Source organism: Micrasema longulum, unplaced genomic scaffold, assembly GCF_059751315.1.
Source record: "Micrasema longulum isolate JH-2025_06_02 unplaced genomic scaffold, ASM5975131v1 h1tg000504l, whole genome shotgun sequence".
NCBI classification, from domain to species: Eukaryota; Metazoa; Arthropoda; class Insecta; order Trichoptera; family Brachycentridae; genus Micrasema; species Micrasema longulum.
Window position 1 is genome coordinate 87,872 of NW_028277701.1, and position 243,793 is coordinate 331,664.

The window sequence follows — 243,793 nt, forward strand, 5'->3', positions numbered from 1 at the left end:
TCTCTAAACTGTTGTAGCCAAGCATACGCAGGAGAAACTCAGTCGGGTAGAGCCAAGGATAATACCTGCACTCTCTCATGTAGAGATATCTCAAAAACTTCTTTTAGATTTCCTCTATCATACGAGAGTACTTTAGTTCATGTGGCTCCCAAATCATCGAGCCACTCTCGAGTCTACTTCGCACCAAGGAGTTGTAAAGAGTTCTCAGTACGCGGGTATTTTCGAAAACCCTGGCAGTACGCAGAACAAATCCTTACATCTTCAATGCATCACCACTGATTGTCTCTATGTGTTCATGAAATGTCAGAGTGCTCACAAATCTAACGCTCAGATCCTCAACATTCCTTTAATTTATTTTTTTTATATTACAATATCTCCTTTATTTTTTTATTTCCTGATAACGATCCAAATAACTGGAGCTCAAAAAACGGAGTTCTAATGTAGTATTATAATTTCGTTTTATAAGATATATAAAAAAATATCAATCTCACGCATTAGGTGTCAATCCTGAGAATTAGAAATATTCTAGTGTATGTAACAATGTGTAGTAAATATAAGTGAACTTATTGAACAGTGATACTGAATGAATGACCTTATCGATCAATGTTCAATTGTAAAGAACACCTTTATAGATAAATATTTTGTGTGAAAACGAAAAAAACTGTATGTGCAACTGAACTAAACTGAAAAGAGGGATACTCTAAATATAACAAGTGAAAAAATGTGACAATCCTTCAAATTCTTCTCTCGAAACATCTCTGGAAATTTTGACAAATCTTTATGAAATATTCAGAGGAAATCCAATTTTATAGACTCCAAAATTCTTGTGAGGGTTGCTTGATGGCATAATGGGGGCCATTCACACCCTTTCATTCCGAAAGTATGCCGTGCGCGCGGTGTTGGGGGAACCTTATATTCGCTCTGTATTGGCACTCGCTTTAGGAAAATTGAATATACTCGTGTCTGACGTCACGGCCTAAAAAAGTAACATTTGAAAACTGACAGATCATAAAAAGTAAACGAATAATTTCGAAAAATTCGTACAGTTTTCGTATTGTATTTTTAACAAACTGCCTATAGAACGCCTGCATAACAATCATTCTCTACTGATGCGAATTGTGGTATATCACCAGGGCCTAGAACAGCAAAATACCGAGTTTCGAGGATAGGTGTCTCAGAAGAATTTTGGCTGTTCGGTGGTTCGACTTTGTAAAGAAATAAGTAATAAGAGGACGGACGCAAAAAACTCCGGTGACTGCTGTCATCAGGCGGAGGTGATACGGTTTGCTGAGCTGTACATTGCGGATGCCTCTTGAGAGCCTTGACCAGGCTTTCGAGGCATCAGGTTCTCGGCGCCCTGGACGTCCGCTGCTGATTGTTCGTCGGCAGTTCATGTCAGAACTACGGGATGTGAATCTGACTTGGGAGGACGCACAGGAGCTGGCAGCCGACAAGGACGCCTGGAGGATGTTCGTTCTATATTTTTAAGAATTTCTAAAAATATAAATGCAATTGTAAAATAATTCATCTATTAATAACACATCATGTACATAAAGAAACATAGGGAAAAATAACATTCTATCAAGATATATGAGGTTGGTTTGTTCATTTATTATTTTAAAATTAGGGTTGTTTAGATATTTATTAATTTCTAATTGTTCGAGTTTATTAAGTTTACGCCCTTTCCTTTAATACGCAATGGAATTGGTTTATTTAAGATATGAATTTTATGATATTTATAATTAAGTAATTGGCAAATTGAGAATCTTGTTGTTTTATTTTTAAAGGATCTTATCTGTTCTGAATGAAAGAGCGCCCAGTAAATATTGTATAAAAATACATTCATGTTTAAATCATGTATTAAAATTAAAAAAGAAACCAACCTATTATAATATTATTAATATAAATTCCACAACAATTATCTAAAGATATAAAACTATGAAGCTTCATTCATTATCTCACAAAACATACATGTATGTCAATAAATACCTTCTGTGTTATAAATTTTACCGAAATTCAAATATAAATACCTAAATTCCCCATTACCTATTTAACACTTAGCCAACGCGAAGTTAAAGAGAAGAAGTATAGAAATTGAAAAAATAATATTTTCAGGCGTTGCCTAGTATGGAGGTGAAATAATTCAATTAGATGAATCTCACCCGCATAAATAAAGGTTTCAGCTCTTTAACTTCACAAACATCAACAGATGAAAGAATTGAAGGAATATAGATGTTCCAATATAGGCAGAATGGTGAATGTTACACAGTGTGTAAAGTGGCCACTTAAACCAGCCATTGACAGGTCATAAGCCCTGTAGATGCTTAGACTTCTATATTACCTTCTCTTAAATGTTCTTCATCTCTGTTGTAATATGTTAATATAAACAGCTCCCCAGGGAGTTGAATCCAGTCCTTGTCTACAAAAATTTAGACAAACTCAAAATGTTGTTGACGACATATTTAATAAAGAAGTAAAAGTTACATTCATAATTATTGTATAAATTCAGTTACATAAAATTTAATCATTATTTTGTATTTTATTTCACTCTAACGCCTTTCATATAAGTCACCAAAGGATAAATCCCACATGGCGCCGCTTATTCAAAGGTTTTTAGATCCCAAACATTCGATTTTTTTATTTTTTTTAAAACACGTACTATCCTGGATTCAAACTAAAGATATTAACTCTTCTTTCTACTATATTTCTTTTTTGCCCTTCAATAATAAGGATTTTTTTATTTTTTTTATTTACTTTTTTAATTACTATAAAATAAAAAAGTACATTTAAATCATTTAGAGAAAATTTTCTTTTTTCTTTCTTGTATTACACAAAAATATTATACTTGCCTTTATAAAATAATATAGGAGCAAAAATTCATAAACATTTATTGTATACCCACGAACAGGCCATGGATATTTTCATAATTTAATCAGTGCATGTTTGTCCTAATCCGTGCATGTGCTAATTAAAATGCATGTCGTGTTGGTTTTATATTTTTCTTCAACAACCATGGTAATTGTGTATAGTGGGTGTTGCATGTCGATTTAATTGGTGTTCTGACGAAGAGACGGGTACGTCTCGAAACCGGTAGACATAGAAAAGTCGGTAAGTGGTTATATACAAATATTTAACAGCATTTAGTTCTCCAACTCCTTTGCAATATGTTGGCGGCCTCTGTGGTGTAGTGGTCAAGACGCTTGACTCACTCACGGAAGGTTCCGGGTTCGATTCCCGGTGAGAACAAAAAAAAAGTGTGATTCTCAAGCCTGGGTGTTCTGTGATGTAATTCACCAATGTAATTGGGCCTCCTGGCCTGTTGTGGTACAATTTTTTTTTATTTTTAATTAACTAATATGAAAAGAACAATATTAAAGTAAAGTGCCTCTTTTGTTTCATTCCCCCTTTTTACAGTCGCCCGAATAATGTGGTAAAACAAGTTACCCCGCCAGACTATTATTGCCCCGAATTCTGGGGTTGTAATTATTATTTTGGAATCCTTGAATATGATCTCGTGAAAGCGACACGCAGTGACGTCATGACGCGCTGGCTATTACAAGCGGTAATATAATAACACCAATCCTATTTCCACTATACTGAAAACTAGGCTCACCATCCTTCCTGGGGTGCTATTGTGAATTTTCTCTACTCCCTAGAGCACGGGTTTCCAACCAGAGTTTTGAACCCCCCAAAAATAAACTGCATGTTAAAAATTACGTCATTTACCCAATTTCCGGCAAAGAAGCACTACGTGTCCTTTTGCCACTCTCAACTACCTATCTTTGTGAAGCAGGTACCTGGCTATGATTGAATTCCAAAACTAAAAATAATTCATTTTCAAATATAGAATTTTTTGACAAATGTCAAATTCGGCTCTTCTCACCAACAGGGGTGCATTTTATTCATGAATGTGATTTTCAAAAATGTATTAAATGTCATTTAATATTCTTTTAATATTACCAAAAATCCAGTGTAAAAAAATGGGAAGAAATTATAAGGAATGTAAGGAAAAAATCTAATTGGGATCCATAAAAAGCGAATTTTGTTTGTAAACATTCAAAAACAAACTTTTTTAAACACAAAAAAACAACATTCTTCCATTTTTTTGTATATGCATTCTCATCGAATGCAACCCTGGTAGGTAGATGAAAAAAAGATTTATGCTTCTAACCTTTTTTACAGATTCGATTGAAAGTTATAATATCTACGAACACGCGCAGCGCAAAGATCTACATTTCGCTGAAAACGGTTAAGCCTTCAGTGACATCACAAATAAAGATCTTGAAAATGATCTCCGCTGAATTTACTAATCGGTTAATAAAGTGCTGCCTAAGTGCTCGCACTAATTATAATTATAATATTTTGTAAGTCAATTAGTCATCTTAATTTGCTGCAACAGAGAGAGAAAACACTTTTGAGGGGGAATTATGGGAGTCAGGGTTTATAACCTGTCATTGACTGGTATAAAATAAAAAGTATAAAAACTCATGGAAACAGCTCCCTTGGGAGTGTCTACAAAAGTTTGGACGAACTGAAAGTATTGTTGATGTAAATTATGAGCAAGATATTGTACTCCCACAAGTTATAAAAAAAATGATTTGGGACAGTACATACAAAGAAATATTTTTTGTGACAATACATAATAAATTACGTAAGTGGTTAGTAGACAGAACGTTCCATATTGATATATTATTTATGTAAAACATTTTTTTTTATCTCTCATTGAAATTATTTTTGTTATTTTCTTAGGTTAACATTTTCTTTTTTTAATTTTTTTTTTCATAAATTTCATAAAGAGTACATGTTTTTGGAAAATTCTAAACATATCTACTTTTACACATCTAGTAAATGTTATCACTGTAACTCTCCAAAAAAAGAGACTAACTCTTGGGCTTGGAGAGTGACTTACACTGTTTTAGTTGTTTATATATAAGAGTTTATATCATTACTCCAAATTATAATTTTTATATTTACACAAATAATATTAGATAAAACAATATATTATTACATTAAAATTAAGTGTAGTATTTGATCATGAAATGGCTGACAATCAGCAGGCAAAAACTTTTTCAACTCTTGAAGGTGTCGATATTTTGTTTTTCTTATTTTCAATGGCCCCTCGAACATAGAAGGGGAAAATGTTGGTAAAGAGAGGTTTTTTGAGTGATGAGGTAAATTTGTAAAGTCGTCATTAAAACTAGTTTCTAATTGAATGATTCCATTAGGCTGGTATAACAAAACTCTTATGTCTGTTACTTAAGGTCAATACCGCGACTGGGATTTATAGACTGATAAATCATATTGTCTTTTTAAGAAAAATAAATAATAATTGGTTCTAAATATAACTGATTGGTCGACTTTCTGCAGTGATAGGATGGTATTTTTGGGAACTGATCTAAAAAAATTCTTACCTTTTCGACTATTTTGGTGGACTTAACACATTTTTTTTCATCTTTAGATGTTGTTGGTTCTACATTTTGGCGATCTTCATCGATATTTCTTGCCATCAAATATCGGATTTTTAAAGATTGCCTTTCTTGTTGCTTTATCAAATTTTTGGCAGACAAGACAGGCGCCGTGACGCAGTTGGTTAGACGGCTAACTGTGAAACTGGCGTCGCGGGTTCTATTCCCGCCAGTTGCACGAAAACCAACACAGATTTTTCTCTCAATTCGTCTGGGTGTTGTGGTGTGTTTTTCATTACCTCCTTTCACATCCCCTCTATCCCACCTGCTGACAAGCCTCAAAATAGAGGCTTAGCGGGTTATTCCTTTAAAAAAAAATGTCTAGCCCTTATTTTAAAAAGCAATACTTTTTTGTTTCTTTGAGTATTATTTTTTTCATGGATAATAATGCATTTCTCTCTTAGAACAGGCTGAACCAGATTTAAATTTGTTTCAACAGAGAAGGAGATCATTTTTGAGAAGTGAATATGGATGTCTGGGCATTCACAGGGCTTACGACCTGTCATTAGCTGATTTACGTGCCCATTTTTTACACTGTGTAACACATTTACCATTCTGTTTATGTTTAAACATCTACGTTTCCTTATCTCTTCCGTTGACTTTTATGAAGTGAATGAACCTTTTTAAAATTTATTACGATACAATTTTATACAAATTTAAAACGCTCTTTCTCATTTTTTCATTATACGTTTGTTGTTATGAATTACTTATTAGTATAACTTCCTTTTGAATATCTTTTATTTTTAAAAATATGAATGTATGTATGTTTGTCCTTTATAGATTCAATAACTACTGAACCAATTTACATGCGATTTTTCGCAAAATAATTTAATTGGTGTGAATTAGGTTTGTAAATAATAATATCTTTAATACGTCCATCAGAAACAAAGTTAGGAGCAAATATGTGTTTTTCATCTAACTTCCAGGATTACATTCGGCTAAAATGCATGTATCGAAAAATTCGGGAGATGTTGTTTTTTTGTATATTAAAAAAGCTTGTCCTAATTTACAAAAAAACGTTTGTTCAACCAGCTAATAGCAGGCAAGCCAACGTTCGGGCAGGACAAAGGATGTCGGGTCCGCTAGTTAATTACGAAAATGGGAAAACTAACAAAAAAGATTTTTTAAATAATAGGTTGATGCAAAAAAATATATTTACTGTCTTAAAACGGGGAAGCTATCCCTAGTTAGCAGTTTAGATGTATCACCAGCAAAAAAAGAGGTAAAAGCTTTATCAAAAGGCTGAGCCATGTTAGATGGAGACTATCTTAACCAGGGAACGCTCCGTATTCATTGTATATTTACTCGTATTATATAGATTCCTTGGTTTTAAATATGTATACTTATTTATGCAATAAATAAAAACACATAAAATATAAGGTGTTTTGCCAAAAACGTCTTGGGAATATTATGTAAACTAAAAAAGACACACAATTACGCAATTTCTACGTAGGTTCATACAGAGAGGATTGAATCTCCATGATACATCTTCGGCTTTCATAGTATTAAATTCGTCCCGAAATAATTTGAAAAACCTCGACGTGTTAGATCCTGAAAATTCGTATTTCTTTCGTAAAGTTTTACAAGAGAGGAAACAGTTTTAGGGTGGTTTAACCCCAGTGGTGAATTCTTTTACGAATTTATTGCAAAGGACGAAAAAAGATGTGTTTTTATATCCTCAAAAGATCCTGATAAAAATAATGTATCACAAATTCTAACCTAATGGCCAAATAAACCGTGGTATGATTAGAAATTCTATGCGCGTTTTTTTCACCGTAATAATTTCTAATACGTTTGACATGTACGTTTCATTTAACACCATTTTCTTTTTATCTGGTTTGTCCAAACGGTATAGCCATTTTATTTGTCTTATTGTTATTTTGAGGATACTGACTAACATTTTGAAACTAACGGACCTTTTTTAAAGTTCCAAGACACAAACTAGTTGACTGCCGGGCCGAAGCCAGTTATTTTATGTATTTACCCAGTCTGGTCTTATATTTTTCAAAAATATAACCGTGCGTTCATCGTATATTATTTTTGCGAACTGGCAAATCATTTTATTTATTTTTAGAAAACATTCAGTCATACATAATAAATATTAAAAACATAGATTTTTAAACATTAAAAGACCAATTAACTTTTCGTAAATGAAGTAAAAATGTAAACATTGAATGTGACTGGTTGGATTTTTGATAAGACTAATTAAGAACGGATTTATTGTTATATTGGTTTTCTTGTATTGCTAACTTGATTGAGCGCCGAATACGCGCCTATGTTCTATGTATGTCCCTAACCGACAGTATTTGCGCATATGGTTTAAGGTTTAACACTCGAGGTGCGATGTTTCGAAAAAAAATATATTTCGAAATGTACACATTTTAGACAAAATAGGGAAATATCACTTTTTTAAAACACTTTTTAAGTAATGAGTGTCTATGAAATACTGCCTAGTAAAAAAAAATTTTTGCTACTTATTAGAAACATAAAAAATATTTTTTAATTTTTTGATTTTTAATTACCGCAAAAACGGTCATTGCATTGGCCACGCCCCTAATACGTCACAATTAATATCGATTTTGAACTTTGTTCCTAACCGTTTTTAATTTTTCTAGAACATCGTCACGAATATTGACGTCACAATTATCAATGCCAAACATGTCGCGTTTTTCTAGTTACGTCTTTTTTTTAAATTTCTTTTTTTAAAGTTATGTATGAAAACATTGCTCCACAGTATCCATATTGATTTTGAAAATAGAAATAATTATTCTTAATCCATTTCGTGTATTTTTATCGGTATTCGTATGTTATGTGATATTTCCCTATTGTAGAAAAATTCTATAAAGTAAATACACGAACATGTTTAACTAAAAGGTTCCTACTAAGATACTTCAATGTTTCATACAGATGTACACATTTTTGTACATAATAATTTATTTCATTTTATAGACAGTAAGTTAAAGAAAACTCTGTAAAATTCCTATTTTGATCGGGGCCCAGGAACCGTAAGTATAGTCGGAAAAATCGTCAACCACTACTCTACGAGAAGGGCATGTCTACATACATTTGATTTTATTTAAAAATGTACCAATTTACATGAAACATCCGTTTGTTTCAGAGGAATTTATATTGAAAACAAACAATATTACATAGTGGAATTTAACCTTAGAATATTATGGGCGTCCAGTATTGTCACAAACCCAGAATTCAAATGAGCGGTATGAATATTGAAGCAATCAATAGTTATGCGAATCAATTTTGCTTGAATTACCGACATCTGTTGGTCCACAAAGACTTGATTGGGTCGGCAGACAACGCCGACGGTACTCGGCCCAAAGTGAAATTCAGCATTCCTACAAAGTGAAATGTAAGACGCCATTTGGCAACAATGGTCCCTACATTACCGACCGACGCGCGCCATTTTGGCCGACTGCCCGCCATCAATTCTGAATTTTGAGTTAATGACAGCACTTCGAATATGGAACGCTATTACGATTGAGATGGATGAGGCTCATTTGTTTTCTATAAACTAGGTATTTGTCAATAATTTACAAGGTTTTGAGTAACGACGAATAATTGAAACATTTACTAACCTGTAATATGCATTGATACATATGTATATATGTCGCCGTCAAATAGTTAAATTAGCCACTCAACTAGGCTAGGCCGTACGTTGAATGAATTAAGATAGTTAGAATTAAGAGAAGCCGGCCTGTTGACAGTAGTCAACCTAGTTTAGAAGTCCTGACTTCTTGGGCTCCTGAGCCCAAGTTTACACGCTCTTTTGTGTTCGTCAATCATTTTCTTTGCTGTGCGCCCTGTTTGTCCTTTGTAAAAGATACAACATTCAAGGTCAAACACGTCGCGTTTTTCTACGAACGTATTTTTATCGAATTTCTTTTTGAAATTTTTACATGAAAACAATACCATGTTAAATTTGAAAAAAAAAATATTATTCTAAATCCATTTAACATATTTTTAACGGTATTTGTAGAACGTGATATTTCCCTATTGCCTCCAAATCACTGGAAAAAAATAGCATAAACTATTTGGGCTTAATAATTGCTAAAAATATAAAGTAGAAGAAGCAAATAAATAATATTTAAAATAGAATGAAAAAACATATATGCATTTATTACATTAAGTAATATATTAAATATCAAAAATTAAAATCAATTTTCTTTGCATTAGTCCAATCCATATTACAGTACGGAATAATCGATTGGGGTGGTGCTTTTAAAACAAATATTTTACCGGTCGAAAAAAAAATATAATTTATTTTCAAAGTTATATAAAAGAAACCTTCTTCTTTTCCCGCTGTCCAATTATTTACGAAATGTAGGCTTTTATATATAAAATCATTATTTAAAAAGTTTACATCTAATCCATAAAGACAACGTAAATAGTAGTGTTTCTACATAACAAAATGTAAGTACGTGACCTAGAGCAACTGGCAACATCTTAATTTCAAAATTAAAAACAACTTCAGGAAAACATAATTTTTTGATTGAAATGAACAAAGGAAATAAAAAATGCAGTCGGAAATACAACATATTTACATATTACAACAGAGATGAAGAACATTTAAGAGAAGGTAAATAGAAGTCCAGGCATCTACAGGGCTTATGACCTGTCAATGGTTGGTTTGAGTGGCCACTTTACACACTGTGTAACATTCACCATTCTGCCTATATTTGAACATCTATATTCCTTCAATTCTTTCATCTGTTGATGTTTGTGAAGTTAAAGAGCTGAAACCTTTATTTATGCAGGTGAGATTCAACTAATTGAATTATTTCACCTACATACTAGGCAACGCCTGAAAATATTATTTTTTCAATTTTTATACTTCTTCATGGACCAGGTAGTTTATATAAATAAAAGTTTCAGCTCTTTAACTTCACAAACATCAACAGATGAAAGAATTGAAGGAATATAGATGTTCAAATATAGGCAGAATGGTGAATGTTACACAGTGTGTAAAGTGGCCACTTAAACCAGCCATTGACAGGTCATAAGCCCTGTAGATGCCTGGACTTCTATATTACCTTCTCTTAAATGTTCTTCATCTCTGTTGTAATATGTTAATATAAACAGCTCCCCAGGGAGTTGAATCCAGTCCTTGTCTACAAAAATTTAGACAAACTCAAAATATTGTTGACAACATATTTAATAAAGAAGTAAAAGTTACATTCATAATTATTTATTGCGCAGAACTGATTGAAAACACCGTAATTTTTATTGTTTTTATAATGTTATAATCAAAATATTTACTCTAAATTTGTTGCAGCAGAGGGAAAATATTTTTGAGAAGGGAGTATAGAAGTCTAGGCATTTACAGGGTTTATGACCTATCGTTGGATGGTTAAAGTAGCCACTACACACACTGTGTAACATTATCCATTCTGCCCATGTTTTAACATCTACATTTCCTCAACTCTTCCATCCGTTGACTTTTGTGAAGTAAAAGAGCTGAAACCTTTATAATGTGGGTCAGATTCGTCCGGCTGAACCAATTCACCTACTAAGCATCGCCTGAAAACAATTTTCCAATTTTTATACTTATCTTTTACCAGTTAGTTGATTCAATAATGTTTTAAGTATGTCCAAATGTTTGCAAACTAGCTGAATTTCCTTCCTAGGGAGTTATTCAGATCTAAATTTGTTGCAACAGAGTAAATCCCTAGGGAGAAAATTCGGCCAGTCTGCAAACATTTCGACATACTCATAACATTTTTGAAAATATTTACTAGTTAAAAATAAAATAAACGCATTTTTGTAAGACGTCACTCGCCATTATGTACACAAGAATTATTTTTTCTGTTACGCAATGGGAAACGTTAATGTAAATAGGAGTATCATAAATTTTAATTTTAACTTTTACTTTTGATTTTAATTTTAACTTTTGATCCCTGTTGTAATTTGTTAATTACTATGGCGACTGCTTTTCTTGACAATTGGCTTGCCAACCGCCGGCTAAATGCAATAAATAATAAATAAATCAATAAAAATAGCACTTTTGGAATATTTTCCATATTTACACCTGTAAAATTCGAATATGTCGTTTCGCAGCAGGAATATACGTCTCGAAGCGTAAATATTTTGACATTAATATTAGGTGTTCACGGATGTTCTATTGTGATCGCGAATACGATAAACAATCATGGTGAGAAATTGTTATCACGTCGTTTATTAGCACGTCGATAGTTATTTGTAATTGAGCTACAGGGAGATTTTTTAGTACGGTCGTTTAAGAATTCTTTAAATCCGTAAAATAGCTACATAGCTTCAATATTTCTTATTATATGTTCTTTGTCGTCCTAAGTGAGCGTATGTCATCTCATCTTCAGGATCAGGCTCCAGGTCTGTTCGTGGTTTTACAGCTCTAGTAAAGTCAGCATTAGCTGAAGATGAAGACGTATTGAAGATGTAGACACTAACTCCGTACAAAGACTCATTATTCATAATTTGTTTTCCGGGTCAGGGTAGAACAAACTCACATTTTATTTTTCACCATATCAGGGCAGTACTTAAGACTTTTATTATTAAATTATCGCCCATAATATATTTTATTTTATTAATATTAACGCCCGAGACACATAACTGAAAAAAAAAACAGAACATATGTAACGTAAAATTCAATAATACAGAAAAAAAAAAAAAGATATCATTGTTTTTAATAATACAGTATATAAAATTGTCCTAAAAAATTATGTATGAGGTATTAAAATAAAAAAAACTAGATAAACAAATGGAATTGAAATAAATGCGATTTTAAGAGGCCACTCTTTTAATTCAATTGTGAATATATTTTTGAAAGAGTTAGCAATTGTTGCATCGTGGTCTTATAAAGCATTTTGTCGGCTAAACTTGCAAAACTTGAAGCTCCAAAATATACTTTTGTTTGGGGCGAGTATAAACTGATTTTTACTTCAGTAGCGAAGTTTTTTTCAATACGTTTTTTAACAATAATCCAACGCTATACGAATTTATAAGTTTTACGCATATATATTGGGTGTTAACATAAGGAGCTCAGCCACCATACGTGAAATATAGTTCCTCTCCAAACGTGGCTTTATATCTGAAAATAAGTTGTTCACGGTTAGAAAACATTGAGTTGATGTTTATAAGTCGTTAATGTGTAGTCATGTTATAGACAAACAGCGGAAAAAATAAGACTATTTATTTGAAAAGCATTGTTTTACATTTTCAAAATATGTGATAAATAGTGGACAATAAAAACTTTTAAATAATAGTGTTCCTGTAACCTTAAAATCATAAAATGTTACATGAATACATTTATATATTAATGTTTTATTATTGTTCAATTTTAAAGGAAAAATTATTATGTATGCCGACGACATTGGACTATTCTATAAAAATCAAACAGACGCATTACCAAACAATGACATAAACGAAGACCTGACTATGTTGACTAAATAGACAAACACAAACTTACTTACTCTAAATGAAAAACAATGCAATATTACCTATTTTGAATCTAGAATAAAATTTCATAAAATAGACGCTCACATAAATGATGAACGACTAACTAAATTGAACATGTTAAATACTTAAGACTAACAATAGAAAGACAATTGACATGGAAAATTCATATCAGCAATTTAATTAGCAAAGTGGCGACATTATCGAGTCTTTTTTTTTAAATCAAAATTTTGTTCCAAAAACGGAAAGAATTATAACGTATGAAGCTTATGTAAATACTTAAATATGTTATATGCAACTACTGTGGGGAACATGATATCAAAATGACATAAACAGACTACAAAGACAGCAAAATAAAATAATAACGTTAGTATATGACATTTCCTATTTAACAGCAACTAGAGAACTTTTTAAACAAAGTAAGCAATTAAATATAACTGAACTCTTTCAACTAGAATCATTAAAATTCATCCATAAATTAGCCACTGATGGAATAAGGAAGTTCGGGGTCTTTTTTTATTTGTTAAAAGACTAAGGATTTTTTTAAAAGGCAAAACCCGCTAAGCCTCTTATCGGGATGCTTGTCAGCAGGTGTGAAATAGGAAATCGAAAGAAGTTATGAAAAATACACCTCAAAACACAGACCCATTGAGAAAAAATCTTTCCTGGATTTTTTATTGCAACTGGCGGGAGTCGAACCCGCGGCGCTAGTTTCACAGTTAGCTGTCTTACCAACTGTGCCACGGACCTGTCAGTATATTAAAAAAAATCTTACAGGGGATATTGATTTATTTAAATGACTTACAATATCGTCATCTTTATATTCTTACTGGTTATTTATTCATTTATTTATTTATATATACGCCCAATAGGCATTTTTTAGGACATATGTATACATAGAAAATTATTATAAAAGAAAGATACAATGGTATATAGTAGACTTGGTGGAAGTGGAAGTGGGAGAGAGGAGTTTATAATTGAATTCGATACAGTGATCGTTTGAAAGAAGACAACTTTGTATCAAAAAAATCAAGACTGGTATGTTTGTTGGCAGACCTAAGAATTCTGGGCATAGGGTAATGAATAATTGGTTCTATGGTTATCGGTGTGAAAGAGTAAGTTTTGTCTGAGGTTTCCAGTTGGGATATTTAATTTTATTGAGCTCAGTAGTTCAAGCGCAACAAAGAGTGAGTCGAGAATTTTAAATGGGACTAAAAGGTCGAATTTATTTAGTTATTTGTAGGAATATGTATTTGAATGTATTAAATGCGATATTTTATTTCTTAATTTACATATTTTATCTATGTACCCAACTTGTAAAAAAAGGTGGTGTTTATGTGAATTAGATAAATGAATGCAATATGAGTTGCGACAGAAGGGAATATTCATTCATTTATTTATTTTAAAAGAACAACAGCCATTACAACAAAAAAAATATATTTACAAATAAAGCAAAATTATAGGCCAATTATAGTTTTCTATACATTACTAAATACAATTTCAAAAAAGAAGAAAAAAAGCGTTCATTGAAATAGCCACTCCGCATCATTCCACACGTAAAAATAAATAAAATATTACAATAATAATGAAATAATAATAAAAATAAAAGAAAAAGTTTTTTGTTTACTCGGACTTAAAAATCCTTTCGCTGGCAGATCCATACGGAGTAATACGGAGCCATCAGTCATCCCTTCTTTCTTCTTTCAAACAAGAGAAAATAATTACAATATTAAAGTGTACAAAAAAATAAAACATTAGATAGGTACAGTTAGATTAAATTATAATTATTATTTTTAATTAGGGTTCTACCGTTTTCTTTAAATTAGTTTAAAGTGAGAAAATATATATCTATTTCAGCAAAAAACGTGTTATAATTATTTAAAACTCTGGACAAAGATGCATTCTTATTATTATTCGTGCGTGAAATACCAACATGAAATAATTGTTAAATATCGTGTCTATTTCTTATAGGTCAGTGATGTGCTCCCCAATGCTGGTCTGGGGCCCAAGATGCAGCGATATTACTTAGCCTTTGTGTCATTAGTGCATCGTCTTGTGCAGTTCTGCCATCTACCATAAATTACTAGAATCGTACGCCACGAGTGTAGACTTGACGCCAACTTAATACAAAGCTTTTCTCTGTCGGATGCAACTGATTGGCTACAAAAGCTCCGCCCTTAATAAAATAGCGCTTGTAACATTAGAAAGAAAAATGACACTTAGCTTTCCTTACATACAGTATCTTATCTTTTTTATGATATACATATTTTTATTTTTTTCTTTAAGAAAGTAAACATAAGCAGCTAATATAAAATGAAGAAAAAAAAACCTTCTGATAAGCCGGTTTCGTGGTTTAGTGGGTTTCATTATTTCAGACATTTTTAAGTTAAATTAATAAACAAGCAAGCATATATTATCACAAGAAATAAAAATATGTATCTATGAAATGCGTATTTGCCGATACTACAATGCAATTTGATATAATAGTAAAATATAAAAAACAAGTATAAGGTAATAAAAATAAACAAGTAAGTTTTTTTTTTTTAATTTATGGAATTGAATTGTCAATAATAGTTTGACGAGCAGCTACAAATAAACTTGATATTGTGGACTTATATAAGATGGTAAAGAATTGGACAGAACGTCTGCAGCCGTTCCATAAGTGTTACCTAACCTATGCAGTCTCGGTATCAATGAATTGTTTTGTTGGTTGGAAGAAGTACTGGAGCAATGAAATAATAAAGTACTCCTAGTGTTGACAGCAGTAATATGACAATACCACTATGAGACAGTTGAAACTATGAGATACAATATTAATTTGTTTTAATGCTGGTTCATGAGGAGATCTGACATGCATAATTTTAGTATTTTTTTGATTTATTATCAGACCCATATCATGCGACCGAAATTGTAGTCTTAAATAAATCAACTTTTTAAGCCCCTACTACTACTACTACCGTCACGGTAGGCAGAGAGAATTGACCGCCACACACGTATATCCTGGCATATATTTCTAGCTTCTTCCATATTCATACATCTTGTCATACATGCCCTTCGGTTCTACCTGCTTTTGACATGACCAGATTTGCGATTTTGGTTTATCTGATCATGCCACATCTTCCTTGGTCGTCCTCGTCCCACGTTACCGTTCATTATCGTCATAAATCCCTTTTTACCATTCTTTCATCCATTCGTTCTTCATGCCCAAACCATCTCAGAGACCCTTTCCTAATATTATCAATTATACCTGACTCAGATTTACACTCTAAGCTGATTTCATCATTCGGAACCCAGTCAAACATACCACTTTTTTTATTTTTTTATTATCGAGCGAATTCGAAGCTAGACAAGCTTCCTTATCAAGGCATAATTTAGTAAAGTATACCTTGGTAAAAAAGCTTGTGTAAAAGGTAATTACAGACATCATTACACAAAAAGTTCGAAATATCATGATATTTATATAAATATCGAAAGATCAGAAATATAAGGGTATTAGAAGCAAACTACTGAGATATTTGCGAAAAACTTAGAAAAAAGAATTGTAAGATATAGAGACGGTTTTGAAGTACGCTAATATTAAGGTAGGTAGGTTTTTATGTATACTTTATTTTGGCATCAATAACTAATTTTCCGTTTTTAATAGAGATTTTTAAGTTTGCTTCTTACACTCGCATGTGTCAACTTTGATATTAATTTTGTATAAATATAACTAAATGGAAATACATCTTAAATTTACAGTTTACTTAGGTAATTAATATTATATATATATATATATATATATATATATATTTAAAATAATAATTATTATAGATTACTTATATAGCGCCATTTTCGTAATATAATACCTCAAGGGCGCTTTACAAAGTGATTATATAAATATATAAATTTAATTTTAACTTTTTAATTTAAGAAAAATAATGTACTTTGTCACCACATGCTAAGAATTCATTCAAATGATTTAGAGAACAAGTGGGTTTTAAGTTTCTCCGAAACATCACTTCACTCTCACAGATTCGGACCTCTGCTGGGAGAGCATTCCATGCCGTACGGCCTGCGACCGCAAATGCGCGTTCGCCAAATTTAATGCGCTGTTTGCGTAGAGGTAAAACAACTTTTCCTTTCGACGTTGATGTAGCTGGTCTAAGCGTAAGACGTCTGTCAGCTAGTTCATCTGGAATGCAGAGTTCCCTTAGATATTCTGAAGCAGAGTTGAGCAGTGACTTATACATAAGCCAACAGAGTTTGTATTCCACCCTCTGTGGTAAACGTAGCCAGTATAATTCCCGAAGTAGTGGAGTGACTGAACTTAGATATTCCAAAAATAAGTATCGCCAAACCATTCAATACAGACTGTAAGCGAGTCATTTTATTAATTGGTAGACCTGCGTAAATACCATTACAAGAATCGACTCTAGTCACTACAAACGTATTTATTAATTGACGGGCGGCATCAACTGGCAAATTTTTGCATATGCATTTAATCTGTCTCAGCTGGTAAAAGCATGAACTTATCGTTCTAATAATTTGAGCGTCAAGAGAAAGGTCAGAATTAAGGATGACTCTCAGTAGTTTTACGGTGGGTAAAGCGGTACTCCTTACATCGGGTAGTACCGTATCCTGAATCTATAAATATACCGAATATACATACAAACCTAACAAGGAAAATTACAAAAAAATAAGCCGAAACTTATATCTTATCAAGTTGACTATTGAAATATCATCAAACGACGGGGGATCTTTATTAGCATCTGTGACATATGTTTCCCAAATCCAATTCAAATCAGTATGTTTGACTTTAGGGTGCTGGTATCGGCCATTTTAAAGAGTGTCAATTTATGCTCCTGATGGTTATCTCCTGCAGGGTCAGCACGGACTGTTTTATCTCCCGGCTTCCAGAACCAACCTGAATCTGGTTCTGGACATCTTTCACGTCAGTGAAACTATATGAAGGATCCGCTGCAATAATGCTGAATGTCTTGGCAATCTAGTTCTGAGATATTTGCGTTCAAAGGTTTCAACTAGATAATGCAAAGCTGCAGTTAAAGGGTTTTAAAAAATGTGTATATGAACTTTAAGTATACATATCAGAGTATGGTTTTTTTAATACTTTTAATCAAAATATTTTCAAATAATTATGAGAAATCGGGATAATAAGCTTTCTTAATAAACAAAAATTAAAAATTAAAAATAAGCGTTTAAGTCTCAATTTTTTTTTACTATAATGATGAATGTCGACACTTTTACACAGTCAAAAACGATGCTTGTCCAAATTCATACTTAATGAATGCTTTTCTTCTACAACATTTGCAGCATGCGGAAGCTGGTCGTAATAGTTTTTTTTGTCTCAGGCCTACAGAACTTTTTTTAGGAACTGTAGGTCGTTGTACTTTGCAGGTGATATAGGCAGCTGGCTCGTATATGCTGCATCAGGTAACTTGAATTCTCCATCTTCCATAGTTGCCTTCTTGGATTAAATAGAAGCTGGTGTGTTTACTATGCTTGATTCCCATGGAGTGTGGTAAAAGTTCTCGTGAAATATGAGTCACGGATGTGTACAGGTCTTGTAGGGAATGGGCACGTCTTATTTAAATTTATTTCAACAGAAAGGAAAAACATTTTTGAGAAGGGAATATGGAAGTCTAGGCATTTACAGGGCTTATGACCTGTCATTATTTATTTATTTATTGTGGATAACTTATATAGCGCCATTTTCGTAATAAAATACCTCAAGGGCGCTTTACATGGTGATTCTACTGTTAAGTTAATTTAATTGAAGCTTTAAATTTGTAATTTGATTAAAATAATTTATTTTGTTGTCACGTGCTACGGATTTATTCAAATGATTTAGAGAACAAGTGGGTTTTAAGTTTTTTCCGAAACATCACTTCACTTTCACAGCCTCGCACCTCTGCTGGGAGAGCATTCCATGCCATAGGGCCTGCGACCGCAAATGCGCGCTCACCAAATTTAGTGCGCTGTTTGCGTAGAGGTATAATAACTTTTCCTCTCGCCGTAGACGTAGCTGATCTAAGCGTGAGACGCCTGTCAGCTAGTTCATCTGGAATGCATAGTTCCCTTAGATATTCCGGAGCCGAGTTGTGCAGTGACTTATACATAAGCCAACAGAGTTTGTATTCGACCCTCTGTGGAAAACGTAGCCAGTGTAGTTCCCGAAGTAGTGGAGTGATATGACTGAACTTAGAGATTCCGAAAATAAGTCTCGCTGCGGCATTCAATACAGATTGTAGGCGAGTCATTTTGTTCATTGGTAGACCTGCATAGATACCATTACAATAATCGACTCTAGACACTACAAACGCATTTATTAATTGACGGGCGGCATCAACCGGCAAATTTTTGCGTATGCATTTAATTTGTCTCAGCTGGTAGAAGCATGAACTTATCGTTCTACTAATTTGAGCGTCAAGAGATAGGTCAGAATTGAGTAAAACTCCCAGTAGTTTAACGGTGGGTAGAACGGCACTCCCTACATTGGGTAGAGCCGTATCCTGGATCAAATTCTGTCGTCTGGCTGAAGCCACCCACAGTTGTTCAGTTTTTGATGGGTTTAATGTTAGTCTGTTTTCAGCCATCCAGTTTCCTATTTTCTTGATGCATCCATCAATTAAATTGACAAGCACACTTCTCTCGCCTGGTTTGCAATAAAAATAAATCTGCGTATCATCTGCATAGCAGTGCGACCACAATCCACATTCTTTGATAATGTTCTCTATATCTTTAGTGTAAAGGAGATAGAGAAGTGGTCCGAGTACTGACCCTTGAGGCACTCCTGTAGACACCCGAAAGTTGGTTGAGCTTTTACCCTGGAACACGACTGCATATTCTCTTTTATTAAGATATGAACTGAACCACATATGTGCCTGATCACGGATACCATAAGTTTTCTCCAGACGTTCAAGCAAAATATTATGGTCTACAGTATCAAATGCAGCACTCATGTCCAGAAGAGCCATCAACACCAGATTACCAGAGTCCACCGACGTTATAATGTCAGACAGTACTCTTATCACTCCCGTCTCCGTGGAATGAAAACGTCGGTATGCCGATTGCCTTACCGAAAATAAAGAATTCCGCTCGATATAGTTAACGAGCCTGTGAGAAACTATTTTTTCTAGTATTTTTGATACGATGGGAAGATTTGAAATAGGGCGAAAACTGGAAAGATCTTCTACATCTAGTTGGGAATTTTTTAAAAGTGGAGTTACATTTGCTTTTTTTATGGCTCTCGGAACAATGCTGCGCTCCATGGATGTATTAAATAAATCTGTTAAAAATGGAGCTAATACGTTAATGCATTTTTTCAAAAGCCATGTTGGCATTGGCTGGTTTAAGTGGCCACTTTACACACTGTGTAACATTCATCATTCTGCCCATGTTTGAACATCCACATTTCCTCAACTCTTCCATCTGTTGACTTTTGTGAAGCAGAAGAGCTGAAACCTTTATCACGTGGGTGAAATTCATCCGGCTGAACCAAATCACCTACCAGGCAACGCCTGAAAACAATTTCCCAATTTTTATACTTCTTCTTTTACCAGGTAGTTAATTCAACAATGTTTGAGTATGTCCAAATGCTTGCAGACTGGCTGGATTTCCTCCCTAGGGAGGTGTTCATATTAAAATTTATTTCAACAGAGAGGGAAAACATTTTTGAGAAGGGAATATGGAAGTCTAGGCATTTACAGGGTACGTCTTCTTGTAAAACGGTTTCAAGAATGAGGTCCAGCCTTTAAAGAAATCTTGTGAGCATTTGATGACATCGAAAGATTTTGATTTCTTTCGAACTTTACGTACATGCTCAGCCCATTCCTATGGGAATTCAACCCTTGTCTTTTTAACAAAAAAACACCAATTCACATAAACATAATAAATAAATAAACGCACCCAACTCAACTGCTAGTCAAAATTAAATTGACAACATTAGGAAACGAATGATAGGATAATGCAATAAAAAATGGCGGCCGGCGTTGTCTGTGGACATTGTCATTATTACTTTAACGCGAGTGGCATCAATTTTTCTAGTCGCGTAGCTGTCTTTTTAAAATCAATTTATCTTGAGATTGTCTGCGTTATTGCATAGTTTGGAAATGTGAAAAAGTACTATGTAGATCGAGGAATCGAATGGCATAGTTAGTTTGAACTGGGCACATTTTGGACATTCAGCGTTATTCCAGTGGACCCTTCATATATAAGTGGGAACTATTATTGATATTATAAAGTATTATGCCTTCAAAATATCAAGTCCTTGCTTAGTGGCTCTTGGCCTGATGTATTGTTCTAATATAACGCCTTAAATATTTTGTTTTAATATAGAAATATGAATGTAAAAAAAACGTATTTTACATAACATTTGTAGAATTTGTAGAACACAAAACGTAAATGAAAACAATTTATTTTTTTTAATATCTAATAGAATTTATTTTTTCAAGATGACGTCTATAAAAAATAATTAAAACAATCTAAAGTTTATTTGGTTAAGCTGTCCGTTTTATTTAAAACTTTTCTTCATTGTAGGGGTAATTTTAATTTCGTAAAACGAATTTTAAATAACAAAAACATGTCATTTTACACGGGCGTATATTTTTTACAGCACACCTACGTCATATTTCATGTTTTTTTTTTCATAAATTAAAATACTTTTCGTAAACAAATAATTTATTCACATTCCAAACGAGAATATTGGAGCACACAATATAAAAACAAATCCTCGAAAAATGTATGTCCTCGCGGAGACATATTGTGTTTTAAATTTTCAAATTTATTCCTTTCCAAATTTGAATTTTTAAAACATAATGGAAAAGTATGGTTGACCAACTTTGTTTTACTCGCCAGTCGTTGTACAATTTCGTACGTTGTATGTATGGGTAGATACTGCGATATTTCAAAACCCCTCAATGTAGGTATGCCAAAAAACGTAAAAAAACACCTCAAATGATTTATGTATACACAATGCTTGCCGAGGTGTCAAGCTTTTGTTAACAAAATAAAATAACGAGAACAACAACCACTAGGCCGTTTCACCGTAAGGGTAGGCAGAGAGGACTTACTTACTTACTTAACGTGTCCGGTTGGATCATATCCTCCCACTCCAATATGCGGCGACGGAAATCGCCTTGTCATTTGCCACAATTAGGTCCCCAGGAGTGTAGCCTTCTCCCATGAGCGGGCATGTCAGTAGGTGGCTGTCGTCCTGGATTAAATATCACCAGGGGTGCTATTCTGAACCTCTCTCGTGGTCGTAGAAAACACTTCTATCTCGTGTATTTTGTATTTAAATACATGAGATAAAAGATTTTCTGTGGCAGCGAGAGCATTTGAAATGTCAACTTAAAGATAGGTAAGTTAATAAATTAATTGATAGGTCTTGACTTGGATGCTAAATTTGAATAGGCTGATGCTAGGAATAGAGCGAATTTGTGAACAATGATTTTCTTTTGAGCTTAATAGGTTTGAATTATTTGTCCGGTCGAGGGGTGGTAACGGTTCTTGTTCTCTCAATCGGACTTGTTTCTTTTAACAAGCTAATGAACTAACATACCCTACCGCCATTAGAATTTAGAAAAGTTTATTGAGGGTGACAGACAAACTGACTGTATATACTTAGGTTGCTCTAAAGGCGATAGGGGCATAAAAAGCAGTAAATGTCAACTTTAAAAAAAACGCGAATCTTTTTTAAACAAAGATTTTTTGAAGAAAAAATATTACCGTTCATTATAGCGAAAAAAAATGGTTTTTGCAGTGTGCGGATCTGAAAAGAGGCCACAAGACCTTTAAAGCAAATCCGAGTGGTTTCAATCACCTTAGAGAGATATCCCCACCGTTAGAGATTTTTTTTACATAGTGTAAGACCCCCCCGTAGTTTGTCGAGGGCAATCTATAGTGATTAGGGTAGGTGTTCACCTCCTTGGTTACCCTCATGTAGACCCATCCACGGTCTAGCTCCAAGTTCCTGTTGCCACAGAGGGGGCTTTGATAAAACTGTCTAGATTCCGACGCGAGGTCGTCGATTGGTGGTGGTGTAGGGTATGTCTAGGATCGTGGTTCTGCGGCTGACCTTTTTCTAATGTGTGGTGGAGCAATTCCGATGATTGTGCATATTTTATCAGTTGGTTTTAGCTTGAGGCATCTTGCTACTATTCGAGCCATTTTACTGATTGCTAAGACCACCTGTTTGGAGTGGGCAGATTTTGGCCACTCCGGACATGCATACTCCACAGCTAATATGCACAAGCCTTGCCCCGAAGTTTCAAATATTGATGGCGTTGCATCCTATGGAAGAACGCCATATCACTGTATCTTTGCATAATAAATTAGTAAACATAATTATAAACTATTTGCGTTTTTTTTTTAAGACTTACTGACAACATTTTTCTGTTGTGGAGGGCACCAACAGCCGTGAGGTTGGCAGAGCCGAACCCTACTTTGGCCCGCAACGCGTAATCCGATACAACATCAGCTCGGACAAGTTATTTATTTATTAGATACACACAGGTTACATCCTTACAATTTGGACAGAAGGAATTTACAATAGCGAACACCCGACGAGGAGCTGGTGGACGGGCGACACGAAATTCCAAAATGAAATTTGAATGTTCTTCCGATGCACGACGTTAAAAACTTGTTCGAGCTGACGTTGCAGCGGATTACGCGTTGCGGGCTAAAACGGTGTTCGGCTCTACCAACCTTACGGCTGTTGGTGCTCTCCACAAGGTATAGACAGATATCTCAAAAAAGACTATGGCAGAATTAGAAAAATAAATGTGGTATGTCTTAGAAGACGGTTGGAACAGTAATGGTAACTTTCTTATGGTTATTTTTTTCTAATGAACAAAACAAAGTTTTAATTTTAATTAACAACAACAACAACAAACCATCACGCCGTTTCCTCGCAAGGGTAAGCAGAGAGGATAGAATGCCACAACACTCTATATTTGCATACAGATCTCGCTTCCTCTACATTCATATATTTTCTTATGCACGCGCGCCTATTATTCTGACTTTTGATATGTCCATCTTTAAGTATTTGTTGGATTTGGCCATGCCATGTCTTCCTCGGCCTTCCTCTATTTCTGCATCCATCAACATTCACAGCCGTTCTTTCACTGTCCATTCGTTCTACGTGTCCAAACCAGCGCAGAGCTCCTTTCTTGATTTTGTCGATAATGCTTGTCTCAGCCTTACATAATGTATGGATCTCAACATTTGTGCATCTATCGTACATAGTTTTACCACACATTCGCCTGAGAGATCGCATTTCGACGTTTTTGTTGTTTTTTTTATTTTAATTATAAAGATGAAGTTACTGTTAGTTTTTGACATATTAATGCATAGACGCGCCCTATAAAGTAAAATATTTTTAAAAGTAGTGACACATAAACGTACCCATAGTTACTAAGTTTGTTTATTTATATCAAAGCTGCATTCAACGATCATGCAAATGCTATTAAAACTGTAGGATACTCATTTTTGGTATACAAATTTATTTATTTATTTATTTATTCATTCATTTAAAATTACACTCGTTTAAATATTAATGAGCTTATTAAGGCTTTTTAGGTTGTGCCCGTATGAAGCCATTATAATTAACAATAAAAAATACGTAGTCAAATTAATTAGATTTAATTATAATGACATGTGATACAATATAATAACAATTCAGAAAAATAGGGTATAGGTAATAAATAATTAAATTCCAAAAAAAAATGTAAAAAAGATAATCAGATATGAACATTTAAATATAAATTTAACAAGTTTAGATCCATATAAACAAATATACAGAATAATAGTAACATTGAAATCAGTAAAATAATTTAGTATTAAACAAATAGAAAAAATATATATATACAAAAACATAATTGAAATTATAATTATGATATGGTTTCTACAAACTCACTCTATACTATAGTAAGAAATAGAAGTAATAAATAATATGCCAAACAAGAGTAGGTACTAAATTAAATAATACAAAAATACACAATGAAAAAACATAAAAATATCTAATAAAAATGTCAATTTTCGCTCATTGCTAATCTCGAACTTAAAAAAAATTGACAACCTCGTGTCTAATAAGTTTGTATATTTTTTTGTACAATCAACATTTATTTTTGGTAAATTCCAATCAATTTTTTTCCATGAATTCTTTATATTTTCAATCCATTTATTTCTTTTCACTAAATTTTGAGGAACGCAAAAATATACTTAAATAACATTTGTTATATTTTAAAAACGTATTCTTATCAGTGCATCCCTGTAAGTACGAAAAGCTTCGCAATTGTGCCGTTAGGTGTAGTTTGACGTTCACAAAAAAATATATATATTTGAATGTCAATTGGTTTAAGCTTTGTTAATCACTCATGAACAAATATTTACAAATGAAAAGTTTCACAATCCTTTTGACAATGTTTATCAGGAAGGTTTTTCCACGCTCTCATGACACAAGCAGTCATTTTAGTTTCGATTCTAAACGTTACGCCTGGCTTGTGGTCGAAGAACGAATAAAAACGCGTTGGGCATGGCCGAGCGTTTAGGCATGAGTTAAGTCGTAATTTTTGGAGGCTCGGGGCATGTATATGTTTGTTAATATGTCAATGCTGTAATGAAATACCTTTAAATTTAATAAAAGGATAATAAAAAGCATTTTATTTCTACGGAATGTTTGAAATTCAAAATTGCAAAATGAGTTACCTAAAGAAACAAATAAAATGAAGTCGAAAAATGATTCAAACTTTAAAAAAATATCGGCAGAACTGACAGAGAATAAACAAGAGAGAACCTTTGACGTCACATGCGATGTAATTTCAGAAATACAAAACTTTAAAAAGTCATATCGCTGATCATAGAATTAAGAATATTCCAGAAGGAGCGTAGAATCATATTTGAATACATCGGACTGTGTCCAATAATTCCCCCACTATGCCCTACTTTTGCCGCGTGCATTCGTGAGGTCGTAGCGTAATGTTGTTTGATGGGGAAAAGATCATAACACAAATGTAAGATTTAAAAAAATCAATCTGTTAATTTTTCTTCAATTTTATTGTGCACGCGGAAATATTAATTGACACAACAGGGTAGATAAGTAAAGGGTCATTTAATAAGAGTAATTAAATAAATGAACTTTAAACTTAAAATATAAAACAAATTTTATTTTTCATAAAACGGATATTTTTATATCATGTTAAATAATATTTGATGTTTTGAAGATAACGTCGGTCAAATGTCCAGAACAGTGCTGTTTCATCCGAGATCCAATGTTCATTAATTCTTCTAAATGAGCAAAGTAGGGTAAAAAAATTACTACCCTAGCAACACTAACGAAATTTCCATTTTGTTTCTTCGACAATCTGACAGATGGAAAAATAATTCGATTTATAAGTAATACATTTGTTATATACACATTCATTTGCTAATTACACATGAAATGTGATTGCATCCTGTTTCTTTAAGATCCTAGAAGTATTTCTACACTTACTTACGTAAACCTACTCATTTTTGAGTAGTTGAGTCGCCTTCTGTTTGATGTGCGTATGCGGTTTCTAAACTATTATTTATTCTATGTCGCTAATAAGATATATAAAAAATAATAAAAAAATATTTTTGGCTTAGGTTAATAGCCTATCAACATTTTATTTTCAAAATTATGTTAGTTTTATTGAGATATGAGTCCGCCATTTTTTTTTCACTTTGACAGTTCATATAAAATAAGTCTCCCGCGTTTACAGTATTGCCAGGATGAAAAAATAACGCGCAAGTACCTACGTACCTTGATTGAGATTAATGTTAAATACCGTTTCACTAACTTGACAGCCAGGGGTAAGTGGAAAAGTTTCATAGAGGGATATTCTACCGCAAATGTTTTTTCTACGCTCATTTTTGTGAAAAGGGAAAAGACATTGATGCATTATGCGAATTCCGAGTGAAATGTTTTAATGATATTGTTGTCTTGTTAGTTTGGACGTGTCTCCTTTCCCGAAAATAAATTTTCGCATTTATCCCCGCCAAAATCAGCCATTCAAAAGAATACGAATGATTATTTGGCCCAAAATGGCTGCAATGATTTATAACAAGGTAGGAAAAGAACTTTCGAGTACTTTTTGAAGATATACACATCTTTTTTTTAACGTTTACAATTTACTTAAAATCAAAACTCAATTCCTAATACGCGTTGATCGATTAAATCTAACAAGATTTTATAAGGAATTTTGCAAGTAGGGTTGGCCGTAAAATTGTTTGCTTAATTTATTTTTTCTTTTTGTGATATTGAATACATTTATTGCAGTTTTTAATATTTATTTTGTGTTGAATGTTGGTCTTAGAGTTTGTTTATGTGTTTGTATGCATGTATCAGTGGCAAACAGTGACATATTTTTTTTTCTTCATAATTTGTACCTGCATGTACATACATACATATAAGTAATAAAGTATATGCACGGCTCGTTTCCTTCTAAAAATAAACAATGCCAAAAATTGACCCAGGCGGACGAAAGAACTGGAGTCATATGTCAACAGAATACAATCAAAGGAAAATGGTCCTTAGGAAATAATCTTCAAAATGCTACTCTCCATCAGAGAAGCTTCAAACAATATCTGTATTCTTAGATTACTGTCCTACAGTTTTATTTTTAGCCAATGACGGAAATTGTTATTAATTAGAAGTACTTCAAAATAGAGCCATGAGAATAGTGCTAAAGAAAGACAGATATAATAAAATTGAAATAATGCGAGACAAACTCAATAGGGTATTAGTAAAAAAAGAGACTTGTTTTTTTTTATTAACAATCAAATGCCCAAGTATTTCAACAAAAAGACAGTGTTAAAAAAATAATCTTAAGCATAGGTATTACTAATAGTAAGGATAAAATAAGACTAGTTAAAAAAATCTTAATCCCAAAATCGCGTTATGTATAAAGCTTAAAAAATGTAGGAGAGATGTCTGAATGTATTAAAAATTAAAAAACTTTGAAAAAATTTAACTCCTCAGTAGCAAATTAAAAAATATCATTTTTTTATATTTACAAATTGTATATTTTTCAAATATTTTTTTACAATTTTTTTTTTAAGCTTGCATAGTTTCAAAAAAATATTTTACTTCAGAAATGACATTGGGGCTCAGGGGGTGCGAAATAAAGGCACAGAGTACAAAAGGCGTATATTACTATTTTATATTTTAAAATTTTACATGTATATATTTATATTTGTAAATAGTAAGTAAGTATATATTTATAAGTATATATGTAAGTATATATTTATAAACTTTATGGTTGTGAAGTTTTTTTAAATTATAAAATAATTAAGAAAACACTCGTTATAAAACACAAACGTCGGAACAAGAGTGCGCTACCAACATAAAACTTATATTGTTTTGTAAAAAATATATCTTTGGCTAGATACATGCAAAAAATGGGTTAGATTGGTCAAGAAAATAACGAGATATGATTATTTTTCTTCGTGTACCTGAGGAATGACGCTGGTACTGAAGGGTTAAAAATAAATGTTTACTGTAAGATGATGTAAATAGATATGTCATTAAAGTAAGTGTAAATATACTTATAATACTCTTCAATTTTGTGATTTTAGTGAAGTTAAAGAGCTGAAACCTTTATTGTTGTGAAGATATTCATTTGACTGAATTATTTCACATACGCCTGAAAAAAAATCCAATTTTTTAAACTTCTTCTTGGACAAGTTGGTTTTATTACAATATTTGGGTTAGTCTAAATGTTCCCGGTTGTAATTTGTTAATCTTAACGACTCCCGAGGGGGTGAAATCCAGTCTTTTGTATACAAACATTTGGGCAAACTCTAATATTGTAATTTAGAAGTACTTTAAAATAGAGCCATGATAATTGTGCTAAAGAAAGGTAGATATAATATGATAGACAAAATGCGAGAAGAACTCAATAGGATATTAATAAAAAATAGACTGATACGTTTGTTTTTATATTTAAATTTCTAAACAATCGAATGCCCAAATATTTCATTAATAAGATGGTGTTAAATATTTTTTTATAAGTATACTATTAAAAAAGAATAGAATAAGGCTGCTAGTAGAAAAAAAAGTAACCCAAAATTGCATTATGTATAAAGGTTTAAAAATGCCTAAATGTATGAAGAATGAAAATAGTGTGAATGAATTTCAAAAGAAATGATAAGTTTACTGGATGATGTAAATAGATATGTTATTAAAATATCTGAATAACTCTCTGGGGAGAAAATCCAGCCTGTCTGCAAATATTTGGACATACTCAAAACATCGTTGAATCAACTAACTGGTAAAAGAAGAAGTATAGAAATCGGAACATTGTTTTCAGGCGTTGCCTAGTAGATGAATTGATTCAACCGGATGAATCTCGCCCACATGATAAAGGTTTCAGCTCTTTCACTTCACAAAAGTCTTTAGATGGAAGGATTGAGGAAATGTGGATGTTTAAACATAGGCAGAATGGTGAATGTTACACAGTGTGTAAAGTGGCCACTTAAACAGCCAACGACGGGTTAAAAGCCCTGTAAATTCCTAGACTTCCATATTCTATTCTCAAAAATGTTTTCCCTCTGTTGAAACAAATTTAGAATACAAGCTTACTTAAGTTTTTTATTATTTTTATTCATTGTAAATTTTTTTCAGCCATTTAAACAGCGCCGGCGGTTGTGGTCCAGGGACCTTATGCTGGACTCATTCGTCTTTAGAATCGTATGCGACTTCCGTAATTCGACGAGTGACAGCATTCTTGAACCACCCATACGAATAAAGTCGATTGAAAACCAATCGACTTTATCTCGAGTGCTCCAATGCACTAGACATTGACAATCGAATGCGACATTATAACTTCAGCTGTCAAACTTCCTTCTTGTAAAAAGCTCGGCATTTATGTTTGAATGACGAGTATGTATTTTTGTTGTATTTTACTTAAAATCAACAACACTGATCAATATTATAATGATGACATATCAACAAATGTGCAACAAATACAATTGTACTTATTTTAATTCAAATGAAGTTTCAGTAGAAACATGATTTTAAAATGATTTTATCGCTCGTCGTATTTGAGATATACTCGTATATTATACAATGTTTTTAAAATCCATTAAATGCATATGAAATATTTGTAATAACATGTAGATGTGCGTTATGTCAAAGGCAAATTGGCTATGTATAGCGTGTGAGCTCGCCAATATATGACAGTAAAAATTTTATTGTCTTTGAATTTCCTAGAGTTTTAACCATCGAAAAAAAAGAAGATTGCAAATAAAATCAACAGACAATGGAAATTTGATGTGTATTATTTTAATAGATTGTTTATAACAGAAAAATACATAGAGAAATATGCATTTTTATTTTTTGTAATAAAAACAGTCTAGTAAATTCGAATAAATAAAAATACGCTTTATATTAACAATATTAATTAAAATGCAAAAATAATATTGAATACTTGAAAAATAAATATTACTGAGTGTTACAAACATAATTTAAAAAAACGGATAGCGATTAAAAGTAAAAACTATCTTTAGTTTAATTCTTATAGCGATAAATACATAAACATTATAAAACAGGAGTTATACAAAAATAATATTGTAACTAGGCGGCTACCTACACGGTTAAATTTCGAAACACCACGCAATTTCTTATCTCGGCTACGCTATGTAAAATGAAAAAAAATATTTAAATTAATAATTTCATCACGTCATGAAGTCGCCCCTGGGTAGCGCCTGCTAACGTCAATCAACAAAAACATCCTCGTTTTAATAACAATATTTCGGCTACGCCATAAATCTCTTTTTTTAAATAATTTCTCACGTCACAAAGTCGCCCCTGGGTAGCGCCTGCTAACGTCAATCAACAAAAACATCCTCGTTTTTATAACAGTATTTCGGCTACGCCATGAATTTCTTATAAAAAATGTCAAAACGTCACAAAGCCACTCTCTGAGTGTCGCTACTGACATCATTTACAAAAACATAATTATTTGTGCTTTTTTCAGGTACGCAACATTTTTTTAAATACACCTACCTAACCGATAAAATACTATTAGTAATTAAACCAAGGTGTGCTTTAAAGTTCCGTATGGCCAAATAATATTATTTATTATCAGAATATTATTGACATGTAGTTCAAGCATTGCTGCATTCACGTTGCTTTACTTCTGAGAGCTCAACTGCTATGTTTTTCTATGGTTATGTTAATGTCATCTGTCATGTATTGGCGAGCTCACAGGCTATACTTACGCCAGGCAAATAATAATTATAAATGTTGCAGTGCCTCAGTAAAACATTTTCTTGTATTTTTTCAAAATATGCCATGCACAAAATATTCAACGGAAGAAGTCTGACAAGAAACAATAAAAGTTTACGTGTGGCAGGTGAGCCATGGGCCATAAATAAATACGGATTTGTTAGTGTTGCCACATTCTTATTCGTCTTTGTTATTAAATTGTCGGGGGGTTTTCAAGAATAGCATAATGACAAAGAAATCGAGATTCCCAATCGACTATTGAAGAGTGGGTGACAAAATGACACATCTTTTCAACATAAGGCTTCCTGTACTCCGTAAATAAATAAGTCAAATCATTCGATAATATTGTTCAGTATTTTAAATAACAATAATAAGTCAAATAATATTCTACTGTCTTCTAATCTCAATAATTTCATAATCTATCTTAGTAAAAAATATCATGAGATGATTATTGAATTTATTTATTCGTTTTGGAACGGTTGGTTTGATCCATTACATTTATAGTTGAAAGTCTTTATGAGTGTATAAACATGATACATAAATAATAAATAGTAACGGAATCCGCCGGTCAGTTATTTTCACCTATTATGGTACAATTGGTATAAGAGTGTGAATGTATTCTAGTCCGAACTGTGTAGAACCACTTTTAGCCTCCAGATCAAAGGTCACCCTATCTGGAAGAGAACCAATGTGAACACGTAACCCAGACGAAACCTCTGCATAAGTATCGCCATGCTTTAAGGAAACTGGGAACAGTTAAACAATTAACGAATTTAAATTTATTGCAACAGAGAGGGAAAATATCTGATGTACAAAATATTTTAATCTTTACAACTCCCTAAGGCGTTGAATCCAGCATTCACAAAAATTTGGACAAGTTTAAATATTGCTTAGTTGAAAAATATTTTCCGGCTTTGCTAGTATGAAGATGAAAAAATAAAGTCAGATGAATCTCTCTCGCATCAATAAAATTTTAACTTTTTAATTTCACAAAAATCAACAGATTAAAGAATTAAAGAAATGCGGTTGTTCAAAGATAGGCAGAATGGTGAATCTTAAATAGTTTCTAAAATGGCCATTTAAACCACAGGTCATAAGCCCTAAATGTTTATGCTTCCATATTCTCTTCTCTAAAACGTTCTCCATCTCTGTTAGGTTACGCCATCATCTTACAGCATCTACGGACGCATCTGACGTTATTACATGATGATAAAGGAAGGAAGGAAACATATGAAAAATCGGAAAAATAACTGAATTTAGTAAAGGCATGGCTAGATACTTATAACTTAACTCTTAACAAATCTAAAACTAACTTCATTCCATTTCAAATCAGTTCTAGAAACTATTCACAAAATGCTTATCTGAACATCAAACTACATAATAATACTTGTCTTCAAAGTGCTCATTGTAATTGCCCAATACTGGATAGGACAGACAATGTCAAATACTTAGGAGTTAATAATAACTCCTAAGTATTTGACATTTATATCAATATTTATATCAATAATGATATAAATTTAAAGTGGAAACAGCAGATTGAAAATGTTACTAATAAACTTAAGAGATTAACGTATATATTTAAAACAATTCGAAATATAATTAATGTACCGAAACTTTTAAAGATTTATTTTGAATTGTGCCAATCAATTTTGGAGTACGGTATAATCGGTTGGGGTGGTGCGAGTGACACAGTTTTAAATAGTGTATTTGTTGCACAAAAATCCATCATTAAAATAATACTCAGAGTCCCGATACAGACATCTACTGAAGAAATATTCCATAAATCACAACGTATGACACCAAAACAATTATACGCTAAAACAATACTCACTTATAGATTCAAAAATTACTCTTACTCAAATGAAAGACATAACCCCCACAATACATCACATACAAATAATATAATCACTAGATCCTCAACACATAGACAACTTAAACAAATACAAACTAATACCACTTTCGGACAAAGGGATTTTGAGTATTATTCAATTAAAATCTATAACCTACTTCCACTATCTATTAAAGCAATTAGTAATGAGAAAATGTTTAAATAGGCTATAAAAAAATAGATAGTGGAGCTAGGTAGAAGTAAAATTGATTGTCTCATTCGCCCATACCAATACTGAATTGACAGCTCCACAACTGTATAGCTTATGTTAGGTTTTTGTTATTTTCATTGTGTGTTTTGTAATATAAATAATATAGATGTACATAAATACCTTGTTTTTAAAACTGTCTGAATATTTGTTAATTATATATGTTTTTAAGTTAGTCTTCTTTGTTTATTCTCAAATGTAATTTAAAAAAATTAAATTGTTAAGTGTCTTCGGCACGGGAAACCCCAGTGAGGTCACATTATTTTTATTATTAATTATAGTTTGTAAGCGAAAAATATGAATAAATAATACGATACATAAATATATTTTCAAATAAGCTTAGTTTAATAGTCTGTTGACAAATAATTAAAAAATTGAAAACTACGGAGCTTCTTCATTCTCTAAAAGGGATGATGGTCACCAGAATCCAAAACGTAATATACGTAGAGTATCGACCTTTATAAAGCTATCACATTTGTACCGGGTGAAAAGCCTCGTGTTCAGAGGTCTCCCACCCCGTCTTGTCTTTCATCCTTCCCTATTCTGAGAACCTATCGCTGACGTATAATAAAAAGGCACAATATCATATTCACCATTCTTTTATTATTTGCACATCCACAAACTTTATGATTTCTTATTTTATCAAATTGCAACAGGGATGAAGAATACCTTAGAAAATGAAATATAGAAGTCTAGGCATTTGCAGGGCTTATGACCTGTCATTGCCTGGTTTAAGTGGCCACTTTACACACCGTGTAACATTCACCATTTTCCCTATGTTTGAACATCCATATATCTTGAATTCTCCCGTTTGTCGATTTTCGTGCAGTTAAAGAGCTCAAACCTTTATTGTTGTGAAGAGATTATCTGACTGAATTATTCCACATACTAGGCAACGCCTAGCGCGAGCCCTGGGCAATGTGGCCACTGGCATTAACATCAGTGTCATAGCAGATAGGGAGAGGATGAATGGCGAGTGTCCGGCGCCATAAAACGGGACCCCTCCAGCTAAGGATAGGTAACCCCGACAGAAAATTCCACCGAAGAAGGTAACGGAAACCACTTCGGTCAATAATTCCCAGGATATCACTATGAAGAGAAACCAAACAATAGCCCCGAGTCCCGGGCGGTCCTTAAATGGACCAGGGGTGCGAAGAATCTCCCGGCTCGACATAGAACTGTGGAGGAGCTGTTTCGCACTGCTCAGGATAGGGAAGCTTTCTCCCAAGTGATCGTCAACGTCGGGGGACCCGACATGACACGTGAAGAAGAAGAAGGCAACGCCTGAAAACCATTTTCCATTTTTTTCTTCTATTCTTTTTCCACATCCACTCCTAAGTGGAGCGTGTAGATATCACCAAACGCCTCGGGGGGAGGGGGGGGGGTACTCTGAATCTTCTAGCGGGGATAGAGAGTGTTTGATTTGTGGATTTTTATTTTTATTTTTTCGACTACATTTTACTTCATATATGGCCACACTAATGAGTAAATGTCAAATTAAGTTGAACACATGAAACCAAACATGGTGATTTACATCATCATCATTCCCTTCCCGCACCTAATGGTGCATGGGCACTGGGCATGGGCACAGGGACTATAAAATATTACATTGTGAAAACACCCTTTTAAATCAATATTTCATATCAATCATGTCGAGAATCGAACCCGAGAAGTCTTGCATGGCAAGCAAACACGCTGACCACTCCACCACGAGGCCGACATTATAACTAATTATCTTACCTTAATGCAACAAAAATGTTAAAGATACACTGCGTTTGATGTACCAATGCAGTACCCTATGCACCATTCGGTGCAAAAAGGTAATGATGATGATGATGATGATTATATTTTTTAATTTCTAATTCTAGCGAAAACGATTTATTGCATTGGCCACGCCCCTTATTGGTTAGTTACGTCACGATTCATGTAAGTTTTGAACTTTATTTGTGATCGTTTAAATTTAAATAGAACATCGTTACGAATCTCGACGTCACAATTTTCAAGGCCAAACATGTCGCGTTTTTGTTGGGACGTATTTTTTTATAATTTATTTTTTAAAGTTATGTATGAAAACGTTTACCTATCCATAATTCCATATTGATTTTGAAAATGAGATAAATTTTTCTAAATCTGTTTCATATATTTTTATCAGTATTCGTAGTATGTGATATTTCCCTATTCAACCATTTCACATATTATGGTCGAAACAGTAGTTTTATACATACACTCGTAAATTTGAAGTAAGGGCAGTAGTTTTCTGTAAATGTGGGCAAAATGTCATCTTTGTGGAAATGCGAGAACGTTTGGTGGAACTCTCTTTCATTAAGATTAATTCTTGTTACGCACATAATATTCCCAGGAATGCACTGGCTCTGAACGAAAATAAGCAAAAACATCTAGCGGTTACAGTAACTTAAGTTAGTTGGGGATTTTACCTTAAATAGTTGATTATTTAAATTTAAATTTTAAAAAAAAACAACTTTGTTTTTAACCACTTATTTTTTTATTCTTTAAAAATATTTTCTATCCGCCTGTTTCAACGCTACACAAACTTCCTATCCAATAAATAAATAAAATTCAAAATATTCTTTCCAATATATTTATTTATTTATTTGACACTTTATATACATATAAGGGCGGGCATATTGCCTTAAGGCAATTTCTTTCTACCTACCCAAACCGTTCAGTTTGAGAAAATTATAAATACGTCCATCATATTAAATCTTACAATTTTAAACAAAGATTAACAAAATAAAAATATAAATATATTTTTTAAATAACATTATACTATGAAGATTGGAGGGGGGATGGGAAGAAAATTAGAACGATAAACGAACAATTAAAATATTTAGATAGTGACATTTCAATCTTGACTTAAATTTAAATAAAGAAGGGGCGTCAGAAACATTAGTGGGTAGATTATTCCACAATCGAGCGGCTACTACTGTGAAAGAGGAGGCAAGAAAATTAGAGCGATGACAGGGCATAAAAAGGGTTCTCTCGTTACTAGAACGAAGAGATAGTCCGTGTTGTGAAAGAGGTTGGATGAGCTCTCTCAGAGAAACAGGCGAAGTGGGGTTATTTAAAATATTGTGAAATGGTAATAGAATGAGAATGTTTCTTCTATGCCTGATACTAAGCCAGTGTAGTTGCGTGCAATGTGCATACAAAATGATACGTCAATCCTTACACCACTCTCATACACACGTTTGTCTAATAATAATGTAAAAAATAAATAAAACTGAGCGAGAATTTTGCGTACCCATTATAAAACGAAATAATACAGACTAAAATAGATACAAAGTCATTGGGACAATAGGCATCTTTCTGTCCTCGGAAACTACACATGGGCCGGGCCATCTTCCAGGAATTTAGCAAACAACCTGTGTTTGCCACATGTTCGACACTGCGATCGTGACTACCCAAAATCTACTAAAGCTACCCTTTGGACATTTTTATCTGTTTTGTTGTCCATAGTGCTGAAACGGTGCTTTATCTGTTTAGTTTTTTGTTATTGTTTACTTTTTAGTATCAACACTTTACAAATTAAGTATTACGCTCAATGATATTTTTGAAAATTTATTGATAGTTTTAAGTTGCAAGAATTTCACTTGTCCATGCACTTTGTAGCTGCAAGACGATTAGTAATCTAGCTTCAAAAGGTAAATGTTAACAACTATAATTTATTAATTATTAATTTATTTTTTTTCGTTTTATAAATTATCCAAATATTTATGTATTTAAGATATATCTACTTTACTAATAAACGTTATCAAATTTTATTTTTAATAGTGCTATTACTAGTATATTTCATATCAACATATAGAGGTAATAAGTCTTTTTGTCATGAGTGAGGGGGTTACGATCTTTATTCCTATTAGACCTGAGGGGACTATATGATGTATTGTTTAACTGATTATCTTATTTTTTTGTTATTATTCATCGCTTTTTTTTATTTCTAAGATTTCTGAGTTATGTAATAGTAATGTTTTATTTCAACGTGTAGACTTTTAACCCAGTGTTTAAATACAATTTTAATATTTTCTATCAGATGGTTTGCAAATTCTGAAAAAATATTATTATTTAGGTTTCTTGTACGTTCTTAGTTAGGTTATTAATTGTACATACACTAAACTTAAAAAATACATGTTAAATAAATACTGGGTAAACTATAAAAAATAAATTAAAGGACAATGTCTACCAAAAAATGCAGTATTCAAATAGATCCAATTCGTTGTATAAACACAGGTAGAAATATTGACGTATAATTAAATATAAATAGACATTTTACAATTACGCAATGTGGTAGCATTTCTATTTGTAAATAATTGCCTCCCTTACATTAATTATGTAACAGACTTTCCTCGTGATCAGACGTGACGCTGCTCAGAAAAAAGTCATCGTGCGTGATGAGAAAATACTTTAATTTCTTTGCATATATCATTTTATTTGAAAACATAATTTAAATTTTTGAATAATTCATATAAGTTAGTAAATTAAATATTTTTAATTACATTTTTCTCAATTTGACAGCCAGTGTCGTAGCTATGGTAACGAGATACACAGAAATAATGTGTACCTAAAACATAAGTCAATATCTTTCTTATACACTGAGGCACAATTAAAAATCAATCTCCTATGACATGTTCTATCAAAATTTTAATTAAAAAATAATAGCATACGCCGATGATACGGTTATTGAGGGAGTAAACTGGAACTTAGAAAGTTTATAAGCTAATGACGTTATAAATAAATTGAAATTATTGTTTGACAAAAACATTTCATCTTTAAATACAGATATCACGCATTAAAAATATACAAAAGAAATTCGTAAAATACATGTGTTTCCGGTTGAAACTTGAGTTTAAATCCGATCAATATATTCAAATATGTAAATAAAAAACATCACCTCTGCAAAAACGTCGTGATATAGCTGATAAAATGTATGAATTAAAAATTGCCTCCGGTTCAATTGATTGTCCTGAACTACTACTATGCAAACTGTCTATTATTGTTCCTTCCAAAGTACTAAGGAATAACCTTATTCTTCATATTCCTCATGTTTCGTCTAATTATAGACAAAATTCATATTTATGGCGAACTTTTAATATGTTTTATGCAAAGACAATATCATTAAACATAGATCTATTTGCGAATAATCCTAATGATTTGCGGCGTTTGCTTTCGAAATAATTCGTTGCATTTCTTCTTTTCTTTTGGATTTACATTAGATTACTGTTTATTTTATGTTAGAGAATCTTTTTTAACTCACTGTGATTTATTTGGTCGATTGGCATACTGTGGTTAATGTGAAGACACTCTTATGTTCTTTGGCACGAATATAGATATTTCTTTATGTTCTTCCAACGTAAACTGAAGGACAAGAATTGCATTTTCATTGGTAAACACCTGAATTATTTAATTTACTGTTTTTATCCCTATTATTTAGAAATTATTTACCAATAGTGTTATTTATATAAAAAAGAAACGCTTTTGCGTGTTAGTTAAATTGGTGTCCTGACTAAGAGACGGGTACGTCTCGAAATCGATAGACGTAGAAAAGTCGGTAAGTGGTTATATACAAATATTAAATAACATTTAGTAAAATGTTTGACCACAAATTGGATGCTTTAAATATTAATAAAAAATATACGAACGTTTTATAACGTGAGTTGTTATCGGTTTTTACGAATTGTTAAGGACAGTGCAATATTTGCTAAATCTGACATGCATCTAGTAAGGCAATAAAGCGTCTATTTAATATACGTTATTGAGTAGAACTGTTTTAAATCAGGGTGTAAATTATTCTCTTTTTAAGAAATTAAGATCTACGGATTACCTACCAACGCTAAAAGCCTTCTTACGTCACATTATTAAATGTATATTAAAATCCCATAAATTATCTTTTTTAATTTCGCTTTCAGAAAAATACACGTTTCGCGTACCAATAATAATGATATTAATTAAACGGAACGGTTTCAGAAGTTAGAATTTAAGCGTCGCATCCGCTTCATGAAGATAAATTATGATGGGTTGACAGCTTGCCAGACGTTTCAAGTCCTATTAAATATAATATGTTATATATGCTTCTAATCTAATCATTACGCCTTGCGGTTCACATTGTATATTTGTAACATAATGTTCTCGGCAGAAAGCTTATCCCTTATCCGCTAATTACAATATTTATTTGACAGCCTCAAATCATCCGCCATCTTGTAAATGCGTTTTGTCGCGCGCCGTCTGCGGGAAATGATGGTACTAAAACATTTAAGAAAAGTTTAGAGAATTTCGTGGCACTGTTTTTTCCGTATAAATAAAGTTTACAGAAGGCAGTGTATTGAATTGAGTTCACAAAATTCAAGTATTATAATTTGACTGATGTATTTTATGTTCCAGTTAATAATTTATTAAATATGTTCTAATTTATTTATTTATTTTTTTGACAATTGTAGTCTGCATTACTTTACTGGCTGTTTAACCTATCATGTAATGCACACTGTAAACACAAGTTAAAAATTAATTCATAGAAAGCAGATTGCTGCTAAACTGCCGGTATGTACAGAAAAATAGATCCATATTATCCGCAGAAGCCGTATTCAGCAATCGAATCGCCCTATTAATGGGTGAATTCTGACTTGCATTTATACGACTTCTAGTTGTGTAAAAAAACAGTGCATCTCGCTATTCAAATTGATATTTTTCAGTATTTTTGGATTATATATACGGGATGTTCTTTAAACCCTGTCACATCAGAAACCACGATGATCAGTATGAGCAACAAGACATATTGGCACATTAAAATAAAATTTGAAAACGATTTTTTTTTTTAAATATAAATAAAATTGTAACAATAATCATTCATGTGTTTACTAGTAAAATATTTATTTCATGATCATTTAATATTTACAGCAATTTATATTAAGATAAGCTTGAATCAATTTTGAAAGCGTCAATTTATTACGAATTTTATTTTTTTTATATCGAAAAGAGGCTTTTAATTAATGAATTTTACAATCGAAAAATTTCAAAAGTTTAGTCTGATTCATTTACAGTTTGATGTAATTCGGTTTGATGGTCATGTTGAGAAATGGACGAGGTGTGAAGAATACATCGTCCTTGAAAGAGGAAAATTCAGCTAGTGGACTGTATTGTTGGTGAAGGAAGATTGCGCAACTCCACTAACCTACTGATGATGAGGCGTGACGTGTGCTGGAACCCTGTTGAAGCTGGCGATCGCGAGACGCTGGCACAGCTTGTATGCAAGATGACTTCTACGATGGTAGCCGAAACGTCGGAACAAATCCAACACCCACGGTATCACCCAAAAAAGAATTTTATTGAATATATTTGGTTTAATCATTTTTAAAAACATACATTCATTTTTACCCAAGATTTAGAAACAAAAAACATCATCATTCCTCTCCGCACCTAATGGTGCATAGGGCATTGTATTGGTGCACCGATGGCAGCGTATCTTGATAATTTTTGATACATGAGGGTAAGATTATAAGTCTTTCGCTTCAGGTGTCAGTCCAGGAACTATGAAATATTATACTGTGAAAACACCCTTTTAAATAAATATTTCATATCAACCATGTCCGGAATCGAACCTGAGTCCTCTTGGGTGGTAGGCAAACGCGCTGACCACTACACCACGAAACCAACAAAAATTAAACCTAAAAATTATATAGCATATTCGGTAGAGGTTTAAACCAATTTAAAAATCAAATTAAATAATAAAATATTTGAAAAGAGAATTATATACATAACAAGAAAATTATAAAGTTACCGTTTCATTTAATAATTATACCAAAGGTTTAATTACCATTCACCATTTTTGAATAATTTCAAAAGCATAGAATTAAGAATAGTCCAGAAACCGCATACGCACATCAAACAGAAGGCGGTTCAACTACTCATAAATGAGTAGGTTTACGTTTTGACCAATGGGTTTCTTTGTTGACGTCACTCAGTACGCAACTCCTAATTTGAATTCTACTATGCCGTGTTGTGTCCTTTTAAAGTGAAGAAATACTGCTAGGATCTTAAAGAAACAGGATGCAATCACTTTTCATGTAGAAAGAAATACTGCTAGGATCTTAAAGAAACAGGATGCGATCACAGTTCATGTTCACACTTCAAGCTAATGAATGTGTATGTAACAAATGCATTACTTAAAAATTAAAGTATTTTTCCATCTGTCAGATTGTCAAAAAAACTAAATGGAAATTTCGTTAGTGTTGCCAGGGTAGTATTTTTTTACCCTGCTTTGCTCATCTAATGAGAGAATTAATAAAAATTTAATCTCGAATTAAACAACTTTGTGGTGGATGTTTGACCGACAGTATCTTCAAAACATCAAATATTATTTGACATGATATAAAAATATCAGTTTCATGTCAAATAAAATTTGTTTTATATTTTAAGTTCAAAGTTCATTAATCCAATTACTCTTATTAAATGACCCTTTACTTATCTACTCTGTTGTGTCAATCAATGTTTCCGCGTGCACAATAAAATTTTAGAGAAATGAACAGACTGCTTTTTTTTACCCTACATTTGTGTTATGGTTATATTCTTCGCAATCTGGCAATACTCGGTGACTTCAAGTATGCGCGCGGCGAAAGTGTGTCTAAGTGGGTGAATTATTGGACACAGTCCGATGTATTCAAATATGATCCTACGCTCCTTCAGGACTATTCTCAATTTTATGTTCAAAAGGTTTGTTCTATAGGAAACTACACTAAATCTATCCGATACGTGGGAATAACTGTTGCCTAGTTCATGGAGTCTGTTTAATACTGTTTTTTTTTTTTTTAATTGACAAAATAAAGTATAAAATTATAAATGGTTTGTACATACATAATTGATAATAAAGTTTCTATCTCTCTAATAGAGTGAAAACTCGTGTTTAGAGAGGGAGTTTGGTTTTACATTACAAGTATACATTGCCTTTATTTTGGAGTGACGACAATCAAATAAATAAACACAAATGTATGTTTTCATTTTTATAATATAGATATTACGTGTGTGTAGCGGATGGAAGATGTGAGAGGCTATGCAGATTGCCTAGCGCGAGACTGATATAAGCAATCAATCAAGATTTAAACACACTGCAGATTCATTAATCACCAGACTATTTCCGTGATAAGGGTGTTGTACTAACATGCAAACTATTTTCTTGATTATTTTTTTCATTATTTACCTGAAATGCCACAGGAACTTCGGTTTTTTGAAATAGGGCACAGATAAACATATTATTGTGTATGCGCTAATAATAACAATGTACATACACATGTACAAACTTCAGAGGAACATTCCTCATGGTAAGCTTTAAAAAAATCCTAAAACTATTTTCCAAAAAGTCATTACTAAAAAATTAAAATTAAAAATTTGATCTCAAAATGTAGTAATTCCTTAATTTCTCGGACAAACAGTCCCTCTACAAACCCCTACCCCTCTCCTACCCAGCCGCTTAAGACTGAAAAAATAAAATTACAAAAAAGTGTGCGACAAGGTGACACAATTTCACCAAATCTGTTTACGTTAGCCCTAGAAGATATATTTAAAGCCCTCAACTGGGATAACAAGGGGTTGAAGATAAATGGCACATATCTGAGTCACCTTAGATTTGTTGATGACATTCTAGTTATAAGTGAAAGCATTGATTAATTAGGTCTAATGATTAACGAATTGCATGAAGCTTCTAGTAAAATCGGTATGAATATGAACATTACAAAAACAAAAATTATAAGTCCGAAAAACAAGATCATCACTGTAAACAATAAAAACCTCGAAATGGTAGATGAATATATATATCTGGGACATAAGACAAAACTGGGCACAGAAAACCAAACAGCGGAACTTCCAAGACGAATAGGAATGAGTTGGGCAGATTTTGGAAAACTTAGGCATATACTTGAAAATAAAGAGATTCCGATTTGTCTAAAAAGGAAAATTTTCGAACCATGTATGCTGCCAGTGACTACATACGCATTACAGACCATGGCCCTCACACAAAAAATGTAGAAAAGCTCAAATGCACACAGCGATCCGTGGAAAGATCCATGCTTGGTTCAAGCCTAAGAGATAAAATAAGAAATGAAGAAATTAGGAACAGAACCAGAATAACGGATATTATGGATCGCGTAGCAGGACTGAAGTGGTAATGGGCAGGACATGTTGCGAGACAAGACCCCACAAGATGGACCCCTAAAATTTTAAGATGGAGACCTTAGGAAAATAAGCGAGGCGTCGGAAAACCTCAAAAAAGATGGTCTGACGACACAGCTGCTGTAGGGGGGAAAAATTGGCTGCAAGTAGCAACCGCCCGAGAAAACTGGAAGAATATGGAAGAGACCTTTATCCAGCAGTGGAGGACAGAAGGTTGAAGAAGAAGAATGCGCAGCTGACAGAGAATCCCCCAGGACTCTATAATAGCTGTCTCCCCTCAATGTAAAAACACCCTTTTAAATCAATATTTCATATCAATCATGTCGGGAATCGAACCGAGAATATATTAATAGTCTTTTATTATTTCCTTAACTCTCTTAGACCTATGAATATAAAAAGTATCTGAAGTATTTTATCATTTTTTTATATTTTATTCAACGTTCATTTGTAGATATTTCTTGAGAAAATCCCATTGTTAATGATTTAGATAAAAGTATCAATAAAACTTCTTGGTTTAGTATCACTTTTATTTATTTTTTACCAACAAGCGCTTTCGCCTAAGAAGGCACCAATTCTGAAGATGCCGACATCGAGACATCAAGAATCGACAATATTCACTTTTTCAATTTAAAAAATCTTTTCTTTGGAATGAAGTACGGTTTCTGCATTTTAATATAATAAATATATCCCCCTATGAATCTTTTGAAGAAAAAAAAAATTGATATTAAAAAAAATATTGCATTGCGTATACAAAATAAACCGTATTAATTATGTAAATAAAAAAATCACAGAATTGCACATTATATCAAAAACAATACAATCACTCCATTTAGATCAGTTCCTCGCCCACACCTAGTGGTACATAGAGCACTAAATTCGTACTCCAATTACTTCATCTGTTACATGAACTCTTTCGCTTCAGGCCAGTCCAGGAACTATGGAATATTGAAGTGTAAAACGGTCTTTAAAATCAATATTTTTCATCAACCTCGTCAGGAGTCGAATCCGAAAATCTGAATGAACCATTTTGTATATTATGGTCTAGTAATTATTTAATCGTGTTTTCAAAAATCTGTTTTATATCATTCTTTTGAATATTCAGAATTATTATTTTAATTTATTTCTGAATTATTTTTTTTTAAATCCTTATTAACAAACGAAAAAGCATTTGAACGGATTTTAAATAATTTTTATGAATGTTTTTGACCTCTAGCTGACAGCCACTCCATCACATAAATATTTCAATTCCTACCATTTTTGTGCGTGGTATTTTTGTGGCCGAAATTTTAATTTTTAATTTATTTTATTTCATTACTGGCTGACCTGCTAAAAAAATATTTAGTCGAAACTTTTAAATAATTATCTACTCTACTACCACCGCGCTATTTTTTTTTTTAAGAAAGAAATATTACGATTTACCAAAATATTTCATTTTGTGGGCCATTTTCAACGAGTTGCAAATAACTCACCTTTAGAATAGGGAACCTTAGGGAATGAAGTTGGGGTAAAGTGGAATTCGAACCACGGACCTTTGATCGGTGAGTCTGAAACACTAACCACTGGATCACAACCCCATTCAGATTTCATGTAGGGGTAGGCATAGAGGATGTAACGTCACACGCGTCTATCCTGTATACAGTCCCAGCCTAACATTTTTACTTCTTACCACACATGCCCTTTGATTGTGTCTGCTTTTGATATGACCAGGCTTAAATTTTTATTTTTATCATACCATGTCTTTCTTCGTCATCATCGTCCTATTTTACCATTCATTTTTGTCATATATACCTGTTTTACCATAATTTTGAGCATTGTTTTACACCACAACAGGCCAGGGGCCCAATTAAAGTGGTAAATTACAACACAAAAATATTCAGGCTTCCTAAAAAACCTTGTAAATATGAACAAGGATAATTCATTTATGAGTTTTTTTCGTAGATTATTTTGATAATCTAGAATACTCTAAGAAGACTTGTTTTATTTTTCAAAACTGTTGTTTTTATGTTTTATTTTACAAGCGGAATGAATATGTCTCAATACAGCGTACATCAGAAAAAATGGCTTACGGTCTGACATCGCATTAGATTTATAGATAAACGCTACCGAAGGGTCAGCTTGACCCTCATTTGTAAGCCCTTTTACACATTTGTCATTCCGCGGGCTTGATAGGGCCAGGAAGGGCCAATTTATAGAAAAATTGCGTAATTAAACCTGGCAGAGATAATGCTCGAGTTACGTGTATTATTTAGGTACCAACTACTCGTATATTGCAAGAAAGAGCCTTAAATAAGCCAAAAATGTTTCGGGATACATTTACTCAATTTAAAAGAGAAAATTATTACTAAATATTGCAATTTTAAGAAACATAACCAATTTTAATTTCTAACAAATGTTTTCAAAAAGTTTATAGTTTATTCAGAAACAAAATATTACAATTCATTACAAATTAAATCAAGTAAATATAAAACAATTTTAATTTTAACTTTGACCGGTTTCAAATCTACACAAGCTTCTTTATCAAGGTATAATTAACCATAGGTGGGTATAAGTTACGTAATATACCTTGATAAAGAATTAACCATAGGTAGGTATAAGTTACGTAATATACCTTGATAAAGAAGCTTGTAAAGCTTTGAAACCGGTCGATAGCAATTAAAAATGTTTTTAAGAATAAAGTTAATTTATTTTTATTTTTTATAATGAATAACCACAAATTAAGTGCTTCGAATATAAATTATAACAAAAAAAAAACAAATTTCATCGTTCCCGATAACGTAAGAGAGAAAAAATATTATTCTGAACCTATCATAATGGGGAGTGACATTTTACAATGATATCTTTTCTATTTTTGCTCAATAAATATTCTTAAAATTATTTTTAAAAAAAACAAAACACTTAGTGTTTTCAATGAGTCCAATTAGATTCAAAATTGAATTTAATCGGGTTGTGGTCCCGTGGCTAGTGTCTCAGACTCACGGCTCAAAGGTCCGTGGTTCGAATCCCACTCTATCCCAACTTGATTCCCATTTTCTAATAGTGAGTTATTTAAAAGTCGTTGAAAATAGCCCTCAAAATTAAATATTTGGGTAAATTATAAGAACGCAAATATTTATTTTGATTAAAAAAAAATTAAAATAGACATCTTTTCGAACGTGGTCTTGACCACGTGACTCCAAGACCACAAATTATTTGGCTGTCCAATAAGAGACTGATAAAGGCTGTATTCTTTCTTGAAAACATAACCTTACCTTATTTACATGTCATCACTCCTATTCATCCTTGACCCTGAAATTATCTACCAAATAAGAAGATTCTTGTCAAAAAATGAGATAATTATTTTGTTTTTTTTTGGCTTCTTTCAGTAGTTCAGTGTTTTCTTTTTTATTTTATTTTTTATTTGTCAATAGAATATCAAAATAATACAATTTAAAATTAAAAATTGTTAATCGTATAGTCGCGATGATTCTTTATAGTTTTTTTAATTTTGAAATTACTCCGCCCGTGACGCCTCACGAGTTGTCATCGGTGAGTTGCGCTGACATTTAAAATTTGTGGAAGGAATGCTAGTCCGAAAAATAAGGGATTTACTGCGATTTTGAGATAGTAAAAAAAAAATATTTATCATAAAAGAAAATGAGTTTTTGAAAAAACTTTATTAGGATTTTTTCACCAACTCACCATGAGGAATGCTCCTCTGAAGTTTCGCGGTCTGGCCCTGAAACACCGTGTATAACCACTTACCGACTTTTTTATGTGTACCGTTTTCGAGACGTACCCATCTCTTCGACAGGACACTTATTACACCAACATGCAAATACTAAAATACACCATCACCGTAGTACACATAGTATTTACGAAAAAATACATAAATTACGTGCAGAGTTATAGGAGATGCAAACACCATGTCCAAACATACACTTAGTGCATATTTGGACATGGTGGTGTTCGCATCCCCTTTAACTCTGCATGTAATTTAAGTATTGTTTCGTAAATATTTTGTATACTACGGTGATGGTAAAGGTGATTTAGCGTTTCGAAACCGGTAGACGTAAACAATTCGGTAAGTAGTTATTTACTAACGTTAAGTAATATTTCTATTGCATTTCTGATTTCATAATCTAAAATTATATTAGGTACTTAAATACCTTAATGATGTTTCTAAACCACATGTTATCTTATAATTCATCATCATTAGCGAATATTAACATGGTAATTTTCATAATTTCTCGAGAAATCGGAGAACCTTTAAAACCTTTGTTGAAAACCATTTCATGCGATGGAAGATTATGATTCTACAAAAACCCTTTAAACAGTAATTGCTACTAATCTGAAGATTCTAACGCGCCCTTTCATTTCCATGCTCTTTTAAACTTTTTACGAAAATATTATTACACACATAAATTTAATGTTAAGTGAAAAGTTCTCTAGATTTTAACTGAATTTTTAATGGAATTTGGATTAACCTAATTAGCTGAACCGTGGATAAATTCATTAGTTAAATAGGAGTTAGTAATTGGTGATAGAGACTAATTATGTATGAAGGATAGTAAGTTACGAAACGGCTCGTTCAGCCTAGGGCCCATTTTAGGGGATCAATTTCGAGTTTAAAAAATGTAACATACCCAATACAACGCTCGTTAATATGGAAATATTACATACTACGAAAACCGATCAAAATATATAAAGTAGATTTAGAAAACTTCATTGTATGTTTTAAATCAATATGGATATTGAGAAACGTTTCATTCATAACATTAAAAAAGAAATTATTTAAAATATGTGTACCTACAAAAACGCGACAGGTTTGGCCTTGATAATAGGGAAATATCACATTTTTTCAATCATTTTAAAAGTAATATACATAGGTTTACGAAATACTGTCCAGTAAAAAAAAATATTCCTTACTTATTAGTACCTAGCATAAAAAAAATTAAATTTGTAATTTTGAATTCCCGCAAAAACGGCCATTCCATTGGCCACGCCCCTAATACGTCACGATTCATGTTTATTTGTTTCTGAACATTCTGATTTGTTTAGGACATTGTCACGAATCTTGACGTCACAACCATCAAGGCCAAACATATCGTGTTTTTCTAGTCTTTCTTAAATTTATATATGAAAACTTTTCTCCACAACATCTACAGTCAAACTTGGTTAAAACGATCACGGAAATAGCGAGATCTCGGATATAATGAGGAAACATTAGTTTGCGGTTTTCTCCATGGATTTATTCACTTTTATAACGAGCTTCTTCTCGGACATACCGAACAAAAATATTGTCAACAGTTGAGCGAAAACTCTTTAGTTGTTTAAAACCATCATTTTCGAAATAATCATAGGTTATTTTTTTATTTACTTAGGAGTAATAAAACCCAAATGGGGGACTTACTTATTACGGATGCCGCTGGGCGTTGGGATCGGTTTACGTTTATGATACTATGTAAGTGTCTAAGTACCTAATTGCTGTTTTTGCCGACAGCATTGACAAAGTATTACACATATGGTTGAAATTGTGTGTAAAAAATCCAAGCTTTGTGAACTTGGTAAGCACGGGCTCGGCACCTCATTACAATTTACAATTTCGCGTAGTTTATGAATGACATCTTTGTTTCGGGGGTTTTTACAATGCATTTTTTTTTTAAGTTCTATGGTCAATGCATAATTAAAATTACAAGTGGGTAATGTCAGATAAGTTAAAACTTAACCCTCGATTTGTAAAAATTACTACCAACAAGCAGAAGTGTTTAAATTTGCAAAAAAGTGGCAATTATTTGTAAAAAAGAACGTGGCCCGAAACATGTTGAAGTGTGTAAAAAGTTTTTTTCTATTTTTATCACATTGTCAACACTGTGAAAAAATACGAATGTTTTTTTATCTGAATTTGAAATTTAGAAACTAATATGTTTGTAAGCATTTATTATAATTATCAATAGTGACAATATACAATGGCGATTGGTTTTAAAAAACCTTTTTCTGGTATAACGAGTAATGCTTATAACGAGCAAATACAGTCGGTCCTGTCTTCCTCGTAATAACCCAGTTCGACTGTATATTGATTTCGAAAATACAATTAATTATTCATATATTCAGGTATTCGTAGTATGTGATATTTCCCTATTGTGATGTCAAGATTCGAGACGATTTTCCATTTAAATTTAAACGGTCACAAACAAAGTTCAAAATTCACATGAATCGTGACGTAGGGGCGTGGCCGATGCAATCGTTTTCATGGGAATTCAAAATTATTATCTTAAAAATAACGATCATGCTACTAATAAGTAGCAAAAAAACGTTTTTTTACTCAATAGTATTTCATAGACCCTTATTTATTTAAAATTGTGAAAAAAGTCATATTTCCCTGTAAGACAATCTAGGTGATTAGATAAGTTTCGTTGATTCAAAGTTGTCGTCGAAATGATTATTAGTCAACACACAACCACAACAAATTATGGACATGTAGGTAACAATTGAAATTTCATCATTGTAATGTCGATTCAAAGCTCAGTCGTGCTTAAGTTTACTACGTTTCATATTATAGTCCTTAAAATGTAACATGGTTAGAATGACAGTTGTCAGAAAAGTGACATAACTTTGTAGTAACGTCAAAGGAGTTATTTATATTGACACACGAAAAATCATTTGTATCTGGCGTGTTCATTTTTTTTATTACAATGCTTGAAACATAAATCAAATTAATATATAAAATCAGCTTTAAAACTAAAAAACAAAAAAAAACTACTTATTAACGACGTTCTTACAAGGTTTCATTTTCACAAACAAACAAATTCACAAACAGACAAATTGATCAATGTAAATTGTTCATGAAAAAAGTATAAATGTCTCATTTTTTGGTAAACAATTATGTTAAACACACTATAATAGGCTTGTTTTTTCGTTTTTTATATCAATTTTCGGAAACATAGTTTCATGATTGCATGAAATAACCGATAAAATCGATTTGATCAGTGATCAGTAATTTCCCATCACTAATGAAATGAGTTTGACCGCTGTCATTCTAATCAAGCTATATTTTAAGGACTATAGATGTATTTATTTACCTTCATCCGAAAAGCATTTGATAATATAAAAAATGTGCATAAATTTATTTATTATATACCTATACCGCCTAAACCAATTACAACAGTTACTTGAAGAAACATATGTTCAAGAAACTGAGCAAAAAGAACATAAAACTATGTAGCAAAGACAAACAAGTGCAATAAAATAATAGTATACACTGTATATCTAATGTACACGAGAAATATATAAGACTTCGATCTAAACCATGCAATTTATCTTCATCCCGCACTGTTTTAGTGGCGAAGATATCTACGAAAAGCCGAAAGATCTATCAAAGTATTCTAAGTTGTGTGACGAATTGACTAATCTGCATATTCTGGACATTGGTGCATAAACACAAAAGTTGTTCTTAGAAGATTTTATAAATACCAGGTTTTAACTTCTGGCGACATGGTTGGGGACATAAAAATAAATTGATTGCACACAAAGATAGGACATAATAAGTATTAAGTATTTTGAAAATGCATGGAAGGTCCATCTCAGTTCTTTGTTCCTGTAATAAAGACAGATTAATTTCAAAATAATAATAATAATGATCCCTTTGCAATCCAAGCAACCATGTAACTTTTTTTAGAAATGGTGTTGGATTGACTCGATATGGTCAATATGAGTCCTATAGAATGGATACCAAATTGGAGAAGCATATTATTCTAGATGGGGTCGTACTAGTGAGTAATAAAGGGTTTTTATGGTACCTATTAGTATTTTTGAAGTCCGTCGTCATTCTATTGATGAAACTGAGAAGTTTGAGAGATTTGTTTACAATATTATCAATGTGTTCACGATAGAAGAGTTTACTATCTAAATTAATGCCAATATCCTTTATTGACGAAACCATTGGAAGGTAAACACTTTTTAGTTTGTTGTTGAATTGCATAGGTTTTTTTTGTCGCGCGAAAGATATTATTTTACATTTATCAATTGACAATTCATTAAAACAATTAATATCCTGTTGTAAAAGAAGACCGAGCTGGTGTAGTCTGAGATTAGAGAATTTACAAACATAAAATCGATATCGATCATACTACCTATCCATTTTTTTAAATATATTAGGCATTGTAATCTAGGAATAAAATAATTTACTGCAGGTACATTATAAAAGTTACTAAATCATTTTACTCGTGAATTTAATCTTTTCCTCGAAAAAATCCTAATAAATTTGTTTTTAAAAACTTAACGGGATAGGGAGTAACTAAGCCAAAACCAGTCAATCAGAAATATATATGGGCATAAAAAAATAAAACGAAAACCCTTCGCGGCACGGTTAGCTCAATCAACACCTAGCCCAATAGTGAAAGAAAAAAAACATGTTTTTTTTTACATATTGAAACTATTGTTGGAGCCTACCACAGATATACTAAATTCAGTGGAGCCTACCTAAGTGACCGAATGAAATCAATATATGGCAACACGATTTTTTGACAGGTGTCTAAAATCATTCCAACCATTCCTACTTCCCACCACCCCACTTTGCCACACTTCCAGGACAATATTTATAACAGTGCGTGGTTTTTAAGGTTATGTTACTAAATAATCCGTGGGTTATGTAAATAAATAGAAATTGTTAGTTTACGTTATCCTCGTAACAATAATATTTAAACGCATATTGATTTCAAACTTTTATTTATCGGATTCTTCTATTGAACACCAAATGTAAGTTGTTTTTATTTCATTATTTGAATTATTTGTATTCAGAATATTAAAATTGCATGGCTGCCGCAGCCTCTATAAACAATGTACAACATGCTAATATTTAATGAATTTCGCGCTGTATTCCCAGCTAGATTCAGAAATAATAAATAAGTACTCGGTATTTATGCAATTAATTATTAAATAGGATTACAGACATAAATAGGAAGTATATTATTTTGGAATTTCGCGTCTCTTAGTTAGCTATATCTTGGAATAATTTGATCTAATTGGTGAAAAGCGACTGTTTTTTGACAATAAGCCAAGCGTTAAAGCCGCGTTTTTTGTAAAAACCGTATTTATGGAGTAATACCTCTAAAATGTATGTTTTTGACTATCTAAAAACAATAACTTTTTTGTATTCAAATTCATACTAGAATAATTCGGCCTTTGATTCCTCATTTGCTGGTTTATGGCTCTACACACTGCATAACATTCAGCATTTTAGCTATGTTTGAACATACATAATATGTTTTTTATACCTATATATTTTTATTAGTTTAAAACATTTATACAATAAATTCTTAATATATATTATTATATAATAAATCCTTAACTCTTCCATCTGTCGACTTTTGGGAAGTGAATGAGCTGAAACCTTTATTGATGTAGGTAAGATTCTTCTTGCTGAATTTCAGTAATCATTTAAACAAGCCAGTGACCGGTCATAAGCCCTGTAAATGACAAGATTTCCTTATTTTCTCGAAAATGTTCTCCTACTCTGTTGTAAAACATAAATAACTACATTTCTTTTTTTCTTATAAAAAAATATTTTCTCTGTAATTCAAATCTAATTTACAGAATTTTTTAAATTTCTCCTTTTTTAGATAATGGGAAAAGTCAAGAAATTCCGCACAAAAAGTTCTGCAAACAGTACAGTCGTACCTAAACCTATTCCGGAAATCGCTCCTTCAATAATATCACAAATCTTACCCAAGGACTGCGACATTGCGAGTGTAAGATCCTTCAAATCTATCAAAAACAAGTTTGGAATCAAGAAACAAATAAAAAAGACAGACAAAGTTAAACTTAAAAAAGAAATACTTAAACAGAAGATAGATTTAATAAAGGAAACAGAAATTGTTAGTAAAAAAAAGAAAGGGAAAAAGAAACTAAATGAATTTTCTAAACCTGATATTAATCCGTTCTACAGTGCAAATGAAAATAAGAAATTTGAGCCTGACGAAGAGGAGGAATACGTTAAATTAGCAAAGAAAGTTAAAGGTATTCAGAAAAAGGAACAACGGAAGAAACAGAAACAAAAAGATATTAATACTTTGAAAATGCTTATGTCTAAGAAAATTAAGAAATAAGTGACTTTTAATCATTTGGTAGCGTGATGACTAAATTCACTTTCAAAAACAGAAGTTTTTACATAAAACATGCTAAATTTGATGCTCTTTCATATGTTCTTCTGGTGCCACTCCAGGGTGGAAGTTGGCTATCATCATGGCAATTTTTTTTGTCTTCAGTGGAACCACTCTATAAGCCAGGAGATACGTCGTTCTTTTTCGTGCACTGCGTTTTCCTTCAACTTTTACTTGTAATATGGTACGGGCTATTTTGCACTTTTCTCCCGCATAAATGTCCAGTGGTCTAGCTTTTATTTTCTCAATTGTATTTATTATTTCTCTTTCTTTTTTCATGTGTCTTAATACTTCTTCGTTGAAAACTCTGTCTACCTGTGATATTTTAAGCATTCTTACATAGGACTATATTAAAAATAAATATGAAAAAAAGGATATATCGTCGGTCGACGTTCATTACTGCCAATGTACAATTTTGGCAAAAATTATATTTTTATTTTTAACTCTTATTGAATGTTACCTAATCATACTATACGCCTAGGACCTATAGTAGGCGAGCTTTCTGAAGAAGAACAGTAACACCGATCGGAGTAAATAATGTGTTAGACTTGATTTTAAAATCAGTTTTTACTATCTCCTGGAAAAAGTTGGTTTAGTAGATTGGCGGTAACGCACCCCCACCGACTATATGTCTCTCTAGAGCTTCTTTCAATATGACCATGTTAAAGGTTCATGTTATGTTCTTTTCACACATTAAGCTATATGACAAAAGGAATTATTTGCTTGTCCTGCTTACTTGACTTGTTCAGTTTAGAAAATGACAGGTATACCTTTTTGCCATCTCACTACCAAATGAAATACCTGAACGAAATTACAAAAACTGTAAAATCTATCGAAATAAAACCACTGAATATATTTATATCGTCTTCGTTTTCCTATTCACACCAAGTGGAACATAAGTCAGTGCACTGCATTAATACTTCAATTACACCCTATCTGGATCAATTTTATTACATGCAAGCAAGGTGATCAGTCTTATGCTTCGGGTGTCAGTCAAGGGACTATGAAGTATCGCAGTGTAACTTTAAACCAATATTTCACATCCCTCTTTTTACCTTATTAGCCATCGAATTGAACACACTTATAAAGGGTTCTGATTCTATTTCAAACAGTATTCTTCAGCTGCCCAGACACGAGATTTACGGTAGAACTCTGTCCAAACTCTAGTCATCCGATAGCCAAATATCCGGATCGTTATCAGGAAATATAAAATAAATTTACTTTGCTGTGGTGCTATTCTGAATCGCTCTCGCAGCCGTAGAAAACACTTTTATCTCGTGTATTTACATACAAAATACGGGAAATAAAAGTGTTTTCTACAGCCGCGGGAGCATTTGGAATATCAACACATGTTTAAGTTTTTAATGTGATTCCAATTTGCTGTATTATTTTAAAAGCAATAGAAAAGTTATCTTTCATTTAGTAAATTTTGGCTTCCCAAACCCACGATACTCCATTCACAAAACCAACCGGCACCGGCTGAACTACAATGCTAGAAGGGCCAAATGTGTTCGAAGCTTAGTACATCAATCACAAGTAAATTTAAGAAAAAAAATATTTGAAATTAAAACACCGGTCCTTACAACATATGAATTTAATTATAGGAAACATTATACATTTTTATTTATGCATAGGTAAATTTACTACCTGATTCAAGAATCTATTTCAAATACTACTTGAACTATTCCTAGATGAAAATATTAATTTAATGATTGATGTCAAATGCATAACTTCATGGCCCGGAAAGGTCTTCGAAATAGCCTCAGAGTAATAATTGGCGCATTATTACTCTGAGAAAATAACATAAAATTGTACAGCGATGACAGTTTCTCGATTTCTTCTTTGCCAAATTACACGAAATCCATTTTGTGTTTTTATATTTAACTCAATGATTCATTAATATGCAATCAATTTAAATATAAAACATGGCACTAACCGTGCTGTATTTGAATCAAGATTGTCATTGATAAATAAAATATGTAATAATGTGGATTTCAATCGAAGATTGATTTACATGTGAAATAATTTAAATAACTTACACAATTTGTAGCCCCTTTTATTTCTGCTAAGCGATTCTGTCCATCTTGGCAGCTAGTTTGCTCGGAATGAAACTCTTAGAAATTAGACATTACTAGAAGTATCCAACATCATAAATAAAGCTAATGGAATGGTGGCATATATTTTAATGTCAAACTCCGGTCTTCTTACCAACAGAGGGGTTTACTTATGTAGGAATATGTTTTTTTTTTAATGTATTGAATTTAATATTATTTTGGTATTACCAAAAATCCAGTAAAAATAAATAAATGGGTAAAAATTATAAGGAATTTAAGGAAAGAATCTGAGATCCACAAAAAACAAATGCTGTTTGTATACATTCAAAACAAACTTTTTTATGCACAAAAAAAACAACATATTTCCATTTTTTGGCAAATGTATTCTCCTCGAATGCAACCCTGGTAGATCGATGACTAAAACATTTATGCTCCATACTTCTTTTCTACATATTAGATTGAGGATTTTAATATCTACGAACACGCACAGCGTAAAGATCTATATTTCTTCGAAAACCACACGTAAATCGGCTAAGCCGTTTAGGAGTTCAGTGACAACACGTACAGAGGAATTATAGATATATAAAGATGTTATATTATTTTTTCTTATATTATGAAACTGATATTTTAATGATTTTTTTATTAATAGGAAAAGATAATTTTATAATATCAACTCAACTCTGCTTTCACCATAAAATGATATGTACTAGAAGTGCAGTGTTTATCCGTTTTTTTGGGAATGAAGTTGCGGTTGTGTCCTCAGTGCGTCTAGGATAAAGAATTAAACAGATCTAAATATCCCGCTTACTCTTCAAGTATTAAGAAAAGGGAGATTATCGAGAGTTACCGCACCACAGAACGTAAAATGAATTCAAAATTTGTATAACTTTCATCAGAAAGATTTATCTAGTTGTTTAAATCTACGATATTTTTATTCTAAATTGTAACCATAGCTTTTTTTCAAATATTTCAATTGTTTACATTTTTCATCTGTTTGATATTTTACTCATCTTTTTCTTTATCTTAATTTCTCATGTTTTTTATAAGCCTCTTGGGCATACATATTTTAAAAAAACAAGTAACCATAATCAAACATGCTGCATTAAATATAATTTTGTACTTTGGGATCCTATAAATGGATATCGATTTCGCTGTCATTTTTAATGTTTGATTAATTATTTTAGAAGCCGAATTCTATTGAATAAAATAACAAGTGTGCCAAGATAGTTTTATTCAAACACCTTTTATAAAAGAAACATACTTATTCCATACAAATAAAATAAAAATTGGAAGTCTTAGACGTCCATGTCACTAACTAATACAGGCTGAAAATACATAGCAATGACACTTATTGAAGCTTCTTAAAGTAAACCATGGGAACAAATTGAGATTTTAAAATATGAGTGACACAACATATTGTAGAGAAAATAATTACACATATTTTGAAACAATTTATTGTAAAATAATAATATTTAAATAGCCACAGTTGCACCCTTTTCACTTTTTGAAAACCTAAGGCAATTGATTTAATACAAACCGTTATTTGATCTTATTATTCAGTTGTTTTTATTTTCCACCTTGCAGATAGATAGATCACCTTGCATGCAAAAATTCATACACTGCAAGGTATTATTTTTAACACATAAAATATATATGCAAAGAATTAAATTTATGTGCGACTCATTTCTCAAACAAATACAACCAAAGTGGTGTTCAGATGCCTTATTAAGGAAGAATAATGTTTCATTTAAATTATTTATTGACAATTCTTGATGGAATTCCATTGTAATGATGTAATAACTTATATTTACATATAAGTTATTAATTTAAAAATACTTGGTACACTTCCACTTATTTATTTTGACCAATTAACGCCAGTCTGAAGATGCCCATTAGAGGTGAAAGCGCTAATTGGTCAAAATAAAAAAGTATACCAAGTATTTTTAAATTAATAACTTATGTGTAAATATAAGTTATTACATCAGAAGAATAATGTCTTTAAATATCAATAAATTAGGATGCAGAAAGTTAAAAAATATCCCAATAGAAATATTATCAAAAGTTATAAACACGATGTGAAAAGATGGTTTAAAAAGTTATCATAAAGTGTCAAACAGATCTGCTGCAAAATAAATAACAGTTGAAATTACAATGATTTTTAGTGATGCCATAGTAAAAAAAGTAAATAATATAAAAACTATAGGGAAAAATCATTATATCTTATAAAAACTTTAATTATTTTTATTCTCGTGTTTTTTTGTTCTGTATTAGTAATTTTTAGTTGTTTTTACCAACTACTTTGAAAAATAAACCACTTTCTCACACGTGTTGTGACCATAAACAACGCAGCAATAAAAAGTCATAGAATGCAAGAGTCAGTGTTAGTATGCAATTTACAATGCAAAGTTTATGAAACAGGGTACTACTGTGACAGTTTGACAAAAAAAAAAAGCACAAATCGCCATTTGATAACATAATTAAAGAAAAATTTGAATCCAAAATTAAATGTGATTTACTGATCTTGTTTTAGTATTTTTGTCTTAAGAAATAAAATATGGAGAAAACTTTATTATTATTACCGAACATTTCGATAAAAAATGTCATATTTACGATAAATTCTAAAAATTCTATATTGGTTATCAGTATCCAAATTTATATGAAACATTTTACACCAATGAAGTTCAGAGCCTATATACCGAACGTAACTCAGATCGGATAATCGGATTACATATTAAAGAAAATCATTTTAATGCAAATCTAATGAATTTTTGCATAAGATAAATTAGGTAGTTGTTACAAAATTAAATTTTATAACAGGTCATACTGTGCTTTGTGAAACATTAAATGTGAAAAGTTAAAAATGTGTTTTTTGATAAGGTTTCTATGTTGTATAATGGGGGCATTACAATGTTGAAAGAAACACTCTAAAATCTTATTCCTTAGTCAAGCAAATGTATTGAGAGTTGAAATAATTTGATCTTAATGCATGTTGAGCCATATTGGAGACAAAATTATAGTATCACACCAAAGACAATTAAAACTAGTACTGAAAAAAATCATTGAAATGGTCTTGTGACTCAATACAAAATAAAATGTACGAGAGTTGGTTGATACGCTCCACCCCTGACCTGCTTCGACTTGACCAGTCGAGCTGGTGTGTACGCATTATGTAGCCTAATATCTCCAAGTGTAACGTACCGAGCGACAAGTTAAAACTTGCAACAGTTTAGTTAGAAATGTCGCTGCAAGGTGCTAAAATGTTAGACAATGCTCCAGCACACAAGACGTTAGTGTCAATGGCTGCTATCCACCTGACTACTGGTTATTCCCAAAACTCGAGGAACGGGTTGTGTCAGACTCAAGGCTCAAAGGTCCGAGGTTCGAATCCCACTCTACCCCCAACGTGATTCCCATTTTCTAATAGCGAGTTATTTACAACCTCTGAAAGAAAGAATGCAAATATTTATTTTACAAAAAAAAAACATTTGTGTGGAAAGAAATTTTTAGATGACAATGAGGTCAAGTGATGAGTAGATGAGTGGTTGGACAAATATTCTACCAGGAAGCTAAATGTAGGAGCATGGATGGAAGAAGTCCAGAGGGAACACATTGATAAATAAGGTACAAATACTTTTTCTCAAGCAGCTCGAAATGGGTAGAGCATATCGATGAACCCTCATATCGTCGGATTTCTGGCACAAGTTGGTAACTACATCCGACTAGTTGCGAGATATTGGACTTTTAAAAAAGCTCACCCCAAATCAACAATTCAAATAAAACTGCAAGCTGAATATTTTTTTAATTTTTTATTTGTATTTATAAAACACTAAGTATTTTTGTTTACTTTTTAAAGATTGTTTGATGCAATTTATTAAGACATCTCATTTTTAGAAAATTTGTAGTTACCAACTAGTGCCAGAAACTAAACTATATATACCATGTTTTTTTTATATCAAATGTGAGTGAAATTTATTTATTTTTGTTCAAAAATTTAAATCGCGGAATATAAACTAAGGTTCGGGATTTTTTATTTGGCTCGTGAAATATTTATTACCGACTTGGTAATTTAAAAAACTATATATCATCCTCTTGGTGGTAAAAAGAACTCCGCTACAATATCATGTTTTTAAGAAAGATGGCTTCAAAGTTGACTAGTTAGCAAAAAATACATCTGTCTGTCGTAGTACCGACATTTATACAGCTAGGTTAATAATGAAAAATTTAGGAAATATTCATATTATATTACAAATCTCAATGACAAGAGACATTTGTTTTTTTGGGTCTATCACCACCGAGACAATGATATCCTCTATATTTTTCAATTTTCTACTGTGAGGTATTTATTACTTGACTTTCGCTAGTAACAATCTTCTTTGCAGTCATTCTGTGTAAAATATAAAACTAATTCAAATTGTTTTAAAACAACTTTTGATATAATAGTCACCGACGTATAATAGACACATTACTTTTATACTATCTACCTCTAAGATATAGCAAATATTGCGTTGCAATCATTAATTAGAAAAAACAGAGATAGCGAATCAGAGATACACGTGCAAACATTCACGTGAGAAACAGACACTCCTAATTATTTGAATTGTGAAAAACACACTTAATTTCTGGTTGCTTAACACATTTGCGGTTATGCTGGCTACACCGTCAAAATTGTGTCTCTAACTTAGGGAATGACGGCTATAGTATATGTGAAACTGAAGTAATTATATGGTAGGAGATATTGTGTCCCTATAAAAAACGTCAGCAACAAAAGGGTCACAGTATGTTGGTTAAATAAGATTTACTTCAAACCATTAACAATACCATGCGAATGGATTCCATAAGTAAAAAGTGTCAGCGAAGGATTATATTTCAGTTACAGTATAATTTTAAAAAATTCTCATCACATACGGCGGTAATATTCTTTATAGCGTCACGTCGAATCGGGATGAGTCTTTTAAAAAATGAAGGCGGGGAAGGCAATTATCCACGAATCGAAATGCCCGGGCAATGTGTCTATTTAATTATACGTCATTGAGGACAGTACATCAAAATATTATTTGCAGTGATTTCACACTTTACAGAGAAAGTACGATCTAACCTTAACCGAATCGCACTGCGTGAGCAGACATCAAACCCTTCCAGTCACTAATTGAAAAATAAACAGAAACGAAGACATATATTGTTTTTTAATTTTCAACTATGCATTTTTAAAACTTCACGGGGCATAGATGCACTGCTACAAAAATTATGTAGGCAAGATGGTCAGTCTTCGAATGCCAGTTCACGGAATTTCAAATCTGCGGCTTGAATCTAAAATAGCCAATGCCAGTGTAAATTATTTCTTTTGTCAACATTTTGACAAGGATCATAATATGTATTTTATATTTTGTATGTATTTTCGTTACATTTTTAGATATTTGATTTAAATTGTTGATGAGAACGACGTAAATATACATGACAAATAAATTTTATATTACTTTCCTGTAAAATGCTGATTTATGACATTGGACTATTTAGATCCATAGAAATACTGTAGTAAAATATAACAAATTTAATATATTTGTGAACGGAACCAGGGACCTCATGCAGGGTAGCAAAACACACTAACCACTACACCGTCAGGCAGACAAAAGATTTGACGTGTGTTTTAAAAAGCAACAATTTTATTTTGATTGTGTCCAAATATTTTAGTAATGCGTGAGAGTCAAGTTTGGAATTGGAAATTCTTCAATCGGTTGACATTCAGACATACTCCGAAATATTGTCAACGTATCGAGTAAGGTTATATTGCGGGATCGGTGGTAATATTTGTCCTGATCTAGATCCTGTTCTTGCTGGCCCCCCTGCCCCTCCCTCGCCCCCTTCCGCGGCCGCCCCTATTGTTTTGCTGGACAGCCTTGACGGCCACTACTGGTGCGGCAACCGGGGCAGGAGCCGGTTCAGGCTCCGGCTCCACAACTTGAGGCTGAAAAGAAAAACAATTATCGATACAGTAACACATTTTTACATGCCTAGATTCTACGTTTTTGCACTTTTCATGCTAAAATACATTCTTATACAAATATTCCACCTAAATAATGTTTAATAAATTTTTCGTCGCCCTGGCTTTATTAGATTTACTGACAATTCTTGATGTCATTCCACTGTAATTATATAATTACTAGTATTTCAAAATAAATTATGAATATTTTGCACTTAAATATTATTGTATGCATCTATACTTGAGATAATATTTTGTTATGTATAAATTATTGTGACACCATATGATATTATTACCAGTCGGAAAATGCACAGTAGAGGGTGAAAGTGCTAATTGGTCAAATAAACAAGTAAAAATGTACCAGGCATTTTAAATTTACAACTTACATAAGCTGTTATATAATTATCTCGGTTTTAATTTAAACATGTTTAAAGCTCGTTCCATGTGTCAAAAAAGGCCAAAATAATAAGGTCGACATCAAAACAGTAGCATGCACAACATGTGCAGTGTGTGAAGAATTATAAGCAGAAATTGAAAAAAATATGATTTTTTTTCCAGACAGATATAGTGACCACAGATTTTTAAAGAAAAAAAAAGACACCATATTATACAGTCGAACTTGGTTATAACGCTCGCGGAAAAAGCGATATTTTGGATGTAATGAGGAAACATTAGTTGAAATTTTAGTTTATGGTTTTCTCCATACATTTATTAACTTTTAAAACAAGCTACTTCTCTGCTTAACCAACACTGCTCGCGTCAACTGCCACCTGTCGATAGACGGCTGCGAAATTTTGAGCAATCTGTGTCATTCAGTTTGTGTTTTACAGCCATTGAAAGCACACTTGCTCACCAAGCATTATTTTTTGCAGAAAGAAAAAACCATCACTCAAACCAAGGATAAGTTTGATAAATACTACGGGGACACTGCACCATCAATTTAGAGGTTAAGAAGTTGTTTACTGAATTTCATTGTGTTCGCACAAACATGAGTGACCCCAAACGTTTTTGTCACCACCACATTGAGGTCACTACAACCTCAACAATTAAATAAATAAAATAAAAAACATGATATGGTGTTGGTTGATCGGGGATTTTAAGTGGAAAGGTTGCAGAAGCCATAGACATCACATGGCTTGGAAGGGATAAAAAAATTGGAGAAACGTTGGTCAAAGTGGCTCAAAGTAGATTATGTTAATGTTTTTTTGCGGAAAAAACTATCTTTCATTCAAAAAGTCACAAACATTATTTATAGGAGAAGAAAAATGTCAAATATTAATTTTCGTAAAGAAATTAAAAAATTACTAAAACGAATTCCTTTCCAAAACCAGTTAGTGAGCTTTTTTGTCATCCTGAAAAGATTGATTATTCAGATTTTGTACTCATAAAATTTTTGCTTGAATTTAGTATTTTATGTTCGAAATCTGTTATCTACTGAAAAATTATCAACATTGTTTCATCAGAAATCTTCATCTCTGTTGAAATATCTTTCTTCTAAAGAATATAGGGTGATTGGTTCTGTACGGTGAATGGTGAATATGTGCAAATGGAAAGTTGTAATAGATACAAAAATTATGGAAAAAAGGAAAACATGCAAGACCAAAATCTAATTCAGAGATAGGAGGGAGATTTATGTGACTTGTTTTAGTTTTTATGGAGATTAAAAAAATATATATTGATATTAATTATGGTATTTTATTCTAGAATCCGATAGACTAAGAAAATCTATTTTTTATTTAAGCAAATATTTGCCTTATAGTAATTTATCCAAATATTTCAAATCTGAGGCCATTTTATTTCAGTCATAAATAACCTGCTAGAACCTGGTAGAAAACGGAAGCCAAATTGTTGTAAAACGGAGTTAGAACCATGGAAATCCTGACCTGGAGTCTGCAACACTACCAATCTCAAAATTACAACAGAGAATGAAGGCATTTGGAATGGTTATTACCTGACATCAGCCGGTTTACGACCATTGGTCAATGTTAGATCACCCCAACCAGCAAATGACAAGTCATAAGCTCTGTAAATGTCTAGACTTCTTTATTCGCTATCAATTTTTTATTTATCTGTGTTGCAATGTAAATTATTCTAATTTTAAAAATATATATAATTAGAAGAGTTAGTTGCCCTTAGCATATTTCTTTTAAGTATGCTCATGTCCCAGTATGCTTAAAACACAAGTCTATGAATTGTGCATATTGCCAGTGATGACATGCGGACTAGAAACCAGGTCTGTGGCACATAAAAGAAGCCAGAAACTGAAATGCAGATAACGGCCCGTGGAAAAACAGATGCTCGGTGTATGTCTAAGGAACAAAATAAATACGAAATGAAGAAATTAGGCATCGAACAGAGTTGTAAAAATTTAAAATGGCAGTGGGCGGGACACTCGGAGAGACAAATTTATGACAGCTGAATAGCCAGAATAATAAAGCGGACACCATGGTCAAACAAAGGTGCTGGAAGGCCACGAAATAGTCGGGCCTATGACAGCCTCGTAGCAGGTAGAGTATGTTTGGGAGAGGTTTATATCCAGCAGTAGAAAGACCGACAAGAAGTTTATTTGTAAAAACAAAGCATATAATATTTTTTACAAATTTGTGAAGTACTCATTTTCATCATTTTTCAAATATAAATATGTATACAGCGCCCTCGAGGTAATGGCGCTGTAAAAATTATCGATAATTATAACAATAAATAGTATTGAAGGTAGGGCAATACAGCGCATAAAATAAATTGATTCACAACAAGATTTGTGATATCAGTAAAAAATAAAGCGTAAAATGAGAGCGAAATAAATCCTGGTTTACTGGGTGAATGAACATAAGTAATGATTTGAACGTGCCTCTTGTCGGGTAAAGCTGCTCTCACTATCCCGTCTCCTTGTCAATATATATCCCCCTCTAGTACTCTTCCATCTAGCAATGCATAAGTTGCATCTTAGCCACAATCTGAAAACCGTAGAAACTAAATTCTACAAACAAGCTTGTCTACCGTACTGCGCCTTACCCCAATACAAATAGATAACGAAACTAATATGATATTCTACGGGTGAATCACAGGTTATAACAGTCTTACAAAGATTGAGCAAATACAGTTTCTTAGTACAAACCGGACTCCTGTTTTACATGGTGGGGACGTTCCACATAATACCGTGTAAAAAAAAAAGTATACGGAGGGGCACCCAAAAGAAACCAAACTTATGTTGTGATGGGTGGAGTTTTTTTAGTACCGGATTCTACCAGTAGAATCATGTAGAGCATGGGTGGCCAAAGTGTTAACCACTATGGCCGACCTGCTTTAGAAATATTTGGCGGCAGTCTACTGACACTGAAAGAAGTCATTTAAAGCCAAAAATAACTTTAAATAAACCTAGATAGAAAAGCAATTAATGATGACTTCACACAAACATAAAAATAGTGTGTAAATAAAACAAGATGTTCTTTTATTTCAGTTTCAATATTCATTATTCGTTTTTTTAATGTGAGGAATATTATGCTAATGACAGGTCATAAGCCCTCTAAAGCATCAGAGAGCACACTTGAAACATGTCATTGCATATTTTTAGCAAGTTTATTTTAATTTGTTTTTTTAAGATGTTTTGTTTCGATTCATTGTGGAAAATATAGATTCTTGGAAGAAAATTGGATCCAAAAAAGTTTTCCAATACATCGCACATCTCCACAAACATGGATATTTTTTTCACTAAGTCAATTTCGATAAAAAAAATATTAAAAGAGACACGAAAAGAAAGCGTTTCGCTGACGTTACTGAGATGAAGAAAAAACAATGGAGATGCTGTCAAAGCCTCATGAAAGACAAATTAAAAAATGTTCCTAACATAAAAGATGGGACAAGTACATTTACTACAATGGGGAATACTTTGAAGGCAATTCAAACTTTTTTATAAATATTTTTAAAAATATTACTTCAGTTTCTTTTGGGTACCTCCTCGTACGGTTTATAAAATGTTCAGTTTCCTCAACGATTACATAGTATCAATCATGATATGATCAATACTATTATAGTCAAATTATACAAATAACTCTCAGGTAAATCCTGAAAATAGAAATTAAATGAGATAAGGTGTCTCTTCTATAATGGTTGGCACGTTCACACACTGAGGTCCTATTCCTGGCAAGATTGACAAGCTATATAGTTTAAAAGGTTTTACGCTGTTCCTAGACTGGTTATTGAAGCGTAAGACCGATCACCTATACCAAAATTAAGTACATTGTACAGCGTCGCTTGTCAAAAATCTTCCATCGAATTTATTCATAAAACGGACATAATTGGTGTAAATATTTATATTTTTAACAAAACTACAGCTAACACTTTTTTCTCTCAAAAACTCACTCTCTTGGAAGTTAAAGGAGCGAGAATCAGCACAACAGCACAATATACTAAGGAAACAGACACAGATGATAGAATGAAAATGGACAAAGAGCAGAATTGTGACGGTTTTGGTTCTGCAGGTGAGCGCCATAGCAAGGCCATTTAAATTAATGAAACATTAATACGATAAAAATATGCATGTGATGACAGCGAGATATGTGAGAAAGTGAAAGCAGGATCATCCCGAGTTAAACCTAATCTAATACGAAAACCAGGATTTATTCTACAGATAAATGGAGGTGAAAACAATGTAAAACGAGAAACACACAGTAAATGAATAATTTATGGCACATAAATCCACTAATACATAAAATCATATTGTTTAGACAAGCTGCAATATATTAATTTGCTATGGCTTTCAAATCAAATGCTTGGATGAAATAATTTAACTGACAATATTTTGAGAATGATTTCATACATGCCGAAAGTATTTTAAAAAAATTTGGCAATCCATTATCATAAGGATGATTTGTGCCATATTGGTATACTAGATAATTTATAAACTGTTTTCCGAATTGAAAATTTATTTATTTATATCAAGTTCAAAAAATATCAAATAACCTTTGAAGACAATGCTGAAAGAGCATGAGATGAATTTAAATGGAGATAAATGGGATATGCTACCTGAATGGGGAATCCAAATAACACACGATTGATGGATTCCTCACCCAGGCCACACTTGCACTGAGGACTATTTGACTATTTTAATTTTAAATAAGTGTTTATTTACGATGCAATGACCAATTCTTAATCGAATTACGTTACTTAGAAAATTTATGTGTGATGCCAGGGAGAGAAGGACGAATAGAATTTTGGATATTTTTATTTCAAATTCCTTTGTTCAATTTTAAGGCTTGCCAAACATTATTATTTGATTAACCAGTTGGAAAAATTACGACTTTTAATTTGGTTTGTTTGATCAAGAATTTGAATATTAAAATAAGGGAGGATTCCGAAATTTAAAGCCTCTTTTGCCATTTCATCCGCAATTTCATCACCTAAGTGGATCATCTAAGATGATCATGTTTTATATCACATAAAATTAGATTATTAGCAAGTCCTGATGAGTTTCCAGAGATTAATTGAATGGTACTCAGCGAAACCGAGAATATAAAGACCTTTCGGTGAATTGTATTTTTTTTTAAATAATTAGAGCTTCATTTACTGTGTAAGTTTTAACCGTAAACACTAAAGGGGGACTAGGAAGGTATAATTAATATGTATGGCCAATTTATAAAAAAAACAATTATTTAACCAAGAGCAAAAATTTTGAGATGATTGGGCCATTTAGAATTGATGATTTCATTCTGACTACACATTAGCCTCGCCACTTATTTTGCAGCAATTAAAGATCAAATTTTAACAACCCCCAAATGTCACAGCCAACAATTTGTCAAAGTTTAGTTAAGCCCGTAGTGTTTAAACTGGAATTATTATAGCTTTGAAATGAATTATTTTCATTAAAATGTCAACTAGACATAATTTTATTTATTGAATCCTCAATCACTTCGTTACAATTCCTGATGAATTTTTATTGAATAAAACCAAAAAACACTGTTTTCAGTATTATTAATATTTATTCTATTTATAGAACAAAATAAAGTTTTGTAACAACTGTCGATGAGAGGAGTGCGCTCCAGAAACTATAGTTGTATTGTTTAAATGGAAAAAATATTAGTAGCACTGAAAACAAAGTATCTTATTTCATAATAATTTGCTGGATTACAACTTAATTTTTTTATGTAAATACTATCGCTCCTCTTAAAAAACTTAAAAAGGGTATTTTATTGTACGAATCATTCAATCAGTTGATTTTTCTTTAATGTCACAAAAACAAGAAATATCAATGTTCAAAAAAAGGCAGTGTGCTAAGTGGCTACTTAAACCAGACAATGACCAGTCATAAACACTCTGCCTGCAAAATCTATAAGTGTGAAAGCACTACAATTAACAATATGAATCATAAAAGTATAAACTCTACATGCCTGGATTTCTGAATTCCTTTCATAAAAAAGTTCTCTATTTGGTTTGAAGTATTTTTCAACTTTAAAATGATACAATCAAATACAACAAGTGCGTATGGATATGTCAGTCGGAATATGTATGAATGTAGAGAAAGAAAGATCTGTGATTTTTGGTTTGATAAACTTAATTCAGTTCTAAGATTTTGACATACTCAAAATATTGTTCACTACACATGATTATTTAATTGTGAAATAAAATGTACGAATTGTACACACATAGAATTGTTCAACACGCTCTCCCAAGTATTATATAGCAAAACTCACCTCTTCCTGCATAGATTCCACAGGAGTAGTGTCCAGTGTGTCGTCAGCCATTTCTTGAGCAGAAGAGTCCTCGGCGAGACATTCCTCATCGAGAATACTGTCCAACATATCTTCTACGTTCATTTCCTCACCGTTCACATTGGACTCATCTAATAAAAAGACATTAAAACGTAAAAAACGACATTAAGACAGTAAAACCCCTAAATTACTTTTTCAAGGGACTGACAAAAAAATGCAAATGGCGGGAAGTAAAAAGAAAATAATTCAGTTTTTGTTAAAAAATTTATGCAGCAATGTTTGAACCATTTTTTATTGGAAAATTTTTGAATATCATATTCATAAATAATAACTGTCGGTAAAACACAATAAACCATCTTTAAAATTACAACTGAAACATGAAAATGGCGGCAATAAATGTTCATAAAACACATGAAAATGGCGGCAATAAATGTTCATAAAACACATGAAAATGGTGGCAATAAATGTTCGTAAAACACAATAAACTGTTTGCAAAATTATAGTTTCAAAACACGACAAAAGCAACATTAATTTTGATTATCGATTTAATTTACCAACAAGTTGGTATAATGATTAGAGACTCTTGAGTCGTCATAAACACGAAAATGGCGGCAATAAATGTTTAAAATTACAAATGTCTATAAAAAAGTTGGTGTAATTATAGAAACTAACTTCAGTTTTCAGTGTGGATTGCAAATTTCTGCAGCGTTAATTGCGAGAAAAAAATGTAAAACTGGGTTTTTAATGAACTAAAAAATTCAAAATTCAATGTGACTACAAAAGTTACACGTAAATTACGGTAAAACTCAAATTGCGGGGACATAATTTCGGCATTTCACTGTAGTAGTAGAGCTATTAATCTTACACCAAGCGCAAGAGGTTTCCTGTTTTTTAATGTGGTATTCATTTCGTTTTCTTCATGTGTACTTTTGCCTTGTGTATTTCTTTTGTAAAAGAAATAAAATTTAAAAAAAAAAAACAACATATGCACCCAGTGGTACTTGGGAACTGTCTATCTAGATCATTTTTGTTGCACGTAGGGTAAGGTGATAAGTCTTACACTTCAGGTCTAAGAATAATGAAACATTGCTGTGCAAAACCAGCTTTAAAATCAATATTTCACGTCTACACTACGGAGTGGACTTATCTCAGATTGTATTTCTTATATACCCAAAGCGTCATGCGTTCGGGATGTTTCAGAATACACACAAAGTGTCTTCGTAACAAGCAGACATGTCGGACGGAGATACCCGACACGTTATCCACCACAAACCAAATTCAAAGAACATTTATGGCGTAATCAATATACAACAATGAAAACGAGGACGTTAGCAGGCGCTACACAGGGGCGATTTGGTGGTGTTACAAAATTTAACAGCGCTAATTAAAAACCCGAATGAGAGACGTATTTCTGAATGAAACTGAAGCATTTCAAATGGATAACCTGTCAGGTTTTTACGAATATGCGTCCAGGATTCTAGTTCTATTCACACACAGAACTGCCATTATATTCTCCCGTCCAGACACAGGAATTTAAAAAAGGTTTTAAACACCTAAAATCTTTTTTTTGAATTGTGTACAATGTTTTTCATAGAGTATTATAAATAAATAGCAATATCCCCTTACCTTCGGCTCCATCACCATTTTGGTATTCCTCAGTACTGGTGTCGACCTTGCGCCTTTTCCAGTTACCGTCGTTACCCTCGTCTCCCTCTTCTTCCTCTCCCTTTGGAAGCTCACGCTTGACAGTATCCTAAAAGTTACCATTATTTTAAACAGTTGACTCGACCTAGACATGAAACAGGTGTATGGGAATAATGGAAGGAAATTTACGAGACAGTATTTAGTCCCGCGAGTACTGTCGAGGACTCCGTATCAGGTCCGAGGTTTGAACCCCGCACTACCACAGCTTGTTTTCCATTTTCAAATACGATTTTTTATGCATAATAGAAAATGACTCAAATGAAAAACGTAATCATTTTATTAAAAAAGTTAGTGCAGTATTAATTAATATTAAAAATATGTAAGAATATAGAATTAATACGGACAGCAAACATTCAATAGCCATAACGATAAATGTATCAAAAGAAATGTGTGCCTTCATATCTCGGGTTGATTACTAAAACTTAAAGTCAGCATTTGTGAGTTAGCCACTTTTTACACAATTTGTATCCTTCTCCATAAATGCTACATGTACATGTACGTGAGGTGTTTGTATTTAAAAGTTACCTTAGTTTTAAAGTTTCCCTTGGAATGCAGCACTCCCATGAAGGACTTGAAGTGCTTGTACGTGCGACTGTGCACCTCGGCCGTCTCCTCCGAGTCAAACAGCTTCCTGCAGATGGTGCACTGCTTGCACGTGAAGTCCGTGATGAAGCTCGCGCCCAGCGCTCTCTCCGGCTGGTACCGCGGCAGATTCTCCCGCGTCATGCCGCTAAGGTCGTCGCCCTCCTGGTAGTCCACGATCACAGACGGCTGAGGCTGCTGCTGTTGCTCGTCCACACCCTCCCCGGGCTCCTCCTTCACGGCTGCCTGCTCCCCGTCCCCGTCGCCTTCCCCTTCGGCCTTCGCGGTCGCCTCCTCCCCCTCAGCCTTCACCGCTTCCGTGGGCTGGCTATCTTTACCCTTCTTCTGGCGGTTGCGCGCTGGGCGCACGAGGGCCAGTTCCTCGTTCAGCGTGGACATCTGCATCACTGTAATGTTCCACGGTAAAGTTATAAGAAATTAATAGTGGGAATATGTCAAACGTGAAGTTCATTAGTCATTAATGAGATTTTTTAAGGAATATAAAATATTGGTCAAAATTAGAGCTTTTAATTGTATGTAGAAGTGTGAAAAATGAATAAAAATCAAAGCCATGATTTTTTAACATTCAGCTTGTAATAATTTTTTAACTTCTGGTGCACTTGGCCAGAACACCTCGTATCGACAGCCTTACCTTCGGGCTTGAGGTCGGGGTCCTGGTCCTGGTGGCGGTCCTGCAGCACGCGCAGGTGCTGCGGCGTGAGGCGGTGCTCCTCGAACTCGATGCGCGTGGGCATCTCCTGGCGGCACGTGTTGCAGGCCGGATGCAAGTAGCGCTTGAGCTTCTGGTGCCCGGGCGAGCGTCGGTGCGCGCTCTCAGCCGCCACGTACAGGTCGCACATGGCACAGAAAACCTTGTAATGGTAATCATATTAGCCTAATTTATGTGAATTTGTAAAAAAAAAAATTTGAAACATGCAGAATGCAAATTTCATTTGCATTTCCTTAATTATTGTGTTTCATAACCTCGATTCACTAACACACAGGCGATATATCTACAACCAGAGCCTGGTTTATAAATTTGTAAACAATAATTTGACTCCCCAGAACTAATTAGTCTACTTGCTTATAGTGTCACCTCCAGTCAAACTAGACTGTCTATTATTTTCTATATTCCTGACATTAAAACTAATGATTGAAATCATTGTACCATCCCTCGTATTTGTGAAACATTTAACAAGAATTTTAATTGTCTAGATATATTTAGCAATCCATATAGTAGGTACAAAAAATAATTAACAAAATTGATTTGGAATAACAGAGAACAGGTGTTTAGTCTTTTTTTCTGTTCTTTATTTCTTGTCACCGAATCAAATGCAATTTTACAATCCTACTTTCTTCATTCATTCTCTACCGCTACTTGTCACTTTCCATTTTTTCTCCCCTCATTATCTCCTTCCCGCCATTTTGTCCCCAATATTGTTTAAACCGTTGCTTTGATTGAGTAAAAAGTAAATTCATATAATTGGATGGCCCTACGTGTATTCTCTTTTTCTTATGTCTCTAAGTATAAGCATTATAACCTGTACATCTGTCTGTATTCTAAATAAAAGTAAGTTTAAAATTCTGTAATACCTTACGCTGCTGCTGGAAGCCGCGCCGATCCTTGCGCAGTTCAGAGATGCGCTGCTCCTGTCGCATGGCGTCCGCTGTCATCTTGTAACTCTCGCGGATCTTCTCCATCATCGAGTGGTGAGCGCGGCCCTTGATGTGGTTCTCAAAAGAGCGCCCGTCCCACATCTTCTTCTCGCAGATGTGGCACACCAGGAACACCTGGTGGATGCCGTCGTAGGCCGTCTTGGGGTCCTTCTTGGTGCCGTCCGCCTCCGTCTCCTCACCCTCCCCTTCCTTGGTCTCGCCTGCGGCGGCGGCAGGAGCGCTGATCATTTGCATTCAATTAAAACATCATCTAATTTTTAATGAGAATGAAACAGGCAACTATCCCTGAAGAGTTCACGCTATGTTCCAACTCCATGGTACTTTAATTATGGGTTATTGTCTTATTTTAGAACATTATATTCCGATAAATTAATTTGTAATTTTGAAAACTTAGTACACAGAATAAATTGATGATATTAATAAGAAGAAGTTTAAAAAAAATTAAAAACAAGGGTTACAGTAGAATTAATTCATTATTAATTAGAATAAAACAGGTAACTAACCACGAAACAATCAATTTTATTTCTTTAAAATAAAGAACCACTCGACCGACGACTGAAACCATCGCATAACTCAAAAGTGGTTTATACAAATTTACAAATAGAACCTCAATGTTTTTTAACTTCACGGGACTCTCACTGTATGAAAATAGGACAAGAAGTAATGATCTAAACTAAACTTGAGAACTGCTATGCGGAATAAATTGATGATATTTAAAATCCAGATGATTTATTCAAATTCGCAATTTTAGCAATTATATCACAATATAAAACATGAACTAATTAGCATAAAAACATCTAGCTTTCTATATTCTTATGCCTCTAATTGCATGTTAAATAAATCTATTCAAATTCAACAGAAATAATTTCGATGTGGCGAGATTTTATTTATTACTACAGTAAAACCCCTTTTTCACGTTTTTCAAGGGAGCAACAAAAAAGTGTAAAACTGAGGAAAACTTTAAAGTGAGGAAATGAAAAATGTATGGAAAAAGTTAAATTTCATTAAAATATAATATATACAAGACTATACTAAATATACTGCAGAAAAATTGTAAGAATTGTCATGATTGGGGAAAATTCATATTTAGCAATGATATAATTAAAAATATTTTGTATTTATTCAAACAATACTGCAATGTGTTCTTTTTTATTGAATTAAAAAAAATACACGCATAAATAATTTTATCTAGGTACTTAGATAAAATTTTTACCTTAAAAACAAGAAAATAAAATTTTGAATTTGCTTAGAATGCATACAACGATTTTTTCCCTAAATATTGGGAAATTTTATTTATATGGTATCATTTTTATTAGCATGGCACCACAAAATTTCAACTGACATTTACATCGCGGACTGTTTCACACTTTTATGATAACTGTTTAAACTATCTCCTTTTCACATTATGTGTGTATAACATCAAATAATATTTATATTGTCAGTTTTTTAAACTTTCTGCATCATAATTTATTGATGTGAAGACTTTATTCTTCCTAAACATGCGTCAACTGCATGTCACTATTTCGTAAAATGTCAAAATTAGACACTTAAACCAAATGGTCAATTACACTGCACCTACTTTGAATTTAGTTTGAGACAATAATTTACACATTTTTTTATTTACCTCGATTTTATTCTCTATTCACGCGGCGGCGCGCGGCTCGTCTTTTGACAGATCGAATGAGTTATGAAAAAAATTTCGACGTAAAACCGGGGTTATGAAAAACGTAAAAAACGTTAATTGGGGGGAAAATTTAATGAGAATGTGTGGAAAAAAAATGGGACCTAAATATTTCGGTGTAAAAAGCGGGAAAACGTAGAATCGAGGAACGTAAAAACGAGGTTTTACTGTATTTGAAATTGTAAAGAAAACACACAAAGTTGGGACCTTTAGATGTTATCCAACAATAGTTGATGGAATTGGAACAGAAAATATATGTTGATGAGTAAGAAAAGAAAAACTCACTTCAGGAAAGCATCAAATTCAATACTTGACCCAGTAGAATGGCATTGAGATAAAATAATTATTAGTGAATTTCGGTACTGGTGAAAGTATTTTGCTTAACCAAATATAATTATTACTACCTACCTCAGAGTTCAGTGAGAATAGATAGTAACTTATTTGTTTGCAAAGATTACATATTTATAAGTATATTGTTGAAAAATGATTTTGCAAATAAGCGAGGAGTTTTTAACACCGCATATCTTCACAAACGCGTGCTTCAAATATGCTTCTCTCGAATAATAAGGATAAATGAAATGTGGAAAATGTTTTGAATTCCATATTTTTTTCTAGAAATTGAAAGAACATCTTTATAGAGACACAAGGCACCGTTTGGTTGGTGCTATAGATTTCATTTTGTGTATCAAATTATTCTGCTGAGAATATTTTTCAATTTCACTCTGACCCAGTTAGTCTCAACACTCGGGAGATATGTTTTAGGTGATTACAGAATATTAAACATATTTGTTATGATATTCGATAACTATTGTACAAAGTAAAATCAATAAATTTTGGAATCATCGTTAATTTCTTCATCTGTTATGTTTCTTCAAATAATATGACCCAGAAGAGAATTTCTAGGCAGAAAATCATAGATAAAATGATTGAGTGTCATTTGTTGCCATATTAAAATTTTATGAAAAATTTAATGAGAATAAACTCGAAACTTTACTGGTTAAAAGATCTTTCATCGACATCAAACATTACATTTTTTGCGTAACACTTACTTTGGAGTAAGATAAAAATAGATTAAAGGTCGTAAAATGCTTTACCAGGACTCAAAAAACATTTCTAGTTCAGTTGATTTACAGATCTTCTTTCATTCTTCGAGAATCAAAATATGTGAAAATCGGTGCTTATCTTTCAAATAAAGAAAGTAAAGAATGAAATAAGTGTCGTAACGTGTATTTAACACAAAATATTCCTCGTTCAGTTGGCTCGCAGAACTTATTTCTTGGAAAGCTCGAATATCACAATGCATTGGTTCATTTCATCGGGAGAAAGATAATAAGGGATCTGACTCTCCGCCCAAATGATTGTTCGAATACAGACATTCATCGGAATGAATAAGTAGTTGTACTGAGCAAATAACATGTAATGAAATTTCACCAACTTCAAACCGAATTAATTCATTTGAATGAAAATTGTAGAATCGCTCCAACTTCACAATGAATGAATATATTCAAATGAAAATAGACCAATGTGAGAATTGATCTAACTTCATGCCAAATGAATTGATTCACTTCAGAGAATATTGTTTAATTTGAACGATTCGTTCCGTTGATTTGGTCTCTTTAAATTTACAGATAATTTTTCATCCAGCTGAGAATGATAATGAGAAATGATTGTAGGAGACAAACATTCCCGAGCTGTGCCAACAGAACAGAGTGGGAAGTCTTACCTCTGGGAGTTGGATTTCTCTTCCTTTTTGTGCGGCTTGGCGGGTGCCTTGGGCTTGGAGTGCTCCTGGAATTTGTTGCCGCGAGGGGTGCCAGAAGTGACGTGGCGCGACTGCATCGGACGTCGACTCGGTGCACCCAAGTTGCGTCCTCCCATCTGGAGGAAACAGTACATGAGGGGTTGCTAGCCGCCCTCGGCCCAGCCAGACTGGGGAAGGAAGCGCCGCGCAAGGCCAGCCGAGTGTAGTGGCGAGCGAACTACACGAAGGAAATGTGCGTGGGCACTCGCTCGGGGAATACAGTGGGATTATAAAGGCTAATGTTTGTCGTTTAATCAAATGAAGAACATAATCTGCGTCAACGTAGGTAAATCTTCCTAGCTGCAAAGGGATAAATTAGGGCACCTACCTTCAATTTCCAATTCACATACATTTAGTTATAAGTCAGCCAATTCACTCTTAAAAATTCAAATAACTGATAAATTATAGTATCTGTATTTGGAAGGTCTTTAGGATTAAATAAACCAGTTGAAATAAAATACATACAGGAAATAATTATACACAACTTATAAGACTGAAATGACTTATTCAATATTTTTTTACATTATATTAATAATATTAGTTACTTCAAACATTAGTTTGAAGAACTAACTTTGTGGAACATCATTAATCAATAAATAAAAATAAAACCATTTCAATTAAAGGTTCAGTTTGTAGTTAACCCTGGAGAAGGCAATGTGTATCCGAAACTGGTTCATAAATTAAAAAATAAAATAGTGCATAAAAAACAATGTTATTTTATTTTTATCTATAAATAAAACTATAGTTATTGCGAATAAGACAATCTATCCTCACAAGGGAGATTTATACACCTAATTATTTCCTGTAAATATTTTTAAGGGTACTAAAAATCAAAAGTAACAAATACAAACGTTTTTGTTTGGAAATGTACCGAATGGTTACAGTTAACTTTAAAAAATCAGAGCTGATTATAATTTGACACCTGGGCCAAAAAACATAATAACAATTTAGCGTAAATGATGCGGAATGAAATATATTTTATCAAGTGAAGATTACTTGTATAAATAGATATTAGTAAAATATCAAATTACATACATCACATAACCAACAGAAATGGGTTAAAAATTATGTTTTTAAAAGGTGGCCATTTTTATGTTTGGTTTAATAAAGCTTTAATAAACAAAGGAAACCCTTTCACCTGAAACTAAATTGTTATTGACATTATTAATACTTTAAATAATTCAGTATGCTAAAATAATAATTCTGGAAATATCCGTAAACTGCAAAAAAAAAAGGGGGGTGGGGGCATAAAATATCTTCCACGTCACTGCGTTGAGGAGAATAAAGCGGGTAGTTGGCGAGCACATTAATAGGGACACTATATTGTTAGTCCATATGCCCGTCATAAGAACAAGTGTTTTGATTTCTGCTCTAAAATTTAAAATAGAATTTTTAGAACTAATTTACATGCAATGAGTAAAATATAAACAGGAATTAATAATGTCTTTATGAGATGAAGATTATAAAGCATGAGAAAAATTGCAAGCCGTTTGAAAATTTTTAGGAACATGGTATTTCATGCCATAGAAAACTTAAAAAGTAACAAAACCTGCAAAACTATTGAGTATTTTTAATTATTTATTTGGTAATTTTTTGCATTTACTAAAATTCATTTAAAAACAATGTGCGTCAGTTTAGAAGGAAAAAGGGCACCGTACTAAATATAGTAAATATTAATGAAGAAATTGAAATAGGCTTTATTTTAGTTTTTTATGGGAAATTATTATAGTTTCCCTATTTAAATGTCAAAACCTGTGTCCAGGCGGATGAAGAATACAGTTTTGTGCGTGAAATAGAACCAAAATCTCGGATGAATGTATTTTTTTAAGTCAATGGCTACTCTCAGATGAAAATTCTGTAAAAGGAAAACGAGTAGAGAAAAGTCCACCTCGAACTGTAGTGGTTGGCATGTTCGCCTACCATGCTCGAGGTCCTGAGTTTGATTCCTGGAAGAGTAAACGTTAAATACTCGTTTACAAGGTGGTTTTACACTGCATTATTTCACCGTCCCTGGGTTGGCACCTGAAGTGTAAGACTGATCACCTTACCTTCCTGTAACACGTGAGATACACCGACTGCGCTTTTTCAATGCAGTGCAAAACTAGGAAGGCAGCAATGCCGCACTGTACTAATCAATCGATTATGATAAATTGCCCGGCAAAATGAACCTTGCAGATTTTTCCAGAATTATTTAAGCACAATGTCAGTTAGGAGTGGAACTCACCCGGTTGGGTCCGCGCCTGTCCGGCTGGAAGGAGCCCCCGCCCTGGCCGTAACCCCCGAAGTCCCTCCTCACGTTGATGTCCAGCAGCGAGGGCACGCCGCCGCGCGACTGCAGCAGGTTGCTGATCAGGTTGCTGGCCAGCGCGATGGTGGTCTCCGTGGAGGCGGGCGCGGGCGCGGCGCCCTGCCAGGGGCTGACGCCCGGGAAGGGGGGCCCGCGGGGCGGCGGAGGGCCGCCGTAGCTGTCGCGGGCGAAGCCGCCTCGGTTGTAGTCGCCGAAGTCATTGCGGCGGTTCTGGTAGCCTAATTGGCGGTTGCGGTTGGCCATGGTCAAGGCTAAAAGGGTAAACGGTTAAGTTGTAGACGAGCAGTGCGGAGACCGCCTTCACCGTGCGTATTCTACAGTATTTTATCTGAAGAATACGGGTCCATGGATTATAGTACAAATTTTATTTTATATGTAAAAGCAACAGTTCTACATATTTATAGTTAACATTAAGAAATTTTGCAGGACGCAGAACAAGTAATAGGTTTCCATAAATTAAACAAAGTGAAGAAATGTAACATACAGTCAAACTTGGTTATTACGAGGAACGTGAGACCGACTGAATTTGCTTGTCACAAGCATTACTCGTTATACCAGACATGATTTTTAAATCCAATCGCCATTACATACTGTCACAAAGTAAACAAATAAAACTATTAAGCTCACCCCCTTCCTCCATCCCCTCTACTTTTTTCAACTATTTCTCAAACATAGAATATTTTCATAATTTAATCAGTGCATGTTTGTCCTAATCAGAGCATGTGCTTATTAAAATGCATGTCGTGTTGGTTTAATATTTTTGTGCAACTATGGTGAAGGTGTATAGTGGGTTTTGCGTGTTGGTTTGCATGTTGGTTTAATTGGTGTCCTGACGAAGAGACGGGTATGTCTCGAAACCGGTAGACATAGAAATATCGGTAAGAAGTTTTATACAAATATTTAATAAAATTTAGTTAAATAAATATGTACTTATAAATTCATACAAATAATCAAAAAAGTAAAACTGTTGAGGGAAATTATAATAATTGCTAACAATTACAAACATACCAGTTTCTAAATTTACTCTTGTTAATACACAAAATTGAAGGGTTAGTTTTAATCACCCACTCGTAATGTTTACTACACATTGATCATTGAAAAGAACTAAAAAACATTGTTAAAACCCCCGAAACAAAGGTGTCATTCATAAACTTCAAAATAAGTTGTAAATTATGTGGTTCCGAGCGGGTACTTACTGAGTTACTTACTTAGCTTGGATTTTGTATGCGTTTATGTTTTACTTATTTAATGTAGTCGGCGAAAACACCAGTTAAGTACTTGGACACTTGCATAATATTATTAACATAATCCGATCATGACACCCAGCGGCATCGGTCCTAAGTTAGCAGACATTTCAATTTTATTACTTAGGTTCTTATTTTGAAAATTATGTTTTTAAATGATTGAAGAATTTTTCCTCAAACTGTTGACAATTTTTTTTTAAAGTACACCGCAAGACAAAAAAAATTACGAGTTTACCTGCTACCGCGCCCCTTGACTTTACTGAACCCTTTTTCTAAGAAATCCTTTATCGATACCTCTTTCTTTTGTTTAATAAATTAAGGACACTATGTGTCACCTTTCTACAATATTTACATTTTAAAATGTCTCAGCAGTCTTGTTTTACCCGCGTTTGAGTGAACATAACACAACAATCATGGAAAGTGCAAAGCAAATGTCGATTGCGATAAAATCCAAAATAATCACATTGTCGCAAGAAAACATATCTAATTGTGAAATATCTCATCGAGTTGGGTATTCAGAAGGTGCAGTGAGGTTTTTATTTAAAAAAATCCAAGAAACTGGATCCATAGAACGGAAAAAAGGAAGCGGACGGGGGCGCGTGACATCTGCCCGAGATGATCGCTTAATAAAAAAAATTGTTATGCGCGATCGATTTTTAACGGCACCTGAAATACACGCAGAGGTGCAGTCTACCAGCACATCAACATTTTCAGTAAAAACAGTGTCCAGGCGGCTGTTGGAGCATGGTTTCCAAGCACGGAGTCCCGCAAAGAAACCATTACTCACGGACAAAATGAAGAAGGCTAGACTGGATTGGGCGAAAGAGCACCAGAATTGGACCTTGGAGGATTGGCAAAATGTTGTTTTCTCTGATGAATCAAAATTCAACCTTTTTGGTCCAGACGGCAGAAAGATAGTTCGACGAAAACGTGGGGAAAGATATCATCCGTCGTGCGTCACTCGAACCGTTAAACATTCACCCTACGTGATGATTTGGGGGTGCATGACAGCATACGGTTTAGGACCTCTAAATTTTGTACAGGGTACGATGAATGCCATTCAGTACAAAAAAGTGTTAAAAAAACATATTATTCCAACAATCGAGGACATTACGCAGTATACCGCGGACCCAATTTTTCAGGACGATTCTGCGCCGTGCCATAGAGCCCGCACTGTGAGTACAAATATATATATTTTTAAATGCATTTTGTGACCACATGATAAATAATTTATTGTTTTTTTATAGATCAATGAATTCAAGGAGAAAATTGGCTTAAAATCGTTGACGTGGCCCGGGAATAGCCCTGATTTGAACCCGATAGAAAATTTATGGGCGATTATGAAAAAAAAAGTCGGGAAAAAAAAATCAAAAAACATTGAGGAATTAAAAAAAAACTTAATTCAAGTTTGGGAAGAAGAAATAACATCAGAAATTTTAGATTCGCTTTACGCTTCTCTAAATAGTAGAATTTTACATGTTATAAAAAATAAAGGTGAATTCACTAAGTACTAAATATTTTTAAATGTTATAAATATGTTTAAATGTAAAATACTTTAATTTAAAATAAAGCGATAAGAACCTACTTCTTAAATATGAATTAAAAAATAACATGTCTTTTATTATTCCATCACAAACACTCGACCATAAATGAACCGTTATGGGTCTCTAAGGTTCGGGTAATCTGATACCTGATATATAATGGCAATTTCTAAGTACAATTCATGAGTAAGATTTTTTATTTTAACCTTGAAATAACGAGTAGTCATCACATATGTCAAACAATATAAAAAAAACTAATTAAATATCAAGAATAATTCATTATATGTCAATTTTAGTTTTTTTTGAGAACTCGTAAATTTATTTGTCTTGCGGTGTATGTCCGAGAGGTAGCTCGTTATAAAAGTGAATAAATGTATGGAGAAAACCATAAACTAAAATGTCAACAACGTTTCCTCGTTACATCCAAGATCTCGCTATTTCCGTGATCATTATAACCAAGTTCGACTGCATATACATTATGGGCCTTACTCATAAACTTGGTATAAAGTTACGCCTAGGCATAGTAGTAGAATACGGACGGGATAGAATAAGAATGGTATTCCCATCCTTATTCTACCACTATGCCTAGGCGCAACTTTATACCAGGTTTATGAGTAAAGCCTTATACACGTGTCCCGTATGGAGTGGATAATCATGCAGGTGTTTGGTCAAGGCCGACCAGAAAAAAAAACAATACCCAAATATTGTGACTTACGTAGTTATTTAAAAACTTATGTAAATTGATACCCTTGTTCACGTGTTTGAACACCATGCTCACAAATTAAGGAAAAACATTGTTTTTATTTTTGTAATGTATTAAAGAACAGGGCTCATGGACATGAATTGAAATGTGTTGATAACTGTGGCCACTTATTTTTTTGAATCCTTAAAAATAATATTTATTTTGTTATTTTTTTACGGCCAAGTTTGAGCATCTGTGGTGTAAAAAAAATAATGGGGACCTAGGTGGTTGGCTTGTTAGACTGCTTTAAAAACATGTCTATTGTTATGGCTCAAGTCACATACTATTTGGGTGTTATTATTACATACAGGATTATCCAGTCATTACCGGACGTCCTGTATATGTTTAATGATTACATAAAAATACAAGAATCAAGATAATAAACTTAATTTCATCATAAATATAACTAATGCACTTCTAACTTTATATTTTCGACCCAAATTGAACATAGTTATTCAGAAAGCAGCCAGTCCACAATTTTGAAAAAATTAGATATTGATATTATTGGGTGCAGTAAGGTCAATTATATGTCCTGCTATAAACAGCCAGATCACTTTCATACAAAAATTGTTTTTATCACCTTCTGAAAATGGTGTCCATCACAAAAATGGTATTTTTCAATTTGCAAAAAACACCCACAGCACTAGCAAATCTTAACGAATTCAAAAATCATTAAAACTGGTCAAATACATAATCAAATTCTTGTTTCTAATGTTTAAAAAAAACTAATATATTCCTTGTATATCATTTGTTTAAGTCAAAAACATTCTAACTGTTGTGGAGATTTGTTTATTCACTCTTTTCGCAAAGGTGCTATTATCTCAGTATCACTTTTCTATGGATGGCTGCTTTCTGCATAACTACATACAATTATGAATGAAAACCTCCTAAATCCATCATTATCAATGAAAACCTCGCAAATCCATAAATTGCGGTTTTATTATGTTTTTTATTCAAATTTGTAAAAATTAATCGTAAATATAATTAACCTTTTAAAAGGAATAAAACATATATTTTACAATTTCTTGATTCGCTACTGAAGAAAAAAACAGTTTTAACTCTCTCCTGAAAAAAGTCAGTTTGGTATTTACGAGTTTTACAAGTCGACGATATGGTATTCTATTATCTGCCTACTCTAAAGGTAAACATCGTTTTGCTTGTTATCCTTATATTCACTTTTTTATAAAATATCAAGGTACCTCGGAAACTTTTTTTTCGAATGGTTTTTTTTAAATTGTATCCATCGTCATCATTTTATCCTAATCAGTTTAATGGCAAAACATAAGATTGGCAAAAATCAAGTAAAAATACGCGCATTTATTTAAGCCGTAAAAAAGTGCAACGAACCCGCGTCGGTAATGTCAATGAATTTTTCACCTTGGCGCGTGCAGTCTCGACGTTCATATTTTTAATTTGAATGTTTCATAAACTCACGTATTTTATATAAATTACACATGTTTAGAAGGCTTTCAAAAATACGCTTGACAACTTGAAAGAGATACGCAAACTAAAAACTACAGAATTGTAAACGCTGATAACGAGAATCAAGCGTCCTCCGCCATTACAAAAAAATGTGACTCATTAACCATACCATCGGAAGAGGATTAAAGAATATATATCATCCGACTTGTACATTCACAGCTTATGAACCAATTTTAACTCCGTTACTGCAGTAAAAGGTATCTCACTTGAATGGTAAAAACGTTCATTACACTCAATCGCATCTTTAAATCTGAAGTCGGAGACTACAACTGCGTCGACACGGCGCATTTAAATAATGCAAAATGGTATTATTTAAGGGTCAAAAAGGTGAAGAATTTTACATAGATGGATAATACTTACATGGTGTAAATTAGTGTCACTCGAGAAGATGAAATACACAGCAAAAATATTAAAACTTAGATTAGCTAAAACGGCGAACCGGCATCCGGCCTGAAAATAAAATGGCTATAAACCATAGATGAATTGTAAATTGTATAGACAATTCCGTTACGGATGCGGCGATACATCGATGTTTTACAGATATCGATTCATTGCGCATCGATAAAAAACATCGATGTTAGTTTAGAAAAATAACTTGGTACATCGATATGTCGATTTTTTTAAATGAAGAAAAACTTTTTTTGGGATCACTTAAAACACTTTTATAGATACAGATATTTTATATGTTTTCTATTCTACATATGCAATATAGTTGTAAGGTATATATATGTATGTTGTTGGTGACAACAACATAACTACAGTCGTCTGCATGCCCACATATCCTGGCACCGTCATTCTAGATTTGTCGTTCCTGGAAACCAGTCTCATCTCAGGACCCAGCGTATTTTATATTTATCAACTTTATCTCGCCTTAACTAGTCCAACGTACTTCTATAAGCAATCTAAACTTACTTTTTCGAAAGTGAGCAAGCATGGAAAATATTACTGTAGCATTTTAGTTTACTTTTTATTTATTTAATACAAATAAGAAACTCGCAGTTTTAAAAAAAATGTTTTTTTTTTAATGCACGGAACTCGAACCTCGAATTAAAGATTAAATAATTTAATATTTTTTCTAAAAATGTAGTCGCAGTTTGAAATAAAAGTTTTCTAAAATGATTGTTCATCAAAAAACTTTTTGTTCAATAGAATTTGTAAATCGATGTTTTTTGCGTATTTTTTTTTATCAAGTATTTTTTTAATTTACTGGGAAATCTGAATTCTGGTAAGTCACAACCCCCTCTACACCTGTAGAGGTGGTTTTGGGTAAGTGCACATATGTTTTATAATAAAACTATAGGTGGGTACTTTTTCAATTGGCGATTTGCATTTCTAGATCCCTTTAAAAATGGCCAATACTTGAAAATGTACTAGCCTGGTATTTGAATTTGGTACTTGCTCATATATTTTACAAATGGGTAAAGCCAAAAAAATGTTTCTCAGCAATGGAACAAATAGGCCGCCAAGAATCAATGAAAACAATGAAATATTTTTTGTCACAAATCAATATTTTAAAACTAACATAGTGATTTTCCATTTATAGTATATTGATTATGTGTAAATAATTGAGTGATCTTACACAAAATAAACACATTTAAGTTAATTACAGAATTTTAATGAAAAATAAAGTTATGTGAGAAATAGAACCAGAACACTAGACGAGTGTTCAGTGGCTAATCTTAGAAAAAATCCTGAAAAGGAGAATAGAGATTTACTCCGTGGTCCAGTGTTGAGATTTTATCGGTAAGGTAATGTAATGTCCCCTCCCTGGTCCTGTATTTAATTGCCGACAAGAGTGAACATTAAACACGCATTGATTTTCATTGTAATATTTCATAATCCCTAAACTGACTAGATTCAAAGCTTAAGACAGATAATCTTGCCTGCATTTATCAAGTGATCAAGATACGCTGCAATTTGTAGATAGGAAAGTGATGATTACTCTCTTTCTGGCTTCATCCTCTAAAATGGACTGGTTTGTAACAAAGCTCTGAATCACCTCTGCCACTCTGGTCTGTCCTGTCCGGCCCTCTTTAGGTTTTCATATGACCTGCAGCTCATACCTTAGCATAAATCCTCAGGTATTCTCGCCGTTGGCCCCCTGTACTTTGTCCCCTCAGACATCCTCTCTATTACCTCTTCCATCTAGCACGCCTTTAGGAGATGGTCTTAAGCAGGTGGCTCCCTCCATCGATTCTACTAAGAACCTCGTCACCGTGATGCGGCCTCTTCATGAAATTTCCAGAATTCTTCTATAAGACCATATCTTGAAAGCCTCTAGTCTCTTTCAGATATGATTACTAAACTAGCCTTAAAGTAAGGTGATTAAGTAACAAAAAGACAGACAGGTAGAAGAGGTTTATTTATGATAAAAATATAAAATCATTAGGCTATACGTCTACAACATAGTTAGGGTGAACAACAAGAAGTGGGTCATCTTCTGCTTCATCCGGTTGTGACTTTGCAGATTTTAGGCCGGTTGTAGAGAGAGGAATTATCACTTGATCCTGCAAAAAATAAATAAAAATGCATCATTAATTATTCGACATTAAAACGGCTAACTGACTGATTTGCCCATACAGTAAATTTTGCAGGGTCAATGTAGTGGTCGGTGTAGTGGTCAGCGCATTAGCTTACCATGCAAGAGGTCTCGGGTTCGATTCCTGACATGGTTGACTTGAAATATTTATATAAAAAGGTGTTTTTACACTAGAATATTTCATAGTACCTGGACTGGCACCTGAAGCATAAGACTGATCATGCGATTGGTGTACCAATGCAGTGCCCTATGCACCATTAGTTATCAGGGCTATTTAAAAGTAATACCAAAATCAGATTATAGTGTAAAGATAGATGACAATTTGTAAAAATAAGTCCAGTTTTGTGTAACATAAATCTGTTGATTTTATGAACATTGCACACAAGGGTTTTTGATGTAAATGCCAAAATTAATGACCGACATGCATGGATGTCAGCTCATACCACACAACTTAAAATTCTGAAAAAAAATAGCATATATTTTACAATTTCAGCTTTTTACCGGCGATATTATTCAAAGTATTGAATACGAGTGTTTATATTTAAAATTTGTCATTATTGCAAACATTTTAGCAGGATTCTGTCAAAAAAGGAGAAAATAATTAAAGACGCTGTTATTTTTATGCGGTGGTTTCCCAACCTTTTAGATGCTACTACCCATAAAGCGGGTTAGATATTAGCCATCAAAATAGTTTAGATTAAAAAACAAATCTGTACCTTAAAGTGCCTGTACCTTTTTAAAAATATAATGGACTCATAAAGGTAATAAACCAAAATCAGTGATCTAACATCCCATTTCCAAGACAAACAAAAACGATTTTTTCCGAGTACCTTAGCCTTGTACATGACACGTAAGGCTACTAAATACAGGGGTCCAAATATTTTTTTATTTTTTTTAAATACAGTAGTGTATCTGGGACTACTGATGTTTTTTGCATCAAAACAAAGTGGACTTTGGATATTTATTTCAACTTAAAAAAGCTTTTTTATAACGTAAGTGGACTTAATAGCTTATTGCAAGAATTTCTGCATTTTTAAGGCCAAAATGGCCCAAAGTGGACTCCCGTGTTTTATTCTCTAAGGAACAGAAATTATCTTTTGCATTTTTTTTCTTAAAACTACAGAAAACATTTTTATTTGTTTTTTTTTTAATAAAATAAATATTTTCTTATGATTTACCCAAATATTTTTTTAATTAGTCAGGATATTAAAAACTAGTCAGGATATTAAATAATACTGTTTTTAAAAATAAGAGTTTTTTCTTTATAAAAAAAGATATATTTGCGTTTTTATGATAAACCTAAATATTTCTTTTTTTTAAGGGCCATTTTCAACAAGTTGAAAATAAGTCATTATTAGAAAATGGGAACCAAGTTGTGGCAGAGCGGGGTGCGAACTTCGGATCTCTGATCGGTGAGTCCGTGACACTAACCACGGAACCACAACCCAAAATTACAGAAATAATTATTTGCGTGATTATTCGTCTGTTAGAATTTAATTCAGTCGGGAGCTACCATTTTTGTTTTATTTGACGAGTTGGCACAATTAGATTACTATTTTCTGTATTCAAATGCATTATATTATTTTTATTCAAATCTTTAGTTGGTTAATTTTAATAGATTCGGAGAAACAGTAGCTATACTTACATGGTACATTAGCCGATCAAGCACTTTTTCGACAAGGGCCTTTTTCTCTACTAACTCATCTTCATTTTCTATCTGTTCAGCGATTTGCTCCAAGTACCAATTGATTACACTACTTCTTCTGATTCCGGAACTATCTGTATCATCTTCTGGAAGAAAAAAACATAATATTTATGCCAATAGAAATGGATTAATTTATGATGGCAGGATGATCAATCAAAAGTTGATTCGTCAAACAAATTTTTTTTTTATTAAATTTTTCATTTCTTTGCTGGCTTAGGTTTTCATTTGTTTGTAAAATAATCTTTGATTGTGAAGATTTTTATGTCAATTTTTTTTTAACTGAACCAATCTTGCACTTTCAGTTCCGTTTGTATTCCATCGCAGTTTCGCACATGCGTGGTGCTTACCCCGACCTACTTAGAAGTTGACACCATTATGAGTTAGCTGACTGTTGTGTGCGTTTCGTGGTGCTTATTTGAAATGCTGAAAAATCCTGCCGCTTGTGAGATAAGGCCTGCAATTTATCTCCATTGTAGGAATTATGCTTGTGGATAGCATGAGAGCTCCTACCCAGTTGGAGATCGACAGAAGAGATTTCATATTGACATTTATCATGATAGAGCAAATGATTATTAAAAAAATTACTGTGTTTCTTAATCAAATGTCTGATCTTTTTTTTTGTTTATGTAAATTAATTTTAGTTTGTTTTATTACTTCTTATATGTTCTTTTTTTCTCTTTTATTTTATTTAAAAACAACTAGTTTCTTATCTTTAACTCAATTTTATTTCTTTAACTCAATTTTTATTCTTATCTTTAACTTAATTTTTATTATTACTCAAATTGATTTTATTATTACTCAAATTGATTTAATTAAGCTTCACACGTGTTTTATATAATTGATGAAAGATGGTGGAGTTCTATAATTGAGGATATGTATAAAGAATGTTACCAATGCTTAAATACAAATTGTATGTATTTTATGTATCCTTGTTTTTGTTGAACTTCAAAAAGAAATTTAAAAAAAAAAAAATACTGATTAGAGCCTTTTACTGATAAATTAAAAATATCATTTATATGGATAAGGAACAATATAGGTCCATGTATATATTTGTATAATTATTACCACTAGATTCCATTGCCAGTTCCGCATTCCTCATATAGATGATCAGCATGTTACTCAGAGATTTGTACTCCTCAAATGATAAGGTAAGCTTCTTCTTTGGAACAGAATCTCCATTCACATGATGTTCCCCGTGTCCGTTTGTTGTTCCATTTGTTTCTGAAAATATTTATCAGTAAAATTGTCTTACGGTCTGCTTACAGTTATGGACATGACACTCTTACACGACATTATAAAGAATAAAAGTATTGACCTGGTCTCACTATGCACCTTAATTGAGTCTTCAAAAGAAGAACACGTGGTATACAACTTTTTGATGTGCAAAACTCTCAGTAGACTGGCTTTTAAATAAAATGGTGTAAAAAATGATAATATGGTGTAAAAATGAAAAATGAAAAAATAGAATCTAATCTGATCTGACCTGATCGGATCTTCTCTACCTCCTAGAGTGTGATTGATTTGAAGATTTTCATTTTTTTCTTTGCTTTATATATTGGCCACATTGACGATTAAACGTCAAATCGTGTATAAAACTGCTTCAAAAACAAAAAAAAAGCAAATACGGTTTGGTCAATTCAATCTGATAAGGTGTTTTGGGTAATGCTTAAGGTTGCAATAATGGTCTAAATGAACATTTTCATATTTAGTTGCACGTATTCGTATATGCTTGGCGTTTAATTACCAGTGTGGCCATTATATGAAGCCAATAAATAATAAAAATCTTCAAATTAATCACTCTCTAGGAGGTAGAGAAAGTCTGGATCTAGCAGCTGTTAAAAATCCTAGCTCAAGAAACACACACCAACATGCATATTCTTACACCCACAAGCACAAATCTACAAGCAGACATTCACACAGACACATACATTACACAGACACATACATCACACAAACATCAAGCACACCTTTATTTAATTCCCATTTGTTTTCACTGTGGATATTTAAATCCATTAGCCTTATTGTAGTGGAATCATATGAGCCTTATTTTTATTGTATAATACTTATTGTTTTATTATTACTCGTCTACGTTATTTGATCCAGAAATAAAAAAATATATATATTTATAATTTACCGGAGTGGCCGTTAGTCGCAGGGAGCTCTGGATCGACATCCATAGAAGGCTGGAACTGGGGTTCATCCTCGTCTAAATGTATGTCGGGCTGTTCCACTCGGATGATGGATTTGTTCAACAATCTACAACAAGCACATCAGATCAAAAACATTTCTCTTTAGTTCATCAAAAATATGAGAGACTGAATAAACATCTAATTTTAAAATCAAAGACTAAATTTTTTTAAATTGCAGCCTTTCTTCTAAAAGTAGACTGCAATTTTCAACATAATAGCTGAGGGTCTAACGTCCTTAGATTGATGATAGACACGCGCGCTGAATGATTTTATCAGAAATCTAGTTAAGTCGACAGAAGAAGCAACTAAGCATTTTCTGTTAACACAATACATTTTACTGTGCAAGACCGACATTATAACACACAGGGCGTTAACTCAATAATTAAATAGGATGATAAATCCAATGCAATGTTCTGGAGTACATTAACTTCATCCCCGCCATAAAGACGTGAAGAACATGACCTATATATATCAGTCAGTCTAGCACTATCTTATTATGACAAATTTTATATTTACCGATACGCTTCCTGGACATAGGCGGGCGTGACATGCGAACTGCAGTGCATCTTGGCCATAGCTTCCGACAGCCGAACCATGGACTCCAGCTGCCGCACAGTGATGCGCCAAGTGGACTTGCTACTGCCGCCAGAACTGTCCCTCTGCCTCAGCTGCCCGTACAGCTCCACCAGCAGCTTGCCGGCATCCTGACGAAACAGAGATAGGACAAGGTTACTGTACTGCTGTCATACAGAGGACGGGCGTAACTGCCATGGTTGACAGGCTTAAATCTTCACTTTTGATAAAGAGCTAATTTCATTAGAATTTACTTGAATTATGGCAGTTCTGTGTGTGAAATAGGACCCGAATCCTGGACGGGCATTTTCAACTTGATGACTACTCTCAAACAAAAATCCTGAAAAAGTAAATCGAGTAAAGATATATCCGCCTCGTAAGTGTAGACATTGGCACATTTGTCTACCATTAATTAGTCCTGTTTGATTCGTGTCAGTGTCGATGTAAAATATTTGTTTTAATGGTGGTTTAACACTGCAATATTTCAATGTCTCTGGACAGGTACCTGAAGCGTAAGACTGATCACCTTATCTTACAGATGCGATTGGAGTACACATGCAGTGCCCTATACATCACTGGGTGTAGATAGGGAAATGGTAATGATTTTAAGTTATTTTATCCATAATTTATATTAATTATTTTGAATGCCAATTATTTTACTTTTTCAATAATACGTGAGTCCATTATTAAAAACACAGTTTTTTTTTTGGCAAGTAGGGACATGAATAAAAATAGTTTTGTGTGCATTTATTGTAAATAACCATATTAAAAAAATAAAAAATACCTCTGTTATGATGGGCTTGAAAGAGCGGGCGAATGCAATGTATCTCAAGAGATCTTCTCTGGTGTAGAAACAGTCGTAAGTGTCTTCCTTATTACAATGCAGATCCACTATTTTGCGTGCTATTGCGTAGTCGATTGTCTGAAAATATTACAAAACGCAAGATTACAAAGACAGTTCGCAAAGTAATAGTAAAAAAAATCACAATAAATCACACCACGGGCGGCCTCCGTGGTGTAGTGGTCAAGACGCTTGACTCACAGACGGAAGGTTCCGGGTTCGATTCACGGTGAGAACACAGAAATTAAATGTGATTTTTCTCAAGCCTGGGTGTTCTGTGATGTAATTCACCACTGTAATTAGGCCTCCTGGCCTGTTGTGGTGCAAACAATAAAATAAAATAAAGGAAGCTTAAATTATATAATTATATATAGTTGAAAAACCTGCTCTTGATGAATTTTGAATTATTGATGTTTGTCATAAATGTTGTTTATTGATTTTTATTTCAATGAAGATATATCGCACCCCCTTGTTGAGGGTGCCATATATGCAAAAAAAAATAACCATTTAAGTTAAGTCTGACATTTAACTGAAAAATGTCATAACTAAAAATTTTCTTTTCAACATTTAAAGCAATGTCGATTTTTCATGTGTATTTAGATTTGTCTTTTAAAGAGCTATAGCATTTTTTTTATAGAAAATCTCAAATGTCGTAAAGAAAATAGTTTAAAATGACACTGAGAATGGCGGCATTCAAATAAGTGTAAGTGTGTCTTACAGCCATCAAGCGGATAAATCGTAAAGTTTATTCTGTATATCTATTTAAATAAAATAAAAAATTTTGAGGTTATGATTCTATTCTATCGGATGTATGATATATTAAAAATTCTAACAAATAAATAAAAACAAAGGTTGCTTACCTCTGAACTCTCATCTATAAGTATGAAGAACAGATCAAATCTGGACATAATAGGTGCACTGAGGTTGACATTCTGCTGCAGTGACTTCGCACGGTCATATCTTCCCCCGATGGGGTTGGCTGCTGCCAGGATAGAGGTACGCGCGTTTAATGTTGCTCTCACTCCCGCCTGAAAGACACAAAAGATTTTAGTAGCAGGATTTTACGTTATTTACTAAAAAGATGATCAGCTGGTTGAAAGTCGTCATTAAATGAATTATTTGTTGAAAATATTGCAATGAGGAAGTTCGGTGGTAATAATTAAAACATTTAATTGTATTACAATATTTGAGTTTGTCCAAATGTTCACAGACACAAGACTGGATTTCACCCCCTCGGGGGTCATTAAGATTAACAAATTACAACAGGGATGGAGAATACCTTAAATAAGGGAATATGGAAGTCGAGGCATTTACAGGGCTTGTGACCTGTCATTGGCTGGTTTAAGTGGCCACTTTACACACTGTGTAACATTCACCATTTTGCCTATGTTTGAACATCCATATTTCTTCAATTCTTCCATCTGTTGATTTCAGTGAAGTTAAAGAGCTGAAACCTTTATTGTTGTGAAGAGATTCATCTGACTGAATTATTTCTCATACTAGGCAACGCCTGAAAACAATTTTTCAATTTTTAAACTTCTTCTCGGACCAGTTGGTTTCATTACAATATTTGAGTTTGTCCAAATGTTCATAGACACCGTGGCACAGTGGCCACTTAAACCAGCCAATGACAGGTCATAAGCCCTGTAAATGTCTTGACTTCCATATTTACTTATTTAAGGTATTCTCCATCCCTGTTGTAATTTAATTGTATGGCAAAGTCTCTTAAAAAATCAACTGGTTTGCTACATTGCATCAATGTTATTAGCAAAATCAATCATCAATTGATTATGCTAATTACTAGAGATGATAATCATTGGAGATGTGGTCTCACGCAAGAATAGTTCGCATACCGTGGACAGATTTGATCAGCAATGTAGAGGTCCCGAGGATAGGTAATTACAACAGACAATAGGGAAATATCAGGTTTTTTTTTTAATACGTCACGCTTCATGTTCATTTGTTCCGACCATAAAAAATTGTTTAGAACATTATCACGAATCTTGATGTTAAAACTGTCAAGGCCAAACATGTTGTGCTTTTTTAGCGACATATTTTTTTGTTATTTTTTAAGATTATGTATGAAAGCATTTCTCTACAATATCCATTTTGATTTTGAAAATACAATTAATTATTCTAAATCCATTTAATATATTTTTATCGGTATTCGTAGTATGTGATATTTCCCTATTGTTAAAATGTATAAAGGTCCGTGAGATCTTCTATCTGGGTCACATCCTGTGTGGAGACAAGTACAAAATTGAGAGACAACGTAGACCTGGCTGAAGGCAAACGTCTTGGCTGCGCAACATAAGAGACTGGACCGGAATGAAATGTGTGGGAAAATTGTTCCAGGCAGCGCAAGACAGAGGCGTCGGGGACACCTGATACGGTACAAGAAGAATAATGATGAATCTTCCCATTTCTAAAAGAGAAAACCGTGATTTTTACAGAGTACAATAGCTTGGTACATTTATTTATTTACATAAATAAGTTTATTGTACATTATTCGAGACATAATTCCCAACGCTATAGGACTAAAAGTCCTGTGTTGAGATGGGATGAGCAATTATATGACAGACACATGAGTATATCACCACACATATAGGATCAGAAACATAAAAAATATTTTTCAAGAAAAAAAAGACATATATTTGGCACATCAATATAGTAAACAGTAAACTCAAGCATTTGGAAAATCCAGTCCTTAACTCCTTTCTTGAAAATATTTTTTGTCCTTGAGAGCTTAATACGCTCTTCCAAAATATTGAACACTCTCGGTGTGATAAATGAGGGATTCCTCTGAGCAAAAGTCGTACGGGTTTTGGGTATGATATAATTCATGCTCTGGGAAAACCTTGTACGGGCATTTTGCTGAGACCTCTCCTTATTGTTCGACCAGAACTGTGTAAGTGCTTCTATTAGGTACAGTTGTCTCATATCCAGCCCCTTCATATATTGTAACAACTTACTGATCTAATGAGTATGTTGGAGGGCGCCAGAATATTATTCTCAATAATAATTTCTGTGAAATTATGAGAGGCTTTAAAATGGATGCCGCACAATCCCAACAACAGTGAAATGTAAGGCTATCAACTGCAAGCGTCCCAAGAAAATAATTTTTAAAATACATTGCAGGTTAATGTGTCCACATGTTTGCAATAGCCAATAAATTATAACGTTGTTATGTTGTTGTGGCAACCATGGGCGAACATGATCACTTTGGAAATCAATATCTTTCACATCAATGAAACTATGTTTAAGAGGCAAATACTCTTGCTATTGGAGAGTATTGTGCATTCATAATATCGAGCCATCGCTCAAGGGTTCCTGGCCTGGCACATTGTCCTAATTTAGTGCCTTAAATATTTAGTTTTATACGTAATGTTATTTTGGTGCAATCAAAATTAATTTTTAAAAATATATTACCTTGGCCAAGGAAATAGTCTGTTGTTCCATAGCTTCGTGAATGGCTACTTGGTCCTGAGGGTCCATCTTGTCGAACTCGTCGATACAGCAAACTCCATTATCGGCCAACATGAGGGCTCCTGCCTCGATCACAAAATCAAATGACTCTTCGTCCTGTAAAATCACGTTAGTTACATAAACACCCGCGCATTACGGTGCTGTGTAGTCACTACACATTAAAAAAATAAGATATTTAAAAAGGGAAAAATGGAATATTTATAGGGAATGGCTGTAATTAAACATAATTTAATTCAAAGATGATAATATTTCAAATTTAACTGCTGGAAACATGAAAAAACCATTGGGTATCGCTAACGACTCGGGCAAAACGTGCACCCGCGCCAACTTCCCGAGAGCTACTAATACTATGTAGCTATATAATACTGGGCTATGTGACTGACTGAGAGTATACTTTTAATGATATTTGTAATTTATTTCCGATAAAATGCTTTTTTTGTGCCTAATAAGTACTTATTATTTAATAACAAATTATTTCAGTCGATACGTAAATGCGTAATGGAGGAATACTGAAAATCTAAACCCAATATTTACTATATTTATAAAGATATTATAGTTATTAGAGGCAATGTGTACTAGCTACACATCACCGGGGAGGGAGGGTTAATTAGATTATTCTAATAATGACAGGCATACGACGGATATGATGACATTTTATCGCCAACAATGCCAGTTTTAGTGACATTGGCATATTAAATTGTAAATATAACAGTTATATTATTTTAATCCAAAGCAGTATGTGTGAAACTTACTAAAATGACAAAGAAAGATCTCAAAGAAGTAAAAAATAATACCTTGACAACAGCAGCTGTTAAACCAGCAGCAGAAGAAGCCTTTCCACTCGTATACACTGCGCGGGGAGTAATCTCACTAACTTGCTTCAAGAACTGAGATTTGGCTGTACTAGGATCTCCTACAATACAACAGTTCAAATCCCCACGAAGAGTCGTACCTGAAACAATCAATCATCTATAGCTGACTGGAAAAAACGACCATTTACTGAGGAAAAAACCTTATGATGAAAGCTTAAAAGAACTTAAATCTGCAACCAATGTTTACTATGAACATGCAAGTTTAATAGTGAAATTTTTTTGTGAAAGGTCATTGTATTTTTTATAGAAATAAGAGACGAGTGATACGATCGGTCTCATCGCTTATGCAACATCTTTGAGACTGGTATCTTTATTATATCCTGTAACACTTTGTAAAAAGGTTATTTTGTCAAAAATAATTCAATTACAGGTGCCGTAGCGCAGTTGGTTAGACAGCCAACTGCGAAACTGGCGTAGCGGGTTCGATTCAAGAAAGATTTTTTCTCAATTGGTCTGGGTGTTGAGGTGTATTTTTCATTATCTCCTTCCATATCCCCTCTCTTCCACCTGCAGACAAGCCTCGAAATAGAGGCTTAGCGGGTTATTCCTTTTAAAAATAAAAAAAAATGCATAATTTTTAATTATAGATTCTTACTGTTTTTGTATGAACATACGAGTATTAAATATAATTAAGATACCAGTCTTGAAGATGTCACAAATGCAATTAAACCGATCACAGATTACCCTGAATTTGTGGATTTAAGAGGTTATGCGATGCCAGACAATTTTGATGAATAGGACTAATTTTGCCTGACTAAAATTGACAAAATCAATGGTTGGAAGTTAAATTTTTCGCACTCAAAAACTATTTTAACAAAGAGTATAAGAATGAAATTTTCTGTGTCGGTACCTTTTCCGTTTTTAATTTTTTTTATTTTTTTTGTATACCGTATGTCCAAAGACCGCAATAAAACTGGGTACTTTTTTGGATGGTCCTAGGTTTAATAAGAAACTATTTATCAAAAAATACAGGAATATGTTTAAATGATGAAAAGTGAAACTGCCTTAGTTTTACTCGTCTTTTATTTCTATAATAAATTTACTATGAACCGCCACCACAAGAGATCATTCATTAAAGTCATATACTATCTCTTTCACGTCCAACCCTAGGAAAAACCTTTTGATGTACAGAGATCAGTGGAAAAGCCTTCCGGAGACTGGCGACTGGCACCTTACCTTCCATAGTAGTCTTAGCAACTCCCCCAAACAACATGAGCAGTATTCCTCTCTTGACTTCGTTGTTCCCGTGTATACTGGGGAACAGGCTGGTGATGAGATTCTGGTACAGATTTCTGTCTCGAGACATCTCGTATACCTGGATAACAAACAAATAAATCAATGCAACATGCTTTACCCGAAGAAGAAATTTTGCATTTAAAAGATTTAACCATCTCTCCCTCTTCTATTCCCACCTAGTTCAATTTCTGTCCCTCTTCCTCCCTCTCTTCCTTGATGTTATTGAAACAGGCTTTTAACCTGTTACAAATTCGCCGGCAATTCAAACAATTCAAATCCTTTTCATTCCGGCGGCAATGGGATCGGACCAATCCAACCATAAGGTCACGCCTCGGACCAATAGGCTCACTTCTCTCTTGTCATTGGCTAAGAAGAGTTGCTGTGCGCACTGCAGTTCTGCAACTATCATCAGCGCAATCCACGGTACGCAACGGCTTCGACGCATCTCTCGCCCTTTTTCCAGTGTTTGGCCCACGCCGTTGCATAATTTCTTAACTAAACTGGCTTATAATTTACCGCGCCCAACCGAAAGTGAACAGTGTGTGATTGAAGTTTATTCCATTGGGAAAATATATCGTTCCATATTATTCCATTGGGAAAATTCTTATTGATACAAAACTAATTGATTACCTAACTAATTTCTTCCTTATACCATGCGGGCGAAGTCGTGGATAAAAGCTAGTTTATAAATAAATAAGTAAGACTTCTATATTCCTTAGACTTTCATATTCCCTTCTCCAAAATTTTCCCATCCCTGTTGTAATTTGTTAATAAGTAAGTATTTTTTACCTTATCCCATTCTTGGTCCGTCATCTGCTTTTTCATATCTTCAGAGGTCAGGTCATCTGCGGGAAGGTCAGATGTCCCGAACCGACCTGAGGTGGACTGCACGCTACAGGCCAAAAAGGCTGTCCTGTGATCAATAACCATCATTTAAGTTCATACATACTTTGTAATTTTAGTCAATTATATAGAAATTTTATGTACTATTTTGTAGAATCATTAATTCTGTTATTTGGTAAATAAAAATTCGGTACTATTTTTTGAAAATACTACATTAAAACGATCAATAATCAGCAGAACGTCCTCACCGATCAGAACTTGTGATGTCACAAGTGAAGCAATTTCAAAAATACAAAAATTTTAAAAATCATAGCGCTAATAATACGATACACTAAAATATTTTTAAAACATTTTTGGATTTGTTTGATAGTCTAGTAATAAATTTTTAAAAAACCACAGAACTTCCTCATTGATGATACGAGTGGATGAAGGCGTTGTCACATTTACCACTCTTTCACATAAAGTCAACTACACCATGCAAGGGTCAGAAATCAAACTTCGACAGTTGATGAAGTTGTTACGTTATTACAATTTATTAATGGACTCGTTCATTCCATTTAGTTACTAACTCTGCCTCAGTGGATTAAAAGTGATGATGTTTATTCCTACTTGTAATGCAGTTCCCGCACGCCGAGAGCCTTCAGGCCGCGCACGCCCTCCGCCTGCCCCTCCCCTCCCGCCTTGCGCGATGTGATCTCCGCCTTAGTGCCGGGCAGGGCCAGGGAACCCACGTTGGGTACCACGATCAGGGTCCCTGTGAAGTCGTATCGATCACCAGCCTGTTAACGAATAACATTATTTTTATAAATTCAAACAAGTTTATTCATTTAAGTTTGTAAGTGAAAATTCTTGATGGAAGTTCATTGTAATTTATTATATAAATAAAACACGAGTGATACTTTAATCCACAAATTTGGAATATCCAGTGACCGGTTTCATCGCTTTCGCGACATCTTCGAGACTGGTATCTTTATTAAAAAGTTAAATGTATTTATACAGAACAGAGGTAAGGATACATAATTCAAAGTTATATGTAAGTAAATTAAATAAAGTTATTTTTATCTTAAGGATCATTATTGACAAATTTTCTATGGGTTAACTAATGAATGGATATAATTTTATTTTAATGAGTTTAAGTATTTTATTTTATTGTTGGTGTCCCATCCTTCGTGAGTGTGGTTTTGTAATTTTTGGTGGTAATGTGGTTTTGTAATAATTTTGTAAAGTTTATTCATTGTGATATTTTATATATTAAAATATATCAATTTATATATTTATTTAATTCAACTTTTCGTACAAAATAAATCGTCGGCTTACTGCCAGAAGTCATTAAGTGACATCGTCAAAACCGAGTTGAAAGTCAAAATCTACCTATTTTATCATGCTCTATCCAGTAAAGAAGACAGTATGTTGAATAACACCTTGCTTGAATAATACAGAGCTATGAGAATCAAACCGCATCCAGCAGAAACCGGCGATGGTTTACACAGACGGGGTAGTGGCATATTGTAGGGATAGTGAAGTGGGTTACCTGGATAGTTTCCACCGTCTCGGCACGGAGTATGACTTCCACAGAGCGTGGGATGCAGCCACGAGGGAGTTCCGCCTGCGTCTCCTGGATCCGCGCCTTCTGGAAGTCCACGAACACGCTGCGATCCGTGTCCAGCAGAAACCGGCGACGGTTCGAACAGACAGGGTTGCGGCATATTGTGGGAATGGTATACTAGAAATGTGTTCAATTGTTTAGAAAAATATCACAGCCTAACATTCACACTAGTGTGTCTTACATTTGGGCATAAGGTGATAACAAGCAGGTTTCAATATGTGGTTTAAAATAAGATTTGGGCTACACAATAAGAGGGCATTCACATACTCGAAAACTGTTTTAAAGACCGTGGGTTTTCCTGTTGGTTTCAATAAATAATATAAATAAACACTATACTCTTTTTTTTTGTCAATAAACAAGTTACTCTCTAAAAATTTCAATTTCATAAACTTCAACACAAAGTTAAAAACAAAGTTGTCTTATATTTATTTTATTATAATGAATAACCACAAAGTAGCGGTCACGCATCTCAACGCTGATAATACGTTATGTAAAAAAAAATTATTTTTTTTGGCTCAGTTTAATTTAATTTTAACAAATATTTTTTTTTAAAAGACACTGAACTTCCTCATTGACTCCTAACCGATGAACAATATAATTTTTTGATCGATAAGAGTATTGATTTTAAATGTTTTGCTGACCTCAACACAAATTCAAGCATTTGCATACCCTCTTTGATACGACTACTAAAAGAAAGCGTTTCATCAAATACGATACCGAGGTCTTCAATTTCTTTTACAGAAGCGAGAGTAACACTGTCGAGTGAATAAAGAAAATTTTGAGTCATTTTGAACGATAGAATCTAATTATTTGACACTTACTAACATTTAAGATAAGTCAATTATAATTATAATAAATCAATAATAATAATAAATTAAAGCATTTTCACCGTTCATCGAATGATGTATAAACCTTCACCATTTTGTTTTACTTTTGGTTTTTATATTAAATTTGGAAAAAAATGGACGCAAATTATGTTAACACTCGATACAATGAACGTCCACCAATAAATTTAACTAATTTGAATGTTTTTTTCAATACTATACCTTGAACTGCTGTTCAACATCCTTCACTACAGTTTGGCAATCCATGCAGACGAAGGTTCCGGATACCAGCTCGGGATGCACAGGATGAGTCCTCACCACCTGTCCCGATATCCGGATCAGGGTGCCCACCTTGGCGGTGGTCAGCTCCCTGACCTTGTGCCTGGTGGGCACATCCGTGAAGGACACGTAGAACTCCTTCTTCTGCGAGTCCTTGGACTGCTCCGTGATGCCCAGCACGAAGTTGGCCACCGCCGTGCAGAGGAACGGGAAGATCCGGAAGTATTCCTCGATGATGGTCGTAGACAGGTGCTGATTGTAGCGTTCCACGTCGTCGAAGCTGACCTCCAGGGTGCTGAGCTCGGCCTTGGCGAGTTCTTGAGCGGGATTGTGATACTTGACGACATTGTCTTCTTTAAATCTGAAAAAGAAAAATATTAGGAAAAAAAACAGAAGCAATTTGGATATCATCGCTTAGCTTACAACATTTAAGTCATTTTTTTGCTTTGTTGCTAGACAACCAACTGTGAAACTGGCGTCGCAGGTTCGATTCCCGCCAGTTGCAAAAAAAATTCAAGAAAGATTATTTTCTCAATTGGTCTGGGTGTTCTTTTTCTTCTTCGTTTTTTATGGCCTTTTCACCTCTCAGCTCGGGTGTTCTGGCCAGGGTCAAGTTTTTTGTTTTGTCATTCATTTACATATTTACACATGTGTTAATAATATATATCACCGTTGCACATCAAATATGGGCCATGTGACTCGGGGCACATTCTGAGAAAATCATCAAAATGCGACTTTTTGGCATAAAGTATTTAGTATTTTAAATAAATATATTACTTTATTGAAAAACATTGTATTTTTCCTACTCCGTCCGTACACAGAAAAGTTATTTTTGGTTTAGTTTTTTTTTTTAAATCGTTTTAATCGATTTTCTCAGAATGTGCTCCAAGTCCCATGGCTCATATTTGATATTCAATGACGATATATAAGTTAGTATTTTCAAAACTTAACTTATAATAACTTAACATATTTTTAATTTATTTAGAATTTTAAATACATGTTTCTTAGGTGGGGACAGGAGAGTTAGAATATGAATAGGGAATGGGATATTAATATCAGAGAGGTCGGATAGGAAATCAGGATAACAATCATTTATGGTGCATCCATAAAAAACATGATAGCTGACATTCGCAAATAGCAGAGTCCCGGACATGGATTCTGAATAAGTGAGAACCATTGCAGCAGTGCCCAATGCGCGGAGGATGTATCAAACTTATTCAGAATTACTTTGGAAAACAGAGGCTTTTCTGTTAAATTTGGCTGGTCTGGGTGTTGTGGTGTATTCTCATCCCTCTATCCCATTTGTAGACAAGCCTCTAAAATAAAGGCTTGGCAGCTAATCCTTTTTTAAAAACATGTAAGTACAGTATCCAGCATTATACAGGGGTTCTTTAAACCCTGTCACATCAGAAACCACGATGATCAGTATGGACAAGAAGACATATTGGCATATTTAAAAATATATTTAGAACAAAAAAAAATTTTTTAAATAAAATATTTAAAAAAAACAAATGGTTGTTTACTTCTGCAGGGGATAAGTGAGGGGAGCGCGAGCGTGCGGTAGTCAGCGTATCAGACTCCCCCCTTGTTTCTCCCCTGCAAAAATAAGCAACCATTAGCTTTTTTTGATATTTTATTTTTTTAAATTTTATTAATTCCAAAAAAGTATTTTAATGTGCCAATATGTCTTCTTGCTCATACTGATCATCGTGGTTTCGGATGTGATAGGGTTTAATGAACACCTGTTTATCGTACGTTGGCATTTAGAAAGAGACCGTCGGCTATATTCGGCTTAGTAGAGCTTTGTCTTTGTCATACACATGTCATGTGTAATGTCCGTCAGTGGTTGTTAAGCGTTCTTAAGTAAGGTCGGGACAATTTTAAATGTATAAATTTATAAAGTTTGTATTTGAAGCACTAACTTTGTGGTTATTCATTATAGTAAAATAAATAAAACAACTTTGTTTTTAAACACTAATTTTTTTTTTTCCACCGATCGGTTTCAAAGCAAACAAGTTTCTTCATCAAGGTTTACGTAACTAATTACGTAGTTTATGTAATAAGTTACGTAAACCTTGACGAAGAAGTTTTTTTTATGTATTTTACGTAAGAATTACGTAACTAATTACGTAGGTTATGTAATTAGTTACGTAAACCTTGACGAAGAAGTTTTTTTAATGTATTTTACGTAAGAATTACGTAACTAATTACGTAGGTTATGTAATTAGTTACGTAAACCTTGACGAAGAAGCTTGTTTGCTTTGAGACCAGTCAGTGGAAAAAAAAAAATAGTGGTTAAAAACAAAGTTGTTTTATTTATTTTATTATGTATTAATTTATGGTTAAATAGTTTGTTTGCGGCATCTATAGTATATTTGGAAATAAGGAAACCTTTACAGGCTTAGTAACGCGAAATTGTTTACAATGTTCATAAATATTTTGTTACTAAAACCAACACATATTTTTTGGTGAGGTTTTTGTATTTATTAGTTATTTTTCTTTCCCTTGCTTCCAACTCCACCTGTCCTCAGCAGCCATTTTCTAATTTTCAACTTGTAGAAGCTGTGATGTATTTTTTTTTATCCGTGGCACGCATCAACTTTTCGGACTCCCAATGACCAATGTCATGAAAGAGCGAGGTCAACATCTTCCGCAACTTGACAACACTCCCGTCTTTCCACGATTCTGGCAAAAGGTTATAGACCTTTTTGCCTACGTAATAGTGTTGTCTCGATGCCAGAACAATGAATAAAATTATGTTTGGTACCAGAAATTTCGATAATTAAACAACCATAAGCATTTTTATAACTGACGACTCATGCTCTGCTCCGGAATATCTAAGGGAACTATGCATTCCAGACAACTAGTTGACAGGCGTCTCACGCTTAAATCAGCTATGTCTACGGCGAGAGGAAAAGTTACTATACCTCTACGCAAACAGTGCACTAAATTTAGTGAACGCGCATTTGCGGTCGCAGGCCCAATGGCATGGAATGCTCTCCCAGCAGAGGTGCGAGGCTGTGAAAGTGAAGTGATATTTCGGAAAAAACTTAAAACCCACTTGTTCTCTAAATCATTTGAATAAATCCATAGCATCTGACAGCAAAATAAATTGTTTGAATTAAATTACAATTTAAAAGCTTCAATTAAATTTATTTAACAATATTTTGAGTTTGTACAAATTTTTGTAGACTAGGACTGGATTCAACTCCCTGGGGAGCTGTTTATATTAACATATAACAACAGTTTTTTTTTTTTTTTTTTAATATTTATTTTTCAAAAATATTTACAAAATAGTCTTAAATTAAAGTCTTGCTGAGTTGCATACATACAACTCGTCAGCAGGTTCTTATAAATTAAATAGATTATTTACACTTAACCTACATTAACAATAATTTTACTTGAAAAACAATTACAGATTACATTATGAAAAACTATCACTAATACAAAAAACTTTTTTCTAATAACCATAATTTGAGCAAACGTCGCACTCCTGTATTTAACTTAGTATTTTTAATATTGCAGTGTCCTTTTGCCATATTTATTGCAGTATCTAGGAACAGCTAGTCCTTCCATACTAGTACCTGGTGTTGTAATCATGTACCAACGAGTTTATACTCGGAGTGCGACGCATGCTGACAAATTAATTTGTACTAAAGTAGAGCCCTAACAGATAATTTATTTACAGATTTATACATTAATGATATTGAAATATTGTGTCTCTGGTGGTGTACATCTTTATGTAGTAGCAATTTGATCATAGAATTTTGCAAGGTTTGAATAAAATTAATATTAGTACAACAGTATATTAACATATCTTCATCTCTGTTGTAATATGTTAATATAAACAGCTCCCCAGGGAGTTGAATCCAGTCCTTGTCTACAAAAATTTGGACAAACTCAAAATGTTGTTGATAAATTACCTGGTCCATGAAGAAGTATAGAAATTGAAAAAATAACATTTTCAGGCATTGCCTAGTATGTAGGTGAAATAAGTCAATTAGATGAATCTCACCCGCATAAATAAAGGTTTCAGCTCTTTAACTTCAAAAACATCAACAGATGAAAGAATTGAAGGAATATAGATGTTCAAATATAGGCAGAATGGTGAATGTTACACAGTGTGTAAAGTGGCCACTTAAACCGGCCATTGACAGGTCATAAGCCCTGTAGATGCCTAGACTTCTATATTGCCTTCGCTTAAATGTTCTTCATCTCTGTTGTAATACGTAAATTTATTTATCTATAGAATCACTATGTGAAGCGCCCTTGAAGTATTATAATACGAAAATGGCACTATATAAGTTATTCATAATAATGAGTCATGACCTAGACCGGTATTAGGCACATGGCTTATGGTAGTAGGCAAATTGTGCTCATGTTTTTATTATTTACTAAAAGTTTCTTAATATAACAATAGTAAGAAATACACATCCTGAAGGGGTATTTAAAAAAAATCATTATAAGCATGAAAACTTTAACAGCCCTGCTGACTAGTACCCTTATCGTGCGACAGAGACGACGCTTTACAATATCAAGTTGGCCGAAATGGCCGACAGTCTCTTTCTAAATGCCGACGTAAGGTATATAATGCCGGGTACTGTACCATATATTTATTTATAAATTGGTTTGATTATTGATTTTCCAGTTAAGATTTAGATATTAACACTTAATATCAACATTTTGATATCAACATTTCAAGAACATTCTCAACCACTTGTTTTTTTGAGGTTCAACTATTTTTTATTTCGCATAGCCTTCAAATGTTTTAAAGTTTTTAAACGTCAATAAATAATTGAATATAATGTAAAGCGACTATTATAAATAAAGATAACCATGTGTTCTAGCAGTTTAACGTGGTTTCGATCAAATTCACGAGCTATTTAATCAAAAAAGTAACAATGTCAATTGTATTTTGAGCACATTGTAATGCGATGCATTTTATTCGTTTTTACTTACTCTTCTAAGAAATCCTGGAAAAGTTTTTGACACCGAACACCAACTTCATCTTTAACACGTAATTGTCCAATATGAGCGTCAGCTACATCCATTTTTTATTATAATAACTTTATAAATATCAATAAAAACGAAAACAACAAACTCAACAAAACTGACAACGAACAAGTTTGGCGCGAAATGTGGAATTACTTTATGGCTGTCAAAAAAAAAACAGTGGGGGGCAACACCAATCTATATTGTGGGGTTGGTAGAATAAAAGTACTTACCGATAAAGGCATTTTAAATTGTTTTTACTTCTGTTCATAGTGATTTTTTTTTTTTATGACTTTGAGTAATAATATAATTATTTATTACTGCAAGACAAGAGTCCTAAAAAACACTTCGTTATTTAAGTATTTTTTTTTTAAGGTTATGTTTATTCAATGTATACATAATCTTAATTTGTTGTGAATTTCAGTAAACGTAGGGACAATTTCATATTAATGTAATAACCATTTAGTTTATTTCTTACTAAAAAACCGAAAATAATATTCCTTCCCTTTATTTACTTGACAAGCCGCTTATTTAGTAGCTGAATCATCATTTACATATAATATAAAGGGAATGATTTTATTTTTAGTCACAAATAAAAATTCTGACACTAATTATCAAAATTTAATAATTATTATGATTTGAAGTTCTTGACTAGCTTCCACAAAGAATCACAACCACTTACACAATTATACACTGCTAATACAGCATATACTTAATTTTTTTAATGCAAGAAATAAAAAAATAATTGAAGTGCATTTTTAAAAACCTACCATCTCCGACTTCCATCCTCTGTTTGCCCTGACTGGGCTTGTATAAAGAACTATTACTTTTGTTTAATAATATAAGTTTGTAAAAATATAAAAGTAATTATTTCCAATGGCAATTGTTTTATTTATTATTATGTTTATAACGTCCCTGTCTAGTATCTCGGACTCACGGACCAGAGGTCCGTGGTTCGAATCCTACTCTACTCCAACTTAATTCCGATTTTTTAATAGCGAGTTATTTACAACTCATTGAAAATGGCCCTCAAAATGAAATATTTCTTTTACTAAAAAAAAAATATATTTAAATAAACAATTACCAGGTATGAAGTATTTTGCCAAAAGCAAGGAAACTTCAATTCACATATTTTTAGACTTGTTCTATTGAAACAATATGTATAAATTAAATGACATAGTCTTTGCTGTTACATTGTTGATCTTCAACATTAAAAAAAATAAAAGAACATTTTACTGCCGTAAGTAATATTCTCAACATTATTGATGTGATGGGAAAAGTAAAAATAAATTCATTTCCAAAAATAATGATCGAGTGCAGTCCGGCTCTCTCATTCTACAGGAAGAAGTCCCTTTAGGTATCTACTTTTAAAGTGGTTCAAACCAGCAAATATTTTGCATCTTAATTCCAACAGACAACATGTTTCTTGGATAAAAAAATAATAATTGGAAGACACTGCATATATTATAAATGTAACTAGCAGGAAACCATTTAATCAGCACTCCGGGCCTCGTTTTATCGGCCTTACGGCCATGGCCGGGTTGAGAGGTGTGGAGGCCTAGGGGCAACAAAAGAGAGGAGGCCCTAATTATTTTTCAAATAGTTTAAGTAATATTTTCCTTTCAAGTGTTTCAATAGTTTATTGCGAGACAAATCAAATATTTTTGCGTCACCAGCACGAACGCTCGAAAGCGACGAGATCATGGATCGACTAACGGCCGCAAACACAGTAAAACAATACGCTGCCGCGAGTAAAGTTAAAATTGTATAAATATACTAAAATCATAAAATCAAAATTACTATGTTTTCAAATCGTATACTAGGTACTCTTTCGTTGAGATTAGAACAATTTATGTGGTAGACCCTCTCTTGTGGAGATCCCGGTCAGTTGCCCTCCCTTAAATCCGGCCATGTTTACGGCGCTCACTTAATCAGCACTTCGGTCCTCCATTGATTAGAATCTCGGACACCTAGAAATATCGCTTCATTGGGCTTTACATTTTTCTTTGTTCATAGCAATCGAAATGTAATAAAGAAGAATCCGTCACTCAAAATAATTCTACCAGAATCACACAACATATTCAGATAGGATTATCAAATATCGACAAAAAAAGTTAGGTTAGTAAGCGATCGAAATGTAAAAAAATAATGAACATCATGACATACGTTATGCTGTACTGATTAATGAGAATGAACTTGAACATAACAAGATCGTTGTATTTTCCGCCCCCTTAACGCGCGGTGTACGGTGTTCTTCTCGTCTTAATTACAATACGTATCTCTTAAATCAATAATAATATAATTTATTTTCATAAAAATATTAATTAAAAAATTAAGTAATCATTTTGGGGTATTTTTTGTGGATATTAAAAATAAAAGAAATTTTGTTGATAAGAGAGATTCTTTTGTATATTTACTACACATTGTAACACTGAAATTGTATTTTTTTTACTTCATAATAAAATATTGAGATTTGTATAATACTATTTACAAAAAGTTTAAATTCAAAATACACATACCGATAGCATTTTTATAAGATAACACATAGGATTAAAAATATGTTTTACTTCATTGTTTTGAGTTTTAAATATACTACACCATGTAGATAATTATTGTCAACTCAAATTATTTTTTTAAAATCAAGTCAATAGAGTCAAGTAATCAAGTCAATAGAAGATAGTTAATGGATTTATATGCCGCATTTTTATTTAAGAAAGAAGAAAAATTACCATAAATAATATCTACTACTGTTTTTTTTAATACCACTTATACAGAAAACTTAGGGAAAAAAACAAACAAAAACTGTTATAAAATTAAACTGATTAAGATTTTAAATAAACTATTTGAAAATTTAATCAGTAAAAAATGAGTTTCCTCTTGAAATTATTGATATTTCAAGTGGTAGAATCAAGCTGAAGTTTAAAGAGATTTTTTTGATATGGCACAAAAATTGAAAGATGAAAAATTGAGAACATGGAAGTTTTGTACTGGCTATCAATACTATCATAATTTAAACTGAAGGAAACATTGAATTTAGAATAATACAAAAAATATTCAAATGTGCATATTAAATATGAATGAATACATTATAAATTTATTATATTCACTAAAGTATCTTACTAACTATAGCGTACTAGACATACTTTATTTAATACATTTATGTTATGAAGAAGAAAAACTGTATAAAATGAACACAAAACTTTTTGAGCCCAAATTTTCAATAATAATTTACAATCTAAAAGAAAAATGTAAAAAATGGAAGAATTAGTTTTTAAAATTTTAAGTTTTTATAATTTTGAGCGTATTTACTTTTTTTACATTTCATCAGTCGAATTTTTTAGTGGAAATAATGAAAATCAGAAGGTAAATTGAATTTAAAAAAAACCAATAGAGAATTTTTATGGAATATTTCTCTATGTAGGAAAGGAAAAAGGAGACGAGTTAAAATCAAAGGTTTAAAAAGCAAATATCTGAATAAACTATTTTTCGCTGAATAATTGAAAATCTGTAGATTATCCTTCAAGTTTTGTTTTAATTACATACTTTTATTTTCATTATGAAATGGGCTTTTTCATGACTCATCTCTTCCTTCCAATTTCACAGACATAGATTTAACCCTTAAAAAAAATAGTTTTTGCCAGAGAAATTCTCTAGGTATTTTTAAAATTTGCTTTCTTCACACACTTAATCAAATATTAAGGTAGCACTGTTATTTCAGTGCAATGCTCTATGTATTTTTGACAGAGAAAAGAGGTGTGTTACATATTATTATGTCAATCATACATTTAGACTTATTTTAAGATGGGTTTGCAGTGCCCTAATATGAAGGCTCACCTTACTTTAGGCTAAATAAATACAAGTAGAGTGTCAAAAGAGTATAAAACTGATTTTAATGCTGGCAACACCAAATTATAAAACGCATGTTTTGTGATTGGTTACTACGAGGTCACAACATTCCATTTTTTTTATTCTGTTTTTAAATTGATACAGCAGGAGAAAAGGGGGACACCAAAGCCATAAATCATTTTTTAAACTCTTTTTGACAACATAATTAATTTACAGCAAAATATTTGTATACAGAATGAGCAACAGTTTGAAAAATGGCAGTGACATCTATATTTATAGCTCAATTGATAATAATTATGGGTAAGGAAAATCAATTGTTGGATATTTGGTAGAAATGTACTAATATAGGTACATACACATACATACTTATTTACAGCAAAAGATAAAACTAAGCTATATTATGATGAATTGTCAAATTTTCAAATTTAATTATCACAAACACTTTAAGTGTGATTCAACAATATTTTTTACAACTATTTTGTAAAAACCGTATTCAAAGATACTGTATAAACCATGTTGTGTTTTTTTCTATTACTCAAATGTTTAAAAAAAATCCAAATATGGCTACTGATACGCTTTCCTCTGATGACATATATTTTTTGAGGGTATTCCATATTTGTAAAAAAAAATGCTGCCATCACTAATTTAAAGGAAATACCATACTTTTAGAAGCATCTTAGAGGTCAACATTATTATTAAATGGTTAAGGTGATTTATTTGTAGGAATTCAAAACAAATTGAAAATGCAATAGTTTTTTAGCAAACTAATCATATAGGCAATGATTTTTACATAATAACTTTACTACTAAATATGTTTTAAAAAAAGAGTTTAAGAAATAATATACAGCTAAATTATGATTTATTATGAGTTTGTTTTGCAACATGGAATTCTAATAACATAAACAAATGTTATGAAGAAAAACGTAACTCGAGGAATAAAAAAAATTAAAAAAAACAACAAAAAAATTTTAGTAAGCTAGAATTACTGTAATTCTAAATGAAATAGAATTATATTTTTAAAATGAAGGAATTCACTATTGAATACAGCTTTTGGGTATATTTCTTCGTTATGAATACTTGAAAGTTCAGTAATTAGTGGTAACATTTCATATTATAATTTTTATGAGACTTTTTGTGAAAAATTGGTTAAAAGCGACTTTTTGAGATGTAGAAAATACTTCAATCATTACTATGACTTGTTAAAATCAAAAGTTTCTATATTTGATCTCATTCATAAAAAAATATTAAAAGAATAATTCAAAAAACTGCTTTCTGTTTTCTCATAGGTATTTAATTATATCTATCAGTTGAGAAATATTATATACCTACGAGTTTATAAAAAAAAAACTCATATTTGAAAAGTGTTGTAATTTCTTTATGTTTTATAGTTTCTTTGTACTGTGGTGGAATTTTCCCAAATAAACTATATAACACATCTTAAAAAAATGGAGTGTAAATGAAAATTATATGAAAAATGTTTTGTAACGTAGCTTCATTGGTTGGATACACAGTTATAGCTTTGTTAAGTGAAGCCTGTAGAACGGAAATTCCTTTGTCTATTTAGGACCTCACTATTCAAATGTAAAAAAAATAGTTAAAATAACCAATCAATTTTTTTTCAAATCATTGCACATTATGTTCCAAAAAAATATTATAATATGACAGTATTTTTGTATTGATATAATGTGCAAACAGGTGGGCCTACAAAATAAATAAAATCCGTAGAGAAATATTTTTTTTAAATCGTTCAAATACCACAGATTGTGCTTTAATATAATATATTCTTTATCATTTTTATAATCGTTTCAGGTTTTGACTTGGTCCCATAATTCCAATTTTAAATCAGAATTAAATGTTACAGCTGATTTTGTAGTCTGAAATAAACATGTTTTGCAATACTATCGATAGCAGAGAATTATAAATGAAGCAAATACAAATATAATAGGTAGGTGAAAAATTAAAAATACTGTATCTATGAGCCATGCAATAAACCATGAGAAAGTTCAGTGTTACCAGAAATTTGATTTAAAAAAAAAAAGCTTAATTATATGTAAAACTTATCTAAGATGAAAAAAGTTTTAAATTAAATAAAATTTTAAATGCTTGTTTTATGCCGTCATCATTTCTATATTTTCTGCCTCTATTTGTTCCCCAATCGTAAATGCCCACAATCATCTAGTACGCAAAATAATATTTTTTGACAGCAGCATCTCCAATTTTACATAAAATGAGTATAATTTATTTTTTTTACGTCCTAAGTACAATATTTAGTCCCAAACATATTAATAAAGGGGCATGTTGTGGTTTTTCCGTATCTCCATATTTTAATCTAATGTAATCACTTAAAGGTGGCAAAAACCAATTACCAAAGTAAAAAGTGGTTAATAAGTAATAAAACGCAGCAAAAGTTCATAAAATAAATATATTTCAAGGTGGCAGGAAGCATTTTGGACTCAGTCCGATGTATTCAAATATGATTCTACGCTCCTTCTGGATTATTCTTAACTCTATGCATAGTGCCTTCAACACAAAAAAAATAATTGGCTTAGTAGAATAGTAGTGAGTGTTTATTTGAATTATTTAATACCAAAAACACGTACGACTTTTGCTCAGAGATTTTTTTCTTTTGTGGCCCCAAGAGTGTACTTTGTCCTGGATGAACATATTAAGTTCTCCAGAACGAAACCCATTTTCTGGAGAAGTATAAAAGTTTGGATTTGTCTAAGGAAAGATACCATTGCAGGAGACTGCTGCGAGATATTGCATAGATTTATATACTATTAAGCGTGTTGTCCAGATGTTTATTGAAATATATGTTTTTGTAATAATTTTTAATTCTTATTTTTGCTATTGTTCAATAATGTGCATGCTTCTACTTTCCATTATGTTGTATTCCAACTCAACACAGGGCTCTTGGCCTCATAGAGTAAGGGATACATTATTATTTTTTTTGTACTATATGTATATGTATTTCTATGAATAAATAAAAAAAAAACTTATTTTTTAAATTACACTGAACTTCCTCATTTAGTTATTTTTCATGTTGCAGTATGAGAAATACAGCACACTTTAATTATCCTTACAACTAGTAAATTTATTTAACATTAATTTAGACATAACATTTTTCACGCAATACTTCCTTAAATGCATTTTACTTACAAAGCCTAAAAATATCTATTCCTTACATCTAGTCATACAGAGAAGTGGTTGGCAAAGAGTGTTACCACATAGATCTAACAGTCACAATCCGAAACGCGAACTTTGTTCGTTTTTCACTGATTAAAACACAAATTTGACACTGAGAATCCGAATAGAATAAAATTTAGAGCTCCTAGAGCCAACAGTCCAAAGTTTCCGAAGCTTGTCGTCAAAGCTCCCGACAAAGAAGAATCACTAAAGCAAAAATAAAGACACACTATAGAATATACAATGAGTACTTTTTTACACAATTTATAGAAATAAAACAGCGCAAGGATGCCAGTGAGAAAAAAGTGTAACAATTTTTTAAAAATTGGTACCTAACCGATTAATAAATCAGGGCCTGTATTACAATGGGAAGTTAACGTTTTCATTTTAATCAAGTTTTCTGTATGAAAAAAAAAAAGTTTTTTTTTCTGAACGTGTTCAATTACAGGTTACTGATGAAGATATCGTGGGTATACAAGGAAAACTGGCTAACTGCAAAAAGGCAGTTTTGCGTAAATTAAATTTTAAAGTTTGGTTGTTCATTAAAAATCAAGTTTTGTTTTTTTTATTTTTAAACACTTATTTTTATACATTACAGAATTTAAATAAAATAAAAAGCAACAGAATTTTGAGAAAAAAAATAATTAAGTAAGATAAAAAATAAAACCTTTTTTTCCTTGTGAAGAAATTTGTGCTGGTTGAGTTAGCCAGCGACATTGTCTAACTGAATTTGAGTCGTATCAAATTCAACACTGTCTTCAGCTTCAGATAAAGCATCTATCACATTAGGGGAAGTGGAAAGACTCTTTTACCTATGATGGAATTCTTCGGGAATGACTCCTGTTTTGCATAACTTTAACAAGTCTTTTTTAACACGGTTTTTCTCTCTAGTAAGGTTTCATTGCGGCAAATATTTTTACTTCAGTGAAAACTATCTAAACTCACATAGTAGTTGTTTTTACTTATAATAAAAACTTTGGATGTGATATTGTTTTAGTTACAAAAACCAGACAAAGACACTCAACCGTTTTTCCTTGTATATTCATCATTAAAAACATAAACTTCAATTGAAAAATAATCACTTAAAATCATCAAAGTGATTTTCTTTGTTAAGATTTGAGAAAAAATGCTATATATATACATTTTTACTCGGTCTACAATTATCTGAAACTCAGTTAATGGTGGTAATATCATTTAACCGATGATACCTGTAGATAGAGGGTAAAAATTTAAAGTTAATAATATTCATAAATCAAATATGCCAAAAACGTGGTTAACCGGTTTTCCTTGTATACCCAAGATATTTTTAATTTTCATACAAATATACACATTTTCGTACATAAATATTCATTTTATTTTATACCGTTTCAATATGTACCGACGAAGATAGCTTTTGTAATCGCCCCCCCAGGGTGCAAAAATATTCTAAAGATTTGAACATGCTCATATTTTAAGAAGAAAAATTTATCACCTTGCGGTGTCCTAAAAATACAAGCCCTATTATTAATTTTTCAAAATCCGAAATCTATCTCTGATTACAATAAACATGCATGTGTATGTCATCTATTCAGCACCGGATTTAACATTGTCCAGCGCCCCGTCACTTACTGCAAAGGGACGGATACATACACGTTTGTAAATTAATACAAGCGTATTATTCTCCCCTCCCTTGTGAACAAGTCTCTGGCTCTTTGTGCTAACTGAACCTGCGGAAGGTCGGGCTCTGCGTGTATCGACACTTATTAACACACTGACATTCTTACATTATTTTTACATTAGCAATCACCGCATACAGATTCCATTGATTTAGTATTAGCGTAGTAATAAATAATATGCTTATACTTAGTTGCCTGCCAAGTAGTCGGCTTATCATAAACCCACAGAATAACGGTATAATTAAACAAAATAAATCATGGCGGAATGAATGATGCCATTAAACTTATATTGTTTTTGGTCCTTCCAAATCACAGCGGCCATTTTAAAAATGCAAATCTTGACTGATATGAGTTATATAAATTTAAATAAAAACCTGGATTATTTTAGATAAAAATTGGGCTGTTTGTTAACAACTATAAAAAGTAAACTATTTTTTATTTTTCCTGAACCTACTTATTTAATGACCATAATTTAAACCATAAACTTTGCATACTACGTACATATATTAGTGTGCAAACTCAGATTTGATAGGAATTTTATTTTATTGTTTTATTTATTTATTATCATTACATACACAAAATGATAATTTATAAAGTTGCTTTGACTACCTAACTAGGTTTATTTACCATAATCTAAGACAGTCAAAAAAATATAATAAAACTGTAATCAATATATAGAAACAGTTATAAAGATAGTGGACAAAGTAAAAACATGGTAAAAAGTGCAGTAAAAACATAGTAAAAATGTAGTATAAAAATGAAGCAAAAACAAAGAAATAAATGTAGTGAAAACATAGTAAAAAATGTAGTAAAAACATTAAAAATATAATATTATGTATATAAAAATATTTTAAAACTCAGTAAAATGCAAATGAAAACAGAATACATAGTAAGAAACATATTTAAAGTCATAGTAAAAAATAAATGTATGTGTATAGCAAAAAGCATATTTAAAAAATATAGCAAAATACCGAGTAGAAAGAGAAAAAAAAAACCTAGTAAAAAATAAAGTAAAAGATGTAATAAAAAAAAAGAGTAAACAAAACATTTTTCGTTATTAGTTAGTCAATAAATAAATAACCCAGAAAAACATAATCAGTATTCTGTAGGCTTAGTTAAATAGTACTGTTCACGTGACCGAGCGAAAGGAAACATAACTTGTAAAAATTATGTAGAGCCGAAACCCTGGAAGAACATTTTTGACTCCTGTAAAAATCCTGAAAAAAGAAACAAAGTGCAGAGACTGTATCGTGGAGTAATATTTAGTGGGGCTGCGATTGAAGTACTGTACTACTCGGTACAAATGTAAGAAAAATGACTACAATAATTTTGACACAATATTCAATCAAGCTTCTTTGATTCAGTTTTTTTTTTCTTTTTTGACCAAGGGGCGCATTCGTCTAAGCAGGCAACTCAAGGGTAGTTACATTTTTCACGTAAATACATTTTTTCCATACAAGTTTAGGGAGATGAGTAGATCAGGTAAGTAAGATAAGTACAAACAATTATTTTATTGATAAAAGTAATATCTTCCAGTTTTAAGGGCCGTTAACACGTGGACAATACAATAGATAAGACAATATTGTCATGACCTATCTCAGAGAACAGCCTCGACTGCGTCGGACAGAACACTGGGACAGAACGAAAATTCGGCTACAGTTAGCACATGAGCGCTGCGAAAATGAATACACGACGTTGGTTATTATGAGCACTAGATGTATTGAACTTGTTAAAGAATGAACTAAATAATAACAATGAATTTTTTCTACCTCCATTTCTGACAAAAAAAATGTCGGGAGCGCAATGTTCAAGTCGAGCAGATCGCTATTGTCACGAGGTCCTGTCCGTGCGTGTTCACACCAGGACGATGCGGGCGCGCGCGGTGGAAAGGGTGATCATTGTTCCGCGGAGATAGTCTGCCCGTCTATCTCGGTGGCGATGTCTCGGGACAATTTTTTGTCCTAAAAATTGCTGTTTATAGATGGACAATGGTCGAGTCCTAGGACAATAAATTATTGTAAACGGATTTTTAATTAGGGACAGACATGTTATAAAATATTGCTTCTCAAACTGCTTGTCTGTATCCAGGCGGATGAATAATACATTTTAGGGTGGGAAATGGAACCAGAACCCCGGAGAAGTGTTTTTAACCCGATAACCATGCTTGAGGTCCCGGGTTCGATTCCTGGCAGGGTCGATGTGAAATATTTGTTTTAAAGGTGGTTTAACACTATAGTATTTCAATGTCCCTGGAGTGGTACCTGGAGCGTAAGACTGATCACCTTACCTTCATGTAACAAAAGATCAAGGTACGCCACATTTTATGTAAGAATGTAGTGCCCTGTGCACTATCCGGTGCGGCTAGGAGTGTGACGTGATGATGTCAAAACTGTTCAATTTAATGATAGAAAAGTTTTATTGGGCAAAAAAGTCACTCATTGGTCTAAACGATCAAATAAGACTAAACTAAGAAGTTTGATTATTGTATCAAAATAATCAACTGCGTAGTTTTCAAAAGAAATATCAATAAAAACATAAAAAAAGATTATGATAAAATATCCTTATTGGTAAATCAGATGGAATCTACACGCGGCGATTTCAATGCGTGGGAAAATATTAAAGTATTCACTGATCGCTACACGATCGCTCTAGAGCAGTTTCATCTGGGAAGCGCTGTTGGTATTTCCCCACTTGACGACGACGCGTTTGCGCGACGAGCCTCACGTCCACCGCGACTTCTGCAACTCTATCTGTCCCTCGAGAGTCTTGGCGAGGTAGATGACCAGCAACTGGGACAGCGCCACACCGAGCGCCACTCCTGCGATGGTGTAGAGGTTTCGCTCAGCCCAGGAGCGGACTATCTCGATACAGCCCGATGTCCACACCTTCTTGCTCGCTTCAGCCACCTGAAAGTAATGACATCAAACCGTATGACTTTGAGTTGTAACTTTGTCGTCAGAATTCGTACAGTAGTAAAATATTTAAAACAAGATAAAAAACTATTTTACTTTACTGCTTTCAAGAAAAAGCCAAACAGACAATATGTTCTGCATAGTTACTATTATTTGGTGACTGGAGGGACACTAGAAAATCCCACTCTTCTACCGCTGTGCATTTGAAGACCAATTTAAGCCAAACTACTCAATATTAAAGAGAGTATTTTTTGATAAATTTTAATAAAATAGAAGTCTAATAACAGTTGTAGAAAAAAACATAAAACACTTAATTATGACCGGTGAGACAGGGCTTTGTGACTGATGGGATTTGTAAATAGCAAATGTGTGAAGCAATATTATAGTTCCCGTGGACCAGTCATTATTTATTTTTATAAGATTTAAAAAAAAATACATTTAGCTATGTTATTATTAAATTAGAGGTGACAGTAGAGGTAGGCGGCCTCCGTGGTGTAGTGGTCAAGACGCTTGACTCACGCACGGAAGGTTCCGGGTTCGATTCCCGGTGAGAACACAAAAATTAAAATGTGATTTTTCTCAAGCCTGGGTGCTCTGTGATGTAATTCACTACTGTAATTAGGCCTCCTGGCCTGTTGAGATGCAAAAAAAAAAAAATGCAAAAAAAAAATGCAAATGGAAATTCAAAATTTATGTCATTTTCTCACTTAGCATGGAATGCCCCATATTACATCACGTCAGTGATATATATCTTTCGAACCAAGTTTAAAAGTTTATGTGGCTAAAGTTAGTTAAGATATTTTGGCTGTTAACCATCGATACATTAACTGGTTTATTTTAATGTGGTAAGTAACAATATTTTTAAATGCCAGATAATATACGAGGTGTGTTCAGAAAATAACGGAAATTTTCAAATTTCGCGGGTTCGGAGAGTCGATTGTCAATTGTCCGGCTGCCACAGACAAAGTAAACAATGAATACAGCTGAAAATTTGAGCATACTTCAGGGGCATGTATACTAACATAATAATTTTTAAAAATAACAATCGGACTCTCTACCTGCAAAATTAAAAAATTCCCACTATTTTCTGTATACAACGAAATATAAATCGGATAAAGGTTTGGCTTGTTTGTGGGCATGTTTAAAGATTACAACTAAAAAATAATACTGACATAAACAACCGCTTACCGTGAGATTTTGGGCCCCGTATCCACACATAATGTTGACCAGTCCCGAGGAGATGTCGGTGGCATTGACGCAGCATGAGTAAGGGACGCCGCACCGCTCCACCGAAGGAGAGGAACAGTTAAAGTATTCATTCTTGGACCAGTCCATATATCCGTCTGATGACAAGCCGCAACAGTGGAACTGTTAACACAAGGCGGATACAGATTATTGCAGCACTTTTCCAGAAAGGCTCAGTAGGATTAGCGATGTGTATTCCATATAGGTATATAGGCAGTGCCCACTACCTTACTTGATAGCACAAAATATATTAAAGTGGAATGAATTTAAGCAAAATAAAAATACAGGACATTTAACTTCTATATTTATACATTTGTATTCCGAGTTACTGGGGTCCCTGGTTTTTTATTTCGGGGAAGGATAACGTGGTGGTGAGATATCTTTGAGATACAAAATGCCCCCAAAATTCTTGACTTGACGTGGTAATGGTCTCCGTATGACTAGCGCTAGCCTCGTTACCAGCCCCAGGAATTCAAATGACTATAGAAGAGGGCAGAGCATTTAAGAAAATAAGAAACCGCATATCAGTGAAATCTGAGGTGACCATTGGAGTGCTCAAATTAAAAAAGACAATATCATTAGCATATTAATGAATTTAATGGGTTGATGTTTGGCCACAGTAGAAAAGCGTGTTTCCCTGGGAAGCTTGACCACTCATCCAAGCACACTCGTACGAGATGCACAGTAAGATGTAAACAGGACGTAGCTTCTAGAAGAAGTAATAAATGTGTCACTTACATCTGTCTGTGCGTAATCAATGATGTTCTGAAGATCGGGGTCCTCCCTGTAGGCATGTACAATTCTGTCGGTGAAGGATTCCCTGAACAGTCCGCGGGCAGCTCGAGGCGATACAAAACCAAACACGGCGACACACATCTCTATCAGAAAGAGCACCAGAAGGCAGAACGAATACTGAAAATTCAAAAGAAATATTACTTGTAGTATTGATGTATTTTGTAGGTTTCCCTGATTTAACTCAACAGTTAATAATTTAAATATCTAATTATAATTCAAACACTCGTTATTAACCACTTAATATTTATTTAATTAAGGACCGGTTTTGAAGCTACACAAGCTTCCTAAGGTACAACGAGGAAGTTTAGTCTTTTAGAAAAAAAGATTTGTTAATAGACTATTAAACTAAGCCAAAAACTTTAGCAAAATATTACTATAATAGCAAGACTTCTTGATACTTATCAACAAATAAAAACAGAGATAGGGAAAATTTTGAGAAGGGAATATGGAAGCCTAGGCATTTACAGGGCTTATGACCTATCATTGGCTGGTTTAAGTGGCCACTTAACACACCGTGTAACATTCACCATTTTGCTCCATCTCTGTTATTATTTGTTAATCTTAATAGCTCCTTAGGAAATGAAATCAAGTTTTTTGTTTAACATTTGGAAAAACTCAAAGTATTGTAGCAAGAAGTATCACTTACGAATTTCAGCAGGCAAGTGTTTTCCCTCAGTGCTCCAACACACCCGGCAAAACTTACTATGAACACCAGAGCCCCGCTTAGTACAAGGACTAACGAAACGTTCAAGACCACGTCGAATACTGTGTCCAGCTGGAACAATATACCACACATTTGTTTATTTGAACTTTTTGCACAATATATATATATATGTATACTGCTCAAAGGCAGCTTTTTAAAGTGAATCATTTGACAATGAATAATTTTTTTTTTATAAAAAGAGAAATACTTGAGTTCTTATTATTTACTCAAAAAATTACATTTGCAGACGATTTCCTAAAATTCGTAAATAAATTGTGCTGGAAAAATGGCAATCGAGTTGTGGTAGAGTGGGATTTGAACCTGGGACCTTTGGTCCGTGAGTTCGCTATACTACCACGGGACCACAACCCAGTTCAATATAAAAATATGAGGTAATGTTCTGTGAGAAATTTCAAACAATTGTATATAAAGCAAACTCTTTTTTTCTCGTCTAATATATTATATTATTTTTTCTCTTTACTGTGAAACATGTTCTCTCATTATATTTGTGAAAAAATTTTACTAGATATATTGTACTATTTTTTTATTTCATATTCTTATATAACTGTAGTTTTTCCTAAATAAATAAAAATTTTAAAAATACTAAAAAGCGTCATCCCATAATACGACTTTAGCAAACAGCTGCTTTTTTGCTTATGAAGGCAGTATATATCAATCCCGCAGTTCATTAAGATATCTCCGAATCACATGTTTGGTGAGCCACCGCAAATCCTTCAACGTGTCTGAGATACGTCTAAGATATGCTAAAATTATTCTGATAGACAGATTTGAAGATGGACATCGTCATCCCTCAGCTCGGGACATGAATATATAACAATATCTCAATTGATGAAAACAATGTTGTCTTTCTTTGTTCCATCGCATTAAAACAAAAAAATTAGGTATTAACTCAAGTACTATGTGAACCAGAATATTCTCAATGTTGTTAATTTCAAAAAATTTCACCGCAAAATATATTTACTGTATGTTAATATGGTGACAAGGAAAAAAAAGATTTCTTTGTCTGAAATGCTGGAAGCAATTTTCATTGTTCTATTACTCAAGTATTGAAAATCAATGTTACCTTAACTAATCCTGTTGCTTGCCATTTGTCTACGAAAGCGTACATTCCCACCCCGATTAGTAATCCACCGAACAGCTAATAAGAAAAATAATGAGTCATTAGCATCAAAAGTTCAATAACATCATAACAGACAGGAAATAAAACGATTCAAATGGAAATACAAAGCAACTCACCCAGAATATAAAGTTCAGTAAAAATATCATGTATTTCACACATGAACTGACGTAGGTGAAGTTATTAGTCCGTCTTCTGTTCATTTTGACAGATTATTTTTTTATTGTTATTTGGAAAACCACACCTTTCGATCCACTTGAGCGTTAATTTTGAAGAGATGAAGGTTCGGGTTTCACCAAAATAAGAACATTATCAAACCAGACGATAAAAAATGGTCACAGTTTTAAAATATATTTTTGTTGAATATCGGAAAATAACAACATAATTTATCTACCGATGAATACGTCAAACACCAGAAGATTGGTATTGTCATGGCGATAAAACAAAAAATCCTTAAATAAATAATAGCCCAAAAAACCTATCCCAATATTAAATACATTTGAATCAAGGAAAAATAATTTTACGTGTGGGATCACCATTTTCCGTACACGATGCCAGACACCTATAATAATTTAATTTTCATGCAAATTAAGCCTCTATTACAATATTCTTTAATGTTATATTTGAGTACAATATTTTTAATTTATTTTAAATGTGTCTGTAAATTATTAAGAGTTTTACAGATTTTCTGCAACTAATTTCTTATTGAAAAAACAATTTTTCTTTTTTAGTTTTGATTATCTTTTTACTTGGTTATTATTTAAGGCAGAAAATATATTTTCCGATTTTGACATTTGAAAAAAAAAAATCACGGTATTTGATTGGTTCTCAGTAACAAATTCAACATTTCTCAGCCAATCACCTGTTAACAATTCAAATATTGTACTAGATAACTTGTACATTTATAGCCCCTCGCTTGTCCGTCATTATTACAATCGCCATTTTGCAATAATGTAAGCCAAATCATCAGGTAGCTGTTGACTTTGATAGACTTTATTAACGTTTACATGTTTTCTTAAATATTCATAAGAGTTTCGGATCTGCCTTCAAAATGGATAAAATTATAAGTATGTGGAAAGTGCGGGAGCTCGCCGACAAAGTGTGAGTATATTGTTAATGTTTTCATTCGCGCAGTAACATCTTTTTTCCATCTGGGCCTGTGATTTTGACATAATTACTCACTTTCGCTTTCGTTTGCCATTATGAATGGGTTGAGATAAAGCTATACTTAATTTTGTGTAACAATTGAATTTACCTTGATAATTATTCTGAACGGTGGAAAAAAAATCTAGTTTACTTATGCTGGGTGTGTTGTAAATTTGGATATATAAGCTTCTGTAAAACACGTTATGCCCTTTGCCACCCTTGATTCTCCTCGCGCATTAATATTAACTTTATTTCACTACCAGTTTTCATTGCGTATTGATTCGTACATTGAATTGAACCGGAAACAATATGTTGCATTTCTGTTTGACAGCTATGAAATTGCAATAATCTACTAGTCCTTGAGAAGAAATCTACTCTGGTTTTTCTATTGAAATGTTGAAAAGTACACTAACTAGTCTTAACTAAAAATAAAATGCAATTCTTTTATGTTTTACAATAAGACTACTTTTATATACCAAATTTGAAGTCCTTAGGCAGCTAGCTGTATGAAATGTCCGAAGAGACGAATGATTATAGTTTGACCGGCATTTTAAAAACAGCAGAACATCTAAGAGACTTAACTAATATGTTTACAGTTAAAGCACTCTATTGTTCACTTGTTCGTCCTCTTTTAGAATATGCCTCTGTGATCTGGTCTCCCTTCTATGTAGGCCGGATAAATCATATCGAATCGGTGCAATATCGTCTGCTAAGAAAAGTAGCATGGATGATTGGCCTTGAGAGGGGAGACTACACTTACGGAGAAATAGAGTCAATATTGAACATAGAAACAACATTGACTCTATTTATGTTTAATTTACTAAATAGCTTAATTGATGTACCATCGTTATTGGAACAAGTGGCATTCAATGTTCCGATCCGCCAGTTGTGGAATAATAATGTGCTGGTCCTTGATCAGCACAGCACAAACTATGGCTTGCATGCACCAGTGTCCCGATTGTGTCGCATTGTAAACTCGAGACAAGATCTGGACTATTTTGTTGTAGTCTTTCTAGATTTAAACAATCACTAAGATAGACCAGATCTTGTCTTGAGGTAGTAATTATTATTAATTTTTTGTCGTAGCTTTAATTTTCTTTAGCTGTATTTTGTTTCAATTGTACCTGTGTATATTATCAAGAAATGTATTTACCATTGTTAATTGACTGAATAAAGCCTGTAAATAAATAAACATTATTATCATCATCAAACTCTTATCCTCACCCGATGGTGCATAGAGTATTGCATTGTTAGACTAAATGCAGCATATCTCGATCATCTGTTTCAGGAATGTAAGGTGATTGATTTTTACATTTACATTTTTTTTTGCACCACAACAGGCCAGGAGGCCTAATTACAGTGGTGAATTACATCACAGAGCACCCAGGCTTGAGAAAAATCACATTTTAAAATTTTTGTGTTCTCACCGGGAATCGAACCCGGAACCTTCCGTGCGTGAGTCAAGCGTCTTGACCACTACACCACGGAGGCCGCCTGATTGTCTAACACTTCAGTTGTAAATAAATAAATAAGTATTTTATTTTTTATTTATTTAACTTCTTGTATATTGGCGGGCTTATTGTCAAATAGCAATTTCTTCCAACCAACCAATATAATAAAAGTTTTGTTAACATAATTTAAGTTACAAAACGTATTCAATAGAAAATTAAATCAAAAGCTAAAGATATTCAGAAATAGAAATAACTGTACAGTATAAATGACCTCAAATCAATTCTTTTACTCAATGGTAAAAAAGAATAAAGAGGAAAGGAGGATACATTGAGGAAGAGAAAGGAGATGTTTCTTATACAATATCTTCTCCATTTTATGTAATATTTTTATTTTTTATTTTTTGGAATTCAATTATTTTTCCCCTCCTCCTGCATTCATAATAAATTAGTGTGAAATCTGCAATTGGTCTTACTTTTTTTAATTGTTCTTTTGTACCTTGTTTTATATAAAGACTGTATGATTTCATTAATTAATAAAATAAAATAAATAAAAAAATAAAAAATAAGTGATTTAAACAAAGATACATCATTGATGGGAGATAATTACACAGTCGAGCTGCATGGACAGTATATGGGTTAGAGAATAAAGAGGAATGAAGAAGATCAGTGTTTTTTTTAAATATTATTGATTGTTAATAGACTATTAAACTAAGACAACATTTTTTTTAAAATAAATTATATTGTGGCTTTACTGACAGAATGCATTAAGTCATTAAAACAAGTTCCGAGATAATTGCAGTTAAAGCTTTTTTATTCTTTCAATGCATTATTTCTCCCACAATTTTCTTATGTTTGAATTTTTTTTAAAGCTTTGAAAGAGTCATCTTTAAACTTGCAATCAACATCTAACACCTATATTTAAAAATCTTTGAAATATATAAAGACTGTTGACTTAATGCATTCTTTCATTATAGCCTCGATATATCGTACTATCATCGCTTTAATTTTTTAAAGTTTTGTATTTCTGAAATAACTCCGCGCGTGACGTCAGAGGTTCTCTTTCGCTTATTCTCGATCAGTTCCGCCCATTGGTCCATTGACTGCAAGCAAACCGGAAATCTTCCATAACTCTCGTATCTTTTTTTACATTTTCATGAAACTTTTCTGTACAATTGAATGTTCCAATTTTTACCGCGCGCAAGAAAACATTTATTGTATCCAATTTCCCGTAGAACTGAAGTTCCTCATTGTGGATGGGTATTAAGAGGGTGCTTTGAGAATTAGAATATACTAGGTAATAAAACAATCCAAGCAGTGAACCCTGTTTGACAATTTTTTTTTTTGTCTATGGGCACAGCCAATTAGACTCGATGCGGTACATTGTTAATGCGAGCTGTTTTTAAAACATATCCGTATTAATAGAGACTGTTTTCAGGACAAATGTGGTGATGAACTACACAGAGGTGGAGGGCAAGGTGCGGGAGGCCACTAACGAAGAGGCATGGGGCCCCACCGGGCAGCTCATGCAAGAGTTGGCTCTGGCCACCTTCACGTATGAGCATTTCCCAGAGGTCATGTCCATGCTGTGGCGTCGGATGCTGCAGGATAACAAGACGCGCTGGCGGAGAACCTACAAGGTACATTACCATACTATCCACAGCGAGCGCGAGTTTATGGCTTATATTTATGTTAATTCACCACTCTAACATTTTTGATGGCCCTTCTTTATTTACATTTCAATCGCGATCACAATTTCACTATCTGAATATTAGAGTTTTTCCTTCTCCTCCTTCTTTCCTTCTCAATTTTACCCCCTCCTCTCATAGTATAGTGTAGATTGTTGCTTTAATTAATTTCTGTTTCTTTAAAAAAGATGATATCTGTGGTTTGTTTTTTATATTTTTTTAATAAAAATAATTTTAATATACCTACAATCTGTTTACACATTTATGCGGGAAAGGTAGTTTTACCCGCGTGCCCATCGGTGCTTATCTGCGGTAAGGGTAGAAATACCCGGTACGCTGGCGTCACTTTAAATGGCGGGAAAGGCAGATCTACTCGATTACTTTATCCGAGTTTTTATATCGACGCTTCAAGATGCTCTAAACTACACACACACACACACACATCTATAAAAAGTAAGATAAGCTATCGTCTCATTTACGTACACACATGCTCTTCCACAACTATTATGGGAAACATGAGAGCTTGTGCATAATATGATTTGTTTAGAGTCAATGAGTTTAATTATATCTGTCTTCTTTTCACGTATTATTATTATATGATGGATGACCAGAATGGCGACATTTTCGGATTGTGTTTTTTATAATATGGATAGTTGTTTGTTCGTTGTTCTGAGAATGCAAGTATAGATCAATACCTATGTATTTTTTAAAAACATGTTATATACCTTGAAATATATTTGACATCTACTCTTATCTCTTATTAGATTATCTTAAGCAGTATATTATGGAGAGTGTGTATTCGAAATTTCATTTAAAAGTAACTGATGTTTTAGGAGATAGATTTTTATAATTTTTGTATAAAAGTAGTTTTTATTAAATTTTTCACTGGTTCCAAGTGGAATGTCAAGTCGATGAAAGTGAGTATTTAAGACACTACATTCTGTTCGCGTTCAATTGAGGGAATAAAGGAGATTTATGAAGGCTTGTAATCAAATAAAATAATTAATGTAACGTAAAAGCAAACACAATCTCTTGTAGAACAAATTTTCTTTCGTGTGACGTATATCCTCTACCATTTTGTTTTACTTTTGGTGCTCATTTAAAAATTTGAACGAAAACGGACACAACTTATGTTAACACCCAATACCATTTTAAGAAGTTTTTTTTATTTTTTAAAGGAATAACCCGCTAAGCCTCTATTTTGAGGCTTGTCAGCAGGTGGGATAGAGGGGATATGGAAGGAGGTAATGAAAAATACACCACAACACCCAGACCAACTGAGAAAAAAATCTTTCTTGGATTTTTTTCTTGGAACTGGCGGGAATCGAACCCGCGACGCCAGTTTCACAGATAGCCGTCTAACCAACTGCGCCACGGCGCCTGTTGGAAACGAATTAATTAAATTTCCGTTATTTCTTAAAATTGTTTCTATATTAGTCAGTTAGAAGTTACGTCAATATGCGTAGTGTTTTAAACTGTTTTAAAATTTTGTAAATTTCTCTCTGTATATTTTGTATTTTGTGTATATTCTCTTATGCAAAAAAAAGCATTTGTTAAGTGTCATCGGCACGAGTTACCCCAGTGAGGACACATTATTTTTTATCATGTAATATTGATTATAATGTTAAATAAAATTATTCAATGTAATTCTACTTTTTATGGTGCTGCTCTACAGTGGATGTTGGCAATTTTTGTTTTATCCACAGACACTCTGAAAGCTACAGTGGAACTGCTCCCTCAAGTAACAATAATTTATTATTTTAGTGTCTACTTCTCTTGAGCTACTTAGTGAGGAATGGCTCGGAGAGAGTAGTGACTTCAGCCAGGGAACACATTTATGATCTGCGATCGCTAGAACACTACACGCATGTTGACGAGAATGGAAAAGATCAGGTAAATTTGAGATATAAACGATTTATATTAAGCCATGTCACAATAATATACTCACCAGAGTGATTTCAAATGCTGTAAGTCATTTTGTTTTGTTAATTTATTAATTATTGTCTATCAATGTTTGTAGTTGTATATTAACACTGGCAATAGCGGTCAAAATCGTGTCTCTCATTTAGGAATTGACAGTTGTAGCCGTCAGTCCAAAATACATTGGGAGTGAAAAGATGACTATAGCCTATATGAAACTGAAGTAATTATATGGTAGGAGGACATAAATGAGATTTTACATTTTTTACATTTACATTTTTTTACATTTTTTTTTTTTAACACCACAACAGGCCAGGAGGCCTAATTACAGTGGTGAATTACATCACAGAGCACCCAGGCTTGAGAAAAATCACATTTTAACTTTTGTGTTCTCACCGGGAATCGAACCCGGAACCTTCCGTGCGTGAATCAAGCGTCTTGACCACTACACCACGGAGGCCGCCAATATTGTGTCCATAAAAATAGTCGGCAACAAAAGTGTCTCATTATGTTAGTCAAAGAGGATTTATTTAAAACCAACAATTACGGTCTAATTGGAAGTGAAATATTTTTTTTAAATCCTATGATTTGTGTCCAAATAAGTTGATCCTATGAGAAAAAATGCCCAGGAACATGTTTAAACAGAAAATACAACCTGAAAATGTATTTCTTCCCTCAGACAATTTACATATTTTCCTTTACAGCTTTCTTAGTTTATAATGTTGTAATATTCTAAATTATAAACTCTTTTGTATAATTTCACTGAAGTGCGATAGGGACCCGACAAATGGGTTATCTTAGCCATTTTACATTGGACAATACTACAGCCAACTTCACCGCGAAGCTCCACAATTAGGCTTGAAGTGTCGGTATATGTTATTCTGCCGATGTATAAACAACATATTTTTTCATAGAGTTAAACTTGTTGTATTTCATGCCAAAAAATATTTTAGTATTTGCGGGTTACTGCATTATGTTTTTTTTTTTTAAATCTACAGCTTAAGCACATAGAATTCTTGTAAAGACGTACGGTGACCATGCTCTGTCGATAATCATCATCATTTCTGCTCTGCAACATGATCAACTGGGTGTAGTGTATTATGAGCTCTTCAAAACCCTCGGTAAAATGGCCGCAATATGAGACGAGACACGACAAAGTAATTTTACAGCATTATAACGCTCGGCCACATGTTGCAAGGCCAGTCAAAACATACTTGGGAACACTAAAATCAAAGCCCTACCCCACCCGCCGTATTTACCGGACGTTGCTCCTTCTGATTACTTCTTGTTCCGATCAATGACTCATGGCCTGGTTGAACAGCACTTCTATTCTTCTGAAGATGACAAAAAATGGCTCGATTCATTCTTTCGAGACAGTAATTGTATGCTGCTAGAAAGTTGGGATAAGAGTCGGGATAAGACAAAAATAAATCATTAATTTTAATTTTAAAGTCCCCAATATTTAACATCTAAAGGTACTAAACAATCATGCAATGTCTAGTCTTTTAAAGTGCAAAATGATCTTTTGATAGAACCAACAGAAAATGTTACTTTTTTAGCATGGTATTTTGACTTAAAAAATCGCTGACCAACAATATTTAAAATTCTGTCAACAATTATTGCACTATTTAAATTGCCATTTCCGCATTTGGAATTCTTTATACATAAATATAAAAAGTATCGCATAACATTCTCAAGTGTATTTGCATTTTATTGTAGGTTTTATAAATGATGATTATCATTATTTTATTTTTCAGGGTGTGAATGTCCGACACAAAGTAAGGGACCTAATTGACTTTATCCAAGACGATGATAAACTCAGAGAAGAAAGGAAAAAGGCTAAGAAAAACAAAGACAAATATGTTGGTAAGTTCTTTCCACCATGTGTAAACTCAAAATCTGTGTTTGGCTTTTGTATATAATTCTAATAATTTATTTTTTAATAAAATTATAAAATCTTCTACTTCTTTTCCACATCCGCTCCTAAGTGGAGCACGTGGACATCACCAGTTGCCTCCGGGTGACCCTATCGCCAGCCAGCATTTCACACACCAAATTATAAAATAGTACAGTAAAACTCCAACTATCCAGATTAATGATGTCCAGCAAATTCAATAGCACAATTAAATCAAAATTAAAAACATCTTTATTATATTTTTTTATTTGGCAATCCGGATAACTGGAGTTTGTATAAACGGAGTTCTACGGTATTTATGTTAAAAATAATGTTTTAAACAATTTGCAATTGTTAATGATGCTAATCTTACATAGGTGAAAATGCTGTTGGTCAATAAAAATTGTAAAACTACACCAATGAGTCTGATTTGAGTTTTATATCATATTTTTATCTGTGACCAGGCAGATTAAGAACACAGTTCAGTGTTTTCCACTCGTTACTCTCAGATAAAAATTCTGTAAAGGGAAATTGAGTGGAGATAAATCCGCCATGTAGTGCAGTGGTTGGCATATTCGCCTACCATCCTTGAGGTCCTGGATTCAATTCCTGACTAATTGGACTTGAAATATTGATTTTTAAGGTTATTTTAACTGCAACATTTCATTGATCCTGGACTGGCACCTGAAGCGTGAGACTGATCACCTTACCTTCATGTAACCGATAATGGAAAAACACTGCATTTGGTTTAACAATGTGGTGCCCTATGCACCACTGGGTGCAGAAAGGGGAATGTTGGAAATGTTGAAAATGATGATTATATGAAAATTATTAAACATAATTAAAAATTAGATATCAAATTCTGCCATTTATATGTAAACACAGTATTGTTTATGCTATCTTGACTCAAGAAACAATGAAGACACTTAGTGTTTTTTTTTAATATTTATTTTATTTGTTAATAGACTATTAAACTAAGCCAAAAAAATATTTCTTTTTTTCATATCAGCACTATGATTTTTTAAAGTTTTTCATTCTGAAACAACTCCGCGTGTCACGTCAGAGGTTGTTCTCTGTTAGTTCTTCCCATTGGTTCGTTTACGGTAAACCAACCGGATATCCTTCACAGCTCTCACATCATTGGTTGGTTCATATGAACCAGTGACGTCAATCAAAGTAGTGCATTTTTATTGGAATAGTTTTTATTATTTTTTTCATACATTTTCAAGAAACTTTGCCATGCAATTTAATGCTCTAATTTATACCGCGCGCAAAAACGCATTTTTTGTACCCAATTCGCCGTAGGGCTGAAGTTCCTCATTGTGTGGAAGCTTTATTGTGACAAATGTGATTCCCGAATATTAACAATTGATTTGGGATAGAAGTTTTGTGTTTTATTGACACATAGGAAGAGGTTTCATCAAATTTAAAAATAACAATGACTGCTTGGCGCACAGATGTCACCGAGGATTGATATATGTATTCTGCTGTAGGCATGTCGTCCGAAGCCATGGGTGGGAGAGGAGGAGACTATAGTGACCAGTCCTGGGACACATCCAGAAAACCACCTACCAACTGGGGTAAGCTACCGACCTACTTGCGATATATGTGTGATGTATTTTAATTATCAAAATATATATTTAGTCAGTCAATAGGTTAACCTTTTGGACACGGACAACTCACCCAACTCACTCACTCACTCCTGAACACTAGCGAGTAATATAAGAGTCGCGAGTTTCCCCCTTAATAACCAAGTGAAAATGTACTAGAAGATGGCAAAACTTATACGTAATAAATCTCTGATCTTTACGCTACTGACATCTTGTGACATATGTCCTAAATAAAGTCCTTAGTTCATCAAACAAAGGTTTATGAACTAAGAAGAAGAGCCCTATTTTGGACCAACTCATTGGCAGTTTCAAATCTTCATTGTAAAATTCTTTGTCTTTTTCTCGCAAATGTGGAAATCAATAAAAAAATAGTAGGTTAAATGAAATGTTTTGACTGACTGATTATTCTTTTAAAAATTTTTAAATTCTTTATTTTGATAACCAACAGCTATATTATTATCTTATATATAAAACAAAACAAATTACAAATAAGCCAATTACAGGTTTCACAAGTAGCATCAAAGTAAGTTAAAAAAGATTCTCGAACATAAAATGAACAGTAACCTAATGTAAATCCAAAAGAAAAGAAAAATACTATGAATTATTTCAAAAGCTAACGCCGCATGTCATTATGATTATTCCCCAATAAATCTATGTTTTATGATTTTGTTATTACATTAAAATTATTAAAAGTTCGCCAAAAATATGAATTTTGCTTATAATTAGATGAAACAAGAGGAATATGAAGAAGGTTATTCTTTATAACTTTGGAAGGGACATTGATAGAGAGTTTGCATAGTAGTTCAGGACAGTCAATTGAACCAGAGGCAATTTTTAATAGATAAATTATATCAGATATTTCATGACGTTTTTGCAGAGGTAATAAGTTTTTGCAGTGTAAAGGATCTAGGTGTCTACCATGATAGTAAATTACTTTTCGACCCCCATGTTGACAGCATCATAAAAAAGTCATCGCGTGTGCTTGGCTTTGTTATGCGTAGCTCAACGTTGTTCACCATGGCAAAGACACTAAAAATCCATTACTGTACATTGGTGAAAAGCAACTTGGAATATGCATCACAAATGTGGAATCCTATGTACAATGTGCAGATATCACGCATTGAAAATATTCAAAAGAAATTCGTAAAGTAGACGTGTTTTTCTGGTTGAAACTTGAGTTTAAATCCGATCAATATATTAAAATATGTAAAAAACATCACCTAACAATACTCTTCCTAAGGACGCCAGAGTAGTTCGAGCGTATACAAGAGGGTTGAGGATTTCGAATAGGAATAAATAATAACTGGATCTCACTGTAATATCAATCTTTTATATTTGCAGGGGAAGATGACCAATATGATGCGGAAAGAGAAGACTCAGAAGATGAGGGTGGAGTTCCTAGGCCCAATAGGGGGGGAAATGCTAAGTAATAATTTACCCCTTTTTTACTATGAATCAACATAACAACTAGCTAATACAATGTTTTCAAAGCAATAATCTTTAATTATATTATTAATCCAGGCTTACTTCAGAGTCTTAAATTTTTCTTTTTTGAAAAATTGTCCTTTCACTACTGATTTTGTTGGTTTTCCCAAAAACAGTGATCATGGACAGTGGCAGTTTTGCTTTTAACCCTCTCATATGCAATAAGTGTTTTTTCAATACTTTTCCCAGACCAATTTCAATTATTTTCAATTATCCTCGCAGGATAATTGATTGTTTCAGTTAATAATTTGAATATTGGCACGGGTTTTCCCAGTGAGGAATACGTTGTTAATTCAATTATACTAGTATAATGTATTCTTGTGAAGTATTGAATAAATAATAAATAAATTTTGGCCAAAAGTTACTCTCTCTGTATAATTTATTTGGATCAATCGGTAAATTATTTACTTATTTTTAATTTTTATGGTTTTTGTTCATAATTGTGTAATAACATATATTGAAATATACGTTATACATTAAAAATATTTGGTAAACTTCCACTTATTTATTTGACCAATTAGCGCTCACCCTCTAATGGGTATCTTCAGATTGGTAAATATTATTCAGTGTTTTTGTTTGTGTTTTGATTTTTGTTCTGTAACGAAGAGACTTCCGTTTTTGTTGCGTATGAGAAAAAAATGTATGACATACTGCCATATATGCTCTGAAACCTTTGCAATTGTCAATAATATTTTTGTTTCTGTACATAATATTGTTTTAGTTTTAAAAAGAACCAATTTTACCAATGCCCAGAGTGCGGATGTTATAATGATGGTTTTGTTTCAGAGTGGAAGCGTATCGGGACGCCATTGACACGGCACCGACTCGGTCCTCGGCCCTCGAGCCCCGGGAGCCGTCGACGGTGAGCGTCAGCCGCGCGCCCCCCGCCCTCTCCACCCCCACCAAGTTCAGTCTGGCCAAGCCCAGCACCAAGGGGGTTAAAAAGATCGACCTCGGTAAGGCCTGCGCGTTTTTCATTATTATTTTTTCTTTATACATAGGGTTAGCAGTTGAAATAACAAAATATAAACAAGATAAGGTATAATATCCCACATAGGCATAGGCTGTCAGACAGCTGAACACGATCACTTTGGAAATCGACATTTTCACATGAGGGAAACTATGGTTAAGAGGGAAATACTTTTCCTATTGGAGAGTATTATACCTTCATAATATCGGACCATCGCTCAAGGGTTCCTGTCCTTATATGTTGTCCCAATTTAAAGCCTTGAATATTTTGTTTTATTTGTGATTTTTTTTTTTTGAAATTTTTTATGCACCACAACAAGCCAGGAGTCCCAATAGGGAAATATCCCTTTTTTTAAACATTTTTTAAGTAATAAAGGTCTATGAAATACTGTCCATTAAAAAAATTTGTTTTTCTAATTATTAATAGCATAAAAAATACTTTAAAATTTGTAATTTTGAATTCCCGCAAAAACGGTAATTCCATTGGCCACGCCCCTAATATATGTCACGATTCATGTTTATTTGTTCCTGGCCAGGCTTTTTTTAAAACAATATCACGAATCTTGACATCGCAACAACCAAGGCCAAACATGTTGCATTTTTCTGGCAACGTATTTTTGTTAAATTTCTTTTTTACATTTATGTATGAAAACATTTCTCCACAAAATCCATATTGATTTTGAAAATACAATTAATTATTCTAAATCTATTTCATATATTTTTATCGGTATTCGTAGTGAAGTAAAACCTCGTTTTTACGGTCCTCCGTTTTACATTTTCCCGCTTTTTACACTGAAATATTTAGGTCCCATTATTTTCCATTCATTCTCATTCAATTTTCCCCCAATTAACGTTCTTTACGTTTTTCATAACCCCGGTTTTACGTCAAAAATTTTTTTATTACTCATTCGATCTGTCAAAAGACGAGCCACGCGCCGCCGCGTGAATGGAGAATAAAATCAAGGTAAATAAAATAATGTGTAAATTATTGTCTCAAACTAAATTCAAAGTAGGTGGAGTGTAATTGACCATTTTGTTTAAGTGTCTAATTTTGACATTTTACGAAATAGTGACATGCAGTTGACGCATGTTTAGGAAGAATAAAGTCTTTACATCAATAAATTACGATGCAGAAAGTTTCAAAAACTGACAATATAAATATTATTTGATGATATACACACATAATGTGAAAAGGAGATAGTTTAAACAGTTATCATAAAAGTGTGCAACAGTCCGCGATGTAAATGACAGTTGAAATTTTGTGGTGCCATACTAAAAAAGTGATACAATATAAATAAAATTTCCCAATATTTAGGGATAAAATCGTTGTATGCATTTTATGCAAATTCAAATTTTTATTTTCGTGTTTTTAAGGTTAAGTACCTAGATACAATTATTTATGTATATATTTTTTTTAATTCTATAAAAAATAACACATTGCAGTATTGCTTGAAAAATACAAAATATTTTTAATAATAACCCCAATCATGACAGTTCTTACAATTTTCTGCAGTATATTTAGTATAGCCTTGCACAATAATTATGTTTTAATGAAATCTCATTTTTCCCATACATTTTCCATTTCCTCACTTAAAGTTTTCCTCAGTTTTACTGTTTTTTTTTGTTGCTCCCTTGAAAAACAGGGGGTTTTACTGTATGTGATATTTCCCTATTACAATACAGAACACCCAGGCTTGAGAAACATCCCATTTAATTTTTGTGTTCTCACCGGGAATCGAACCCGGAACCAAATCCCGTGCGTAGGTCAAGTATCTTAGCCATTACACCACGGAGGTCGCCAAATTTTGGTCCAAATAAAATTAAAAAATCAATTGTCCACCCTTTTCAACCTTTATATTATAATGTGTACGTCAAGACTGTTCCTAAATTGTTTTATTTTGTCACTAGGGGCTGCAGCTCAGTACGCCAAGAGTGCGACAGAGAGCAGCGGGAAGAGCGGCTCAGTGGACCTCTTCCAAACCTGCGCTCCCCCATCCCCTACCTGCGAAGATGACTTTAATCCCAGGTAACATAACCCAATGTTACCTAACTTGACCTAATCAAACTAATCTAATCTTTCTATATTTTTGTGAGAGGCCTTATGTATATATATATATATATATATATATAGTTGGATAATTTATATAGCGCCATTTTTGTTAAAATCACCTCAAGGGCGCTGTACAATTAATAAATATCCCAGTACGTCTTGCAACTACAGAGCGCATGGACGGTTGGGATTCTAGTTCCTCGTTTTCAATTAAGATCAATAAAAAATTATAACAGATAGGAGCTAGATTACAGGACGTCTTGCAGCTACAGAGCGCATCGACAGTTAGAAATTTAGCCCCCATTTACACATTTTAAAAATTGACAAATAAATTTAGTGTATTAATGATATTTAAAAAAAATAAAATATTAGTAATAAAAAGGAGTAAGATAACAACACGTCTTGCAGCTACTAAGCGCATAGACAATTGGAATTCTAGACCCCATTTACAAAATTTAGGTATTTTAAAGTTGATGTATGAAAGCTAGATAACCAATCATCGTGCAGCTACAAAGCGCATTGACGAGTAGAATTCCAGCAAAGTTAAAACAATATCAATAAATTTATAAAAAATAGAGCATAGTAGTGAATTGGTCAAGTGTTCATGCCAAGAAGTAAGCAAAAAAAAACTAAATAAATCAAACACTGTTTGAACTCCATGGTAAACAAAGGGAGATAGATGTCCGAAGAGAAGCTTTTGTAGACAGTAGGTAGATACCGTCGCCATGTGGCCCGCTGGCTAGTAGATAGTTTCTGGAAACGCACGTGTGTAGTACTATTATGCCTTTTGTTCCAACGGCTTGGTGTCCATTTTGGTCCGTATTATTTCGTTTTATGAGACGCAACATTCCTGTTCAATTCACTTTTTTACATGAATATTACACAATTGCGTGTATGAGCAGTTTGATTTATCATTTTGTATGTTATTAGAAGGCAGATATTTGAAATATTATGTATTTATCAATAAATGTCAGTTCACTTTTTTTATGGTATTGAAAACTCTCCCAACAGAAGTGCAAAATTGCAAGAGTGAAATGATGTTTCGAAAAATCTTTTCAAAACTTACCAGGGGTGGTATTCCAAACGCTCCTGCGGCCGTATTATCTCGTGTATTTTGTATGTGAAAAACTGTTTTCTCGTGCCGCGAGAGTGGTTCAGAATAGCGCCCCAGGCCTGTATTATAATGGGAATGCACGAAGAGCTCGCTACTCGCCTAGGAATTGCTAGAGCAACTTTTATCACGGTGCGTGCTGTCTGGAACTTTAGTCTATACTTGGTCAAAACGAAATGCAGTTTTCAACACCTATGTTCTGAGTTTTGAGATCAAGTGCAAGGAGATGTTCGATGTCATTACCAACATTTGTACCGTGGTGGACCTGGCTTGGACACGTGCTGCGCATGCCTCATGAGAGCCTTAACTCGTGTTGTCTCTTCACACAGGCGGGCTTTCGCCGTCCTGGAAGACCGTCGATTATGATTTTTCGGCTTTATTCAGCAGAACTAAATGGTGTGGGATTAACGTAGGAGGAGGTGAGAGTGCTGGCTAGCAAAAAGGTCTCCTGGAGGCGTCCACATGCTCTTCTTAGGAGCAGATGTAGAAAAAGAAAAAGATGATTATAATCGGAAATCAACAGAGTTATCTTTCGATTATTGTCTTTAGTCAATTAAAATTCTCTGAATAAAAATGGAATATTCATTTTACCAACTAATTTCCATACAAATATACACATTGTCATACGACGTTCAATTTCACTTCATAAACAGTTAAAGATAATTCAATTACCTTCCCATTGTAATACGGGCCAAAAAAATGTTTGGATTCACATAAGTAATCCATCCTCACGTGTGTGGACTTAGAAGAAAAATATATTTTCTACCATTGAATAAAACAAAATATTTTCTGTGTCCAGAGGAGACGAATTACCCGCTGCCAAAGAGTTTGGGGACTTCGCTACCGCCTTCGGTGGCCCGGATCCCCCGGCCGCCGCCCCTCGCCCCCCCTCCGGAGGGCCAGATGAGTTCGCCGACTTCAGCAGTGCCTTTGTCGCCACCAACACGCCCGGTCAGTTTTATTTTATGATTTTGTTTTACCGGGTAAATACCTTCCTACAATATGATTTTTTTCAGTTTTGATGTGTTGATAGATGCTTCTGTGAGTGTCTCTTGAGGTAGACTATTCGACGCGTTCATAGATCTGCTATAAAATGTTTAGTAGGGTTTAGAAACATACATCTTTTCAATAATATTAAAAACGCACCTTATAAAAAATACAATCATTAGCCGACAACTAGGCTAATTAAAAACGGAAGATACCGAAACAATGTGTTCACAATAATAGTAGGTACTTATCTACCAGTTTTGGGAAAACTATAGACATTGATTGATCGAGGGTTAAATCCTAAAATCTAAAATGGAAGTCTGTTGTAACTTTTAGGACTCCTTCAATAAATTTTGGTGCTGAGCTGATAGATCAAATAAAATTTAAGCTGTCGTCCCCTCTGATGATGAGAAGTTCGACAACAGATAGTTTTTCATCAGTTTCGATAGATCCCTGAAAACTCTAAGTTCTAATTTTTTAAATTATAATAATTAGTAAGCGAACAAAAAAAATAGGGTTGGCTTTATAGGAGCCTTTTTTTTATCGATATCAATGATGCCACAATTCGATATTAAATCTGATTTTAAGGCAACATCCTTACCTAAATAATATTTTACAATATTTTGTCTGTTTCACAGCGTTTCCATACATTTTGTAGGTACGCCTTTAAGTGTGCATGCTATGCACTCGTGCGTGCTATGCACTCGTGCGTGCTATGCACTCTCCCGCAGATGCGTTTAGTCTGATTTATAAACTAAACATGTTTTTTTATTTAACATTTTATATACATATTTAATTTATATACATACAAGAGCGGGCATATTGCCTTAAGGCAATCTCTTCCTACCTACGCAAATCGTTCAGTTTTAGAAAATTACAAGTACGAAATAAGAAATCTATCCAGGTCTTTTACCGGCATCTAGCGTGTATCCCACTTTATATATTTCAGAAAGTTTCTCAGTAAACCATCGGTGTTAAAGAAAATAAAAAGAAGGTACTTACATGAGTATAATAGACTGTTTATCTACAATCTAAATAAGTATATCTGACAAAAAAGCTTTATGATATTTTCACGGAATTTAAATTTACAAATTTCGGCTACGGTTGTGACAGTAAAAGCTTGTGGATCTTGGGGAGTTGTGACGAGATGTAAAGGAAAAAGAAAACGAGTGATTCGTGCGTAGGCTTTATATAGTCTTGCCTACGTCACTGATCCTCAGGGCTGCCAACTTTTCAGGTCTCTTGTCCTTGGTTAGTACCTACTTTTAGGTACCACAATATATATATATGATACCCCCTAATTGGTGGTTGGATAGGATGTGGGTGGAACCCGAATTGCAGTCACCTCTTGATCATTTTATTTTTTAAAAAGTGAAATGGGCGAAGAGCTGCGATGTAAATGTAAATACCCTAATTTTTCACTTTTAAAAAAAAATGCATAGGCGTTTTTCCATTAACTAGCATTCCAATACACAAGTTTTGAGCCCTGTTTGAAATTGATTTTCTATTGAAACATTGCTGTGTTTGACCCCCTCTAATATGCGTATAAAAATAAAATCCCTATAATTAATTTGCAGCATCATCCAACGCGGCCTCAATCGACCTACTGGGTGGCCACCCCACCACCTCCGGCCTCCTGGACCTGCAGGCCTTGACCTCTCCGCCTCAGCTGCAACAGCCCCCGGTCTCCCAGATGGCCACCCTGACTATCGACCCCATCGAAGGTAGGACCCAGACACCAACTTGTATCATTCATCCATTGCACCGCATGCATATTCAAACTGAGATGCGCTACTAAGCACATTGGAGCAAACCAGTTTTCAAATATTGATTCTCTGTGCTTATTAGGGCAGTAGAATTATCAATCATTGTTTTTTTTGCTGTGCTGAAATCTTAATTTATTTAAACTTAACAGCCTTTATATCAACACTAACATTTAGTAGATTTTACAATGGCCTTATGCTAGAAAAACGGTTACCCATTTCAATTGCTTTTTCGAATTGCTATCTTATGTTTTATGTTTTTGCAATTACGTGATTATATTACTTAATTACCAATAATTTTCTATTTAAATTGATTTTTCAACATTTCGGTGTACACACATCCTAATTGACAATGTAACCTCAAAAGTAGCTGTCGAATCACCTTCTCCAATTCATCATCATATTATTATTTATTATCACACAAAACAAAATGATAAGGTTGGTACTGTGAATTTACACTTTGGAGCTATCTTCATATGCCACACTGCATAATCGTTCAATCGTGATGGGTGCGAGTGTGGCCGATAACACGCTGTGTTAAAACACATTTGTAGTGTCCAAATGATTTACCCATTTACATATAATGCGTAGACATGCCTTATAGAGTAAAATATTTTTTAAAGTAGCGACACGAAAATGTTCCAGGGCTGCATTCAACGAGCATGTATAGGCTATCAAAAATTGAAGGATACTCATTTTTGGTACATAAAACAGTTTGTATTTTAACGTTAACAATCAATATTCATTTTTGGTGGATTCCAATCAGGTTCTTTCCTGGAATTCCTTATAATTTCGACCCATTTATTTCTTTTCACTAGATTTTTAGGTACGACAAGATAATATTAACTCACATTTATTAAATTTGAAAATCGTTTTCCTATCAGTGCATACTGTAACCAAGAAGAGCTTCGCAATTGCGCCTCTAGGCGTAGTTTGACGTTTACAAAAAATAATGTTATGTTTGAATATTAACTGTTAATTACTCATGAACAAATATTTACCAATGAAAAGTTATACAATCCTTTTTCCAATGTTTATCTGAAAGGTTTTTTTTTACATGTTTTCATGACACAAGTAGGACTTTTTGTTTCGATTTTAAACGTCACGCCTAGGTGTGGCGGTCGTAGAACGATTAAATAATTCACTATTAGAAAATGGGAATCTAGTGCTGGTAGAGTGGGGTTCGAATCTCAGACCTATGATCCGTAAGTCCACAACATTAACCACGGGACCACAATCCGGTTCGACTATTTAAATTAATTTTGGTTAAATATCTAAATAAAGTACATTACATTGTTTCTATTAAGATCTGCTTCTTTGGGTATTTTGTATATGTAATGCTTTTGTGTCAAAATAAAATGTTTTACTGAGACACTGCAACGTGCATAATTATTGTTTGGCTTTGGTGTAAGACGCATTCTACTACTCATATTGAATATTTAACGGTGATTTTTATTTATTCAATTTTAAATTCTTTTCCTAAAAGCCCTAAACAGCTTGAGCTGGGAAAATGGGAATCGAGTTTTGGTAGTGGGATTTGAGCCTTGGATCTTTGGTAGTTTGAGTATCACAGGATCGCATATTATTTTATATACATCTCAAATATGTATTTTCAGATCGATGATCTAAAAAATAATTTTGATATTTAATACTTTACTAAAGGCATCGAGCTACTGGAAAAAGTCCAAAGATGTGCTACAAAAATCCCCAAATTTCTCAAAAGTATGCCTTACCACTTTATTACGGATAACTTATATAGCGCCATTTTTGTAATATAATACCTCAAGGGCGATATACAAAGTGATTATATAAAGAAATAAATTTTATTTAAACTTTTTTAATTTAAGAAAAACTGTTTACTTTGTTATTACATGCTATGGATTTCTTCAAATGATTTAGAGAACAAGTGGGTTTAAAGTTTTTTCCGAAACATCATTTCACTCTCACAGTTTCACACCTCTGTTGGGAGAGCATTCCGTGCCGTAGGGCCTGCGACCGCAAAAGCGTGTTCACCGAATTTAGTGCGCTGTTTCCATAGAAGTATAATAACTTTTCCTCTCGACGTAGATGTAGCTGATCTAATTGTAAGACGTTGTGTCAGCTAGTTCACCTGGAATGCAAAGTTCCTTTAGATATTCTGGAGCAGAGTTGTGCATTGACTTATCCAACAGATTTTGTATTCCACCCTCTGTGGAAAACGTAGCCAGTGTATTTCCCGAAGTAGTGGAGTGATACGACTGAATACAGACTGTAGGCGAGTCATTTTATACATTGGTAGACCTGCGTAGATACCATTACAATAGTCGACTCTAGACACTACAAACGCATTTATTAATTGACGGGCTGCATCAACTACCACGGTAGATTAAAAGCACCAGGACTTACATCATTGGAAGAACGACGGAAGAGAGGGAACTTGATAGAAACTTATAAGATACTCAATAACTTCTATGACTACCCCCTGCATGAGATGTATCAATTAAATCCCAACACAAATTTATTGGATCGTAATTAGACTATCGTCCCCAATTCCACTTCAATATCAAGAAAAACTTCCTTTCCAGCAGGATAGTTTCAGACTGGAATAAATTGCCAAGTCTAGTTGTCCATTCTATTTCGATTAACCGGTTCAACAACCCATTGGATGCTTTTTTGGAGGAAGAAGAACGCAGACAAGAAGCAGTACACGAGATATAGGCGCATCAGCAAAGGCTGCCTGCCTATAATGAATAATAATAATATTATTTTTTTTCAAAATGTTTTCATGAAACAGAATATGAGAAGCGAACAGTAACAAGTTTAGTTATATCCTTAAAATAAACACATTTTTTAACTACTTAATATTTATTTCATTACCGATCAGTTTCTGAGCTACTTCGTTCTCCTTTATCAACGCGTAATTTACAAATGAATATATTTAATCCTGTTTTATGTGCTGTCAATGTGTCATGTCTAACAAAACACTCGACATACAGACTTTGTGTATTATCTCCAAATGTATTATATTTAGGTAAATTTATAAAATAGGATTATGTGGTGGCTCAGAAACCCGTCGGTAATTTAATAAATAATAAGTGGTTCAATAATAAAGTGTTTTTATTTTAATTATATAACGAATAATCACAAAGTTAGCGCTTTAAATGCGACTCTAATAATATGTAGAAATCGAAAATTAATACATTTTCTAGGAGGTTGGAATATTTGCAAAAAGAAAAGGGGCACGGAAAATGGACCTACCTTTAATGTGATGATGCACTGTTCTTCAATATCGGATGATGAAAGTTCATCTAATTACACAATTATCTGTTAATTATTTCAATAACGACTACGACGATTCCAAGAATTCCTTTGTAATGTCAAATTGGTATGCAATGTTCCAAATCTTCTAACTTTGTATTTTGATGTAAGGTAGGTACCATAAGTTCGGATCAAGGGAAGGATAGGATTGATAGGTAATCGGCCAGGAATAATATGGATAAATGCTATTTTATGCTAAACTATTTCCATGCTGAAAATGTCAACGTTTATTATAAATACAAGGGCAGTTCAATAAGAACCAGTGTTAGGAATGAAGACGCCATTTTTTCCAAAAACAAATTGTTTTTTTTTTTTTACTTAGTCCCCTTTAAAAAAATTTCAAATTCAAATTATTTATTCACAAAGTAACATAACAAATAACAAAGGATTTAAGACGTTAAATTGGAACTTTATATCAAACCAAGAACCCTTGAGCGATGGTTCGACATTATTAAGGTATAATACTCTCTAATAGCAAGAGTATTTGCCTCTTAAACGTAGTTTCACTAATGTGAAAGATGTCGATCTCCAAAGTGATAATGTTCAGCTGCTTGACTGCTCTTCCAATCGGCATGACCAGAGGCAGGTTGGTTCTGTAAACCGGGAGGTAAAACAGTCTGTGCTGACGCTGTCGGAGATAGCCATCAGGAACATAAAAATTGATACTCTCTAAAATGGCCGAGTTATCGATGAAACCCCTCAACAGTCTGAAAAAATGGGTCAGTGTAGACCCATCCCTTCTGAGTTGCAAACTATTGGTCCCAAGCATACCCAAGAAGAACCCAGTGGGATAGAACCATGGATAACTACCATGGGTTATACACTTCACCACAATGTCCGTTTGATTGTTGCTCGGTTTCTGGTGTTTGATGATGAATCCAGGTCTCATCGACGGTGGCAACTCGCCGCAGAAAGTCGGACCGTGCTTAAATTGCTCCAAACACAGCTTCGAAGTTGAAAGCTGCACCCGCTTATTGTCCACCGTAAACAATTGCGACACCCATAGGGCCGACAACTTTTTCATCACCAACTTATGTAAATATTGATTGCAGCTCCCATCGACACACCTGTTATCTGCTATTTCGCGTACTTTTGTTTGACGATCAGCGAGAATCGTGTCTTGGACTTTTTTTAAATTTATTTTTTCGGTAACCACATCTGCCGGGTTTTCGGCACTAATTTTTACTTCAGTTTACCAGTTTAGGCGTGACTGAGCAGTGAAAGGTCGCGTGTGTGGTTTGCTGCTTTTTTTATTAGGTCGATCCCACCTCAATTTGCTACAATTAACAACACTAAGGTTTAAATATTTGTTGCCGTTATTAAAAAGATTAGTTACTTATAGCTGATGTTATTAGATTTTTAAAATAAGTTACTGATTGTTTAGTTAAATTTTTTGGGAAGCTCTGGTTCCAACTAAACTATGGACAGACTGCACATGGTAGCTACGTATTTTACATATTGCTCTTTATTTCTTACGCAAAAAATTTTACATTGTGTTTTTCAATAAGTTTAATAAAATTAAGTTCAAATAGGCTATAATGGGACCGGCTAATGTGGTGCATTAGCTAAAACATATTAGGTATACAGTATTTGTTTCCAGAAAAAAAAACATATAACTACATTTGATTTATTAATCGGTCTCTAATTAAATTTGTTTTCTGTACTTTATTCGGTCAGTTTTCCATTTTGGTTATTATTATTGTTTTTTAAATATTTGTTTTATTTGTCTATCTCTGTGTTGTAAAAGCATGAATATTGACATTCCAGAATGTACAACAAATTCTCTATTGATTGTCCGACTGATGAACAAAAATATGCGTTTCGGTAATTCAAATAATTGTTTTGCGTACACTATTGACCTTCTAAACGTATATCGACACAAATTGTGTCGACATACATTTAGCGTAAATACGTGCGTGTTAGATAAAGAAACGGAATGACATCGCGAAATTGGCAAGGAGGCATCGGTTGTGGAGAATGTTCCGAGTGTTGTTTGAAGAGCGGGGACACAGCGAGTGTATTGGGATTTCAGGAGCGGACGAGGTCATGCGGAGCCTGCGCGACCTGGGCGCCCCCACCACCGCCGCCCAGGCCGCCGCGCTGCTCGGACCCGTGCGGCTCGCCCTGCCCGGCCCGCTCACCACGCAGCGCCTCGTGGGGCCCGACACGCCGCCGCGCTGGCCGCCCTACGCGCGCGCCGTATACGCGCCCCTGCTGGCCGCGTTGCTGGAAGCCTGGCCGCTGTCCGGCGACCGGCTGGACCCCAGTCTGTCCGCGCTGTTTGCCGTGGAGCACTGCTTCGAGTTCAGCGCCGAGGCTATCGAGGCGCTGTGCACTGCGCTGCGAGGCGCCGAGCGCCCTCGCGTACCGGCGATAGTCGCGCTGCTCGCGCACCACATGAGAAGCGACTGCATGCTCGCTTCTATCGTCAGTGTCTCGCTCGTCCGCCCGCCGGCCGAAATCGATCGCAACGCGTCCGCCTCGGCCTTCTCGCAGTGGCAACAGTACGTACAGTTTGTAGTTTCCCTCCCCCAGAGAGTGGCTAACCGGATGCGCCGCAACCTCCCCGAAGAGTTCATCCCTGAGAACTACTGTCGCCTGCTGGTCTTTCAACTACTGAGGACTATCGATTTCATGTCCGACAGCGTCAACCACGGAGGCTCGTTGTACATTCTCAAGTATATCGCTCACCTTTTGAGCAAGATTATCATAAATTTCAACAGCTACTGCAATTCCGAGTCGCTTCTTGAAATGATAAAAGTATTCGTGTCGTGGACAAGTTCCTTGGAGCCGAGCTGCTACCTCCGAAGACGGCTCATTCAAAATACTCTGGACATTATCAGCCGACCAGCTATTGAAGTTTTCGCCGTCATGCTTCTTCAGAATGTCCCCATCGATTATCGTCTGAATTCTTTCTTCACTTTTCCCCTGTGCAATATTTTAGGAGGAGCGATAAACAGCAGCAAAGATTGGGAATATGTCCTGTGTACTAAGATCCCCCTCATGTGTCACTTCCCTAACGAGAAAACTCTCCTGCTGGAGAACTTGATGGCTTACCTGACTCTGTGTATCCAGGACACGGAATTACAAACACCCATCATCACCCTCTCCAATCTGGCTGTAAATCTCACGTCGGCGTGGTCTAGCAGGACTGGGCTCGCTAATTTACCTTTCAATCAACAAATCTATATTTCTCAAGCACTCATTCTGTCGCTCAATTATTTGATCAACATTACCAGGTTCCACCTGAATTATAGCTATATAGTTACCATCCGCGAGAATCTGTTCGAAGGAGTTCCCCTCTACTTGGAGTCTGCAGACCCCCTAGTCAGGTGCGTAGGAATGAGTACCGCCGAAATATGTCTCAACATCCTGGCGATGAATGATCGTTCGTTCGAACACCGACCGATGTTGCAATTTGATTACTCCGATCTCGGAGAGAATGCTGTAAAATTACACCAAAGGTTGTCCGTACTGAGCAAGAAATGCATTCTGGATCTTAGCTATGCCCAGCCCGCCGAAGAACTCAACGTTTTGTACACGGACGGATTCCAAATGCTACACGACATGGGTAGAAAGATATACGGAGACCTCACTCAAGATTCAGTTAAAGAAACTAAAAAGCCGATTGTTGATTCTAAGATAAATGTACGTGAAAAACCTACTGAAAATGTAAGCACTGGATCGACATCTGTTTCCTCCAATTTAAGGATTGTGGGTGATCTTGAATTAGATTCCGACGATGATTTGGAGCCATTCGATATGAGTGCGGATGTTCCCATTTCTGTCAAGAAGAGGCCTCTTTATCTGAGAGACTTGAAGGATTGTCTGCTGGAGGCCAACGACCACGAAGCGTTCGCCGAATGTCTCGATACAGCCGAGGACCTGATCTACCAGCAGTTGCCGAACGACGACAGTCAACTGGGAATCGAACTGCTAGATGTGTTGTTGCATTTGGATAAAAAATTCCCAGTGGAAGATTTCAACGAAAAACGCCTGTCCGCTTGTATTTCTATTGTGTGCGTTCATCCAGAGCCGACGGCCGAACACATTTGCAGAGAGTTTCACGCTCCTATAGGAAAGCATTCTATCGCCACACGGCTACTGTTTCTCGATGTCATAGCCGAGTCGGCTGGCCGCCTCTCCTATCCGGAAAAGTACAAAGCGGATCAAATCAAGGCGGAGAAAGACAAACACAAACCGGTTTATGATGAAATTGTATATACCAAAGCCGACGTGATCCGCAAGCGTCTGATGGCCAAGACACGATACTATCACTCGCGATCCAGCCACCCCTTTGCGAAATCGACGAAGAATAATTTTTACAAAGTAGCAAAGAGCTTCTTTTATCCGCTCCTCTATGGTTTCGGTAAGCATCAATTCACGTTAAAAGGCCACAATTTGGTGAGAGATTCCGACAACGTATTACTGCAGCACTATCTGGCTGCGATCGCGATGCTGCTTGTAGCGAGCACGAACTGCCCGGACGCACCGCGTTTCTGCCAGGCCGCACTCGAGCTCGTATGGGCATTGCGCTACTGCGCCGACGAGCGCGTGCGGCTGGGCGCGATGTCTATTGTAGCTACAGCCGCACTGCATGTGCCAGGGGCCGCACTACGAGCCACATGCGCCGAACAACTACGCGAGCTGCGCGCGTGGCTCGACGACAGCGCGGCGCATCACCTATCGGGACACATGCTGTCGGACAGCCAAGCCTTCGCGCGCGCCGCGCTTAAAATCCTGGACCCGTGCCTGATGGAGCGAGAGCAGGACAGTATCCTATGAGGTTTGTTCAGGTCGGGCGACCAGTACTCAATGTGGTTCGAATGCTGCTTCGAACCCTGAGTTAAAATTTACGGAGAATTATTGTCAGTTCTGAGGTAAATCCCACCAAGTGAGTTTATTATTACATTTTGTGTATCAGATTGAACTCTTAGACGACTCTGCTTAAAAATTCCCCTGGAAACGGTGCTGCAATTTTGTGTTATGATAAGCAAAACATGACGTGTTTTTAAATACAGATATTTTCCTTAATTTCTAAAAATAATTTAGGTCTGTTGTAGCAAAATATGACGTGATTATTCAAAAAATAAGAGACATACATCATAGACCACGCAAGGGTTAATGTCAAGAAAAAATTGATTATTTTAATTTGAAAACATTATTTTGAGTTTGCTTAAATGTTTATGGATAAGTTTGTGTGAGCAGTTGGCTGATTCATTTCTATAGTGTGTAATTTTACAGTTCTCAATGTACGGAACTTATCTTTATGTTCCCATTGACAATATTCACTCAGTAAATTATATAATATATGTGTTAAATGTCTACAAATAATCATTGTATTGTAGTTGCCTATATCTTACAATGTTACGGGGTTATGCATTACATAAGTTTTTACAGTATATTTCAAGTAATTTTCACAAGTATTTTTAATAAAAATATTCATTTTGGACCAAGTTATTATTATATACCCTTTCTTACAAATAGTGCCTCACGAAGACCATCAGTATTTCTTAGTGGTTAATCTAAAATCAATTGAACAAAAGTGAAAAAAGTTTATTGGGTTATATGTCGAGAACTAGTGACGTCACAGGCGGAGTCATTTCATAATTACTTAACTTTAAAAATCACAGTGCTGATAATATGATACATAAAAACATTTAAAAAATCATTTTTGGCTTGGTTTGTTGGTAGTGCCTAGCAAATATATATATTTTTTTAAAATCCTTTAACTTCCTCATTGAGCTGATAAATTCATCATCATCATTCCCTTTCCACACCTAATGGTGCATAGGGCACTGAATTGGTACACCAATCGCAGCGTATCTCGATCATTTTGTTACATGAAGGTAAGATGATCAGTCTTACGCTTCAGGTACCAGTCCCAGGACCATGAAATATTCTAGCGTAAAAACACCCTTTTAAATCAATATTTCATATCAAGCAATGTCGGGATTCAAACCCGAGACCTCTTGCATGGTAGGCAAATGCGCTGACTTGGTCCAGAATTAATATTTTCATTTGAAATTTTTATGAAATGTAGTGTAAAAACTTGGTATTATGTACTAAATAAAAAAAACATTATTCAACAGTTTGAAAAAAATCTTGGAAATGTATATTTAATCAGGCCTCTGACTTCCCATAACCACTTAAATTCTTCAAAATAATTATGTGATAAAAAACGAACAATTTTCTGAATGTTTTACAGCAGTAACTTTGTAGTTTTACCGTGTTGAATAATTGGACAAGAGATTGGATATCAACCTCTTCTTTTCCGAGAATCTTTATTCTGGATGTGAAATACTAAATACATGTTTGTATTTTAAGTTCTTGTAATTTAGTGTTAAACTTAGTGAAGATTTAAAATATTTATTTCAGTTTGCTGAAAGGAACAGTCGTGTTCCAAATTCGGTCTGCATATCGCTGCTTAAATTCAAAAGGGCCACTAATCTTAATTAGTCTTTTTCAGTAGAGTCAATCAAAGTTTTTAACTTTAGTTTTTACTTTTTATTTATAATTTTTATGTTTTTAATATCATTAAATACATTTTTTAAAGCTGTATCTAATTAATTATGGACTTTTGTGCTAACTTTGCTCTGAAGTTAGCCATCAAAATGCCAAAAGGGCTGTTGTGCGATTTGGGTCATTAATAATTCAAAATCCATGGAAGTCTATGTCTAATAGAAAAATATAACCGATTTAAATCTCATTTTTGCATTAAAACAAAATTTCGGATTTTCAATTTGTGGTCGTTTAGAATTTTAGCAGCGTTATTAATTTAGTGATTTTACTCAAAATAAATATATAGTTATATTTTTTATCAATATAAACTCACATTTTGATGTACCCAAAATTTCTTGCTTTTACAACTGTTAAACACAGAACAAAATCGTTGTCCGTATACCAAAAACAAATGTGAATCATTATATGTGTTAGTAGACGTGATATTAACGTTAGTTATACAGGCACACGTGTGTGCTTCATTCGATGTTTATTGTTATATTCTTAAATTAAATATCTGTTGCCATATTAAGAAAAAAATATTAAATATATCTAGGACATTATTTTTTGGCAATGTATCCTCAATCGATCATTGCTACCATCGTTTTGTACCTGTAATTTTAAAAACATGACACTTTATGTTTCAAATCTTTGAAACGTCAAATATTATTAAGTCAGTTATATCACAATAGTATATAAATAAATTTCTCCTACTATTCATTAATAGCTACTGCTTAATGAGAATCTATCCTCCTCTGTTTTATAATACAAGTGATAATTCTCAATTGCCAATTAATCTGTTACGATCTTAAGTGTGTATTTAAGTACAAGTGTAAATAAATTACTGTTGTTTCTGTTATTATTTTTTTTAAGTATTTATTAATTATATTCAACATCCCTTCTAGTTCCGAGCATATATTTTATTTACCAATGTTTTTAGGATGCCACACCCGTTTTTTTTTTAGTAAAGGAAGCATTTATTTCAACTACAGAACTAAAAATTAGATTCACACCAATGTTATTATATAGCTTACTGTCTGGTTTTGTATATTCCCAATAGATAATAATACTATATTATGTTCTACAGCATTAATTGTGGACTAACCTTTTTAGACCTACTTTCACGGTCAAATGTAATCTCTATTAATAAATAAATGTTCATCAAATATATTGTTTTAATTTTCCAAAATATGATTTCTAATATTTCAATTATTGTTTCAATTTCGAACAATTTTAAATCTTTAGTTCTTCATTTCTAAAGCCACGAAAAAAAATATTTGACAATAATTATAAGGTTGCTAAAAGGAAAAATCGTTTTAATGTGTAATTCAATCAAAAACTACATACATATAAATCAGTAAATATTCTTAGTAATGAGATTTAAGTTTTGCTTTACTTTAAAATGTAATAGTTGTACGTATGATTAATCCCAATACACTATTTTCCAAAAACCACTGCATGTAGATAAAGTCATAATAAAATGAAGAAACAATTGATAATCAAAATTATTGTCTTTGTTTCAATGTTCCTTTTGCACTCACTATGATTGTTTTCTTCTGAAGAGTCAACGAATCCCAACAAAGTGTGATTTTCATTCTCAATAAATTTCTATGTCTTTTTTTCTCTGATTAAATGAATTTGCAATGCACACAAATGATACTACATGGCACACAGAAAAGTTTTACAAAAAGAATTAACAACAGTTAAGGCTGATAAAAAGTAAGGAAATCGTATGATTTTGCCATTATAAACATTATCTTACTAAAGTATAATTACTTTTCTACCGGCAGATGAAATTTATACTACATAAACATAGGAACATTGGTAATCATATACATATTTTGTAAAGATAAAGTAAGTCAAATTTGTTTTTATGATTTGTGAAGATAATGAATTGAACAGGAAAGGTATTAAAGAAGTAGAAAATAGTTGAAAAAATAAATTTTGTGATATTTTCCTTAAATTTTAGGTTAATTTATGCCTTCAATAATCGCTTTAAAAAATAAAATAATTTAAATATTTTAGTTCAAACCCTTTTTCATGATATTGTTTTGTGTTTTTTTTTTTTTTAGATAAAGAAGAAATACTTGAGTTCTTATTATTTACTCAAATATTAACACATTGTAGTCGGGCGCTTCGAACAATAGACTCTAGCCTATAGCGGGTGTTTTTCGCGATTAGCGCAAAAATATATCGCTTTCTTAAAATTGACACAATTTCTAAACCAAATAATATTTTCGATCGAAATTTTCAAAGAAATCATATTTGACATTTGATCATCAAAAATAAATAAATTTAGGTAAAAAGTGGTCAATAATTGGTTTTACTTTGCATAATCGGTCGGAACTATCTATGATTTCTTCATTGTTAGAAAAATGCCACGCTTTCCATATCTGCCGAAACCGGTCTCTGGACATCGTTTTAGCAAAATAAGGAGTTTCGGTTGTTGGTTCAGTAGACCAGTACTCGTCCCTTATATCCTTTCGAACTTGTCCCATCAAAATAATCAGCCCCAAAAACTTTTTCATTTCTTTCAAAGTAATATTTTTCCACTTTCCCGATTTTTTATATAATTTGTAATTATGTGAGTTTTGGTGGTAATATCTATTAGATTCGTTTATAAAATATTCAAACAAATCATCACCGATAAATAACTCTATCGCATCACTTACAGTTTGAGGACAATGGACATTTGAATTCAAACCGCGGCGGCCTAAAAACGATTTCAGAACTGGAGGATTATCAAACGATGACCACTCGTCCACATCCTCATCTGAGCTCGTCTCCGAATCAGAATCACTTTCAATAGTGCGACGGTGAAACGTTCTAGGTCTTGGTATTTGTTCATCATCTCTCGGTTCTTTGTCTGACAACTCTTCAATGTCATCATTCCATGAACAATTAGATAAATTGTCGGCATACACTTCATCGTCACTATCATTGGCTTGTAAAGACATTTTTGTAGGGGTAACGTCCTATACAATGCTAATATATTCAAATAAGAAAATACCAAACAGTAAACAAAACAGTGCGAGCGGTATGAAAAATAGTCCAATACGTGAAATGACTCAAACTAAACTGGAGATTGAGATCGCATAAAACTCTAGATTTCTGGCGACGCCTTTACAAGTGGCACACTAGCCAATCCGGACAAGGCATCTCAAATAACGTTGACAGACTGTCGCCTAGCACCCCAGGTAGCAAATCACCCTTCAAGGCGTTTTATTTCACGCTGATAACAAACCCGTTTAATGCCGTTTCCCGCCAACAACCGACAGTCGACAAAAACGGCATTTGCCGTGTCCCGCGGTTGACCGACAGTCCGCGAAAAACGGCAAATGCCGTGTCCCGACGACAATGTGTTAAATTAAATATAAATATAATAATTAAATTTTCAGGCAGTTTTATAAAAGCCATAAATAACGTTTGCTAGAAAAATGGAAATCCAGTTGTGGTAGAGTGGGATTTTAATCTCGGACCTTTAGTCTGTGAGCCCACAATACTACCACGGTACCACAACTCGGTTTTAAATTTCGATTGTAAATATTTAATTTCTATAGTATGTGATTTTAATGCGAGATGAAAATCTATGGCTTTTATGCTTGGTAGACCATAATGAGGTGTTTAAGTGACAGAAAATACACTTAATGGCGCATTCTCCATAAATGTTTTTATATAAAATTTGATACACAATATAAACTAACAAAACACTCAATAACACTAACAAATCCACTATATTTTTTGATATTTTTACTACTCATATTTTAATTTGTTTGCTTTTTAGTAACATAACTGGGGATTTTGGTTGTAGATATTTAAAAAATAAATAGTATAAGTAGGTACGAGAAAGGTAAGTACAAAACCTGTTGGCAGAACAACATAAGCAACACTTTTGGCAAATTGCTTTTTTTTTTACAGTATTACTGTAATGTATATTTTCCATATGATACAGAATTTGCATACATATATTTTTTACTATTTGACCTTTGGATTTAAAATTGAATTAAACATTTCCACAAAAATATCACTGAGAAATTTTTAATTGGTATCTTATATATTATTTTTTTTGGACTGATTTCCACAAAATATAAATGTTTTTTAAAAATATTATGGATATTTTTAAACATGTTTTGTTTTTTGTCTCACTAGAAGTGTCTGTATCGAGACAAGAATCTCACGTTTGCATCAATTGACCAGTGTCAGTACATGAATATTCAATGCAGCACTTGGGATCTACATTATTATGAAATAACATGCTTTTTATAGTTACACTTCCACCTTTAAATGCTCTTAAAATAAACATTTTCAATTTTAAATAGAGGCCTTCATTTCAGGGCTGATAAAATTAGTGCTTATTACTTGTATTGATGTTTCTAGATATTCTTTCCAAAATTTCATACATTTTATGTGCTTAATAAGACCTATCATTGTTTACTAAAGGGTCACATTGGTTATTTAGAAGTTTGATATAGGTATAGATTGTGTAAATATTAGTCTTTATACTACCATGTAATATAAACAAACTAAAGAAATAAATAAATGTGTGGGTATTGCAATACGATAGGTGTACACATGTTGAGATCTATGTATTGTTAAGGTTTGGACTTGTAGAGCAAATGGACAGCGATAGAATGGTTAAAAAGATTTACAATGTGAATGTTTAAGGATGCCGAAATCGATGATAATTGAATAAGACATGACATAACCAATTCTGGCAAATACTTGGAGATGGACATGTCAAAAATTAGAATAATCGGCGCGCGTGCATGCATGAGAAGATATATGAATGTAGAGCAAGCGATATCTGTATACAAAGACAGTGATATGGCATTCTAACCTCTGTCTACCCTTACGGAGAAACGGCGTGATAGTTTGTTTTTTTAGTATTCTGTACCTTACGCCATATATTTTGATCAACAATATTTTTTAGTGTAATAATTATTAAAATCAGTTATCTTAATTATGATTTTGTCACTCAACACAGCAGATAAACATTGATTTATTTTCCAGATATGCTCGGAGGAGGCCTCACGCTCCAACCGATCTCCATCAATCCAACTAGAGACAACCAAATCAACCAAAACGTGTCTTCGGTTGGACAAAATTCCGGCAAAGTGGCAGTAGGTGCCACCTGGGCAACGGATAGCAGCAAAGTCAACATAAACTTGGATGATTTATTCGGTACGAAGAGTCCAAAATCCGGGCCGCCGCCTTCTATGAACCAATTAAAAAGCGTCCCGTCGAGTCCAGTTCATAACAACTCGCAAGTTACGAGTCCAACACCGATAAACCCGAATATAAGACAGCCACTGTTTGCAAATCCCCAGGGATTTGTTCCAAACAACATGGGTTTTAACCAAACGCAGGCGAAGGGTTTCCCTCAACAACCGACTGGTTTCAACATGAACGGTGCGTCCGTTTTTAGCAATAACAACAATGGAAGTTTACTTTCGCCAGTTGGAAACCCAAACGCCAACATAATGGGCGGATTCAACCAATTCGGAGGTCCACAAGTGCAATCGAACCAGCAACCATTTTTCCAGGCGCAGTTTAAATGATACAAACCCATACTGTGGATAGATTAAATCTGTCACACAATTGAGTTCTGAACTCGTAAAAGACTTTAATAAAACACCTCACGTAAGCAGGCAATAATCTTCACCATCTCTAAAGTGACATACTGTTTAGAAAAAATGTTTCTAGACTCGGTGCGGAAGCGTACGCCTAGTAAATAATAATATATTTTCTATAGTGTCAATAACTAATTATAATATCGAGTTTGTACATTTTAAAATTGATCTTAATGACAAATTAAGATTTCTGACTGATGATACATGAAAAGCTATAGGGAATGGTGAATCGGAATATTTTCAGAAAAATTGGATATATTAAATCAATAATATATATAAAAGTAGTACATTTATAACAGTAGTACGTTTGTAACATATAAAATAATTATAGAATGACTTAAAGGAGTTACGTTTGTCAGTTTTACTCTTCAAAATGTTGTGGTTTTATTTGAGAACATTCCCAGGTGAGTGGCAAAATAAAATACGATATATTTTTAAACTGAAGGCCAACTTTATTAAATGATAAGAAAATCATTTTTGTTGATTTACATGTTTTTCAATATTAATAATTTACATAATTTATAATAGAAAATATATTATGCAATGCCAATAACTTAACGGAGCTGCTGTCTAATAATATTGTAATTTTTAAAAATCTTACAATATCAAACATACATAAGCCAATATTTTTTTTTTCAAATGTAGCCAATTTTTTAAACTACAACTTCATATAAACTTTCCATATCTCATCAATGTTCTTATCGGAAGAAATATCAAACAATTTTTATATTAATTTATTATTTAGATACCTTCAATATTATTATTGGCAATCGACTCTCCGTCTTAAAGTTACTGAATACACTATATTATATAATATAGCTGCCATAAGCACTTTTTTACTATCTATTATGCCATGTTTCTCTGTAATTTAAAAAGTTGTTTAAAAACAAAATTAATGTATGGAATAATTGTACAAATAATATGTCAAAAAAGAGAAGAAAGTAGTAATTGATACGCACTTCAAAATGACAACAACAAAGAAAGACAATGAATCAATTTTATAATTTTATTACTTATGAATGTCGAGACCTTGGAGTTGCCAATTACAAAATAAACTACTTACGATTTGATGTCAGCATTCAAATCTTTTATAATCTTATAACGGCAGTTGTCACAAAAAAAAGAAAAAAACTGCAATTTTTACTATTTGCTACTCTTTTTTGACAGATTCTACATTTGAATAACATAAGTTATTTGTATCTATGGAAATATGCAGAGAAGTTGTGTAAATAATTCAGGGTGATCATTTTGTAACCTAAAGTGTCTTTGGTTGAATGTGTTTGTAGAATACATTACTCGTAATTAAAAAAATAAAGTGATTAGATAAACACTTTTGTGTCTTAAGCACATTAAAGTTACGCTGTACGTAATAATTTGAATTGATCGATTGCTAGATTTCAATCGACTACCATTAGAAAAAATATATACTTTCATATTAGAAATAATACAATACCAAAATCATTATGAAGAAAACTGACATTGTTTTAACAGCCATATTTTTTGCAATAATCACAAAATTATGTTTGGTTTGTGATGAAAAAACAGCTGTAGATTTTTAAAAGGATTTTAATGAAATGACGTATTGAATTATTTTTTTAACATCTTTATTTTGATGAAACATACTATTCAGAAATGAATGTACAAATGAAAGTTATGAATGAAATTAATTTTAAAGATAATTATATTATTAACCATTTAAAATGCAATAATTAACATATTATGTATTTATTTATTTGATATAGACTTATTTTTCCATGGGTAATAATAAAAATTAATAGTTTTAATCCATTGAATTACATTAGTTTTTAACCTTTAAAATAATTTTGCAGTTTAACTAAAAATTAATTCCGATTTCTTGAATTCTCAAAAAACAGTCTTCAGAGTGACCGCATTATCGCCATACACCGATTTTAATATTTCATGAGCTTCTTTGCAACCTAAAGTTAATGTGTTGTTTGAAATCCATGATGCACGACAGACACGGTAAACACGACCTCACTCTTCCAGCTCTGGAAGCCGACTGACAAGTCACAACTTGTTCAAACTTGACACTGATTATCTCAATGGTTCAGGCTATTGAAATTATTACTTTTAGCAGTTGCTGCTATAAAAATTCACTCACCTTTTTTTTTTTCAGCCTTCATAAAACATCAATATTTAGAAATAAGCATCTAATTTACAGACAATTCTATATTGTTGCAAATGAAATTGCCGGAAATTAACAAGAGCAATCTAAATATTGTTTACAGTTTATACAAAACACTATAATTAACATTCACCAATTGCAAAATCAGTTTATTCCATGTGGCAAATATTGCTTTTAAAAAATCGAAAAGTCCTTGATTTTACAAAGCAGTGAAGGATTTAGATTTTTAAAATTTCATGCTGCATTTTATACTCGAGCTGACACTGGGTAGTAAAAATAATGAAACACTTTCTGAATACGGGCGTAAGACAGGTAATTAAAAAAAGAAGTATGAGTTTTAGATTAGTAAATATAATAATTTTTCTGCGCCAGACTTTTACGCATGTTTAAGTTGGTTTGATCCGTGTTATATGGCTGTACAGGGAACTTTAAAATCATTAAGTTTATATGTTGAATTTTATGCAGTATGAGGTGAATATGAATTGTATTGCAATGGTAAATATATCTCATCATTTGTTAATTATAATTAATTATTCAGTTGGGGATTTTGTAAAGACTTAAATATTTCGCTAACACAACTTAGTGATTTTCTTTCGTATAATTTTGTAGGGCCAATGTTGCATTTCTACTTAATCTAGTATCGTAGTGAATTAAGAAATTATCTTTAGACCAAATACAAAATCATAACTGAACAACATATCTTTACACATCTCAAGAGTGATACCTTCATTACAAGGCACAGTATCGGCCATTTCAGTACTTAGAAAATGGTATCCGCTATTTCTGTTCTATGCAAACTTTTATCATCGCACGTAACGATGTAGGTGTAAATAAATTATTATTTAAATTTAGTTTAATATTATCATTATTTCCGTATCACCGTAAGATATTGAAAGGGCAAAACTTTTCTCAACTCCTCAGAGTAAAATTGGTTTGAAACAAGTCATCTTTGCATTGCTTTGAGAAAATGACATTTGATAGTTTGAAATATTACAATTCTCCTGTATGTTTTATAGGATCAATTTCAATTTAGAATAATTACATGGCGGGTGGTTACAAATGTTTTTTTTTTTTTACTCTGTACACATTCTCTTTATTTTCATTTTGCCATCATAATCCATCTTAATTTCAACTAAAAACTCCAAATTCCGAACGCAATGAAATATTATTAAGAGGGCAAAATATTTCCACATTATCGGTCACAGTTATAAGTCTAGGACTTGGTTCCTTGATTGCTTATATTTCCGTAAATAATTTATTTATTTTTCTTTACTTACCCGAGTGTTCCAAATATAAATCTAACTTAATTTACCTTTTAGGTGACTGGGTTCAAACCAAATCTACTATGGCAAACTGTAAAATTATCAAGGATGTTTGAATCAAAGGGATTTTGTGTAAAAATAAAGTATTTGACAAGTTTCAATGTGATATTTAGGGGGTTCAGATCAGATAAACTCTGTACTAGAATTATTTCGTTCTGGCTTTCTACAGTGGTGCCTTTTACACAGTTGTCTAGCTTGTCAAAGGCGGGAACCCGTATGTTATTTTTCCAAAGGGTGAAGCAGAATACAGTATTGAGTATATTGATTATATCTATAGTACAACAGACAAACTCTCTCAGTAGGGACCACTCGATGTTGCCAGCAACAAAGACCACAGATAATTTCTGACAGTAATACTGCCAGAACTATGAAAAATATTTGGCTCCTTTCCAAACCAATATTTTTTTAGAAAACTCGTAACATAAAACAATATAGCTGGTTAGAATAAAGTTTAGTACAGAGTGCTACAAAATTTTCATTCCGTTTGAAAATTCTCGCCACAAGTGAGATATCTCGCACGTGAAAAAGTTTAACATGAACATTTGCAATTCTAGAATATTTTACCGCCAATTTAACACAGTACCTAAAATTAATAGAAAGACCATTCCACTTTTAATGCCACTCGATATCCTCTGACAAAACTTATCCCTATTGATAGTATTTTTCTTTTCCAAAAGCATTCCAAAATCTGTGCCTGGCATTTAAACGAATAACAAAAAAAGATACGTGTTCTTCTGAACTTCTAAATACTTGTTTATGTTCATGAGTGTATACAAACCCGAACTAATACAATTGTAGCTGCGGAAAATTCCGACTTTATGATGTCTGTCTAATGTCTGAAGCAGATTCAGCAACTTTTAAAAGGCTACGTTGAGTAAATTAAATATCAAATGAGTTGTTTCTATGTTTTGATTGTCTTATTTTATTTATTTAGAAATACACCCGCCACCCAAATTACAGGTTTGGAAATAATGAGAAAATAAATGCCTCCTACTAGAATCTGAATCTGCAAAATCTCAACTTTATTAGAAGAGCATTAAGGAATGTTTTTGAAATGACCTATGCTATAATTAGTCCCATGGAGTTGGGACTTATGTCTCAAATAATGTGTAAAAAACTACATGTATGTAAATCAATAAATAAATAATCATGTAAGAGTTTTTTTGTGTCATAATTTTTGGTGGCGTTATTATAAAAAAAACACAAATTATTTGTCAAATATTTATCCTTAGTATCTTATTATAAATCTTGGTTATTAACATCCAGAGCTGGATCTATCATAGGTTCACTTGGCACAAAAAAATCGGACACTTGCTCACAAGGGAAGGGAGAATAATATGCTCTTATTCTTTTCTGTCCTTTTTCAGTAAGTGACGTGGGGCTAGATCTGGCGCTGTTAACATCAAATACTCGGTGTAACTACAAAATTGACTTACATACATCTCATTTTAGTGTGAAATGGAACCTATGTCACTTTTTAATTTGCAAAATACATTATACCTTTGATTTAAATGTCTTCGAAAATGACTTACACAAATAGGAATATAATATTTATATATTAAAATATTACAGAGGTTATCTATCGTAACTTATTACATAATAATACTAAACTAATGCTCACAAGGTGCTGGGAACCATATATATAATATATAATACATTATTGGGTAACATTGTAATAAATAGTTGTTGCAGAATATTTTGAATATATTTTATTTTCCATTTTGATTTTAATCTTGTACTTATTGTACATAAATAATATGTATCGTAGAATATTGACGCTGAGTAGACACACATATACAATCAAACTGCTTTATCACGGAAAATATTACACTATAGACTATCATTAATTCTAACGCAATCAATATTATCTTTTTATTCTGATGATATTATAATACTTTGTAGTGGGCCTTTTAAATCTTCATCAAACTCTCCCAAACGCTATTTTTATTGGAGTCATTCTGTTGTATAATACATGTTAATTCACATTCTGTGAACAAATATCTTAACTATATTAATCCTAGACTATTTGACATTGAATGTGCAAAAAACCCCAAATATTTTTTCAACAAAAAACCAGCAGTTCATATTTTGTTTTTTATCTCAGTCTAAACCTACTAAATTGAATTAGATTAGCCAACGTTATATAAATCCATGAAATATTTAAGTTCTTAATATTTACCAAAATATTTCAATTTTCAGACCATTTCCTGAAAGTCATAAATAATTTAAATAGAGTCGAGATAGAGTGGGATTTGAACCTCAGACCGTAATCCGATTCATACACCATGATTGGCCCCGTGGAATGGAAAGAGTCGAAATAAAAAATATTATTATGTACAATCTAAAAAAGCACTCTCTTGTAAAATTGTCTCTGGCGTTTAGGACAGTTTGACAATAGATAGACAAAATATATAGGTGCTAAAATATGTTTTTTAACGGAATAAAATGCATTCCTATCGAAATAAATGTTTCAATGCATTCCATTTTCTTCTTTAGCAAATAATTTATATGCACACAATAAGAATGTAACTTGTTCATTTATCTTCCGCTCCGATTTAATTTATTTAAATATTTTGTATGTTGAACAATAATCTTAATTCAATAATGTTGTTGTTGAAGTATTTCTGCAGCGTCAATTTGATACTTTTAAGAATTTTGATGTGATCCTTATTAATTATATACATGTTACTTTGTTAAATGGAATATGAAATTGTTTTAGGTCATTCAAACAAGACAGATATTAATATAAAAGTTTGTTTTATTTACAATCCCTTCTCTGATGTCCCATTTTTGTATTTCACATTGTGGTGCGACATTTGGCCAGCATATTCTAATTATATGGCCAGACCACCTTGATCAGTATTCATCATGATATGATATTGGCGGCCTCCGTATTGTAGTGGTCAAGGCGCTTGACTCACGCACGGAAGGTTCGATTCCCGGTGAGAATACATAAATTACAATGTGATTTTTCTCAAGCCTGGATATTCTGTGATGTAATTCACCACTGTAATTGGGCCTCCTTGGCCTTGGGCCTGTTGTGGTGCAAAAATAAATCATATCATATATGCTTCATCAGTGAACTTAATCTGCGTTTTAAAAAATCAAAAACATTTGGTGAATAAGGGAGTTTGATACACTACACAGTGGGAAATAAAATACAATACAATATATTATAAAAATTTAATTCATAAATTCCATAACTCGACACTTTTAATAAAGCAATCAAGATAATTAAAATAATTTTAGGAACGGATCAACAGTTGATCAAGTCTGTCTTGTTAAAAATGTCATGTTTTTAATTCATAAGGACGTTTACATATTTTTTTACATCAACCCAGAGACATTATCCATAGATAAGCTTTTCTGAGTAATTTTATTTTTATAAACTAATAATTTTTTTTCTTTCATAATTTTTTTCTATGGTTTCACATAAATAGCCTATCAAAAAAGGGGAAAGCCGTAATAACAAGAGCACCCTCAACAAATTTCCACTTTTTTTTTTATATTGCATAATGTATTGCAATACGGTACAAAATTATTTTGAGTAGATTCTAGATACTTTAATTAATAAGTTGTCGATTAACAAAACATTTCACAGAAAACAGAGTAAATTCTTTTATCATTAATTTTCATAAGGTTCTCAAAAATTAATTTAATGCAAAAAAAATAATTTAATATTCAATTGAGAATGACTTTTATAATACTTACTTCTTACAAGCGGTGGTACAAAGATTAGCAGAATGGAAGGATTGCCAGGGGGATGGGGGGTACTAATATACATGAGTAAATAGTGTTACTCATCACTAGTCCCATACTAAATATTGACATAAACGAGTAATTTTCCAAGTTACACCTGAACAAAGGGAGTCACAATCTGGAAGAAATACCGATAAAATTGAATTTTGAACAGTCATAAAATTCTTCACTAAACATAATAAAACACAGTGTATCATTTTGAGGGTATCCTGTTGATTGACTACAAAGAAAATGGCATCACTATAACCGGATCATACTACACTAATCTACTGGAGCCGTGAAAAGAACATGTGAAGGAGTAAACGTGAGAAAAATTAACCAAAGGTGTCTTTGTTTTTCCAAGACAATCCGCCCGTGTACAAGAGCAATGTTGCTAAGACTGATCTTTACAATGTATCTCCCAAATATTAAAAATGTGTGTGTGTTAAAGGAGAATATATCAAAAAGGAAAAATATTACCATCTTTCTATTTACCCCTTCCCCTTCATCCCGCAAATTTTTGTACCAACCCTCAATTATATCAACATTAACAAGTCTATAAAAATAAACAGTTTATAATTAAATTTGAGCTTAGTTTGAAGAAATACAATAAAATAAATATTTCTTATCTAAAAGCTGATTTAAGCTTGTGTACATAATAAAATATCAAGATACACCGCAATTGGTTTACAATGCAGTGCCCTATGCACAATCAATTGGAAAGATAGTATAATGATCATCATATTAGAAGTGACTTTATAAAAGGCCTCGTGTGTTTTGGACATTTGCAAAAAACTAAACAAAACTGAAAAACTAAAGATATTTTTTCGTAGAAAATACGAAAGGCTTCGGAGACAATGTTACGCAGTCAATATTTTAATGCCGTTTAATTATAAAGCAAAAGAAATCTATGATCAAGATATAATATAAAAAAATAAGTATAATTTATCTTAAAGATAACTTAATTGATCTAAAACTACATATTTATCAATAGTAAATGAGGTATTCAGCGAGTTTACGAAACAATTTTCAAATATATGTAAATGTTGTGTGATAAAATGTAAAAAGCAGAGAAGATTAAACAATTGAATAGCTTAATTTATTTATACATATCATATTTAGTTATTTCCAAGGCACTATGTTCCAATAATAATCAAAGGCCTTATTCAGTTCATTTTCATTTGTTTTAAGTTTTAACTTGGTTTAAAGGCGAGTTAGTGATACCATTTCCGACAATGAGGAATTGGCATTGTTTTTAGATTGCATTTAATTTATTTTTTTTGGTCAAAAATACTTGCATTTTAATCTTAGTCAAATATTTCAAAATTTGCAGTTTTTTTTATTTGTTAATAGACTATTTAACTAAGCCAAAATAATCTTTTTTTAAATTTTATGTATCCCATTATCAGCGCTATGATTTTTTACATTTTGTATTTCTGAAATTACTCCGCGTGTGACATCTCAAGTTCTCTTCTGCTTCTTCTCGGTCAGTTATGCCGATTGGTCTGTTGACTTATCTAATAAAGCATATTCTTTTTTAAGATAATAAACCTATTGCATTTGAAAAAGCTGAGTGGAAGACTGATCCACCAGTACGTTATTACGATACTCTTGTGACATAAGACTTATTATAATATGAAATGTTAGAAAATACATGCCTCAATTCTGGTGGTATATTTATGTACCACTTTGTTCAAGGTGTCCCGTCCCATAAAGGGTTAACCCTACAATGCCCAATGTAGACGATCTGCTACATACCAATAATCGGTGTATAAAAGTGATTTCAAACATGTTTATCACTCAGTGACTAGTTTATTATATTGTATACAAACTAGCCATTATAATTTATTTTAAAAATCACCAGGGTAAATTTTTTTGATCAAATTTGAAACAAAAAGTCAGTTGCACATATTGTCAAAAGTGTAATTTAACTAAAATTCAAGGGTGATTTCTTTATTTTATTTTTAAAGATTTGAAGTTATAATTGTTTCCGCAACTTTCATTATTATATAAAATATATTCATATCAATCGTTATTTCTTGTTTTCCTTATGTTCTTGATTTTTTTAACCTTTTAATGCCTGCTGTAGTACCATATTGTCGACAAAAACTAAAATATGAAATTAAAACTGAAATTTGCATAAAAAACATAGATGAAAATATTTTTTTAGTTAGAATTAAATTGGGCATTGAAAGGTTAAAACCTATCACATGACATTAATTGTTGCCACGTGTGACATTATTAGCTCTAAATAACACCACTTCAACATGGTTTTTAAAATGGTATAAATTTTAACATTTAAAAATTATGAAAAAAATCTTTTAACAGGTTATTGTTTTTATGAATTTAACAATTATTTTTACAGAAATAAAATAAAATTATGTTTTAATGGAATTAATTATTCTACAAAAGTAAATCAACGATTTAAAATTACATTTTTTTTAAAACTTTAAACATACACAATTGAGATTTTTAAATACAGTTTACTTATAATGGACAAAATTATTTTCAGTCAATTTTTCTAAATTTGATAAACAATACTCGATACAACGAAACATTTCACAATTCAGTCCCACAATAATCTTAATAACATAATAAATTAATATTACAGACTACTCAAAAAGAGCAACTGTGTTAAATAATAATAATAATAATAATAGGTGAATTATTCGGAAAATTATTATTTTATTAAGTCTTACAATTGTCAATTGCAAAGGATGCCATTTTAATATTGAATTGTTTAGAGATGATAAAAAAATTCAACCCAAAACAAATTATTGGTAACAGATAATGAGATGAATTGATACATTTAAAAATAAAATCCTGGTGGATAGGAGCATTGCGTAAAAAAATGTATGCATTACATAGTTATTAATATAATGATCTAATTTCATATTTAAAAGCATTCAACCAACATATAATTCAGAAACTTGTAATAACTTGGCTTTGACTCTTTGTCCGCGGGTGTAATCATGGTGACATGGGATTCAGGCCCTTATTGTGTACACATTTCACATTAAATACGAGAGATTTACTATGAAATACTAGACATGTCCAATCTGTGAAAGAGGTCTGATGTTTGATTCCTGACGTGGTTGACATAAAACGTATTTTAAAGGTTTTTTTACACAACATTCCACAGTCCCTGGATTGTCATCTGAAGCGTAAGACTGACCATCTCACCTTAATACACTGGGGTTGGTGTACTGATACAGTGCCCTATGTATCATTGGGTGTAGAGATGGAATGATGATAATGATAAATCATTTTACAAATTTTCAGTAATGTGATGGTTAAAAGCTAATAACGCATTTTATAAAAATAAATACATACAAAAAATACTACTACTATTAGAAAATGGAAAGTCAATAATTATTATAATACATAAATATAAAGAATTTTTTAAAAATGTGAAAAAATATGAATAGTAAAATAAAATATTTTAATTAACTAATTGTTATAAATTAATAATTGAATAATATTAGATTGTTCATTAAATTAATGTTAATAAGCCGTAAAATAACAAACTACCGAAAATGATCAGATTTTGTTCAAAACATTACATCACAAAATTATATTATAGATTAAAAGTAGATAAATACAAAAACCAGTAATAATGAACCAGTATTACATTAAAATGCGAAATTTAACTTCTGAAGAAAGTATACAAAATGGTAATACAATAATATCTTTCGCGAGCAAAAGAATTTAACCTTTAACATAAATTAGTTAGGAGTCTCATAACTAGTAAGAAAATGAGTATTCTGGTTAGATCTTGAGTGTGGGAAAATCGTGGAAGGTGTAGATGACACTGGTCGGAGTATTTGCAGCCAGGTTGTAGCCCTTGGCTTTCATGAGAGCGTCTAGTTCCGGAGTTTGCTTGTTGACAATCTCCACAATCGAAATGTGAACCTGAAATTAAATCCTTAGTTATTTAAAAATCCAGTACGCAAGTCATCGTAATGAGAAAATGTCCAGTCTGGATGTCCCGTAGTGCAATGGCTAGGGGGTTCCAGGTTCGATTCCCAGTAAGATCACAAAAACTAATTGTGTTCTTAACCTGGGTGTTTTGTGCTGTAAATCACCATTGTGATAGGGCCCTTAAATTATTTTATTTAACTCTCCCTCCCCGGTGATGTGTAGCTAGTACACATTGCGTCTAATAACTATAATATCTTTATAAATATAATAAATATTGGGTTTAGATTTTCAGTATTCCTCCATTACACATTTACATATCGGCTGAAATAATTTGTTATTAAATAATAACTTATTAGGCACAAAAAAATCATTTTATCGGAAATCTGGGATAAATTACAAATATTACTATACAGCTACATAGTATTAGTAGCTCTCAGGAAGTTGGCGCGGTGCACGTTTCGCCCGAGTCGTTAGCGATACCCAATGGTTTTTTCATGTTTTCAGCAGTTAGATTTGAAATATTATCATCTTTGAATTAAATTATGGTTAATTAAAGCCATTCCCTATAAATATTCAATTTTTCCCTTTTTAAATCCCTTATTTTTTTGATGTGTAGTGACATTATAATCATCGGTATCATTATTATCATCATCATCTGCGTAATATCACTGTAAAGCTAGGGTTTCCTAGGACAGCGGTGCCCGTATTTTAACGGCCGTAGTGAACGGTGATGCAGTGGACAGCCGTCGTAAAGGTGACTAGAGTGTGGTTTTCTAGGAAAACGGTGTTATCAACACCATTTGACACCGTTTTCCTAGGAAACCACTCTCTAATCACCTTTACGACGGCTGTCCACTGCATCACCGTTCACTACGGCCGTTAAAATACGGGCACCGCTGTCCTAGGAAACCCTAGCTTAAGCCTCTTCATGACTCCTCTCTGTCTGTGTCCTCAATACGAAGTGCTAAACTGCGCTATGCCCTCCAGTCGCTTACCTGCTGGTGGGGGAGGGAAGCCAGTACGGGCAGCTCGCAGCCCCCGCAAGCCAGGGACAGGAAGTCCACGTTGCGAGCTCCGGCCGCCAGCAGAACAGAGTACAGCGGGAAGCACTTGACGCGAGCGCTGAACTTCTCGAGCGGACGTCCCAATGCCAGAACGCGCACCTCCTGTGCTATGTAGCTCTCTTGGTACGTTATCTGCGAGTATTATTCAAATATTTATTTTCATTCAATTTATTATGAGGTATATCCAGAAAGTTTCGTTTGACAGGTTAAAGAAAACAAGTACAGGATGCGTTTTATTTTCCAGACCGATTTCCCTATTGATGTGCATCATATGCACATCGATAGGGACGAGGTTGTCAATTTTTTTAATGTTCGAGATTAGCAATCAGCAAAAATTTACAAATCCGCTTTCCTTCCATACTTTTACTTTTATTTGCTTTTTATGTATCTTGATATTTTTATGTTTTTTCATTATGTATTTTTGGATTATTTAATTTAATACGTACTATTATTTAATACTCCTATTTCTTACTATAGTATAGAATATAGAGTGAGTTTCTAGAAAACATATCTCAATTATCATTTTAATTATGTTTTTATATATACTTTTTCTATGGATTTCAATGATACTATTATTTAGTTTTATTTTTTAATACTACTATATTTTACTATTATTTTGTTGATTTTGATGATACCATTATTTTGTATATTTGATTATGTATGAATCTAAATTTGTATAATTTATATTTTAATATTTATATCTGATTATCTTTTTGGCATTGTATTCTTTGGAATTTTATTATTTATTATTATACCTTGTTTTTCTAGATTGTTATTCATGTCTTTATAATTTAATCTAATTAATTTTACTACGTATTTTTATTATTAATTATTATGGCTTGACATGAGTACAGCCTAAAAAGCCTTAATAAGTTCATTAATATTTGAACGAGTGTAATTTTGAACGAATAAATAAATGTAAAAACTCGTTCAATGAGGAAGTTCAGTCCTACGGGAAATTGGATATAAAAAATGTTTTCTTATGCACGGTAAAAATTAGAGCATAAGTTTGTACGGTGAAGTTTCTTGAAAATGTACATATGAGAAAAATATATAAAATTGATTTTAATAAAAACTAACTACTTTGAACGATGTCACTAGTTCTTCCGAATCAACCAATTGATAGATTTCTAGTTTACGGGAAGCCAACCTACCAATCAGCAGAACTCATTGAAGAGAACTTGTGACGTCAAATGCGGATTAATTTCAAAATTAAAAAACTTAAAAAAATTATAGCGCTAATCTTGCACCGCGTAATTGTCTATTAAGTATTATGTTACTCATTGTCATCACATGCGACTATTCAAGTTGTGCCCGTTCAACCCAGCATGCCATAGAGCCTTCTCGTAAGAAGTTCGAACAATAAGGTGAGTTCTTGTATTCTTTTTCGTATTGGAGTTCACCGGTTTTCATAACGCAATTGCAACAAAAATTCACAAATTTGTGGATTCAAACCGGATCAATCGCGTGCCTACCTTTTACCTGGCAAGTGTCAGATGTAGATCATCTAATTTTCATGAAACCAGTGCGGATAATGATAGTAAAGAAATAGTGAATCTCATAAGGGTTTTCTCACCTCCTTGGGGTGAGTCGAGGTGCTCAGGCAGGCGTGCATGGCCTGCGTGAGTGCCTGGGTGCGGCGCGCGCGCAGGCGGAAGTAGTCGCGCGCGTCGGGCGTCAGCAGCAGCCCGTGCCAGCCCAGCGCTCCTTCCAGCCACTCCGTGCGCGAGCCGCCGCCTCCGTGGGCGCCATACGCCCCCGCCTCCACGAACACGCCATTACGCTAAACCAAACACACAAGATGTTGATTGTACTATGTAGAAGTTAGAATCTTCGGACCCATTAAGGATGGTACAGAGCTCAATGATCTATACTAGGACGTCAACATAGTCAAAATCATTAAAATTAACAGATTACATTGAATAGGGCGTTTGCACCGCATGGGGGATCTGTAGCCCCAAAAAATAGTGTTATTTAACGACCTAGAAGGGCGAAGAAGTATCGGCATATCGAGACTGCGTTAGTCGGATAATGTCGTGGCAGACTATCAAGCTCTGGGGCGGCAAAACAAGGCGGCACCCAGACAGAACAGGATGAAGATGTTGTAATGCTGAGGATAGATAGATAAATTGAGAAGTTATGCAATGTCAATGATTACTATGAATACTATATTATTATTGTTATCAAAAACATTTTTCACTTTGTGGTATGACATTTTACACTTTTGTATATATTTATAAATTTGTATAAACCACTTTAATTTTGAGTTACACTTCGACCGGTTTCGAGGTTACTACCTCATCGTTTAATGATGAGGTAGTAACCTCGAAACCGAAAATGAAAGTGTTTTACACAAATTTATCAACATATAAGTGTACTATGATAACTAATTGCCCTCGAAGAAATTTAAGGTTTTCGGGTCCCAAAATATTGAATGCATTACCTGGATATTGTGAAACAATGACCCGGATACAATTAAATAAATTTTCAAAAAATTGATTCCTCTTACCTTATAGTTGAGCAGCTGCGCGAGTAGGGTTTCTGTGGGCGTGGGCGGCACTTCCGAGGGTGAGACAGGTGCGTGCGCAGAGCGAGTCGCGTGCGGCGGGAAAGGCGACGCGCAAGACTGCAGCTGCCAGCGCTTGATGTACTCGACCAGAGGCGCTGCGTCCTGCGCCACTCCCGACAGCTCGTACTCGCGGGACATCTTCAGCCGGAACTGCTGGTGACGCATCGCTGCAAATAATCACTGTGTTAATGTCACAATGGCCTGCCTCGCGCATGTAGGGTTCTGCGTTCCATTCCCGTAAGATACATAAGAATAAAAAAAACAAGACTCAAAGAACATATTGCCTCCTATAGATTAAAAAATGGTATCAAACCCTCGCTCAAGGGTTCCTGGTTTGATATGTTGTCCTAATATAACGGCTTAAATATTTTATAAATATGTTATATTGGTAAAATATATGAATTTAATATATATTGAGTTTTTCTACTGACATTTCTTGGTGGAACTATAAATGAATTTGAATTAGAAATTTTTCAAGCAATGTTATTAGTATCAATTTAATAATAAAAAGGACAGAAAGAACTATTTGCTTCTTGAATATTTTCTTACCGGTAGTGTCCATGTATACTATGAGGACTATCATCACGGAGAAGAAGGTCATGAGGAACAGGGAAGCCGGAAGAAGTCTCTTGCATGATACTGCCGGGGCCTCCGAAGTCACCGTCACATTGGGAACTGTAACGGCTGGCGCTTCTGCCTCAGGGCCGGCTGTGATAGCCTAAAATTTCAATAAGGCTTCGATTATTCCGTTAGACAGATTTAGAGATGGACATCGTCATCTCCCTGCTCAGAGACATAAGTATATAACAAGGGTAAGAAATAATATACATGACAATATTCTTCTTATTAAGAGAATATGCATAAGCAGAGCAGTTTGATGAATGTATTTTAATATGTATATGTATATGTATTTAAGATTACAGAATTTTTTGCCAATTAATGTTAACCAAACATTAATCCAGAGCTTACTTAGTTGGAACGATTGCAGAATGTTTGCATACGATATATCTTTAATCTTCGCAAATTCGACCACATAACCGAATATTGCACGCAACTACACTGGCTCAGTATCAGACATAGAAGAAACATTCACATTCTATCACTTCTTCACAATATTTTTAATAATACCACTTCCGCCTGTTTATCTGAGAGAGCTCTTCCAACCTCTATCACAACACGGACTATCTCTTCGTTCTAGTAACGAGAGAACTCTTTTAATACCCTGTCATCGCTCTAATTTTCTTGCCTCCTCTTTTACAGTAGTAGCCGCTCGATTGTGAAATAATCTACCCACTAATGTTAGACTCTCTTCATAGTATAGTGATAATTTTTTTTATTTATTAATTTTTATTTTGTTAATCTTTATTTTTATTTTTTGTATAAAATTGTAGGATTCAATATGTCCATGTATTTATAATTTTCTCCTGTCCTTGTCCTGAATAAACATATTAAGTTCTCCAAAACTAAAGCCATTTTCAGGAGAAGTGTAAAAGTTTTGATTTGTCTAAAGGAAGAGACCATTGCAGGAGACTGCTACGAGACATTGTTTAGATTTATATTTGGTACTGTTAAGCGTGTTGTCCCGATGTTTATTAAAATTTACGTGTATATAATAATTTTTATTTATATTATTCTTTAATAATAGGCATGCTTCCACTTTCTATTATGTTGTATCCCAACTCATCTTCTTCGTTTTTTAATGGCCTTTTCACCTCTCAACTCGGATGTTCTGGCCAGCGTCGAGTTTTTCTTATTTTTTTTACATATTTACACATGTGTTAGTAATATAATAAATAAAAATTAGTGAGTTAGTTTTAAAAAATATATATACATATAATTATATAACATATTTAAAGGTTAAACACCATTTATAATTAGAAATTTACATATAATTTTAAATACACGATTATTGGGTGGGGACGGGAGAGTAAGAATATGAATAGGGAACGGGATGTTGCTATCCGAGAGGTCGGATAGGAACTCAGAATAACAATCATTAATGGGGCATCCGAAAAAAACATGATTTAGATCTTCCTCCTCAAGCTGACATTCGCACATGGCAGAGTCCTGGACAGTATCCCAACTCAATACAGGGCTCTTAGCCTCATAGAGTTAAGGAAAGGATTTTTTTTGTAATATGTATCTTTATATGAATAAATAAAATATATGAAAAAAATGCATACGTAAATAAATGTATACATGAATGAAGCAAAGTAAAATGACTCCTATTGATCATTCTTATTTCATCTCGCGATTTCTCTGGTCTGGTAAATTATTCAAAAGCGACATGAATATCAATGTTGTCTCAGCCGCGTTAAATATGCATTGTACAAATACTGAGAAGACCATTATCACCTTTTTATTTCCGGTGTCATTGCATTGTTTGAGTTTGAAGAATAAAGCGCGAAGAGCGCGGATAAATACGAAGAAAAATTCCATACGAAGAAAAAGGATGGCACTGTAGAAAAAAAACAGCAGCAGCTGTCACTCTTCAAAATACGCTTCGCTTGAGACTAAACGCGACTTTTGGAAATTGCGTTTGTGAAGAACAATATAACTTTTAAGAAATACTAAATTATAACTGAGAAAAAGTAGTAAACTTTATATTTTAACTTCAACAGAAAACACTGGAAAACACAACACAACAAACACCGAACGATAAATTTTTCACGATTTTTCTTGCTTCTATGGTTTCCTGAGAATGTTACAAGGAGAAAATAATTTTAGTATTTCTACCACAAAAAAAACTTTTTTTCAAATAATGACAATGACTGATGCAAATCCGCTGCCTACGATCTACAATACCATCATCGGAAACTGATAACACTGTTGTTAGTGTTATTTCTTCATGATTTAGATATACGTATACAAGTGTGGTAAATAAATCTTAACTGTAATCTTCAGAGTCCATGTAACAAAAGAAGAAATCGAAATTCCAGGCAAAGCTCTTCTCGAGAGAATGGAGGAGATTTGATATTTTGTAGGGTACTCAGGGAATCAAACAAGATAAGAAACTTGCTACGTTTATTGTAAGCTTAAAGCATACGTACCTGACAGCTTCTCCGATTGCGATACATTCCATTTTGAATTTAGACGCATTGTTATGCAATTTATATAGTATTTGGAAGTCACCATCTTCATAATATATTCTTAATCACAACAAAAAAATAACATGACCTTTGCACAAATGGTCATTGAAATGTTTTTTTTGTTGAAATATTGGTATGAGTTAGTTCGAAGCTTTATATGTATGTTGATCGTGTTTTTCTATAAAACATAATCATTATCGTTTTCTTACCACACCTAATGATGCGTAGGGTACTATATTGGTACACCAACTTCAGCGTATCTTGATCATTTTTGTAACATGAAGGTAAGACGACCAGTCTTATAATTTAGGCGCTTAACCAGGGACTTTATTTCATTTCAATATTTCAGTCTAAAATAACATGTTTTTGAATTAATATTTCATGCCAACCGTGTTAGAAATCGACGTGATATCTCTTGCGTTATAAGTTGAAACCAAAACCACTGACCATTAAACCACTAAGCGGAAAATTAAAAAATATTTACAGTTCATTTGCTTCGAATTTATAATAATTATTCGAGATTTAGAATTCATCTCGGATTCATGAGTTAGAATAATGCACCTATCCAGTTTACCCCATTTTATTCATCAGAGTGCTCCTACTTGTATTATCTAATTTTTTTATTGTTCTATGAGTGAATTCAAAACATGGCGGGGAAACGTTGACGTTTGATGCTGTGTCATGTGTCCTTAGGGTTATTTTGATAAACATCATGATCTGAAGTTTTCATTTTCCTAACAAAAGTATTCTAAATTAAGTTTTAGGTCGGTTTACAATCTAAACTAATTACTATAATTACTAAAGAAATGCGCCATGGAGGAACCGGGAATAATTAAAAAGCTCGAAGAAGTTGTTGTCAACAGAATTGCAGCCGGTGAAGTAATCCAACGGCCGGCGAACGCTTTGAAAGAATTGATAGAAAATAGGTTCGCTTATTGTTTACTAAACAGGATATTTCAAATTGTTCATCAGATCTTTGGATATCTAAAAGTTTTTTTTTGTTCAAGTCTTGACGCCAAATCAACCAATATTCAAATAGTGGTTAAAGCTGGAGGATTAAAATATCTTCAGGTAAGATTTATCATAATATTTTGGCAATGTAATGTATTTTCGATAAATATTGGTATAACATGGTATAAAATAAAATACTTATGTCAAATCAATAAAAAAAAAAAAAAAGTAAGTAATTTAAATTTACTATACCACTATTCTTAATTCTATGACTACCATTGTGTTATTAAAAAAAAAAAATCAATGTTAATATATGTACCTCAGAGGCAGACAGATGCAAATCCAAAGTCAAACGTTCAACAAGAGTCTTAAGAATCTACCTTCTCTAAGTGATTTCTAATAATTAGTAGCATTAATTTGTATTTTCAGTATCTTAATACATTGGTTCTTTCATTATTAGACTTACATTTCTTTTAAATCAATGGACATGATAATAAACTGGATTTGCATCCGTCTGCCTCTGAGGTACAGATATTAGCTTGTTGATTAAGCAATATATTCCAGTCATTGACATAAAAAAAGATACGTTATTCTCATATCGGCTGCATCTCGCATCGCATTGTCCTAAACAATTCAAAATAATGAAATTGAAAAATACTTAATGGACCAGGTGGATTCATCAACAATATTTTGAGTTTGTCCGAATTTTTGTAGACAAGGACTGGATTCAACTCCCTGGGGAGCTGTTTATATTAACATATCACAACAGAGATGAAGAACATTTAAGAGAAGGTAATATAGAAGTCTAGGCATCTACAGGGCTTATGACCTGTCGATGGCTGGTTTTGTTGTGATATGTTAATATAAAGAGCTCCCCAGGGAGTTGAATCCAGTCTTTGTCTACAAAAATTTGGACGAACTGAAAATATTGTTGATAAATACACCTGGTCCATGAAGAAGTATAGAAATTGAAAAAATAACATTTTCAGGCGTTGCCTAGTATGTAGGTGAAATAATTAAATTAGATGAATCTCACCCGCATAAATAAAGGTTTCAGCTCTTTAACTTCACAAACATCAACAGATGAAAGAATTAAAAGAATATAGATGTTCAAATATGGGCAGAATGGTGAATGTTACACAATGTGTAAAGTGGCCACTTAAACCATCCATTGACAGGTCATAAGCCCTGTAGATGCCTAGACTTCTATATTACCTTCTCTTAAATGTTCTTCATCTCTGTTGTGATATGTTAATATATACAGGTCCCCAGGGAGTTGAATCCAGTCCTTGTCTACAAAAATTTGGACAAACTCAAAATATTGTTGATAAGTTAAAACAGTTAAGAGTGATAACTTTATCTTTAAATAGTTTTGACTAGAGTGCTTTCTAGTCTGTTTCTTAAATAATGCATCTTCTTCCTGTCCATATCGGGCCCCCCTGACGTTGACGGTCACTTAGGAGAAGGCATACCCGCCGTGCGCCAACCGGAACAACTCCTCCACTCCCGTCCAGTTGCGGATGTTCCTCAGCCACGACATCTGTCGCCTTCCAACTCCACGCTTTCCCTCGACCTCCCCCATCATAATACGGAAATATCACATACTACAAATACCGATAAAAATATATGCAATGGATTTAGAAGAATTAATTGTATTTTCAAAATCAACACGGATATTGTGGAAAAATATTTTCATACATAAATGTAAAAAAGAAATTCAATAAAAATAAGTTTGTAGAAAAACGCTGCGTGTTTGGCTTTGGTTGTCGTGACGTCAAGATTGTGATATTGTTCTGCACAAATTTCAACGGCCACGGACAAATAAACATGACGTATTAGGGGCGTAGCCTATGGAATCACCGCTTTTGGGAAATTCAAAATTACAAATTTAAAAGTATATTTTATGCTACTAATAATTAGCAAAAATTTTTTTTTACTGGACAGTATTTCATAGACCTTTATTACTTTAAAAATGTTTTTAAAAAAGTGATATTTCCCTATTATTTGTAGAAGCGTATATTTACTTCGGCACATTATGTGATCCAGATATGTGAGATTTCTTAGCTTTATGGACAACAGTAGTTCTTTTTCGGCACTGGTTCGTCTCAGCACCTCCATGTTGGTCACCAAATCTGTCCACGGGATTTTCAGTATTCTCCGTTGAGCCATATTTCTAAGGCCTCTAATCTGATCAAAGAGCTCACCTCGAGAATCCATGTTTCAATCCTATACATAGCACCTGACCATCCTCTGTCTCAGATTTAAATTAAGACAATCACTGCAGAAGAATGATTTCATGCCATTAAATGCTGATCTCTATTTTGCATCTAATTTCCCTATCGGGGTTCAGATCAGAAGTGATAAATAAATCTATTCAAATAGAGACATATCACCTTAAAGCTGCCTGCCCTTCTAATATGAATAAAAAACTGAGTGAGAGGGTTCTAAGAAAACTTCAAATTTATTTATATACATTTGATTTATTTCATAACAAATTAACATGCTATAATTTTTTTATTTGATTGTGGATTCTGTAAAGAAATATTAAGTACTAAAGCGGACGCCATTTTGTTCACCTATCCAAACTTAAATATAATTCGATAATACTTTGAAATTACACATTTTTGTAGACAAGTACTGAATTTTGCTGCTTAGGGAGTTTATCAAGATTGTTGTATATCGCTATGTAAGTTTAATCATAAAGTATGGAATTGGAAAAACAAGGATGAAAGTAGACTTGATGCCGTCAAAATGCAATCTCTCAGGCGAATGTGTGGTAAAACTATGTACCATAGGTGTGTAAATTTCGAGATCTGTGCATTATGTAAGGCTGAGATAAGCATTATTGACAAAATCAAGAAAAGAGTTATACGTTGGTTTCGACGTGTAGATTTATTATGACATTAGACACATTAATTATGATACGAATATTGATGGATGCACAAAATAAGGAAGACCAAAAAAGACACGATATGACTAAATTCAACAAATACTTTAAGATGGCCATGTCAAAAATCAGAATAATCTGCGCGTATGTATAAATGCAGAGGAAGCGAGGTCTGTATACAAGTGATATGGCGTTCTATCCTCTTTGCCTAACCCTGTATGGGGAAACACCGTGGTGGTTTGTTTGACATTAATAATGTAGATTTCAATTTTAAATCACCGGGCCGGGCCGGTCCAGTCAATCGGCAACGAAAGAGGAATCGGTAATTTAACATCCTTTTCAACACCTTCTTTATTACTCTTTCTTTTTTTATACGACGGGTAGTGGTTTATATCTTCTCCTTTATGATTATATCTGAAGTGGCTTTTCATGTTAGATAGCTGTGCAAAACCCTTGGAGCATATGGGACATTTGTAAGGTGTCTCTCCTGTATGTAGCATTTCGTGGTCCAGGGTTGATTTGGAGTCCAGGAAGCGCTTGGGGCAGTAGCGACAGATGTAAGGCTTTTCTCCCGTGTGCGTTCGTATGTGATACTGTAGACTGAGCCTAAATGTAAATTGTTTATGGCATACTTCACACTCGTAGTCCTTCTCGCCGGTGTGAGTTTTCATGTGGTACTAAAAATGAAAAAATATGTTTTTTTTTTATGTGCATAAATTGATATAAGTAGCAACCTTTTTTTTTCTCTGGGTACAGGTATTGATGGAGTCTTTCATGACGCATGGATCTAACATACTTCATGTTTTAACTGAACTTTATGGACTTATACTGTTCCTAGTTTTTATTCTATTTAATAAACGCTACTATAGCTTCAGAGGAGTACTCCTCCCATAAACAGATATAAAACTGTTGTTTTTGTAGTGTTAAAAAGTGAATAAGGATTCAATTAAGTATATTTCAACTGAGATAGAGAACTTTGTTTAGAAAGGAATTTTATTTATGAAATCAACTGGTTTAAGAAAAGTACCAAAATCGAAGAGTATTTGCAGGCAAGTAGGTAAAGTAATTTGTTAAAATTTTACACATTTTAATAAAGGTTTCGATTCTTTTACTTCACAACAATTAATAAATGGTAGAATCAAAGAAATAAGGATGCTAAACATGGGCAGAATGATGAATGTTACACAGTGTGTAAAGTAATCACTTAAACCAGCCAATGTCAGGCGAACCTCTCCGAGATGCGAACCTTGATCTACTACAACTTGTTTCCCATTTTCTAACATGACTATTTACGACCAACAGAAAAAAGCCTGAAAACTGAAATATTTGGGTAAATAATAAGAATTCAAAGTAAATGTTAGAGTGATAACACAAAAGCTGTCTAATGTTAGAGTGATAACGCAGAAGCTATCTCATGTTAGAGCGATAATGCAAAAGCTGTCTCATGTTAGAGTGATAACGCAGAAGCTATCTCACGTTAGAGTGATAGTGCAAAAGCTGTCTCATGTTAGAGTGATAACACAAAAGCTGTCCCATGTTAGAGTGATAATGCAAAAGTTGTCTCATGTTAGAGGGCTAACACAAAGACTTATGTTGGAAAGCTAACACAAAAAAATACTCTCGTATTAATGTTAACACAAAAAAGCTGTCTTGTGTCTCGAAATGATAGGTCATAAGCCCTGTAAATGTGTAGACTTCCATATTCCTCCCTCAAAATAGTTTACCATCTCTGTTAAATAGTATGCAAATATTTTTTTTAATGCCTTAGTTACTTACTTTTAAAGTGGAACTATCGGACAATTCTTTGGAGCAAATTGAACACTGGACACTGCGTAATTTCTTGTGTACTTTATCTATGTGTTTTTTCACGTATCCACGCGTTGAAAACAGCTTCCCGCACTCCACACAGGGAATATTCTTTACGCCAAAGTGCGTAACGAGATGTTCTTGTAACTTTGATTTCCTTTTGAATATTTTATTACATTCGTTACATTCGAGTGCGTCGTCAGTATGCGAATTGATATGAGAGTGATACGTCGAACGCTTTGAAAAACTTTTTCCGCAAACCGCACATAGCAAACTATTATTGAACGATGCCTTTTTCAATAGTTTGATTTCTTTTTTTATCTCAGTTTTATTTAATTTTGTTTTTTTTACTTTTGGTTTCTTTTCTATTTTTATCTTCGTTTTATTTATTTTTGCCTTTGTTTGTTTCTTTTCTTTTTTTATTTTCTTTTTCGTATGTTTATCTTCAAAATAATTGTCGTGGAAGTCGTCTACAATTATATCCGTGTCTGAGTTTTCACGAGCCTCTGTATCAGAATACATTATTTCATCTTTTATTTGACAATCAGTTTTGGTTACAAGCGTTGGATTATTTTTTAATGTTGTATCACTTTGTATACACATTGTGCGGAATTCGGATGTTATTTCCAGGGTATTGTGACATTTGGTGCAAATGCGGTTGGGAAAACCGTCATCTTTATATATCTAAAAAAAAGCATGTTTATTATTTTTCGGAACAGTTTTACCTACCATTAAAACTGTATCGTCTTAATGGTGCTGGAACTTGGCAGTCATGTATGTCGAAATGTAGAAAAAACACTTGCGTAAAAACTTTTCTTTATTTTTCTTACAAATTTAACAGTACAATAGGAACAAAACTTAAGAAGGGGTTGGTAAATATATATCTAGGACACAAAGTCAAACTTGGTAAAAATAACCAGATAGCGAAGTTACCAAGAAGAATAGGGCTAAGTTGGGCTGCTTTTGGCAAACTTAAATATATTTTTGAAAATAAAGAAGTCCCTATATGTTGAAAAGACAAGTATATGAATCGTGCATATTGCCGGTGACAACATACGGACTAGAAGCCATGTCTAAAACACAAAAAAGTAGCCAGAAATTCAAATGCACGCAACGATCCATGGAAAGACAGATGCTCGGTGTATGTCTAAGAGACAGAGTAAGAAATGAAGAAATAAGGCCCCGAACCGGAGTCGTGGATATCATGGATCGTGCAGCGAAATTGAAATGGCAGTGGGCAGGATACTTGGCGAGGAAAAATTATGGCAGGTGGACACCCAGAATAATAAAGTGGAGACCATGGACAAATAAAAGAAGTGTTGGAAGGTGTAGAAAAGATGGGTTGATGACATTGCCTCTATTGCCGGTAAAACATGGATGATGAAAGCGGGTAATAGGAAGGAATAGAGACGTTTGGAAGAGGCCTTTATCCAGCAGTGGAGAGATTAAGGCTGAAAAAGAAGAAGAAGTAACAAAACAGGGCGTAGTTGTCGTTTGGTTGTCTGATTAATCTAACAAAAAATTTCAATGCGTTTTCCTTTATAAACGAGAACCATTTGTTTATTGTGAAGCAAATGGCCGGCGCCAAGCGCGCCAGTTAAAATTAAAGTCGCCTAAAATAAACAGCATAATTCCAAACATGACATAAGTTCTATTTCCTTTATAAGAAATATTACTACGCAGCAAACCTAAAAATTTAAGAGCTTTACATACGAATTGCATTGTTCAAAGAAATAAAGTCATACCCATATATATATTTTTCTTAAAGCGCCCTGTTTTACCTACTCTTATAATGTTTCAAACACAATACACATTGTTTCTTATTCATGACACAACAGTCTAAAAATAATGATTAGGCAAAAGTACACCTTTAAAGCTTCAAAACTTAAATACAAGTACAAGAAAATGTTAGTATTAATTACGTCAACCAAAAAAATATCCATGTGCTTACGTGATAAGACATAATCAGAATACTCTAGTAGGCCAAATAAAAAAATAAAACATCTTCAGAAATCTGCTCATAAAAGGTCTAAACAAAAACATATACAGTAAAACCCCAATTATCCGGGTTAAGTGCCAGACATTATCACATAAAAACTCACTTAAACATGCCCAGCAAAGTTCATTGCTTTGATGAAAAAACACACCGACCGCCAGCGCCCGTTTTTATTTGTTATTGTAACATCTCCTTTATATTTTATTTCCTGATGACGATCCAGATGACTGGAGTTCGGATAAACGGAGTTCTACTATGTTATGGCCAGCCTCATTTTATTTAATCTTAAACCTGTACATACATAATTTATGAATGTCTTAACTTAAGGGTCAAGACACAAACTAGTGGGCCACCGATGCAAGATATTTTATTTACTTACACACTCTCATATCCCCCCTTATATTTTTCAAAAACTTTACACTGACTTGCGTCCATCTCAGAGTATTTCTTCAAACTGACAAAAGTCAAAACTTGCAATATAAATTTCAACAAAGCAACAAAAAAAAGACAAGCGACTCGAGCCTTTTGAAATATTTCCAATGTTTGATTTACAGTGAAAATTTAATTACTTTCAAGTGGTTTTTATGCATTTAGAGTGTTATTTAACTTATATTATCTAGAAAATGGGTCGGAATGATGCCAAGTGATGTTTCTAATATCCGACATTTAAATCTAGTTATCAGTAAACTCCATTATTTACCAATATCAGTGCACTGTACATTTTTTTAAGAACTAACTTATTTGATACGCACATATGTTTTAAAGTTAGATTGAAATGAAATTATGTTTTTTGTTTGCTTATTTCTACTAGTATTTCATCATATATTTACTGTACAGCTCGGTGCATCAACGAATTCTGTGATTTTGCCATTTTACGAAATGGCAGCCTAAGTTAATTTTTATTTCATGTTAGATATTTACAAAGGAGAAAAAATTATCGAATTTAAGTTGAATAATTCACTCAGATACCAAAATAATATCAAAACTCCTAAATTCCACACAACTCATGGTCGAATTTTTTTAAGGAATAAAAAATTATAAACAATCTCCCCAATGAACCATAAACTGTTATATCAATAAATAAATTTATAAAATGTCTTTAAACCCGAGTAAACCAGCATTCTATTTTAATTAGTATTTTTGTATAGTAATTTAGTAGTATGGTTTTTCTCTTTATTTCGTATATATTTTTTTTTCTCGAAATTGTATAACGTCAAATTACCAAATAACTATAACCGTATGAAGCACAAGAGCTAGTCTCTATTAAATAAAAAACTTTAATTAAAATACTGTCGGTTTTTTCTTTTGAATAACGGGTCGGGTTACATAACATTAGCGTCTTTAGGTAAATTAATTGGACAGTAATTTATTGTTTACAAAACTAACCTCTAGAGAGCAACATTGCTGTATTTTTGTTATCATTTCCGATTCTTTTTTAAAGATATCGAATTCCGCATTAGAACCCAAACATAGTCGACAAATTTGTTTGTCAAATTTTACCCCACTATATTGTAAAGCATCGAAATTATCTTCGTTTTTAATTTTAAAATTTTCATGAGTTGAGGCGTCCATCTTATATTGACAGTTGACACATAGATTTTTAAGGTTACGACTTTTTGACAGTTTTCTTTTCCATGGATATAGTAAATAATATTTTTTCCATAATATGCAAGTTTGCATCATATTTTAGGACACTTCAATATTTTAAAAATCGTCGACATTGAATCATGTTCAAAAATATTTTGAGTATATCCAAGTGTTTGTAGATATTTACTGGATTCCACACTCGAAGTTATTATCAAGATGGACGTGTAATACAACAGAGATGGAGAATATTTTTGAAAGGGGAATATGGAAGCTTAGGTATTTACAGGGCTTATGGCCTATCATTTAGAGACATGCGACAGAATCTTTGTGTTAGCACTTCAACATGAGACAGCCTTTGTATTAGCACTGTAACATGAGAGTTTTTGTGATAACTTTCTAATATAAGAGAGTCTTTTTGTGTATCAATTATAATTAATGGTAGTATTTTTCATCCTAACACTGTTAGCGCATATTATTATACAAACCCAGCAAAGTTCACCGGAAGTTTTTACGCCACATACAGTTCAAATAGGGGTAAACCCATAGTTGAAATTTGCTACCAAACTTTGATGTCTGAGTTGAGGTTATCATTACTCTCCACTAGAAAGATAATTGAATGTAGTTATGCAGAAAGCAGCTAGTCCACAATTTTGGAAAAATGAGATATTGATGTTATCGGGTGCACTAAGGTCGATTCTATGTTTTGCTAAAAACAGCCAGACCGCTTTCATATAAAAAACGGTATTAATCACATTCTGAAAAAGGTGTCAATCACAAAAACGATATTTCTCATTTTTCAGAAAACACCCACAAAACTAGAAAAATTTTATGGTATTTTAAAAATCTTTTAAACTGGTTAAATACACAATAAGATTCTTGTTTGTAATATTTAAAAAAAACTTCTAAATTCATTGTTTATCGTTTGTTAAAGTCAAAAACATTCCAACTATTGTGTAGATTTTATAATTCACTCTTTTCACAAAATGGCTATTATCTCAGTTTCACGTTTCTATGGCTGGCTGCTTTCTGTATAACTACATTCAATTGCCGACCTCACTCTAATGCACAAAGTGATATGCACCATAATAGACTGCCCAAAATTACTGTCCCTGATAATGTTTTCGTGTACCCACAAGGACCACCAGACTCCGACACATGTTCCAGTGTGAGTACAATAGGACAAACTATACCCACCATTCTTCCCTCCCCTGGTGAGCATCCACAGAACAGCTAATAATTATGCTGAGCTGTTGGACTTGCTCCACACCACTCCTGCTGCTATTAAAGTAGCTATCCTTTCCATTGAATGGCCATCCCCTCAATTCTCCTCTTTTTGATTTCTCTTCATATTTATTTATTTTCTTTTTTTTCTCCTTATAATCAACATATTAGTGTAATAATTATGATTCTATTTTATGTGAATTGTTATCATACCTAACCCTTAACCCTTTCCCGTCTGACGGGACTTATGAGTCCTGCCAAGCTATCAGCCCTATATCTAAGTACCTGTTAGCATTTTTTATCCTTTTCTGCCTGATGAGACTTATTGGTTCACTTACACACAAAATAAAAAGCTGTTTTTTGATGAGAAGAATGAGGAACTTCAGCCCTACATGAAATTAGGATACAAAAAATGTTTTCTTGCGCGCGGTAAAAATTAGAACATTAAATTGTACTGTAAAATTTCTTAAAAATTAACGATTTAAAATAAATATATTTTAATAAAAACGCACTACTTTGAATGACGTCACTGGTTCATATGAACCATCCAATGATATGAGAGCTTTGAAGGATATCCGGTTTGGCCACCGTAAACGAACCAATCGGAAGAACTGTCATAGAACAACCTCTGACGTCACACGCAGAGTTATTTCAGAAATACAAAACTTTAAAAAATCATAGCGCTCATAATAAGATACATAAAAATAAAAAAATTCGCTCAGTTTAATATTCTATTAACAAATAAAAAAGAAAAAAAAGACTCTGAACTTCCTCATTGTATGAATGAATATCATAATACAGCGCACTAAATTCGGCAAACGTGCATTTGCGGTCGCAGGTCCTACGGCATGGAATGCTCTCCCAGCAGAAATCCGAAACTGTGAGAGTGAAGTGATGTTTCGGAAGAAACTTAAAACCCACTTGTTCTCTAAATCATTTAAATAAATAATTAGCATGTGGTAACAAAGTACATTATTTTTCTTAAATTAAAAAGTTAAAATTAAATTTATATCTTTATATAATCACTTTGTAAAGCGCCCTTGAGGTATTATATTACGAAAATGGCGCTATATAAGTTATCCATAATTATTATTATTATTATAATATTGCCTAAATTTTTATGTACTTACTGACTGAAGGGACATGCGAGTCCCACCCTCATAAAACATTCATAAAATATATATATAAAAATAAAAATGGTTTTAATTGGCCCCTAACTAAACCTTAATAATTAACAAAACTCATAGAACTAAGTTTTTTGATACCTTGGGCTGGAAAGGGCAAACCAAACATTGTGAGAGCCCTCTGGGCGTTTATAAATAGATAAACCCCTTTCTTTGTTTCAGATACAAGATAATGGTACCGGAATCAGAAAAGACAACTTGGAAATTGTCTGTGAGCGTTTCACAACATCGAAGCTCACGAACTATGAGGATTTAGGAACCATACAAACTTATGGATTCCGGGGGGAGGCACTCGCGAGCATAAGTCACGTAGCCCACTTGACAATAATGACCAAAACAGCTTGTGAAAAATGCGCGTACAAGTGAGTTCAGTAGCAGATACTTAGTGTTGATATAGTTTAATAGTAATTCGGAAGTTCAAAGCTACTATTGGGTATAAAAAAATGTTTTCTTGAATATGATAAAAATTAAAGCATTCAGTTGTAATGCGAGTTTTATTGAAAATGTATAAAAATTATCAATAAAAATGAACTGCTATTGTGACAGGTTTATGTGTGACATTGTTACGTATGTTTTGGTAATGATGGATGATCATGATTGTAACCAGCAACAGGTTTCTGGTTTTCGTTTATCCATGTTTTTTTATGTTTAGCGTGTTTGGGGTAAAAGTGATAATTGTATGGGATTCAACTTTTAATTTTCAGAAACAAAAATAAACTTATCCAATCATGCCAAAGGATGACAATGCCTGCTAGTCAGCGGTTTGTAGAATAAACGTAATTTAAACCTTGTCAATTGATTTGGTGTTTATTTTGTAGAACTCCATATTTAAACTTATCATATAAGAAATCAAACACTGATTTGAGTCTACTGAACAGTAGACAGTGTTTTATTTCTTAAGTAATTTAAACCCATGTTTTCTGTGCTTCTTGTCAGTTATATTTCATTATTCAGATTTGTGTCTTGATCACTCACAGACCAGAACTTGTGACCACATGTGGTGTAATTTCGAAGTTTCGATGAGGATTTTCAAAAATACGAAACTTTAGATAATACAATACATAAAAAAAATCTTCTTGTCCCTTAACAAATATACATATTTTAAAAAACCACAACTTCCTCATTACATTGTATGTCGATAAAAAATATACGCTGCATTTGCTGTACCTTTTGCAGGGCCTTATTGGTTGCGGATATGGGTATAATGATAAAATAAAAATACATTTTTTTTTTTATTGTTTTTTATTTAATTTTCGCAGGGCGTCGTACGAAGATGGTTTATTAAAAAGTCAGATTAAACCTTGCGCTGGTAACCAGGGCACACAAATCACAGTAGAAGATCTCTTTTACAATGTGAGTACCAGAAAGAAGGCTCTGAAGAGTCCCAGCGAAGAGTACCAGAAAATATTAGAAGTTGTCGGTTGCTACGCAGTACACAATTCAAACGTCGGCTTTGTATTGAAGAAGTTCGGTGAAAATACCGACCTGAGAACGCCCGTTATGTCAAACTGCATAGATAATATAAGAATTGTAAGTAAAATCATTATTTCTTCTATCTTAATGTAAGGTAGGTACCATAAGTATGGGTCAAGGGAAGGATGGGAAAGAAAGGTAATTGGCCAGGAATAATATCGATAAATGCTGTTATTTACTAAACATATACATAAAATTAACTTTGAATAACCATTTTATTATGTAATGTTTTAAATTTATTGTAATTTTGATGTTTTTTTGTTTTTTCATGTTGGTTTTTTGTTTTAAGGTTTATGGTAACAATATTGCCCGAGAATTGATGGAAATTTCCAACACGGATGAAATTCTCAAAGTCCAACTTCACGGCTATATCACCAACGTTAATTATTCTACCAAGAAGGGAATCATGCTCTTGTTTATAAATCATCGCTTGGTAGAATCCCCAGGTAAATGTCACTCCTTTATCCACATCTAACAGTGTGTATGGCACTGCATTGATAATACTCAAACCAAGCACATGATAATAAATACAGGGTGTCTGGAACTGAACCCGCCATAGCAAATTTGCACATAGAGGAGGTCATTTGCTAATTATTGCATCTTACTTTCCCTAGCTAAAGTTTTATAGTTTGGGAGATATGTCAATTTTTATACTTTATTGAGATTTTTCCAAAATTTGACCGTCAAGCATTCAGAAGATTAAGTTTTTTCATTATTTTAGTTTTTTTTTTATTTGTTGGTAGTCATAAACATTTGTGATTAAAATACGTTGGAACTTCCCTCAAACTACGGTTAAAAAATAAGATATTACGCTTAAAAAAAAAGCACTTTATGATCAAATTCAACCTGAAATATTAAAAAAACTACAGTGTTTCAATAATTTATTCTACTCTAAGATAGTTCTCTGTTTAGTCACCTTTTTTTAAAAGCCTCAAATCTTATTTTTTAACTCTAGTTTGTGAGAAACTTCGATGTATTGTAATCACAAATGTTTATGACTACCAACAAATAATAAAAAAATACTAAAATAAATAAAATTCTGAATGCGTGAAGGTTAAATTTTGGAAAAATCTTAATAAAGTAAAAAATTGACATATCTCCCAAACTATAAAACTTTAGCTAGGGAAAATGAGATCCAATAATTAGCAAATGACCTCCTCTATGTGCAAATTTGCTATGACGGGTTCAGTTCCAGTCACCCTGCATAAAAATTCCGTATGTGTGTATGGAAGTCAACGTCAAGATATAAATAAATATTACTATAGATGACAGATGATAAGCTCTGTGAATGCCTAGAACTCCATATTCTCAGCAGCTTCATCTCTGTTGAAAAAAGATATCTAATATTTATATCAATCCTGTCAGGGAAAATCCAGAATCTGTCTACAAACATTTGGGCATGCTCAAAATGTAATCATCATAGTGGAACCCTTATCCGCACGCAGTGGTGCATAGGGTGCTGCATCGTTAAATAAAATATAGCGTATCTCGATCATCAGTCACAGGAAGGTAAGGTGATCAATCTTACGCCTCAGGTGCTAGTCCAAGGACAATTAAATACAGCTGTTGTAAAACCACCTTTAAAAATAAATATTTCATGCTGACCTTCCCGGGATCAGACCCGGAACCTCTATACTATAAGGTGGACTTTTCTCAACTCGATAGTTAAGGATTCTGGTTCTATTTCACACACAGAACTGTATTCTCCATCAGCCTCGACACAGAGAATCTAATATATTAATGATTAAAAGTAATTCTTCAAATCCATAATTTTTTATGTGTCTTTTTTTGTCTTTCTAGCAATAAAAAAAGCAGTGGATACTGTGTATAGTACATATTTACCCAAAAATGGACATTCGTTTTTGTACCTCAGTTTGGAACTAGGTAAGATATTTATATTCAGTCCGATTAGACCCAGTAGTATTGATAATTATGGAATACATATGTGAAAAGTAAATGTTATGTCATTTTCCTTAACAAAATCATGAAAAATTGTATACAATTTATTACACGCCTTTTAATTGATTAAAAAAATATTTTTACAATTAAATAATACTGAAAAACCCACAAAAAATGCCTCAAAAGCAACTTTTAAAACAGAATTTAATCTGACCCACCACCGTCAAAAGCACATATTTTTGAGCAGTGGGCTTTAAGAGTTCATATAGCATAAATAAATAAATGAAATATACAAAAAGACATTGAATAGATGTATTTATTTGCAGATCCTCAGAATGTAGACGTTAATGTCCATCCTACAAAGTATGAAGTCCATTTTCTACACGAAGAACAAATTATTGAAAAAATTAAGTTAGTTGTCGAGGCCAAACTTCTATCCTGTAATACTTCTCGAGTTTTATACACGCAGGTATGCTTTATTTTCCTGTATTCTTTCTTAAAGTGAGTTATTTACGACTCGTCTAGAATATTTCGTAGTCCATTGGACATTGAAACTTACCTTCATGTAAAAAAAAAATATCGAGGTACGTTGCTGTTGGTGTACCAATGCAGTGCCTTATGCGCCATCAGGTGCCTACAGGGAAATTATGATGATAAAAATGTTTTTTTTTTTTATTACATTTTTTTGCACCACAACAGGCCAGGAGGCCTAATTACAGTGGTGAATTACATCACAGAGCACCCAGGCTTGAAAAAAATCTCATTTTAATTTTTGTGTTCTCACCGGGAATCGAACCCGGAACCTTCCGTGCGTGAGTCAAGCGTCTTGACCACTACACCACGGAGGCCGCCAATGTTATCCAGGGTAATGGCTGACGCACCGTCCGCCAGCGCCCTTTTTTATTTGTTATTATAACTTTTTCTTAATTTTTATTTCCCGATAACGATGCGACAATCTAGATGACTGGAGTTTGAATAAATGGAGTTTTACTGTATTCGGTTCCCTACATCAAAAGAATGCAAATATTTATTTCAAAAAAATAATTATATTGGCACTTTTGATAGTGTATATTCCATTTATTTTTTGCTATACATATTTCAAAAATGACCAAAATGCAGATTCATGACTGTTATGCTCACTTATAAATGTTTACTTGGAAAAAGTAGATAAAAAGTCCAACTGAAAAAAAACTAAAACCCCTGACATTCTTAGTTTATTCAAATTAATTCAAAAAGAGAATGCTCTAATGAATGTCCGGAAAAATCCATAGACAAGATCTGTGGCTTAACTGCTTGGTTGTAAGTATGGAAGGGTTGCCAGTTGAAAGGCATTAAGTGAATCTGAGAGAAAAAATGAATAGCACTATCTTTCAATATATATATGATTTTAAATAAGCCTCGGGCTACGTAATATAAATATTGTTCCTACTGTGCGGTATACCCAGAGAGTAAGTTTCGTTTGACAGGTTGAAGAAGACAAATACATATTCTGAACAAAATATATATTGTAAAGAAATCTTTAGACCATAAACATTTTTTCTACATAGCTCTGACCATTTTGTAGGCACTTGTCATAGTGCAACACAAGCTTTTGTGCTGCCCTTTTCATAAAAGATGACGCCCACTTCGTTCATCGTCCTGCACATTATCACTTTCAATGAACTGTCACACCCATCTTACAATAGAATCACTTATTACATGTTCTCCGTACACCTCACAGATCTGTGGTTTAACGTTCTGCGCATTAAGGAAACGAATTCCACTCCTTATCTCGCAAGCGGCGGTATTTTAAATTTTATTCGGCATTTCAAACAAGCACCACGAAGGGTACACAACCGTCAGCTAATTCATATTGGCACATGCGCAAAACTCTGGGTGTACCTCGTATTAGACGAAATAACTGTATTTATATGGAAATGTATATTTTGCAGACAAGATTACCCGGTGCTATTGTTCCCGACGTAACTCAGTTTGAAGACAAACCAAACAGAAATGGAGAAAGAGCACCGAATCCTAAATACTTGGTCAGAACCGATGCTACGGAGCAAAAGATTGATAAATTTTTTGGCTTAGAGACAAGTATGGGTGGTGAAGATTGTAAAATTACCAATGGGGAAAATAAGAAACATGAAAAAATGGAAGTGGACGAAGAACCCGAAGTTATAAAAGAAACTAGAAATGTAAACATTGTTGGTGATCCTAATACTGTGTCTCCTCAAAAAAATCATAAAGGTATTTTATGTAACCAATATTTACTAAGTACTAACTTTGTAACTAATTGATTTAAAAAAGGTGTTTTTAACTAGAATATTTCATAGTCCCTGGACTGGCATCTGAAGCGTAAGGCTGATCATCTTACCTGATGATGAACTTTGTGATTATTTGCATATTCACAACTCTTTTTCAGGCCCTGTGTTCATTCAAATATACACATTTTTTTTTTACTATTAAAAACCGGTGAGTTTATTATTAATTACTAGAATCTGACTGATTTGTTTGTTTTGGAGCAAATTCCTGTTGTCCTTTTTTGGGCCCTAGTGAGGTGCCGCGTTATGGAACCGGTATTTGGTTTTCACTGAATAAATATCCGGTCTTCGGTCAGCCTTCATAGTGTTGAATGCAACGCCTGCTATTTCTACTCGCATTCCCAGCTCTTTTTGAAAGCTGCTATTTTCCGTAACATATACATACTTGCAGGAACTTGAAACTCTCGACCCCTTAAATGACTGAGTTTGACAGAGTCAAAAGATTTTTGGCATCAAGACACTAAAGTGTTTCGAGTTACCGAATATGTTTAGTAACTCGAAATATTTTGATACATTGTTGGTAGATTATTATGAAAATAAAACTTTGTTATCAGTGTTACACAATTTTATTCTTTTACAAGAACACAACTATAGTTTCGGGAGAGCACTCCTCCCATCGACGGGTGATATAAAACTAATATAATAAACACAGAATATTGTTCACAATGTCATCGTGATATGTCATCGTTGGTAGTTTTAAGAACATTTTTTTATCTATAAATGAATAAATATATTTATTACTATGAAACACTCAATATATACGCATTTTATTTACGAGACTTAAAACTATTCTAGGAATCGTGATGGCAAGTACCCCTTCGAACCTTAACTACGTCAACCCGAGGGATTCCTTCAAGACTCGTCAGTTCTCCGAGCTCAGGAATGAGACTCGGCTGACCAGCGTGAAGTTACTCCGCGTGGAGGTTGAGGAGGTCTGCAGCACTTCCTTAAGGGAGATCCTGGCCAACCTGGTCTTTGTGGGGCTGGTGGATGAAACTAAGGCACTCATACAGCATTCTACCAAGATGTATCTGGTCAACTCTGTCAAATTGATGTGAGTGAGAAAAAAGTATCTCTCATTCTTTTAATTTAATTAATTTTATTTTACATGTATATGCTCAGTGATGTATAAAAGCGTCTAGTAGATGGTATTTAAAGTCGAGGTATTTAAACCCGAGGTTCGAACACCATTCTACTACAAGTTGATTCTCATTTTGATCGTGGTAAATTAAATATAAAAAAAATATTTGTTTTTTATATTGTTAATTCCCTTCGTAATGCTGCGGACATCCTAATCAACCTTACGAACACATCCTGTGCTCTTGTCTCTATCCATCTCTTGACGAATACCAAATGGAGCTTCTCGCTACTATCCATGGCCCTTTTATAAGTCCCGTCGGATATACAGATCTGGTGGCTTCCAAAAGTAATTTCAAGGCTTTTAAAAAGCGATTGAAAGCTTTTGGCGAATAAATCATGTCCAATAAATTAAATCCCAGTCAATGAGGAATTCACCTCTTTCTTTCCTCAATCCATAGAAGTACATAAAGATCCCAATGCTACCGGATTAGAGAGATTCTTTGGGCAGCTTTTCTCATTAAAATTTTTCTTGTATGTGGACACCGCCGAGGAGACTTAACTCCTCGGGTGCGGTGTGCGGTATGTGGTGGACAGGCGAGGTGTCACCTTTTCAATATGTAATTTGAAACTTCTGTTTCAGGGAGGAGTTGTTTTATGAGATTTTGCTGTATGACTTTCAGAACTTTGGCTTTATGAAGTTTGCCAATCCTTTACCTGTTTATGAACTCGCGGTCCTAGCTCTAGATCTCCCCACATCAGGATGGAGTCCAGACGATGGTATAATATTTTTGTAACATTTTATTTGATCCATTCGATTTAAGTGCCGTAATAGGATGGCTTTTATCAATACATTGTTTTTATATATTTTACAGCTAAACTCAAATCAAAAAGCTACACATTTTTACAACATGTAATTTTAACTTTTGCACTTATGCTTATTTTTTAATAATATTTTCAGTATTATAATGCTATTTATAATTTGCTCACAAATGATCACATTTTTTATAAACAGCTACGCGTGATATTTGACAGTATTAGAATCAAACTTAGAATCTCCACCAAAAACGGAAAGTTAGTTATTGACATATTACAACAGAGATGAAGAACATTTAAGATAAGGTAATATAGAAGTCCAGGCATCTACAGGGCTTATGGCCTGTCAATGGCTGGTTTAAGTGGCCACTTTACACACTGTGTAACATTCACCATTCAGCCTATATTTGAACATCTATATTCCTTCAATTCTTTCATCTGTTGATGTTTGTTGATCTCTGTTGATCTCTGTTGTAATATGTTGATATAAACAGCTCCCCAGGGAGTTGAATCCAGTCCTTGTCTACAAAAATTTGGACAAACTCAAAATATTGTTAGTTATTGATGCCAAAATAAACTATACAGGTGTTCTTTAAACCCTGTCACATCCGAAACCACGAAGATCAGTATGGGCAAGAAGACATATTACCATATTAAAAAAATATTTAGATTGTTCTAAAGTTTAAAAAGTTTAAAAAATAAAATATTTAAAAAAACTAATGGTTACTTACTTCTGCAGGAGAGAAGTGAGGGGAGCGCGGCGCAGTATCCGACTCCCCCCTTCTCTCTCCTCGTTATGCCGTTGCAGAAGTACGCAACCATTTGCTTTTTTTGATATCTAATTTTTTAAAATTTTATTCGATCTAAAAAATTATTTTAATGTGCCAATATGTCTTATTCCTCATACTGATCACCGTAGTTTCGGATGTGACAGGGTTTAATAAACCCCTGTATATTAAAACCTACCTACCTAAATAATAGCGAAGTTGAAAACCGTCTTTAAATCTCGCAATAACAGATTTCAATTATACTACTTGACACCGCAAACTTAGCATTTTCCATTGAGTTAGTGAAGCATTATTAGAAATCTCTCAATTCTTTTTTCAAAGTTTTTTGCGAATATCTCGGTAACTCGTTTAATGGAGATTTCTAAGTTTGCTTTTAATACCCTCATTTAAGTTCTTTACTTTCCTTCCTGAAAATATTCTGCCATTACAATTTATTTTTATTATAAAATATCTAACTATCAGCTTATATTATTCGTAATCGATCGCTGGTGTGAACAATTATTTATTTATTTTACACATTGTTTTTATTAATCATTGTTGATGCAATAATAATAAAAAAATGAATGAATGTTAGGTATCCTTCTAGATCCTAGATCCTTTAGGACATGTCAACTAAATTGTATAATGTAATTAAATTCGGTTTCTGTAAACAAAAAGTTCAATTTCAAAGGTTAAAATCTTCAATGTTTTATGGTTTTTGTTGAATAATTTTAGGTAGGTTTATAATTTGTTGCTCTACGGGTGGTATTTTTAAATTTTAAAACCATGTTTCCATTTTCCCATTTGTTTGTTTGAAAATCAGTAATTTGTTTTTAAAAAAAATATTTTTTTTATATTACTTTTTTATTAGGGTTACTTACAATAAACACACGACTTTTTTCGTATTCACGTCCCGGCTTTCTAGAAATAAAATCCGTATTAGAATGTGACTTCTGTTTTTCACATAATATTATTAGTTTAAGTAAAATAAAAATTAAAAACATTTGAAAATATTCTAGAATGTAACTAACTTGAAGTTTTCATACAATGTAGGTATCGTTTTTTGCTTGTGTTCATATTGTTATTCCTTTCTATTTGTGTTGTTTTTAAATTTAATTTGTAATTCTATGTAACTTATTTTTGACCGATGTTATCATATTTTGGTTGAAGGCTCTTTCTTATAAAGGAAAAAAAGTACCCAGCATTCCCAAAGCATGGATATTTCTCCCGAAAAACGGAGTTTGTCTTTGAATAAATTTCTGTGTCTATTGTCTATGGTATACCGGAAATGAATGATTCATTCGAATGGATTCATTTGATTATTTCATTAATTCAATTACTAATCATTCGATTAGTAAATATAGTCGATTATTTTTATCTCTAGTCCCTATGTATACTATCGAATCTGCATTTCGCGAGGTTTACAGAAGAGCAAAAACAAACCTTGATATTTTTTATAAGAATCTATCAGATGTCTTCATGTAATTCTAAGTACTCTTCAGAACCACAAAGGCTTTTAGTTTACTCAGTGATATTCTCTTATTCGATTTTTTTTATTTGAATGTTAATTATTGGAAAACTTATTACAGGAGATAAAGGAGAATTGGCAACACAAGTTAAAGATCTGTTGATTAGTAAGGGTTCGATGCTATTAGAATATTTCTCCCTGGAAATAGATGCAGACGGTAATCTTTTGTCATTGCCTTTACTTTTAGGTAAATTTTTTATTTACTATTTATTTTGTTTGACTTATATTTTTTATTTACTATTTTATTAAATTACTAGTGACAATGCCTGAAAACATTTATTTTTTTACCTGAAACAAAAACCTCTGTACATTGTAAAAACAGCGAAATAAATCAATACCCTTCTTCCAGAAAACTATTCTCCGTTTATGGGCGCCCTCCCCATGTTCATACTGCAACTGGCCACCGAAGTGAATTGGGAAAATGAAAAGGAATGCTTCCGGACGATCTGCCGCCAGACGGCCATCTTCTACTCGCAGCAGAACGCCAGCAAAGACGAATCGGTGGTAAAGGCAATCCACTGGACACAGGAGCATGTTGTGTTCTCCGCAATAAGGAAATACTTTCTCCCTCCCAAGGAATTTGCAGACAACGGAGCGATACTTCAGATCGCTAGTTTGCCCGACCTGTATAAAGTGTTTGAAAGGTGTTGATTTACGTCAAGATTAGGGCATGTTGTATTCCTTCCCATGTGGTTCCCCGCGCTATGGAATGCTGGTATCAATAGTGGTTGATTTATTTATCACTACGAACCAACTCGTTTAGAAAGGATCTATGTGGTATTTTACAAGAACTAGTTCCCAATGCTGTTGACAATGGAGTACTGGTGTTGACCCTTAAGTATGGGAGTGAAGTATGGAATTGGAATAACAAGGATGAAAGTTGGGTGAATGCTGTCAAATGCGATCTCTTAGACGAATGTGTGATAAAATTATGTAGGATAAGTGCATAATGTAGAGACCAGGATTATGAGACGAGATAAGGATTATCAACAAAATTAATAACCGATTCACACTGCATACCGCATATCGAGGATATTCACTTATTTCATTAAAATTAAAATACAGTCCACTCCGCTAAATAATATCGTAGAAGCCCTAGGGCTTCACCCCCCGCAATTTCTCGCCCCGCATCCGCATGGAAATTCGTCTTCCCACTACTGACAGTTTAGAGATGTGCCAGCAAAAAAACATAATTTCGTTGATTCTACTCAATTTATTTTGATTTCAAAAATGTTTTTATTTCAGTTAAATATTTTATCCTGCTTTTCTTGGGCATTTTCTGCCAAAAAGGAATGTAGGGATCAGATGACATTCATACATATTTAATTAAACCATAATTCATACGAACACGAGAAGTTTTCGATACGTGACCCAATCTAACCTTCTTAATTTCTTACAATATTAGAAATCAAACACTGATTTGAGTCTACTGAACACTTTATTTTATTTTTACCAAATCAGTGTTTGATTTCTAATATTATAAGTTTAAATATGAAGTTCTACAAAATAAACACCGAATCAATCAATATATTCTTAATTCCTTTGTTGTCGGCATCTAAAGCCTTTTCGAACATTACTTGTCCTTATTTATTGTGTATGCAGACAATTGGTAGAATTCCATATTTAATTTGGTAATGTATCCAAAATAAAACAAGTTTATTGGATTATAATTCTACTTTATTTTTTATAAAATATACTAAGGGTATATTGTGACGCGTTTCGTCTTGTTAGGACATTTTCAAACAAACCAACTTAAATATTTACAATGTTTCCTTATATACTAAAAATAATTGCTATTTTATGTTTGTGGATTTCTATACAAGCCAAAATAAGTAGAGTAATTAAAATTCAATTAGGGCAGACTGAGTATATTAGAGGAATATTTTGGTTATATTAGGGAAAAACCTTCCATTATATAAAAACATTTGTAAGGGTATGACTTTAAAATTAATGTAATAATTATAAAAATATTGATTTCATTTATACAGGTTTATTTTGAAAATTATTGTTGAAACTCTACATTGGTGTTTTACACAGGTTTCATTCATGTTTAATGTTTAAAACATTTTTTAAACAAGGTTTTTCCCCAATATAACCAAAATATTCCTCTAATATACTCAGTATACCCTAATTGAATTTTAATTACTCTACTTATTTTGGCTTGTATAGAAATCCACAAACATAAAATAGCAATTATTTTTAGTATATAAGGAAACTTTGTAAATATTTAAGTTAGTTTGTTTGAAAATGTCCTAACAAGACGAAACGCGTCACAATATACCCTTTGTATATTTTATAAAAAATAAAGTAGAATTATAATCCAATAAACTTGTTTTATTTTGGATACATTACCAAATTACTTGTCCTATTGGGATGACAAAATATCTTATTACTTCTGCTTCGTGCACCAAGATCTTATTCCTTGTGTAAAAGTTAAAATTTAAGTTCGCGGGTTGCGGTAATAATATGCAGGCACATGCAAAGAAAAAGTCTCTAGGATATTCAAATCGTATGCTGTGTGTTATATTAAAATATCCAACTTTTTGCAGAAGAAAGTTGTTTGGAAATGTGATTATATACAAACAATTTCTCACGGTGTTGTGTGTATGTATTATTATTATTCATTATAGGCAGGTAGCCTTTGCTGATGCGCCTATATCTCGTGTACTGCTTTTTGTCCAAGTTCTTCTTCCTTTAAAAAAACATCTAAATGGTTTTTGAACTGGTTGACTGAAATGGAATGGACAACTAGACTTGGCAATTTATTCCAGTCTGAAACTACCCTGCTGGAAAGGAAGTTTTTCTTGGGACTGAGGAGGAATCGGGGACGATAGAGCTTCCAGTTATGACTCTGTAAATTTGTGTTGGGATTTAATTGATACATCTCATGCAGGGGACAGTATTATTGAGCGTATTAATTGCGTAATTATTGAGTATCTTATAAGTTTCTATCAAGTAGTTCTCTTCTGTCGTTCTTCTAATGATGTAAGTTCTACTGCTTTTAATCGTATTTCCATATTTATTTATTTTTTAATATTGTAAGTAAATTTTAGTATCATATTGTAAAGTGGTTTAATTGTACCTGATAAAGTTTATTGTCGTGTGGTAGTATTGTAATATTTTCAAAGAAAATCATGTTTGTAAATAAGCCTCAATCAATAAATTATGCAATGGAAATATGCGTTTTATTAAACTCACTGTTTACTACTAAAGATTAATGAATCTAATGCCTAATGAGGCAAAATATTAGATTGTTTTTTTTTTATCCGAAAAACCCAAAGAAAAAATACTTTTGTAGGGAAAAAATAGTCATATTAAAATTATAATATATTATAAAAATGTCTTTACCCAATATACTCCAGCCTTTTTAAGGTCTGAGTATGCCCAAATGTTTGTAGACATCGGAGGACTCCACTCCCCGGGGAGTTGTTAAGATTGAAATTTATTGCAACGGAGAGGGAAAACATTTTTGAGAAGGGAATATGGAAGTTTAGGCATTTACAGGACTTGTGAACTGTCGTCGGCTATTCACCGTCCTGCCTATGTTTGAATATCCACATTTTTTCAACTCCATAGTAAAGTAAAGTAAAAGAGCTGAAACCTTTATTGGTGGGCGAGATTCATCTGACTCGAAATATTTTTATACCAACTGATATTGAAAGAATGATTAAAATTCAGAAGTATCTTCTCTTTGTGAATACTTTATATACAGGGTGTTCTTTAAACCCTGTCACATCCGAAACCACGATGATCAGTATGGGCAAGAAGACATATTGGCACATTAAAATAAATTTTTAGAATGAAGAAAATTTGTAAAAATAAAATATTAAAAAGAACAAATGGTTGCTTACTTCTGCAGGGAAGAAGTGAGGGGGGCGCGGCCGCGCATTTAACGGTGTGTCAGACTCCCCCCTCCTCGTTTCTCCCCTGCAGAAGTTAGCAATCATTTGTGTTTTTAAATATATTATTTTTTTAAATTTTATTCATTCTAAAAATTTATTTTAATGTGCCAATATGTCTTCTTGCTCATACTGATTATCGAGGTTTCGGATGTGACAGGGTTTAAAGAACAACCTGTATATAAAAAAAGTTATAACACGTTATAATGGTAAAAACATGGGGATGTGTTTTTTTTATTTTTAATTAAAAGTATTAAAACAAAAAATATATTGAGCAAATTTTTTATTTCAAAAGATTGTAAACAGTTAAAGATACAAAAATACACAACTATAAGTCTATGTTTTCATTGGAAAAGTCTTTCATTTTAACTAGAGTTTCACACAGGACGGTGGCAAAGCGTTTACACTCATCGTGATTAAATTTTCCTATTCTCAAAGTGAGGCTGTACATATTCTTGAAAACAGAAGACATTTTTTCCGAATCCTTTTTGGAAACTCCCGAGTGCTTTTGCAGACAAAGTTGGATTAAGCTCTTCAGAACAAATTGCAACCTCTGTTGAAACAACGTTAGCAACTTAAACTCTGCATTTAAATCTTCGACGTCTTTTTCATTTTGGACATCGTCATTATCCTTGTTTTTGTCGTCTTTGCTTTCCGCTTTGTCTACAGCGGGAAGGTTGGTATTTTTATTTTCTTTGTCAGGAGATTCAGAGTTATTCCCACTGCCGTGTCTGTCCGCAATGATTTTTACAAATGGCTCGCTTTGTTGCAGTAGTTCGAGCGCTCCCGTGAGACATTTTAGCTTTATTCCTGCACTGTCTGTAATGAAAATAAATAAGTCAACCATAAAAGTCAGTAAGTGGTTATACACGGATTTTCAGGGCCATACCGCAAAACTTTGGAGGAACATTTTTTATGATGTACTTTTAATAATATCTCAATAGATTTTTTGGAGAATTGCATTTTTAAATTTAATATATATTTTTTAAAATTGAGATTAAAAACATATTGGAGGGATACACACCGGACCCGGACTAGGGAAGCGGCTGGGTAGGGGAGGCGTAAGGGTTTTGTGGAAGGGATGCTAGTCCGAGATATTAAGGATCGACTTAATTTTTAAAATGTAATATATAAATGAATAGGAAATATCACATATTTATTTATTTATTAAGAGACATTGTCCGTGTATACAATTTATAGGGTTTAAATATTACAATAAAAGAATAGTTTAAAACATTTAAAAAAAAGAAAAGAAGCATTGACAAAAATAAGGGACATCGAGACAAGATCTGGACTATTTATTTAGTGCTCGTTTAAATCGTTGTAAACTTAAACCAAAAAAGTCCAGATCTTGTCTTGAGTTAACAATACGACAAAGACGAATTATTATTATTATGGATAACTTATATAGCGCCATTTTCGTAATAAAATACCTCAAGGGCGCTTTACATGGTGATTCTATTGTTAAGTTAATTTAATTGAAGCTTTTAAATTTGTAATTTAATTAAAATAATTTATTTTGTTGTCACGTGCTACGGATTTATTCAAATGATTTAGAGAACAAGTGGGTTTTAAGTTTTTTCCGAAACATCACTTCACTTTCACAGCCTCGCACCTCTGCTGGGAGAGCATTCCATGCCATAGGGCCTGCGACCGCAAATGCGCGTTCACCAAATTTAGTGCGCTGTTTGCGTAGAGGTATAATAACTTTTCCTCTCGCCGTAGACGTAGCTGATCTAAGCGTGAGACGCCTGTCAGCTAGTTCATCTGGAATGCATAGTTCCCTTAGATATTCCGGAGCCGAGTTGTGCAGTGACTTATACATAAGCCAACAGAGTTTGTATTCGACCCTCTGTGGAAAACGTAGCCAGTGTAGTTCCCGAAGTACTACGAATGTACTACGAATACCGATAAAAATATATGAAATGGATTTAGAATTAATTGTATTTTCGAAATCAATATGGATATTGTGGAGAAATGTTTGCATACATGAATTCAATAAAGAAATAAATAACAATATGTCGCTAGAAAAACGCAACATGTTTGGCCTTGGTAGTTATGATGTCAAGATTCGTATTAATTTTCTGAACAAATATGAATGGTCAGGAACAAATAAACATGAATCGTGACATAATAGGGGCGTGGCCAGTGGAGTGACCGTTTTTTCAGACCGGGAATTCAAAATTACAAACCATCACGCTGTTTTCTCCATAAGGGTAGGCAGAGAGAACAGAACTACATTCATACATCTTCTCATGCACGCGCGCCGATTATTTAGGCTTTTGACATGTCCATCTTCAAGTATTTGTTGGATTTGGTCATGCCATGTCTTTCTCGGTCTTCCTCTGTTTCTGCATCCATCAACATTCACAATGTAAATATTCTTAGCCGTTCTTTTGCTGTTCATTCACCCTACACGTCCAAACCAGCGCAGAGCTCCTTTCTTGATTTTGTCCATGATGCTTATCTCACCCTTACATGATGTATGTCAGAAATACGAAACTTTAAAAAATCACTGCGCTGATAATACGATACATACAGATATTTAAAAAACCACTGAATTTCCTCATTACCTCGTGTTGTATGCTTTGAAATATGTATCTTGAAATGTACATAAACGCATCGAATAAATAAATAAATTGAAATAGAAATAATGTGTACTCACTATTGGCTTGATATTCTAATAGGGCCACATGTTCCAACTGCACGGTGAGAAGCATAGAAGAGTCCTCTAGTATTGCAAACAGTTTCACAGCTTGCTCGTAGTTGAGTTTACTCAGAGCTACCATGGCTTTCCTCTTAGATAACTCTAGTTTTGGATCCCTGCAATAGAAAACACGCATTAGAAGACAAATTCTGTCTTTTAAGACTGACGGCATTTTTTAAAGTTATTATTTGGCAAGCAGCCTTTGCTGGTGCGCCTGTATCTCGTGTACTGTCTGCGTTCTTCTTCCTTAAAAAAAAGTATCCAAACAGATTTGGAACTGGTTTACAGAAATGGAATGGACAAATAGGCTTGGCAATTTATCACAGTTTAAAACAACCCTCCTAGAAATAATGTTTTTCTTGAGATTGAGGTGGAATTGGGGATGATGGAGCTTCCAGTTATGACCCAGTAAATCGGTGTTGGGATTTGATAGATACATCTCGAGCAGGGAGCAGTCATAGTAATAATTTAATATCTTAGAAATTTATATCAAGTAACCCGCCTTTCATCGTTTTTCCAATGATTCAAGTCCTAGTGCTTTTACTTAACTGTGGTAGGGCATCCTTTTGAGTAATTTGGGGATATTCGTAGCACATCTTTGGACCAGTAGCTCGATGTCTTTAGTGAAGTAGGGACTCCATATTTGGTATCCATGCTAAAGGCATACTACGGTGACCTTTGTGGTGTAGTGGGGCACTTGACTCACACACGTAAGGTTCCGGGATCGATTCCCGGTAAGAAAGCAAAAATTTAATATGATTTTCTCAAGCTCAAGTTTTGTGCCTCATCTGTGAATTCACCTCCTGGCCTCTGTGTTGTATAAATGAGAGACACGATTTAGATGGCCAATAGCCAGCATTACTGCAAACGTGTTAAGATAGATTGGTTGACCTGTACTGATTGTGGAAAAGCGAGGCGAGCCTGTGGTGGAGTATAGCGGCCCGAAACTGGTAGAGGCATTGGCGGGCCCCCGGAGACGCAGGGCAGCTTCTTAGGGCCACCCTTAGGGCTTCCGCTGCTTCGTCAGCCGCCTGAAACACACATAACAACTCGGAACTAAACCAAATAACTCTCCTTTACTCATCACAGTGTATGTTATACCTATCGTGTATTGTATATATTTATTTATGAACATTTTATTGTTGAGCCCTTGTCGAGAATATCTCGTAGATTTATGCAAAGATATGAGCTGCAGGTCACACGAAGAGTTAAAGAGGGCCGCGCAGGATGGACTGGAGTGGCAGAGGACATGCAGAGCTCTGCTGCAAACCAATCCATCTTAGAAGATTGAAATCAGAGAAAGAAAGAGAGATTTAATTTCGAACTTGTTTTTAAATGTACTTTTTTTATTTAAATATGTCATCTATGTAAGTTCAATACCGAGTATGAGCCAAAAAAATGAAAATATGTTTTTGGCATTTTCAATTGAATGGGACAAGCCGCATTGATTGGTATAATTGAATTTCAAAATTGACCAATAGACTGCTTATATTCAATTAAATTTAGTACGGCGAATGAATCCTCCCTGCTAAAGAAGCAAAGCAGTACTGCGTATATCCTTAAATCCCATACAGCGAATGAGACGTAAGCGAATATGCCATACGTAACTGCCAGTTTAACTGCCGCAATTAACTTCGTATAGACAGATACGATAATAAAAGTATATTTTCTAATATAATAACACAAAATAAACTGCATTTAAATTTATTTTTTTATGAAATTGCAAGATCCATCCTGAACGTTTTGACAATGGTTCATCCGCAGTATTGAACTTACTTAGATGATGTACCTTTTTGAAAAGATGTATTTGTAAAATAATAAAGGCATCCAAAAGGAACACAATTGTAAAATAAAATGTTGACCAAACATCAGGAAAAAATCTAATAAAAACTGATTTAAAACATCCATTGAAATTTATTATAGAAATAAAAGGTGAGTGATACATAAATCCACAAATTTGGAACAACCAGTGACCGGTTTCATTGCTTTCACCATCACTTTTGACTTACTTTAAATCGTTACCAATTCGCTCTCCAGGCATACAGCATACAATCTTGATTATTTGTTGTAAATCCTCCTTTCCGCTTGCTTCCACTCTCGCTCCAATACCCATACATTCTACCTCTTTCAGTAAGAATAAACAATTAAAAATTGTAAAATAGTAATTAAATGATAACTTTTATACAAGTTACTAGCTTTTACCCGTGTCTTTGCTCACACGGTATTAAGGAGAAATTAGTTAGAATTTTCCCGATGGAAAGATACATTTTTTCGGGATAAAAATTAGCCTGTATCGAATGTCGGTCCTCCAACTATTGCCATGTAAAAAAACAACGATCTGTTAGTCTATGGCGACGTAGCATCGCTGTTCTATTTGAATATTATTTCATTTTTCCATCGAGAATTTTTCTGAGGAAGTGATATTTTTTCAGGATCAAGAAGGCACAAAGATCAAGTTGATCAGTCGCTCCGTTACGAAGTGAAGGAAACACAAACACACTTTCACATTTATAATGATAGTATGGATAGATTAAAAATACTTGGTACACTTCCACTCGTTTATTTGACCAATTAGCACTGGGCATCTTCAGACTGGTAAAAATTATACATTGTAAAATAGTAATTGAATTGAGTTATTTTAATCTGAAAGACCTTTTAATAAAGTGTTACTTGGTAAATACAATAAATCTTGTATAAATACATTTAATTTTATAATAAAGATAGCAGTCTCAAAGATGTCGCAAAACCGATAAAAACGGTCACCGGTTATTCCAAATTTGCAAATTTAAGTATCACAATTTATTATTATAATAAATTGATTAAAAGATATTTATAATTTTACAATAATTCAATAAGAACTCACGTCCGCAGTATCGGGCGGTGAGTCTTGCAACAAGCAGGCCTGTGTCAAGAGCGCCGTGCTCAGTTCCCAATGCACCAAATCTCGCACAGCGTCACAACCTTGTCCCAGTAGCAACCGTAGAGCTTGGCTATAGTGCTCAACCGCCAGACTATATAACCGCCTTTGTTCCGGGCTGGAAGGAATCAAAAACACATATTTGTATCAATGGTCCAAATACTTTTCTGTCCGGTGTATATTTACTGCTTTCTACAACCTAGAGTACATGTAACAAATTGAAGGGTACACGGCGAGAACAGGCTCATTGGCAAATAACAAATTATACAGGAGAGCAAAATGGAGGGTAAAAATATTATTTAGGGAATACTTCTTCATACAAACGTATCCCTGGATTATGGCATGGAATGATGAATTAATGAACACAGCAAAATATCTAAACCCGTTTTGTTGAACTGTAGGATTTTGCTGATTGCTCCTACCCCAGTTGGAGATTGACAGAAGAAACAATGTATAATATACAGCACTTTTTTGTGAAGCGCGAGAGTAACAGCAATACCGATTGACTTGGGTTATATGCTAAAACTGACTGACTGATGTTACTACGCCCTGTTGTCCTTTTATAGACCGTGTTCTTTTGTTATTCATGTCTCCATGGCGGGAATAAAGTAATATACTACTCCAGGACTGGGCATGTCATCTGATTTCGTTATTGAGTTAACATCCTGTATGCAATACTGTTTGTCTTGCAGAATATAATGTATTGTATTAAATAGAAAATGCCGAGTTACTTCTTGGATCGTTGCTCCATAATTTAGGTAAAATCACGTGTGTGTATTATCGATCACTGGACTTAAACCCCCATAGGTCTACCGTGTACCTTACAGAATAATTGCTTTCTCATTACATTATTTGACTGTCCTAGATCCAAAGCTCTTGAATACTTTGGATACTGCTGTAAAATTCTGAAATAGCTTTGATTTATTTAATAATAGAGTTGCTCACTGCTACTACTACCGCTGCCATCACGTAGGGGTAGGCAGAGAGGATAAATTACCACACAATATTTATATCCTGACATACATTCCGAGCTTCTTCCGCATTAATACATCTTGTCATACGTGCCCTTCCATTGTGTCTGCTTTTTACATATTATATTTATATATTATTTATTACTTTTGTGTCTAGGCAGCTGAAGAATATAGTTCTGTACTCTGTACGTAAAATAGAACCAGAACGCCAGACAGGCATTTTCGATTCAATGGATGTAAGATCCTGAATAAGGAAATCAAGTGGAGATAATTCCGCCTCATTGTGTAGTGATTGACGCGTTTGCCTACCTTTCTCGAGGTCCAGGGTAAACCTGTCAGCAATCAAAGCCAGGGTGCAGAAAAGGGAATAATGATGATGGTATACTATTTATTATTGTTGATCGCAAATATTTTTCTTCTTTATTGTTATTTTGGTCGGTCGAAATAAATTGGATAGACTGAGAAAGATATTGAAAGGAGGGTGAGTGCCGGGAACAGGGTGAACGGTGCACTAAAATCTACTTTGGCAAACTAATGTATATCACATGAGACAAAACTAGCAGTTCACAATGGAGTTCTAGTGCCAACTCTAATGTATGGGAGCGAAGTATGGAATTGGAAAAATAATTATGAAAGTAGGTGAAATGCTGTCGTAATGCGATCTCTCAGGTGAATGTGTGGTAAAACGATGTATGATAGGTGCACAAATGTCGAGATCCGTGAACTACGTATGGCTGAGATATGCATTATCGATAGAATCAAGAAAGGGGTGTTGCATTGGTTTGGACATGTAGAGCGTATGGACAGCGAAAGAACGGCTAAAAGGATCTACGTTGTCTTACCTGTGATTAATCTGGTTGCAGTGCGCTTTGAATCTCATGAACCTCCCCGTATTACAGTGCAGGAGAGCTAAATTCGGCAAGTCATTCACTTGTTCAAATATCCTGGCAGACTCCATAAGACAGGCGAGAGATTTCTTAGAATAAGTTTCAAACAGTGGTGGGTCTTTACTCGCGCCATTTTCTTGGTTTTCTTTCTGGCAAAATTCTGCGTAATTTTCTGGAAAAATGAATTGACAACTAATCGGTATTTTACCAAAATAAAAGAAAATAATCATATTGCGCAATGTTCATGGTATTACATACTAAACATATTTATTTTATTGTTTTCAACGCCCAAAGAGCTTTTGAAAAAAGTTTACATGGAAATTACATTTACACAAACAACATAGATTCATTCCTCATCATTCATCATTTAATATGTATAAAATAATGCGCTTTCTTTTAAAAGTTAATACGTGCAAGCGTACGAATGCATCTATTCTCCAGGAACTGGACATAGGAGAAAGACTGATATCCATTTGCGAGAAAAGAATCCTGCAGTTCTTTGGGCATATTTCCAGGGGAGACTCTGTTAGTTTGGAGAAAACTATTCTCCTGGGAAGTGTCGAAGGGACAAGGTCGCGTGGACGTCAACTGACAAGATAGAGCAGCAGTCACTGAGTTATCAGAATCATCACTGACAAATGCCTATAGAAGAGTACAAGACCGTTCCAGATGGAGGGAGACTGTCCACAGACGAGCCATGCCTGGAGTCAGGCGTAATCGCCATCCTCGGATATGAGGCACGGATTGAAGAGAGATGTGCAAGCCTTATCTCGCATTTGAAAAACAGCTGTTAGTTTTAATTAATTAGGTTATTTTTATTTTATGTATGTATCTTTTGATATATATATATATGCTTTTTCTGTACAAAATTTTGACCTACTCTTCTTTTGACCAGTCTGTTTTTTGGCTGGCTGGAAGATATTAATTTTAGCAACAAGTCCGCCGAAGAACTTATTCTTTGTACTTTAAGTTTTAAATAAATAAATTTAAAGAAACCGTATAAAAAGAGCATACCTACTATTACTTAAAATAACATATCGCAGGGTAATTACTATAACTTCAAAATCAGCATTTGTGAGTTACCCACACCCACTAAAAACACATTCTAGTATGTGTGCATTCAAATCATCATAATGACATGATTATAATGAATCACCACTTGCCTATTTGTAGCATTCATGGAAGATACAAATATGTGGTTTTAGTGGGTAACAATATACAAAAAATTTTTTTTTTAAATATCCCGAATACGTCTTAACGCACATCTCTTCCAATTTCAATGCTACATATATATTTTCCCCTATTGAACAGTTTGGGTAGGTAATAAGAAATGTAAATAAATACTTGAGAGCTTTACCTTGAGCATTGTACATATATCTGACTCCAAGTTCATTCTTAACGGAAGCTATTCTTCTGAGTAGTTCTTCTCTTTGGTTCTCTGGTGATAACTTGAGGGCCTGACTATAGAACTGGCAGCTGAATATCATAGCCTCCTCCAGGTCTTTTGGTGGCGTTATACCTTGGAGAGTCAAATTATAATAGGTTATTATTTACTTTGAATTTATATATTTAATGCACAAAATACACAATTTTATCATAGAGCAAAATTATAATTTTTTACATCCCGACTTGTTAGAAAATTCCATGTTAAGTCGAGACTCTTCTATATATAAATCAAAAACACTTATTAACAAATTAAACAATATACAAAATAATCAAAACAATATACAAAATAATAATAGAAAAATATAAATAGTAAAATTTTATACATGCTGAAAAATGGAATGCAGAAAAGTTATATAATAATTCTTGATTCTTGATTCTTAATTTTGTCTTTCAATTTTAACTTTTTAATTTTAATTCTTAATTTTAACTTTTAACTTAAACTTTTAACCTAATTTTAATTTAAACTTTTCATTTTTATTTTAACTTTTACTTTTAATTTTAATAATTTGATTTCAACTCTTAATTTATACTTACTACTACTACTTATCTACTACCTGCATCAAATAATTTATTGTTAGTTGTGATTTTTTTTACAATTAAATTGAAATGTTCATGGAAGCAGAGAGAAGTAGAGTAGCTTTACAATGTCTTCTTCTTTTATGAACTTTTTATGTAATATTTTTATTTTTACTTTTTTAGAATTAAATTATTTTTCCCCTCTCCTCCTGCATTCATTAGTGTGAAATCTGTAATTGGTCTTACTTTTTAAAATTGTTCTTTTGTACCTTGTTTTTTGACTGTATGATTTCATTAATAAATAAATAAATAAATAATACATGGCAATATGTTATTAATAATTTATAGTAATTTTATAATTCGATTCGGTAATTAATTGATGGTAAAAATAAATACAAAATAATGCAATAAAGTAGTAATAGTAACACATCTACATATATGGTAGACAAGGGCGTGCGGTGGGTTTTTAATTAGGGAAGCAATTAATATATAAGTAATTGGTACATTATAATATACACTGCCCTTAAAAAATTAAAGACAAACTCAATACATTATACATGATTAGAAATAAAAACAATAATTTTACATATCTAGTAATAAATTGTAATGACAAATCAACCAACTTTACTTTATATACTATAATAAAAAACTGCGAAGTATTTTGAGGCATTATATTTTATTTGACTAAAATGTAGTGAAACCAAAATAAACATTATCTTGTTAAAAAACATGACTTTTCAACAAAAAAGAATTGGTCATTATTTGAACCCGTAAAATCAACATATGTAGTAGATTATAAACTTTTTTCTTATAACAAATCAACATTACATTAATGTTATGTTTGAATTAAATTCTAGATTTTACATTGTATTTCTACTCTACCATAAAATAATAATTTAACTATTATGTCCAGTGCCAAAATACCAAAATGGCATCTCTGTGCTGCGCGGTGCGCTACACTACATGGAAAATAATTTATTGGTTTGTTTCGACCGCTTCCATTGCCTAGTGAGAAATGAAGTCTGCGCCTGCGCCAGTACGGCGCTGGAACGGAATTTCAAATTCGCTTCCACCGCGATCGTTCTTTAAATCGATACCCAGCCAGCCGGTAGCGAGTACTCATCGATCAGTACGCGCATGACAGCGCTGGTAAATGGATGTATGGGAGGTTACGTTGCTTTTGAACATATTTTTATAAGGCGATAGTAAAATTCCTTCACAATTTATCTCGATTATTAATCAAATTATTATTCCATAATTTGTTAGTAGTAATTTGAATGTTAGGTATTATGACTGATAATTAATTTATTAAATATGCTATTTTATAAACATTATTTGCCAAAATGTAGGGGAACCAATGGTTCCATGCGTTCTATGAACGGACCACCGCGCATGATGGTAGAATATGTAATTTAATAAACATAATAATAAAGAATAGGTATATTATAATTTAAACCTTTAAGCGATGGGTCTTTTTGCAAATCGGAAATAACAGATTCTAATGATATAACTATCAAAGTACAAAAAACGAGTTTTACATATTTTTTTGATGACTTGCCACCAAAGTCAACCGTCATCTCCGCCGAGAGCACTTCTAACAAACCTTACGTACAACTCAAGCGTAGTATTTATTTATTAAACGCCCAGAGGGATCTTAATATACAGTTAAAGTGTATAAAGCTTATTATATATAATACAGTTATATAACATACAGTCATATGTAATTAACTGTAAAAAAAAAGGAACAAAAGCGAAAACGAAAAATACATTTAAAAAGAGGAGAATTGAGGTGATGGCCGTTCAATGGATAGGATAGCGGGTTTAATTTCAGCAGAAGTATTGTGTAAAAGTCCAACAGCTCTGCGTAATTATTAATAGTTCTGTGCACTTCTTCACCCCGCTACCAATATTCCCCATAATTGGGGAAACCCCACTCTCTCCACCTCACATTACCTTGCCCCTTCCACCCGACTCTATCAGTACCTAAGTACTAATCTGTGTACATATTTTAGTTTAGTTTATATTTACACCTGATGATAGGTAATTCAGAATACTTGAAACTAGTTGTGTTAGAATATATTAAACTCTTATGTGGTAAAAATTACTATGTGTTTAATTTTAAATAAATTCATCAACATAACATTGAAATAAAATGTTTTTAAAATTGTTTTTAGGAAAACTATAGATATTGCATGCTTGAATCGTGTTTTGAGGTTAGAGGACATAGAAAGGTCCTCTAAGTGAGGGCGTTACCTCTCTTAAGATGCGAATAAAAATCTGAAAAATAAAAGATAGATCTTAATTGATTACTCCTAATGTTTATTTGTACTTACAAGAAAGGGCATCAGTCCTCTTAGGCTCCTGATCTCCCGACTTTCCGTACATTTCCAAATCATTGTCCACTTCTTTCATTATCCTCAACTCCACATCTGACAAAGAGTTGAGCTGTTTCAAGAACGAACTGTTATATTTTTCCCAGTTCTTTGAAAACTGGAACAGATTATCGCCGGCTCTTCCCAGCAAGCAGGTGTCCTCTACAGCACGTGTGTCACTAAGAATCTTGCAAATATCCTGACATTTCTGTGCGAGAATGATATATTTGAAAGAAAGGTCATATTGGCCATCTTTGTAATGCTGTTCGGCCAAAGTGGCGTATGACAAACAAGTTTTTTCATAGAGTAAAATTTTTAAATGGACGTTCCAGAAAGAATCGTCTTCTTCGTTTGGATCCTGCCACGTCGGGAGTGAATTATCTTTCCTCAAAAGCGCGCCATCTTGTTTTTTAATGAGATTTTCGATTTCCTGTTTTGTGACTACGTTTTTAGGATCCGTCTCGATGGAGTGACGTTTTTTTCTTCTTCTTCTACTTGTTTTCTCTTGTTTGTTTGCGCATGTCTCTTCTTCAGTTTCTGTACTTTCTTTGCTCGGGTATCCGAGTGCGATTGGGATATCGGATGTAGCCATTTTGTGGACATCTATATTTTGTAATGGCTCGTAACTCATCGGTATCGGCTCAAATGGTCGTGCCATCTTTGGATTCTCTTCTTCTTTAAATTTCTGCTTGGATTGTTTAGTCTCCTGTAAAAAACAAAGAACACAATTATTTGTTTAGTATAATAAAAAACATACATTTTACAATCTGTATTATTATAATTGGATTATGTGCGAGCAGCCTTATATATTTATTTCAATGTACTTTCTCGTCTAACGATTTTTAGAATTAGTTGATCGTTGTCGAATAGAGAACCTATTTCAGTCTGAAACCACTCCCTAAAAGGAAAGATTTCTTAGGGTTGAGGTGGAGTGGGAAGTTCATTACTAATGGAAATTAGATATAAAAATATTTTTTTAAATTAGAGCATTTATGGCATTGTATGGCAAAGTTTCTCAAAAATGTATTAAAAAAATAATAAAAATGAACTGTATCAAAGAACACCCTATGTAAGAACACCCTAGAACTATGTAAAGAACACCCTGTATATATATATCCTCAGAATCCTGAACTCTCCTTTTTTTAAAAAATACACATTTTTATCCCTTTTTCTTCTCCTTCCAAACTCATTATCTGATTCCACATCATTTAATATGCATAACATAATGTACTTTTTAAAGTTAATATGTGCAAGCAATTATCTCCCAATTAAAAACAGCTGTTATTTTTAATTAATTAGGTTTTTTATGTATGTATCTTTTGATATATATTTATGGTTTTTTAGGACAAATTTTTGACCAACTCTTCTTTTGACCAGTCTGTTTTTTTAAAGACTGGAAGATATTCCTTTTAGCAATAAATCCGCTCAAGTACTTATTTTTTGTACTTTAAGTTTTAAGAAATAATATGTTAAAACAGACATAAAGAACATTTAATAAAAGGGAATATAGAAGTCTAGTTATTTACAGGGCTTATGACCTGTCATTGGCTATTGAACTAAACTGCTTTGCAACATAACAGATTTATGCAACCACATGTTTGCATTAGCTAATAAATTATAAAGTTGTTATGTTGTTGTGGCAACCATGGGGATAATGATTAACTGTCAACAGATTTCCGGTTTCCTTGTTTGGGGTACGAATTAAAATTAAAAATGTCAGAAACAAAATCAAACTGCTTATCGTTCCTAAAATCTAATTCAATCGTGTCAAACAATGTCGTAGAATGCCCGCAAATCAGCGGTTCGTACAATAAAAGTCAGTTAAACACGAGTTTTCCTTTCTTCTTGTCAGTTCGGTTTTACCATTCAGATGTGTGATTTGATCACTCACTGATCAGAACTCGTGACGTAGCAGGTAGTGTAATTTCAAAGTTTCGGTGGAGATTTTCAAAATTTCACAACAAAGTCAACGATGATAATACAATAAATAAAAATATATACATTTTTTTGGCTTAATTGGATAGTCTCATAGAATTAAGAATAGTCCAGAAACCGCATACGCACATGAAACAGAAGGCGACTAAACTACTCATAAATTAGTAGGTTTACGTTTTGACCCATTAGTTTCTTTGTAGACGTCGCTCAGTACGCAACTTCTGATTTGAATTCAACTATGCCGTGTTGTGTCCTTTTAAAGTGTAGAAATACTGCTAGAATCTTAAAGAAACAGGATGGCATCACATTTCATGTGTAATAAACAAACAAATGTTTATATCTACTTTGCTCATCTAATGAGAGAACTAATGAAAATTGGATCTCGGATTAAACAACGCCGTGGTAGACATTTGACCAAAATTATCATTAAAACATCTAATATTATTTAAAATGATATAAAAACATCAGTTTTATGCAAAATATTTTTTTAAATATTTTAATTTCAAAGTTCATTAATTCAATTACTCTTATTAAATGACCCTTTACTTATCTACTCTGTTGTGTCAATCAATGTTTCCGCGTGCACAATAAAATTTTAGAGAAATTAACAGATTGCTTTTTTTTAACCTTACATTTGTGTTATGATTTTTTTTCCCCCATCAAGCAACATAACCCGGCGGCTTCACGAATGCACGCGGCGAAAGTAAGGCATAGTGGGGGAATTATTGGACACAGTCCGATGTATTCAAATATGATTCTACGCTCCTTCTGGACTATTCTTAATTCTATGGATAGTCTATTAACAAATAAAAAAATATTTTAAAAACTACTAAACTTCCTCGTTGAGCTTAAAAAATGGGTATTTTTTGAATGAGGAAGTTTAGTGCTATGGGAAATCGGATATAAAAAATGTTTTCTTACGCGCGGCAAACATTAGAGCATTATATTGTACGGCAAAAAGTAAAAAATATTTTAATAAAAACGAACTATTGTGAATGATGTCATTGATTCTTCCGAATCAACCAATGTTGTAATAGATTTCTGGTTTGCTCAAAAAGTCAATTCATCAATCAGCAGAACTCACTGAAGAGAACTTGTGTTGTGTCGCACGCAGAGTAATTTCAAAACTTCAAAAAATCATAGTGCTGATAATACGATATATAAAAAATATTTTACCTCATTGAATTGATACATCTTTTTCAGGGTTCAATCATAGTGATCATTTGGGATATTTTGTCTCATCTCTTCTTTTTAAATAATGAAAATATAAAGATTCAATGAACAAAATTGATACTCACTTTATCCTTTTTACTGCTATCTGGGAATAGATTCAACGCTTCTAATCCTTCCTTTACATGCGATAGAGACAGCAGACATCTCTCTCCCACTCTTCCCCCAACGGAGGGGGGCGGAACCTCTGCAGGAGGCAGGGCTACCTTGGGGGCCATCAAACTATTTACCGCAACTCTCCGGGTGTAGTTCCCTTCATTAGCCTTCACTTGCCCGCCCTTGGAGTTTTCCTGACTTTCCGAGGTTTGAGAGGATGCGGGAGTAGTCGGAGTTTTCGTGGATGTGGTCGCCACGTCGTCTCGGGTTTTGTCAGAGAATGATATTGATTCTTCTTCGTCTTCGTCACGACGCCGGCACGTTATCGGATCGCCACATTCGCATTCTCCTGTTGACGACTCTAGAATTATGTTCAAATTGTTAAATAGAATCCACATCAACAATTTATTTTGAATTCACACTCATCTTAAGCATCTTGAGAATGGCAACTTTTACAATTTGTTATTTATTTACCAATTTGTAATTAATTTAAATGTGACAAGTTTAAAAAAATAAATTTTTTCAGCTAGAGGAAGTTTCATCATCATCATCATCATCGTTCCCTTTCCGCACCTAATGGTGCATAGGGCACTGCATTGGTACACCAATCGCACCGCATCTTGATCATTTTTGTTACATGAAGGTAAGATGATCAGGATTACGCTTCAGGTACCAGTCCAGGGACTATGAAATATTCTAGTGTGAAAACACCCATTCAAATAAATATTTCACATCAACCATGTCGGGAATCAAACCCGAGACCTCTTGCATGGCAGGCTAACGCGCTGACCATTACACCACGAGGCCGACAATGAGGTAGTTTAGTGGTTTTAAAGATATTTATATTTGTTAATAGACTATCAAGCTAAGCCAAAAATTATTTTTAATATTTTTATGTATCGTATTATCAGCGCCATAATTTTTCTAAGTTAATTGATTTTGAAATTACTCCGCCTGTGATATCACAAGTTCTCTACGGTGAGTTGTCCTAATTGCTGGGTTGACATTCTGGTACCTGGAAATGTACCATGACATTGTCATTGGTTGATTTCAGAGAACCAATGACGTCGTTCAAAGTAGTTCATTTTTATGAATTTTTTCATATATTTTAGAAAAACTTCGCCGTACAATTGAATGGTCTAATTTTTACCGCGCATAAGAAAACATTTTTTACATAATTTTTTTTAATTTGAAGTAAAAAAACCACTAACTTACTTAATTTGAAGTATTCCATAAGAATACTGTAAATGCATTTCAGCACTAATTTTACAGTTAGTCGGAGGAAGTTTAGGGGCGTTAGATGACTTGTAACACTGATTAAATGCTTAAAATAATTAATTTATTCCATTTTACAGACTACAATACAAATTGCTTATGTTGTGTAATGAGCAGGTTATCATTAGTAAACGATCAAACATACCTTTGAAATTAGGGTTCCCAGGATTGGTGTCAGCGGGAAGGTACAAATTAGCCAACATGTAATGGGAAGAAGCTACAATCTGAGGATACCTTTCAACGGGCAACAGCTTTATACAATTCTCCAGCAAGAGTCTTATATGTCCGGCCTGGCAAGGGAGGCTCATATTTCTAGCAACTCTATACAGTAACATGGCCACGGGAATAGTGAAGGGATTTTCATCAGAAGTGTTGCCAGAAGTTCCACACAGCGTAGTTAAATCATACAACTTTACAACATCATCGTGTGTCCCTTTAAACAACCAGTACGTATGCCCCGCTTTCGTCGCATTCGACTTTAAAAATGACAAGATGTTCTGAGCGACGTTCCGTATTACTTTTGGCGAGAACTTAGAGTCTTCCAAGTTGGGCAGGTCCTCAGTTTTGATCGGTTCGTATTTTTGGACGATTCCATCGAGATGGTAGCACATTACGACTTCCGGAACATTACACATCAGGTTGTCGAGCCAATAATCTATGCCTGTCAGTACATTGATGGGTTCGCTGGCATCTCGCAGGCGGAGACTGACGCAGGGTCGATCCACTCCGCCGAATATCGGAATATCACTACCGATCAACATCTGAATGTCTTCAAAGGTCCAGACGACATTTCTGTTGTATGTGTGGTTAGAAAACCCGGGATCTGGGATGTTTTCCTGCACATTGGGTTCGGGGAGATGCGGTCCGGTGCTCGGCAAACTCGGAAAGCTTGTGTCGTTACTTTCCTGGTATTCTCTGGCTTGCGACGAGGGCACTAAACTGTGATACAAGAATTTGGAAACTAAGCTTTTTTGTTGCAACGCGAATCTGCTTTTATTTTTTATATACATGACTTTGTCTTTGCTCTTGAGGGTCTTGACAACATTGTCATAGAAGAATTTCTTCATCCATGACCACTCGGATTTCATGAGATAACGATAGATATCAAAGTCATCCAAAAGTAACGTGTTTTCAACTCTGTGGACCATCATACTGATCTAAAAAGATAAATTGATGAATTTAAACAAATTGTTTCAATCAAATACATGTTTTCAATAAAAACATAATTAAATGGGCTACTTATTAAACACATACACTTTTCTTTAGAATTGAATGAGGAAGTTCAGTGGTTTTTTAAAAAAAATATATTTGTTAATAGACTGTTAAACTAAGTCAATTTTTTTTTTTTTAATTTTTATATTTCGTATTATCGGCGCTACGATTTTTCAAAGTGTTGTATTTCTGAAATAACTCCGCGTGTAACGTCAGAGGTTCATTTCCGCTTATTCTCATTCAGTTCTTCCCGTTGGTCCAGAAGCGACAAGCAGACCGGAAATCTTCCATAGCTCTTAGATTATAGGTTGATTCACATGAACCAGTGACGTCATTTAAAGTAGTGCGTTTTTATCAAAATATTTATTATTATGTTTTCTGTTCATTTTCAAGAAACTTTGCAGTACAATTTAATGCTCTAATTTTTACCCCGCGTAAGAAAACATTTTTTGTATCCAATTTCCCGTAGGGCTGAAGTTCCTCATTATGCCCACGTAGAAGGGTATACGTGATTTTGCTTTTTTTTAGTAGTAATAGAGTAATTTATAAAAAAATTTATAGGCGAAGCTTTATGTCCATTTTTTAATTTCACAAAAATGACAATTGTCAATGGTACCTCGTTGCTATTGATACCATTTTACATAAAAAAAAACTATTTTTTTGGTTTTTCGTTTGTATGGTATATGCCCTTGTATGTGGGTACAATTCAATTAAAAATCCTACTCCAATTTATCCTGCTTACTTAAGTAGGGTTTACACAAGGACAGGACAATATTTTCCTGTCCCAGCATCGCGCTTATTGTCCTTGTGTGAATAAAAATTTGGAGGACAGGATAATTGGAGACATTGTCCTAGAGATAGATGGGCAGGCTACATCCACAGGATAATGGATTACCCATATCACCGAGTGCAGCCGCATTGTTCTTGTGTGAATGTGCATGGACAGGACAGTAAAACAATAGCTTCTTGCTCTGCGGATTTTTGTCAAAAATATCAGCAAAAAATTTGCCTTTTTATTATTTAGTTCAGTGGTTTCCAAACTCAATAAGGATGTGAGCTACTTTCAGAAATTGAACTTGTCTGGTGAGCTACCTATACAAATTCCCTCTTTATAGTTTTTTAGCCGATGCCCTTATCATACCATACATAATATTTTTATATTCGTTTAAATAAATTAGAACATCAGATTAACAATAAAACATAAAATGCATTCTTTAAACATTTATTTATAATCAAAATAATAATTCAAAATATGTGTGATTAAAAAATAAAAGTTAAAATAAAGAGTAAATTAATTAGTGAAAAGAATGGCATTAACTTTCCTCCACAATTTGTTCAATTCTCGGTGAGTACCTTGTCACTCCCATCCGAATGCAATTATCAAGATGTAAATCTGTGAGTCTGTTTCTATATTTACTCTTAACCTTCATTGTGGAAAACGTTGACAGCAACCTTTTAAGCATTTCATTGAAATTTAGCACATTTTTTATTTATTTTCGGAGTTCAATAATAAAATTTACTAGTCAAATTTAATATCCTACGCGAGCCACCGAAAAAGCCTCGGCGAGCTACCATGTGGCAATCACTGATTTAGTTCGTGTTCCAACAATTCCGAAAAATCTTGGTATAAAATAAATAACGAATTACAACAGGGATGGAGAATACTTTAAAGAAGGGAATATGGAAGTCTAGGCATTTACAAGGCTTATGACCTGTCATTGGCTGGACTCCCGAGAGGGTAAAATCCAGTCTTTTGTCTACAAACATTTGCACAAACTCAAATATTGTAAAATAAATAATCTTTTTCAGGAAACTGGCTCGGAAAATTCATCGTTATGTGTTCATTTTGACAGTGTTTCGCATGAGAACTACGGTCAAATTGTTGTATTGTCCCATTGTTATGTCTCTGCTGATCACGGAGCTGGGATAGGACAATATTTTCCTGTCTAATGTATTGTCCTCATGAGAACCCTGCTTTAAGATTCGGTACAATAATTATGTTTGATGTTTACTCGTACGCTTCTAATTGTGTTCTGCCTGTAGTCGTGTATTTTTTTTCACATTTTAAACAATGATTAATGATAATAAAAATAATGTATGCTAATTATAAACTATTATCAGATTAAAAACACCCAGGTAGTACACCCAACAATATAATTTAAATTTTAAGTTTTTGTTAACCGCCATATCTTATTTATATGAGACATTATAGAATAGGAAATATGACATACTACGAATACCAGTAAAAATATATAAATAGAATTTAGAATAATTAATTGTATTTTCAAAATCAATATTTATAATACTATGGAAAATGTTTTCATTTATAATTTTTTTTAAAATGTCATTAGAAAAACTCAACATATTTGGCCTTGATAGTTGTAATGTCGAGACTCGTGACAATGTTCTAAATAAATTTGAATGGTCAGGAACAAAAACACATGAAGACAGTATTTCATAGACCTTTAAAAATGTTTTTAAAAAAGTGATATTTCCCTATTGTAATATTTTGGGTTTTTGACACATTTGCTCTTCGAAACTTTGTAGCGAGCACAGTAAGAAAACACATGTACATATATATGTCGGAACTGAATCAAATTAATACTATAATAATTATTTACCATTCCATTGGGATGATAGGGAAGCTTGAGAAGAGTTTTGATACATTCTGCTCCCGACACAACATCAACTTCTCCAACACAATCCGGGAACATGTGAGTCATACGGAAACTAAAATAAAAACGTTAGGATTTCAATTAAAAAGTTCAACGTAATCATTCAACTCCATGGGACCAAAGGTTTGTGTTGAGTTGGGACGAATAATATACCAAAGCAATATACAAAACAAAAACGTCATTAAAAAAATTCACAAGGCACATTAATGTAAAATGAACCATCATCCCAGTTAGCCTGACCGCGAGAATAAGCAAACAATAAGGTGGAGGACCCCAGTATAAGGTGAGTGTCTGTTGCCGTTTTGTATTGAAGTTCAGAACATTATTAATGGCGCAAACTGATCGCAAACGATCACTGTGAAAACCTAATACGAACATTTTGCTGAGACCTCTTTCTTTGTTTGACTGGAAGTTTCAATGCTTCGAAATAAAAAATGGTAATTTTTCATTTGAATCAATTGATTTCTGTTGCAAAATTCACTTTATGGCCATCAGTCAATATTTGGGTAACTTATATTATATTATATTAATTTTCTCTTGTTTGAAAGAAGAAAGGAGGGAAGGCTGATCTGGAGTTACTCCGTGTGGATCCGCTGTAACCAAAGGATTTTTTAAGTCAGCGAGAAAAAATCTTTTCATGTTCTTTTTCATTATTATTGTTATATTTTATTTTTTTACAAGTGGAATTATACAGAGTGGTTTTTCAATGGTACTCTTTTTTTCTTATTTTTTTGCATTGTATCTACTTATATTTGGAAAAACTATAATTGGCCTATAAATTTGGTTAATTTGTAAATATTGTATTTTTTTTGAAAAGAAAACAATAGCCATTGTAAAATGGCTATTGTTTTCTTTTAATAAATAAATATATATATATTTTTAAATCATAAGAATGCGAATACTATATCATTTTAAGTAAATAAAAACAAAATACTGACATTTATTCGAGCCAGGTTAATGAACATGTTGAAAATTTAAATGCTGGATATATTTTAAAAGGAAAATGTGTGGCAATGTTGTTACAAAATAAATATTAACAAATTTTCACTTCGGTCTTTTTACCACCATGATGACAAAATACACACATACATAAATTCATGATTTCTTCTTATTAAAATGATAATAATTAATAATAAGTACACATACAAGCAACGAACCTGGAAAATCCGACAGTCTGGCTCAAGGCGTGTCTCAAGCCATAGGAATCCGTAGCGCTGCTCAGCCAATTAGAGGGGGGCATATTGAGGTCGGTATTACACTGTAACCTGGCAAACTCCACGGGGCACAAGACGGACGTGTATTTCACTACGGCTGTAGACTTCACGTCGGGCGAAGGGCTTCGCGAGCGAGCCTGGAACCAGGAAACTCAATATTCAACTGACAGATACATATTTTTAATAATTTAATTAAGTATCTAGTTTGTGTAAAATTACTAAAATAAATTTGATATGTTTCAGAACAAAACTGTTCCTTTGTCAAACACTGAATATTAAATCATACTAAAACTAATATCAAACAACAAGTACCCGAAATACCTCTGCTAACATGTGTTCAATGTTTTACGTCCAGGGTACAGATTCTTAGTAAAGGATATAAATTATTAAAAAAATAAATTCTCAGTTACATTATTTTTTGCATAAATAAATAAAAATAAGGGGAAGGTAGAAGGTATTGGATTGAACGATATTTTAATTATTCAAGATTTTAAGTATACTACCTAATCGTATTTTCTTATTAAAAAGTTTCTACTGCGTAGTAGTGACTAAGAGACGTTAGCTTTAAATTATTGATATTTTTACTTTAAATAATGATAATTTATTTATTTTAAACGCCCCAAGCGGGCTTTTACATCTTGAAAAATATACAAAAATAGGTTTAAACTTCAATCAACAAAGTGATAAACGGTACAAAATAAACAAACATATAAATGGAAATTAAATTATATAAATTAAACCACAAAAACAATAGTGGGAATAGAACACAAAATGGCTAAATGACCCTATAAATTTTTCTACCATTAATAAAGATCTTTAAATTTCGATACTGAACAGCAAAAGATCCCGATAGAGCTTAATTCATTGCTAAGTTTAAGTAGTATGTGAATAGATGAGTGAATATAATAATTAGTACTAGATTTGATCATATAAAATAGTGCTGCCTGTAAACATACAGAAAATGCATAATTATTATGAAAATGGGAAACTGGATGGATGAAAATAGACTAATATTTATCCCATCTAAAACAGAACTATGAGTGACTTCACCCTGATGACGGAATTCGATTCAGGATATATCACTACCCGATATAAGGAGTACCGCTTTACCCACCGTCAAACTACTGGGAGTCTTCCTTAATTCTAACCTCTTTCTTGACGTTCAAATTAGTAGGACGATAAATTCATGCTTCTACCAGCTGAGACAAATTAAACGCAAAAATTTGCATTTGTAGTGTATAAAGTTGATTATTGTAATGGAATCTACGCAGGTCTACCAACGAATAAGATGACTCGCCTACAGTCTGTATTGAATGCCGCAGCGAGACTTATTTTTTAAATCTCTAAGTTCAGTCATATCACTCCTCTACTTTGGGAATTACACTGGCTATGTTTCCCACAGAAAGTGGAGTACAAACTCTGTCAGATTATGTATAAGTCACTGCACAACCCTAGTCCGGAATATCTAAGGGAACTATGCATTCCATATGAACTAGCTGACAGACGTCTTATGCTTAGATCAGCTACATCTACGGCGAAAGGAAAAATTATTATACCTCCGCGCACTAAATTTGATGAATGCAGTTATTAATTAACGGTCGCAGGTCCTAAGGCATGGAATGCTCTCCCAGCAGAAGTGCGAAACTGTGAGAGCGAAGTGAGATTTTGGAAAAAACTTAAAACCCACTTGTTCTCTAAATAATTTGAATGATTCCATATCATGTGATAACAAAGTTAAAATTAAATAAATTTATTTACAGAAACACTTTATAAAGCGCCTTTGAGGTATTATATTACGAAAATGGCGATGTATAAATTATCCATCGTAATAATTACCTTCTGCATTGTCCATAATCCTTTAAAGGACACCTAGAAGCCTAGAACTAAGTGGTACATAAATATACCACCAGAATTGAGTTACTTATTTTCTAATATTTCGTATTAATAATAAGTCTTATGTTACAAGAGTATCGTAATAACGTATACTGGTAGATCAGTCTTCCACGTTTCCCAGCCTTTTCAAACGCAATAGGTTTATTATCTTAAAAAAGAGTATATTTTAAAAGGTTTGCTAGACGTAAATTTATGTATTTATTGATTAAGATTTAAATTTGCATACATACATTCATACATATTTATATAAATTGAAGAGAAGAGAAACAAGAAGAAGAAAAATACAGTAAACAATTCACATTTAAGTTGTAAATTATAAAAGATTTAAAAAAACAAATAACAATATAACCTAAAATTAAAAAAAATAATCATCAGAAACTACAAACCTTTTCTTTTTCTTCATCAGACATCTTATTTGCTGTTATCAAACACTATAGAATCGATTTAATTAAAGTAATTTAAAAAAAAAACTTCTACGAGAATCGACCACGATTCGAGATTTTACTAGATTTTTCTGCAAACTGACAGTTGTGACATTATTGTGGTAAAACACATTTTTCTATATCTTTTTCTTCTAACTTGTATTATGGCGTCTCCTTCTGGAATGATCTAGCAATATTCCATTTGCAATAAAAATATAATAATTATTACAATAAACATACTCTGGAAAAACCATAAATTTAGATTTTTAAATATTACTAATGGCATTAGAAAGGTTAAACAGCTATCACCTATTTCTATAATGCATGCAAACCAAAAAAAATCTACTTACCTTTTTTTAAAATTATGTTTAGACGGTTTTTCTTATTTGAATAAAAAACATACAAACCTCACATTACATAGGTGCGAAGGTTTTCACGGTCACTGTTATCAATATTATGTATCTTTTTTGGGTGATACCGTGTATGTTGGATTTGATCCGACGTTTCGGCTACCATTGCAGGAGCCATCTTCAGGGAAAACTGAAGATGGCTCCTGCAATGGTAGCCGAAACGTCGGATCAAATCCAACATACACGGTATCACCCAAAAAAGATACGTAATATTCTCACATTACATAACCGGGTAATTCAACACCAATCGGTGTTGGGTAATTACTACAACTAGATTACTTCAAAATCAGCATTTATGAGTTACCCACTAAAAACTCATTTTTGTATCCCCCTCCATGAATGTTACAAATAGACAAGTCATACATTCAAATCATCATAATGGTTTTAATCAATCGCGTGCCTGTTTGTAGCATTTATGGAGGAAGATACAATGTTTGTATACAGATTTAGTGTGTAGCATTCTGGAGAGTGGCGCGGTGGTGTAGGGGCCTGAAAAAGCCACTTACTCACCAATGGTGAAGAAAATACAGAAGAAGCTTCTTAGTTACCTGTACATGAGAGTATGGATATACCCATTGTAATACTTAATATTGTTCCTTTTAGGTATGCTTGGTATCAAAAGTTTGCGAGCTAGGAGCATTATTGCCTTGCTTACGATGGCCTTTAAACTTCTGAACGGGTTTATTTATAATCCCAACAGTTTTGAAGGGATAAAATTATATGTTCGAACTACTTAAAAGCTAAGAAACACACACCATTAGTTCTTCCTGAATGCAGGACAAATTTACCTTTGATTATACCTGTAGGAAGGATGATTTGTCTGTTAAACAGCCTACTGAGAGAGGTGGAACTTTTCCATGCTGGGATTACCAGTTTTAGAATGTTCCTCTCTATGTATAATCATTTATATTAGTGGTTTCTTTATAAATATGTTCGTAGATATTTTATATTTTCATGTTTTTACTGATTTATTTCAGTTAAATGTTACAGTTGTCTTTGTTTGCTATAGATTTTATGGACTAATTGTTGTACCTTATTAATCTAAATACTAATCATATATGAACAGTGTAATCGGTAGTTGTGTTGTATTGTGCATAAATAAATAAACGTGTTTTTAGTAGTATCCAAAAAACCCTTATTTTGATGTTTTTAAGTTTAAGCATTTATTATTTTATGTACAAACTATGTGAACATTAATGAAATAAATATAAACTATTAAAAATAATTTCATCACATTAAATTTGCTATCTATTACCCCGTGATACAATAACTTGCATCTACTTGGAACATGTATACCTAATAAGATAGATGCAATAAATATATGAAAAAAACACAGTAGCAGATGAATAGGCAAGATAATTTTTATTTATTTATACATAGGTACTATATAAATGTGTTTTGCATCATTCCTCTCTAGGTGGATTTAAGAGTAAAACCAATATGATGAAAATAGCATCAAGTTATAGTATATTTGAGATGTAGATTTTTTAAATGAATACATTATTAACAAATTAGTTCTCTCTCATTTTCATAAGCAAATGTAAGGGATTATTGATTTTAGGAGAAGGTGATGAAGACATGCACGCCATTTTACTCAATCCAGCAAATTTATCTCTCTGCCTTTTATTTTTTCCTCTAGCAGTTGGAGTTACCCCAGGAGTCGATACAATCCCCGGCTTAGGATGAAGCATGGATGATGGAGTCAAATAACAAGACTTCTTTAGCTGTATATTTCTCGAAATACTTTGGGGGGTTTTGCTCTTTCTTTTCTCCAGGGGGAGAGAATCTGATTTATTACCAATCAATTTGTGTGGAGTAATTTTAGAATCTTCTAGTTTATTTTTGTTTTGGTTATTTGACAAATTTGATTTGGTTACTTTGTCGCAGTGAAGACACTTGATGAGCTGAAAATAATTAACACCTTTAGAAACTATTTAGCTTAAAATAATCTTTAAGGAATGTATAAAGTTGCAAACATATGATTATATTAATAACATGGAATGAATATTCTATAAATTATTTAACATACATCCTATTACTTTAGTTTTGAATTTCTACTTTCTTCATAATATATTGCCTTTTACAGGTTGGTAAAAAATGCTATTTTTATCATAGATATGGTTCAATGTTCTTTATACATTTTTCTCCCATATATATGATTGCGCCATTGATTAGGTATACTTGAGCCAACAGAACCACAGGACTGTGACATTATTTATTTATTTTATTTGACACTTTATATACATATACAATAAATATACATATAAGGGCGGGTATATTGCCTTAAGGCAATTTCTTCCTACCTACCCAAACCGTTCAGTTTGAGAAAATTATAAATACGTGGACATGTTGAATCTTACAATTTTATACAAAAATTAAAAGCAAAGAATAACAAAAATAAATATATATATAAAAAAAAATAACACTATGGAGAGGAGAGGAGATGGGAAGGAAAGAAGAAGGATAAAGGAACAATTTAAATATTTAGATAGTGACATTTCAATCTTGACTTAAATGTAAATAAAGAAGGGGCGTCTCTAACATTAGTGGGTAGATTATTCCACAATCGAGCGGCTACTACTGTGAAAGAGGAGGCAAGAAAATTAGAGCGATGACAGGGTATTAAAATGGTTCTCTCGTTACTAGAACGAAGAGATAGTCCGTGTTGTGAAAGAGGTTGGATGAGCTCTCTCAGATAAACAGGCGAAGTGGGATTATTTAAAATATTGTGAAGAAGTGATAGAATGTGAATGTTTCTTCTATGCCTGATACTGAGCCAGTGTAGTTGTGTGCGATACTCGGTTATATGGTCGAATTTGCGAAGATCAAAGATATAACGAGTACAAATATTTTGAATCGTTCTAACTTATCAAGCAATTCAGAGTTAGCATCTGGATAACATACATCTGCGTAGTCAAGGAGTGGAAGAAGTAAGCTCTGGACTAATGTTTGCTTAACATTAATTGGCAAGAAATTCTATAATCTTTTAAGTGAGTGCAAACTGCTATAAAGTTTACGACTAACTTTGTTAACCACCCTAAATGCTTATGAATGATAATACCCAAGTTTTTGACTGAAGTCATGAATGGAATTTCTGTAGCATATATTTTGAAAAGAGGAAATGTGGAAAAATTCACTTTTGAATACATTTGTTTACTACCAACAAGTACAATTTAGGTTTTTGTTGGATTTATGAGAAGTCCATGTTTTTATTTATGTATTTTATGTAAACTATAAAGGTAAAAATAAAACCATTAAATAAAATATTGTGTTAAATTTATAGTATATAAAAAGTACAGTTAACTGTTTTTTTAAAATTGGATGGTAAAAATATTCATAAACATCTAGGCTAATTTTATATGAACAAAGTGATTGACTATAGCTTGACAACTCCGGTGTGTACAAAATAAGGCCCCATTGTATTAAATACTCAATGAAGTATGAGTTTTGTGCCAGACACATAGTTTTCATTGTGTTTTGGTTTAACAAAACCTATAACGTATAATTTATTTACATGTGAAATATACCAACCAAAGTTTTCGGAGATATTTTCACTTTAGCCTTTTCAATTTCTCCTTGAGTTCTTAATCCATTTCTGTTTTCTGCGATAAGTTTGTACTTTCTTCTATATCTTTTGGACAACTTCTTTCGCTTAGTAAACTGAAATCAAAATTGAATGAACCTAAATATTATATTGTTAGTTCTAAGAAAAAAGATAGCCAAATTCCCTCTTCAAAAAAGCGCCATCTTTATGCGATATCTTTGCATAAATTAGTTACTTGGATAGAGTAGTTGTCTTTCCATTGGCTGCTACAGTTACTGCATCTAGCTTCGGGGCCAAAATACTTTGCAGGAAGCTTGAAGTCATACTGGCACTTTGTTATGCACTTGATTCTGAAAGTAATTACTCAGTTAAAACAAAATGTACAACAGTGCTACTGAAATTGAACTTATAGATAAATACATAATATGTAAAATATCTACTTTCTAATGACATATAAAATGATACATCAATCCTTATACCACTCTCATAGACGCATTTGTCTAATATTATAAAACGTACCTATCATAAAATGAAACAACTAGACATACTAAAATGGACACTAAATCATTGGAACAATAGGCATCATTCCTCGATAACTACACATGTGCAGCAGTAACTAACTACAATCTTCGAAAGCTGCCATTCGGATTATTTTGTTAACCATAGTGTTAAAACGGAGCTTTATTTATTTAGTTTTTCATCGTTTACTACTTACGTAACATGCATTACATTATAACATAGACGCAACTGAAGTGTTAACATAAACTAAAATTACAACAACGAAAAAATTTAACTTACAATACAGTACTACTGTTCGAAATTGCCGAGCTACGCTGTATAAAAACGCCGGATTACTGGCAGGGCCGGAGAAGTGAAATGCCGGATTATAGAGGGAGTACTGTATATTCTTAATTAATTAATAAACGCTTTTTGGCAAAACTGAAACTAAACCCTTGTTAGAAAAAAATTAATACAATTCTAAATGGGCCGTTCAAAGGTTATGATAAAAATGACAATTTGTAGCAATAAAAAATTCTTAGTATAATAGCTTTACACATAAATCGCAAGAACAGTTAACAGTTTAACACAAATAATTCGGCAACTTACAGAATATGATTTCTAATCAACTTTGCAATGTGGTCGGAATTTGTAATCGTAGAAGCAGTATTCCATAAATGTTTGATAGATACGAGTATTTCAGCGTTATCCATTTCTAACTATTCTTAACCCGAATTCAAGAGAGAATGAAATAAGAAAATAATTCATGCGGGTTGAAATAACACGGCGTATTAATTTGAAACGTCAAATTCACGTGTATTTCCATACATACAGGGATTTAGAACAAAACAAAATATAGATGCATATGGTATTCAAATGAAATAAGCTCCTATTTGCAAAGATTTTTGAAGAAATACTTTTTTGTCTTTGGATGTTGTCTATGCTTATCAGTTATCAGTCTGTGATTTTCGATTATTCTCAGTTTCTGCTGTCGCTTGTCAAAATTTTGCACGCAATCGGTCTTGTTTATTTGATTAAATGTGTCGCGAATATGAAGCTTTCGAATGCATTATCAATTATTAATAAAATAAAAAGTCGTCAGTTTTTTGTGTCGACTCCAATATTCTACGTAAACGCCGGTAAGTCCTCTCATTAATCAATCATATTTATAACCTATGCAATGTAAATATTTACAATTTCAATATAAAAATAATCTTGGTATCTGATGGTAGAAAAATTATGTAATTGACGATTATCACCTTTAATAATACCATGTGTACACAAATTATTCACTTGTGTCTGTGTCATACGGCGTTTTACTTATTTTTTACATTTATAATGAAAACTTCTGTTAGATCATAAATTGTGTAATCAAGATACATCTAATATTTAACATGTTAAATCTAGGCTTAACTACACAGTCTACCATTTTCTTAAGAATAATGGTTAGGAACACATACCAATATTTACATTTTATTTTATGTTTGTTGAAATTAATGTACGTAGGTATTTTAAATCATAGTGAAATCATAACAATGAGTAAATTCATTACAGCACTGGCTCAGTATCAGGCATGATGGAGAAATTGGGGGGCGAAGCACCCACCCAAGCAATATGTTATATTATCATATATGAACGGACGGACACCTCGTGTCCGCTGGAAGAGTTTATACTTTATCAGAAAGCCATATTAAAATTAATAATATTATAAGGCAAAGAAAAAAGGACCCTGCATGAATACACAAACAATTAGAGGGATGTTGCAACGTTGGTTTTCAAAAGATGAGATATGCTTTTTAAGTATTACCCGAAATGGGATCCTTTGTTCCAATATAAAATAATTTCTCTAAATGCAGACGGAGTCCGAACGCTCTCCTTGGTTTACCATATTACGGAAAAAGATAGTCAGTTGTCAAAAACCGCTCGAATACCTCAACATAGAGAATAGGTGGGTGTAGCCAGTGCAAAAAACTATGTGACTAAGTGCTTACTTAAAATAATTTCATCACACACTACTCAACAATATTTTGTGCAATCCTACTTCGCCTGTTTATATGAAAGAGCTCTTCCAACCTCTATTACAGCATGAGCCATCTCTTCGTTCTAGTAACGAGAGAGGGTTCTCTATATCCATTCACCGCTCTAATTTTTTTGCCTTCCCTCTCCACAACAGGCCAGGAGGCCCAATTACATTGGTGAATTACAACATTGAGATCATCACACCACCTAATTTTTTTGTGATCTCGCTGGGAATTGAACCTGGAATCTTCCTGTGTGCTGGCTGTCTGTTTTAGTTATTACACCACAGGGGCTGCCAATGATATGATTGTTTGGTTTCCAGTGCCCCACATTGGCCACTTGTACTCTGCGGTGATAGCTGATGCTGTCCAGCGCTTCGAGAAGCTTCTGGACCCTGGTTGCCAGATCACCTTCAGCACCGGGACCGATGAGCACGGAGCCAAGGTAGAGCGGGCTGCCTCAATTCGAGGAGTGCCTCCTGTGGAGTACTGCCAGACCATATCCAGCCAGTACAGAACCCTATTTCAGGATGCCGGGATCCAGTTCACCGACTTTGTCAGAACCACGGAAGATCGGCACAAAAAAGCTGTTCAACATTTTTGGGTAGGTACTCCTTAGTTTTATAAAACATACCTATCAATATGGCAACCGTCCGTCTTCAAAAGACGATGGTGATGTATACTTAATTTGAAGACTATGAAAAACAGCTTTTCCGGTGACTGTATAGTCCTATACGGGACCAGCACAGTCGGCCACATTTCTCACACTTCCAGGTTGTGGGGGGGGGGGGCTCCAGTAGGTAGCTGCCTTCCTCATAGTCTTTTAAGCCTCTGACTTTCCAGCCAGAGGTCGTCATGTGCCGCTTGAATAAAAAAAAATACATATTTGATAGGAACTTTTAAGATACTAAATGATTACTATGACTGCCCTCTGCATGAGATGTACAATTAAATCCCAACACCAATTTACGGGGCTAAAACTGAAAGCCCTATCGCCTCCAATTCCATTTTTATCGCAAGAAAAACTTCCTTTGCAGCAGGGTGGTTTCAGATTGGAATAAATTGCCAAGCCTAGTTGTCCATTCCGTTTCGGTCAGCCAGTTAAAAAACTGTTGCTTTTTTGAAGAAAGATGAATGCAGACAAAAAGCAGTACACAAGATATAGGCGCACCAGCGAAGGCTGCGTGCCTATAAGAAACAATAGTAATAATGAATAATAACACTGCTTTCAGAACGAACTGATGTCCCGAGGTTGCATCTACTCCTCCAACTACTCCGGCTGGTATTGTGTCAATGATGAGACATTTTTAACGGAATCAAATCTCAGAGAAGAAACTAGAAATGGACAAGCGGTAATTATTATCACTTATTTATTTAATGATTATGATAAAATTATAAATAAACTTATCAATGAAACTTCTTGGTTTAGTTTTACTTTTTATTATTTTGACCAACGAGCGCTTTCGCCTAAGTAGGCATCTTCAAGACTAGTGAATTGTTTACAACATTTACAGTTTTTATACTATTCTTAACATATTTTGGAGATAAGATCAAATAAGTATTTTAACAGGGGACAGAAACATAAATATTTACAACTATGTAGTTTGCTAAACAGTTAATTTTTGGGAGTTTTTGGACCGAAATTAGGATTAAGCTTTTATTATTTAAAAGGTGGGAAAGGAACACATGGCGAAATACAACAGAGTGGAACAACAACACAGCGAAAGCGCTCGTTGGTCAAAATAATAAAAAGTAAAACTAAACCAAGAAGTTTCATTGATAAGTTTATTTATAATTTTATCATAATCATTAACTATGGAGTTTTATCAAGAAATATCAACAAAAAACATCAACTTATTTATTTATTTAGTTATTTTATTTTATTTGGGATTTTTACAGCTATTACATAAACAAAATAAGTAGAAAAATATTAACAATGCTAAAGCCAATTTAAAAAATCCACTGTAAATATAATGACACATAATATATAAGAAAAGAAGTTTCGTAATTGTATTTGTGTGACGTTTGTATTCATGTACTTATGTTATTAACGTTTGTGGTTTTATGTTAAACGAACACAATGTAACCTATCCTAAAATTTATTTGCAGGGTTGCTAGCAAATTTAAAAATATCACACCAATAAAGTCATTTTATTGGTTAGAAGTCGTTTAGAATATATTTTTCTAGTCTGGTCACCCCCCATTATAGTGTATATTCTGATTCACTTGAGAGCGTCCAGAAGAAATTTCTAAAATATATTTATTTTAAACTACATATTCCAGCTGCTTTATTTACTTATAATCAATTGTTATCTTTAGCAAATCTTTTAAAACTTTCCGATAGAAAAATCCTAACAGACCTAATATTACTATATTCATTCATTGACTGTCCGATTTGCTGGAGTTGGTGTGTTTCCATGTACCTGGTCGACATATCCGCCACAGATCTTATTTATTTTCTGCAAGTTCTAGGACCAACTATCACATGCACTCGCCTATCCCTAGGCTCCACAGATATGGTAATCAGTATGAGGACAAGGCTGATATATTTGGTTCTGGACTTGATAGTTATAAAACAAGTCTGATTTATTTTTTTCTCTCGCAATATAATTCTTAAACTTTTCTTTATGTTCAAAAATGTTTTTCTCTTTTGCTTTTTCATATTTATTTATATATTTCGTTAACATTATTGGTTGCTAATGTGTATTTACCTACTTGTTACTATTATTATAGTTTTGCAATTTTACAATTTTTTGTTATGTATTTATATATGTTATAGGCAATTCATGCCATTTATGTAAAAAAATTAAATAATAATAATAATAAAAATAAAACCCCCACGACTTTTGATCAAAGGCACCTCTCCTTCATCATACCAGTGTTCAATATTTTGGCAGAGCGTATCAAAGACAAAATAGATTTTAGTTGGAAACTCTTCGATGATTTTTCAATTATTTGAGTGTGTTGTTTCATGTAAGTCAAATGTTTGTCTTTGTTTGTTCTTTTTAGATTGATGCCCTATGTGTTTTGTCATTTTTTTATTTTTCCATGCATATTTACATATACATAGAATTTTATTTACAAAAATACACTTTGAAAAAATACATCTTAAAATTAAGCTATAACATAATTGGAAAAAACGCCCACAAAGACCTCAGCATCTGAGCGTGGGCCATTCCTTTTTTAATGATCAATAAGTTTAAAGCATTTAAATATGGTATGACATGACCATGAAAAGAAAAGAAAAATAAAATTAACAGATGCCGATATTACGAAAACAGGATTTATTTGCAGTATGCATTTTATTTTTTATTTTAATTTTTAAAAAATCATTTTATCCGCGCCTAGTGGTGCGTAGGCATTGACATTCCAATTGTAACGTATCTAGAACATCCTTGTTTCATGGAAGGTAAGGTGATCAATCTTACACTTCAGGTGCCAGTCCAGTTACTCAATAACAATGGCCGCACTTGTCGGTAATCACCGATGCGTTCAAAAATTCTCACCGCGATTGTTTATTGCTCTAGCGATTCCATAGAAACATCAATTAAAATTTATCTATCGGGATTATTATATTTTTTAATGTTGCCACTCTGTCGTCAAATTTCTCAAAATAATTTGAAGTATTTATTAGTTGTTTTTATTTAACATTTTATATACACAAGCCTTAAGGCAATTTCTTCTTACCTACCCAAACCGTTCAGTTCGAGAAAATTACAAGTACGTGAGCATATAAAGAAGAAGTAGAAAGAGTGTGGAATGCTCTACCTTCAGAAGCTCGAAATTGTGCAACAGAATCCCCTTTCAGAAAAAAAATTGTTACTTGTTTATTTGTGAAATCGTTTCCTGACTTGAAAAGTGCTACTTTTTAGATGTAATTTTTAGAAGTACCATATTATGTGTATTACATGCTTTGTAAGATTTGTCTGTTAGTAAATAGTAGTTAAGAGTTAGCCTGTAGATAGACCTTATTTTATTTTTTTATTTAAGTATAATGTACAGCGTCCTTGAAATGAATACTCACGAAAACGACGCCATAAAAGTTGTCGAAATTTATTATTATTATTTATCAAACCACTCAAAAATTTAGATACTGACATTTCAATCTTGATTTAAATGTAAATAAAGAACTCTAACATTAGTGGGTACATTATTCAACAATCGAGCAGCTACTACTGTGAAAGAGGAGGCAAGAAAATTAGAGCGGTGAATGGGTATTATCATCAGTCACTAGAGCGAAGAGATATTCTTACTTAAAATAATTTCTTATGTGTTTCCAGATCAAAGTATCCGCAGAATCGGGGCATCCTGTGGAATGGACACAAGAACAAAATTATATGTTCCGATTAAGTTTCTTCAAATCAGATTTAAGACATTGGCTTAAAGAAGGTATTTATTTGCTATTTAAAAAAAATATTTTTAACCGTCCTAGGATCCTTTGCTCAACTGAAGGACAATATTTGCCAAGCAATAACCAGCATACCCATCGCTTTGCTGGAATAAGTAGACCAAAATTTCAGAATTCAGGTAAATCAATGTATCGTAGGGGTAGGCAGAGAGTATGTCATGTCATCTTGTCATACATGCTCTTTGGTTGTGTCTGCTTATGACATGACATGACTTAAGATTTTGGTTTATCTGGTCATGCCACATCGTCCTTGGTTGTCATACGTTACCATATTTCGCCATATGTATTTGTTTTATAACACTTGAAAATCACATTTACATCTTCATAAGAGGATGTTACATAAAATATATCAATTCTACTCCACTAATGATAAAATTTTACACTCTCAGCTCCAACAGCAATGTGACTAGAGCAGTGCTGCCAGTGTAAATAATTTTTAGAGTCGCCAGGTTCATTAAAAAACTACCAACGAATCATGGTAGTATGTACCACTCACAAATTTCTTTTTTAAAATTGTATTAATAAGCATACATATATAATGCCAGGGAATCTATATAAAAATAGTGGGTTGGAAAATTAATACGGAGCGTCCTCTGGTTAGGATAGTCTCCATCTTTTTTGAATTTTTTTATTAATAAATTTCAAAAAATTACATGTTTTTAAAAAATTCTATACATATCTACTTTTACACATCTAGTAAATGTTATTAATGTAACTCTCCAAAAAAGAGACTAACTCTTGTGCTTGGAGAGTGACTTACACTGTTGTAGTTGTTTATCGTTTATTATAAGAGTTTATATAATTTTAAATACGAGTACATGGGAAAAAATAAAAACATAGGATATATAAAGAAAAAACGTAAAACAATAATACATTCATACTACTTAAAATTTTATGTAGTTTTTACACGTGTTCCAAAAATTTCTTCAGATTTACTTTTAATTTATTTATTGATATATTATTTTTAATAGTTTTTAGTTCATTGGGAAGATTATTATAATTTTTTACACATTTGAAGACAAAGCTGATCATGACTTGTGTGGAATTTAGGAATTTTAATATTATCTTGGTATCTTTAAATGTACGTTTATCCTAACACTTGTAGACATTGGCTTAATTGACTGAGCTAAAAGTGAAGAAAAAATTGAAGAAAAAAAATGTTACACAGTGTGTAAAGTGACCACTTAAACTAGCCAATGACAGGTCATAAGCCCTGTAAATGCCTAGACCTTTATATTCCCTTTTCAAAAATGTTTTCCCTCTCTATTGCAACAAATTTAAATGTGAATGGCTCCCTAGGGTGTAAATCCAGCCAGTCTGCAAGCATTTGGACATATTCAAAACATTATCAAATTTGACTTACACGGTGATGGATTGCCGTCGACGTTATATTCTAATCTATACTCAGCCTCCTACTTTAAGGACTTGGAGGAGGAGATTTAGCAATTTAGATATAGAACACTCGTCCCCCACTCAGCAGCCAGGCTCTTTAAAGATCTGTGCTTGAAGAGCGAGGATTAATTTACGGGGACCCGTCACAATAGGCGGCCTCCGTGGTGTAGTGGTCAAGACGCTTGACTCACGCACGGAAGGTTCCGGGTTCGATTCCCGGTGAGAACACAAGGCCTCCTGGCCTGTTGTGGTGCAAAAAAAAAAAAAAAAAAAAAATGTAATGTAATCTACACAGGTCTCAGTGACCCCCCCATTGTGCAGAATTAGAATACTTATTAATAAATTGTAAAATTACAAATAATAAAATAGATGAATGTCACTGTTAATTTATTTATGTATAAATTTTAGATGATGTTATTCAGCCAGCTAAGTATCAAAATATAGTTAGGAATATGATCTCAAGTTCTGAGTACTTACCCGATATTTCCATCAGTCGACCAATCAATAGAGTCAGTTGGCTTATTCCGGTGAGTTACATATACAAATCATTATCATTTTACATGTGGCTTGGATCTAAAAGGACCATGTCATCGCAATATTATAGGAGAGTAACTTTTCAGTCATTTTGTGGCGTTCATGAACTGTTTGATGTGTTTTATAACAAATATCAATAAAAACGTTACCACATATTGTCGGTCGGCGTGCATTACTGCCAATCTAAAATTTTGGCTGAAATGTTATTTTCATTCTTTCAGTTTTAGTGCTGCAGAGTAGCGTTTATTTTATAATTAAAAAATACACATAATAATTTGTTACCCACTAAGTCTAAAGACTTTTCGGTGGGACACATTTTTTTTTTTATGACAGGTTTATATTACATTTATTTTATTTATATTTTACAGATTTATTTATAAACAGGCACAATAAAGTATCAAGAAGATATTTCTTCAGTTCTTTTTTTTTCATTTGAAGATTTTTCATGTTAATGATGGTTTGTGGGAGATCTTTGAACAATCTTGGAACAACGCAATTTAATGTTCGCTCTCCGAAGTAATTTGTAATTCGAGGAACAGACAGGGAACCCTTAGTTTTTAATCTAGTGTTGTGAGTGTGGGAAACTCTTTTTTTATATTCCGGATCAACAAGGTGATCTACAATCAATTTGTAGTGACAAAGTTGTTTTACCGGCAGGATTTAAATTCATTAGGGAACATCCATAATTAATTTATTCATATTGGATGTTCCCTAATCGCCTGATGTACAATAGTAGGCGAGCTTTCTGAAGAAGAACAGTACCAGGAATCGGAGTATATAATGTGTTAGATTTAATTACAAAAATAATTTTTATTGTCTCCTGGAAAAGGGTAAATTGGCGGTAATGCATGCCGACCAACGATGTGTATTTTATCTGATATTGGCCATTTTAGATTTAAACCACAGATTTCTTTCAAAGGTTACCATTTTCTGTTGTTTGCCAAAAACTAAACAAAGTGAACACATTCATCTCTGTTTCCATTTACCATAGAGTCCTCGATGCACCATCAGATGGAGATAAAGGTATGATGAAAATAATAAAAATTTTGATGTCAAATTTGCAGGTGCCAAATGATCCCTCTCAAGGTATTTATGTATGGCTGGATGCTCTAATTAATTACCTGACCGTTACTGGCTACCCTGATATGACTTCCTCCACTTGGCCTGCAGATGTCCATGTCGTCGGAAAAGACATTCTTAAGTAAGTCACTTATTATATTTAATCGTATTTATATTTTAAGTTCATGTCTGAGGGGAGCAGTGTCTGCGTTTTCCTCTTGAAGACTGCTCTCGGGTAAAAAATCTCACAAAAGAAATTGGGTGGAGATTAGTCCGCCTTGTGATGTACCAGTTAGCGCTTTTTTCTACCATTCCTAAAGCATAAAGATCATATGGTTGGATTTTGATTATGTTGGTATCTGAGTGACTTATTCATCTCAATTTTTTTTTTCTTTATAAAGAGTGTCTACTGTATGAACCTTAAATATTTTATATAGACTTTCTGTATTCAATGTTGAGGGTTTCTTTAAAATTACTTTTATAATTAATCTTTGTACTTTTTTAAGAGGGTTTAATATATTGGCATATGCACCACCCCATCCTACAATACCATATTGTAACAAAGATTGTTACAATTAAGTAATAAGCTATTTTTAAATGATTGATTTTTAAAATATTCCTTAATCTAATAAATATGTATATACATTTTTTAATTCGTTTAACTGGTTCACTAATATGATCTTTCCATTTTAAGTTTTGGTCTATGTATACACCAAGATATTTAATTTTATCTGTTGTATCAAGTACTGAACATGTAAGATCGCAGTTAGTTTTGTTGCAATTGCTTTGGTGAATAATTATTTTTACTACTGAATCTAAATTTGTTTTGTTAATAAAAAATGGGATGATTTTTGTCTTTTCCGTATTTAAAGATAATATATTTTTGTTAAATCATAATTCTATGATAATATTCATCTAATATATGAGGGCATTGGAAGCAAAGATGGCAAACTCCCGTTTTGGTGTTTTCGAGAAAAATAGCAAAAACTGCTACACTAATGACAAAGAGAGTCTTCATGTTAGAAATGTTATTTTCACTGAACTTAAACTTTAAGATACTAATAAATTAGCTTTAATAGAAACACGAATGCATTTTTTTTTCCTTGATATTTGTATGGCACAGCCATTTTGAAAATATTAATCTCAAGCCTGTCATTGGTCGAATAAAATGGCTGATGGATATTGCTATGCTTCCATACACTATTTTGAAACCATCAGAATTATGATTTTAAACTACATTTGCAACTCAACTCATGATTTTTATAAAAATAAAGTTGATAAACTACAGAATGACATCATAACAAAAAAAATAATCTTTTTGGAGGTTGCTATCTTTGCTTCCAATGCCCTCATATTATGTAGCATTTGCTAATTTATTATGAAGTGCTTCATGTATTTTTAATATTTTGTATTTTATATTTTAATATCGTCCCATGTATTTGCTACTAATATTGTGTTGTGTAATACACAAATTGGTTAAAATCTTGTGTGTGAATACAGCATTTTGAAACAATTCTAATTTTGATCCTGTTTTTCATTCTCAACTCAGATTCTGCGCGCTCATACAAATGCTATGTAAAAATCAGAACACTTTTGCATTTTAAAGACAGTGGAATCTGGTAAGAATCAGTTTGTTTTCTGAATTAAGATTTCAAAAACAGCGTAAGACTGATCAGCTTACTTTCATGTAACAGATGATCGAGATACGCTGCATTTGGTGTTCCAATGTAGTGCCCTATGCACCATCAAGTGTAGATAGGGGTGCGATAATGATGTATTGTAATTCACGTTTTATAATAATTAGATGCTTGGCTGGTTTTTAGGTTCCACGGTTTGTACTGGCCGGCATTCCTTATGGCCGTGGGAATGAACCCGCCGCGGAAGATCCTCTGCCACGGCCACTGGACAGTGGAGGGCCAGAAGATGTCCAAGTCCCTGAACAACGTGGTAGACCCGTACCAGACCCTGGGGGGCCTAGAAGCCTTGAGGTACTTCCTGCTGAGGGAGGGAACCATGCCCAGCGATGCCAGTAACTAATTCTTTTTTTAAAATAAAAATATAATGTATAGCGTTAGTAAATATAATACTGACATATTACTACTTTTTAAATTTAGCATGTTAAGCATGTGAAACGCTAGTTCTAATGCTAATATTTAGCATCCACATAACTGCAAACTGTTTTGTTTCATACTACTGCTGACATAATTTGTAGCACACACATTGTGTAAATTGTTTGCTATTATGGTTGATAGCAATAATGTAGTTTCGCAAGAAATTTGGTTTTCACAACTAATAATATAGCCAATAAATTATAGCGTCTTATTATTGTACAATATAAAGCTTAGTTATGTTGTTGCAACCATTGGCAATACCAGCAAAAGTTTTCCAGTTTCCAGGGAGCCGTGTGTTTGGAGTACAAATTATAATTGTACGGGGTTTAACTTATAAATGTCATAAACAAAACAAAATTCTTACCTACTAATCCAATCATGTCAAACAATGCTGTAGAATGCCCGCAAGTCAGCATAAATATTTTTTCCATCGATCTACCAGGGTTGCGTTCGACGAGAATGCATATACAAAAAAATGGAAGGATGTTATTTTTGTGTTTAAAAAAAAAGGTTTTTTTTTATGTTTACAAACAACATTTTCGCTTTTTATAGATCCCAATCAGATTCTTTCCTTATAATTTTTTCCCATTTATTTATTTTTATTGGATTTTCGGTAATACTATAATAATATTAACTGACATTCAATACATTTTTGAAAATCGCATTCATGAATAAAGTGCACCCCTGTTGGTGAGAAGAGCCGAGTTTGACATTTGCCAACAGAATTTAATATTTGAATATTAATAATTTTTAGTTTTGGAATTCAATCATAAACAAGAACCTATATACCTCTACTTATTAATAAAAAGTATTTTTCCAAGCTTATAGCAGGCAAGCCAACGTTCAAGCAGGACAACGTCTGACGGGTCCGCTAGTATATGTATATATTTTTTTTAAAACCTTGAATTTCCTCATCAATGTCTTCATTGGTTTGAGTACACTAGAAGAACAGAAGCAGCTTGATTTATACATTCGTTGACTGAGCAATAATGGCATAAGACGAGAGAAATTTTAGTATTCAAAATGATTATAATTTTAGTTTGAGCTGGAGTGTGTACTGGACTCGATCCGTCGAAGTTATCAATTTGGTGGTTTTTCCAGATTACAGTGAGACAAAGATGATTCGCGCTGTTAACAGCCAGTTGGCGGATACTCTAGGCAACTTACTGGCGCGATGTACCGGCCACAACTTGAACCCGCGGCTGGAGTTCCCGCAACTACACGATGAAGAGTTTAGGAAAATGCGACAGCTAGAAGGCACCGCCAAACTTATAGAACTTGCTGACAATGTGGCAGGTAATACAACACTAAATTTACTATTCTTGACCTTAATCCATATCCAAGGTCAGTGATGACAAATCTTTTTAGCTTGAGTGTCAAAATTCTGAAAAAAAATTGGCCAGCGTCACATCTAGGAATATTAATAATTTGTTCTATCCGATAAAAGAGTTTTATTTTAAAACTATGTATTTATCAAATTTAGTAATGTATCCAAAATAAAACACGTTTATTGGATTTTAATTCTACTTTATTTTTTAAAATATACAACAGGGTATATTGTGATGCGTTTTGTTTTGTTAATATATTTTTTAAATAATAGAAGGCTTTCCCCAATATACCCATAATGTCCCTAATAAAATATACTCAGTATACCCTGATTGATTTTTAATTACATTACTTTACTTGTCTTGGCTTGTATAGAAATCCTCAATCATTAAACAGCAATTATTGTTAGTATATATATATATAAGGAAACTTTGTAAATATTTAGCTAGTTTGAAAATATCCTAACAAGACGAAACGCGTCACAATATACCTTCTTGTATATTAATAAAAAAAAAAAGTAGAATTAAAATTCAATAAAGGTGTTTTATTTTGGATACATTACCAAATTTAATATGGAATTCTACCAACTGTCTGCGTACTCAATAAATATGTATTTATTATTATTAAAATTATTTATGTTACTTTTATGTTGCTGAATTCTATTTGCTAAACCTTTAATTAAAGGTTGGTATTTCGTACGTTTTAAGCATAATTAAGCATTATCACCTTTCTAAGATTTTCAAATTTTTTCATATTATTTCATTTTTTTATAAGATTTCCATATTCAAATTATCCCTAGACATTTCTAAGACTAAATATGATGTATTATATAAAAGTAAGTAAAGCTGCCTCCTCAGACCAGGTATTTACTATACCTAATGAGGATAGACAGTGTCCAATATGTTTGCTTATAATTTAATTTTGCATAATTGTTTTTTGCATTTTACAATAGGTATACAAAAGTTACAAATACAAAAAAAAACCATTAAATAAACACAAAATAAATCTCACAAAGGCATGACCTGTGTGTGGGTATGCACTTAATTCTAAATACAAATAATGGCTACTGGAAGAATACAAGAGATATTTAAAAAAATAAAAAATAAGCGATAATTAGAACACCATTTTTTTTGGTCAATAAAAATGAGAAAATTATACTAAAAGTATATGCTATTCATTAAAAAAAAGCTATTTAAATCTGATTTTTGTATCCATAAATTCAACAAAAATTTGAATCGAAAAAATTTCAAATAATTAATCTCTATCATATTGTCCTTATGAAATGCATCGAACAGTTTTGGAGCTATGAAATATGAGTGTCTTTGCCCAAGTCTGGATTTACAAGGGATTTCAAATGATCCATTTAATCTTTGACTAGATCAAAAGATAAAAATATATTTTAGACTTCTCGTAGTGTCAAAAGTTCAGCTTCCTGAAATAATTGGTTGAAGGGAAAAGTTGAATTTTTATAAAGTATAATTTTAATAATTAGTTTTTGTACAGTTTCTAAGGTCTATTGTACCTTTTTCACTGTTTTGCAAACACAACATATTGTATTATTTACTATAATAAACACTTGTTTTAATATTACTCAAATAAGGTCTCACAAATGTACGTTAAGGGAAATATTGCCATTAAAACCATCACTAGATTTTTTGCATGCCAAAAGTGTTCAGTAATCGGTTACAAAAATTCGAAATATTTTGTTTGTGGTGACACTCATCTTCATTCTCTGAACTATTTCTTTCTAGATTCACGAGTTTGGACCTCAAGTCAACAAACTCTAGAGCCCAGATGCTGTCTTGCAATTCTGCAGATTGCAACTCCAAACCATTACGTTGCATCCATTTAAAACCATTTAATTTCAAAGAATTTTAGACTACTACAGTCGGACTTGTTTATAACGATCACGGAAATAGCGAGGTCTCGGATGTAACGAGGAAACATTCATTGACATTTTGGTTTATGGTTTTATCCATACATTTATTCACTTTTATAACGAGCTTCTTCTCGGACATACCGAACAAAAATATTGTCAACGGTTGAGCAAAAACTCTTCAATTGTTTAAAAACATAATTTTTTTAATAAGAACCTGATTAATAAAATCTAAACGGGCGGCTAATCTACTGACACTATGTAATTGTCTAAGTACCTAATTGGTTAACAAATTACAACAGGGATGGAGAATACCTTAAATAAGGGAATATGGAAGTCTAGGCATTTACAGGGCTTATGACCTGTTATTGGCTGGTTTAAGTACCCACTTTACACATTGTGAAACATTCACCATTTGGCCTATGTTTGAACATCCATATTTCTACAATTCTTCCATTTGTTGATTTTAGTGATGTTAAACCTAATTGGTGTTTATTCCGAAAACATTTAAAAGAAAAAATCATACACATGGTTGAAATTGCGTGTAAAAAATCCATGCTTTGTGAACTCAGTAAGTACCGGCTCGGCACCATATTACAATTTACAACTTCTTTTGTAGTTTATGAATGACATCTATATTTCGGGGGTTTTTGCAACTCAGTTCTGTCTTTCTGAGTCTGTTCTATGGTCAGTTCATAGTAAACAATATGAGTGGGTGATGTTAGATCAGTTAAAAACTAACCCTCGAATTATAAACGTGTTTACTAACAAGGGGAAGTGTCTTTCAATTCGTGAAAAAGTGGCAATTATTTGTGAAATAGAATGTGGCGCGAAAAATCTTGAGGTGTGTAAAAAATCCTCTAATCCACAGTGTAAATATTGTTGAATAATAATAATAATAATAATGTTTATTTATCTGTATTTTAAATTTATAAAGTATGTAGTATGTTTGTAAGCATTTATTATAATATTCCTTAAAAGTTTTTTTTTTTTAATTATCTGTATGAACTATGTATATTTATATGTTTACTCGGTGACAATATACAATAGCGATTGGATTTTTAAAAAAGACTTTCTCTGGTACAACGAGTAATGCTTATAATGAGCAAATTCAGTCGGTCCCATCTTCCTCGTAATAACCAAGTTTGACAGTGTATCTAGGATATTTGATTATTTAAATTGTTTGTTCTAGGGATCTAAATTGATTGAATATATTATTATAGTATGTATTGATACTTTATATTCACGGGCTCCATTTCGTGTCATCTAAAATGTCTTGGCATTGTAAAACGTCCTTGAAGTGATGTATCATAAAAATCGGCAATTTATAAATTTACCATTTTATTATTATTTTAAAGTTGTATTTTTAATTTCAGCTGTGTGTCACCAACACTATTTGAATTTTAATTTCTACAAAGCAATTGACGCTGTAATGGCGACCCTTCACGCGCTCAACTTTTTCTTCGAGACCCTCAAGCCCTGGGAAATTAGGAAGTCTCCAGAACGCCAGAAAGAGCTGGATGTTGTCCTTCATCTCACGATGGAGACCCTCAGGATATGCAGCATCATCCTGCAGCCGGTTATTCCCGCCCTGTCTTCCAGGGTTCTCGACAAATTGCTCGTTCCGGTTGACTGTAGAAATTGGGATAATTTAGCCTCAATCAGTTGGCAGAATGACCTCATTCTAGAAACAAGAAATATCTCAAATGAAAAGTCAGTTCTGTTTCAAAGGATTATTGTGGATAAGAAATTAAAAGCGAATGCATCATGTTAGATGTATGCAGGTACTAAATAAATCGGCTTTGTGATCATCTTGAAAGGTTAGGGAATTTGTCTCATTTTTGTAGATAAAATTTCTATTGTGCATATTGTAGAGGTGTCAGTCTGTTTTTACAATGTTTTATAAATCTATGTAAGACTTTATGATTTGAAATAATGCATTGAACTTAAAACAATATTATTTTTTAAATAATTACTGAGAAAACACAGTATTTTTGCTTTATTATTTGCGCATATTATATTTAGAACATAATATTTTATCATCTTACCTGTTATTTTTTATTTAGAGATGTTAGGTTTCTTTTTTTATTTTCTCTAAATTGTTTAGTTTTAATTGTACAATTATATTTCATATTATGTATTACATTATAAATTGTTCACTGCTGTGATTATTTCTGTAAAAGGTTCTATGAAATGTTGATGAATAAATAAATAAATAATAAAGCAAAAATATGTTGAAATTTAAAGACCAATCAAGTTTTCTTAAATGTTTTATATATATATATATATATATATAAATAGGTTTTTCAATTCTAAAATAAGAGTAAAAACATTTCTTTTTCACTTTATTTAACAGAAAATCATAATAAACCTCAAAATATTAGCATTTTATAAATGCATTAAAAAACAATACATATGTATTTACTCTAAAAAACAGAAAAAATGTTAAATTAGTTGATTATTCAACAAACACAACACATATACAATATGCACATTAATAAATCGCATTTACTTCCAGCAACTATTCACATCCTCCACGAAAGACTTATAAAGAAATTATATTATAATTCCATCATTTTTTTGTTTAGAATTTAGTTCTATATGCCACTTAAAATTATAGTAAAACAATGTTTGCCAAAAACAACAATTTTAAAACAGCAAGAAGACACTGTGCTACTGATTTACATATACGTAATGGGCTTTGTCTATGAAATAGATTTTCGTATATTTTAATTTCTTACATATTATGAAACTCATGATCTAATTTCTCTGCTATTTTATAAAACTGTTTATATGGAATTATTATATATATCTGAAAATGACTAATTACGATAGTCCTGCCAATGTATTCATCATCATATCTCTGTCCACACTTAATGGTGCGTAAGGCACTGTATTAATTTACTAAATGCAGTGTATATTTAACATATGTTACATGAAGGTAAGGTGATCAGCCTTAAACTTTAAGTCCCATTCCAGGAACATGAAATATTGCCTATTTAATCAATATTTCATGTTGACCTTCCCAGGAATCGAACCCGTCACCGAACGCAACAACCACTACACTAAGAGACAGACTAACCTTTACTCGATTTTCTTATTCAGGATTTTTACCTGACAGCAACCACCGAGTCAAAAGCACTCGTCCAGATTCTGGTTCCGTTCTATATACAGAACTGTATTCTCAATGCCATTATTAAATAATAATCCCCGGGCAGATCAAAAGATGTTTTACTGTGGTAACAACTTAATTTAGAAATCTGTAAGTACTTAATTTAGTAACGTATAAAATACAAAGTCTAGATTTTCTGTGATTTAAGTATGTAGTTTAGTTTTTTTAAAATATTAATTCAACAGTTTTTTCTTAATTTTTTTGTAAGCACAAATTTATTTAATTTATTATTTTACCATTAAATTCAAAGCCTATTCTGGACATTTTGGTGCATAAATACCTTTTATTATTAATATCTCATATGCAGTAAGTAATTAGTAGAATTCAATAATCCAATAAATATTTTTAAAGAAAGATAATTATGATGGAAAATAATACTGATGCCTAAATAAAAAAATGTGATGTGC

The 243,793-nt window shown here is 33.2% G+C and overlaps 10 protein-coding genes and 1 long non-coding RNA gene across 15 annotated transcripts; 4 read left to right on the forward strand and 7 right to left on the reverse strand.

The window, feature by feature from the left end:
• Positions 1 to 51,984: 51,984 nt before the first annotated feature.
• Positions 51,985 to 54,420, forward strand: LOC148281012 (uncharacterized). Its single transcript, XR_015822452.1, has 2 exons — positions 51,985 to 52,160; positions 53,024 to 54,420. It is a non-coding gene; the product is annotated as an uncharacterized LOC148281012 (long non-coding RNA).
• A 5,165-nt stretch (positions 54,421 to 59,585) lies between these two features.
• On the reverse strand, positions 59,586 to 83,544 carry Pep (Protein on ecdysone puffs). 2 transcript variants are annotated; one of them, XM_088227445.1, is made up of 9 exons: positions 83,421 to 83,544; positions 77,968 to 78,302; positions 75,666 to 75,820; positions 72,178 to 72,481; positions 71,237 to 71,456; positions 70,528 to 70,991; positions 69,925 to 70,051; positions 68,281 to 68,429; positions 59,586 to 61,579 (listed from the first exon to the last, which is right to left on the reverse strand). In XM_088227445.1, exons 2-9 carry the CDS (start codon positions 78,292 to 78,294, stop codon positions 61,433 to 61,435), a joined length of 1,893 nt encoding a protein of 630 aa, XP_088083571.1. In that variant the 5' UTR covers positions 78,295 to 78,302; positions 83,421 to 83,544; the 3' UTR covers positions 59,586 to 61,432. The 2 variants fall into 2 exon arrangements, with proteins under 2 accessions (XP_088083571.1, XP_088083572.1); XM_088227446.1 differs by lacking the exon at positions 75,666 to 75,820 and having other exon boundaries at positions 83,421 to 83,529.
• A 1,859-nt stretch (positions 83,545 to 85,403) lies between these two features.
• On the reverse strand, positions 85,404 to 105,181 carry Mcm6 (minichromosome maintenance 6). 2 transcript variants are annotated; one of them, XM_088227444.1, is made up of 15 exons: positions 105,013 to 105,181; positions 99,997 to 100,414; positions 98,876 to 99,067; positions 97,954 to 98,123; positions 97,291 to 97,414; positions 96,442 to 96,580; positions 95,188 to 95,345; positions 94,337 to 94,489; positions 91,768 to 91,935; positions 90,851 to 90,988; positions 90,010 to 90,197; positions 89,439 to 89,560; positions 88,370 to 88,525; positions 87,245 to 87,387; positions 85,404 to 85,567 (listed from the first exon to the last, which is right to left on the reverse strand). In XM_088227444.1, the coding sequence occupies exons 1-15, from the start codon at positions 105,102 to 105,104 to the stop codon at positions 85,451 to 85,453; spliced, it is 2,478 nt and encodes an 825-aa protein (XP_088083570.1). In that variant the 5' UTR covers positions 105,105 to 105,181; the 3' UTR covers positions 85,404 to 85,450. The 2 variants fall into 2 exon arrangements, with proteins under 2 accessions (XP_088083570.1, XP_088083569.1); XM_088227443.1 differs by having other exon boundaries at positions 87,245 to 87,390.
• A 10,948-nt stretch (positions 105,182 to 116,129) lies between these two features.
• LOC148281015 (tetraspanin-33-like) lies at positions 116,130 to 120,947 on the reverse strand. Its single transcript, XM_088227447.1, has 6 exons — positions 120,645 to 120,947; positions 120,472 to 120,546; positions 119,331 to 119,459; positions 118,628 to 118,801; positions 117,833 to 118,012; positions 116,130 to 116,638 (listed from the first exon to the last, which is right to left on the reverse strand). Exons 1-6 carry the CDS (start codon positions 120,726 to 120,728, stop codon positions 116,453 to 116,455), a joined length of 828 nt encoding a protein of 275 aa, XP_088083573.1. The 5' UTR covers positions 120,729 to 120,947; the 3' UTR covers positions 116,130 to 116,452.
• A 503-nt stretch (positions 120,948 to 121,450) lies between these two features.
• Positions 121,451 to 160,243, forward strand: lqfR (clathrin interactor lqfR). Of its 2 annotated transcripts, none has more exons than XM_088227449.1 (11): positions 121,451 to 121,626; positions 124,558 to 124,759; positions 126,572 to 126,700; positions 128,485 to 128,593; positions 130,115 to 130,201; positions 131,573 to 131,657; positions 132,503 to 132,672; positions 134,594 to 134,711; positions 136,646 to 136,797; positions 138,411 to 138,557; positions 153,405 to 160,243. In XM_088227449.1, the coding sequence occupies exons 1-11, from the start codon at positions 121,577 to 121,579 to the stop codon at positions 153,950 to 153,952; spliced, it is 1,797 nt and encodes a 598-aa protein (XP_088083575.1). In that variant the 5' UTR covers positions 121,451 to 121,576; the 3' UTR covers positions 153,953 to 160,243. The 2 variants fall into 2 exon arrangements, with proteins under 2 accessions (XP_088083575.1, XP_088083574.1); XM_088227448.1 differs by lacking the exon at positions 153,405 to 160,243 and adding an exon at positions 143,926 to 149,560 and having other exon boundaries at positions 121,457 to 121,626.
• On the reverse strand, positions 159,066 to 171,459 carry S (EGF receptor activation regulator Star). Its single transcript, XM_088227450.1, has 6 exons — positions 171,140 to 171,459; positions 169,334 to 169,502; positions 168,725 to 168,951; positions 167,792 to 167,998; positions 166,147 to 166,347; positions 159,066 to 165,142 (listed from the first exon to the last, which is right to left on the reverse strand). The coding sequence occupies exons 1-6, from the start codon at positions 171,221 to 171,223 to the stop codon at positions 164,999 to 165,001; spliced, it is 1,032 nt and encodes a 343-aa protein (XP_088083576.1). The 5' UTR covers positions 171,224 to 171,459; the 3' UTR covers positions 159,066 to 164,998.
• Positions 171,460 to 172,505: 1,046 nt separating this feature from the next.
• Mlh1 (DNA mismatch repair ATPase Mlh1) lies at positions 172,506 to 194,718 on the forward strand. Its single transcript, XM_088227440.1, has 12 exons — positions 172,506 to 172,799; positions 172,881 to 172,944; positions 183,668 to 183,867; positions 184,765 to 185,035; positions 185,268 to 185,424; positions 186,779 to 186,862; positions 187,204 to 187,346; positions 188,809 to 189,109; positions 189,979 to 190,237; positions 190,904 to 191,040; positions 193,433 to 193,558; positions 193,721 to 194,718. The coding sequence occupies exons 1-12, from the start codon at positions 172,687 to 172,689 to the stop codon at positions 194,020 to 194,022; spliced, it is 2,157 nt and encodes a 718-aa protein (XP_088083566.1). The 5' UTR covers positions 172,506 to 172,686; the 3' UTR covers positions 194,023 to 194,718.
• Positions 175,285 to 181,121, reverse strand: LOC148281019 (uncharacterized). 2 transcript variants are annotated; one of them, XM_088227452.1, is made up of 4 exons: positions 180,736 to 180,804; positions 179,620 to 179,804; positions 177,488 to 178,201; positions 175,285 to 176,388 (listed from the first exon to the last, which is right to left on the reverse strand). In XM_088227452.1, the coding sequence occupies exons 3-4, from the start codon at positions 178,118 to 178,120 to the stop codon at positions 175,987 to 175,989; spliced, it is 1,035 nt and encodes a 344-aa protein (XP_088083578.1). In that variant the 5' UTR covers positions 178,121 to 178,201; positions 179,620 to 179,804; positions 180,736 to 180,804; the 3' UTR covers positions 175,285 to 175,986. The 2 variants fall into 2 exon arrangements, with proteins under 2 accessions (XP_088083578.1, XP_088083577.1); XM_088227451.1 differs by lacking the exons at positions 179,620 to 179,804; positions 180,736 to 180,804 and adding an exon at positions 180,900 to 181,121.
• A 2,820-nt stretch (positions 194,719 to 197,538) lies between the features above and the next one.
• On the reverse strand, positions 197,539 to 221,179 carry LOC148281020 (erythroid differentiation-related factor 1). The gene is made up of 12 exons (XM_088227453.1): positions 221,003 to 221,179; positions 218,667 to 218,860; positions 217,456 to 217,564; positions 213,768 to 214,779; positions 212,320 to 212,708; positions 209,048 to 209,792; positions 206,110 to 206,271; positions 204,708 to 204,924; positions 202,841 to 203,012; positions 200,869 to 201,008; positions 199,936 to 200,093; positions 197,539 to 198,089 (listed from the first exon to the last, which is right to left on the reverse strand). The coding sequence occupies exons 1-12, from the start codon at positions 221,024 to 221,026 to the stop codon at positions 197,599 to 197,601; spliced, it is 3,813 nt and encodes a 1,270-aa protein (XP_088083579.1). The 5' UTR covers positions 221,027 to 221,179; the 3' UTR covers positions 197,539 to 197,598.
• Positions 221,180 to 222,787: 1,608 nt separating this feature from the next.
• LOC148281021 (uncharacterized) lies at positions 222,788 to 226,203 on the reverse strand. The gene is made up of 5 exons (XM_088227457.1): positions 226,183 to 226,203; positions 225,512 to 225,588; positions 225,228 to 225,342; positions 224,980 to 225,108; positions 222,788 to 223,352 (listed from the first exon to the last, which is right to left on the reverse strand). Exons 1-5 carry the CDS (start codon positions 226,201 to 226,203, stop codon positions 222,960 to 222,962), a joined length of 735 nt encoding a protein of 244 aa, XP_088083583.1. The 3' UTR covers positions 222,788 to 222,959.
• Positions 226,204 to 226,453: 250 nt separating this feature from the next.
• Positions 226,454 to 242,460, forward strand: MetRS-m (Methionyl-tRNA synthetase, mitochondrial). The gene is made up of 9 exons (XM_088227454.1): positions 226,454 to 226,629; positions 227,832 to 228,112; positions 228,741 to 228,860; positions 231,789 to 231,897; positions 233,717 to 233,835; positions 234,907 to 235,043; positions 236,725 to 236,930; positions 238,114 to 238,308; positions 241,591 to 242,460. Exons 1-9 carry the CDS (start codon positions 226,542 to 226,544, stop codon positions 241,986 to 241,988), a joined length of 1,653 nt encoding a protein of 550 aa, XP_088083580.1. The 5' UTR covers positions 226,454 to 226,541; the 3' UTR covers positions 241,989 to 242,460.
• The last annotated feature ends 1,333 nt before the right edge of the window (positions 242,461 to 243,793 follow it).

Coding starts and splice junctions, on each gene's coding strand:
- LOC148281021 (XM_088227457.1), bottom strand. CDS start 226,203: ATGGATAACGCTGAAATACTC. Junction 225,589..226,182: donor TGGATAACGCTGAAATACTC/GTATCTATCAAA, acceptor GCACATGTGTAG/TTATCGAGGAATGATGCCTA. Junction 225,109..225,227: donor AAGACAACTACTCTATCCAA/GTAACTAATTTA, acceptor TTTTGATTTCAG/TTTACTAAGCGAAAGAAGTT.
- Mlh1 (XM_088227440.1), top strand. CDS start 172,687: ATGGAGGAACCGGGAATAATTAAAAAGCTCGAAGAAGTTGTTGTCAAC. Junction 187,347..188,808: donor CTCGAGTTTTATACACGCAG/GTATGCTTTATT, acceptor TATATTTTGCAG/ACAAGATTACCCGGTGCTAT. Junction 193,559..193,720: donor GTCATTGCCTTTACTTTTAG/GTAAATTTTTTA, acceptor CCCTTCTTCCAG/AAAACTATTCTCCGTTTATG.
- Mcm6 (XM_088227443.1), bottom strand. CDS start 105,104: ATGGATGTAGCTGACGCTCATATTGGACAATTACGTGTTAAAGATGAA. Junction 94,490..95,187: donor TAACAGCTGCTGTTGTCAAG/GTATTATTTTTT, acceptor GTGATTTTACAG/GACGAAGAGTCATTTGATTT. Junction 89,561..90,009: donor TATGTCCAGGAAGCGTATCG/GTAAATATAAAA, acceptor TGCTTGTTGTAG/ATTGTTGAACAAATCCATCA.
- LOC148281019 (XM_088227451.1), bottom strand. CDS start 181,085: ATGGACGCCTCAACTCATGAAAATTTTAAAATTAAAAACGAAGATAAT. Junction 178,202..180,899: donor AGCAATGTTGCTCTCTAGAG/GTTAGTTTTGTA, acceptor GCTTTTTTTTAG/ATATATAAAGATGACGGTTT. Junction 176,389..177,487: donor CCGATAGTTCCACTTTAAAA/GTAAGTAACTAA, acceptor TTTCATTTTTAG/TACCACATGAAAACTCACAC.
- LOC148281020 (XM_088227453.1), bottom strand. CDS start 221,026: ATGTCTGATGAAGAAAAAGAAAAG. Junction 217,565..218,666: donor CAGACTGTCGGATTTTCCAG/GTTCGTTGCTTG, acceptor TTTTTATTTTAG/TTTCCGTATGACTCACATGT. Junction 201,009..202,840: donor CACCGCCCGATACTGCGGAC/GTGAGTTCTTAT, acceptor TGTGTGTTTCAG/GCGGCTGACGAAGCAGCGGA.
- S (XM_088227450.1), bottom strand. CDS start 171,223: ATGGAATTTTTCTTCGTATTTATCCGCGCTCTTCGCGCTTTATTCTTC. Junction 169,503..171,139: donor ATGACACCGGAAATAAAAAG/GTGATAATGGTC, acceptor TTGAAATTTTAG/GCTATCACAGCCGGCCCTGA. Junction 165,143..166,146: donor CTTCCCTCCCCCACCAGCAG/GTAAGCGACTGG, acceptor ATTTAATTTCAG/GTTCACATTTCGATTGTGGA.
- MetRS-m (XM_088227454.1), top strand. CDS start 226,542: ATGAAGCTTTCGAATGCATTATCAATTATTAATAAAATAAAAAGTCGT. Junction 226,630..227,831: donor AATATTCTACGTAAACGCCG/GTAAGTCCTCTC, acceptor TTTGGTTTCCAG/TGCCCCACATTGGCCACTTG. Junction 228,861..231,788: donor AAACTAGAAATGGACAAGCG/GTAATTATTATC, acceptor ATGTGTTTCCAG/ATCAAAGTATCCGCAGAATC.
- Pep (XM_088227445.1), bottom strand. CDS start 78,294: ATGGCCAACCGCAACCGCCAATTAGGCTACCAGAACCGCCGCAATGAC. Junction 72,482..75,665: donor GAGAAATCCAACTCCCAGAG/GTAAGACTTCCC, acceptor GCAAATGATCAG/CGCTCCTGCCGCCGCCGCAG. Junction 70,052..70,527: donor AGGGAAACTTTAAAACTAAG/GTAACTTTTAAA, acceptor GGTAACTTTTAG/GATACTGTCAAGCGTGAGCT.
- LOC148281015 (XM_088227447.1), bottom strand. CDS start 120,728: ATGAACAGAAGACGGACTAATAACTTCACCTACGTCAGTTCATGTGTG. Junction 119,460..120,471: donor AAGCAACAGGATTAGTTAAG/GTAACATTGATT, acceptor ATATTGTTCCAG/CTGGACACAGTATTCGACGT. Junction 118,013..118,627: donor TTGATTACGCACAGACAGAT/GTAAGTGACACA, acceptor TTGTGTTAACAG/TTCCACTGTTGCGGCTTGTC.
- lqfR (XM_088227448.1), top strand. CDS start 121,577: ATGGATAAAATTATAAGTATGTGGAAAGTGCGGGAGCTCGCCGACAAA. Junction 126,701..128,484: donor ACGAGAATGGAAAAGATCAG/GTAAATTTGAGA, acceptor TTTATTTTTCAG/GGTGTGAATGTCCGACACAA. Junction 131,658..132,502: donor AATAGGGGGGGAAATGCTAA/GTAATAATTTAC, acceptor GTTTTGTTTCAG/AGTGGAAGCGTATCGGGACG.